The sequence below is a fragment of the Coturnix japonica genome, chromosome 3, assembly GCF_001577835.2.
Source record: "Coturnix japonica isolate 7356 chromosome 3, Coturnix japonica 2.1, whole genome shotgun sequence".
In the NCBI taxonomy this organism is placed as follows: Eukaryota; Metazoa; Chordata; class Aves; order Galliformes; family Phasianidae; genus Coturnix; species Coturnix japonica.
In genome coordinates, this window is record NC_029518.1 from 33,756,565 (window position 1) to 34,001,750 (window position 245,186).

General features: G+C 39.3%; 7 protein-coding genes across 17 annotated transcripts in view; 2 read left to right on the forward strand and 5 right to left on the reverse strand.

Moving 5' to 3' along the window:
* MTR (5-methyltetrahydrofolate-homocysteine methyltransferase) overlaps positions 1-47,780 on the reverse strand; it is a 48,456-nt gene extending 676 nt beyond the window's left edge. The window contains exons 1-33 of one of the 3 annotated variants that reach the window (XM_015857899.2): positions 45,996-47,780; positions 41,004-41,218; positions 39,174-39,263; positions 38,241-38,310; positions 37,053-37,145; positions 36,855-36,961; positions 35,519-35,578; positions 35,074-35,168; positions 30,676-30,776; positions 30,270-30,331; positions 29,368-29,435; positions 28,252-28,328; positions 26,816-26,928; positions 25,208-25,348; positions 24,542-24,727; positions 23,790-23,969; positions 22,934-23,050; positions 22,676-22,816; positions 19,922-20,011; positions 19,124-19,276; positions 18,459-18,566; positions 14,037-14,137; positions 12,573-12,640; positions 11,611-11,731; positions 10,097-10,178; positions 9,209-9,307; positions 8,187-8,262; positions 6,694-6,849; positions 5,757-5,953; positions 3,153-3,353; positions 1,690-1,882; positions 980-1,092; positions 1-846 (exon numbers count right to left, since the gene is read on the reverse strand). The exon at positions 1-846 is cut by the window's left edge and continues 676 nt beyond it. In XM_015857899.2, the coding sequence (XP_015713385.1) occupies positions 760-846; positions 980-1,092; positions 1,690-1,882; positions 3,153-3,353; positions 5,757-5,953; positions 6,694-6,849; positions 8,187-8,262; positions 9,209-9,307; positions 10,097-10,178; positions 11,611-11,731; positions 12,573-12,640; positions 14,037-14,137; positions 18,459-18,566; positions 19,124-19,276; positions 19,922-20,011; positions 22,676-22,816; positions 22,934-23,050; positions 23,790-23,969; positions 24,542-24,727; positions 25,208-25,348; positions 26,816-26,928; positions 28,252-28,328; positions 29,368-29,435; positions 30,270-30,331; positions 30,676-30,776; positions 35,074-35,168; positions 35,519-35,578; positions 36,855-36,961; positions 37,053-37,145; positions 38,241-38,310; positions 39,174-39,263; positions 41,004-41,218; positions 45,996-46,023 (3,789 nt within the window). In that variant the 5' untranslated portion in view covers positions 46,024-47,780 and the 3' untranslated portion in view covers positions 1-759. Of the gene's footprint in view, positions 847-979; positions 1,093-1,689; positions 1,883-3,152; positions 3,354-5,756; positions 5,954-6,693; positions 6,850-8,186; positions 8,263-9,208; positions 9,308-10,096; positions 10,179-11,610; positions 11,732-12,572; positions 12,641-14,036; positions 14,138-18,458; positions 18,567-19,123; positions 19,277-19,921; positions 20,012-22,675; positions 22,817-22,933; positions 23,051-23,789; positions 23,970-24,541; positions 24,728-25,207; positions 25,349-26,815; positions 26,929-28,251; positions 28,329-29,367; positions 29,436-30,269; positions 30,332-30,675; positions 30,777-35,073; positions 35,169-35,518; positions 35,579-36,854; positions 36,962-37,052; positions 37,146-38,240; positions 38,311-39,173; positions 39,264-41,003; positions 45,201-45,223; positions 45,863-45,995 lie in introns of those variants that run through there. The other 2 variants (XM_015857901.2, XM_015857898.2) reach the window with 2 other exon arrangements.
* Positions 47,781-54,217: 6,437 nt separating this feature from the next.
* Positions 54,218-113,097, reverse strand: ACTN2 (actinin alpha 2). Of its 2 annotated transcripts, XM_015857897.1 has the most exons (22): positions 112,688-113,097; positions 94,782-94,896; positions 94,053-94,172; positions 87,508-87,594; positions 86,438-86,525; positions 84,538-84,616; positions 81,194-81,275; positions 76,722-76,807; positions 75,213-75,305; positions 73,967-74,197; positions 72,743-72,890; positions 70,972-71,122; positions 66,102-66,210; positions 65,613-65,753; positions 65,036-65,218; positions 63,822-63,956; positions 63,192-63,371; positions 62,073-62,219; positions 59,111-59,188; positions 58,274-58,339; positions 57,177-57,335; positions 54,218-55,669 (listed from the first exon to the last, which is right to left on the reverse strand). In XM_015857897.1, the coding sequence occupies exons 1-22, from the start codon at positions 112,820-112,822 to the stop codon at positions 55,511-55,513; spliced, it is 2,772 nt and encodes a 923-aa protein (XP_015713383.1). In that variant the 5' UTR covers positions 112,823-113,097; the 3' UTR covers positions 54,218-55,510. The 2 variants fall into 2 exon arrangements, with proteins under 2 accessions (XP_015713383.1, XP_015713382.1); XM_015857896.2 differs by lacking the exon at positions 59,111-59,188 and having other exon boundaries at positions 112,688-113,096.
* Positions 113,098-122,059: 8,962 nt separating this feature from the next.
* HEATR1 (HEAT repeat containing 1) lies at positions 122,060-152,263 on the forward strand. Of its 2 annotated transcripts, none has more exons than XM_015857849.2 (45): positions 122,060-122,139; positions 122,624-122,803; positions 123,422-123,638; positions 124,220-124,361; positions 124,891-124,992; positions 125,502-125,642; positions 126,009-126,220; positions 126,781-126,914; positions 127,168-127,276; positions 127,643-127,753; positions 128,167-128,284; positions 129,375-129,482; positions 129,870-129,974; positions 131,026-131,114; positions 131,386-131,597; positions 131,868-131,989; positions 132,776-132,973; positions 133,617-133,800; positions 133,960-134,108; positions 134,978-135,170; positions 135,666-135,838; positions 136,330-136,497; positions 137,365-137,607; positions 138,346-138,477; positions 139,182-139,288; positions 140,055-140,198; positions 140,995-141,113; positions 141,396-141,517; positions 142,298-142,426; positions 142,561-142,791; positions 143,434-143,560; positions 144,319-144,485; positions 145,048-145,094; positions 145,886-146,009; positions 146,833-146,973; positions 147,101-147,390; positions 147,872-148,022; positions 148,319-148,477; positions 149,039-149,173; positions 149,369-149,473; positions 149,558-149,726; positions 150,122-150,276; positions 150,667-150,825; positions 151,490-151,598; positions 152,028-152,263. In XM_015857849.2, the coding sequence occupies exons 2-45, from the start codon at positions 122,662-122,664 to the stop codon at positions 152,114-152,116; spliced, it is 6,483 nt and encodes a 2,160-aa protein (XP_015713335.1). In that variant the 5' UTR covers positions 122,060-122,139; positions 122,624-122,661; the 3' UTR covers positions 152,117-152,263. The 2 variants fall into 2 exon arrangements, with proteins under 2 accessions (XP_015713335.1, XP_015713336.1); XM_015857850.2 differs by having other exon boundaries at positions 122,119-122,152.
* A 680-nt stretch (positions 152,264-152,943) lies between these two features.
* On the reverse strand, positions 152,944-167,230 carry LGALS8 (galectin 8). 5 transcript variants are annotated; one of them, XM_032443242.1, is made up of 10 exons: positions 167,144-167,230; positions 163,754-163,889; positions 161,156-161,244; positions 160,577-160,787; positions 159,845-159,961; positions 157,749-157,805; positions 157,642-157,668; positions 156,632-156,720; positions 154,603-154,768; positions 152,944-154,218 (listed from the first exon to the last, which is right to left on the reverse strand). In XM_032443242.1, exons 2-10 carry the CDS (start codon positions 163,793-163,795, stop codon positions 154,069-154,071), a joined length of 948 nt encoding a protein of 315 aa, XP_032299133.1. In that variant the 5' UTR covers positions 163,796-163,889; positions 167,144-167,230; the 3' UTR covers positions 152,944-154,068. The 5 variants fall into 5 exon arrangements, with proteins under 5 accessions (XP_032299133.1, XP_015713341.1, XP_015713342.1 ...); XM_015857855.2 differs by lacking the exon at positions 167,144-167,230 and adding an exon at positions 166,007-166,114; XM_015857856.2 differs by lacking the exons at positions 157,749-157,805; positions 167,144-167,230 and adding an exon at positions 166,007-166,114.
* A 2,154-nt stretch (positions 167,231-169,384) lies between these two features.
* EDARADD (EDAR associated death domain) lies at positions 169,385-188,207 on the reverse strand. 3 transcript variants are annotated; one of them, XM_015857859.2, is made up of 7 exons: positions 187,584-188,170; positions 185,518-185,585; positions 183,593-183,651; positions 180,606-180,645; positions 177,714-177,802; positions 174,667-174,712; positions 169,385-172,532 (listed from the first exon to the last, which is right to left on the reverse strand). In XM_015857859.2, exons 3-7 carry the CDS (start codon positions 183,593-183,595, stop codon positions 172,156-172,158), a joined length of 555 nt encoding a protein of 184 aa, XP_015713345.1. In that variant the 5' UTR covers positions 183,596-183,651; positions 185,518-185,585; positions 187,584-188,170; the 3' UTR covers positions 169,385-172,155. The 3 variants fall into 3 exon arrangements, with proteins under 3 accessions (XP_015713345.1, XP_015713343.1, XP_015713344.1); XM_015857857.2 differs by lacking the exon at positions 185,518-185,585 and having other exon boundaries at positions 183,593-183,654; positions 187,584-188,207; XM_015857858.2 differs by lacking the exon at positions 185,518-185,585 and having other exon boundaries at positions 187,584-188,203.
* Positions 188,208-192,136: 3,929 nt separating this feature from the next.
* On the forward strand, positions 192,137-218,497 carry ERO1B (endoplasmic reticulum oxidoreductase 1 beta). The gene is made up of 16 exons (XM_015857862.2): positions 192,137-192,450; positions 197,306-197,425; positions 199,644-199,727; positions 201,366-201,407; positions 204,163-204,245; positions 205,305-205,378; positions 206,856-206,976; positions 207,065-207,111; positions 208,159-208,170; positions 208,917-208,943; positions 210,377-210,469; positions 210,622-210,868; positions 211,662-211,731; positions 212,740-212,826; positions 214,071-214,204; positions 215,081-218,497. The coding sequence occupies exons 1-16, from the start codon at positions 192,352-192,354 to the stop codon at positions 215,139-215,141; spliced, it is 1,401 nt and encodes a 466-aa protein (XP_015713348.1). The 5' UTR covers positions 192,137-192,351; the 3' UTR covers positions 215,142-218,497.
* A 1,301-nt stretch (positions 218,498-219,798) lies between these two features.
* GPR137B (G protein-coupled receptor 137B) lies at positions 219,799-242,917 on the reverse strand. The gene is made up of 7 exons (XM_015857863.2): positions 242,340-242,917; positions 234,248-234,297; positions 229,584-229,806; positions 225,893-226,042; positions 224,511-224,639; positions 222,475-222,599; positions 219,799-221,145 (listed from the first exon to the last, which is right to left on the reverse strand). Exons 1-7 carry the CDS (start codon positions 242,706-242,708, stop codon positions 221,034-221,036), a joined length of 1,158 nt encoding a protein of 385 aa, XP_015713349.1. The 5' UTR covers positions 242,709-242,917; the 3' UTR covers positions 219,799-221,033.
* Positions 242,918-245,186: the final 2,269 nt, after the last annotated feature.

Consider the following 245,186-nt stretch of genomic DNA (forward strand, 5'->3'; position numbering starts at 1 on the left):
CTCATTTAGTGTTTTATCATAATGCAGCATCACATTACTGCAGCACATCATATTCTTTTGATAGTTTTAACTACCATTGTCATCACAAAGCATTTTTAAAACCTGAGTTGTTATTTAGACATAAAAACCAAACAACATTACACTCAAGACCTAATTTGGAGCAGACAGATTTGAGAAAAGGCGATCTGTTTGTACACCAGTTGTTCTTGGTAACTCAGTTTAAAACCTTTGCTGACTTCACAGGAAAAAAACAAAATCACATACTATTTCTGTATGACATTGAGTTGCCAATACACATTCAAATAACAAAAGTTCTGTTGAACATTGGTCCACAGTCAACGAGACATAATTGTGGCCCTCATTTCAAAGCCTTCCTAAGGATAAGAGGGCAGTGAAACTTCCACATCTCACCCTGCGTGTTGCTAGGACTAAGGTATGTAAGGCATTCATGGTCCCATATACCTGGTACATCTGAAATATAAGTTCCTTGATCAAAAATTAAGAACAATAAGACAAAATACTGAGCTGGATGGAAGGGAACTTCCCAATAGGAAGAATTTTCTTCTTGCATTTGAATTCATTTAGTTTGTTGGTGTAGTTGTGGTTCTGGGCTTTTTTTGGACCACACGAGTGACAAAAACAACAAAACACTTCCAAAGAACACTAAGGGCAGTGATGAAGGAAAATAGATGCCACTTCATTCTTCCTTCTGGCAAATGGACCATAAAAAGGAAATGCTTGCTCATGTATCTCTCACAGTTATTCAGCATCATATCCCAAAATGGGTCCCAGCCATTTCTCCACTTCTGCCACAGACAATTTTTTTCTTAGTGCATAATCTTCCACCTGCAAAGGGAACACAAAACACGATAAAATTTTGGGAACTCTGGCTTTTTGTGTTGACAAAAGCTTTTGAAGCAGCTGGATAAAAGCTGTTTTTGAATGCTGCAACACTACCTCAACAGACTGCGCAAGTTACCTGATCTTTACATATCTTGCCAACAGCAAAATATTTTGATTTGGGACTGGAAAAGTAGAGGCCAGAAACTGCAGAAGCAGGTGTCATTGCCAGTGATTCAGTTAAACCAATTCCTGAAAAAGAGAATGAAAACATACTTGGTCTCCAGATTGAAAATAAGCATAAGTTCAGAGTCTTTTTCTGTCAGACAGCTCCCAGCAAACTCACAATCAAGAAGCTTTCCAATGAGTTAAGAAGATAAAACTATTCTCTACTTATCCATTCCAAAGAAAGTATATAAAATTTAACATATATTGCAGACTTTCATTACTCTTCATTACAGGAAAACAGAGTTACCATCTCAAGGTAACTGTAGACCAGGAAACACATAGCAGAATTAACTTTTATTTTGTCTATATATGGAATGTTGTCTTGTAGCCGTAAGGAAGCTAGAATTTTTCTCTCTGCATAGCAAAACCCTGTTTGCATGCAATTTGCTAACTAAGGACAAAACTCCTTTAGCAAAACCACTGGAAGCATTTTGTATGTTTTTTCCTTGCATGAGGAAAAAATAAAAGCAACAATGGAAGAGGAAAAGCAGCAATTTCCAGAAACACGTCAGTTCCATTTTACCTGCAGTTCTGCACGCTCCCATTCTTTGTTTTGTTGGCATTTCATTCTCTCATTAAACAAAAACAATTGAAAAGTCTCAGTCATGTTGATGTAGTTACCTGTTGTTTCCTCAATGTTAGCGAGCTTCCACATGGTGAGTTTTTCTGTATGGTCAGGCTGGCTTGGATAACCAGGAGCAGGCCGAATTCCCTCGTATTTAATTTTGCGCAGGTCAGAAAGATCTAGCTGCTCATCACTACAGTAAGCCCAGAATTCCCTTCTAACTCTTTCATGGAGCTCCTCAGCAAATGCCTTGAAAGACATGGTAAATATATATACATATGTAGTTACCACAAAATAATATATATTTCTTTGTGGAAATAAATGCAATAGTTATTTTATGAAGATGTACAATGATAAAGACTTTCTCCTCATTTCCACTTTGGCTTTTTTAAGATCTTTTAAGATTTTAACATTTTTTAAATCTTACAATAGGTGAAAATTTTGATCACATTAAGATTTCCATACCATGCTTATTTTTCCAGTTCAGGTGCTTCAGTTTTTTCTCTTATTGGTAGATAATTTTTGTTATCCTGCTTTCAAATCCTGCAGTTAAATAAGTATTTAGAGCAGTAACTAAAGAAAATGAAGTTCAGTATGTAATGGTAGTATTACGTTATCAAAGCACTGAAGATAACAAGTCTATTCTGGATATCTCCTACAGATCTACCTATGGAATGACACATCATTCTGGCCATACTAGTATCAGATGTAAATACAGACTACTGCTCTTTTTCAGCACTGTATCTTTCCTCTGACTGAAAGTGAGTGGCAGTTGTTTTGCACCTGTTCTTATAGACTAACACTGCTCTGCCAGCAATGGCTGCATTCAGAAGAAATTTCCACTTGGGTAAACATCCTTCAATGGCATCAAAGAATTATTTCTAAAACTCTCTTACAGTTTAAAATACACAACTACAGTCAATTCTACTTGTACTTGTACTTTAGTTCCTATAAATTTTGCACTGATTACTTAGGTATAAGCATGGAGGCAAGCAGACAGAAGTAGAGTTGGAGAGAAGGGACAGAACTTTCTAAACCACTTCAGTTACAGTCTTAAGAGCATGCCTGTTTAAGTCTAAGGTACATTAAATCAAAAGACTTGTGACCTGGACACATCTCCATGGTTACCACTGAAGCTGAAAGCAGATCAGTGCAGTGTCAAGCAACTCAAGAATACTGGAGCGTTTAGTCTGGGTCTGAACACTCATTCTCTTGTACGTGAAACGATATTTAAAGACAGTTTTGTTTAAGATGCCTTGTTTAAAAACATACTAAATTCTACCAACTATCAAAACACCCATAAAGAACTTGGAGAAGTTTTTGCAGCTGGTAGGTACAGATAGCAGACTCCCTTCTGGCTCAGAAGATGACTCTCCTCTTAAGAGAAGCTCAGTAGAACCAGTTTTTACTTCCAGATTTAATACAGGGCATGCTATAACACAACACTCTAAGTCTATGCTAAAACTTGAAACAGCAGTTTGTCAAACCTAGAACAGAGAAACATGATAAAACTTCATACCTCAGCCAGTCGATCTCCAAGCGCCTTTACCATTATGATATTGTACTCATCATCCTGTCTCCTGAAGTCATTGCATAACTCATCTACACCAAAGCAGGCTACAGCAAAAAGGCCTAAGTAGTCACGAATGCCAGAATCCAGTGGTGCTATGAAGTCAGAGAGACAGTAATACGGATCTGTACAGGCAGAATCTTTTTCAGCCTAAAGTAAAATAAATAAATAAACAAATAAGCCAGAAGATTAAAAGAACATATTATTAGTGCATTATTGATCCAAGCACCAGTATTTTTAAGACTAAAGGGCTTGGGGCATTTCTGACAAATACCTAACTAAGTCTTTGAGCTACAACAGCTTTCCTCTCCTTAAATTAGATGAAAAGTACTTCTATTCTTCTGAGGGTGTTTAGATCACTAAAACAATATGTCAAAGGAGGGAGATGCTGTACTGAACAGACACAGAGAGATGTTCTGGTTCTATTTACAGCTGGTAAAATTTAACAGCTTATTCTGCAGACAAAGTATTACAAAATAGCAAACACTCTTGTGCCAACCACTGGGGACCAAGAAGAATTTTCCATCTGTATCACTCAGACTCCACATTTGTCAACAAAATGGATAGCTGATGGATGCACCTCAACTATGCAAACTGCAGAATTCTTCAGCAGCTCCCACTATGGAATGTCTGTGAGAGTCTATAAACACTCCTTGTTTCTTGTGCCACAAACCACACGCTCAGCAGGCACAGAAAAAACAACACTCTGGGAATTATGTTTGGACTGTTCGTGTACAAACTGAAAAAAAATGCGTTTATCACTACTGAAAAGTTGAACCCCAAACAAGGTCCAAAGAGGGTTTATGCAAAAAGGAAAGACCCCACTCACCGCACCCTTTCCCAAAATGGAAAAAAGGGAATAGAAAGAGGCGACTGAATGCTGGCAACACCACCAAACAAGAAGTTTTACATCTAACAAGGAGCTGAGGATGAAATCAGTATTTGTTGTAGGAACATAACTGCTGTTAAAAAAAAAAAATACATAAAAAATGTGGGACGCCTTACAAAGAAATAAAATTAGATCATAGCTATCACTTGACTGGAGAATCCTCTCCAAGTTTTCTTATTCCATGGTACTATTTCAGTGTTTAACAATGCTTTCAACCCAATCCCAAATATAGTTTAAAAAACAAAAACAAAACAACCGCCATCACCTCTCACAACCAAAGATAAATGGCCAGTAAATTCTGTATAATATGAGGTTTTAACAAGTACCACAAAAGAGAAGACATTTTGTTTTCCTTCATTTGATTCCTATTTAAATTTAAGGGTCTTTTCTATTGATCATAGTTACAAGACTAAAAATCTCTAGCTTGCAGATTCACATCTCATGCTTAATGATGGCATCATCATGGAGAGAACTCTGTGTACCAAGAGGAAGATTTTATATACAAAACACAAGACCATTATTCTTTTCTGTTCTTCTCTGGTGAAGCCTCTGCTGGATCACTACATACACTAGACTGAAATACATTCAGCTAAAATGGGTGAGAGTCCAGAGGGATGGTACCCACAATAATGTTGTTTCATGCTCCCACCTTCTCAGAAATCCTCAATAAATTGCAAATACATGAGATAAAAAGAACAGGAAAAGAAAATGTAGTAAACTTGATTTACGTGAGCTATCAAAATGTTTAACTAGGTAGTTAGGCCCTGGAACAGCCTCCCCTGAATGTTTCTGAGAACTGTTTATATAAACATCTGCCATGGACTTGAAAATACACTAAGATCAGTCTCCATGCAATGGATTACCTATTCCAGGGAGCTGGTAGCTAAACTTTAAGCTATTTACTTCTCGGGGCAATTTTGCAATGCTGGCACAAAGTAAGAATAATGTATTTCAAAAATTCAAGTTACTTGTTACATTTGTTCCTGCCATATTTGATGACTAAATATGTGAACTATCAAGAAGTCAAACTGAAATGCAGGGAAGAAAAAAGCAGAATATCTGGAAAATGTACAAGTTATAAAAAATAAAAACTAAAAAAAATGCAAATTCCAGTATGATTCATGCATAATTACTTAAAATAATGATTCTCACAACTGAAATTAGCACCAAAGCTGCCTCTTCATATGAAGATTTTTATATAAAAAAATTAAGATTATCAGAAACATTAATCTCCACTGAGCTTTATTTTCCAGGTATTATTTTTAATCTTTAACATACCCAAACAAAAGTTTAAGGTAGAAACCAGGGATATTATTAAGTTCTAACTTAGCATGTAGGACTAACATGATGAATATATACAGCTCAGTGCTTTAGAATGGTTTAAATAATAAAATGAAGAGAGAAAACTGAGACTTGAAGCTGCCAGGTCTATGAAGCATTCTGTACAACTATCACATTGCAGAATACTGCAAATACCAAAATAGAAATACTTGGGTCATTACTTGCAAGATCTTGTTGTTACTGAGAGAAATGGCAAGACAAGTGCAGACAGATAATGGCAATTATTTACTGCACAGATTTTATTACAACATTTCTGTTCCATTCCTGCAATTCAGAAAAAAAAAAAAAGATCACTGTATTTAATAAATGTTCTCTCACTTTACCTGTTGCCTCAGGCCACAGAATTTTGCTATTGGTTCTGAAGATCCCACTGCCTCTTCAGCAGCATACAAATAGATATCATCTTGAACACTTCGAGCTGGCCAGAACCCAAGCACACCCCTGGCTTGTAATTTCTTTTGATTAATCAATATTTTCAGAAGATTTTGAGCATCATTATAAACTTTCTGTGCTTCTGCACCTATTTTAAAAAAAAAGGAGATCCCTTAGAAAAGGCAATCATTCCTGACCACGTGAACAAGACTAAGAATTGCTTAAGATGGGTTCATTTTCCACAAAATTCTCTACTGCAACAATCTGTCAGCTACAGCAAACAGTGAGCATAGCAGTGTGACAATGTCTGTACAGCTGTAACAAGATGTATGTCATAACAATATGCACCTCAAAAGAAACGTTACAGTCATCACCATCCTAGTTGGGGCAGAGGATTCAGAATGAAATGAGCAATAGGGTGTGCATGCACCTATATTACCACAATGCAGTAAATCCAAAATATTTGCTTCAGTTTCATCATGTATTCCAAAGCCTACTGAGTATTATTAGAAAGAGAAAGAGCCCTCTTGATATCTCCATCCTTAACAGGGATATGTGCTAATTGCTCTGTTGCCATTTCCTGTCATTAAAATAGCAACCCATGTTTTAGCAGTGAATTCTAAATATGACTAAGCACCTTCTTACCTCACATGACAACACCAGTAAATGTTGTTTAAAACACAAATTACTTCAGTAACATTTAAGTGCCAACGAATCATAGAATGGCTTGGATTGGAAAGGGACCACAAGGATCATCAAGCTCCAGTCCCCCTGCCATTGGCAGGGCCACCAACCTCCGTAATGCAGTTTCATCATTTCTGTCTATTTAAAAACATTCACAATCTGAATGCTGCACATGCACAAAGTAAATGCAATTTCCTTACTTACCTACTGTTTTATCATTAAAGACTTTAGGAAAACCCCGGTTGGGATATTTTCCTCTAAGTTGCCAAACATCAAAGAAAGGCTTCCAGTCGATGTATTCTACCAGCCTCTTCAGATCATAATCTTCAAAGACTTTTGTACCAATGAATTTTGGTTTCACTGTAGGAATCAGAAGTACAATCTGATATGAAGACAATTATTTAATATTGCTCTTATAGTTGCTGCTTCCCAGACTCCACCACTGCAAATGAACTCTTCTAAAGTTATTTCAAATTCTCACTGTCACATCCTTCACAAGTCAGTCCATACTCTGGGTTTAAAAAAAAAATAATCATAGAAAGTCAAAAGAGAAATGTAAGGTCTTTTGTACTTTCCTGTAAATCAACTCTTACTTAATGTTGGAATCTCTACTTATTTAATGGGACAAAATATTCAATGTAAGACCAAAAATCAACCTATCCATACCCAAAAGATTCCATAGGCCTGTGTCATACACAATTACGAATACCACTTTCTATTTACAGACATAATGCACTATAATACTGTAAAATAGCTCTGACAATTAATACGGAATTTGTAAGAGCTTCTGCTACCATCACACACTGTTGTGTGTATGCATCAGAACTGAAAGAGAGATATGGATCTACAATATGATACATCTACAAGCTCTGTACTCGTTTTATCTCTGCTGCTCACTACTTTGTAACACAACTTTTATTAATATGAACTACTGAAATTTCCTTGAGAATCTGTGCTGGTTTTCACTAGAATAGATATAACTCTCTTTGAAGCAGCACATGTGATACTATGTTCAAATTTCCTCTGTCTTATCCTTCAAATTCTCTTCCCCATTCCACTGGGGTGGGAGTGAGTGAGCAGCGGTGTGCAGCTTAGCTGCCTAAGAGGGGTCAATCTGCAATAGTCTTGTAAATGAAGTGACAAAGCAGTCACCTGTTAATGCCACTGCAGTAGGCACCTTCTTGTGGAAGGCTGTTTATAATCTGGTGTTTACTATTAAAACAAAGAGACAGGTAGAAAACATGTCTACCTCTTTCTCCATTAAATTTTAATCAGGAATTTGATAAAGTGGTCTGTCACAACTTGTGTTGCTTGAAAGCAGTATGTGCCAGTTCAATATTATTTTGGAAAGGGTGCATTACTCTTATTTTTGATTATGTGGGGTTACAGGTGATTCTGTTTTAGACATTTTTTCCCATTTTCTTATTAATTTCTGTTTTGAAATGCTTTGTTGTTGTTTAATTGCTGTGAAAAAATATAAAGTTGAAACAGATCAGCAAGACAGAACATAAACAATGGAAAAAAGTCTGCTCATGTTACAGACATGAGTTTATTCAAGTTGTTACCCTATTTCTAACACAGTGCTACAATGTCTTGAAGTTTAACAAAGTAACATCCAATTATCTAAATAAGCAGACAAAATGAAACAAAAACACAACAAAATCAACACCTCTACCACCAACAATATATAGACTGACCGGGTTTGTGGTCTGACAACCAGTCATTATGGAAACCTTTTCTTCTAGCTTGCTGAAGAGACAAGTATCTTCTTTCCTGTATGGACATAAAGGTTATTCTTATAAAAACACCCATCTTTCTAACAAACTCTAACCATGGCAGTGGACATACAGTTCTAGTAAAAACCTTCTAAAGGACACTGATGAAAAAAAAACCATTTTCAATTGCAAAAAATTCAAACTGAATTCACTACAAAATTATCTTTAAATGAGAGTCTTGCACTTGGTGATCTCAGCCTATGGACTGAATCTTTAAAAAGGACAGTCTTTAAACTTGGCTGAACTCACTCTTCTGAGTAGGAGGCCTCAGCCTTTATCTCTGTTCTATCAAGAGACCTTTTAAGAATCTTGTCACTTGCAGTTTGCTTCTGCGTTTCCCTACAAAAATGACAGAAAAGTCAAACAAACAAACAAAGTCTATATGTGCACTGCCACTCTCACCTTCCATTTCTTCCTGCTTTCCCTTTGCTCTTTCAAATTGCAGTCCAAGTTCTCTACTTTGAAACTGCTCAGATCCATATCCAAAAACAACACAAACACAAAGAGAAAACCATGGTAGTTGTGAGTGAAACACTCAATAGAACACAGTACAGGATCAGCAAAAGCAATTGGTGTCATTTTAGTCACCTCAGTGTATTTCCCTGTTTTCAGCTACTGCCATAGGAGAGCACTGGTCTCCTGAAGACTGGTTAAGCTGACACAACTGCCAGCCCCACAGAGATATCCCAGATTTCAGCGAGTTTTCATTTCAGACCATCAAGAATTTGCCGGCAGTATGTTAGACTCATGCAGAATTATAGGCTAAATGTAACTATATATGTGTGTGTGTGTGTATGTATACACAACACACACACATATATTTGTATTTTTTCAAAATCAGCACAAGTGTACATCAAGGTCTTCATAAAGAGCTGAAACTCAGTAATTATATAAGCACCTACCACTTCAAACAAGAAAAAAAAAAAGATTAATTACATTTGTACCTTGAGAGACTCATAGTGCTCTTGCCTAATTTCTTCATATTCCTCTAATATTTCTTCAAAGAAATCATCCTTTACACTTTCATCTAAGAGCTGGGAGCACTGCAGAAAGGAAAGAGAACAAAGTACATACTATGAGTACACAGTATGAATTTCTGACTAAGCTATCTTTCAGAGACTAGTTTCAGTGAACTTTAGGCAATTACACCTGACAATACTAACTTAAGCCTTACCACTAAATGGCAAACTACATTCAAAACATATTTAAACATCAGATTATGAGTGAGAATACTGCTCCTCTACACAGGCAATATTAGCAGAGTCCCATCTGCTTCTTAAAAGACCCAGAGGAGGGATACTCTATGACTCTGGAGGCTGAATAGTCAAAGAAACAACAGGCAGCTACTTCTTTTCATCATTTATTTTTTTGCTAATACTGCCTATTTGTCTAACAGAGAGAGCTCCTATTCAGTCAGTCACTTCATAGTACTACTTTCCTGATGCCGTATCTCTAATCACACAAATACACTCAAAACAGGGAGAACAGTAGATCACATATAATCACATCTCTTCTTGTTTTTAAACATCTCAGAACTATAGTCAAGGATTCAGAGTGAATCACATCTGCACCACTAGATAAACCAACACATAAACAGAGGTATCCAATGACAGTAAGTCAAATCAGCTTGATGAGATAACTAAGTGGCTATAAAAAATATTGCTGACTAGTTTAGGAACACTGAACACTAGTTTAGGAAGTGATCTTTGTAACATCCCTTCCATTTTTTGCCATAATGTTAAACCTTAGACAAAAAAAAAACTAGAGGCATAAGAAAGAAAAGCAGGGCACACATATTTGCATAAATGAGAAAATTATAAATTAGAACTTACAACCACAACACTCTTGGATGCATCCAGGACATGAATTACAGGTGCGCTATAGCGGGGGGCAATTTTAACAGCTGTGTGTGTTCTGAAAAAAATGAAAAAGAAAAAGAGTGAGTGTTTCATAGCTGAAACAAACAAAAGCAGGAAAACAAACAATAGCTGCTGCAAAATATGAAATACATCCTGACAATTCACAGACCAGAATATCAAAACAAGAAACATCAATGAGTAGCAGATTTTTAATACTAGCTACATAAAAACTTTACTTCAAGGAGTACCAGAATGCTTCATAAGTAATGGGGCAGCTTATATTCCCTCAGTGTCTTATAGCTTATATTCCCTCTGAGCTGTCACCTACTCAAGGATGGTGTATATAAACCACTTAGCAAAGTATGGCAAGGCACAAACACATTACACAATGCCCAAAACACCTCTATGATGCTCATACTAGATATCAGCAAGCTGTTAACATTGTTCTTCAGGACATCACAGAAGCTGTATTATTTCATTTGAATGGATCAAATAGAACAAGGTATCAACAAAAACGAGTTCAGACCATGGAATGCAAAATGGTAACTACTTAAAGGCAAACTGCTAGAATGTATCCTCCATCACACTGCTTGAACAGGATTGGAGATTCATTTCAACCAGCGCAGGAAAATATCACTGCAGGAAAATATCACTGCCGAAAGATAACAGCTCCCTGATGTCTATATGACCACATCTAGCGTCAGAATCATACACACTGGGGAATCATTCTGGGGAATCAACTTTTTACAAGGGTAGACAGTAAGAGGATGAGGGGGAATGGTTTTAAGCTCAAGGAGGGGAAGTTTAGATTGAATGTCATGGAGAAGTTCCTCACAGAGAGTGGTGAGGTGCTGGAACAGGCTGCCCAGAGAGGTTGTGGACGCCCCATTCCTGTAAGTATAGGTAAATCTAAGTAACCCGTGACAAAGTGTTCAAGATCAGGCTGGATGGGGCCATGGGCAGCCTGGTCTTATACCAGATCTGGAGGTTGATAACCCTGCCTGTTCCAGGAGGGTTGGAACTTGATTATCCTGGGGATCCCTTCCAACTCAAGCCATGCTATCATTCTATGCTGGAATAAACATACCTGCTTTATAACCCATCTTTGCATTATAGAGTTTGATTCCGCAAGTCACTATGATATTCAGAATGCTACCTATTTTATCCTTTAGAATAACAGAACCGTATTAATATGAATATGCATGTTAATTTTTACAAGTTACCATAATAGTATTTCGAAATACAAAATACATTGACAAAAACAAAAAGTTAGGTGTGTCTGCTATTTGTTCTGTTCCAACTACATCATAGTACTGAATTTCAGCACTTGACAAAAGAAATAATATTCAGTGTTAAGCAAATACATACCAAGCATGTGCATCTGAGGAAAATGAGGAAAAGGGGAGAGAGAAATGGCTACAGAAATTTTCCCCTGGTTTACACTATTATCACACACATTCCCAACCTCCCCAATGGAGATATCTTACTTAGAAGTAGTTGCTCCTCCAATCAGCAAAGGAATTTTTATTGCCAGTCTCTCCATTTCCTTGGCGACAAAAATCATTTCATCCAAAGATGGGGTGATGAGACCAGACAGACCAATTATATCTATTTAAAATTTACAAACACATACATACAAAAGGTTTGTAAAAATGTATGCATCATTTTAGAGTGGAAGTCTTTAATTTCTAGTTTCGTGCATCAGACAGATAACACTGAGATAGAAAGCATGGTAATGTCTTCTAGATTAGACAGGTTTACCTAAATTAGAAAGCTTTCCAAGAATGAAAGTGATTCTGAATCCTCAGTGTAAGAGATTTCTCAGTCTTCACAGCTGCTGTACAACTATTGCTCTAGTTTCACAATAAACATACTCTAGAGTATGAGAGAATACTTCTGATTAGCAAACTTCAAACCTCAGAGCCTGAGAACTCTACTCTTAGAAACAGCAAATGAATTTCACCACCTGTGTTCCACACAAATAATCTTTTCCAAGACTGTATCACAACAACTGTAATTCAGTTCGGAAAGTTCAGGTTTTTTACTAGAATAATTCATTCTGCTTCCCTTGCTTTGGTAAGGCCAAATTCTTATACTGATTTAAAAACCAAAATAAAGTTAGTCAACCTTTCTAAATTTCCATTTATCCATGTGCTAAACAAATACTAAAACATCTCTACAAGAAGAGTTGTCCTTTTAATGCATGTTTTCAGTTCCTCAGGCTAAGTTTCATGGAAGAGCCAAATACTAAATAGGTATTACTGTCAATGGAAAAGTTTTGATTTATCTGAAGGTAGTCTGGCAAAATAAAAGGCAGCACAGAAATGCAATGAGTAGCCAATAAAAATAAAAAAAAAAAACCACTAAAAAAAACCTTTAAAAAAAAACAAAACAGAGAGCAAGGTTTGAAATTAAATAATTCAGGAGTACTAATGAAATCTCTCTATACCTGCTTTGTTCTCAACAGCAGCTTTCAATATCTTATCACATGGAGTCATGACTCCTAAATCAATAACTCTGTGAAAAGAAGTGAGATGACAAGATTCTTTTAAAGAGTAGTCAGATGGTTTTGTTACAGGGCAACACATTGCTCTTACTGTGAACAGCTTATTGGAGTTAAAATGAAGATTAATTTTTGTTTGTTTCTTTCCACACAACTGTTAGGAGTTCTAATATAGAAAGAACTATAAATCTGAAAAAAAAATCAGTAAATTAAGGTTACTAATGACATGGTAGATAAGAAAATTAGGTTTTTTTGGTGATTATTTTTTTTATTTGAGGTCACTCAGGCAATACTAAACATTTTTGTAGATATCATACCTTATGCCAAGAATATAAACTGACTGACTTTGTTCTTTCTTTTTGTCATGTATTTTATGAAATGAGACACTACTATTTCCTTGCTAACGCTCTATTCCTATTAGCCCAAGCCACTGTCAAAGTTTCCACCTATTTTTCCCACTCCCCTGCTTCAAGTGAGTCACGCAAGCCTGCTGGCTTCATTCAGTCTCACTTGTATTCATGGTGACAGAAAACACCACTTCTCTAAGTTTAAAAAAATAAATAAATTAAAAAAAATCAAGAAAGTTGGAAAAAAAAAAACAACAGAATTTCAAGAAGTACTAAAACAGGGTATGCTGCATATACACAACGTTGTTACTGCCTTCAGTGTTTTGTGTTTTAAAATGATGAAATTCTCTTGGCTCTTTTTTGAAGAACAAGCCAAAATCAACGCAAAATGAAGGAATGACAAGACAGAGTTTCAGAGCGTTCAGGTCCGCACAACAAAGGGCTCTGACAAAAACACGACCATTCGTTCCAACGCCGTTGTCAACCCTGCTGTATGCACACAGGCCTTGAAAGTACTGACTTTTCTTGAAGTTCCACTTTTTGAAGCTCAGAATTAAAACCTCATCTCTTATTTAACAAGATACACCACAGTGTGTTTTAAAAACCTTGTAGTTGACAAACAGCTTGAAAAACATACCAAGATTTCCTTTTTTCTCAGTGCACCACAAAACACACAAGCAGTCTTGCCTACTGGAATTGTTCTGTCTGGTTTTTTAAATATTATATTTCTATGCTTAAGGCTTTATACATAAGTTCAAACAATATTACATGCAAAACTTGGTTCTCTCACTTATTTTTCAGTTTAATATTAAACTGTATTCATCTCAGATGGCAGTTTCTTAAGGAAAAGGTATTACAGAAAGATGTTCAAATCCCTCTTGCCTCCAAATTTGTAATAACTGGTATGATCTATGTTCCCTGTCACAGCTGGGGAAGGGAGAACAGTTGCTACTATATGTCCATCTCTAACTATTATCTCCACAGCTTCAGTAGGCCGACTTATACAAATTACCCAGCTTTTTTTTCAGTTATGCTCCTAGCTACCCAGTTTTAGTCTCTTTACCTGAAGTTGTTGCATCCCAGAACGACTCCCACAATGTTCTTGCCAATATCATGTACATCACCTTTCACGGTTGCTAGTACTATTGTACCATTATAAGGATCCTGAAAGTTGAACAAACAGCACAAGAATTCTATTACTCATAAGCTTCAGTATTCTCATCATCAGTAGAAGTGATACAATCAATATTAACAACTACTTCATAGGATGCAGGTAATAAAAACTTGCACAAGACACGTTCATGCAAATTGACTGCATGTTTTTCAAAACTGCTAAGAAAAATAACACAATGCCACACACACAAACAAATCAGATTTGGATGGCATTCTGTGTAGTGCAATAACTGAAATCCCAAAGTAAGTCTGTTTCAAGTGCAGAACTCACCAATAAACATTCTAAGTGTTTCAAACAATAGGGTATGAAGATTCACAATTCTACATCTGGTCATGCAGCAAGGGCAATCTTTCTCCAACTCAATGGTGAGCAGAATGAGAGGAATCAGGGAAAGCAGAAAAGACTAACCACGCAAAACAAACAGCAAGAGACATTTCAGTTTAGTGATCAGGCTACTTCAGACTGCCCAGTTTGAACCAACGCTTTGATAAAAGAAGCTCCTTGAAGAAGGGTGCGTGTACTGTCAGACTGAACCTGTTAGGTGACTCTCAGCCTGACAAAGGGTCCTGCCAGCAGTGTAGTAGTGGAACTCCTCTACAGTCCTCCAGTCTTTGTGACATGAGTCTTTGTGATACATTTTTAGTGGCCTCATTCATAGTCTTTTGGAGCAGCGCCAGACATGTTTGAATTGATGCAGGATGAAATGCCTGACTACCTGAATTGCACAGAAATTTAAATCAAGTGGAAACCTGAGTATGTTGAATTTGGAAATACCTACCAGCCCAGACAGTCTGTCACCTCCTTTGCAAAGGAACAAAGCATACTGAATTCCTTGGTGCTATAAATTAGCTTCATGTTGCATCAACCTACACTGCCCTCTGTAATGCAATTGTCTGTTTGTTGGGTGGTCTTATATAGAGTGATAATAGCATTTCCCATGGTCCCAACATAACTATTTACAACACTGAGAAACTTCAACAATGCTGCTGCTTACTAAAAATCGACTATCTCCCCAGTGCTCCCATTCTGCAGAAGACCACAGAACTACAAATACAAAATGAAGGAATGTCAGCCATCTACACATCAACACAGATTTTGCAGTTGAGAATAAGTTGCTGGAATATAAGAGAAAGGTTGGGAAAGAAATTAATCCAACACTGGAAGATCAAAAAATGATGCTCCCAATAACTGCTCAAGATTTAACTCCTGATTGATATGCAAGTCAAAACATTGCCTATGAGAAGAATGCATATGCGAGCTGAGCAATGAACAATATGAGCCAGAGTACACAGTATTTCAGCACTTTGAATAAACCATACTTAGGATACACTGTGGTTTCAACTGTCTCAAGCAAGGAGGTCCTCAAGTTCTGGGCACGTATCCAAATGCTTCTTTTTAAAAATCTTGATAGAGATCCACAGCCACAGCTATTTATCCTCAAATGTAGCTATCAACACAACGCATTTCCTGGCTGTGAGACTAAAACCACCCCCGAGGTTACAGTAGCCTGGGTAACATTAGACTGATCAGCTACCAGATTCTGCAAGTCATTTTCCTCCAAGTCCAAATCTAAATCTGGGGATAAATGCAGCTGTTTTTTCTTTCCGCAATGACAAAAATACTCACAATGAAAGACTAAACCTTTGCCCAGTAGAATGTGGAAGAAGCAAAATGACAGGGGCTCCACTTTTTCCTCTCCTGTCCCCCTCAGAGGCACACTGTGCCTCACAATCTCTTGCAGTATTTTCAAAGGACCTCCTAGATTCCACTTTTCACATTTTACCCAGAGAATTAAGCGCCAGAAGGTCCCAGATCAGTGCCCATGGAGGCAATACGGTAACAAATTTCACTGATTTCAAATAGCACCACTACAATCCAAAAGGTGCCAAATACCAACATTTATCTGCATTAAATTAAGGAACAGCACAAACAGGAGAAAGATGACACACAGCAAGGTGACTCATGACAAAAGAACAGATCTCCTTGAGACATTAGAGAGAAGACACTGTCTTTACATGCAGAAAAGACTGTGCTTCCATTGAGATTAGTGGGGTTTCATTATCAGGTTGTTTTTCTTTCTAAAATATTAGTTGTACTCTTTATGTTTATGTTGAATTATCACTCAACAGATTCACAGCAAACGGAAAGATATACAGTAAGAACATTTGAAGGGAGGAATTAGAAACCACTCAAAAATCCAGAGATGAAAAGCCAAAGAAAACACACAAGTATCACCTTTTCTCTAGACTCAGCCATTCTTCTTATTTGTGTTAAACAGCAGATTATGATAAAAGCTATTGCCTCTGAGAACTCATGAAGACAATGTAATGTTCCACAGGACTAAAGAAAAGTTGCTGCACAACATAAATTTGACAGTCAGACAAAGGAAAGAGTAGAAGAAAAATATTTAATCAACAAAACTGCACCTACAATTGCATTCTAGCAGACATGAGTATTTTAAGATCTTGTCTGTTTCTTCTGAACTTTTCTACTGCAGAGAACCTTGCTAGTACCGAGAAAGAATAGATGTCCTACATCTTCATTTTCTAATTCTCCCATCACACATACCATTAATCAAATTTGGAAGAAGATACTCGTAGCATATGCTCAGATAGATAATAAAACTTTTCTCAGAGAGTAATCATCAGCTTTTGCCTGTCAAAGAGGACATGCTATAAAGGAAAGGCCTACAAGAATCAGAAAATATTTGGTAACCTACGTCACCAAGTTACCAAAGTAAACTAAGATGATCTACAAAACATAAGAATAACACCAGGAGAGGGAGAGAGGATGTAAAAAATAGGATTCAAGATCAACTTGATACACTGAAAAAGCACACTAAAATAATTAAGATAAAATTCAGCAATAGTACTAAAAATATAACATGTAGGGTTAAAATAAGAAAGAATAGAAAGAAAATCTAAAACAGGCAATAGCTTACAAAAAAATGTTAACGCAATACATATTACAGGGCAAAATTAAAATTCAAAGTCAATACAAGACTACAAAGCCCATTTGCCAGATATTTTGTTTGGCACTGGCAAAGCCTCAGGTAAACACAGAGCTGGTTTGGTGTCCTATTAAAGCTTCTTTACATCGTAAGTCAGTGAATAAAAGCTCTTAATTTCCATAAGCAATAGATTGTTATGCTTTAGTACCATTAATGCATTTCATTCCCTCCACATTCTAACTTATGTATCTTTCTACTGAAATTTAAGATCCATTTACTCCTGATAGGATGCAGAAACTTTATTTCCTTAGTCTCTACAGATATGTCTAACACATTAAGACTGCACAGTATTTTGTGGTCTTCAGACTTCATATACAAGTCAGTGCCTCCCAAACTTTCACTGAAGAAAGTGCATTGTCTGCACTTCTGGACCTCTTCTCTTTGGTCTCTTTTGAGAGGCTTTTACTGGTCAACATATTTTCCTTGAGTACCACCTTGAAAACTTGGTGCTGTCCTCCTTGTCCTATCAGTGGGCTGAGTAGAGCAGAAAATTCTGTACATTCTACTCTTTGTTTGTTTGGTTTGTTTTGTTTCCCGGTCATACGACACTGTTGACTTACCTGCTATTTGTAATAACCACAATCCTTTCTATGGGAACTTACTACCTAACTCAGTTATTACCTATCATATACTTGTGTCATTTGAGTATTTCTGCTTCCATATTATTACTTTGTATATTCACTACGTTATACTACAAGTAGCCTTCAGAAGGTGGGAGCAACGATCACGTGAAAAGACAACTAACATAAAGAACTTGTCACCTACAGCCTGGTCATAGCTACACGTACAACAAGCATACTGTTCTATCATAACAAAAGGTCTTATGCTGTATCTTAAAAAAAAAAAAATAGAAAAAGCAGGGGGAAGAGTATGCAATTTGGTCAGTTTATCTGAGATAATGGTCAGAGGGAAGTTCTGAGTAAAGGGAAACATGAGCATGAGCAGTAGAAGCCATTGGAAAAATCTGCCACCATCAATGCTAAAAATAGAAGATATAAATAACACTAGAATTAAGTGTCTACAAAATACAAAAAGTAACAACAGAATTAAAGGCCTATAAAAACTTGTGGCATCCTCCAGTACACCCTCACAACAGGTTAGGCATGTACCGAGTAGAACTTCAGAAAACCTGCACTTCATGCACTTCAGACCAACTTCAAATTCAGCCAAGATTGTCAGTTTCTATATGGTTGGATCAGCTCTTCAGCATAAAAACTGAGTAAATGTCGTTAAATAAAATATTTTCAGTTTTTAACATGGCATACTATGAAAGAGTTACTGAACAAAGGACTGCGCCTTGCCTCTTCCTCTGAGGTGCCTTGTTTGGCTCTCCTTTCTTCTCTTTCTTTTTCCATAAAAGGAATAAGGTGGCCAACTGCTTTCTTCATAACTCGAGCAGACTTTATCACCTGCATAAATAAATGGAAGGAAAAAAAAAAAGAAAAGAGGGGAGAAAAAATAATAATGAAGATAAAAATACGGGAATGCCCAAAAATTCATTTGGACAACAAAACTTTTTTCCAAACCAAGATTCTACCTTGGCAGAGCATTGTTTGGTAATAGGCTGTTGGCTGTGTAATTGTTTTGATCACTTGCAACAGAATGAGAAGCTACAAACAGGCCCAGATTTAGGTACTAAGTGTGGCAGCCTGCTTGTAATCAAATGATTTTTTGACTTGGATCTTTTTTACCCTTTAGCTCTTTATCATGGGCCAGATTTAAGACTACATTCTAAATAAAGCAAAAAGCCTCAGGAGAGAAAGGGAAGAACTACACAAAACTATTAAAAAAAAAAAATAAATCAAGTTTCAAAGTACAAAAGAAACAGGGCCACTTCCTGGCAGTATCTGTATTTTTCACAATTCTAACCCTATGTCTGAAAAAAGAAACAGCATAGCATGTTTTGGCTACAATTTACATCAGTTATTGCCAAATTTGAAAACACATTAAATAACATTTTATTTACCTGAGGCAGAAACATCTTCCCAGCACCAAAAAGATCACCAACAATTTTCATGCCATTCATCAAAGGGCCTTCAATTATATTTAGAGGTCTAGGATATTTTTCCTGATTTAATCTTGCTTCTTCTGTATCTGCAGTGACATACTTCTCTATGCCCTGAGTAAGAAAACGAAAAGCTTTTATCTTTCTAAAAAAAAACCAACTTATATTTAGCTGCCTTCTCGCAAAATAAATAAATAAATAAATGAAAAACATACATACAAAAGATAACCTTAGGTATTTCTAGACTTTAAGAATAACTCAAATGTGTAACTACAATACGATTTCTCATTAAGCAAAACACTACAGTTCTGAGGAACAAAGTTATTCCAAGTAATTGTGTCCAGTATTAGTGCGCTTGTTTTATTTAACCATATCATAACAGAACCACACATTTACATGAAAAGCTTACTCAGCACAAGTGCCATTCAGTGCAGTTTTGTTAAAGCACACACAGAAAAGCTCTACCAGAAACAACCAACCAAAAAAAACAACCTCAAACCACCCAAAACATATTCTAGCACCAGCAGAGCAAGAATTTGAAGGTCACAGACTTCAAGTTGTTAAGTTTAAAAAAAGTCACACTAATTCTTTGTTAATTACTTTATTTAATTGGTATTTATTCTTAACGATTTTTAAAGCAACAGCAGCTGAGGAATTTTTAAGACAAGAGTGGTCCTTATAGATCAGGAACTAAAATTACAGAACTCTAAAAGCCATGGACCATTTGCGTGGGTAGGACAACCTTCTGCACATATTCACCTTTACAAGCGCATATTCCAGTCTTTCCTCCACAGTGCTGTTTCGCCATTCATCAGTCTGCGTCACTTTTTTTCCTCCTTGAGCATGATTCTGAAGAGAAAAAGACTTCCACAGGAGCTTATCAGCACAAAAACTACAACTACGGATTTCACTTTTAAAGAAATGGAGATAACTAAGTACTGACCCACAAAATAATTTCAGGTTATTCTTAAGTGTTTCTTGTTCATATATACGTGCAAATCACACTGCAAACACATTTGATGTATTGTAAACACAAAATACATTTATATCCCAGAGAGTACAGACCTCAGTGAAGATGTAAACAGGTGGAGATGAAGGAGTGGAAAGGGAAGAGTTCTAATAACTTCCACCTTTCTGAAAATGATGAAATTATTAATCCTGAGGGTTTTAATTCAGGGAATATCATTTAAATTGATTTCTGGCCCACACATGATACTTCATTTTAAAATACTAATAAGTTTGGCACAATTCAGTTCCTACTGTTATAGTTTATATTATTGTTATTATTATAATATTTATTATTATTAGTTTTATTAATATTTTATTAATATTTATTTTTATTAATATTATTATTATATGTTCACCTGTGAGGTGGTAGAGTACACAACTGTAGATATTTAGGTATATTAAACATCCAAATAGACACATCACTGACCAATCTGCTCTTGCTGACTCCACTCTGAGCAGGGGCATTGAACTGGATGACCTCCAGAGGCTCCTTTCCACTCCTGCCCTTCTGTTATTCTATGAAAGTGTACAATCCACTCCTGAACCTCAAGACAGGCATTTCAGCAAGGGAACCATTTCAACTTAAACAAAACCCTCAGAAATGTAGTGTGGGCATGCACAGACTAGACTACAGTGGCCAAAAATACATGCAGATCATTAAAAACATGATTACACTGCATGGCAAACATTTAATAAANTGCACATATATGGGTGGGCTCCAAACCTCATGTACTTGCTTTGCCCCACATTCCCCATCTCCCTTCCTCTTTACTATGAATGCAAAGGAAAGGCCAAAACGCAAAGAAGCTCACAAGTACCCATCTGAAGTCTTATGGTCCCAATTAACTCCTATACCTTTGAGCGCTCATTAGCAACTTTTTAAAGATAAACCCATTAGGAAAAAAATGGAAATAAGATCTCATTCCTAAAAACAGAAATCAGAATATCAGATCATAGAATTACTCAGGTTGGAAAAGACCTCAAAGATCATCAAGTCCAACCACCGCCTAACTATAGTACCCTAACTCTAACAACCCTCTGCTAAATCATATCCCTGAGCACCACATCCAAACGGCTCTTAAACACATACAGGGACAGTGACTCAACCACCTCTCTAAGCAGCCTATTCCAGCGTTTAACCACCCTTTCTGTAAAGAAGTGTTTCCTAATGAAAGAAGGAACATGTTCACCTGTGAGGTGGTAGAGTACACAACCGTAGATATTTAGATATATTAAACATCCAGCTAGACACAACACTGACCAATCTGCTCTTGCTGACTCCGCTCAGAGCAGAGGCATTGAACTGGATGACCTCCAGAGGCTCCTTTCCACTCCTGCCTTTCTGTTATTCTATGAAAGTGTACAAACCACTCCTGAACCTCAAGACAGGCATTTCAGCAAGGGAACCATTTCAACTTAAACAAAACCCTCAGAAATGTAGTGTGGGCATGCACAGACTAGACTACAGTGGCCGAAAATACATGCAGATCATTAAAAACATGATTACACTGCATGGCAAACATTTAATAAAATAAAATAAAAAAGTTTGGCAGCATAACTGCTGTAATAGCCACAAATGAGACATTTCTGTTTGAAAACGCTTACAGCTACACACTTTATGGAAAAAAAATTCATCTCAAACTTCAGATGAAAACTGATAACCTAAATTTGCAAGGATTAAGTTCCTCATTCTCCCTGAAGGCCTAGCATTCAAGAAGCTGATTAGGTACATTACTGTTACCCAAAGGAACGGAGAAAACTTCACTGGCGCTCTATTAGAGGTATGATACTTGAAATAGAACTGCATATTCTACGTTCTTTATGCAGAATAAACTACAGTAATTGGAAATAAAAATAATATCAGCACTTTCTGACTAGTAAATACTATTTTGTGTCAAATGAAGCCATGCACAGAAGTGATACTACCAGGAAATGAAGCAGACACTTGCGCACTTAAGAGCCAACTAACTCAGAGAGATTTTTGCTGTAGGTTCTATTCAGAGCAGGATTTCAGCAGTTATCCTATGGCCCATAAACTGGAAATCTTCAAGTGATTAATTTGTGTCTTTTACTAACACTACCATGACAGGATCACAAAAACACCTAACAGCTGATCCTCACTGACATGAGTTACTTGAACAGGAAGCCAGAACCTTCACCTTTTATATATACTCTGAGCATACTAGAGAGTTAGTCTCTGCCTCTCACACCATGCTTTCCATTTATGCTCCAGCTCCACAATTTGATTTGGCTGGGGGTTGGCCATTCCCAGTTTTATTTTCTTGGATCTTTTAAGGCAACTGTGAAACTGGATGGGCTCAATCTGTTACAGAGTTCACATTTTATTCTATACTAACAACTCAACTGCTTGTAGCATCATCAAGAACTTCTAATACTCACCTTTAGATTGACAGACATGCATTTCAGAGGCTCACCTACCTATCACCAGCATTAAAGCCCAGGTGTTAAGCTAACAACTATCCTAAATTTCAAATTTGAAGTTACCTGAGCATAACGTAGAAGCTTCTCTGTCGCATCAGGATCTTTGTTCCAGATTAGATTCTCACATAGCTGTAGCAGTTCCTTGTGGATGTCATCATACACTGGCAGACTCCCAGCATTCACAATCCCCATATCCATGCCATACTAAAAAAACAAAACAAACAAAAAACCCACTACCATACAGGAATTCCCCCAAACAGAGCTGTCAGATACAGCATTGCATTTGCCAAACACAAACATATAGAAAACAACGCATCATACCCGAATTGCATGGTATAGGAACACCCCATGCATCGCTTCTCGAATGGCATCCATTCCTCGAAAGGAGAAAGACAGATTGGAAAGACCCCCACTTATTCTGACACCTGGTAGTGTTTCCTGTGGGAAATGCATACAGCTTTTTAGAAAAAAGTATTCCAAGAAGGAAGCATTCAGTCCATAAAAAAGCTGGGCACTTCAGTGACAGTGCACTGGCTGTGCACCCTCTTCCCTGTCCGTCTAGTTATTCAAAGTCATGAAAAGCAGTTAACATATTTGTAGGAAAGCTACAAACAAAAAAGAAAGATCAACTCCAGCTACGTGTAAATAACTACCATCATTCTCATTGGTACTATTCTAAATACACAGGCTGTCCCTCAGCAGCATTCCAGATGTCCCCCTTGCAGAACTACTCCCATTAACCTGACAGGCCTCTCCTCTTGAAACAGGGGGGTGATAAAATATCCTGTGGAGGTGTTCAAACCCTAGACTGCTACTGACAAAGCATCTCCAGACTCATCCAGTTGGCTTCATAGCTGTATTCAGGCAATATTCTTCATTGCTGTTTTTTCTTAGACAAATTTTAGTTAAGTAAAAGGTCAGATAATGGCACAAACTCATACACAGTAACTGAAATTATGTTAAAAGGACAACTTTTGCAAACCTCCAAAGAAATCCTTTTGGCTAGAACACTGAATGTCATTATTACTTCTGCTCCGCTCCAGGGGAACAGTCTCCTTGGAAATTTAAAATGGCTGTTATTCACAGTGATGATTTGTTGGTGGTGGTAGTCTTTGTTTGTTTTCTTTTTAAATAACCCCAATAAAATACTTCGAGTTAAAATAAACTTAAAACTCACTTTTATGGTTTTAGTAGCATTGATAAAATTAATGGCATACAGGTTATGTTCTTCCATTCCGGTCCCTATGGTCAAAATATTAGGGTCAAATATTATATCATTTGGATTGAAGTGTACTTTTTCCACAAGAAGGTGGTATGCTCTGGAGCAGATTGCAATCTTGGTTTCTGTTTCTGTTGCCTAGTGAAGAAAAAGAATTCTGATGTGAAAATGACACACAGCACAAAATATAAAGCCTGCCAGGAATCATTTATAACTAAACTGGCTCAATAATATGTAATCCCAATCTCAACTTCCTAAACATTAGGAAACAAATACACAAAAGTATATTTACTTATTTATTACTAAAAACACCACTAACAGCTCGTCTTCATTTAGAGTTTTGATTCAATTCACTAAAAATAATTTTTCTCCCATTTCACCATCAGATGTGAAATTTAATACGCGTTTTTTGAAATAACTAAATGAATCCAGAGATTCTATTCAGATTCAAAACTCAGTTTTTGTACTAAAAGAAATATTATCTGAAAGGAAGCATGATGGAATAGCAAGAGACAAATCTATCTGTGCTAGCAGAACTACCTTTGAAGCAGAACTTGAAATTCCTCAAACATGCAACCAGTAAAAGAAACACTTGCTAAGACTACATACAAACATCTTCATATCATGTGTGCAATGAAACAAAACGACCTTGTCTTGCAAAGGAGTAAGGAAAACATGCACAGAAAAAAATGCCTTCCTGTAACACTCACCTGACCCACTTCATCAAAAGCCATGACAACCACAGCTGCTCCATACAATTTAATTTTCCTTGCTTTCTCCAGAAAGTCTGCTTCACCTTCCTTCAGACTGATGCTGTTCACAATGCATTTTCCTTGGCAGCATTTCAAGCCTGCTTCAATCACTGAAAAGTTTGAGGAATCAATGCATAGTGGCACCTGTAAAGAACACAAAGCTGAACAATGGGATACATACAAGTTAAGAGTTACGTGTTTCATAAGTTGACTGCTTTATGTGGACATAAAAATGCATGCACATATGCCAGCATTTATGAATAACAAATTTGCAGATGGTGTTTGTAGATACTCTTTGTTTTAAACACAAAACCCAGAGCAAGTTTAACTCAAGAATTTCTATGACAATTCCCTTATATTCATAACTGCTTCAAGAGCAACCTACGCTAAGTTTCTCTAACCAGTTAAAAAAAATGGCATATACTTAGCTGAAGTCAGATACAGACTGTTAAAATCTATATTCCCTTCAGATGCCTTCCCACCATAATGCTTTTCTGTCTTCAGGTAACATCTACATCTTCTTGTTAAGCATCTAAATTGGTCAATAAATCAAAATTTTCTGAAAGGCAATTTCCCGATCAATAAAACGATCTCTACTGTGCTTTGGAGCGACTCCATTACAACCTTTGCAATATCAGGTTCTGAAGAAATCAAGTTACAAAATCTAGTCATTGCAGAAGGTCCATCCAGCATCCCATCATCCATATTGATGTCAAGAATCTGGGCTCCCATCTCAACTTGGGATTTGGCTACAGTCAAGGCTTCCTAAGGAAAAGATTCAAAACCAAAAAACAGTCAGCAAAATACAACCTGCTCATTCTCACCATCACATTTCACTTCTCCAAAACAAATGCATAGATCTACAAATTATCAAAATTTATATATACACACACACACACATATATAGGATATATATAGGATATATAGGATATATAGGATATATATAGGATATATATATATATATATATATAGGAGTTTATAGTACAGTCCAAAAAATAATAAGTAGTTTATTACCTACAGCAACGTAACAAAAGTTGCTAGCATGGCACAACTGATACCTACTTTGTTCACAAAAACATGACAACATAAATTTAATGTGACATTGATTTTGGACAGCTGGTCATACACGTAATTAAAAGAGCTAAGATTTGCATGGTAACAAGGACTTCTGATTGCACATGATTACAGGAAAACAGTCTCTGTGATGGTATCAAATAAGGGTCTGGCATCACAAGCTACACTCTTTTATAACACAGAGTAGTTTATTTTTGGAGGTTATTTGGCACTTTTTCCATCTGCAGAATAATCACCAAGTATTAAGAAACTAAAGCTTTCCCTTCAGACCAGCTATCCAGGACCTGTCTGCTCGCCTCTTCTCTTTTTTTGTCACTCTGTAACAGGCAAGAAAAATAAATAAATAAAGAAAGAAAGAAAGAAGAAAAAAAACCCAAAAAAACAGTTTTACAGCTGTTCACGGACCCTAAGAACCTGTGTTTGAAGCTTTCTGTATTAAATAGGTCAAACCTGCCTCATGACTTGTAAGAGCTTAAGAGTCAGACGTTCTAATGAGCAAACTAAGGCTTTAGTTTTGACTGCACAAATAGCAGAGCATACTTCAGGGCAGAATCTCAGCTTCCAAGAAATATGACTCTACTGCTTGTTTGAATGTTACAGTAACAACTGACACACTTAAGAATAAGCCCTCCAGTCTTTTACATTCCTGCCCTTATGCTGTTTCAAGTTACCAATCACTGTCTAAACACCTTTTTTCTGTAACAACTCTAATTTAGCATGCTGGAGCAAGCAATCAGAGTATATACAGATCAGTTGCAGACAAAATGCAGACCAAGTCCAGAGATGAGATGGAAATAAACATGGCTGCACAGTACTACAAATTATCCCAAATCAGACATGCTGCACAGGTTGGAAGAAAGAGGCATTACAACCACAGCCCACTGTGTAATTTAATTCCAAATGTAAAGTCATGTTTTCTGTAACACTTGTCAAAACAAACAAAAAGCTTGTAAGATTGTTCTTGCACAATTAATTAAGAGCCAGGAAGCACAGAAACAAAGGATAGTAAGGAAATATATCCTCCTTGTTTTCTTACTTTTGTAGAACGGCATTTTTTGCCAGCAAAACAAACTACTAATAACACAATACAATGGAACAATGAAGAAAGATAAATAAATTGATAACATCATCTATTAAAATTATTGTTAAAATTTATACTTCATAGTTGCCTGCCATGATGAGTTTAGCAAACTTCCGTGATCCCGCAACATTGCAGCGTTCACCAATATTAACAAAGTTGGTGTATGGCCCAATCCTGAATGGCTCCAAACCTTGAAAAGATTTTTTGAACATATTTGTAGAAATATAAAAGAAAACACTTCAAGAAAAACAGTAATTTTTTTTATGCTGCAAATCAGAAGCTTTTATTACTATTTCTACTACTATTAAAGTAACAGTGATTTTTCAGCACACCAGGGCATGCACAGGTCTACTAAGCAACTGACAATGTGATACAACAAAGTAACTTCCAGCAAACACTGAATGTTTCTGTTCTTCCTCAATGATTCATCCAATCAACAAAACATAGAAGGACAAGGGAAAATGGTTTCAAACCAGAACAGGGGAGATTTGGATTGGATGTAAGGAAGACGTTTAATACAATAAGAGTGGTGAGGCACTGGAACCAGTTGCCCAGAAACGCAGTGGATGCCCTGTCCCTAGAGACATCCAAAATCAGGCTGGACGGGGCTCTGAGTGCCATGATCTAGCTGTAGGTGTTCTTGTTTGTAGCAGGAGTTGGGCTAGCTCGTCTTTAAAGGTCCCTTCCAACTCACAATTCTATGATTATAATCTGCCCAATACAAACAACACAAAGCAATGATTCTCTGGGCTTCTGTGCACATGCAGATTCACACATATTTTGTCTAAATTTCTAACTACATTATCTCATGACTAACATGACCAGAGAAAGAGCCCACTGAACTGCCAGAGAAATAAGGACATCTCTTATCCAGAATCCTAAGTTCAGATAAATCGGCCAATGAGGAACTTTGGGTAGCAGGTAACTCAGAGACAAGCAAGCTTTATGGCAGAACAGCGTAGGTTACTGGATGAAATCATGAGCCACTAATCATGATTTAATTTATGCCAAAGTGATTTACCTACATGGAGGGAACTGTTTAAACGGAAGACTTTAAAGGAAGTCCTAGCCTATTAATATATTTACTCAGATTTAGCTAAAACAGAAGATGTTCCAGATCTGAGTTACTGCAACACTATCCCAGTACAAGTGCATTCATACCTGAGGCAACAAAGGGCAGCTGCCTCACAGTAGGTGAAAAAGGATATCTTCCCAATTCCGCCACCAACCGCAGTCAGACTACCTGATTTCTCTCAGCTTACCTTTAGCTTGCAGTGAAGGAGAGTTAAAGATACTCACCACTACAATATATTTGAGATTTTCTAAGCAAAATATGTTGGTTTGATTATATTATACTAAACACAATAAGTAAGATTTAGATAGACTTGTATATTATAAGCTTGCTGGATTTGGGTAGAAACAGAACCTCATGGTACCATTCTGATCAGCAGAAAACAATGAATAAGTAAGGCTGCATGAGCTATAAAGCTCAAACTGCTACACTGTGTTTTACCTGACAGCAGCATATATCCTTGACAGAGAGAAGGTGGAACACGAGGCTTACATAATTTCACAGCTTCAGCAATTTTCCTGTGTTAAAGAAAGAGGAAAGTAAAGTTATGATTAAAACTGAACACTGACCAATACTCAAACATAATATACTAAACATATATTAGCCTTGTTGCAGATAAGACTAGTTAGCACACTTCATTTTGGGCAGTCAAAGTCAAAAACATACTACTACAAGATCCTATTACCTCATTTGTGTAGGTTCCCTGCAAATAGAAGATCCATCAAATACAAAATGCAAGATATAATTCCAATGGGAAAGTTTATGGTATTAGCCCCAGCCCTCACTTCAATCACACTAACTTACTGTACTCCTGATTTACCAATCCACACAATTGCTGAGGAAAACAAAACAAAACAAACAACAAAAAAGTGATAAACATTGTTCTTAGCTGAGATTATTTTTTTCCTTGGTTGATAGAATGACTCATGATGATCATGAGTTATCATCTTTCCTTTTGCTCCAGGAAGAAGTGACACACGCTGTCCTCTACACGCCTCTCAGTTTGTTATCGGAGTAAAAATAAGCCATAAGAGCCCCCTCTCTTTTAAGCCTAGGTGAAAAAGAAATTTTTCCACTGACCTACTTGTAGTAGGGAAGATGAGAAACACTCTTTCTGAAGGGCCAGGACAATCAACAGGGCTGTTATTCAACATTCATATTACAAATTCCAAGTTCATAAAAACTTTCTGCTTTCTGAACAATTTCCCAACAGAAAACTAACAATGTAGGAGTGCAGATGATTAACATACACAGACAAAAAACATTCCCAGATCTCTTGTTCATACGTTCCCCCAGCACATTTCAACCACCAAAGGAAACCTTAAGTTTTATTACGAGTAAGAGTGCCAGAAAGAGGAAGAACACACAGAGTAATGAAGAAAACATAGGAAGTCTATTCATTCAAATGGTAAACAAGAAAGAATAATTACAGAACAAGAATTTTAGACAACAAAACAGCACAGATACAATCCTTGTTTGAACCATGTCTCTACTTATTCTTCAAGAGACACATTACTGTGAAAGCCAGTGTACCTTAAGTGATAGCTCATTAGATACCTGATATGTGCTGGTGTAGTACCACAGCAACCTCCGACTATGTTGACCAAACCATCCAATGCAAAATTCTGCAAAAGGGAGGGAAACAGAGAAATTAGTTTTAAGTTAATACAGGCATCTTATAAGAATACATACTTATATATATATATTTATACATATATGCACACACAAACATAAACAGATACATACTTTTTTTCTCCCCCTCAAATGTTAAGCAATTCTGGGGATCACAAGAAAAAAAAAAAAAAAACATAGTTGAAGAAACAAACACTATTTCTGCTCTTCAGTATTTATTCTGAAATGTGGACAACCATGGCTAGCCAGAAATTCCAACACTTAATTTTCAGAAACTAAATCTGAAATTGGTTTATTTCATACTGAAGCCCCAGATAAAAACTTATATGAATATCAAAGGCCACACATAATATAGCATAAAAGGGAATTAACATGCAGTAGATACTGTGTTTTTTGCATCACCAGCCACACAGTTCTGTCTTGCAGTTAGCAAGTAGCACTTGAAAAGACACCTTGCACTGGAACACCTCCAGCATCAGATGTTCTACCCAAGCAAATGTAAAAGTTCACCAAATTCATAAGAACTGCTCGGCTTTTTGAATGAATCCAAAACAGGAAAGTAACTATGTAGACACACAAATGAGTAGCACCCACAGATAAAGCTCCAAGAAGGTTACTCAAGTAGCCTTAGTTCTTAAGTAATTTGTCCTAACCAGGTATCTCAAATGCACTATCATTCGGTTGACTGTCTATAAATAATCAAAATGACATATAGGACCAAATGAGGAAAAGAAACAGTACTGTAACAAATATGCTTCCAATATAGGCAAATAACTGTTGTCTACAAGTACATCAATTATGACCCTTTCATAACAAATGCTGTATACCTTTATGTGCTTTGCAGTCACTTCTGGAGTTTCATCATAACCACCAAAAGTATTGGGAAGACCTTGAAAAATAATTTTCTTTGCATTACAACTCGTTAAAACCCACAAGAACACAATTACATTCCATTAAAGACACACTTAAAGAAGCTACACTTACATGAAGACTACAATTCCTCATTAGACTTGGAGTCATTACTCTGATTACACAAGAGAGCATTCTAGATTCTGTCACACACAGTCACAAAACTCACAATAGCTATTTAACAATTCTATAAACTGCTTAAAACTCTTCTTAATGGCAGGAACAGTAATCTTTTCAAGGTAGTTCAACTCTTATATCTAATGAGATGCAATTGTTATGTTTCTTCCCCCTGTAAGTATAGCAGCATGTACCCCCACAACAAACCTGCATTGGGGTAACAGATGACGTAGGCTGTTGTGCATTTCCCAATTGTTTCAATGAATGGTCTCATTTCAACTGCTCCTAAAGCACAATTTAAGCCAATGCTGAAAGACAGAATTTAATATATATATTTTTTTTCAGATTAAAACATCACATAAAATTACACACAAGATAAACAAGTGTTAGTAGTGGAACAACTAACTCGCACAGTCATCTTCAAGAAAACCAGTCTGATCTCCCCTTTCTCTAACCACCATCTACAAAACAAACCTGTGCAAAAGTAGAACCATCATATAGAAGAAAAGGGCAAAGGGGAAGGAGACAAGTCTGAATTGAACTGGGAACAGTAAAACAAAATTTTGTTTCACAATCAAGGAGTAAAGAGACAACATCCTGAAAGCAACTGCATAGGATGATAGAAGGCTTGGGATGGAAGGGACTTCAAGGATTGAGTTCCAACTGCTAGATCAAATACTATATCAGATTGCCCAGGGCCCATCCAACCTGGCCTTAAACATGTTTCTCCAGGCACTACGCATCCACAACCTTTCTGAGTAACCTGCTCCATCACCTCACCACTCTCTCAGTAATAAACTTCCCCCAACTTCTAATCTAAAGCTCCCCTCTTTTAGTTTAAAACCATTCTGCCTTGTCCTGTCAGTATCTACCTGTGTAAAAAGTTGTTTTCTGTCATGTGTATAAACTCCCTTTAAATACTGGAAGGCCATGATGAGGTCTCCCTTCAGCTTTCTCTTTTCCAGGCTGAACAAGTCCAGTTCTTTCAGACTGTCTTCAGAAGAGAGGCAATTCACCCCTGTCTTTGCTACCCTCCTCTGAACCCTCTTCAAAAGCTTTTGTGTGGACTTTTTCTGTGTCAGGGGCCACAGACTTAGATGCAATACTTCAGCTGAGGCCTCACAAGGGCAGAGTAGAGAGAGACTATCAACTCCTCTACTGATGGAATTCAGTGTACCAGTGGCCTCCTGGGCTGCAAGTGCATGCTGCTGGCTTATGTCTAATTTTTCACATACCAGGACCCCTAAGTTCTATTCAGCAGGGCTACTCTCAAGGAGTTCTTCTCCCAGCCTGTATACATATCTGGGACTACCTTGACCCAGGTGCAAAACCTTGCACTTTGCTTTGTTGAACCTCATTATGTTCACAAGAGCCCAGCTTTTGAGTTTATCGACATCCCTCTCGATGTCATCTCTTCCTTCTACTTTATCAACTGCACTGTTCAGCTTGGTGTTATCATCAAACTTGCTGAGAGCACGCTCAATCCCACCATCTATGTCATTGATAAAGATGTTAAAGAGTACTGGTCCCAAGACAGACCCGTGGGGGACACTGCTCATTACAGGCCTCCACCTAGATGCAGAGCCACTGACCACAGCCCCCTGACTGAAACTTTTCAATCCATTCCTTTTCCATCAAATAACACACCCTTCAAATTCTACAATTTAGAGGTAAGGATGTGGTGGGGGACCATGTTAAAGGCTTTGTAGAAGTCCAGGTAGATGACCTGAGTTGTCTTCCATTTGTCCACCAGTGCTATCACTCCACCATAGAAGGCCACCAGATTGGCCAGGCATGACCCAGCGAAGCCATGCTGGCTGTCTTGGATCACCTGCTTGCTTCTCATGTCTTAACATGTTTTCCAGGAGGGTCTGTTCCAGGACCTCCCTAGGCACAGAGGTGAGGCTCACCAGCTTGTAGTTCCCCAGGTCCTCCTTCCTCCCCTTCCAGTAAATGGGAGTGATGTTTCCCTTTTTTCAGTCTCCTGGGACTTTTCAAACATGATGGAGAGCAGCCTGGCAACCACATCAGCCAGCTCCCTTAGGACCCTGAGATGCATATCATCCAGCCCAATGGAATTGCACAAATCCAGTCTCATGAGTTGGTCACCAGCCTTACAGTGGAGAGGCGTTTGCTCCCATACTTCCCACCAAGAAGTTCAGGAATGTGAGATTCCTGGCTGCCAGTGAAGATTGAGGTAAATAACTCATTGAGTGCCTCAGCCTTCTCCATATCTGTTACAGTCAGCTCTCCTTTCTCATTTAGCAGAGGAGGTATGCTCTCTTTGGCCTGTCTCTTCTGACCTATGTACCTGTAGAATCCCTTCTTGTTTTTAAAATCCCTTAACAAGTTCAGTTCAAATTGCAGCAACATAAGAACTATTTTCTAGATGCAGAAGAGAACATGTGTAATGAGAATGACAGACTGAAAAAGAGCCTTGTACTAAGAAATAAATAAAAAAATAGTTGAAAGAGCAAGAACTGCTTCAAGTCACTAACTCAATAATTCTGTTTAGAAATTATACTTAAATTATGCCAACTTCAGAAGACACTGAGTGCATCCACCAAGACACCCCAGAGCAGCACTAAGTTTAGGCAACTGAATCTGCTCAGTACATTATCCTACATCTTAGTGATGCAGACAGTACTACAGCTTCTGCTGCGGTCTTTTTGCATGACTAAAGCTCTCACAATTCTACCAACATATGAGGTACAAACAAGTGTTCCTTCATTCAGGACCAATACAAAAATGCAGTTCTTACTCAAAATGTCTATATTGATATTAAAAATGATATTTCAGAAAGTACATAAGAGTGTACATAAGAGATCTTTCTCACTGTGATCCTGGTATCTAGAAACCATCCTACAAGCACTGCAAAACTTGAAAGATGTTTACAGTGCTGCTGAAAGATGTAATAACCACCACAACCTCATCCTGAACCATTGCTCATTTATTCACGTAAGAGATACATCAGATGCTGTGAAAGCTAAGACTGCAGAGTGCTCCTGGGACCAGAACAAGCACCACATGAGAGCCCTGCAGTCAGGATATAACTTAACAGTAACACAGTAGAAACAACACTAAGGAAACTCATTCCACACCCGAGTTTCCTTTGCAGCAAGCATCTGGCAAGACATACTTCAGCACTTATAACAATAGTTCATGCATTTCTCAGCTGCTATCTTATCAACTAAACACAGAGGACACATGTTTTAGGTGGACCCCAAACCAAAGTGATTGAACAAATCTCTCTGAGCAGGAAATACAAAACTAAAATAGAAATACATGTACAGGTCCCTCAAACATGAACATGATCCCTAGGATACTACGCCCGATCAGGTTTTTCCTTGACCCTGAAGACACGCTATATCAATCTGGCAAAGTGAACTGTTCAATGCAATCTGCTCCCACAACTATAAGTCTTCTGCCATGGTGCTGTATAGCAGCCTTTGCACAAATGAGAAACAGGCCCTGAGCATTCAGACATATAAGATAGCTCTTATAAAATAGTTTAACAAATCCTTAATTTCTGCTCCAGTGCCCTTCTCTGTCCTTCAGAGAGAAGACAGTTATGAGCAATCTTATCTGAGATAGACTTTTGCCAAATACATATCACTAAGCTGTGATGCTGAGTAAAAAGAGTCAACTACCACTCTGTTCCAAGAGGCTCCATATGTTACTTCTGGAGCACCGTCTGGTCTGGGAAAGTGAAGCCTCAAGGGCAGTCAGTAAAGCTGCGAATGCGGTCTTCTGCTGTTGTATCACTGAGATGACAGATTGCACATTTTCACTGGAATTTTGTTGTAAAAACAAACAATGGCTCATCACAATGTGCACAGCATGCATTGCTAACACTGAATTACATATTCTAAGTTAAAATAACTTAGGAAAAATACATTTATTTCCCTTGTAAATTTGTGTGAGAAGAACCAACCTGAAAGAAAAAAATATGATAAAGAGGCAAGTGGAAGCAAGGAAAAAGTAGAAAAGGGCACAGAAACACAGAATAAGGAAATAGGGAATAGTATTCAAATTAAAAGTACAATGACCAAAATCTGCTACAGTATCTATCTTCACAAATCTTAATCCCATACTTGCTTTTTTCCTTTTGGCCTCAATAGATAAGAACAGGAGTTAAGAGGTAAAGTCAGGAGCGCTCAAAAGAAAAACACTTCACGGGTATATTTGTGAAAATTCAGTAAAAAGAACACTGGAATGAAAGCTCAGTATTTTGTCTTTCAATCCATCCTGAAACATTTTGAGCTAACGCTGCTTCCATCTAAGGAGATGTATGCCCTGCCCACCAGGGATTTGCTCCTTGCACAATCTGAGATAGTAAGAGATGCCAGAACAATTATTTTTAAATGCTTTGACCTACTTCTGATTTCCAGTTTGTTGCAAACACAAAACACCAATTTACAGCAATGTTTTAAAAGAGTTCAGTTTTCTTTTGGAAACATAATTTCTGCTGAGGGATCCATAGCAGAACACAACAGCAATACGTGTGATAAAAACTGATAACACTTAGTGTAACTCCCATTTTACTATGAACAAGGGGTTAAAACAAGGAAGAATCACATTCTAAGCAAAAATACATTTCCTTACCAAAGAGGCTTACTATGTGAAATGCTAATGACGAATGCCTCTCCTGTCTGGCCCGAGAGGGTACGTCCACTCTTATCTACAATGGTTCCAGAAACCTAATTATCAAACGAACAGAGAGAAGAATTAAATCAATAAGAACAAGAATTTAAAAGGAAGAAATGCTGAACATCAAAACAGATGGACCTATAGTCCACTCAAAGTGATGAGACAACCAAAGCAGGTTTAGACTTATTTTAATTAGTTGAACATGGCTAAGGCTGATTTGATAGAGCTCTGCACATTGAAGTTTCTCCATTCACAATCACAAAAATATATGTTTCCAAGACACTGACTGCCTTCTTTCCAAGATGGATTTCAGAAGGGTTTACTGAACTACCATCTCCATCTAGTTCACAAATCTAGCCTACATGTATGTAAAATATTAAATACTATACAAATTACTTACAAATATGGGTCGAGGAGCATATTCTTCCTCAAACAACTTGTGGAGTGCAAAAAGAGCTGCCTACAGAAGAGTAAGTTGCAAAAATATTAACAGTTGTTTGGGGGGAGGGAGGGAGGTTCAGTTTGTTGGGATTTTTTGTTTATATGGGTTAGCTTTTATTTTCATTAATTTTTTTAGTTACTTTCTATAGCTGTTTATACAAGTTGCAACCCCAGTATTGCCTGTAATCTCACCACATTCATGAGGTTTTCTCCTTACTTCTGACATCTTCTAGATTTTCACACACACTTAGCTAACAAGTAGAAAACAAGGACTATGGGATAACCAGGATGAGACCAGGATGTTTCTGAACTCCAAATCACATCAGCACAAATTTCTCCCTCCCATCTGCAGCACAACCCTTGCCCCAAACACAGCTGTATGTACTACTCTTCATACACATTCACTGCCATTGATTCTATCTAGACATACACTTTGCAAAGAATTTTGACCCTCACAAATCATAACAGTAAAGACTTGACATGACCCCTCGAAGATACTGAAAATTGCTCGCCTACGTAGGCTAAGAATGTTGCACGTGAATATGAACGTCCTTCAGCACAGTGTTAAGACTATGCTGTCCTAGCCAAAACTCCATGATGACTGAACAAATCCACAAAGGATGAGTCATAACACTGCACGTTAATCAGCCTATGGCAAAAGCCTGAAGAAATGTTACGTGCTTATATAGTCTGACTTTTCTATGTAGAATTGCAAGTTTTAAGCCCCATAGCAAGTCTATTATTGCACTGAATAATTTTAAGAAATATTTTATCCCTCCTATTTTATCCTTCTAATCCTCTACACGCAATTTTTCTTTTTTAAATTTGAAGGCAGCGTCAGAGTCCCCTTAAAAAAAAAAAAACAAACGCCAAACATATTTTTACAAGACTGCCTTGAAAGCTTCTCCACTCCCACAGTCAGATACACTGGACATTCCCACTCTAGAGTACATCACAAGTATCCTTGGAGCAGATATGCTTACACTGAAAAATAAAAATATCAAATGCATTCCAATATGTTTTGCAATAGCGCACACCTTTTGGGAATAAGAAAACAGCTGGCACAAACCGCTAGAAAGACATGAGCAGTACATACTGAAAGAAAAATTCTGGAAAAGGCTAATTTATCATTAAAAATATTTCCTTCATTTCTACACATTAGCTAACAATTGAAGTCGTCACAGTTTTAATAAGCAGTCACTGATAGCTCTTTCAAGTACCGTACTGAATTTCCTTAGGTAGTACACTAAACATTTGTATAACCAATTAATCTTTTTTTCCCCCACAAGCCTCACCTTGGCATTGGCTGTATCAAATATGGTTTCTACTAACATGACATCTACTCCTCCATCCAAAAGTCCTTTGGCTTGTTCTGTATAGGCTTCAACCAGTTCATCAAAAGCTATAAAACAGAAATTATGTTTACTTCACCTGAAGGTACCTGTTTCAATCTATCACCTAAATTAAATAACTTAATGGTTATAAATACTTACTTATATTCCTGTAATCTGGTCTCTCCACAGATGGTGACACAGAAAGTGTCCTGTTTGTTGGACCCATTGATCCAGCAACATACCTCTTAATTCCTAAACCAACATGCAGAAGAAGAAAAATAAAGTACAGAACCTCTAGTTCTACAATGATAGCCTTCTCAAAGCAAAATAAATGAATAAATAAATAAATAAAAATCAAAGGATCAAGGATCAAAAGCTATCAAACTGTTCTTAAACCAGGTCTTTGGTTAGCACACAATTAAATTAAAACAGAAAAAATTAAAACAGAAAAAGTTGTTTATCCAAGATGTTCAATCCATATATACAAGACTTGTATACAAGATACTTACAAGAAGTCTATGCAAAAGACAATCAGAATTTATTGGCTCTATTTTTTTTCCTTGTAAGTATCATTTGTCTCTGACATATGAGGCCTCACTCAACTACCCTAGATGCACAACATAGAACTGCCATTTTTTATTAGATAACATGATCTGAATGTTCTGGCATGTGTTCATACAATTTAAAAAGTGCTGGGTTTCCTTTATTTTTTTTTAAAAGCATATTTCAAATCTTACATTTTTACAGCATATGATGAGTTATATCAGTAAGATTTTCACCTGCAACAGCACATTAGTTTGAAATACAATTTGATGCCAGAATACAAGACAAAATTCCTTATCCTTGAAACACAGCAGTAGAAAATAATCATAATATTCTCACATGAAGCCCTGAAAATAGAGGACTGCACTTTTACAGGTGATGGTCAGATATTAAGCAGATTCCAGTATCTGCTGGGTAGAGTCAAACCAGGAGTTTTACACCAGAAGTAGTCCACATTCACATATAATCAGCTATCCTAATCCTGTAAGAATTGAGCCTTTCAAACTCACATAGCTTATAGACTGCTGAATCTGTCTTCCTTAAAGCAGATCTAGCATATTTGTGCTGCCTGCAGTCTAAAACAGCCAGGCTCAAGATAGCCTTAATGCAGATCACATTAAGTATCAGATCCTGCAAACATACTGAAATCACTGTGGGATGAATTATGATGTAAAACAGCTGTTATCACTAAATGAATAGTTCCCATGTCTGCAGACTATGTTCCTCCTCTGGCTAGTAACATTTCAGAGACTGTAGTAAGGTAGGTCAAAACCACAGACAAATAAGAACTGATGTACTGTTTACCTGTCTGAGCAGCTACATCATCTGCTGCTTTTCTGGCCACTTGTGCAGAGACTTTGTTTAATCTATATGCCTAGAACAATAACAAACAATTACGAACAAACCCTGAGTTCAATAGAGCATAATACACCCTGAAAGAAATACAACATTTCCATTCTGAAGCTTGCAATACACTCTGAAGACTGCTTATAACACATTAAACAAACAAGTTCTATTACAAAGCCTCAAAAGGAACAGCTTTATACATCTCAGCAAGAGAGATACATGGCTGATCTCATCCCACATGTGTCAGCCTACAGCTGCTAATCAGAACATTTGATTTTGTAAGGCAATAATTAAATCCTACTGAGCCAACAAAAGCTAAAGAACAGAACTTTGAGGATAAAATTAACCTACTTTTAAACTCACTTTTTATTCAAGTAGCATACTTCCAACTATTTTCCTTTGCAAATCCCTTTGATTTTCAGAACATATAACACAGAATAGGTATGATATATGCAAGCTTGGAAGCAATTCCACATTAACACCAACACAATCCTACCCTATCTGGGTCAGACCTCCAGGTCAGAGAGTCAACTATACAAACAACATCCAAAAAACACATTTCTACCATAGCACTTGGTACTTCAAAAGCACAGAAGCGAAACAATCATATTCATAAACTGAGAGCTACTGCAAACAAAATCTAGGACAGACGGTTATTGCCTGTGCTACCATTAGCAAGAGGCACACCACAACTGTCACACATAGAGAGTATAATTGTCTTCCTTCTATTGTACACAGCAGCAGAAATGAGCTGCAGCCCTACCACCTGGCTCAAGAGACAGCATGCAGTCAATAAGCAGCCTTGACAGACCCTGGAAATAAGTTAATTCTGGCTGCTAAAACCAAAATATGAAAAACCATTTGAATGTTTAAGTAATTTAGAGTTCTTACCAAATGCTCAAGGCCATAGTCAGCTTGTGCAACTCGAGTGCTACTGAAAGTGTTAGTTTCAATGATATCAGCACCTGCCAGCAGGTATTCCTGAAAAACATGAGAGAGTAAAGAAATCTCAAAAATCTTCAGAACAAAGAGCTGGAATGAAGGCAACCTAACTATTTTGTCTCAAGCTGTTGAAAGAACAAAGTCACAAATCACCTCCCAGATCAAAGGAGATCAAGTTCTTGGGACAGTTACTCAGTTGAAGGCACAGGGCCAAAGTAACATAAGTGCTCCATATAATCATCTTCCAGAGTTTAGAGTCAATCACACATCCTATTGACATTTGTAAGTCACACCAGCCATTAATTTCAGGACCTGAAGAACACTTTGAATTTTCACACAGGGACACAGCAGGGAGTTATCCAGTCACCATCAGCAACCAACGGCTGCTGTAAGCAGACGTGGGAAAGGCAGCAGTTAAACAACAGTAGAGGATTAGAAAATTCATACATTATGAAGGAAACTTTATAGCACATGAGAACATAAGCTTAGGAGAACTATGTTTTGTGCAGATCACATTTAATGTTTAACTAATGACCCATATTCATGAAATGATTAAGTGTTCTGCTGCTGTTTGGCTGACTTATTACAAATGAAGTAAACTGAAATCAATGCAAACTGAAATACCTTTTCATATTCTACCCTTCATTTTTATAACCTCTCTCAATTGCTTTCCTCTTTTCCTTTTTTATCAGGTTAACTCTTAAGTAACACGAACATTATCCAACTAGACATTTGGTTTGACCTAATACAATCTCAAGCTACATCACTAACACTCTAATAGCTCTGTGGAATTCTACTGTTAAACCAGCTTTCCTGATTAACCTGTACGGCCTACAGAAATTCCAAAGTTCACAATTACAGCTCAGTCAACAGTCTCGAGACTGAATTCAATCTACAAACATTTACTCCTAAATTTTTTATAGGTCAAAGATTCTTTTCAACTCATCTTTCTTAAAATTCAAAGACTGACGGGATGTAAACACAAACATATAGAAAAAATAATAAGTTTTGCAAACATATACCAATTATAATTCTAAACAACAACATACAAATCTTTATAATAAATGCCTGGAAAAAAAAAAAGAAAAGAAAAAAGGCTTCAACTGAATCTCAACTAGTTGCAATGGTTTTCAAATGTTCAAATTATTGCAGAAGGACCTCGGAATATCTGCAACTAGAGAAATACAAGATTTAAGAAGAGTTTGGTGTTGTTGATTTTTAAGTTTAACTGAAGATATAGAAATAATAAAATCTGTTTGCAAATTCCTAATGATCACATGTAAACTGTTAAGTCCTCTGGGCCACACAATGTTTTAGGAAAAAAAAAAACAAAACATGGAAGCATACATGCTCATTAGAAAGCCATTCATTCCCTATGGAGAGGTCTGCTTCAGGCTGCCACATTTAACAGCCCTTTAATATGCAATTATAGAAACACGCACGTAGAATTCAGATTTGTCCTACTTAGATGCATTTTCACTACCGTCTGAGGAGGAGAAAAGGAAAAAAATAGTGAAATAAGTTTATCTACAATTAACAAAAATGCAGCAGCAACTTAAGTCAAAAAGGAATTTTAAAACAACACTAAGTAACATTAGAAACAAAGACACAAATGCTGTGGTCATGTAGCCAGAACAGTCAAATCTGTTCATTCTTTTTCACTTGGCAACCTAGCACTCACTTCCCTAATCCCTAGAGAGACAGGGAAGCCAGAAGCTTGTGGAGAGCACAGAGACCAAATTCTGCTTCCTTCTCCAGTCGAGAGACAGAACTACCTACCTTATGTATGTCACAGATGATATCAGGCTGAGTTATGCTCAGAAGGTCATTATTGCCTTTCAAAGATTTGGAATGGTCTTTAAATTCACGCCCTCGGAAATCTTCTTCTGAAAAAGCATGCTGCTGGATCATGGTACCCATGCCTCCATCCAAAATCATTATGCGATCCCGTAGAATTGATTCAATTTCATCTTCCATGCTTTCCTGGGTACCTGCTGCAAGAAAAGAAATCCAGTATTTAAGCAACTTTGAAATTCCTAATCTATACACTTGAGTTACCTGAGTTCTTCCCATTTAAGAATAAAATAACCAACCCTATACAGAAATCAAACACTATTTGGTCTACTCCACCCAGAGCTCCATTCACATCATCAGCTGCATCTATCTAAATAGAATTAGACTCAATGAGTCTTTCACTTCAGTACAGTCACTTGCATAGAGTTCGCTGCAGAAATATGAGCATGAAAAGTTCACAAAGGCATACATTAAACTCTTATATAAACTAGTTTTCAACACTGAGAAGTGTGATAACTTCCACCAGAGTGACATCTGAACAACAGTGCAGAAGCAGAACAGCTTCTTGGTACAAAACACTGTACTGTAAGTAATACACAAGTGCTAAACAGAAAGTAGGAGCAAGCAAAGCAATTCTTCAACTGAGTCCCAAATTCACAAACAGCTACAGGACTTCCTTCTTGCATTAGAATAGTAAATAATGACTCTGCACATGTGTTAGTGAACAGATGCTACAATAAACCAACAGATAAGAGCCAGACTTATGCACAACCACAAGGCCTTCTATGCAGCAATGACAGAATAAAACCAGTCTGGCTAATCACATGCTGATTATAAGATGCTGGATGGGAAACTTTTTGTCCAATGTTTTCTCATTGTTATGACTGAAGTCGAAAACAACTGAAGTTTCAGAACAGTTATTACAGATGAAGATACATGTTTTACAGTCTAACTGATTTGACTCTTCCCTTCTGAATTCTTGCAGTGCAACCTCTGTTTTAACCCCAGTATTACTCAAAATAAACAATGCTGAAGATGAGGCCCAGGATCAATTATTACAAAGTTATATTTATACAGAAACCAAGGAAAAACTGCTCAAAATCAGCTCTCCCAAAAAGAGAAGCCAAATAAAGTTTCCAAATAAACTTGTTGTATAACAAGTATGAAGCAACTGAAGGGTAGATTAAAATACCAGAAGGAAAAAACACCTCATCCTCAAGCTGAAAATCTGAACACCAAACAAACAGGCAGGCTTAGCAGTTTCCTGTGCAAAAGCTTAAACCTATTCATATTAAACCATCAAATTATTCATGAAAATAAGATCAATCCTTGATCTAAAGGCTTTCAAAAGCAAGACCCAAATACTGCATATCAGAAAGCATCCCTGCACTGCAGATTCGTGTGGAGTGTAACTCTCGTGCACTAAGAGAGCCGTGACCCAATGAGATAAATGTGGGCACTCGCTTTAGCTTAAAATGGTCCCAAGGTCAAAGAAACAACACAGAGACCACTGCAGCCTCACCAGCTGTGCCATGCCATTGCAGCCTCCCCTCCCTCCATGCCATAAGCCTGTGCCCTCATATCCTGCACCTCATGCAGCCTGCTTTGCTTTCTCTACAGCTTTCTTGGCTGAAGAGACACCACTTTAGTGTCCTGTTTTCTACCCACAGCAGCACAGATTTCTGCTTAATCTCTGCTCCCAGGGCTGAGGAAAGTTTGTGCTGAAGAAGCTTGTGAAACCTGTGCCTCTTCAGGAGTATCTTAAAGAGGCTGAAGGAAATAGAGTGGGAAGCATGATGGTGGCTGCCAGCGCCAGACAGGCTTCATGTTACAAATGCATAGCACAACTTCAAGTTCATTAAAATCCATTTCACCTGTCTTTGCTAAGGGTTACACTAGACTCCTCATCCATTAGAAAACCCACACTGCTTTGAGACATGCCCTGGCAAACAGACAATGCAATTTTCAAGTCAGAAATAAAGTCTACTGACAAATCCAAAGAGAATAAGGAAATCAGGCAGGATCAATTCATAATGTCATGCTAGAAAGTACTGAACTCTACCCCTGGGTGAAAAACAAGGCTGGCAGTCAGCTCCGCTAAACAGAGAACCATCCTCCCCATTCAACTCTAATAATTCTCCTCTCAAGAAGAGGCAGGATGCAAATGCTGGCTACAGAATAAATGAAAAAGAATAAACACTTTGAGATTTTCCTAAGCAAAGGAAATCAAGCTGTTGTTGTTTTCTTTTTATTATTATTTTTATTTACAAGCCCTATTCCTACCTCAAATTGCTCTGGGGAAATAAAAAACCAAAACATTTAATGAAGATCACTGGCAAGCCTTGGAAATTTGGTTCCCTCTTTATTCAGATGTGTCATTTGAAAAAATCACTAGTCTGGAAAGAAAATGAAATCAACTAAAACAGCTTTTACCACTTCTAGATGTTACCAACTAATTTTGCCCAACACATGAGATGTCCGCCCAGTACAGCTGTCCACTTTTACACTCACTCTGTGACTAAAAGATATAAGCTTTATCCATTTGTAACCTAACATTTCCAAAGGCAGCAGTTCAACAGCTCAGGTGATGAAACAAGATGTTCCTTCAATTTGCCTAAAAACATTTTTTTTTCTTCTAATGCTTGCTATGATTCTCAAAAGGTACTTTTTATTATTTATGCACTTGTGTTATAAGTCTGTTAGCATAAAATCATCTGGCAGTAAGTCCCTGGGAAGAAACAAAATATTACAATTTGCTTCCAAGCTTTTAAATAACCAACCAAGTTGTGAAAGTAGAAGTTTCAACACTTGATTGTTAAGTAACGTGAATTAAGGAAAAACAAGGAGATTCAGACACTTAAAACACCATTCACTAGATTGACCAGGTCCTGCCCTAATCAGTAGAGTAGCTGCATGTTTAATTCAACAAACCAACACTGATTCACAAAAGACTCATCAGACTTCTTCCACCATTCAGAATATGTATGTATCTAATAGCACGCAGAAAAACACCATAGAGAGCAGAAGCTAGAATGAATGTTCCTGCTATTAGTCTGCCAAAAACAGCTGATGACAACTTTGTAATTACTTGCTGTTTGATTAATTAAATCTTCCTCAGCTGTATGCCCTTTGGCAGCACTGAGTTTCAACCACAGCAAGAGTCAGCAAGGTTCTCAGCAGTAACCTACTGCTAACCTATTTGTTACCCCTCCTACCCAAGCACGGTCTCACTGAGCGGCATGCCCTGCTGCTGAAGAGCCAGGGAGAACATGTGTCCTTTGCTGCACTGCCAAATGTACTCATCATCAACTACTGCCTGATGACCGTGCAGTGAGGATCCACAAACATTCCCACAGGCAGCTTTTGTTTCCATCTGTCCAACAGGACTTTCCTCCAGCAGCCACTGTTCTTAAGCATTAGAAACCAAAAAACTGTAGAATCCTTAATGTTGGAAAAGATCACTGAGACCACCTAGTATGACTGTGAGCTCACTCTCACCATACCTACAAACCATGTCGCTCAGTGCCATATCTCCATGTTTCTCAAACACCTCCAGGGACTCGACCACTTCCCTGGGCAGCCCATTGCACTTTTCTCACCAGTCTTTCTAAGAAGAAACATTTCCTAATATCCAACCTGAACTCCCCTTGGCACAACTTGAGACCATTACCTCTTGTTCTGTCACTGTTACCTGGGAGCAAAGCCACAGCCTCCTTTTGTGTAGTTGTAAGGAGCAATCAGGTCTCCCCTGAGCCTCCTGTTCTCCACATTAAACAATCCCAGTTCCCTCAGCAGCTCCTCATAACATTTGTGCTCCAGACCCTACACCAGTTCTAATGCCCTTCTCTGGATACACTCCAGGGCCTCAATGTCTTTCTTGTAGCAAGAAGCCCAAAACTGAATACAGTGTCCAAGGTGCAGGTGTCCCAGAGATGAACACAGCCAGATGAACATTCCCCTGCTGGCTGCACTATTTCTGATACAAGCCAGGATGCCACGGGCCTTCTTGGCCACCTGGGGAACATTACTGTCTCACATTCAGCTGGGTGTAAACCAAAACCTTCAGATCCTTTTCCTCCATGCAGCTTTCCAGCCACTCTGCCCCAAGCCTGCAGCATTGCCTGGGGCTGTTGTGACCAAAGCACAGGACCCGGCATTTAGTCTATGGATATACAATTAGTCTCAGCCTACGGCTGCTTAAATACCTTTCCCATTTCCCGTTTTAGCCACGTGTAGGTTCTGCAGCAGCAGGACAGCGACGCTCTGAGCACACAGCACGTGGCAAAGGGGTAAAGGCAGCCAGAGGAATCCGGACAGCCGGCGAGCCGAAGGCTGCAGGCCTGCTCAGAGAGCACCACCCAGAGCACTGCGGGGGCTGCACAGCGCATTCCTTCAGAGGGATTAAGAAAGGAGAGCACCAGGCATCCCTGCACAGAGCAGAAAGCGGTCGCAGGCAGAACTATTCGTTTAGAAATACTCCAACGCCAAAAGGGGATGATTTTACTTCCCCTCCGCTTCTAACATCTTCTTTAACCCGGGAAATGCGACTTGTGGCTTAGAACCAAGAACAGCTGCCAGCACGCCCAGGCGCTGCTACAAAACAGCAGCCTCAGAAGGCGGGCTCTGTTTTCCATCATTTTTATTACGTTCCCGACCGAACTCTATCCGGCAGCACGGGACGGGTCCTGGTGCAGCCCCTCCGAGGCACCGGCAAGCACGGAAGCGGCCGGTGGCTTCCGGAACGAGCCCCTCAGCAGCTCCATCCCCGCTCCGCTCGCGGCCGGGCTGAGCGCTCACAACACCCGCACGCACCCGGCCCCATCGGGCATGGCCGCCGAGCGCTCGGAGCGGCACACGCACGCCAACAGCGGCCCCCTGCCGGGCGAAGCTCCTCCCCGCCGCCACAGCAGCGGCACGTGCCCGGCCCCGCACCCCGGCCCCCCGCTCCCCGTCCCGCACGGCGCAAGCGCCCGTTACCCGGCGGGTCCGCGCCTACGCGCGCCATGCTGCCGGCACCACGCAGCCCCGGCGGCACAGCACGAGCCGGGGGCTGCCCCGACACCCCCTGACGCTGAGCCCCGCCCCGAGCGGGGCGGCCGCTGCGACCGTTAGTGCGGCCGTTAGTCCCTTCAGGCCGCCGTTAGCTCCTTCACGAGCCCGCAGCCCCTCGCTTTTCGGGGGTCAGGCAGAGGTCTGTCTCGGGAGTTAGGCAACAGCCGCTGCTATTGCAGCAGACGGGCTATAAGCCAGGCTTGAAATGGGCTTGTTTCACTCCGCGGCTCTGCTCGGGGCTGGATGAGGAAAACGTTTCTCCTCCTCCCATCCGGCTGTCCTCACAGCGCTGCGCGCCGACAATCTGGGCTGAACAGCCGGCCTGCCCCCTTCTGGCAGCTTCAGTCTGTGTCAGCCTTTCAGCTTGGTATCTGAGGACTCGCATTGTGAAGGAAAGAAGCTGATCTGTTCCTGCTGCAGATCAGCCTCTCAAAAGTCACACTGAGGAGAAGTACTGCTCGAGTTTGTCAAGAGCTGCCATCCTATCATGGCATCTCTGCATGGCAGTGCAGTCCCCTGATGTGTCAGCCACTCCACCCAATTTGGTATCATCAGCAAACTTGCTGAGAGTGCACTCTGTGCCTTCACTCAAGTCACTGATGAATAAGTCAAACAAGACTGGACCCAGTACAGAGCAATGAGGGACACCAAAAGCTGCCAGCCTCCAACCAGACTTGGTGCCAATGATGACAACAGTGATGATGAGGCCTGCCGTCCACTTCATTGTCCATTCATCTAACCCACATTTCTGAGGATATGAGGATGTTATGGGAGACAGTGTCAAAAGCTTTCCTGAATTCCAGGTAGACAGTTGCTTTCCCAACTGCTACCTAGCCAGTTATTCTGTCGAAGAAGGCTGTCAGAATGGCTAAGCATGATTACCCCTTGGTGAAGTCATGATGGCTGCCCCGATAACCTTCTTGTCTTCCACATACTTTAAGATGCCCCCAGGATGAGCTATTCTATCCCCTTTCCTTGAATAGAAGTGAGGCTGACAAGTACATATAGTTTCCTGGTTTTCTCTTTTTCCTTTTTGAAAATTGGAGTGATGTTGGACTTCTTCCACTCCTTAGACACCCCTCCCATTTTCCATGAACTCCCAAAGGGGATGGAGAGTGCCCTAGCAATAACATCTGCTGGTTCCCTCGGCACTCTTAGGTTCAGTCCATCAGGGCCCATGGACTTGTGAGAGTTAAGTTTGCCCAAATCATTTCTAACCCAAGCCTCCTCCATCAAGGAAAAGTCTTCCTTTTTCTGGATTACCTCCCTGTTCTCCAGAGTCTGGGGTTCCAGAGGGCCGGTCTCAGAAGCGAAGACTGAAGCAAGGAGAGTGTGTTGCTGCATGTGCCATACTTACAACAGGCCCTTCACTTTCACATTTCATTTCTACAATTGCCAGCCTTTTTGTCACGCTGTACAATACTATGGGATTTTTCTCTGACAGCAATTCAGGCTATAAAGCTCAGTCTCCACAGTTGCTTTGCAGTGACAGATCTTTGCACCACAGATCAGCGCGTCCGTGCGTGCGCTGATGCAGTTGTTTGTGTAACTGCTGCAAAGTAGGTCAGTGGGGAAAAAAAAAAAAAAAAGAAAGCTGAAAGTTTGAAGGTGTTCCCAAAAAAGATAATTTCACATCATCCCGGTTACTCTGCAGTCTCACAACCAGTTCAAGCCAGTCTGACAGTGCGCTGCTGCAAAAACACAGTCCTCAATTCTACCCTGCTCCATCCTCGTGGCCCCATGTGTGTCCCCGTGCAGGTTCCAGCCTTCACAGGGCACTTCCTTAAACGTCAGCTTTCAGTGAGAACAGTTCTCCAGTCCAGTTCGTCTGCAGCTGTACAGTCTCCAGAGCTAATGAAGGGCAATAGCAGGAAGAGGCAGCAGTGCCTCACTCTCAGATTCTGCTTAATCTGTGTGTTTTATGGACAGCTGAGTGCAACCAAGGCAAGATGCTCTCTAGAGGCTCAGGGGAAGAGCACTGAGTGGCTGAGGGCAGTGATTAACAAACCAGATCATCCAACAAGGGAGCAGTTAGAAAGAACATCACCTTTAATATGATTTGTGGTGCTTGTTGGAAGATTTTAAGTCCTTTATCTTGACTTTTCAGTGATTACTATACTCAGCAGTGCTGAGAGTCATGTGTGTGCTGCTGTCCTTATGTTGCTGCGACTCTGAAAACACATAACATATTAAAGCGAACTGAATATAAGTTTTTACAATTATTTACAGAATCCAAGTTGATCAAAAAGTGTATAAGTGCCTAAAATTGCTGAATTGCAAGCACAAAGAGGAGTGGGAATTTAAAAGAGGGTGTAGTTTTACAGCCCATCTACAGTGCTGCTTTCAGTTTGTTACAAGTTTCATATAAAATTTTGTAGCAGTCTTTAGGCAACCACATCAAATAAATAGAAGAGGAAGAAGCTGGCTTGCCAGCTACCCCAAAACAGCATGGAAAAAGAGAAATAGGGCCAGTGTGTACTTCAGGTTACATGCAGCTGGATGTGTGCCCCAAGGAAAACCTGGTGAACACTGAGCTCAGAGGCATTTTGCTGTGGAGCAGGAGGCAAGCAGGAGCAGTAACCTCACTGGCAAGGACACAGTTCTGCAGTAGCCAAACAAAAATAGCAGGTACAATGATCCTAAGAGGTTCAGCCAATGGTCCAGTGCACACTCAGCTGACAGTCCAGTCATGAGATGGGGCCAAGGTCAAGATAGAAAGTCTCACAGACCGCACAGTATAGCATATGCACAAGCAAGGAGTAAGAATTCTAAGAACATTTGGAGACCACTGGTGTATTTAGAGCCTTAATCATAAGCAGACTCTCTCAGAAGTATAAACACAAGCAGTTGAGGGCCTAGGCATGCTCCTGCTGCCTAGAAATGGCACTGCACTCAGCCTGCCAAGTACTTCAGTTTGTGTTCAACACAGCTTGAGATCCATGAAAACTTACAGAGGAGGACTGTAGGAAGGTCTGGCTACACAGTAAATACAGAAAACATGAGAAGTGTAGGCAAGGGTACGTCCTGTAACTGTTTGTATTCTGCACTGGTAGGGAAGACAATGCGTAACAGAAAAGAAAAAATGGACACCTGCAGGTTGTACAATGTGATTGGCTTTAGGGAGCTTCAAGAACTACTCCCAGCTCTCAGCCAAGGCTCCATTCCAGTGGGAGCACAACCTCTATTAATGTAGTTTTCTCTCATTGAACATCAAACCTTTACAGAGTTTGTGAAAGGGCACAGGGAGTTCTTGTGTGTAAAACACCTTGAAAGACCAATGTCCTACTTAGCTTTCACTGACTTACACAGACAAACAATCCTGCCTGTTATCAACTGTTAGAAAAGTGTGTTTATAGACAATCCTCTTTCCTTTAAAGGACTTTGAAACTGCACAATTTGTCAGTTTGGTTTAAAGTCTAACTTGCTAGATTTAATCATTTTATCCCTTTGTCAAAACTGCTTATGATCACAGTCATAGCCGTGACATTTGCTTTACCCTTTTTTACAGGCAGCCACAATATCCTCTTTCTTTGAAGTGGTTTGAGGCATCGCTATCCCTTCTCATCTCATGTGTTCAGTTCATTCCAGGTAGGAGAATAGAGAGGAGAGCAGAATGCTGAAAATCTTACAGATCTTGAGGTATGAAGAAATACTCACTGGTGGTGTTGATTCAAAGTCTCACCCAGCAGCCTCTTGCATCTGCTGGCAGTAACCACAGTATGAGCAAGAGACACTGACAGGGACTTTTGCTCTAGGGCAAGTTTTTCTTTTATTTGATCGATAATATGAATTCACATGTATGTTAAAACAGGTGTCAGGGAATGGCTAAGCGAGTGTACTTTGTCACTCTAATGGCTTAATATTTACACCCTAAGGTTACTTACAACAGTCAGGTCTTATTCTCTGCTTAGTTTTCAATGTGGATGTGAATAGCTTCTTCTGTAGCCTGTGATCCACAATAATTCCCTTTGACTTGTACTGTGGTGGGTTGCGGTTTTTTGTGGTTTTTTGTTTGTTTGTTTGTTGTTTTGTGTTTTTTTATTGGCACTTACACTTGTACAGCCTGCAACATATTAAGCAGTCTAAGATCTCCTAACAAGTTCTCAGAAATCTCAGCTAGAATTGCTGTATCCCCCATCTGTTCTTTAGACTGGGAGCAGTCTTAGCACACTGTACAACACCACACATATTAAGAGTCTTTACTGATGATTTGAGCCCCTAGGTGCCTTCAGAGGACTACAAGAGAAAGCAGATCTGAGACTGCCCACAGTCAATCTGAGTTTTATAGCACATAAAAATATCCTGCATTTCCCTCCTCTTCTTGTCTCTTCTATTTGTACTTCTACATGCATGCAAGCAAATAGATCAGGGTAAAGCCCTCTGGAGGGTATGACGAGGGGAAGAACTGGCAGATAGTGTTAATCAGGCTCCATTCTCCTCTCCCCTCTTTGCTGCAAAGAGCTAAACTACCCACAAGCACTGGATTTTAGTGCCAGGAAGTGCTGGTAGTCTCTGGTTATAACTTCATTTTGCACATGGTGCACTAATGCCTTTCCATGTACAGCTGGTACAGAGCCATACTATCAGTTCTGTCCATCAAGGGTTCTAATTTAAAGAGTGCTCCAAGCACAGCAGGTAAATCTAAGAACACTATGTGAAACCAAAGGGTACAATACTTCATTTATTGCCTCTGTATAAAACAAGAATAACTGTTTTCTGATCAAGTAGAAATAAAGTGTCCCCTGTCAAAATCAGATTCAAGGGAACCTTGAGATCACTAAACTAGCTTTAGGTTAGCATCCTCAGTCAGGAACATGTAAGCTCTAAAGAACAGCTGTTAGAAGTGGGAAAAGGCTGTCTTAGAAAGGGGCTGGTGCCCGAGAAAGAAAGGAGTAATCTGTGAAGAGACAGTAAAGCTGCATGAAGAGCTATGCCTCTTCAGAAAAGGAAAATGACTGGCCTCTGCCAAGGAAAACTCTGCCTGTGGACTAATGCTGAAGTTAAATGCCACCATTATCAAAAGGGATAACTACTGTCAGCTAGGCGTTCAGATTAGGAGGCATTTCAAAAGGACTTTGACAGAATATCTTTTCCACTATAGCTGTTCCTATCATCAACTGTTCTGTGCAAATAAGGACGACTGGGCAACTTGTGTCCTTGGCCCGGCTTGAAGAAGCAACATCTTAATGAAAAATCAGGCCAAGTTCCCAGAAAAGAGGGAACTGAAGGGTAGTCAAATGGGGTCAGTCAGAAATGAATCCTTTTAGGTTTTTGGTTTGTTTGGTTTTTTCCTGAAAAATATTTACTCCAATTATTTACTCAGAATTATTTGTACTCCAAATATTGAATTAGGAGAGTTCACAGTCTTCTTAAGGCTGAGTTGGTCACAGAAATGTAGGTAGGTAATATCTCAGCAATTTAATGTCTCATAGCATTGTGTCTGCCATACCTATTCATCTCGTTCACTCAGGCATCCACCAAACACTGGGTTTCAGCTAAATTGTCAAGATCACTGAAGAGTTTATTAAAACTTTGACTCTGCTGAGTTCTGCTGCAATTTTTTTTTTTTATCTCCCAGGAGGTAGGATCTCCTCTGTCTTGGATTGCCTGAGGAAAATGAAATTAGAAATTCTGGCAGGTTAAACATAATAATTGAAAACAAAAGCCTTTAGGATCCGTTTGCAAAAGATGAAAGAAAAAACAGAAAACTTTTTTTTCTTTTCTTTTCTTTTTTTTTTTTTTTACACATAACCAATAGCATGAAGGAGAATTTATGGGAACAGTAGGTCATAGTGAGAGAAAATAAAGAGCTCTCACAGATACCGCAGCAGCAGAAAGAGAGAATAAATCTTTGCCATGAGCATGCACTGTCCCACAGGTTCCTGATGCACAGATTACTGGTGTATGAAATACTGTCCTGGGCACACATGGCTGCCCAGCTTTTACACTTCTCCACTGTGCCTGCTCTCAACAGCAGTTGGAGCCAGGACATGAACTTGCCAGTTAATGTAGATCTCTTACACTGTTTCATTATTTGCTAAATATTTGTTATAATTTGTTATATTTAGATATACATATTTGTTTGTTGGACTAAGAAATGCCTTCTAGCAAAAGCATATGGCTCAGTATCACAATCACTTTAAGATAATACAAACGCAGGCTGCTGTTGGAAGGGATAATCTGATCTTCTTAGTACACTAGATATATATTCCCATCCAGTATGGGAACCAGAACAGAACTGTTCTATTTATAAACAAAAAGGACTGTGGAAGAAGTGGAGACTGGCTTGTCCTTTGTGGTGGCAGCCCACACCTTGGCTTAAAATCAGAAAGGAATCAAACACTTAAAAAAAGAAACTGCAAAATAAAGCAAAATAAAATCCAGCTGAGAACAAATCAGTGCCCCTATGTTAAAGTAATTGGTCTGAAACAATATCAGATAAATTGCCCTCAGAAGCAGAAGGTAGATTCACAAGAAAATGTGCGCACAAACTGTTAAGACTTGGGGAAGTATCACCTCTTATCTAATTAATATTCTCTTATCTAAATATTACTGAAGCTGTTTTTAAAGCCTCACACATCAAAAATACTGATGCTATTATCAAAGTTGGAGGCACATGCCTAAAACTGTTCTCATATATTAGCAACCATCAAACAGTTACTTCCTTACAGAAGTGCTCTGAACCAAAAGCCATTTAACTTAAAAAAGAAAGTTGTGCTTACCTTCCAAAACAGGCTGTTAACATGAATTATTTTCCTTCTTCATTGAGACAACCTGTGTGCAGGATAAAAGCGCATTGCCTCTTCCAAGAAACAGAGAATGTGTTTCTAATGTAAACACAGGCCACTAGGAGTGGCTCTGATCCAAGTCTTTTGTGGCCAGTATGTAAGAAACAAAATTCAGGAAACTATATTAGAAGGATATAAATGTGGAATGACATTTTAGACAAGTATGGATGGGTAATTAATCCCTTCAGCTGTCTGCCTCAGTTTAGTTTGCTCTACTTTAGCAACTAGAAATCCGATTTGCAAATGGAAAATGTACTTTACAGAAGCCTATTTCTCAAGGTCCCGAGAACATTTCTCATCTGCTTTGATCAATAGAATATTTAGTTAAAAGACAAGTGTGGAAGTGTCTTTCATACGGTCAAAAGTAGGGAGGTTATCACAATTAGACTACCGCCAGGAATAAATAGCAGACAGAGAGCACAAATGGCTCCCAGTGGGAGTGTCGGATGTAAAAAGCTATTGTGCCAATTTTTAACATTTTCTTGCCTGTAGAAATGAGATTTTGCTTTTATACCGCGTTTGGAAGTTCAACATTTTATTCTTCTAGTTGCGTTAAACTGTGACAATTAGGGATAAATTTATTTCTTAATAGGACTTGGCCTACCCAAAAGTCATTTGGCTGGAAATGTCATTGCCCTAACATGGAGCTCTCCAAACTTTTCTTATACAGGCACTGCCATCACAAGAAGAGAACAATGCTGCAGCATTTCAGTAGCAGCTTCTGGCAGCATGCAAAGCTGCACTTGCATTGGTGGAGATACGATTCTAGCCTTGACTTTCCCTCTGAAGCCCACTGCTGGTCTCTGCACACAAGGTCGTAAAGGAAGAGTGACTTGGTTGTTGTCTTCCTCTGGCATTAGTTTGAAATTGCTGACACCACAGGAACCTTACCTGCAGGATGCTTATTTTAGGAGTGAAATCATACACAGAGTGATTATTTTTAATGCTTCCCACTTAAAGATACCAAAACAAAGCCCAATGAAAGCATTGTTGTGTACTTACCATTGCTTTTTTGTGCATGAGGAAAAAGAGATACAGAAATGTTAATGCCAGAACCTTCAAAACTATTAGTGCCTAAGTGTCACTGAATCCATCTAAGCTAGGAGTCTAATAAGCTACTGACATGCGTGCTCTGGTGATTTGAGTGGTAACACTGCCCCATTCATTCTTAGATCCATGTCACCTCATGAGACCTTAAGTGTATCTCCAGTACATAGCACTTGTTCGTGTAAATGCAGTGTATAAAAATGCATGACATTTTTTTGAACTCTTACTTTCAACACACAAACTTATAATTTTCAGAGGTAACATCAAGTCCTCAGGGGGAAATACTGGATGATTCAAATGACAGAAGTCTCATAAGGTTTTGAAAAGCAGACTTTATTTAATAGGCACATCATTGCTTTAATAACACTGGGCTGCACAGCTCATTTCACCATTTGTAAATGGTTTTGTTGGTTACATTGCATTTCCTCAGTGACAGTAGGATTCAAGTAAAAAAGTTACTGCTTTTATTTTTAATCATTTCTCAAGATGGAAAAAAACAGTAGAACTACTAGTGCACGGGAGCGTAATACAGACTGAACTGCCTGCAAACCAGCAGAAGTCAAGACAATAATACAGACTGAACTGCCTGTGAACCAGTAGAAATCGAGACAAACTGTAAGTTGAGCACTGAACAGTTAAAGCTGTAAGACAACCACAGTACGTTTGCTAAGATGGGATTTTGCATTATGCAGAATGGAGATGAATGTTGCCCACTAATGCAACAAGGGACTGGCTTTCTTATACCAAGAAACAAAGACTGCCCGACACAGACAAGAACGAGGGTTTCAAAACAAATCAATTCACATAAAATTAGGTTCCCTATTATTTCTGATTATAAAAGTTGTATTCTCTCAGCTGTAAAAGTCAAAGGCTTTAAAGAAAAGCACTGCTTACATAACTCTAAACCTGCAATTTTAATCAGCTTTTCCAGCCTTTTTCACCTATATTACAATTCTTTGTGAGAACATAAAACCATCTTTAAGAGACAAAAACATAGTATTGCATTCTTAATTGTTTCAGTAATTAAGCAGTTTACCTGTTTGATGTATTTCTTCCCTGAAAAACTTCATTTTATCATTATACTAAATTTCACCAGTAGAAGCATGTAAAATCAGAAAAAGTTTGAGGAAAACAACATTGCTCCATGGAAGTAAAATGTGTGATTTTAACAGCTTTATGAACGTTGTGAAAGAAGCATATGTGGCATTGAAACATTCTGAAAAATGGATAAATACTTTGTGATTCTTAACAATCAACAGTTTCAATGTTCTTAGGTCTTGTATTTTATTTTCATAATTAATATTTCCAAAGTTAATATCTTGCATCTTTTTTTTCTTTTTTTTTTTTTTTTTNTTTTTTTTTTTTAAATACACTTTCTGGCATTGTATAGGACAGACAACCTATAAACAACTATGCAGAAATGTAGCGTGCTGCACACATTAACATACACTAGCTACTTTAGTAATAGAACTTTACAATGAAGGTTACCTACTGCATTTGTAAAACTTCTTTTTTTAATCAGCTTGTCAAACTTTTTGAGAAGCAATCTGGGCGATCAGGTGTGGTATTTTGTTGTGTCTGCTGTGAATACAGCCAATTATAGAATTAGAGATCGCTCTCTCCATACAGTGCTGATGAAAAAGAGGTGTAATCCAGAGCTCCAGGAACAGAACCTGGGCCCGTGTATTGTGGCATTCTCTTGATGCAGTACTGAGCCTGCTCAGGAGGCAGCTCTCGACGTAATTCATCTGCCAGGATATAAGGCTGTGAGGGGGGAAAACGATGGACAAATTCAGTATGTATTCTTCAAAGACATTGAATATATTCATCGTGTGACTAATAAGCTCAGATGTTCTGCCTGCTTTCCTCAAACAAAATGTTTTCCTTGATCAATTCTAACATTAACAATGAATCGAAGGAGACAATCCTACCAACAAACTGATTAGGTCAAAATCTAGTCTTGGTAAATCCAAGATAGGTAACTGTGTGTATTAGCCAGTGAGTACTATGCAGCCATGGACAGCCTGCTACTAATACAGGAGCTCAGCCCTAGAGTGCCTCATTGGTGCTTCTGAGTTGATAGGATCGACACTGTTAGTTTCAACAGCCTAATGTGTTTATTATGAAAGATGCACTATTACTCTTAATGCTTTGCATTTATGATAGGAAGGATACGCTCATATCAACTGTTAGCAGAATCAGCATTGTTTAAAATAACAACATAATGAAAACTGTATTTTCCTGAGACATTGGTATTCAACTTCCATATGAATTCTTACTGAGAACGCATCTGGAATTCAAAATGTGTTCCACAGTAACCATGCTGAGAACACACTGTGAATTTAGAATGTGGTCCCTAATAACTGAGATCACAAAATCAATAGAAACAGCCAGAATGAGAAAATCAATAGAATGAGCCCAGGCAGATAGATGTGTACTGCTGTGATGTCTCATTTCTCAATAGCACAGGATGGGTTCTCTAGCAGCAGGAGCCTGCTCTCCTCCAGAGGCTACTGTTTTGCCACTCAGCAGCAGGTCTAGCTGTCCTGAGGATGGCACGCTATATTCAGGATCTTCTTCCATGTACCCTGTAACTAGAGGAAGCCTTCTCCTCTTCCCAGGATGGGACAGTACCACATTGCATCACCCTGCTGAATGAGCTGTCAGGTCACAACAACCTGGCTCACAATTATGTGAAATCTTGTGAAACTGACTTAGGCTATCTTCCAGGGACAAATTCTGCACTGAAACATTCAGACAACATCATGTAATGCAGAATGAGTTTCCTTTTAATGAAGGCGGCTGTATGAAAATGTGGTTAAAGACGCCGCCTTGCAACACTGGGGCCCGGAGTTCGAATCCCCCTTGTGGCGCAAGTGGTAGAAGTGCCGCTCTGCTACACAGAGGCTCGAATCCCGGGAGCTGGACTCGATGATCTGTAAGGTCCCTTCCAACCAGCACGAAACTATGAAACTATGAAAATAGACTTGTTGTGTAATATATCAATTACACAGAAACTGTTGTCTAGGAAATCTGACTGTCAGCTCTTTGTGACACAAAGGGATACAGACCAATCCTTGAATTCTGTGCGTATTTCATCTAAGAGAGTTGGTTCCAAACAAGAAGAAAGGTAGGTGCTTTCTCTGAACCCTTGGAAGTTGAAAACAAAGCTCTGCTATTACTAGTCTTGTACCTTGTACAAGACTTCCCACAAGTAAAGGCTGAAAGGGAGAGCTATTGAGTCCTTACAGCCAGTAGCTAAATGACTGACCTTATCTGAAGCCAGGATCTTGAAAGAGGCCATAACCTGGTCAGCAGTATCTGTATCTGCTGTTTCCCGGGACATGAAGTCGATGAAGGACTGGAAAGTGACCGTTCCTTGTCCATTGGGGTCAACCAGAGACATGATTCTAGCAAATTCAGCTTCACCCTTTCAGAAAATCCAAAACAAGCAAAAAAAAAAAAAAAAAAGAAAAAGAAAAAAAAAGGTCACCGTAATATCAATCTCTGACAGCCCATACCTCTCATGAACCAATATGGAGCAGTGGCTACAAAGTCTCTAAAGCATTTTACTGATTTAGGAAAATAAACAGTCAGTCAGTCAGTGAAATCTAGGATCTTAAGTGACTACTCCTCTTTTGTAAAATGGCCTTTGGTGCTTTTGAACCCAAATATATATAATTTACCTTCAATTAACTTTCTTCAACTTCTCCTCTTTCCCATTCTAATATTTGTTAAACTTGTTTTAGCACTTTAGTTTCCCCCCTCCACCCCCCCTCCTAAAATTAGTAATGTTCCCACTGTAATTAAGGTACTGCACAGGGAGGTGGAAAAATATCCCAGAAAGGCACATGCAGACTCATTGAACTGAGAACTAAAAGAAACAGTTCTGAAAATTTGGTGCCAAATACCAGACAGTTCAACTTATGCAGATCTCTCCACTACAAAGAACAAACTGGTATGGGTGGGGGAAATCAGAGAAATAAATAAATGAAGGAATCAAATGCAATGCCCAAAGGTAGTTTGTGAGAATGAAAAGAATTAGAAAGCATCGAACTTATCCTTCTTCATGCAGACAAAAATTTAAATTTTATAGAAAAGGAATAATAAAATATATTCATTTAGTAACTGTTAATTTCAACTTTGAAAGCTTCCTTCAAAGAGCAATGCAGCAGTCTAGTATTTCGTACTGTCTAGTATTATATTTAACTTTAAATCATTTGAAGGTGGAGGGAAAAACAAACAAGGCACTAGTATCTCTAGTGTAAATTGTATTATTAGTATTCCATCAACCTAAATAAGCTTTAGTGTTGCTGTGGTTAATTTTACAAACTGTAAGCAATTGCCATTGTTTCTTAAAATTCATACCAAATCATAACCCATTGAAATCAAGCAAGCTCTGAAATCATCATGGTCCATCAGTCCATTCTTCCTCTATTGACCAAAATAACATAAGGAATATGGATGGGAAGGTTGGAAGCATCCACGGTCATTTTCAGAGATGATGAGTTTAGACCATTGGGAAATTGGATCCAGTGTATAAACAGTATTCATTGACATTGCCAAGCAGGTCACCAGAATTATCATCAGTTTTAGGGAAGGAAGAAGTAACTAACATATCACACACAGGAAACAGACATTTTCAAGACAAGAAGTCACATTAAGAAAAGTCAGGGGAGAGATAAGGGAGAACATAGGAACACGCAGAGCACAACCAGAGAAGACAAAGAGAAAGGAAAGGAGAAAAATCTGTTACTAAACTAGTCAAAATCAGGAGATGCACATAAACTGCCTCCCTGATATGCAATGTCTTTTGAAGGTTCTGCAAGGGATAGTGTAGTGAATATAAGTGTAGTTAAAAACAGTCTATTACTGTATTATTGACTAAAACACTCCACTCCAAGGCTAGGAAAGGTACATGATAAAAGCTGTCTGATGATTTATGAGAAATAAATACAGAGATTTTCCTTCTTCTGACTACAGGCTATCAAGACCTGGACTCAAGTAAAAGCAGCAGCCTGGAAAATGTTTGAAATGCATGATCAGAGAAATGTGGTTCCAAGGTACAATGAGAAAGGGTTCATCTAACTCAGTTGCCTTCCCAGGCAGGAATCTTTTCAAAGCATTGTACTGTATACATTGGTATTTAAGTTCATAATTGAAAATTATTCTAGCTGAAAACAGAATAACATCAGTTTTTTCTACCTGCAGGTCATTTCCAACCTGTCCTAGACTGATGAGGCAGGCTTTAAATTCATCAGAATGTAGATTGTCAGATTCATCCTAGCATCCCATAACAGGTCATGCATTTGGGAGGTAAAAGAAAAGAAGGGGAAAAAAAAATCACAGACCAGGTTAGTTGGTTAGTAAAGAACATTCTACACTTATATTAATAGTCATATGCTTATAGAACTTAATGGAAATGTAATGTTAACTTACTGCAATTAATTTCCTAAAATGTGTAAAACTTTTCTAGTTTTGTGCTTTACTTTTTTCCTTAGTGGAAGAGGAGCTTGCGCTTCCTCTACAGGTACTTTTCTTAGCATTTTTGTTTATAAGGCAGTTTTTATTCTGCCGAACTACCATTTGCTGCTTCCATTTCCTATTGCCATACAGTGTATCTGAGATGCAGTAAACAGATCACTGAATCTCCACAAAACTTTTTTCCATGCTCAGCCACCATTACTTCTCTCTTAATCTGATGTTACTTAGAAACTCAATATACATATGTCAAATGAAAGAACAACTGAGTTATTGCCTAGATTCAAAAGAAATTTATGCCTGACAACTTATTTTCAGTTCATTAATGATCTATAAAGTTTTGCTTTGAAAATTGATTTTGAAGAGTCCCCTTTAAATTCTAGGTTAAGTGCTAGTGTCTCCTTATAGCCTGTGCAGATCATGTCACATCTGCCCTTTAAATTACAGTGCAATTTAATCAGTGTAAGATGCTCTTTTTTTAGTGTTTCTGTTGTTTCTCCTTTACAGAAAGCCTGGCTTGAAGGCTGAGTGGTTTTATTTTTCTCCTTTCCTAAGCTTACATTATGCCTCTAAGAATGTAGTTGCTTTACTATGATGGCACAGAAGTCCTCCTGGACTAATTTCCAATCACCGTAGGGAGGAGCATACAAAAGGGAACATATGCAAAGTCATCCTTCTCTCAGTGGGAACCTTCCGGGCCTATTTTTAAGGCCTTTGGATTATGCCTGACATGAGGGCAGTTAAGGTTTGCAGCTGAACTTGCAGTTCAGGCTGAGGTTGCTGAGGTCATAGAATATACAGGATAATCTGTCTCCTTGCATTTCTGACTCATCTGTTCAGGCTTCTTGTAACAGAAGAAAGAGCAGAGGGCACATGCATGAAGCTATGTCTCTGCTTAAAAGAGGACAAGAACACAGATGTGGGTAGGCAGGAATCTAGGAGCTGAGAAGTACTTCTGCATTGTACATTATTGACATGGTCCATCTCCAGCCTGACTCACTATGTGACATAAGCACCTTCTCTGAGGCAATACAGCCCTTCCTAAGACTTTGCTCTATTGAACACTTTGGTATCTCAAATCCATTCCTATATTTCTGCAAAGTGTTAAGATGCCTAATAGGGCTGGTTGCTGTAGGAGTTATCATCTTCCTTCAGGACCTTCTGAGGTACCAAGGGATGCCAACAGTAACTCCTCAGTGACTGAACTAAACTTGCTGCCAGCATGGCAGAGAGTGTATCTATGAACTCCAGAGATAAAGGGATGCTAAAAATGGCTATCTAGTAAAACATATTTTAGGGCTTAGTCACCTTGCCTCCTTATCTTTAGGAAGCTGTCAAATCTTCATGCAAAGTTTCCTTTAATAGAGTATCTTAAATACTAATGTGTAATTTACCCAGACCTGGTACTCTGCTTTTAATAGCTCCAATTTCTCAGTCATCTGCTCCAGTGCACTGGGGAAATCATTTAACATACTACTTCTTTCTACCCAAGAAAGCTACTTCTGCTTCTGTAATGGTATCTTCAGTTTGCTAAGCTAATACAAAAAAGAATAATGCTGCACTAGAATCACATTAAGGTTTTCCATTAAATCTGTCCCTGATTCCCATGTGGCTTACCTTTTCTATACTTGTGTGTTTCAAAGAGCAGAGTTTCGAGAATTCTGCTTTTCCTCCTAAACAGTTAAGAATATTCTAAAAAATACTTAGCAAAAGATGACTGTCAGTGTCCAACACACATCAAGTCCAGGTATGCGTAACCATTTTTGATTGAGCTGGACAAACAAGATATTAGTGAAAAGAAACCGGCATTTTCTACACCCTGAAGTAATTCGAAGGAACTGACTTATGATAACAACGCAAGTTAGTGGTTAAGCAGAGTCTGATAACTACAGAAACCTAAAATGAAATAAAGAGAGCAGCCTAGTGCTAGATTATGGTAATTTTTTTTTCAGCATCTGAAATTTGAACTCAGTTTTGAAGGTGGTGTTCCTGTGAGTGCAGAGCTAGTAGATCTAACTCATGTAAAGATGGTTCTCCAGCTGGGAATATTACATCCATTATTTTGCTACTGATTGCATAAATCTCTTTTTAACACTCTATACATGAGTACTGTACAAATCACAGAAGGAGTGAGTTTCTTCATAAAAGTGTTTTGATTCCTACTTTTTTACTTATTACTTAATAAATAAATGAAACACACAGACTCTTATTTCCCACTGACAGGAAAATAAAGGATTTTCCTAGGCAGCAATCAGTGCCCTAGTTCTATTCACCACAAATCTACTTCTAGAGCAACAACTTGTGATTCAAAGAAGTAAACAAAAATATTGTAATCAAGATTACTGCTATGTTTAATGAAGTGGAAGCCATGCTGCACTGCCTTAACATAAAGGGACACATTATTTTCCAAAACACAGAGTATCCACCCTGTTTGTTATTTGAACAAGTACTTGACAATACTAGCAGAAATGAAATTTGCATTACATTTAGAGAGAGTAAGGTATACATATAACGATAAGATTTCAAAAGGTTGTAAATACTTTGTTAATTGATCTTTATAACCATTTTCAAAATAGCCTATTGTTACTGCATTAGCAGATTTTTAAGATTCTATATGGAATGGAAGGTAAACTTGCTTTTGGGAACAATGAATATTGCTAGATGAGAAAAGGCAGGAGTACTGTACCCTGTCAAAATGATTGAATGATGCTCTGAAGTCATTCATTTGCTCTTGGGTGATACCCTTGGCATCTCTTGTGAGGATCTGAGTCTCAACCTCATTGATAGTTCGAGCAATGGTAGTAAGTAGGAGCTCCCATCCAACACGGATATGCTATGAGAGAGAAAATACTGATTCATTAAAGAGTCAAATATATTTTTTTAAAACTATGAGAAGCACAGTTAGCAAAAACCAGCTCTAAATACTTATGTGATGCCTTATCCATACCACTAACTATACACTATAACTGAGGGTCATTAAAAATAAAAATAGTCTTCAGGAAAATATGGAACTGGTTTCTAAATGGTACTTTTTTTTTCTTTTTTTTTTTTTTAACCTAAGTGATCCCTGAGTTTATTCTGAATGACAAGACTCAGACTCGTGTACTGTTATTTTCAATCATCTCTGTTTGGTTAGAGGCTGTATTCAAACAACACTGTTTTATGCATTACCAATTTCAGCCATTTTTCAACATTCTGTAAATAATTAATCTCACAAGTCACTTTACAAATATGGAAAATGTTCCTTAAAACTGAGAAGGCGTCTCCCATGAGTGTGTAAAACAACTGTCCTCCTACACATCAGCAGCACTGGGACCTTCACTGGTAATCTATAAATTCTCACAGCAAATTAGTAAAGATGAAACATTGCTCTGTCACAGAAAAAAACACTCAAAAAAATAAGCAAAAAAAAATATTAAAAAATCCACTGCTGTACTACTGTCTATCTGAAGGAAAACAGGTCAAGTCATGATGAGCTGTATTTTCATTTGAACAACTTCTTTGCAGCAAACCAGAGAAGAAATTGAGTCAATTACATTCCACTAACAAGCACTTAATTTCTGTTCCACCTTTACCAGACCCAGGAAGGGCTCTTCAAAATATCTTGTGTCTCAGTCTTGCACTAGGCCATCCTCATCAGCATGCGTAACAAAAAAAAGTACGTGACAGAAAAAATGTTTTACAATATTATCAGAAAGTCTGCCAAATCTCATCCTTTATAGTAGTGTCTTCAGATCAGGGAAGGCAGTTACAGGGAAGAAGATGGCAAAATGAGCTAACAGTACGAAATGGAGTAAATGCTTACCTCCATAGTATAGTTGGTGTGTTTGTTGTCAAACACCAAAGCTTCTTGTATAAGCTGATGATCTCCTTCCAGTTTATCAATGTTGTGTTTATAGTTAATGATATTTTGCTCATATTGCTTCAGCTGATTCATCTGGTCCTCCAAAGGCCCTGTCATTTCAATAGAGCTGCGGGCAATTTCCTGCAAAAAGACACCCACCACCATGCAAAATTTAAGCTTCAGATTTTCTATCTGACTTGCATTCACAAAAATATTAAATATTTTCAGACTAAGAAGCAAAAGTAATAAAATCTTCAAACAGAGATGATTACAGTAAAAAATTCATTTAAAAAAAAAAAAAGTGACTCATTTAGTTCTGGAATCAATTTTGAGTTGCTGCTGATCCCAATATTTTTCTGTAAAGAGCAGAAGTAAAATAGCTGTTTAGTCATACTTTTTTCAAAGCTACATGTCCTACCAACTATCACTTATACCATCTTACAGTTCTAAGAATCAACAGGTACTAAATTCTTCATGATGAAACAGCTGGCAAACTATCATGGAGATTGTTGACGTCCTGTACAGACAACAGAGATAACAAATGATAAAACACTTTATTCATCAGCTTCTGCATGAGTGTCTGATACTCACTTCCATCTTGGTCTGGATCCATGGCCCAATGACATTGGCCTGAGCAGCAAACTGGCGACGCAGGCGTTCATTGGCATGCTGGCGGGCTAGTTCTTCCTGCAAGGATTGATCCCTCTGAGGTACCAGCTGCTTCACCTGTTACAATGAGAAAGCATTAACTGTGAGAGTTTATGACTGAATACTTCTAAAATAAGTAGAACAAATAAGGCTACAGTTATTAATTTTTCTTATTGGCCTGAAGATTAATAATTAAGATAGGATAATGAGACACCGTGTACCCTTCATGGATACCTGAAGGTATCTCACATGCTACAAATGCTTTTTTAGCTTATTCTTCTGGGCTTCCCTGGGACATACTGAATTTAGTCCTTATTGCTTGGTATTTATAACCCACAAAGTTCATGTCTTTGACCACATAAGTTTAGGTATTTGGTAAATTCATATATTCTACAAAATCATTCACCTCTAACAAATGAGTTCCTAAGGAAATAGTTTCTCTTTATACTTTATAATCCCTCTCCAGTAATTTTTTAAGGTAATAGCCAATTTCAGTCTTAATGGTCCCAAAGTTCCTAGATTTTTTACAGTTTTTCTGAAAAGCAGAAACAGAATAGAAAGGACACATGAACTACTGCTTATACTGAGAAAAAGAATTCAGCCATTTTCTGTTCTTCTGACAGGCACCCACTGGCCTATCCACTGGCCAGATACCATCTCTGTACTAGCACCAACTGGGTTCTTGTTCTCAGTGTAACTACACATACGATTGAAGAAAACAGTAATCTACAAAACCAGAAATCTTTGTTATAATGTGAAATTACTGAAATACTTCATAATATTTTATATTATGAAAGCTAACTTTCTTTCTGCTACTTCTTTCATCTCAACATCAGCTTCTCATTCAATCTATTCATTTTACTGTACTTTGTGGATGTAAAATGTGTTCAATTGCATTTAATATGCTCCTGGTGTAATAAGTGATAACTTAATTTTATGCTGCAACCTCTTTCTGCTGTCCACGTTAGTAAATGTATTTAAGGAGAAATATTTAACTTGTGCTGGTTCCATGAGTTTTAAAACAAGAGATTGGTTCATTTTGGATTCTAACGATGTAGAAAAATTGATAGGTTTATTGTTAAGTTCTCTGAATAGTCTCAGTATTCCTAAACCAAAAAACAGTTACAATATTCTTCTATGCATTAAGCATACATTACCTTTTCCCACTTAGAACGAATCTCTTCCACAGTAACAGTGCTGTAAGGATTGCTTGCACTTATTCTCATGCTGTAACTCTGAATAACTTTTTCAACTTCATTCTGGATTGACAGTATGGCCTGTCTTTCACCATCTGCCTCTGGCAAAGTAGCTTTAAATTGATCATGTGCAGAGATTAAACTCTAAAATCAGAAACAGAGAGGGAGAGCATGAAAACTGCCATTTTCCTTCCAACATCTGGATCTGCTGTAAAAATAAGCACAGTTCCTTCTCTCAGATTCCCAGATACCCTGTCTACATGTACCTGCATGCTCAGGAACTAATACATGTAGATATATTCACGAAAAACCTGTCATCAGTTTTATCAAGACTATTGGTTCTTCTACGATTGTGGAATATTTCATGCCCATCAAAAAATAACTTTATTATAAACATCACCTATCACAATGTAAATGTCCAGATGGAATATCTTACCTATGTTGTACTCTCCAAGAAAGAAAAGGTTTCTTTTCTTGTCTTTCTCATGACTGTAAGCCATTAAAAAAAAAAAAAAAAAAAAAAAGGACAACTATTCACCTGAATTTCCTCTATGCTATGAACAATAAACATGTCCTGTAGGTCTTCCATAGCACCTTCCATCCAGTTGTTGAAAGGAGCAGCTCTTTTGGCAAATTCCAGGTGAAGCTGATCAATCGTTTCAAGCAATTTCTCCGTCCTCTGTATAGTTTGGAAAAGGTAAATTCCCTTTTATTAGGGTCAAGACCTAATTCTACACACATTCCTATGAACAAATTAATGCTTCATCTTTTCAAAAGCAAATGATTATATAATTGGGTGATTTCACCACTCGCTTTATGGCAATAGTACTGTCATGGTTTCATACTGATACTTTCATATCAGGCATTAAAAGGGATGTAACACCTTTCAAGGGTAACAGATGAAGTGACTTGTTTTTGATTGTAATCTATCTGTAAATCCATTCAAATCTGCTCATCTTGCTTTAGCCATTTCTTTCAAGTATAAATTCATCCTCTCAACTGAGCTGATCATTGTTATATAGTTTACCTCCAGTGCCTCTCTTCTTTTCTGAGTAAGTGTTCCCAAGCTGTCCCATTGGTCACATATCTTTTGGCATCGATCATTGACACTTGCAGCATCATGATAATCCAGCTCACTAGAAAAAGTGAAGACAAAAGTCTGAGCAGCTTTCTGAGAGGCAGGAATGGTTGCATTGTGCATGCTATTCCACTGACCTTCAGCAAAGGGGCTGTCTGACATGGAAGTGGGTATTAAGCACAGGTGTGGAACTGAATTCCTCCATGTGGAAAAAAGCCTATGTATTTAACTGAGAAACAGATCTCAGCTTGTGTTCAAGACATAATCCACCTCTAACAGGGGCTGCCCGGATCTGGGACACAGGGAACAATTTTCAGCGTTCTCTCCAGGAACTCCTCACACACTAGAGCTGGTTAGGTACAGGAATCTGAAGAATCAGATTTGCTGCCAGTACAAATTAGTCCACCCAGAAGGAATGTAGCAGTTAGCACTGCCTTTTCAACTACTTAATATGCTTTTATTATCCTGACAGAAAACAACTTACTACGCTGCCTGGACTAACCTTTTAAGCCCTGTCCTGAGATTCCACAATTTCAGACTGAATTTTGGATCTCAGTGACAGATAATCCCCATGGTTCTGCTGCAGCCATCATGACTATAGTAAAATATGTGTAAGGCTCTTCAGAAGCTCATTTTTACCAGTGTATCATCATACGCTGAATTTAGCTCTTGGCTGCTCCTTGAGGACATTTTGCACAGTACTAAGCATTGCAGAGATTGTGATTATGTGACAATATGGCAATACGAAGCTAAGATTTACTCTAAGGCTTGAACAAGATGTTAAATGCAGATATAATTTGTTCTATCCTTTTCAACATCCTTCTCTAGGCAAGTGGCAAGAGGAATGTACAGATCACTTCCTCCAGTAACTTAGAGAATCAAAGAGGACCAAATGGGAGCAAAGACAGTTTTCCTCTGTGAAGGTACACTGTAGGCTGGGGCAGCACTTATCCTTTTTCCTCTAATTTCAGTAAGAACAATATGGTTAGGGATAAAGCTAAGAAATATCTGGGTCATTCTGTTTCTTCAGATGTGCTGAAATCAATTGATCTTTAAAAGCAAAAAATGATAAAACAAGTGAAAACAGAATACCACAACAATTAAACTACTCAGAATTGTACAAAATCTCATTATGTTTAAGGAGAGAGCTGCCCACACACTACACAAGGACTCCTTAACTTAAAAATCTGCTTCCTCCTGTGGAGCAAGCCCTTCTGTTAACCTTTCAGGAATGTAATAAAAATCAGGTACTTGTTAAGAAACTGTAAAGCAGCAGCTTATATACAACAGGCTATGACATAATTCATTGCTGGAATGTTTCAGATGGAAGTTATTTTTCACATTTTAGCACACTGTGGCTATTAGGTGATGATCCTGTGTGAGCTGTGAGCTCACTAAGTGGATGGAACATGGAAATTTGTGCACTGAAGATGTGAAGACACTGGATTTCTTATTTTTTACCATTTTTTTTTCTTATCAAGAATAAATGAAGCACCCCTGCACATGTGTTACAGAACATCAAAGAGAACAGCCTGTTTAGTCATTTGAAATCTACAGCCTTTGGAATTTATATACAAAAATAGCATTAAGATTTTTCTGACCTGCAATTGTCTTACTTTTAAAGAATTAAAAATTTAGTCAGGTTTCGTCCGGATCCAGAGAAGCGTTTAAGTATGAGCTCACTTTATGAATCATGATAGTGTCACAAAAATAACCTGCTGAGCACCATGCTTTAGCACTGCTTCACAACCGGGCTCATATTATAATATGTGCGTAAGCACAATTTGAGCCCAGGTTTCCAGAAGCAAAAGGACTCTTCAAAACAACTACAGATAGTTGTCTTCTTGGCTGAAAATAAGTTGCTATACTAGAAGTTATGGATATTATAAAAATTATCTTGATTATTGAAAACATTGAAATGGGCACACAAGACCATACGTGATTTCATATTATGACTCTCTCTAGTTCTGTTTAACATTTGCAGTGTCACAAATGGCAAGTCCCATTCTTAAAATCCCATTTTTTCCAGCCTTGTATACAGCGCCAGCCAAGGCTTTCCATACTTCACTGGCAAGGATTTCCAATTCCATACAGACTAGGACACATAATAGTTCTATAGCAACATCCTGGCTGGAATCACCCGCTTCACATGCACACACCAACCAACAAACTTTTAGCAACTTTATCTCACGGTTGACTTAACTGCTGCAGCAAAAAATTCCAAAGCAGATAAGAAAACGCTATAACTGCTGTGGTTCAAGGTCACATAGCAATTGTTTGGTTTCAAATGGTAACATTAGGCAGACAAGAGATGACTAAAGAGAAACGCAGAGGTGTACTGACTTGTAATTTAGACTTGGATGATGATTCCTATAAGGGTCTGATCCAATGACCAAAAACAAACCAACAATAAGTTACCTTCATTAACCCTTGGATAAGACACCAATGCACATTCCTTAACATTCAATTATTGCCCAACATTTCAATGAAAAAATATGACAGGAAAAAGAAAATAGTTTTCCTCCATAATTTCAATAGCTTTCTGAAGAACTTTGCTGTGGATAAATAATTAAAATCAACATTTCAACAGAAGTTGCCCCTTTGCTTGCAGCCAGTAATAAAACTTGATGTTTATAACCTTTCATTCAGTACTCTCCATAGGCAATAAGTTTTACTGAGCTACAAAGTCTCAGGGTGAAACCAGCACTGAATATTGAAAATAGTGGACTGATAGCTGTGTGCATGGATTAGGGAAGACGTCAAAGTAAAGTATCTTAAAAGCAGTAGATTTTCAGCACCTTTGGTGCCAAGGCCACAGATATCTTGTTTAACTTCATGCAGCAAATTACTGAAACAACTGAGAAGAGACAACCCTAAAATAGACAGGATACAGTGTTCACTGGCCTCAGCAAAGGTAAAGGACACAGGGTTCAAAATACTGGTAAGCAGATGCTGTGCTACGTATACTACATTGCAAAACTAATGCTTAAATAACAATGTAGGTGTTTCAGAAACATTCTGTAGCATAAAAGGAACAGATAACTTTACAGCAAAGATCGGGATATGTCAGAAGGTATTTCGTAAGCTGACATAACCAGTGAAATCTGCATCTGTATTTTTTGAGCTTTCTTTCATACTAGCTACTCTTTTGTACTAACTACATAGAGCATAGGAAGTTCCACACGAATGTGCACAAGAACTTCTTTACGGTGAAGGTGACGGAGCACTGGAACAGGCTGCCCAGGGGGGTTGTGGAGTCTCCTTCTAGGGAGATATTCAAGACCTGCCTGGATGCCTACCTGTGTGACCTGGTGTAGGGAGCCTGCTTTGGCAAGGGGGTTGGACTTGATCTCTGGAGGTCCCTTCCAATCCCTACAATTCTGTGGTACATACTAACAGTATTTACTCTGCCCACCAAACTTTTCTTTTCCTCATATAACCAATTCTTAAAAATAGCATTTTTCCTCTAAATTCATTTTAATTATACAGTTACTGTAAGCACTGCTGCTACCAGGTATGAACAGCATTTTCAGATAGCTTGGTTTTCTAATGGTTAATGAATGTGGGAGTGTTTTATAATTTATAGTTTATAATTTAAGGACCATTACAAAGTAAAAATGATTTTATTTATTTATTTATTTATTTCTGAGTACTGTTTTGTCTGTTCAAGGAGTCAAGAAACTGAAACTTGGAGGCTTGAAGCCACAAGGAGGAGTCTGGGAATTTGATGCTGGCTCCTCTTTCAACCACTAACACACATTTGTTCCTGTTGGCTTTACAGATTTGTGCTGTGGGTGAGCAATGAATTTAATTATGTGCCAGATGTTAAGATCGGGAGTAGTGCTACTGATTTACAGTACAAGACCACTGCAATTAACTTCATAAAATTATAAAGTCAAATGTCCTCAGCTCGGTGCACATATGACTTCACCAGAATGGAGACATCATTATGTAACACTACAGTCCTGACAGTGTGGGCAGAGCTTAGAAGACAAAACTATGCTTCGCCCATGTGAATTAATGGCTTTCCCACAAACAAAAGCTGACTTACCCATAAAGACAGAGCCTAGCCACAGTAACTGCACAAACACTCAGGGCTTCTGTTACCACAGAAGTGTCTTTCAGGCACAGGCCTTGGCTTTTCACACCTCTGAACTTCCTAGCTGATGTCAGTATAGCTAAATAAGTTGAAGTCTTGTTCTCCCAGCTTAGTACTCTGGGCATAGTATGCTGAGTGAGAAGGAGAGGTTGTGTGTTTGCTTGCCTTGGAGTACACTAGAGATGATTAAATCTTCAGAGATGTCATTGGATGATCCAATACCGATATAGAAAGGATAATTTAAGGATATTAGGTCTTTTTAAAGGACCGATATATTGTGGGAAAATATAATAGATTTTAAATTGAAGATGTTTGATCTGCAATTTGTCTAACTGCTATTTTTTTATAGGTTAACTGCTATATTATTTTATAAGTTAACAATTTATAACCAGTACCTCTCGGCAGACCATATGAACTAAGAAACAGATACCTCCAGCATTCCCATGAACACACAATGGACTCATTAGTAGAAGAAAAGATTATTTTCAAATTGAATTTGAAAATGCTTGTTTTCAAATATTTTTGGTCAGTTGAATGTCTATATTTGGTTGGGAGTAGAGGGGAGATGAGGGAAAGGTCTCAGTGACCAGCTCAGATAATATACTTATGAAGCTATCTCTGGAATTCTTACGTTGGTACCTATGACACTATCAAATTCATTGGAAAGAGTTTATCGCAAAGTTAAATGTCAGCAGCTGCAAGCCTTTAAATGGAACATACTTCAGCTCCTGGGCAATGGCAGCGATCTGTTCCACCCTGTCCTGGTGAGCAGCCAAATCGCTCTCAAAAGCCTCATGTTTCCTCAACATGGCACGGACTTCTGTCAGAGTCGCAGATTCATAATCCTTCTGAAGTAAGATCTGCTCTTTGCCTGAAAGAGGAAATTACATTATTAGTCTATTTTTACTAATTTATGAGTTAGAACAGTGGTAAATTCAGTCCACTTTTCTTAGCCGAGGCATGGTCAAAAGCACATGTATGAGATGAAGTCCCTGCCCCACTGAAATGAGTGGCAATTTGTCATCATAATAGCGTTAATAAGAAGAGTAAAATATCTTTTAAGGTCTCTCAGTAATCTCTTGATTCTTGCACAGGATGATTATTTGTGTCTACAATAGCTAGTATTGCATTACTTAAGAAACTGGCATAAAGTGGTATATTAGCAAACTATATAAATAGCTGGACTATCTGACAAATCTTTCAGAGTGTATTACTGATTTACCATACCAGAAATCACACTACTAGGCTCAGCTTCACTCCTGCTAAGGAACTGTTACTCTTTTTCATGTTCTGCTTTCAATTCATTATTAATTTCAGCACTTTCCTGCCAGAATTAGAGATACACAGCTGCATTTTGTATCAATTACTGAATTTTAAGTGGAAAATGCCAACATAGCTGCAAGAGAAGCAAAAATGAAATCAGAAACTGAAATATTACTTCTCAGTAACTCCTGTGCTGTAGAAAAACCTAAACAGACAGCCTGTGAAACTGCAGCTTGCCATATGACATTACATAGCTCTGCAGATTCTAGAGCCAGAAGGGACTATTGTTTCACTTGCTATGTACAAGCCTGTGTGAATTTTTCCCTGTATAATAGCCATACCACGTCACCATGAGTAGAATATCCTCAGAAAATAGGCTCTCAGGGATGATAAATGCTGCAGTTTCTTTTCTAGTGTATGTTTGGTAACTTTCTACTGCTATGCATGCTTCTAGCAGCCATGTTATTGGATAGTCTCAGTTTAACTTTCACAGTGTGAAAAGACTATAGCTGGAAGAAGCCAAAAGTGTGGCAGAAACAAGAAAGTGGTTCTTAGGGCCAAAAACAAACAAACAACCAAACAAAACAAGGATGATATAGGGTTGCTATGCTTAATGGCATCAACAAAACTTTATGTTGGTGTTGTAAAATAGATGGTCCTGTACCCATTACAACTACACCTAAAGTTAGGCCATCTTCAAAAAACAGAGCCACACATGGGTTATAATCCAGGGTATGGAGCAAAGCAAAACTGAGTCCATCATCATGCAGTTTACATGAACTACTAAAAATCAAGATGGCCAAATGATTAGTAACCAGAAGAGCTCTGTTAATAATTCCACATTCAACCAGCCATAGATCCCAGTTTATTTTTGAGTTTCAAATGGAGAACTGAATCTCTGTACTCACTGCACTCCTGGCTGGATCACAGGTGTACAAACGCATAGGAATGCATTACAAGTAAAAGCCTTTATTCCTTTATTGGTTAGTCTTAATAGCTTTGATTCACTCCCTTATTAGAAAAGAGTATGATTTTCACAGTTATATTTCATTAGCAACATGCCTATGACTGTAGGCAACAGAACCTCCAATTTTATCTGTAAGCATTTTACTTTTCTAAAGCTGCCCAAGCTAATTTCTAGAGTGCTCCTGGTTGGCAAACATCCATCATTGGCAGTTCAACCTTGAAGGTTAAAATGTGAAAAATGTTAGAAGCCATCTCTGCTTACCATATGCCCACTGCTCATGAGTGGAAGCCTTCTGTCTAAATTTCTCAGCCAAGTGTTCAAGTCTTTCCAGTCTTCGTATTTCATTCAGCAGCCACTCTTCATAGCCTTTCTCAGCTTGTTCAAGTCTCTGCCAAGCGCCAGCAATATCCTTTTAAGAGAATACATGAGAAAGAGTGAATGAAACTATAATCTTTTTTTATCCAAATTGGCAGATTTCTGACTCGCTCACAGTTTTTCTTCCAAAAACAAGTCAGGATGTCCAGATTTTGCCAAACACCAGAATCATAGAAAATGTCAGTTGTCAGGCAGCTCCGGAAATCAGATAGTCCAAACAACTACACCTGACAAAGCATCCCGAGCAAGGGAGTTCAGGATCATGAAAGAATCCTCTACACAAATGGTTTTCAAGCAAAACTGTTTGTTCAGTGTCCTCATGACACATTAGTTTTACCTCTCATGTTCCAAGTACATGTTTCTTTTGCGATGTAGTTGTCCATTATCAGAATTAATGTGCTGTGCTCTCAGAAACTGACAATAACAAAACAATTAGTATTAAGAAGACTTGATCCTTATTTTATCTGGAATACCAATTCTTTCCATTTCTGTAGTGTACAGAGTTCTGTGACTTTCCTTAGAAGCTCAAAGGCATGAGAAGGAAACTGACATGAGAGACCCCTTATTTTCTGAGTGGCATGGCAGCCACCCTTTGCAAGTAATGCAACCATCTGTTTGTAAACTCTAAGCAACAAAAGTACAGTGCAAAAACAGAGTATAGATACAGGTCTGCTGCATTCCCCAATAATGTTCTGACCCACAGTTATTATCTTCAGAAAAAATAGAAGCATTTTTTGAGCCACAGTTGTTTCTCTGTGTCTGCAGAGTAAAATGTCAGTGAAACCAGCAAGTTTTGCTTAGGGAAAAAAAAAAAAAAAGGAAAAAAAAGGAAAAAAAAAGTAGTTAAGTAAACCAACAGGCTCAAAGAAAGCTCTGTCTCAAGAGAGTTTGCTACTGAGGAAAGTTTTCAAAGAGCAAGGAGCATATATAAGGGAATGAAAGATTTTAGAACGAAAGGGAATGTTTAAGAGAGTGGTTTGATATTGACAAAGTGCAGCGAACCAAAGTTTCTGAGCATGGCTCAGAATGGTAATTCAGTCCTTCATATTGAAATTTTTGTGAGAAGATTGGTAGAAAGGAGAATGGAATATCAATGCCTCCTTTACTTACTGAAACCATTTTTCCCTCTGATGGCATGAAAGCTGGTCGATTGCTGATTCTCAGTTTTGTCTGCAGGGTGTTGAAATTGATCTCCAGCTGACATTTCTCTTGAACTTTGGGGGGTTTGTGCAGGCGGCGGTAGTCCCGGAAATCCTCCAGTTTCTGCTGCATGGCCTGCATTGTCTTTTCCGGGGTCCTGTTTTCCAGCCAAGGAATTGTCCTGCGAATCCATTCTAAAAGCTTTCAAATCAACACAAACAATTGAAATTAAGGCAATGGAAGAGCAACCAAAAAGAAGATAATACTGAAGGCATAAATTTCAATCATGTTTGCTCCATCTTACTGTTGTTAACTTCAGTTGGAGTCAGTGCCCTAATGCTAAGTAAGAACAACATTTTCTCAACAGAAAGATAACCTTAATGTACTCAGATATTCTCAATACCTCTGGAAATATCTTGACTTTCAGGATATGAACATGGACATGCATGTAAGGTGACTCCAGGTAATTAAAACACAAGGTTACCCAGCATCACTGACCACTTTCAAAAGTATTGGTATTGATGTCTCAAAGTCATAGTTCATAAATCAGAATGAACATCAGTCAAGTAACTCAAGATATGCATATATTTTTATGCAGGATTAGTATCAATCCTGCACTACTCTTTGCATCTATGTTTGTGTGTATGTTTTTGGAGGTTGTGCATTATAAACACAAAGGAGCTCTCACTTGTGTATTATATATCTGCAGTCCTGACACAGTAAATTTTCCAAATACCATGAAAAGATGAGAAGCTGACTCAAAGTCTGCAGTACATACTTTGTGAAGAAAAATTACATTACCTATGTTTTGGGGGAAAAAAAGCAGTCTTCTGGTTATAATCAAAAACAACACAAGCAGCGTTCATCATTCACTGGCTGCCTGTGTTCACAGGTGTTCTATGAACACCCTGAGACTCTGCTCAGGTGCAGCTTGCAGTGCATAAAGACAATGGGCTTGCTAAGAGTAAAAGAATCCTGTATGTTCCACGCGTGGTGATGGAAAAGCTATCATTGGAGGCCACAGAGACAGCAAGCTCCGTGGCAAAGGACTGACCTGATATTTGACATTTTTGGGATACTGAACTTTGTACCCTACAACTGATATTTACCTTTGTGATATTTTCACTTTCTGTCTTGCACACAGTGTGTGAATCTTTCAGCTTTCAGTATTTCATGAACACAATTATCACCATGTTACAGGAAAGGCTGTCTTTACCTCACTTGCCAGTCTCTCATACTCTTCCATCAACCTCTCATTTTCTTGATTCACAGCAAGCACCTTACAGATCCTGTTTGCTGCAGTCTCAGCCTATAAAACATAGCAAAAAAACAGGACATACTTGTAAACATTCTGAGAAACGTACAGGCTTGGAGAAAAAAAGAACACGGCAGCTGCAAATAAAATCACATTGGTTTATAATTGTTGATTTATGCTTCTAGGTTATCCTCATGTACTTACAGACCCTGGTGGTCTTAAATGAGGCATAGATTGGCACAGAAGTCTTTGAGTTGTACAAGGAAGCCTTATTATACAAGGGGGAATTTCCCACTGTCATTATAGTTGTTTAATAAATACTGCACTTTCAAAAGCAACTTAAGCCATTCTTGAAGTTATCTAATTAGGTTAATTTTTTAAAGCATGCTAAAAAGGCATTAGGTTTGTTAGCTACACAGGAAACACTGGATGCAATTCAGGGGACCCACATGCACATACACCCTTGAAAATCAATACAGCTTAACTACTGACAGCAAATCTTTTCTAGACTCCGGCCAAATTTAATTCTGAAAGCACTGTAGCTCTGCTGTATTTAAAACTGACATTAATAGTTCCACATCACAAATTTATACTTACATACAAATGTGAATCTAAAGTATATCCAGTCAACTAAAAATAGTATTTAGAATCTTTCTTTTCTATTAATAGCAAAACCTGCACACCCAGATAGAAGAGTGCACAACAGCATAGCTGTGCTACAATATGGCATAGAAGGCCTACCAGATAGGAGGGGAAATTCAGCTCAGAGGAAGAAGGAAAAATATCAACTACTTTAAAGTATTTTTTAAGGTTTTTGGTGTTTTTTTTTTTTTCTCCACATATGTTGGATTGTGTTCATTTGTAGACTAGAAATGTAAGAAATACAGCAATCAGAAATGCAACATTTGTTATAATACTATCCCACATAATAAATCTTGTGCTGATGCTCTTGCTTTTGATACCAACACTTTGGTCTAGAAATAACTCCACTGGCTTCAGTAGGAGCACAGGGAAACTTCTGTGCCTCTCCATATCTCAAGGCAGCCCTAAATTACTACTCAGCATGAGTAAGTTCAGAATATTCTCAGTCTTCAAAAGTCAAACATGCTTTTATGCAGCAAAAGCATAAGATGTTGATGGAGTGACAAACAACCCTATTTCACAGTATCCTCAAATAGATTTTCTGAAATGGTCTTTACAATCACCAAACAAAGACACTCAAAATCACAAATATCTACTAGAAAACTTGGTACACAACATTTAATTAGAACAGGCTCAGTGTTGGTTAAGAACAAGTATTAGTACAAGTATATAATACTTGCAATTGTTAATTAAAACAGCAAGTACAAAAGTAGTGAGTTTGAAGTTTTTCAGGGGGGGTTGTTTTTTTGTTTTGTTATAAATATAAACCAGTGTGGAAAAGTGAAACCATCAAAAACACAGCAACCTGAAGGGACAATCGATTAATACCTGCTCTGCTCCAGCAAAAGCATGGTAGAAGCAGGACACATATGTCATGATAGCTCTCTCATCGGGTTTGGGAGTGTTCACAATATCTATAACGTAGGGGAGAAATGAAAACAAAAACCAAAAAGAAAGTAGAAGGAATAGAAGACAGGGTGAATAAATAAAAGCACAAGATAGTTGTCACTGCAAATGTTTTCCTGTACATAGATAGCTCTGTACTCTGGAACATATACAAAGCTGAAATAAATGCAGTTTTAGTTTGATGGGCGTTGATAGAAAAACAAATCCATGCTCTAGAAATTCAATACAAACTCTTACAAAAAATGTGGAATTTTTGATCTTGCAGTACTGTCACAGAAGAAATTACCTTCATTTTAAAAAGGACTATGTGCGTAATAATTGGCATGAACACCGCACTGACTAACACAGAGAAAAGACAAGCTAGATTTTGGCCTCGGGAGATCTCCTCTGGAAGCTACATATGGATCAGTTTCAACTCTAACATTATATATCAGTACTCCCTGCATTACTGATACCTAAAATACATCCAACTCTCTGATTTGCCTTGCCTCTTCTACTTCCACTTTTTCTTATCAGAACATGATTCCAGGGCTGTTCTGAGATGTCTGTGTGTTTTCCTATCTGTTTTGTATAGCAGTGATGTTTTATGTTGCTGATTGTACTTACCATTGAGTACTTAATATTTTAAAAAACAATCCTGAAAGCATAAGAAAAGGATTCATTTTCTGAGCATCTGTTATGAAGATTTTGACATAAGCAACAAGAATAATATCCAGCAGGCAAAAAAGATGAAATTCTGCTATTGGAATAGCTTTATCACCATAAGCTTATTTTCTTCTAACATTTTAAAGTGCTTCTAATCAAAGCACAAAAAATTCAATCAAAGGATATTAAATAATGTCCTACCAAGTCTGGTGATCAGATGCCAAAAACCTACTGGATATTATCAGTAAATATACAGGAAGATGAGAGAGGAAAGTTTGTATCTACAGAACAAATGGATAGACTACTACTGGCTCTACAGAGACCATCTCACAGAGAAAAGCAGGCAACAGGAAATGAGCTCAGCTCTAAGATACTGTCCTAAGAACTACTGAGGGAAAGATCAAAAGAGGGGGGAAAAATTGCTGAAAGAAACAACAAAGAAGGTGGAGGGTGAGATCTGATCTATCTACAACCTCACCTTCTGAGCACCAGCAAATGCATGATAGTAACAGGAAACATAAGTCATAATAGTTCTTTCATCAGGTCTGGCAGTGTTTACTATATCTGTGTAGAGAGAAAAGGGTTTACTGCTCAGAATTATTTGAAGTACTTCCATTAGATTATGCTGATGATGCCAGTGCTACATGGGTTAAAAATAAGTATATCATCCTTCATCCTGACTCAATTTACTGATTTCACTGTGAAGATCTCTAAGTTTTAGGAACTAAAAATGGAAAATACTTTAGGCACACTGAAATGGTATAGCATCTGAAGATGGAGACTATTCAGAAAGTATTGCCAATTTCTGTTCTGGGGAAACTTCTAGAGCAGATGGTGTGGCTCATAAATCTACCAGATTCACTTTCATTGCCACTCCAGAGCAACTTCATCTAAATTAATACTACAAGAAATGCAGCCATCAACAGTCACAAAATAAGAGCATATATTAGCAAAGGATCCTTGTGAATGACAAAGTACTGATGTATACTGGAAACTTGCAGAAATCCTGCAGTTCAGAAATACATTTTGTGCTAAGAAAAGCTTGGATATTTTTCTTTTGCTATTCCTGAGCCAGTCTGTCTCTTTAGTGACTGGTATAAATCACATAAGAGTTTGGCTTAGTTGGCTGACAGCTTTATCCCTATTAGAACAGGGAAGATTAAAAGCCTAGAGAGGGTGTGACTGAGGTATGAATGCATGAGTAAAAGTTGATATTTTTGATTACTTGACAGACAATGGCAGAAAAAGGTGGTTTTACACCAATTACGCTTGAATGATGCTTATGCAAACTGCAGATTTTTGCCACTGTAGAAGTGAGAAGATAATAGTGTGAAGATCCATAAATGAGATGACAATTTTAACAATAACAGAGAGATTTTCTAACTTCAGGACCAATGTATTTACTGGTTTGAAGCACTGTCACATGTTCAGAAGAAAACACATTTCCACTGAAAATACAAGGGCAAAAATTCATGACGCGTACTCAAGAGTGTGCTAGAAGCAGCATGATTTCACTCCCCCCACATAACTGTCAAGAATATTACAAAGAGCTAGAGAATATTGGAAATCTGATGGGGGTGAGGGTGGGGAGAAGAGGGGCAGAAATTTTCCATGCATTTAATGTCAAGAGAAAATGAGTGAAAGGAGAACAATAGTACAAGTTCAATAGTAAGGAGGTATCATGTCCGTATATTCTTTGCACCACGTACCAGAGTAAAATAATCAAGTGGAGCTCAAAAGGAGAATTGCAGTTCAAATAATCAAAACCAAGCGCAGGTGAAACCAAGAAAAATATTCAGTTGGGATATTACAAACTGGGTTTTCAGTCTCATCCTGTATTGCCCTAACTTTCCTGCCTGCCAAAGACTTTAAGGGAAGTGGACAAGATGAGTCTGTGTGTTTTGCATAATTGCCATGTTATCACAACTCTACTGTAAAGTCACCAGAAGCACTCTCTTGGAGAAGAATACTTTGAACTAGTGTAAGCAAATTCCAGTATTGTTGCACTATTTTTTGCTTGAATACAAAAAGGCTGGTTATCTTGAAGAAATTCAGGAAATGTTATGTATCTCCTTGTTATCTGTAGACAGATTGAAAGATTATTGGAGAAAACAAATAATGAAGCTATTCGTTCAAATTGATTCCTGCAAAAAGTGTATATAAAAAGTGTAAATAAATGTCCAAATGTCAAGTCCAAAAATGGACTTGATGGATGGACCACTCACTGGGTAAGGAATTAGCTGGATGGTTGCTCTAAGAGAGCTGTGGTCAATGGCACAATGTCCAAGTTGGAGATCAGTGATGACGCATTCCTCAGGGATCGGTGCTGGCACCGGTGATATTTAACATCTTTGTAGGCAACATGGGCAGCGGGGTTGAGTGCACCCTCAGTGAGTTTGCAGATGACTCCAAGCTGAGTGGTGCAGTTGACACACTAAAGGGAAGGGATGCTATCCTGAGGGACCTGGACAGGCATAAGAGGTGGGCCCGTGCCAGCCTCATGAAGTTAACAAAGCCAAGTGCGAAGTCCTGCATCTGGGTTGGGGCAATCCCAAGCACAGATACAGGTTGGGTAAAGAATGGCTTGAAAGCAGCCCTGAGAAGAAGGATTTGGGGGTGAGAGTTGATGAAAGACACAACAAGAGCTGTGAGTGTGGCACTTGCAGCCCAGAAGGCCAACTGTATCCTGCATTGCATCAAGACAAGAATGACCAGCAGGTCAAGGGAGGTGATTCTGCCCCTCCACTTTGCTTTCGTGAGCCACCACTTGGAGTACAGCATCCAGTTCTGGGGTCCCCAACACAAGAAGGACACAGAACTGTTGGAGCAGGTCCAGAGGAGGGCCACAAAAATGATGGCTGGAGCATCATCCTACAAGGACAGGCTAAGTGAGCAGGGGCTTTCCAGCCTGGATAAGAGAAGGCTCTGAAGAGACTATATAGCAGCCTTCTGGTACCTACAGGAAAGCTGGAGAGTGACTTTTCATAAGGCAGGAAACAACAGGATAAGGGGAAGTGGTTTTTAACTGGAAGAGGGTAGGTTTAGTCTAGATATTAGGAAGAAATTCTTTACTGTGAGGGTGGTGAGACACTGGAACAGGTTGCCCACAGAGGTTCATGGATGCTCCCTTCCTGGAAGCATTCAAAGCCAGGCTGGATGGGGTTTTTATCAACTTGGTCTAGAGAAAAGTGTCTGCCTACAGTAGGGGGTTGAGAACTGGATGATCTTGAAGGTCCCTTCCAACCCAAACAGTTTTATGATTCTAAATGGGAAGAAAACAAGCTTGCCTGAACCAAGTTCTTTCACCGAAGTCATGTTATCAGTAGTATATTTTTAAAGTTACTTCTATTCCTTCCTGGTCTTCTCATTTAGAAATATAAATATGCTTTAAGATGTTAACAGTTGTATTCGCTTTTTTAATCATAGATTATACTTTCTTATAGGCAAGGATTATCTTTTCATTCTATATTTGAACCTCGTTTCTCAGTGGGGTCACATGCTGATCTTGGGGTCCAAAGTGCTATAGTAAGTACAAACAACAGCAAAAGAATAAAGCATGATGAAAAAGTGAGTGGAACTATCCAATATATGTAGAACAAGAAGGAAAAGACTGTTTGAAAACAAAGCAGAAAGGAAAAGTTTCTCCATGACCATTCAATTGGAAAGAACAATGAAAATTTGCTAGATACAAAACAGAAGTTTTATAATCTCTTGCTTATGAGTAATGCAAACTTCACAATAGCTCTCACCTTCTGCATCCAACATCTTAGGGATATCCAGATGTTTTTCAGCAATTTCCATGGCAAGGTTGATATTTCCTATGGGGTCATCCTGCATGAACAAAGAAAACACAAGTCAAAAATACAGTTTTTTCTTTGAAGCAAGACTACTGCAGTAGGTGCACAAAAACTTACTCTGCTTTTCTCAATTGTAAATTAGAATCACAGCTACTGTTCTACAAAAAGCAGAGTAGGGGTATATGGCCCTTTGATCTATCTACTACTGTTCTTTCAAAGGTAAACATTAGTAAAGACACTAGAACCCTGTAATTCTATATACGCTCCAATACATTCGGAAGGGAAATGTAGATAACATATGCAACATATACTCATAAAGAGCTAATTCTGAATGAAGCATTGCAGTAAAACAGACAGTCAAGGTCTCTGGTCCAGTAGGGTATACTAGACTGTTCATCACAGAATTAGTTCATCACACTTTGACACCTAGTAAACATTGTATTACAGTGATAAAAATTCTATTGTGATAACAGTTCCTCTGTTGGTCCAGTGTATGCATGGAAAAAAGGAACCACAAACAGAACAGCTACCCAGAAGGAGCAAAATCTCCTAGTTTTGACTTGGAGAGACAAATTTGAAACTAACGTGTAAGCTGAATTTTAGAGCTGTTGATGATGATGAGTTTTCTCTTGTTTAGAGAGTTTGATTTTGTTTTTTGAAGGAAAAAAAAAAAGGAAGCAGTGAAAAAAATTCAGTCGAAAAGCACACATTTTGTTTCTAACACTACCAACAACTGCTCACAAGAGAAGACCACGTCAGATGAGAGATGCCCTGAAGTCAGGCTTCTAATATCAGCTTGGAGCAAAAATATCTTACGTGAAGCGGCAGTTCATGATATTAATGTTATTATTTTCAAGTATTCAGAAACTGCTAAATGATCACAGCTACTATGGACACTGTCAACATCTACACAGATAGTTTAGAAGGACAGGGCAGAGAAACAAAAATGGAGAAGCTGGAGGGGAGTGGAAAAAATTAACATGTTTGCTGCAGTGAACTTACAGGGCTTCTGTTGGATTACAAACACTCCCTGTAAAAGGATCTAGACACAAGCATGCTTCTTTTATCACTTTGAAATGGACCTATTAGGATTAGTTATAATGAAATGGGAGTAATTACTTAGATCTCATGCATATATGCCAGGTATCATAATAAGTAATAATGCCTTAACAATTTGGTTATAGTAGAACACAAAGTCTCTCACCAAAAGTTCTCACTTCATCATTTAGCAGTTTTGAGCATCACTGACATAAGAAGAAATCTGGACAATATTTAAAACCCATCAACTTACTTCTGCTGTTACATGACACACTACATGTAATACAACATTTACTAAATGTGTATGCTAAAACTCTTGCTGAAATTAAATGGAAAGGAATAAACTAAATTTGAGACCTACTGACTTGATTAAGACACTTTGCTTATGGATGAGTGATGGGCACCTCCTGTTTGTGTGCCTGGTACTGCATCCATGAGTAAATGCTGCTCCATAGAGAAATAACTTTATTTAAAATCAGCGCATTCTGGAGATCCCAATCACCCATACTTTTAAACAAAACTATAAGCCACAGTAACTAAAAGTCTCTGCTACAACTAGAGAAATACCTTATCTAACTTGTCATAGTCAAGAAGATCGGGCCTGTGTCTATGAATAAGGGCGTTGAAAGCAAGGCCATCTTTCCAGCTACAAATTCACACAAAGCACATTGGTGAGAAAAATAAAAGACAGCATGCAAGAGATAAGAAACCAAGAAACAGGACACCAAGACAGCTGTTAATGTAACCAAAATGAGTAGTCAGTCAAATGCAGACAGGACAGAAAAGCAAGATCTATTTTAGGGTTTTTCTGCATGTGCTTTACGTGCCACAGCTCAGCCTCAGTTTGAAACCTGACCTGTTCTTATTTTGGAAACCTCTAAAAGGGAAATAGTAATGCTGAAGCAGATCTGCTTATGTGCTATTCCCTTTTCTTAGCATTCATATGTAGACTGGTTTTACCAAGAAGTTTTCTGTACCACGTTCCACTTTTCTAAGTGCAAACTCAGTCAGACTAACTTCTCTGTGCCAAGCTTGGGTGCATGTATGCAGAGACAGGTAGTTTAGCTATTCCATCCACCTGTCCATCCATATGAAAGGAAGTATATAGAATTAAAGAATCCAGTACTGACAGTTTATTGTTTGTCCTTTTGTTCAGGTCTGCAGTTGTCTTAACAACTGCCTAAATTAAACAGTGTGTGTTTAAGTTCATTTAATTTTCACTAAAATTTGAGGGTTCCAGCACAAATTTAACATATTATAAAGCAGGCAAAGTTTTCAAATTTTCTTCTGTCATCTTTTCCACCACAAAAGGGTTTCTCATAAGAGCTGATTCCACAAGTAAAATGAATTTATCATAAAGGGGAATGGAATGAGAAGTATTATCTAAGATTTACCAATTTCTCTCACCAATTAGAAGTGGCACTCAACAAATTAAATCCATGATTAAGGTTTCTGTTTCATTGTTATTCACAAAAGAATCCAAAATATGTTCACTTTGGAGGAAGAAAAACATATGAATTTATTGAGATCTTGCACGAAATGCCAACATGCCATTGTCTTTTCAGTTTTAATTCTTCAGTAATACGACTCAGAAATTCCAAGATTATAACTTGATTTTCATTACTCACTCTCAAACCAAAGTAGCTTGCATCTTTTAGAACAAATTCATTTTTCCACGTAACAAATTGGGCCTGTAACCCCCATGCGATGCTACCTAAATAAGTTACGGTAGCTATCTCATCTGCACTTTCTGGAAGGATAGTTAGAAGTATAATGAAATATTAAGTAAGAACCGGTGGATATTCTCTATGTAATCCTAACAACTGCTTATTCCTAGGGCAGAGTTTGTTCTAATCAATCTTACAATTAATTATCTTGTCCTTGTTTACAGCTCTGCAATCTACAGTTATTTACAGCGGACACATAGCAGAATGGTCTGTACCACATATCAGTTGTGAATTGAGAATTTCAGTGTATTTGATTTAACATCCTTACGGCACGTCATAAAAGACAAACTGCCTGGCTGCTGAGAAATGGATTTTCTGCAATTAATACTGAAGTCGCTGTAGTGGATATGAAAGAACAACAAGGGACTGTCACGGCCTCCTTTCCTCTAAACAATATTCTTCGGAGTGAGCATAAAAATTAGTTAGAATTAGTATGCGCTCCTAAGCTCGTCATTTAGGAAACACAGTAAGCAAACCAGAAGTGAACCAAATCACTGCAGGACAACATGCTCTACCGTCCAGACTGTTGACCTTATTTAGCTTGGAGTAGTCAATAAGATCAGGTCGGTGTCTGTGGATAAGTGCACATAATCCAAGGCCATCTTTCCAGCTTTAAAACAGAGGAATAAAAAAAAATGAAAGGAATGGAATAAAGTAATGAATAAAGTCACAGCATTTTACAGTTTGATCCTCGCTCAAGGCTTAAAATGAAGCAGGAACCCCCACCTCCAGCCCCTGTTAAATCCTGACAATTATGTTCTGTCAACTCTCATTCCTCTGAGCTTTTTATTTCAGATAATTTCAATGACACAACTATGTCATGCTCCTAAAAGTATGAAGTAAAGAAATATCTTAGTTCATTTAAAACATTCCACAGACATGACAAGTCAGGCCTGAAGTCTGACACTTAACTGTGACTTCATGTCCACTACCTTTCGAGGCAAGAATAGGAAAGGAATAGAGCTGTGAATAACTTCTATTTGGAACAATTATGAGAAGCTCCTTTCAGCTAGAAGCAATCACTCTGGAAGATACTTTATGACAACAGATTACTAGGACTGTGGGCTTGAGTTTTTTATGCTGTGCAGTACCTGTGTGGTACTAAAGGTAGACATAAGGTAAAAGCTGTTGGAATACCTGTCATTGAGAAGTCTAGATAAATCATTTAAATAATATAACCACACTGAATAAAAGCATAATATATCTAAGCAGAAACTACGTGCACTGTAAAACATAAAATCATTCAGAAGCTAGAACTAAATCAAAAGGAGCACCAAAGTAACCAAAATTTTCCAAAAGACATAGACTAAAATGGTCTGGACAGCAAAAAAACTCCACTGCTATAAAGCAGTTGTATAAGAGAAAAAAAAAAACCTACACAAATATCAAATCAAGGTACTTCTGTTCGACATGTTTTCCCCACGCCGTGTATCAGAGCCAGCATATGTACACATAAACACTAAGATTCTGGTACCATAATTAATACTACTCCCTGCATCCATATAAAGCTTTACTAAAATACACTGCTATACTTTCAAGGCAAATAAAACATTACAAATTTGAGATTTCTCAAGGCTGTAGGGACTGTACATCAAATTCTTCCATCTGTGGATGCACACATGAACTGTATCTTCTCTATCACTATTACATGTGCTCTTAGAGCTTCACAAGATAAATGAACTCTACAAACCCAAAACATTGTGATACAGAGCCCTGGTAAGTTCTCCAGAGGTTTCAAGGAAGGTAAAATCCCATGGTTACACAGCACAAATGGCAGATCCACATCACAGATCCACATCAGGTGGATCACCAGCACAGCTACAGGAACCAGCTGAGTGAAGTCCCAAAAGCAAGTAGCCTATGTATGGTCTGGAGGTCCCTTTACAGGCCTTACTAGATGTGCAGAACCACAAGACAGAGCTTCACTAAATTTTGCAGCTTAGGTAATGATCCTGATAATGAAAGTGAGCGTATTTTAAATGCTACTGCTGGGTAATGACTCACTTTTTTGGTTCCTTATTTATTATTATTTTACAAAATAATGAAGATTGATTCATCAAAATGAAACATCTGTGCTGAACACGTTGGTGTTTTTGCCAAGACCATCCTATACCTACCAGTGGCTCTCATTTAAAAGTAGTCATTTGTTACATCATTATGCATTTAGATATTGCCATATACAAGGGACATCTAAGAGTATCATATGTTTGTTCTGTGTGGAGTAGGGACTTTTTGTTTCTTAAATAGTAACTCCATAAACAGGATAAATAGCACAGAAGGCTAACCAAGGTAAGACTGAACACACACTGTAAGAATTTGAAGAAAAGCCCACGTTAACAGTGAAGAGTGAAATTCACTTATGCAATTATGGGGGGAAAAACCTGACCTAGCATAAGACTGCTTCTAAGCTCTTGAAATAATGAAAGTTTACCTAAGATGGAAGTTCTGAATGTTGACATTTCTGTAAGGAGCAGTTTTTCTTTGACACCACAGCAGCAGCCCTTCTTTGGCAGAGGTCTCTGTAACAGACACCAGAGCGTAAGAAGATGTAAAAAGAGTTCAAGTAATTCTTATCTTCTCATCTTAAAGGTGGGCATTCACCAAAAACTGGTTAGCATAAACTAACATTTAATCCTAAGAGACAGTCATGCAAATGGACTAGAGAGGCTCCATTATGACAGAGACATCAGTTCAACTGGAACAACTCAGAGTCCTAGCCCACATAATATTTCCAGAATATTAGCAGTTTAAGAAATTACATTAATCGGGCAGCAGAACATACACTTGGAGAAAAATGCTGAATACAAATGTAATAATTGAAGTAAGCACAACAGATTCAGTTGGTGCCTACATGAAACGTGCTTGTGCACTTCTGCTTATGCAGAAGAATAAATACAGGATAAATCATTATTTGTATGCTGTGTGCATCCAAGTCAATGAGACTTCTAGGTTTACAGTTAACATCTGACAATGATAGGCAGGACAGCATGCTAACCTTGAATTGGCACTAGTTCTGTTGAAAACTGAGATTAGTTCCTAGCAACCCAGACTTTTCAGGGGATTTTAAAGAATGCTTTAAAAACAACACATTCTTTGGAGACAGTTACCAACTGAATGTTAAGAAAAAAATCCTGAAGCAGAGGAAAAAAAACATGACATAAAGATATAACAGTCAGATATATTTGCAAGAAAGGATGGAAATGCACAGGTCTAGAAAAGCATTTTGGAAATAGGACCACCACACAGAGTACAGCATAGATTCAGGCCACTGAAACTCATGTAAACTTGTTTCTATCTATCTTATAACCAAGGGACATGACCAGAACTTCTCCATTTTAGTAATTACTTCTTCACTCCAGAAACGTATTTTGTCACAAAGCAGAGATATCATTTTCTGTGAAAAAGTAATTCATTCTTAAAATACTCATCGCACTCGTGTACAATCTATTTAATAACACTGTAGAACAAATCTCCTGTTTAACATGGAAGCGTTACACTTACCTTCCACTGAAATATCCTGAATAGCAAAGCGGAGGATGATGGTCCAGATCATACCCAGAGTCATTTTCACATTGCCGTCAACAATTTCTAAGGTGGAAAAAGATAAAATTGTATATTTTAAATGCATTTTTCTTTTCTCCTAAACATATGTATCTAGTTAATATGTTACATTTCTACCATAATTTATTGTCTACAGAGTTCATCTGGGCTCATTTTTCAACAGACTCACGTTTCTGCTACCCTGACAGTCAGACAGAAGATTACTGAGGTTACAGTCCCTTTATCTCTTCTCTGCTATAAGCCTGTTTCCAGCTATTTGCAGCCATCTCACAAAGTTACCTTTCAGATTGACTTCTATAGATACTGCCCAAGGGGAAACATATATTTAAAGCTAAATACTATCTTTGGTACCAGCACAGGCTAGATACGAAGAACAGCTCAGAGGACATGGCACCTCTGGAGACTAAGATACACAGCTTCCTGCCAAGCAGTTTAGAAACATGACCATGAGACTATAGATGTCTTACGATACTGATATTTATACATGTCTATGTATCTTTTAATACAAAGTGAGATTTTTAACCTTTCATTTTGTTTTTTCCCCACAACAGCAGGATTGAGTGCACCCTCAGTGAGTTTGCACCAAACTAGAGAGAAGGGATGCTATCCAAAGGGATCTGGACAGGCTTGAGTGGTGGGCCCATGCCAACCTCATGAAGTTCAACAAGGCCAAGTGCAAGGTCCTGCATCTGGGTCAGGGCAATCGAAACAAACACAGGCTGGACAGAGAACAGCTTGAGTGAAGCCCTGAGAATGATTTGGGAGTGTTGGTTGATGAAAGACTCAATACAAGCTGGCAACGTGTACTTGCAGCCCAGAAGGCCAATTGTATCCTGGGCTGCATCAAGAGAAGTATGACCAGGAGGCTGATGGAGGTATCTCTGCCTATAGCAGGGGGGTTGGAACTAGATGATCTTAAAGGCCCTATCCAACGCAAACCATTCTATGACTTCTGGATTTTCAATTTGTTTCAAGACTGCTAGAGTCCATGGGGTGTTAGCAATATGCTTTTTCCAAGCCTTCTACAGATACAGGGGCATTCCTTCAGCCAATTAAAATCCAGTGCTCCTACACTGTCTGTAATGCTTATAACAAAACCACTTCACTTTTTCAACTACAAAAAAATATACCACCGAAACATGTGTTATCATTGTGTGATGATAACACAAAATCAGCCTGCAAAGAATGATGAGATACTTAAAGGACCACAGTGAGACTATAAGGAGAGTCCAGCACTGGAAAGTGAAGGAGGTGGGAGGATGATAGAAGGGAGCTGCAGGCTCTTTCCAGCCACCTCACACCAAATGAGCAGTGAGGCATGGAAGGCACCAGCTGCTCCCTTGCCTGAAAGCCACCTCCAGCCCTGCACAAGAAGCAGAGCAGCTGTGGCTGCCTGTGGGCCCACTGTTCTTCTTCCGGGGAGGGAATAGAAAGAATTTCCTCAGTCTAACATGGAATGCTGAAAGAGGTGCCAGAAGGAACCGAACTCACTTTGTACTTTAAGGTTGCCTGAATCCAGGGACAACTTCCACAGAACAAAACAGCTGCTGGCCACAGGACTTGAGATACACGCTAATTTGCACTAGTATGCAACAGAAGCTATCATTTGAACCTTTGGAATTAACAAATGTGATAGGAGGCATCTTACCTATGACTTGTTTATGCTTTCTTATTGTGATAACTTTATAAATGAATGGCTAGTTTTCTGCTTTCCTCCTTGCATTTTACATTCATTTTCCAGAATTCTAACCTAACTTTGCACCATTACTACCTTATTTGCCTTGAAAGACCTCAAGTGTCTCCAAATCTCTAAACTTCATTAGGGCTCATAGCTACTCCTTTCCCCTCTCAGGTCATGTATTTCACTGCATTTTGATCAGTCCAAAAAAACATCCATCCCAAAACAACACATACAAAAGACATAAAAAATACCTAAACAGAGAAGAACAGAATCACTGCATGTTGAAAGGTATCAGTGTCAAAAAATATTAATGCCTATAATTTTCCTGCATGGGTTAGTAGAAGACTTACTGACATTTTCTTCATGGTGTGTGTTTGCTCTGACAGGAACACAATTCCTGCACTTCACATATGCAAAGTTACAGCCATATGGGGAAAAAGCATTGTTGAACTATTAGAAGAGATGGGAAGTGCAAGAGGGGATAATAAAAACTACCAAGGTAAAAAGATAGGCAAAGCAATGTGGCAAGGTCTTATATTTTAAAATTCTGCCTTGATATTTGGATCTGATATTATTCATTTTTTAATCTAACCCTTTTTTATCAGACACACATCATTTGGTATTCTGTATTTTTCCCTCCTCCTGCCAAGAAAAAGCAATGCAGTATGGCTTCCCTTTGAAAGGATACTTATCTTTTATAGTTATAGATCTTTGTTCTTCCCTTTGTTCTTCAGGATGCAATTACTTTGCAAATCGAGTCCTCACACACTTGTAGTTTTTTGTTTGTTCATTAGCTTAAGGGAAAACATCTTTCTGGAGTACTAGTGGCTCTTGAGGATTATTTGCACATCTTTAGCTTTAGCTTTCTGATGAGCTTTTAGCTCATCATTATGATCAAGGGCGAGAAATGTTCTTCCACAGTGCAGATCAGAGAAGATGAACTGGACTTTTGCTCAGCACCACAGTTAAAGGTGATCACCTCTCCCTGTTCATTCCTCCAATAGCCCAATGAAGCCAGTCTTCAGAGCACTAACAATGGCTATAAGGAATATTCTTGGTCCCTCAGAAAATATTAAATTGAACTGATATCTCACAGGAATTAAAGTTTAATCTTTGTTTGGGGGCTCCATTTTAAAGGCCATTTGGCCCTCTTCAGTCTATGTGCTCTCCACTCAGTATTTCACGTAATAAAACTTGATCTTCAACAGGTTTAGATACAAAACCTTCATGCTCTGGAAATTAAGTATTCCAGATATCCATGTAACTCAGAGAATGCCAAAACTGATGGGTGTAGACAAGCCCACATGGCTCATGCCATATGGGTGGGCAGTAAGTTAAGAGGTTGAAAATGTTCATAACGATACATGCTGCTCAAAAAGCCTGCATTCTGCCTCCTTGCTGGCATTACTTTCTACCCTCCTACTATAAGGAGTGTCCAGCCAATAATGCTGAAAAAAGCAACAAAATAAAAAAGAAGTGGAATGCGTTTTAAATCCAGATCAGGTTACTGATCCAATCACCAGGACGGTTACAAAAACAGTTGTCAACCCAAGTGCGAGGGTAGGGCAGAGAAGTGTGGGAGCAAGAATGCGGGACAAAGGGGAGTAGGGACTGTTCAAACAGGTACTGGTGCCAGAGGTCCTACACCATGAAACTATATCCAGTCAGATACAAGACTACATTGCTGCATCAGCACAGCACTGTGCTTTAGAGAACTTAAGCAGAGAGGATGTGATAAACTTAATAGGGCACTAAGTGTGTCTCCACCAAAGCTTTGTGTTCAGCCTGTTTAGAGTAGGAGGGGAAGGCACACGAATCTATCTGCCCCTGCCCACACAGATGTAATCTAATGTGCATTAGTAGCCATACTTGAGATAGCACAATGTCTTACAATGACAGGTTTCTCTTTACTTGTAAGCTATAATAGTAACACTGTATTTTTCTCCTCTGCTTCCATGCAAGAATTTAAAATAGTTTTAAAATACCAATGAATGAAGCTTTACTTCTAATCTTCTCTTCTTACAGATTGAGAATTCCAGAAACAAGCAATAAGAGCCTGCAGCACAGCCAAGAACATCCCCTTCATCTCCTCCCTTATTATAGCCTGTTGTTACACACAGCAAGAAATATAAAGGAAAGGATGGACATCACTTTACAGAGTATCTGTAATGGGTAACTGCTCCTTGTCATTCCTCCCTTCCAGAGGGAATTACCTGTTTTGATGGTCTAAACTCACACCAGATGCTTTCAAGGGGAGCAGCAGGTTTAGCTTAAACTTTTTTAATGTCTGACCGGAGATATCACAGGTGCTTTGCTTTCAGATGAGAGTCCCAGCGTGACAGGACACAAACTACCATTCTTTTGCTCTATACTCTGTGTTCTCAGTATTTCCACACCAACTATCAGACAAGCTCCCGTATGCTTGATTTTCATTTCTATACATAAACTATCTCTTCAGTACCCTCTACTGTCTGCTCAATGCCATGTCATTCTTAAAACACCCATAACTGCAGAGAATTAAGGTAGAAGCAAATTTTTCCATTCCACTTCATTTAACTGAGCTACACCTGCTGCTTGTACAATTGATGGAGGGGAACAAGGACTTCTGAAATTCGTTAGAGCTCTTCTGAGATCTGAAGTGAGTTTGGGAATTGCCTTTCTTTTCCCACAGTACTAGTTACAGGGATAGAGTTAATTTTCTTTATAGTATCTCAAATGGTACTTTTTTGTTTTCAATTTGTTATGAAAATTGTATTGATAACACAAACCATAGAATGGTTTGGGTTGGAAGGGACCTTAAAGATTCCCACAGAGTCAAGGTCTTTTCTGTTTCTCACACTCTGCCAGCAAGGCCAGAGGTGCATAAAAAGTTGGCCGAGAACACAAGGGACACAGCCAGGACAGCTGATCCCAGCATGTCATATGGTGGCATATTCAACAATAAAAGTTGCAGCGAAAGGAGGAGTAAGCAGGGACATTCAGAGTTACGGCATTTGCCTTCCCAAGTATCTACTATGCTCTGCTTTCCTGGGAATAGCTAAACATTTGCCTACCAATTGAAAGTAGTGAATGAATTCCTTATTTTGCTTTGCTTGCATGTGCAGCTTTTACTTTACCTGTTAAACAGTCGCCATCACAACCAACTGAGTTTTCTTACATTTGTCTTTTTGATTCTCTTCCCCTTCCCATTGGTTAGAGCAAGAGAGAGGGTGCGCGGAGCTTGGCTGGCCACTATGAATTTAAACTACAACACCCACTGATGATATAGTCCCATAAATGTTCCTGTTATGCATCTAAAAATAGATGGCATGGTTTTGGACTCAGATGGCCCACACACTTCAGACACCAATGAATTAAGGGTGAGTCCAGACAGTCCAAATGCTCTGCCCTGAGGAACTCATTTCTTTTGGAGTTTGGAGCACTGGCAAAGCCATAACATATTTAATGAAGGGTGGGTAAACCTGTTGTAGAATCATCAAATGCTAGTAGATTCTTCCATTGCTTCTATAGATACATGGACCAGATAATTCTACAGAGTCATAAAGAGAATGGCCAGCAAGTTGACATAGGTGATCTTCCCTGTCTACCCTGATCTTCCCTGGTGAGGCCACATTTAGACTACTGTGTCCAATTCTGGGTTCACCAGTTCAAAAAAGACAGTGAACTCCTAAGAAACAATCATCTTTCTGGCCCTCTGGTCTGGAGCACCTCGCACATGAGGAAAGGCTGAGTTCAGCCTCAGGGAAAAAAAAAGAGAATGAGAGGGAACCTGATTAATGTTTATAAACATCTAAAGGAAGGTGGGAGACAAACGGATGAGGCCAGACTCTTCTTGGTGGTGCACAGTGATAGAACAAGGAGTAATAGCTTAGAACTTGAATATGAGAAGTTCCGTACTAACATGCAAAAAAACTTCCTTAAGGTAAGGGTGACGGAGCACTGGCACAGGTTGCCTAGAGAGGTGGTGGGTTCTCCCATGGAGACTCTGAAAACCCACCTGGATGCCCATCTGTGTGACCTACTGTAGAGCACCTGCTTTGGCAGGGGGGTTGGACTCAATCTCTTGAGGTCCCTTCCAACACCTGCAATTCTGTGCTTCTGTAACCTTAGTCTTTGTTATAACATCATTTGAATCTCACAGAAGGCCTAGGTTCACTTCCAGTCAGAGCCTGTCTTACTTTGCTCAGTTTACGTTCATCATTATGTAGCTAGCTACATGGTTTTATTTTAATATTCATTGATGTTCTGCTGTGCAAATATGATGAATGAACTTCAATAAATAAATTCCACCTCACTTTCTTCATATGTTTAGCCCTCCCCAGCTGCTAGAATTTCTTTTGATCACTCTCTTAACTTTACCCCTGAATTTTAGAAGCACACCTGCCATGCACATAATAAAATGGAAGTAAGTCCCAGTTCCTAATGGTAAAAAAAGATCTGATTCAATAAAGCATACCCTAGAATCCAACCTGATTTCTAACAGTTATTTTTAATAACATACAGGAAAAAAATTAAGCTCAAAATGAGCAAATCACCATTTGAACACCCACTGAAACAGCTACAGACAAGTCAATTTAACCTCAAAGAAAAACAAATATTAGAGCACAGTCATGCCCCTATCCCTCCTCAGGTGTCCACACATTTCCACCTCTTTCTCTTTCAGAGCTATAAGCGAGCCATCAGTATTAAGGGCTTTTTGAGTTACCCATAGATAGCACAATTTGTACCAGCGTCTCTATCTATACTTCTGCAATGTGACTGCTTAGAACCTAAGTTAGGTCCACTGTCAAGATCTATTACATACCTTCTGCACCAATGGACACAAGTTTCACTCCTTTGCTGGCGATATAATCCAGAGCTTTGTTGACATTAGCAATTTTATGGAAGCGCATTTTCCCTCTGTCTGGTTTCGGTAGTCTTTCCCCTACAGGATAACAAAATGAACGTGTTCACTGTTATATACACATGGCTACAACACTCAAGTGAGTAGAAGAATGAGCATGCTCTGAACACTAAAAACATCTGAAGTAATGCAAGTAATTCCTGAGTCTAGACCTCTGTTTCACTGTTACCGTCTACTTTAGAGTACTTGATTAGTCAAAGAGAAGGATATTCTCATCACCGCTACCTGCCTGTAAAGAAAACCTGGACCTGGACTCTGGACTCTCTAGCATCCTCTCAAACGTGACCAAGATCGATAGCTTTTAACAGCCTTATTCAGGGCAGTAGATCAACCAATTTTAGAAAATAAATTGACATGTTTGGTTGAATTTACATTCTTAGATGATCATGAAAAACAATTATTTTAGAAAATATGACTCTATTTCACAAAGAATGATCGTTTAAAAACCTCCACTGTAACCTCCTTTAAAAATGTAAACTGCTCTTCATGAAAAGTCCTTTTTCCCTTTTTCATCCTCACTGCGTGTCTACAATATGAGCTATTCCTTTCCCACTCGCGGGCATTTTGAGTGTGCCTTGGTGACTGCATCTCTGAACAGTGGAGAAGAAAAAATAGCAAACTTTAACCAACCTGAAATAACTTCCAAGAGCAGCATCAGTTTGAGACCATTTCTGAAATCTTCCTCTATGTTCTCAATCTGTGTCCCAGCCTTGCGGAGGTGAGAATTACACCATGCTGTAAATGTCTGTAATAGTAAATAAAAATAAATGAACGAAACTATCAACATAACATTTTCCAAAGCAATTGCTAAGCCATTTGAGTAAACACTGCAACAGAGACATCCATAGCTGTCTAGGAAATTTGGAACAACAGTTCAAAATTCTTATCCCAGATTATCACAGAATCACCAAGGTTGGTAAAGACCTCCATGATCATCTAGTTCAACCATCCACCTACCACCAATACCTCCCCACTAAATCATATTCCTTAGTGCAACACCTCCAGTGACTCAACCATCTCCCTGGGCAGCCCATTCCAGCACCTGACCATTCTCTCAGAGAATTTTTCCTAACATGCAATCTGAATTTTCCCTGGCACAACTTGAAGCCATTCCCCCTAGACCTACTGCTTACCTACATGGGAAAAGAGAACAGTTCCCATCTCATTACAACCTCCATTTTCAGGGAGTTGTAGAGAATAATAAAGTTCTTTCCTAATCCTTCTCCATACCAAACAACCCCAGTTCCCTCAGCCACACTTGATAAGACTTGTACTCCAGCTCCTACATCAGCTTTCTTGCCCTTCTCTGGACACACTCCAGGGCCTCAATGTCTTTCTTATAGTGAGGTGTCCCAAACTGAATACAGTATTTGAGTTACAGCATCACCAGAGCTACAGGGGGATGATCACTTCCCTGCTCTTGCTGGCTGCACTGTTCCTGACACAAGCCAGGATGCTGTTTGATCTCTCTCAAGATGATCTGTTCTATAACCTTCCTTGGCACCTACAGGCTTACAGACCTGTACTTTCCTGGATCCTCCTTATGATTCTTGTTGTAGATTTTCATGAAGATGCAAATGATTGCTCAGTTAGAAGCAATACTGTACTGCATTCTGTTTGCAAACGCTTCTATAGAAGATCTACACATGAAGGCAAATTTGTTTAATAGTCATTACTATGCTTACATACTGTGATTTAGTGTAATTACTTTAAAAATTAAAATATATCCTAAATCTCAATTTTCATTGCCTCCTTTCTTCTCACCTGCTCATCAGACTACTTAATTTTTGATCCCAGTAACAGAATAGGAAAGAGTAGAACATTACAGCAGACTCTTTCGCATATGGCTTCACAGCCTGGTGCCTTCCAAGTTGGCTTACTTTCTTTACTTAAAGATAGCAATAGGAATATTACTTAAGGGATCATTTACCATTTGTTTCAGTGACGCAACCAGTTGACTTAATAATTAAATCTACCTCGAAATTTCACTTGCAAATTTTAATACTTTCCATAATTCACATTTCATTGAACACCTCACCCTTCCCTTCTCATCACGATACCACTTGTTCCAAACCTGAATTCTCACCACTTTGATTTTAACAGTTCTATTAATAGTTATTAAGGAGCAATTCAAGGCACGTTTAAGTTCTGAAGATCAAGATACAGCCAGCATACAGTATCCTGCAACTCTGTAATCCATTGGGATTTAAAAGCTATTAAATGACTTACACAAAGCAAATTCCTTTTTCTGCTGGACGCATCTCAGAGTATCAGATTGCTCAGAGAAGTAAGGCAGGACTGAAGGCACCAAGTTGAATACCAGAAGCCATGAGGACTTAGAAAGCTAGATATTTCTCTTTAGAATTTATTTACCAGTTTACCATGGATCACTCTACAAAAGACAAACAAACAAACCCCTCCTTTCTAAATCTATTACTACCAGAGAAATTTAGGTGACGTTATTGGATAAGAGACTACATAGGAGACGATGTAAGGTAGAAAGCCAAGAAATTTGCAGAGCCTCAAACTTTCTCTTCATGCACTATAACTCCATTGCTGTCACAAGAACGTTTTGGAAAAGCTAACTAGAAAAAGGAGCACAGTTTTTGTTCCATGCCTCCCATATCCTCACTGTGAAGACTGGCAATATTTGGACCTGTGACTGCAAAGAAAGTACCAGAGCAAAATAAACATATCTGTCAATTTACTCGGGCCACTTTACTTTACAAGCACTTTACAAGTAGAATTGCAATCAAAAGACAGAACAAGAAGATAATCCCAATTAACTATCAATCAATTGCAGCTAATACCAAGAAATAACAGGGTACACCTGCTCCATAGTACAAACACTGCTGTGCAGGCACAAGGAAGGCTGTGCTTTAGCAGAAAAAGTGGTACCTCTGACAGCTCAACTGTCATACACTCCTGAGAAAGTCCACACGTGCATTTCCATGTGGGTGTAATGATAACTTACTTTTGATAATGTTTCAAAGCCTGAATAGTAGAAAGATACTATAGTAAGAAGCTTCATATGTCCCTGTGATAGTAGGCACATATCTCTAATTTACAGCTCATTACAAAGGTTAACACGACTTTTCACTCTTTCCAACACAAATGACTTTGTCTGCTATAATAAGTTTGAAAAATCACACTGACTTAAAAATGCATGTTCCTGCTCATCTGCCCCTCTACCAGAAGGAAAGCTGGTCTCAGTAAGATATTTGGGTTTTGTGTGTCTAGTCTTTCTGCAGTGTTCCCATAGAAAATATTAAATATATATATATCCAGTTTTAATGTAGGGAATTTAAGGAAAACATTGTGTTAATAGGAAGTTCAATAATTCCTCTATCTATTAAGAAAAGAAGAGTATAACTCACTTTAAGCAGGTCTTAAATTTTAATATGCAGAGCAGGAAACCACACATGTAGACAATTTGTTTCAATTACAACCATTCAAACGTAATTGTGTGCATGTATAAATATACATATATATATATATACATATATATATGTGTGTGTGTGTGTGTGTGTGTGTGTGTGTGTGTATATACATGCTGTCCCCAATTATCTCAGTCTAATAGAGTTGTTTCTTAAGACGCTGTTTTACAGCCCTTCTCCTAAAGTAATTTTCCCCTCTGCTTGTGCTGGCTGGGGGGTTTCATTACTTCCAGCCTAAGTGGGATGCAGTGATTCACTCTGTAGTTATATGGAACATTACTGTGTTCAAAGCACACAGCAAGAGTGCTACGGAGAGCTCTGCCAGAACATTCCCACAGGCAAGACTGAGGTTTCCCCCTTGAAGAGCTGCCCATCTGTCTGTTATGCATGTTTTAAAATCTAAGTCATGATCCTGCAACATGACCTCCTACCTCCTGTGTCTACACAGCATTCAAATGACTTCAGGATGAGGGATTCTTCTTGGGCTTGAGACACTGTGTTAGCCCTCATTCTCTTAAATATTTAATTCTGCCCACCTCCACCTCCCCCTCAAAAAAAGAGCATGAAGGTGAAAAACAGTAGAAAATTGCTGATAGACCAGTTTGATGTAGACCAATGATCACACATGGCATCATTAGGTTTTCTGCAGTTCCACCTTTTGCTCATTTAGTGCAGAACTATATTTCCCTGAATTGAAAACAACTAAAATGTTACATCTTACTGCTTGGAACCATTAACCATCCCCTTATTTCCCACTGCAATAGGTGGTACATGTTTGAAATATGTTACATGTTACTAACGTGGGACATCTCAATAAGACAACTAGAGTAACTGCAACAGGAGAGGCAGTTCACCATGTACAACTCAATTGTACCAAAACAAGCACAGTAACAACTCAAATGAAGCACAGTGAAAGTATGGTGAAGAATGCCATGAAGTCTAAGGTGAAGGAAATGTTTAGCATGTTCCCAAAAGCCATCAAAAAGAAACCCTCAAACCACAGGCAGTACCTCAAAGCCAGATTTCTAGGAACAACGGAAAGTGTATCATGAAACCATCTCACAAGAAAAGTTAGTAGAAGTTTTACCACAAGATCCCCAAATCAAGTTGAGTAAAGCCTTCCCTGCTTCAGCACATCCCTCTATATAGTTGAACAAATGGTGCCAGAGATGGTATGTTGATGTACTTTTCCACTACAGCAGATCAGCTGTAGTGTGGGATATCATCCCAGTTCCTTAGTTTTATTTTTCACTGGCGACATCACCCAAGGGAAGCATTCATCACACAGAGTACAGTACAAGTCATGCTAGCATTCTTCTGTGTTCTGTATGCAGGGAGCAGCCCAGGGAAACCTCAATCCTTAAAAAGCAGGTGGTCTAATCCCCTGTAAGTCTAGGGTTTCCTGTAAAATATGTGGCCCTCTGAATGATTGCATGTCTGTTTTACAGTGCTCACAATTAAAAAAAAACAAACAAGCAAAACCAAACAGAGCGTGTAAATATTTCTTCAAGAATAATCTGGCAAGCCTGAACCCTGAGAAATGTTAAGATTATGGAGCCATTCATTACAGAGTGATGATAGACCTTCCTTTCAGAGGAGACAACGGAGAAAAGTTACATCATCCTGTTGGCATAAAACAGAAGAAAACTCACGAGATAGGAAGATGTAAGGGAAACTCAGTGTATGTTTCTACATGCACTGTCCTCAAGAAGGATGAAAGGAATGAAGATGAGGTTTCATAAGCCCTTAAAAGGGGGGTAAAATAGTTACAATATTGTTTTACTAGGAACAGGCAGACAATACCTTTATTAGATCACCTGAGATGTCCGGAAAAGACAGAGAGGTGCTAAGGCATGAAAGCCTTAATGTGTGAAACCAGTCCTGAGCATGAAAATTGAAAAAAAGGAAGTGGAAAGGTGAAGATAGAATAATAGAGAAACAAAGCTGAAGAAATGCAACAGAATAAAGAAGATTCAGTCAATAGACAGGAGAGCGGTCACAGAAAGTTAAACACAAAGCAAATTAAAATGAAAGCAGATGTAATGACATATTCTTTGTGTACACACAGTGCCCAAAGTCTGTATTATGGTCCTGGAGAAGAAACTGTGATGCCTATGTCTCCTTCCTAACTCTGTGACACCATATATCAATTAACATATATATACACACATATATGCATAAAAGCTGAGCATTTTACGATCCATGATTTCTAATATGGGACCACAAACCACTTAACAACAATAGGAGCAGATGTTAGACATAGTTGAGTACTTTTAAGTGTCAGTGTCTGTATCCAAAGATAATGAGAACCATAAATTCTTCATATCCCACAACATTATTGCAGTGAAAATACACCATGGCTTTTAAGGTGCTCAAATGCCATCCTGAAAAAAAATACCCAATAAAGAAAAGTAGTAAGAGAGTGTAAAAAAAATTGATAGAACTATGTCATGTAAACAAAACACTCCAAGTTAAGAGAACTGACTGTGAGCACAAGAAAAATGGCATGTAGTCATTGCCAATATCTTCAGTATCTATTCTCAATCATCCGCAGTTAATTTTACATTTAAAAAAATGGAAGTCAGATGTTTAGCACAAACCAGTTACCTACTACTGCAAATCTAGTTGCCTGCCAGTTATCTTCCCTTCCTTAAACAGTTCCTGAATTATAAATGTGCCAGTCATTTGGGTATGGAGAAAAAAAATCACTCAGGGAACTGTTAAGAATAGCAATGACTGTGAATAACCCCACAGATGCAATTTGAGAGCACATTTTTACAAATAGAAATTGCTTTAGCTTTCACCTCCAGAATGAAAAGTCACTGCCCCAACCTCTCACTAATAAGACCAGTTTTGGGCATCTCCAATGAAGCTGCCATTTCTGGTCATTTAAATGATGGGGACACCTGTCCCCTCAAGTGCTAAACTGGGACTACAACTCATCTCGTAGACACTATGCATGTGTTATCAACCTTGTCAGTTATTCACCTGGCCTGGTTTCAAAAGAGTGACCTAAAAGTGAAAGGTTCCTCCCAGCCATACAAACTAACCCTATAAATTATAGGTCCAACTTCAGTACAAAGCTATTTTCTAACATGAGTTGGGGTACAGGAGCTACAAGAATATTGTAACTAGACAAGTTTGCAACACTGGAAGACTTTAATTAAATGTTTTCACCACCTTCCTAAGTAGTGCCAAGGGGCAGAGTTTTGCAAGGCAAACTTTTCTTGGAGATGGACAACTATTTTTGCAGTTTACTTTCTTTAATCAAATATAAACAAATTATTGAAAAAAGCTGGTCACGAGCAGCATCCAAGTAACACCCTCTTTGTTAAGCTTTCATCCAAGGCCACAAGTTGCTGACCTGCAGCCCCTATGGATAATTTATTCTAGCTAGAATGAGTAACAAGGAAAAAATCCCTTGCTGTTTGCAATGATCTTACCCCTCCACCTTCCCTCCTACTTCAGTAAAAATATGCATCACATAATTTACAGTTATACATTAATTTTCTGATGACTATTTTCTGTGCCTTCTATGTGAAGAAAGAGCATATTCACATATATTCGTATCTCCTGGTGACCCTTGTTAGAACAGAATTTATATCTCAGATTTTTAAAAATTATCTACCATAATTCAATGCATTAAAATGCTCAAGGTACAAGATCAGCACTACAGAATGATAAATAAATGGCATCCTCTGTGAAGTTCTGAAATTACTATCAGATTTCTGAGTTACACTGCCTTCATATTAAATTGTTTTCTATAATGTGTGTAAGATGGAACAGTACAAATTGAAAGTTTTAAACCTCTGCTTTTTGTCAATGGCTTCTATTTTCAGATGTTGATATTGTATTTACAGCACAAAAAGTTGAATGCAGCAATTGAAATGTTATACTATATTTTATAAAAGCTGTAGTGGACTCTCTTATCATCCATGCAATAAAGACTGCAACTTTGAACCAACACATGCCCGAAAAGCATCATTCTTTCATGCACTCACTCTCTTTTTCTCTCCAAGTTTTTATATACAGACCTCAGATGAACGAAAAAATCAAGATAACTCTGATACTCCTGAAAACATTCGCAATTAACGGTATAGTGACCTAATCGCATTCTGGTGCTTTCTGGATCACTTTTGGACAAAGTAATATTTGAGAGGCCTCGATATAAATACTAGTTAGCAACAACAGCTACAGTTAGTGAAGACCTTTGGATCCAACCATTTAGAAGTTCAAAAGCACAAGGAAAGAAAAATGTATTTATCACATCAAAGGATCAAAGTAAAAGCTGAATGATTTACAGAGTCAAAAGTGATTCACTCATTTCTATACGGTTCAGAAATAGTTAATTCTGTGGCACCGTGTGCCATGCTCTGCATTACAAGAATATCAACAGTGAGCAAAGGAACTCAGTAGAAATGGCAATAGATCTGAAAGGAACTTTTTCAGCAATATAAAAACTTCTAAGAGCCAATTTTCACATTGCTTGGTTTTTTTTTTGGTTTTTTTTTTTTTCCCTCTCCCTCTATTCTCTCTTTCCAACTTTACGAACGGTCAATTCTTTGCTAATTAGGAAACAAAAGTATAATTTCTTATTATTGCCTCTCCCTGGTGAGATGTAAGAATGGAACATAGGTAATCCAAAAAATATCACAACTACTGTGGCAGATCTGCAAGTGACAAATCTGCAGGTGTGCCTTCAAGGTCCTTTATCTTGCTTGAGGCTTTCTCTTAAGCATGTTAAGCAATGAACATGCATTACCACTGCAATATCGGAGCCAAATTAGCCTTCTTACGTGACTGTACTTCCCATTCTCCATTCAAGACTCCATTCCTTCTCCCATCAACTGTGTCCCAGAGTCCTCATCCTGGTTTCCTAAGAGTTCCTGAACTATCACATGTAGCGATGGTTAACATTTTTGTTTTAGCAAATACATATTTAAATGACTAAATCGATTTAGGATGAGATGAAAGAAACATTCACACATCCATGTAGTGAGGAAGGAACTAAAGTCATGCCCTCTGGAAATAGAAGGATTAATTAAAGTAGGCTAATCCAGGATTTAGTTGGCTGGATTTTCAAATGTCTTTCCCTTGCTTTCTCTGTTGATTTACTTCACCATGCTATCTTTACCCACTAATTACATACCACATTGCCAGGTAAGTAAATCCATTATAAATTGGCCAATATCACCAACCCAAGTGGGATATAAGTAAGTTCATATTTAAAGCACTTTCATAAGTATAGAAATGCATCTTCCTTTTTTATATATATATATATATATATATAATTAAAAGGTTTTAAAACTTTTGAATTGCACATACACCAGTACATGCATCTTTGTATTTCTCTGACATCAACAAATGATGAGGAAAAGAAGTCACAGTCAGAACCTGAGATGTTTACGCAGTAAATAATGTCTTTGCATTGTTATGTAGCAGATTTGAATACCAACAAAACTAGTTTCACATTAATTTGCATATTAATTCTCAACCATAAAAGCATCTCTCTAACGCATATGCCAAACATTCCCCAAAACATTCAAAATATCCTGTACCTCAGAAGACTTCCTGAAAAATTTCAGAGTTCCTAAATTCTTTTTACTGATATTCTCATAAAAGCAGATTAAAAATACTAAGACATTACTCAGGTTCTTTGGATAGCTTGATTCTAAATGGATACAGAATTTAACTAACTAACATGTTTTCAATGGCTTAGCTAAGACAGGTAAATAACAAACAAATGAGGTTGTAAATTGCTGAAAGCATAAACTGGTTTAGACACTACAATTCTGTGATAAGCAAGATGTTCTGTCAATTAAGCACACAGCTTTTTGTTTACAGCATGTCTGTCCTTTGCAGGAATCATGTTCATACCTGTGCTCAGGTATGGAATTGAAGGCTGTAGGCAAAAGAAAAGCAAGCAACCTTCAGCCACTTGTATGGTGTTTTAGTTGCCTTCCAATATTAATGCCAAATGGATGATATGCGCATTGTACGTAACATATACATCGCAAGTAATTCTAGCTGTACACATTGCACTACAAACTGTAACTGATTTAGCATTAAAAAGTGGTAACTAGGTGAATGGGATTACTGCTTTTTTTTTTTTTTTTTTTAATTATCTCAACATCAGCCTCCACAAGATTGGAATTAAATAATCTTTAAGTCTCTTCCAATCCGAATTATTCTATGATTCAATATGGTCTGCAGCCAAAGATCGCTGAACCAGAAAACAAGAGGGATCATAAGTCTACAAAAGAGTAGAGTCAAGGGTGGACAGCTGCTCCCTCAATGAAAACATGTGGTAGAACCACACCCTGAAATACAGTTGGAAATCAATTTTGATTACAGATATTTTCTGTAGGCTAAAGAAACCCATCCAGGTAAAATAATCCCAGAACTCCACAACTATTTCTTTAATTTTTATTTGCACTTAATGCAGCTGGTACCCATTTTCTTCTAGCCTCATACACCAGAATGTGATATCTTAAGTCTCACAGCAGTGAAAAGTGACACCGCTGTCAAGATTAAACATAAAACTGAGTTTAAAAAAAGAAATCACTTAATGCTAGACGGTTAGGCCTTTCTGTGAGTACCAAAATAGCAGACTGATTTTCAGAGGTTCCTCTTGATGTCATTGGAAATGCCTGGGTGTTCAACACCTATAAAAATACGAGTGTTTCCTTAGACACTTAAGGAATAAGCACAGAAGCTAATTTTAGTTTAGGGTAGCCACTTCCCACAGGCTCCTGCTATGGTAGCAGAAAGGAACAAGCTTTTATAGGAGGCAGCTCAGAGCAGAATCCATGTACTCTGCATTAGGTTCAGTTAGTTGTTATCAAAGCAAGGGGTGGCCAGACTGATTTGGCATCGAATTGCAAATTGAAGGGATTCTGTCAGTTAAGAGCAGTTGGGGAGAAAGCTTTTGACATGAACAGAACATCTCATTCACATCAAGTAAAAGAAACACTCAGCACTTTTCAACTGTAAAACCAACACACAGATAATGCAACCACTATTTTGGAGCATGAATGGACATTTAAGGTCCAAATATAAAAACAAACACTATTAGCCACTTAACGAGTAGTTCCTCTGAACCTGTCCTCTGAAGAATAGAACATGTTTCTACAAGATACTACCTCAAGTAAGTGCTTTCAGTGAAATAGAACACTATTTCAAATTCTTCTGCCTTTATCTCTGCTGATGCTCTGTTTCAGTATTTACAATAATGAGGAAAACCATTACTGCATTAACACCTATCCTGTAACCCTCACACATCATTAGTTTGAGGATTACTGGCACCATGTTATCACAATTTGCTTTAAAGAGGTACTTGTACAACCAGGGCAAAGAGCTACAGCAGAATATGTACAGAAACAGTAACAGAGAGTGGTCATTACATTGTATTTGCTGGTTAAATGATGCGGAAAGAGGCAACTTCTACCTTTAAATAGATGTCTCATTTTATTAGGTGGAATAAAGAGCACTGTGTAGCACCTGTATAGATTTACAATCGGCTTTATGCTTCAGCCTTTCAACACAGGGCACACCCAGCAAATCCAGCAGCATTACAAGAACAAAGGTTAAATTTTTTAACAAAGCTTTTCAATGAAATCAAGTTTATCAAACACTTGAAGATTTGGAAATCACCCTGAACTACTAAGAGTGAAATTTCATCTAGGAGGAAATGAAGTACTAGACGTGAATACATTTTCCTTCTGGTATTAGCTGAGATAAGCAGTGCATAGCCATAAAATATTTCTAAAGCACTACCTATGTAAAAGATAGTACTTACATACTACTTAATGAAAAGTAAATACTACCTATATAGAATTTACTTGTATAGTATTTACTATCTATATAGTAGTCACTTTTCATAACTAAAGAAAATCCAGTTGCTATACCTCATTTAAATTAAACATCATTTAATGTGTCTGAATTTGTGCAATCGTGACTAAATTTATTTTAGGCATTTAGTATCTGATTTTTTCCATTGTAGTGATGAATCCCTTTTGTCTTATTTGTAGGAGGATGAACACACTGGAGTAAGATGTTGAATTGTGTTGTCTCACCAGCAAAAGAAGTCAATATTCAGCCCGCAGAACTATGTTAGTTTGATTTAGAAACTGGTGATGTAATCAGGATATTTTCTTATTGGGATCCACTAATTTACAGAACACATCCGAGCCCCATTTTGCTTAAACAGGGCTAAAAATTTTACTAGTCTGGACTCATTTAATGCAGTCTCAGCTTCCAAACAAACCTCCCATACCTATCCACTCAGCTCTTAGCTCTTCAATAACCCAAACACAGACCCAGAGCAAAAGACACAGACCTTCTCTCAAGAGATTATAGCAAAGTCCACTGCTTAAAACACAGCTTTTCTCTAGCTCTTAAGCACCTTCACTGCAGCTTATGGAAACCCACTTAGATCCATACTTTCTTCCAATCCTTATTGTCTTACTAATTGGATAGGTCTATCTGCGAACATTTTGCTATGTGAGTTTCAGAGAAAGCTGTACAGCCTATCTGTGAGCACAGGTAGGAAGGCAGTGGCCCTTTCTTCTGGGTTCAAAATGGTTCTTGAGAGAGTTGAGGTTGTTCAGCATATCGAAGGCTCTAGAGAGAACTTAATAGAGGCCTTCAAGTATTTAAAAGGAGCCTATAAAAAAGATAGAGAGACATTCTTAATCAGTGTGTAACAATATGACAAGCAGTAGTGAAGGTGGCAGATTTAGATTACACGTTATGAAGAAATTCTTTACACTGAGGTTGGTAAGGCTTACAGTTTTGTTACAGGCAGATCGTTGGGAGCTGGTAGAAATTAACAGCTGGACTGGAACTGTAGGAATTACCCATTTGACAGCACTACCAAAAGCATATAGAGCTTACATTGCAGAATGTAACATGGACAGGAAAAAGAAAAAAAAAATAAAAATATGTCAGTTTGTCACTGATAAAGAAAAACTTCATTCAACCTCCATAATTATTTCTCATTAAGTGAATTTCATAATAGCTTTGTTTGAATTTTCCTTCATATACAAACACCACAGTATTCAGAGTTCTCTCAGTTGAACACCTCATTGATAGCTTCCAAGACTGGATATGAGGCACACTGACAGAATATCATCATTCTACTATCCTTTCAGCATGTTCTTCCCAAACACCATTCCTGGTAAATAACATCAGCAAGAGGAACTTAACATGTTACTATTTCAATGAGTGCTAATCTCTAGGAGACCGATCATACAGAGTAAGCCTTAAACACATCCCATATTTCTCTAGAGTTCAGCTACCAACATGGAACCAGCTCTCCATGGAATCAGAGACACTGCAACTACACGTTCTTCTGTTTCATCAGCATCTAATATAATCACAGTATATGCTGAAAAAATGAGACAAACCAGTAGCAAAATGGAATCTGTCCATTGACTACCAAGTTCTATGGCCTCCTACATGGGGTCATCTACCACCAAGAAGGTCACTTAAAGAGCACCCAGGGCTTAAAAGGAAACAACACATGCTTTACGTGTGTATGTTCTTAACATTACAGCTTTTGGCATTTGCTTTTTTAAAAACAAATTATTTATGAACCCGGAGAACCATTTGGCTTTGGAATGCTAAAAACGTAATGTTACCAAAAGGCACAATCTCTGCATCTACAATGTCATATAACATTTGGAATCACATTGCGCTTCTATGGAATGCAGGTACAATGCTGAATGGTTATTAAGAAAAAATAAAATAAGTTTAAAAAGGTGAAATGATTTGCTTTTCTAACCTCTATTAGCTATACAAAACCTTGCACTTAACCCACAGAAATTCCAAGACACTTGCATCAAACTAATCTCCATACAATATCATTCTGCCTTCAACACTGGTACATGGTAGGCTTGCTTCCTTACTAATGAAATCTCTTTCTGAAATTAGTTCTGGAGCTACACATAGAACACCAATCTTCCTAAGAAATACCCAATAATAGAAAGCAGTAGGAATAAGTAACGAGAGGCTGGTACTTTGATAGAAAGGAGTGCACCATTTCCCTCCCTCGCAATCCTACATTCACTTCTGGTTATAGATCCCTGTGCATAAGAAGTGTCACTTCACTGAAAAACCTCAAGAGATGAGAACAGCTGGACTGTTTGCGTGCTGTGAGATCTTAACTCCAAGGCTCCTAATTCAAGAAAGTAATTTTCCAGTCTGAGAAAAGCAATCGGAACACTTAACAACTGACTAATTCCATAGAACATCACAAAGAGAGCAGGATCCTGGCCGGAATGCGCTGTACACATTGTAGATATAGCCATATTCTCCATAACGATTATTTCAGTCCAGAGCCTATAAATCCACAGATTCTACAGCACTGAATCTTCCTGGTGGCATCCAGCCTCTCCTGCCAATGCTTTTCTGCCTTACACTTCTTTTTCATTCATTCAAGTGTGGCCATTTCTCTCCTGTTCCTGGTTTGAGGAATGTAGCTGTTCACTTCTACAAGCTTATCTGTCTTCTCATTCACGAGTAGACTTTTTCCAAGAAAAGGTTTCTGATAAGAAACTGATTTAGATTCCATTCACAGAAGACCACACAGAGTTCAGAGTGAATCCAGGATGCTGACTGTAACTCTATTTATAGACACTGAAGTCAGACTGAACACAAGGTCAATCTCTCTTTCAGGCTGCAATCAACCTCTTTAATCTGCTCAACATTATTAAGTTCCACCAACACATGGAAAAGGAGCATTTCGTCCATAATACACAGTTCTGGTAGCATCTTCCAAAGAATTTGCCAAAGTTGTTGCTTTATTTATTCATTTGACGTGCAAGGACAACAGGAGTTGTATTAGCAATGAAACAAGGTAATGCAGGTAAGTCCTTATAGGTCACCCTAAAAATGTAATCTTACAGGAAAGACAACATTTACCATAGTGAAGCTTTCCTGAAGTCAGTCGTCACTCATGCACAGCATTCAGTGCCACTAAGATTTGTATCCACAGAGTGCAAAGTTAAGCTAAATAAATACAAGTCATTGTCTTGTTTATTCTAAGACCATTAAAACAGTCAGAAATTGCATTTACATACACTCACAGAATGGTGGAGGTCGGAAGTCACCCAGTCCAACCCCCCATCCTCAGTCAGGGTCATCTTTTAGCACATAGCACAGGATCATACCCAGATGGCTTTAGAATATCTCCAGAGAAGGAAACTCTACAACCTCGCTATCACTCTCATCATATTCAGGTGGAACTTCCTGTGTTTTAGTTTGTGCCTGATGCCTCTTATCTTGTTGCTGGGCCCCACTGAAGAGTCTGGCCCCATATTCTTGACACTTAAGATATTTGAATACATTGGTAAGATCCTCTCTCAGTCTTTCTGTCTCCAGCTTTCTCAGCCTTTCCTCTTAAGACAGATGCTCCAGTCCCCTAATCATCTTCATAGCCCTCCACTGGAATCTCTTCTGTACTGTGGAGCCCAAAACTGGACACAGCACTGCAGATGTGGCCTCAACAGTGCTGAGAAGAGAGGGAGAATCACCTCCCTCAGCCTGCTGGCAACACTTTCCCTCCTGCACTCCACAGTACCACTTGCCTTCTTGGTGCCAACACCTACATTAAAACTCTTCTGCATCAACAAAGTGCTGGTATTAGGACCATAACGCAAACTGGAATATGAACATTCCTCTATATTAATATCAGTAAGGCCAGGAACATTTTTCCAGTTCTTTCTTTACATACATTAGTGCATTAGTGCAACAGTGTCAGAAAGATGCATTAACATCTGGAAGAAACATGTATGAAATGTGAATGTGGAGCCAACTAAGTCCTTTACAATACAACTGTCCTGAAGAAGGAATCACACCTGTTTCATGATCTTCAGATCTTTTCTCTGCCCTGAAGGTTTAACGCTTCTTTAAAAAACAAATAAAAAGTATTTTATGTCAAAGCTTAAAAAAGTACACTCCTATAATAAATTATTTATAACAACAGTTATCTAAAAAATAAAATGTATGCAGTAGACCATTTTTATTGCCTGTTACTTAGGGCACGGTGATGTTTCCATTTAGTAGGAGTATAAGCTTCATTGCAGGTGTCTGCATGGAAGCTCCTAAGTCAGGAAGGCTTTTTCTATATGAGTTTACAGTAGATGACCTTCAAGAACACCCCTTCACCTTCTTAGACTTGTCAAGTATTCTTTTAAGGTCAACACTGTCAGAACAGCAACTGGGAGTTCAAACATGCTTTTTTTGTCCTGTTTTTAGCCAGCAGAAAAACTGAAGTCTAAGGAGGTTAAGGAGTCAAGAAGAATATCCCAGCTCTTCTGGCCAGTTGGACTCTGCTTCCTGATTTCTATGTAGCACTGAAGAAACAAATGGCCACTGTCACAGACCTTTCAACTGTTGTTTAAGCACACATGGACAATCAAACTCTATTGGGTCAAGCAGCAAAATTCTGAAGTTTCCAATCTAATCATTTCCGTCTGCACATTTAAAAGACACCAAGGTTGTAGTTCTCTAATACCTACTGAATACAGCGTATCTGTCCCGAATACAATGTAGACAAACCAACAGCAAAGACAAAACTGTCTGTTTAAAGTTGCTGTTTGAAGTTTCCAACCATATGATCCTGTTTAAGTTCCTACCAGTAGCAGCTAATACAACCAACAGTCAAATTGCTGTTGTTTCTTGATTTGACACAAGCTAAATATTACCCTAACCGAAACACATAAATTGGTGTTCATATTCAGAGAGTCACAGCTAAGCTACTACTGAGACTCCCTTCGTATAACATTATATTTATTCCAACACCTGCAGCCACCAAGGAGACTGGATAACAGCAGACCATAATACTCTATGAACTATGGTTATAATTAGGCGTCACAGCCATTGTAATCCTATGGACGTCATCATGTGTTACCAGCATCTGTTGACAGATCTCATACCAGGCATATCACTCAAATGGCAAGTCTGGAGAGGGCAGCCCACAATAGAAACAATGGTATTTATTTCTGGTTTGTTCCAAGACTGTCTAATAGAAAATATATGCCGCCAACTGCCAGGGCTTCACTGAGATCATTTTTCTATATTATATTACCAGTTTGAACAAAGATTTGTGCCCATGTATCTGCAGTCTTCAAAAAATTCAGACTCCTTTCCGAGACAAGGAATGAGGACCACCCTCTTAAATTTTATTTTAATGTGATATTATTTAAATATTAAAAACAAGTACTGGGAATATACAACTCAAAGTAGCCAAGGTACTGCCTCTCTACCCTATGGCAGTAAGCTTTCATTTGTGAATATAGAAACCAGACTTTCTGCTGAAGCATTATTAGTTTGGAGGAATGGAAACAAACTTGCTATGGTGCCTCACATCAACTACTCTCTGTTCTTCTATAACAGCCAAGAGATTTACTGCAAACATAAGAAAGCCTACAGAACCCGAATCCTCTTTATTACTTATCTGCATTCTAGGAAAATTATGTTAGAGTTATGATTACCTACTAACCAGTCCATTATTTCTTCATTTTGAAAACAAGGTGTTCTTTGAAATGTTGGGCAATTTAATCTTCATCAGATGTAACCACAGCCTGTTACAGCTGAGCAGTTTCTAATCATTAACACCTAAATCCCTGACATTCTCATTGCAGAACATGAAAGGATACTTCACCATATACAAAGCAAGAAACCAAAATGAGTGTCAGCATTACCACTGGTATATAATAACTGGTTAGGAGTTGCAGCTGCTGAATTTCACACACTATAGTTGTACAACAGGATCTGAACAGATATCAGAGTAGGAAAATGAACAAAATAATGTAAAACTCACAGTGAGCAGAAATGTACAAGTGAAAACGAGGTGAAAATATCAGCTCTATTAATTACCATGGAAAAGCAAACACGTAAGCCCTTAGAGTTCTAACAGCCCATACTTTGACAGTCACATAGAAGCCGTGTCTATAACAGTGGGTCAGACTCTGCCTTCAGATACAATATTTGCAACTCTTTTTTCTTAATTTGATACAGCCCAAAAATTAACCTAATCAAAGTCCACATAACTTCTTGTAGTTGCTCACCTATAGCAAACAGTATATACAGCCCTATAGTTTAACGCTCCATTTCTCTCCCTTTTTCTCCTTCCAGTAACCAGTAGATAACCTTGTAATCCTAGAACTGCCAGCTGCAATTTCAACATCACTTTCAACACTAGGAAGCAACAAACTCTTTACAGTATCTCTCATCCCTCTCTTCCACATGCAGCTTAATACCCAGTGTTCTGAAATTAGATATTTCTTCTCTCATATTTTAAAGGCATCGCAGGGGCAGCATTTACTAAAGCACTGAACTGCTAGCAAGACTGTTGGTAGGGTTACAATAACTCAGAAGTCACAGAATCATTAAAGTTGGAAAAGACCACAAGAATCATCCAGCCCAGCCACCAACCTTCCCCTACCATGCCCACTGACCTTCCTACAGCGGGCATTCCTGTCCTTCACAGTCACATTCACACGGCTCCTGAACAGATGAGAACATACAACCTGTGTCTATGCTCAGAAATGGAGTATAAGTAGTATTTGGTGACACAATTGCTTTCCTAAACCTGAAAGCTGAGAAGTGTTTCCTCTACAATAACATATTTCAAGGAGCTTACAGACTTGTTTTTTCAGCCAGACACAGAATGGCACGTGGGAACGTAACTCATTCAATAATTTTCCAAACCTACTCTAAATATATATCAAGGCAACATCTCTTCTTTCTAAAACCTATGAAGTGAAGTTAAAAAAAAAAATAATAATAACTGAATCACTATTAGCAACACACAAATGTAGAGGTACTGACAGAACATTCCTGGTAAAATACAAAAACACACACCTGACTCTCATTAATTACTATTGTCTTACACAGACCTCACTTAAGAATACAAAAAGTGAGTGCTTTTCCCTCAAAATATGACATGATATGTACCTTATATGTACCTCCCCTTCTAAAATAAGAAGCCCTTTCTGCATGGCCCCAGCAATTCCAGGTGCAGCAGGGCTACGAGTGAGGCCAGAATTCCACAAAGAAGCACATATACAGACACACATTACTTTATTTCCAGACCTTCCTTTGCTGTTTCTCCCATGCTGGGTCCAGAAGCAGGTCCCTGTCCCATTCTTCCTCTTGGGTCATGTACTCATCTTCTTCATAGTTGTAGGTGTACTGCATGTTTGTTTCTATCTGGTTCATGCTGTTCATCCTACCCAGGGATCAGCTTCAACTGCTTTGCCTTCTAACAGTTAAATATGTATATATGTTTAAGCTTAGTATGGTTGCTGATGGGTAGAAGGCAGCAGTGCGTGTATCTCTTTTTCCTTCCCCAAGGAGACAGGATGTTAGTATTGACGAGAGCAGAGGCTTTAACTGTCAGGTAGTCGCTGATCGCTGGTGATCCCCCTTCCCTCTCTCCCTCTCTCGCTCTCTCTGCTGCTGCTGCAGGTCCTTGCGGCCGACCCTCCGAAGAAGCCCAGCGCTGCTCATTGCGGCCGCTTATTATCCCCACCGGGCTGTCACGTGGCTGCCGGTGTCTGCCCAGCTCCGCTCCGAGTGGCGGCCCCGGTACCCCGTGCTTGCACCTCCGCCACCGCCCCTTTCCTCCCCCCCAGCCCGGGGCAGACGCCGAGAGGCGCCCAGCAGCGCCGCTGGTCCACGCTGTGGCCGCCGCACCCACCGCTGTGCTGCTGCTGTGCGGAGCTCAGACTGTCACAGCAAGAGGGGGAGGCTGACCGGGAGATACACCTCCCCGCCTGCACTCTGACAATAACATACTGCCCTATCACCTGCCTTTCTAATTAGGTTTTCTTCTTAAATCTACTTTCATGTACTGTTTCTCAAGACCCATGTATGACTTGCTGATGCTATACATTATTTACATCAATCTAAAGTCTGTGGTCAGCCGGCTTTTCAGATTACAGCTCGCTAGAACCAGTGCAGAAAAGGACACCCAGGAGATAAAACACAACAGAGATTGGGTTTGGAGTTAGAGCAGAAGTATGCAAGCACAACTTAAGAAGAACAATGCACATCTTTTCATCTAGGAAAGATGTTCGTTGCATTCCAAAAAGCAGACACCAGAAAGAGCACAAAAACATCTGTGGAACCGTGAACTTTACAAATCTGTGACAGCAACCATTGACAGGTTGCAAATCTGAGTTCAAAAGACTGCAACACGACTGTTTTATGCAATCAACTCAAGCTTAACTTCCTAAGTTTGTTGAACTTACCATGCAATGAACAGATTAAAAACAATATTCAAGGTCAGAAACACGTGCTTTTCACCTGCTCAATACAAACATTCTCAGAGTTGCTATAGTATTTCCCTCTAAAATGAAGCAAGTGTTGACGAACGCTGCACACAGGCGTTTGTTTACATGCAGATGATTGATCTCTTAGAAAACTCTCAGCCCATGTTTAATAGTTGGAAGTTGTGCTTGCACACTTCTGCTCTAACTCCAAACCCAATCTCTGCTGTGTTTTATCTCCTGGGCATCTCCTTTTCTGCTCTGGCTCTGATGAGCTGTAATCTGAAAAGTGGCTGACCACAGAATTATATTGATGACAATAGTAATGTACGACATCAGCAAGTCATACATGGGTCTTGTTCACATACATAGACATTCTGCCTACGCTGATGTAATTTGTGCAGTTTATCATAGAATTACTCAGGTTGGAAAAGACCTTGAAGATCATCAAGTCCAACCGCAGCCAAACCAGTACCCTAACTCTAACAACCCTACACTAAACCATATCCCTGAGTACCACATCCAAACAGCTCTTAAACACAACCAGGGATGGCGATTCAACCACCTCCCTGGGCAGCCTATTCCAGTACCTAACTACCCTTTCTGTGAAGTTCTTCCTAATATCCAACCTAATATCCAACCTTTATGGATGGGCAGTTATCTGTGTTTTGAGAGGCATTCTCAACTCCTGTTGCCTAAAGGACTGTTAAAGCCTCTGAAGTCAGCAAAACCATTCCTTCTTATTCACTGTGCACAGCACAGAAGAAACTTCTGGAGGAAAAGTTAAGAATTAAAAAGAAAGCCATGGAAGAATACGCACAAAGCTATAATGATCCAAACCAGAGCTGTCTCCTGCGCTGACAAGACCTCTGACCTTTTAATGCATTCCTGCATTAGAGGTGAGCCTTTCCTTGGCACTCTTTTGCCTGAGGACCAAAGTAGCTGGTATCAAATGGTACCACACCACGCTCCCTGTGCTATACAGGTGAGCTGCATGGGCACTGATGGCTTCATACATAGAGGAGCCACGCTTCATCTTCCAGCTCTCATCACAAACATGGGCCAGAGTGCCTGCGTCATGAAATACAAATGGAGACGATATGATGACAGTGAGTATCCCATCATACTGTGTAGACTTCTGGATACGAAAGGGAAATCTACCCTTAATTCCTAGAATTCTGAAAGAGGGATATATGTACATTAATAACTGAGTTTTTCTCAGAATACTGCTAGCCACTGCTGCAAAGGTACCTCCTTTCTTTTCCATGTTTACTCATTACTTTGGTAAATGCATCACTTTAATAACAAAGCCAACAAAAAATCATCACTGTTCAAAGCAATTGACACCTTGAACCACAGAACCTCTCACATAATCTGAGAGAACCAAAAGTTCAAGACCATACATTTCATGTTAAGGGGGAAACACTTCAAAATCCACATTAGGTAGGTTATGTTATTATGTTCTGGATGAAAAAAATACTTCAGAATTTTTATTGCAGAAAACCACTGAACTATAGAATGGCTCAGGTCGGAAAGGACTTCAAAGATCATCCAGCTCCAAGCCCTTGCTATGGACAGGGTTGCATGATTACTTTTTTTCCTTTCTGAAAAGGTCAAAAGAGGGAGCTTCAGCTTTAACGACACATTTTTTGATAGAGGAGCTTGAAGCAGGCAGCGAACTGCAATATTCTGATCTCAAAAGAACAGCCTACTTTGATGGAATCTGACTTGTTTTAGGTTCTGTGAATAACTACTTACTACCCTTTAATCAGACAACACGAGTAGGCAGAGAAGATATTTATAGATGGAGCACTAGGACGTGTATCTGGTATTTTGTTTACTACTTTAATTTAATTTTATGGATGAACTGTACAGAAGGTAATGAGAAGCATATGAATGAAGGTCCACACCAAAATGGAATTGTGAGGCCAAATTCAAAGTGGAAAGGGAATTGTCTGTTCCAGATAACCAAAAGGAAAGCTGAGCCCAGCAGAATAGTATGAACTAAACAGCCATGGACAGGCAGTTATGCTCTCAGTCAGCTCATGCCTACATCAGGGGTAGGTTAAGACTATCTCCACTAAAGCTGCCAGAGTTGCACAGCTAGAAACTACATGTCTCCATGGAAAAAGAAAACAAATAAGCAAACTGAGCAGAAAAGGAAGAACAAACGTCCAAAGTAGAGAAAACGGATCATGGTGGCCAACATAGAGCATTTTAAGCTGCCATGGCAGATCATTTGAGATCCAGATAGTTTTGAGGTACAAAAAACATAGACTGCTTATTACATGGTAAGGTAAAAGGAATATTCATGTTTTTCAAACGGATTAAAATAAGACGGCTGTAGGTGATCAGCAATGGAGACTGTCAACTGTTTATGTATTATTTCAGAAGAGGCAGACAGATGCAGTTCACGTCAACAGAAATTTTCATAAGGGCTTACCCCAGAGAACACCACGGCCATAAGACATGATTTGTGCTTTCCATGTATGAGGAGCACAAAGCCAGAGCTTTCCAAACAGCACAACAAGTCTGTGGGAACTCAGTATTTCTTATCACAGCTCCAACTTAGGAAGGCAGGACTTCGTGGCACAAGTTGCATTAAGTTTCTCGAGAATCCAAATTTCAACAATGTTCACCCTCATAATTCTTTTATTTGAATCGAGTAAGCTTTAGAAATCTTAAATGGACTGTAAAGTGCTGTTGTTTTCAAAGGACGTCATAACTGCTTTTTAAGATGTCCTTTGGCATGTAGAAAGTGAAACGAGCACATGCAGAAAGAGAGCAAAGAGACGCACACACATGGGAACCAAACTTTTGACTCTGCCTGAGCTCAGTGAGAGCAGCACTGTGGACACATAGTGTAGCCCTGCCACATGTAGCACCAAGAGAGACAGTCTTTCCCTCCGAAAAATCCTTACTACCCTACTCACGCATGGTAATATTAATTATATAGAAGCTAAGCGTGCTGTATATATTTCTTCTTTAAGTATTGGAAATGCAAATGGAGAAAGAACTGAAAAAAATGCTTTGCTGACTTCAAAAGATCTCAAAGTACTTCACCATCTATATATAGAGACAACTTACTCTACCCCTGAAACGCAGCCATGGATGAAGTGTAGCAAGAAACATTTATAGGAGGGACAGATACTACTAAAGCACAGCTTTAGGATTATGGAGAAAATGCTGACTGTACTGGGACCACTGACTGCTGCCAGCTCTTTGTGCAGAAGGAAAGTCATGAGGCTGACAAGCTGTGTGATCTACCCCAGTTTAAAACGCTCTACACAATGTTGAGCAAATTGCTTCAAGTCATTTTTTCCCCCAAAAGCTAAGACTTGGTCTGTTCAACTGATCCCACCGATGGAATGGGAAACAAGCTTGTTGTGCTGCACTCTCCCATCTCTAAAACAGCTAATGATGCTTGCTCTGGTTCTTCATGTCTACCTAAATCACATATTCTTAGGAGCAGAGGCTTTCTATCTCAAAAAGCCCTGATGAGCCTACAGAGCAAGTCTAATTGCTGCGTGCTTCACCTACCTCATCTCCATCTTTGTTTCAGAAGTCTGTGTTTAGTCTGCACCCAAATATGCCTAAGGGTAAGTTAGCATGTCAGGTTTGATCAGGCATTCAGGGTCCCTTACACGCTGGAGGGGTGTCCCTACAATTCCTAGAGTCACATTAGCAGCCTTGTAGTCGGTGCAGCAGATAGTCCTGGCTCTCAGAAAGGCTTCAAGACAAATATGAGTAGGAACATTCAAAATCTGGCCTCTGTCAGTAATATGTGAGACATAATAACCACAAACTCCAAAGCAAGCGTTGAAAGATAAGGCACAGCAGAGGACAAACCCTCCAGTGATGGCTACTGTCAAGGAGCACTACATAAAATCATACCTTTCAGGGATGAGGAGAGCCCTCATTAAGCACTAGCCCTCATCCTCTCTATTAAATATTTCACACACAAACCCACGACACCTGAACTCCCTTATCTTTTAAGCCTCTGTTTAACGCATCTTGTACAGATAGGTGCGTCTCAGAAAAGCAGAAGAGACGATGAGGAAGATAAAATCAGAAGCATTGATAGATATTTTGCATAGATTAAAGATGTAACATCAAACAAAAAACTGGGAAATGCAGATGGTAATTTATTTGCTGTGCTGCAAGCCAGTCTGTTAGCAAATGGAATTTGTAGAGCAATACGCAGACAGTCACCACGTAATACTCAGGGTAACAGGTGGGGAAACTACAAATAGTGCTGGCATAGGATTGGAAAAAATGGTGAGGCAGAGCCAGGATTTTAAAAATGGCTCAGTGATGAGAGTGTAAGAGCAGGACTAGGAGCATAGCACGGCCTATTACAAACCTCCTGAAAAACCAGCGTGTTCCTGTCTGCCTTCCTGTTTCACATTGGCTTCAGAACACAAAGATACTGAGGAAGGAAGAAACTAGGGGACTCAGACTATGCAACTGATAGCACAGTTTGTACTTCCTTAATATTACCAGCATAAAAGATCCCTCATTGAGCCAGCCTGTGACCCATAACTGATTTAAAAATTATGTTTTTTAAAGCATGACATTATTCAGCATTAGTTTTAGTCACACTGAGGAAAAAAAGAACTCAGATGTGTATGTGAGATAAGGAATAGATACACAATGTGCCTTTATTTTTTGAGAAAGGCTGTCAACTAAGTCAGAGTTTCCAGATAATAATTACCACGGGGGCACAGAGGAGACCTGGCAGGTTTTAAATCGCTGAGGTATGAGGTAGAGATTATGGTCACAGGATACGGGCACTCAGTATCAGACACTGCTGTGCTCTGATGTCAGCATTGGGACAGATTCACCGAATGACCTTAGAAAGTTGCAGTAACTGTGCGCTCATTTCTCCTTCCAGATACACCAATGTAATTTCACTAACATCGGTGAAATCACACACTGAAGGCAACAACCTGTTTGAATGAATTGCTAGTTGATAAAAATGAATACTAACTCCTTACTGTACAAAGATGGGGCAAATGCAGTCCTGTATAAGGCAGCATTGAGTCCAACATGAATTACAAACACGGATAACGTGTTCTTTCTGTAACACTTAAAGAGTTTTCCAGAACACTGTCTTAACATTCAGGCCAACAGAGCTTTACTGACACTTAGCACTCAGAAGAAAGCTTGTTCTGCAGTTCAAATGGACACATTCAAACATACCTCGGACTTCTCTAGGGGAAACCACTGAGTTACAAATGAGCTTCTAGAACACCAGGGCACTTTTTCATTCATTCCCCATGGCTCAACACTCTCCATTACAGGGTTCAAAATATAAGTGCTGCAGCTTCTACTCGAGAAGCTCCATTAGTTTCTCTGCAGAGAACTCTCTTCAAGCTGTGGCACACACAAAACACACAGAATGCCAGAGAGTAAGAAATGCATTGGAGAAAATACTGAGCAATACTTTTGTAAGTAAATGATTAGCTGTTAGCAAGTATAGCTCCATTTCTCATGCCACAAAAGGCAGCACTGAGTCTTTACATCAACTCAGGACAAAAGGGTCACTATGTAAACCCTAAAAACATGGTACCTCTAGCAATTCAACAGATTGAGACATCTGGGCTTATCCATAACACTCAGTTGCATGTCCTTGATACCTAAGTCAAACACGCTATTTCTTTTAATAACACTTTGTTTTCCCCTGCCAGGAATCTCCAAAGTACATCAACAATTCCCAAGGCACAAAGAACGCAAATACAAAACCCAAACGTTTTGTAAAACTATACTGAAACACAAAGAAGGTTTGGGGGCATTTTTGTAATTGCAAATACTTATATATTTTTTTCCCAATAATTTCTAGCTATTCTAGTATTAATCTCTCTCATATATATGTAAATATATATATTTTTTAAATATATTAAATATATTTTTTAAAAAAAGAAAGTTGTTCCATTGTTGCCAGTGTTCACAGTGGCACTGGGTTAGGCATGCAATTCATTCCTACACAAAGATCTATAAAATAAACAAAGTTTACAAAGTGGATCACTAAATATATATATAAAGGAAGGGATGTCATCCAGAGGGACCTGGACAGACTTGAAATGCAGATGCACATGAATCTAACAAGGTTCAGCAAGGCCAACTTGGTTTGGGGGTAATCCCAAACATGTGTACAGACTGGGAGAAGAACTTGGGGAACCCAGTGGGCAAAAAGCCCTGCCCACGACAGAGGTGTTGGAACTAGATGTTCTTTAAGGTCCCTTTAAAACTAAGCCATTCTGATTCTGTGGCAATGGCTTCAACAGCTGGCCTGGGGAAAGGCTGAAATTTCTATTTAATGCATCTGGGTAGTAATTAAACTGTTTCTTCTTCAGGGAAAAAGAGGTGATTTATCTCAGCTTATAACAAAATCAAAAATTAAATCACACAACCAAAAAAACAGCAACTGGCTGGGCTGGCAAGTAAACAGAGATCTGAACAGCTGCAAGTCAGGAATGGGTTGTTGCACCATACAAGGTTGCTGTTATTCCAGCACTTGCCACTTGCTTAAATAACAGTGGCAATTGAGAGTGGTAATAGCAAGACACTATACTGCAGTAAGAAGAGCATGCTGCATTAAGAAGCAGGTTTCTCAATGACCACATTTACCTTCTCCCAACCTTCCATTTCTTTTCTTTTTTCTAATTTATAGCCCTGCTGCATGTCTGGTACACAACAGTCTCCATGTTGCTTACTACATCCAAGACCCAAATGGCCACACCACCATACTCTGATTACCAAGTTCTCCAAGTGCACTAAACAACAGAATTCAGAACTACCACATTGCAGATATACAACGTCTTCTCCCTCAGTAGTACCCAGCACATTTTTCTTTGCAGCAGTAAGTAGCTCAAATATAAAGAACTTAAAATCCTGACAAAGAACTATCATAATCACAGAAATCACAAGATATTTTCCTGTCCCATCTGACAATTGTGCAGCCATGAAAGTCCAACTTCCCAGCTGATTTTTACAATACACATCACAAATACCACAATTTCTCAGCAGTTCAGCAATGAAATAAGTGCTTTTTTCCCTTCAATATTTAAATACTTTACTCTCCTTGATGATTTTGAGGCAGGGTAGACCTATCTTTGGTAAATAAATTTGGAGACACAGAGGTAGCCCCTGCCTATGGCTTTCAAACCTTCTTTAAGTGTGCCTAGGTGAAGCACTTCTAGAGCAAATATGCAAAAGCTTCCTCTACAACAATTTTGATTAGAAGCCCTTAGTTGGTAGTACCATATCATAAAGCCTTTAACATAGTAAAACCCCCAGAATAGCTTCTCTCTGCTCATCCAGAGGGTTTCTATTTATTTTTAGATCTGGAATGCAGCTACACATGAGGATTTATGGCCGGGGGAAGCTGCAGCACATTTTCCAAGAAAAGACAAGGAAACGTGATACTGCCTGCCACAGTACTCAGTAAGTCGATGATACGCCTGATATCATGCCTAGCAAGCAAGTTCTTCCCAGCCATTCCAGTCCAACCAAGACATTATTTTCGCTTCAATCCTGTTCCAGCAACAAGAACTGCATCTTCCTGTAACCTCAACCAAAACTGAATTGCACATGATTGTTTTTGCCTCCATAAGCTGTAACAACACACTACTGTTGTTCTCACTGTGGTTTTCACTTCAAGGTGCAAACACTGCAGCCCTGAAAGCAAACTAGAGGGGGACAATATGTTTTTATATATTAGGAGCATGTTTTTAACCTGAGGATAACCAAACCTTGGATGAGAGGCTGAAGGAAGCTCTGCAATTTCCATCCTCAAAGATGCTCCAAATGCAAACAGTTGCCTTTGAGCACTCTTGCCTTGGGGATAATCAGATTGACTCCTCCAGCACTCTTCCAACCCACGTTACTTTGTGGTTCTGTAGCTGGAATCTCACCCACTACAGGAGCTTTTAAAGTCTTCTTCTCAGGATTCCTGCGTTTTCCCACCGCACACTCAGCCTGCACATCCCCTCTCACGGCCTGGACCAGCCATGTCCCCAACCCCACCCACACCCTCACACACACACACAGCCGCCCAACGCTCCTCACAGCAACAAATGGCGGCCATTACCACGCGCCCACAATGAGGCAGCTGTGCCCGCGCATGCTCTGTGCAGCCCACGCTCCGGGAAGGGGCGGTGAAGGGGCTGTGGCCACGCCCCGGGGGGCGGAGCTTCCTGTGCCGCCGCAGCCGCTGTTTCCGGGTCAGCGGCGCACGCAGCGCACGTGGGGGTCGGCGTGGAGCGGGGCCAGGTGGGTGATGGAGGTCGGTGTGTGTGCGGGGATCGGGTTGTGTCACCTCCTGCCGCTGCCCCTCGCGTGCTACTCCTGGGCTGGATTCTGCTTGTCCCCTTAGATCATAGTATCATAGTCTCACAGTCTGGTGCGGGTTGGAAGGGATCTTAGAGATCATCGAGTCCAACCCCCGTGATTCGAGCCTCTGTGTAGCAGAGCGGCACTTGTACCACTCGCGCCACAGGGGGGATTCGAACCCAGGGCCCTCCGGTGTTGCAATGCGGCATTGCTACCACTGCGCCACCGGGGCACACAATGGTGGCTGGCGGTGAGGCCACGGTCTGGGCCGTGGTGGAGGGGGCGGCTGGAAGGGGGAGGGTGCGTGTCCCCATGGCCGCCGCAGTCACAAGGTGGGCGGTGGGGCTCGGGTCAGGGTGGGCTTCAGGAGCTTCTTCATGGGATGCCGGCTGTGTCTGAGGGATGCTCTGGTTTCTTTGTGCAGGGTTTCCTTTGAGGTGTGTATCCTCGCAAGGTGAAGCGATGACGTCCCTCGCGGAGCAGCTGAAGCGGCTCGCCCTTCCCCAGACCGACCCCAGCCTCCTGAACCGCTCTGAGGCAGCATCGCTGCTGTTCGACTGCAAGGAAGCTGCTGCTATTGACAGGGACACGTTCTTTGCCATTGGTAAGTGTCTGTGCCCATCTGTGTTTTTAAGGTGTTTGGGTAATGTTCTAAATGGTGTTTTACCTTTGAATTAGCACCAGAGTAGTCAGACAGTTGGACTTGATGACCTTTGTACACCCCTTCCAACTGAAATTCTTCTATCTTTTCATTATACATCTCTGTGAAGAGTCTGGCACCATCTTCTTGTTAGCCTATACTACTCCGTTAAGGAATTGCAGACAATAGTAAGGTTTCCTTTTGGTGGTCTCCTCACAAGGCTGAGCAAACACAGTTCTTGTCATTTGCTTCTCATCGTGTGTCATTTCTCAGACTCAGACATAGTGGTGGTCCTTTGCTGGGCTTGTATCTGAATGTCAGCGTTTTGCTCATTTGCTCAACACTGTACCTACTACTCCAGATGCTGCATCACAGAAGTGAAATGGAAGGGGAAGTTCAGCTCCCATAGCACACTGGCTATGCTCTTGCACACACAACTCAGGATGCTGTGGGCCTTCATTGGTTATTTGATTTCCCTTGTTATGTATACACCAGCATAGTAATGAGGTTGGATATGATAGTGTGATGATGAACTGTGGTTACAGATTTTGTATTTAAATCATTCCATTTTTTTTTCCTCAGGATGCACTGGCTTAGAGGAGTTGATGGGGATCGATCCTTCCTTTGAAGTGTTCCAGTCCAGCTTGTTTAGTTCCATGTCCAAAGGCTTGGAACGCAGTGTTCAGACTAAAGCAGTAAATCAGCAGCTCAATCAGAATATTTCATTGTTCCTGATTCACCTGTCCCCTTACTTTATGCTAAAGCCTGCGCAGAAGTGCCTCGAATGGCTCATTCACAGGTAATCCAGTGAAAACCCCACATGTCAGTCAATTGGATTTTCAGAAATGCAGGTTTAAATTGTGAACTATGAATGATATTACATGTACTGTATTATAACAAGAACTAAGTCATCTTATTTCAAGGTTATTTAAGAAGGTGTGAAGAACAAATGAGCCAATTACTTTTATGAGGTGTCGTCCTTATTTGTATAAATTGACCTATCAAGTTGCGAAGCGTAATGTTTCAGATCATGAAGGAGTGGGTGGGTTACTGTTGGTATAAGATTGAATCACAATTAAATATACATACATATGTAATGCTGTAATCTGTGCCTACCTTATTGTAACTTGATTTAATACTCTTTAATACAGAAGAAATCTAGGGACTTAAAATCATCATATCGAGTACTTTCCTTTATGTCTTCCTACGTGTATGGACTGTGTGTCTTTTGGGTTCTTGACAGCAGGCAGATCGGATGCCTGAGTCAGTGTGACAGTCTCCTCTGGTTTTGCATAAAAGCAAATAATCAGATGTTCTAAGAAGTACATGGCCGAGACTTTGTTTTTTAACTGTTTATTTATGTGTTTGTTTCTTTCTCAGATTTCATATCCACCTCTACAATCAAGATAGTTTGATTGGTTGTGTTCTGCCGTATCATGAGACTAAACTATTTGTGAGGGTTATTCAGCTTTTAAATATAAAAAGCCCAACTCATAAATGGCACTGGCTGGATCCAATAAGGGTAAAGTATTTAACAGCTGCATGCTGGTAGAAATGTGAAGAACTTAATTAATAATAATATCCCGACTTCTTTCTAGATTTAACAATGTGGTCCACCTGATCATATGGTTAGTTGTAAGATTGTACCAGAAGATTTAATTGCAGGAATGGAGCCTGAATGCCCACTTGTTTGTTATTTTTCACTAAGTACAGTTATAAAATGCTTCGATCATAATTACTCTTTCTTTTGACAAAGTTTAAGTATGCTTTTAAGGTGTATTTGCAACTGCTAGGCAGGTATGTAATTACTGAAATATGTATTTATTTGAATATATGCTATACATAATGGTGAATTTGTAATGATGATATACATGCAGTGTGCATATAATTCATCATCTCAATGTAGATACAAAAAAAATGCTAGAGAGGTGCAATTTAAGTGGTGTTAACTGATCAGTAGAATTCACTTAATGGGGTTATATTAACTCTTTATTTTGGGCTTCTCTCTGTACCTTGGTGTGTTCTAACTTCATGTTTTTCACCCTGGAAAGAAACCAGGCGTCCCCCTGGCAAGAGGTACTCTCATTACACACTGCTACAAAGACCTGGATTTCATGGATTTCATCTGCAGACTGGTGGCAAAATCTGTGAAGGTTGTTACTTTATTCTAGAACAATGTTTGTGTGTTGTCGCTTGATCTTTTTCCATCTTTATGTTAGCATTATGATGTTTATTAATACTTAGAATTGTGTAATGAATAGTAAAAAACACCTCCATTTTCAAGGAGCAGTATGAAAAATTCTCATTGTCTATATAGATTACACTTTGTAGAAATTCTTATGAGGAAGTGGCTGAGAACCAATGATTCATGGCAGCCACTTGGCTGTCCAGTTCACAGTCATGAGTATTACACAAAGTAAATGGTCTAGATTACCATTTTATGATAACATATAATAGCTGAAAAAAAGCTTTCATATCTTTCTACCTTCTCTGCAACCTCTGGCTTAGTTTACTGCCAGGGAGAGGTGATGCCTTCAGTTGTTGCAGCAGAAGCTGGTAGAATTTATGTGCTGAAGTTCTGAGATCTTGGTGATTTGGGGGGAGCTGTATGTGTCTTCCCACTTCTCTTGACGTCTCAACAACTAATTCTTCTATGGTCCAGGTCTTTTCAGAATGCACTAGCAACTCTGCTCAACTGAGAGTTCTTCTTGCATTTTATGCCTCCACCATTGTATCAGCTCTTGGAGCTGCAGAGAAGATAACAGACAGTATAGTCTCCATGCTGCTCCCCTACATCCAAAAGGTACCCGAAGTTTTGTTTTCCTTCCTGTGTGATGAAGTATACTGTGTTATGCTAATGTATTTTCTGCTGCTAACGTTCAGGATGGCTTGAAACATTGGGTAGATGAAGTTCCTTGTCTAATCATGCCTTCTCACAGACCAGATAAGCACTTCTTAGAACTCTTATGTCTCTCTCTTCCTTTATGTGTAGATCCTGCATGACAGCTCTTTTGTCTTGAAAGTTAAGCTGATAGTTAAAACACATGGAGAAAAAGGTAGTGTAGTTCCATGGATGTAAGGATGAAAAGGAATCGTATGTTAACATTCTTTTAAAAAAAAAAAAAGTATATGTCAGACATAGTACATCTTTGTTTTTCTGTTTTTCAAGGGCTTGAAGTCTTCTGTACAGGACTATAGAGCTGCAACATATATGATAATATGCCAGATGACAGTAAAAGTGACTGTGGATTCCTCCTTGGTGCATTCCTTGATGTTACAGATAAGCAAGACATTACCTAAAGTGCCCTCATTAGCCAGGGAAGGGGTTGCTTGCCTGAACCTACTTCTGCAAACTCAGAAAGGAGATAATCTTGGGAAAAAGTAAGTCTACATCAATTGAATTTCCACATTTAAGAGCTGAAGTTGCACTTCAGTAATTTGACTGTTTACATCCTACTCATGAAAGGGAAACTTCTGTGTCAGAAATGTTAGTAGTTGATGTGTCCAGGGGTTTGGAGGTGTATTTGGCTCTTCAAAAATGTCTATGGTCACTACAGCTAAAGAATCTTAGTGGTCCAAGTCTGTCATTGTTTGATCTCTCTCTTGCCACTTCCAGGATTGCTGTCAGTGTGCAAAATTTAAGCCTGTCAGTGAGGTTTCCGTGGAGGTGGGGATCATAGAAGTGATGCTAGCATAATAACGTTAGCACAGATTTGGGGTTATTTAAATATCTTGGGGAAAAAAAGCAATTCTGTCCCTTCAGTGGAATGGTATTTGCTTCATATGCAAGGGCTGCTCTGAAAGTGAAACCCTTACAGTCTTTTCAGCACTTATTTACAGTGATGCTGTTACTTGATTCTAAGAACTGAATGGTTTGAAGGTGCTGGTAAGCCAGATAACCATGTGTTTTTTTCCCTCCCACCTACCATTCTATTGTGCAGGCCATTTAATTATCTGTGCAGGAGCCCAGAACTGGTGACACTTTTGCAGAGCCTTTCAGAAAGCTACGATATCTCTCCTCTTCTGCGTTACCTGTTGCCTCATCTTATCTGCAGCATCGTGAAATGTGATGCAGGTAAGTTAGTATGTGTATTTACAATTCCTCTGAGTCATACAAACGGATAAATAGCAGTTCTAAATGTTGTAGCTATATCATTTTTCCTTTGTTTAACTCAGAGTTAGTGCGAGTACTCAGTGGACGTTGTGGTTTTAAATTGTGTGCTTGGTTAACCAGGTGATACTGCCTATACAAGCTGTTTGTTTTAATCGATATGAGAAGGTTATGTTCAAAATGTTATTCACTTTCTGTGATTACTCATTGTTCTTAGAGGAACAGGAAGATTCTGAGGAGAGAGAGGATCATATTTATATCAAACTTCTTGAAGGTATTCTTCAGAGTATACCGCTGGAAAAGGATTTAGATCACCTTTTGGCTTCGTGAGTTAACTTAGATTTATCTATCTATTTATTTGCTTGTTTTCCTTCAGTACAACAGTCATTTCTGGTTTAATAACAACTCTGTTTTAGAGTCATGTTTTTCTACTTACACGTTTAACTCCAAGATTAGATTTTGAAACTGATAATCTGGATGATAACAGGGTAATAGTAATCCAAATAATCCATGTTTTTAGCACGCTTTTAGCACTTGGGGGAATACAGAACAGAGTGAAACTTTAGGACATGAGCAAATCTGTTCTTGCAATAAGTAATGCCTATTGTTACCTGTTTAACACTGTGTTTTATGATATTAGTGAAAACTGCTGTGTCTTAAAAATAATGACTCTCTTTTATTTGTTATTTTAGCAAGTTTCTTGAAGAGTTAATCTCCTATGGTACAGAGATTGAATCTGATCCCACCAAAATGGCTGCAGTCAGTCAAAAGCTGCTTCCTCTTATCAGACTTCTTGAGAGAAAGTAAGCTCAGTTTTTTTTATGACTGGTGACTGGTAGACTGGTGATGTCAAGTACAACCTTAACTTATTGGGTGTTATAAACTCTATATTCTTGCCTAAAAAAATATGGTGAAAACAACCAACTCTTGACCGTTGTCTAAATTTTATTTTACTGATCTGTCCTTACGTGTTTTGTCATCAGGGTCATACCTACTGGCTCACTGTTTTTATTTCTGGTCATTATTTATCCTAAGTTGGCTGCGTATCATCTATTTAAGTTAAAACATAATGGTTGATTGCCTTTGCAAAGTTTCTTCAGTGGTTCGGAGAAGTGCATATGCATTCATTTTCTTTGTATTTCCACGTATTTCTATAGAAAATGCATGGTCTTCTGCAATGCCCCGTTAGAAACATTTGGGATTTTGTCTTTGTCAGGTATCCCAAAGCCTTAGACTCTGTGTTGGAGGAGCATCTGAAAAGTGCTATGAATCAGACCAACCAAAATATTTTTCACCAGTTTATTTCTCTTTCATTAAGCTGTGGCAAATACAAGGTAGGTGGAAGCTTAATTCCTCATCCTACCACTTACTTGGTTCTACTGTCAGAACAGTGATTTAGTGGCAAAGTTCTAATGTCTCTTCCTCTTTTTAAACTCCCAACTCTGCCATTCCCACAAAAGCCCACGACCTTACTTAAATGGGGGAAGGTGGTTGATTAAAAATGTATTGGCATTTTTCATGGTTAAAATTTATATATTTCCACCTGCCTATTATAATTAACTTTTTTTCCTTGTGAACACTGCATGTAGTGTATTGGCTGATATTGATAACATGGTGGTGCCCAGGAATGTCTCATCATACTTAAAGATTCTGTCAATGTCACCCATGTCTGCCTGAGGGAGGGTGACAACTTTAACGCATGTGAGAGAAATATGGCTGGACCAATTTGTTGCATTGATTTTATGAATGCTTACATTCAGTAACAAGAAGGAATAAAGTATCTGCAGAATGATTCCTGTGCCATTTCTGACTCAGACTAACAGAGAGTAACTGTGATTGCAACAGGTTTGTTTAAGAAATTTGAGTTATTTTGTATCATGAGGAGATGGTTAGTATTGTTACAAGTGATTGAAAGAGTAAAGTCACTTTGGAAAAGAAGTGCTTAGTGTATTTTTTGTGCTGATTTTCTGAACTCACTGTTTATGTCACAGAGTAACACTTGGATTAAGAGAAAAGCCTGGCACACAGTGTGAAGGCATGTGACTCTCTTCAGGCCTTTAAGGTTTGTGAGATAAGGGCAGGCAATTATACTGGCAGGAATGCCTTTTTTAATGGTTTCTATCTGTGGTCTGTAGCACTGACATTGTCATTGGAGCTTTCTCAGAATCCTTAGATAAGAGTAATGTTTTTCTAGGACAGAAAGGTATCTGTGGTTTTACTGTACTCTTCAGGTTGCATTCCAAAAACAGTCTTTCAAGTGAGGAAGACCAAATTTGAAGCAGTTACATGACGTCATTGTTCTGCAGTTTTTTGGTCAGGTTCCCTTCTTTTCCAAATAAACTGCAGAAAGAATCTCCTCCATTATCCTGACATATGCTGTAAGTGTTTTTAAAATCTAATGTGTGACTGAAATCTGTGTTTCAGATTCTGGAAGACTCTGATACTTCACTCCTGCTTAGTTTGAATCATCCTCAGCCAGCTGTGCGAGTCCTGGCTCTTCAGCATTTAAAAGATGTTATTGAAACATCAAAGGTTTGTTCCGATTCTCTCACTTGGAGAACTTACTTAACATATAAAATAGAACACCTAGAAGCTGTTTGTCAGAAGCACTGGCTAAAGACAATTGATACATTAGGCTATTCAGAGGTGTTATCCTGTGATATTTTCAGAAGGCTTCTGGCAGTAGTTTACCTTGTTCTGGAGTCTGTATGTAGTTCTCATTCATTAAGATGCTTGTAGACTAAGATAAAATCTAAGTCAATGGTTACTTTTATTTTTCTTCTCTTTGTTAAAATTTAGTCTCTCAGTTATTTGTGATTTAATGTAGATGTTACCACTTCTCTTGTTATACAATTCCAGTACTTCATTAAAAGCCTGTAAATTGTGCTAACGTGTTTTTTTTTCTTGGCTCTTCTTTAGTTTCTTGAGGAAGGCTTTGATCAGTCATTCATAGAAGAAGCAATTTTGGGGCGCCTCAAGGATGACAACAGAGACGTTGTCATGTCTGCTTTCAGTGCTTTGGAGGTGCGTCTATTTCTTCTGATAAGTTAGGTGATATTATAGCAGCTTCCAAATGTGTGTCTGGAATGTATGCTTTATAACTGTCATTCTCCTTACCTTTTTGGTGTATGGCTTTTGTCCTTTATTGCTCTTTTTGTACTCCTGTCTTTGGTGTATGGATTTTTAACAAGATGAAGCAGCACAGACTAGGGAGGCTATTGTTTACTTTGTCATACATTCTCATACATACTCCTCTCCTGCAATTTTCTCCCTTCACATCTTCCTTGAAGTTTGTAGTTAACCTGGATTTATGTGTTTCCTTACATAGCTATTAGAGCATATTTGAGTCTTTAATTATGAAGTGTGCCTCCTGCTTATCCTGTCTGTATCTCTATAAAAATGCGAGCCATGTCAAATGACTTTTGTATGGAAAATGATGCAATGACAAGTCATTACTCTAGTGAGAAATATTCAGCTGAGTTTTTCCATGTGGGAGTCATTTGGTCAGTTGATACTAGCTAAGAACTGAGCGCCAGCTCAGGTTCACAGGATAGCACTCTGCTATGCATTGTAGTGATTGTTTCCAACAAGGGTAACGAGTCTGTCTTTATTGCTAATACTAGAAATAGTAGGACATGTTATTATTAGCAGTAGTATATTCGCCCTTTTACGTTCATTCATCCTCTCTAAAATATAGGAATAGAAGTGAGTGATTACATGTAAAATCGAGTATCTTTTATTAATGCATCCTATGTTTTTGTCCAAAAGATAAGATGTAAAGTAAAAGCAGTGCTTAGAGTGCCTTGCTTGTTCTTTGTTTGATCAGATTTTACCTAACATTTCTGCGTTTAATAAATTCTCCATACTTTATGATATCAAGAGGCCATACTGGGCAGCCTTACAACATTAGTTTACCCTGATTATATTTTTATTACATGATCATCAATAGGAGTTTCATTAGTGATCTTTGCTCTGTGTTTCTACTGGATATAGCAGATACATTGTCCACTGTGAACAGTAAACTATTCTGTGTTTTATTTTATACTTACATTTCTTTTTCTTGATTACTTTCCAGATTTTCAGGAAACATATAAATCCAGAAGTAGTGGTTTCAAGCCTTCTTAGCATTTTCCAGCGAGCTGATCTTTCAAAGGATGGAAAGTGGTATGTTTGTGTCTTTTCGCGTGCTATTTTCTGTATATATTAAAGAAAAAATATATAAATATATAGTTCTGTGCTGAACTATAAGAGGATTTTTCAGCTGTTTGTACACTGTTTTCAGTGAGTTCCTTGTTTGTTCTCACTGCTAATCGGATTCTGAAAAAAAAACCACAAAATCCAGCATGAGAAACATCATGGAAAATGGTGAATAAAACAAAGAAGTGTAGCAGGCATGCTAGAAAAATGGCTTATCGACATAACTTTTTTCTCTTAGGTATACAGTTCTGGAGCGAGCAATACAAATTTTAGTCAAAGAGGAGATTTTAAAAGAGAAGAAAGAACTACTGGATGAGGCAGTAATGCAGTTGTTACCCTTTATGGTGATCACTAATGCAAATTCAAAATCTTCAGAATGGAAAATGGCCATTTGTCTATCAGAATCTGACCTCTGCTCCTTACATCCTTTGCTGAAAGACTGGCCAGAAGGTAATGTGTTCAATATAACTGATGTGATGAAAAAAGAGTTGTGACAATTTAGGACTCGGTATTTACTGAACCTGAGTGCTTATTGAAGCAGATTATCTGTTGTTAATAGGCTGTCATTCAAGGAGTGTGATTAGAGTTCATTAATGCTCATTTAAAAAATGCAGTTGTATAGTATTTTTCTGACTAATTCTTATTGCTGAGCTGTCAGTATTTTACTATGTGATTTGTATACCTGTGTTCTCTGATTTATTTGTTTTTCTTATGGAGTAGTTCTTCAGGAAGCAATTAAATCGAGCAAGTCTGCAGAACTGGCTGGAGTGGTCAACAAGAAGATGATTCTGCTGTTTTCTAAAAACATGACTTCAGGGGACTCTTCCTTACTGTTGCAAATGGTATGTGTACCATGTTCTTCTCACCTGAATTTCTAGGTGGTCACTATAGTAGAACAGATGTGGTATAGAAGAATTTTGTTTTGTTCACAACATTCACCACGTTATCAAGATTCTAGGAAGTTAACATTAAAGCGGACAATAATTTGTTACCAGTGATAGAAGGTAATGGTGATCTATTTAGGCTTGCAAATGAAACATGCCATAATGTTACTGCAGCCCTGCAACCCTTCACCTCAGGAAAGCCAACTTTGACCTCTTCAAGGACCTACTTGCAGAGTATTGGAAGGTAAGGAGGCCCGAGAAAGTTGGTTGAGGTTCAAGCATTCCTACCAAGCTCAAGACTGTTGCATCCTGAAGAGTAAGAAATCAGGCAAAGGTGGAGACTCGCATGGATGAGCAAGGAGCTCATGGAAAAACTCAAATGGAAGAAGCAAGTCTGTGGAATGTGGGTCTGGCCACTTGGGAAGAGTATAGGAACATTGTCAGAGCACAAAGGGATGTGAAGTGGAAGACTAAGGTCCACTTGAAATTAAATCTGACAAGGGAGGTCAGTGACAAGAAAGGCTTCTTTAAGGCTTCAGTAGTAGAAGGAAGGCTAAGGAAAGTGTGGGTGCGCTGCTGAATGAGGTGGGTACCTCGGTAATGGAGGGCACTCAAGGGAACCTCCTTTAGCAGGACTAGATGACCTCTAAAGGTCCTTTCCAACGCCTGTGATTCTGTGAAAATCATAGTGAAGTCACACTGTCTTACAGACTCATTGTTCTTTCCTCCCCTTCCATTTCCAAGGTTGATGATCTGATACTTGTTGCTGAAATGGAATCTGAGAGTGTAAGACAGAAAGTAACTGCACATGTAATTGGTTCCATGCTTGTCCAATGCTGCTGCAATTTACAGATGAAGGAAAAATATTTTTCAGTGGCTCTCAGAGTCTTTCATTTCTTGGATGAAAAAATACAAAATCTCAGAGCTTGTCATCCTGAAGAGGTAAGACATAAACAGTTAGGAGAAACAGTTTTAGTAGTAGAGGAAATGTATAAGACTGTAAGAGCATAAAATTCAGAAACCTTGAGGAAGACTGAAAGTTTTGCCTTCGTTTATTTTCAAAGCAAGTCTTGCACTTGGCAGCAGTAATTGAAGCTGCCATTAAGAGTTGCCATTATGTTTTACCACTCCAGTGAGTCCTGGTTTAAAACGAAATATATACAAAGAGCTTTTGCCTTATGCCCCACCAAGTGGTTCAGTGCATTAGTGCTGTGTGCTATTTTACCAGCTACCTTGTGGCATTGTGTGGTGTCATTATTGAGCTTAGGAATGCAAGGTTTTTTTAGTTGTTGAGTGAAGGTTTTGGTGTCTTGTTTATTATGGGAAGGAAGGAAATACAATAGAGTATGAAAAAGAGCTTATATTATTTACAGCTTCATGCAAATCCTTGCATGAAGAAACAGTATTTCTGTATTTTTTGTATTTTATTTGTTTTTATTAGTATTTCCCAGCAGGTGTAATTCACTTCTTAAGAATATCCATTTTGAAGTTAGAAGTAAAATATTGCTGGACATCAGTGCTAAGTTCTGTTTTCTGTTGGATGAGATTGTGACAGTGTCCATTTAAATCAACTTTTCATTCACAGGAAACTCCCTCAAATTGGTCTTTTGAAATGATAAAGGAAAGTTTGGTGCCAGTGGGCTTATTAACTACATACATAGAAAAGCTCAATAGTGACCGAAGTGTTGATGCAGAGGAGGCAGCTATATTTGTGTTTTTACTGAGAAGCTTCATTAATGAACTAAAACCTCCTCCATCCTTTCCAAAAGGTAGGCATTAAGGTTTTGACTGCCATCTTTTATACTCCAATTTGAAGTATGTCTCTGTTGATGTATCATCATATTTTAACTAAATGTTTATTTCCTCTTTGTTCCTGAAGTTGTTAAATACATCCATTCTAACAGATTTATAACCTGTGGTTTTTTTAGAAGAAACTTGGTGGAATCCTGAATCTCTAAATCAAGATTGCAAGGACTACCTGCACCTCCTTTTGGGGCTATTTGACCTACTTGTTTGCGGTGCTAGTGAGGGGAGCAATGCTGTTCAGTACCGAGCATTGATGAATCTCTTGTTCAAGGTATTGCTTTTAGATTTATTTTCTTAGTTGTTGTTCTGAGTTATCATCCAAAGTATTAAGCAAATATTACGCAGAAACATGTAATTTTAAAGAAAAGTGAGAAAATTGAGGATTGATCATGCAGTGCTGCTTGTGGTATGCTAGTGCTGTGAGCAAATTAGAGTCCTAAGCTTCAGCTGGTTATTTATCATTAATTGAATGAACTGAAAAAGCAGGACAAGAAAATTATTTTTGCTTGCTCCATAGTAGTTGCTATAAGTAGAAGTTGGATTTTGATGGAATCCTGGGAAAGACAATAGCAAAGAGTATGTCAAAAGCTTTATCACTTTGTTCTAGCAATCTCTGTTTAGTCTGCTGGATGCTGAGTGGGCACTCCTGTCTGATGAATGGAGACCTCTGAGGAGGGGGAAGTCTTCAGACAGGAAGAGTATTAGCCATTGTCAGACCACTTAGTAAATGAGAGTTGCAAATTCAATTTGGGAGACTGCTTCAAAATCAGAAGTTATCCTCATTTATATGACAGGTGAAAAAGCCAGGAGCTACTTCCTTAGAGCACTTGCAATAGAAATGTTTCTGCTGTTTGAAAGAGGAGATTGGAAGTTATTAATTTTCATTTTTCACACAAAAATATTCTTGCTTAATTAACACATTATAGAAATATTCTTATGGATGTGGTTTTAGTCTGCAGTGAGAAGGAAAATTATACTATATAAACTATATTTACATACCTGACTCTTTATTTCTTTGTTTTTTTTTGATATGGCTGGTTTACTGGATGTTATGAATAATGTTTGGCCAAATAAATTAAAACTTTTGAACAAATGCTCTTCTTTTTTTTCTCTCTTTTTTTCCCTCCCATTACATTTAAGGTGCACCTGAAAGATACAGAGGTTCTCTTCAAATTCCTTTCAGTTCTATGGACTTATAGCTTTAGCCTTTCAAATCATCTGAATTATGAAGTCAGTGCAATGCTACAGACTCGAGCTCTGTATATTGGCTACGCAGTGCTCGTATCTCAGACTAACCAAAAGAAGAAACTGCTGTTATCACCATCATCTCCAGGTAACTAAAACAGTATATCTCTGTATTTTATACCACGTAGGGTATCACTCATGTACAGGAGCACAAGGCTGAGGTAGCTCTTTCTTGTTGATTCCTTGCTGCAGTAGGTAACCTAATCTTGAAAGCAGCTGAAACGGCTTTATTTTTTTTTTTCCCTTTTTTTCTTTTTTTGATCATTACAGTGTTAAAGAAACAAGCTTATATGCTGAAGAAGTCAGTTACAGCACCTTGCTTTCTGTTTAGCAAAAAGATGGTGGCAGTCAGTAGCAATATATGAATTCTGTGAGCTTAAACGTGAATATACAAGGTGTGGTGAAGGAGTCCAGAGCTATGCTTGTAGTATGCTTGTAGTCTTCTTGTAGTCTTGAGGTTTATAGTGAAAAGACAATTCTTTTAATTCCAAAGTAGTATCAGTGCTTCTTCAGAGACAGTTACAATAGAATTCTAGTCATGCAATTCTCTTATATTTTCTTCCTTCTTTCTTTCTTTTTGCAGTGGTGATATCTCTGCTAATTAATTTGGGTAGTCCTGTGAGTGAAGTTCGAAGGGCTGCTCTCAATTGCTTCCATTCCTTGAGCAGTATGAAAGAGTCTCTATTTCATCCTGTTCTTCAGCATGTGGGGCAAAAAACAGAGGAGATCATATCTGACCCTACATACATAACACAGGTATTTTTGCTAATAAGGTGTGCATTGGTACAAGTTTTGTCTGTTGCTTTGAGCTTCTGTTTTTTCCAGAGGAAATCAAGTTCACTGGAAAAGTTCATTTTTTTCTGTCAAATTGCCAGCTTTGAAAGAATATGATTCTTATAGGTGGTTTAGATGGTGGGCTACCAAGAGAAATGGAAAAAGACTCGGTTTGTCAGCCAGATTTTCTTATGAAGGAGAAATAAAAAGCAGTGGATTTCACTTGAATACCTGATGGGAGCTGATATGGCCATTAGCGTTGCAAAAAAGGAGCTTTAACATGCTTCTTATTTATCTTAAAGGACTATAAAAATATTCAAATAATGTGTCACATGCAGAAAATCAGTCAAGAGATGATAGCCTGTGTTTTATTTGCAGATGAATAATTCGGTTTATTACAAAAGCATTGAATAAATGTTGTTTTAGGGCATTTTTATGGCAGGGGGGTAATTTTCACTTTGTTACTGAACTAGATTATGGCAATCCTATTTGAAGAACTTCAGACTCAAGCAAAGCAGAAATCCCAGAAGAAGAAGCTGACAGAAGCCTTGGAAAGCGTAGTCGATTGTGTACAAAGCCCTATTTGCCCATCGTATGTTGCAAGAAACTTAATGAAAATTCTTCATGAAGTTCATGGTGAGGTGAGTGCAGCCTTGATAATTTCACACTTCTTTTGTCATTGTTGTATCCAATTGAAACGCAGAAGAATCATTTAATTAAATTTCATTTAATAGTAATGCTGTTAAATAACTTTGTAATATATAGATTATTATGCATTAATTTGACACTGATAATAGGCAGTAGTGCTGCCAAGTATGATTTAATGAAGCACAAAATATTCTCATGCTCTATTTAGAAATGCATGGGATGTAGTATTTTGTGTTGGAGTTGTTAAGGGAACTCCTTTGAAGGTACTGAAAACAGCTGTTTGAGAAGAAGGCTGTTCCAGAAGGAACTGATGATCTTGGTTAGGTATCAGTGAATGAAGAGTTCTCTGTACAGAAATTTAACATAATAGGAAGTACTATTCATTTAATTTTATTTGTACTCGTTAATATAATTATATCCAGTATACTCAGGATTCCTCTTCTCTAAGTGCTGGAAAATATATTGTTCAAAAAAATGAATTAAATTACAAATTTTTATATTTGATTCAATTGACTGTTTCTTGAAGGGACTGTGCACTGCACGGAGATGAGTATTCCTCTCCCAATTCTTAGTTTATAGGAGACGCTGCTTTAAAAAATGCCCTCTGTTCTTCAAAGGCATGAAATATTATACTGCAAAGGTGTAACAGCAAAGGAGCTATTGAGGAAGTATTCCTGGTAACATGACTAAAAGACATGTATTTTTTTCCTCTTTAATAGCTGTTGAATAAAATAGAATATATGATGTAATACCAGATAGGGAACAGATGTTGCAGTAAAATGAAGCTGTGCTATTAGAAGATTGTTAAAAGAAGACTGGATAAAAACCAAACTATTCTTACAAATTTCCTTTGTTTGCAGATGATTCTTACTCACCTTCTGCCTGCACTGGACCGGTTGCTTGAGAAGGTCATGAAAGAACCTGAGACAATGTTGAAAGATGAAGTTGTTCTCCTGCACTTCATACTTGGGAAGTTCAGTGAACACTCAGCAGCCCTCTTGTGCAAGAATCAGCAGAGTCTGGATTTATTCATCAAAAGTCTACATGCTGCCACAAAAATCTATGAAGAAGTTCCACCTTTCCAGATCACAGCACTTGGACGGGTCTGGTTTTATGAAAGATTTTTAATCTGTTTTTGTACTTAAAAAATGTAGTAGTGTTTAGAATTGGATTTACAAGAACACTGTGTTATGGAGTCCATAGCTTTTGACCTGTCTTTGTTTCATTATAAGTTGATGAAGTGTTTGTCGTGTCTTTGAAACAGCTAAACAGGCTGCAAAGCTCTTAAATTTACTGGAAGGAGATGTTGCTTGCTTCATTTGTGTACTTGGACGAGTACAGAGCAGAAGTATTGTTGTATTTGCATGCACGTGAATGCCTGTATGACTGCCTGCAGATGCAGATGTTCATGTTTCTTAGGCTACTTCTTGTCAGTGGTATAGGAACTTCCTGCATTTTTTCTGATTAAAAAAATTGTCAAGAAAATGTATTAGTTAAGAAAGTCTTATTTGAGGGACATATACAGGTTTAAGAAATAAATGCCAGGCAGCAGCAGGTTTACTCCCTCCATCAGGCAAAGCACTTAAGAAAACGTTAAGGACCAATATATTCTGATATTTTAGAAATATGTTTTAATTTAAGGATTTTTTAATGTATACAAATACCTAGCTTATAAGTAGATTTTCACTATATATATATATATATATATATATATATGTACACATGTTTATGTGTGATAGGGTGCATCATACATAATCTAGCACGCTCAAGTTTTATTGCTTATTATTTTGTTGCCTTCTTACAGTAAACCTCTCTCTGTCTTTTCACTTTTTCTTTTATAGATTACTAAACCGTTCTTTGCAGCTTTGTCAGATGGGAGGGTGCAACAGAAGCTACTGAAAGTATTGTTTGACTTACTGTTAAACTGTAAGAACCCACTTTGTGCCCAGACAATTAGCAGTGTGTTTAAAGGGGTAAGTGGTAAATTCCAGTACACAGAATTTTGTTCAGACATATTACAGTGGTTCCTTGTTGCACCATGTAATGCCCATTGTCCGTTTCATTTATAGCACTAAGGGAATCAGAACTGCTTGTTACGTAATTGTTTCAGTGGCATGAGAAGTTAAATAGTTGCTTTTAGAAGGTATTTTTGTGGAAGCAATGCATCATTCATACATTACACTATAGTAATGAATTCAGTAGAAGTCACTTCTTTCTACTGCACTGATTATCATTTTCTGGGTAAAAACTTTTTTTTATGGTTACTAGAAGACCTTTCCCAAAATGGGAATGGATGTGTTTAAAAACCGTTTGGATTTGGTGTTCAGGGACATGATTTAGCAGAGAGTTGTTAGTTATGGTAGTATGGTTAGGTTGTGGTTGGACTCAATGATCTTAAGGTCTTTTCCAACCTTACTGATTCTGTGATTCTATGAAGATATATTAATTGTAGCTTTCACATAGCAGTTTATTGTATTACTTGGTATTACAAGAACTAAAAGTAGGAAAGACATTCAGATATTATGGTGATACAACTTAATTATATACCCACATATGCATTATATACCCATGTATGCATGAAAAGGACGCATTTAAAAAGAGAAGGGAGGGGCCCATAGATGCATGGTGTGGTATGACACATTGCTCGTGTGTAATTACATTATTGTTTTTGTTTCAGATTTCTGTGTGTGCTGAGCAGATCGTTACAGAAATTGAGCCTCCTGAGAAAACCAAAAGTCTGGCCACTGTTCAGCAAACCAGAAGGCAGAAAATGCAGCAACAGAAGTAAAATAACTAGAAATATAAATAGGTTTTGAAAAACTTTGAAAATACCTCTTATTAGATTTCACAGCTTGTATTGAAAGCATGAATATCTTTTCTTTCATTTCCCCTGTTGAGTAAAATAACTGAGCTACTTTCAGCAGCAGAAAACCAACCAATGTTGCTGTTTTAAAACAGATGAAACTGTAGTTCTAATTTAATTATTAAAAACAAAAAACCTCTTAGAGAAGTCTTAATGTTGCCATTTGCTCTTGGTTTTGTTGGTATTAAAACTCCTTAGTAATGAAGGTGTATGGACAGAATCACGTGCACATGGCTGGAGCTTAACAATGTTCTTCAAAATGTTTGTTAATGAACTGAAAAACAGCATCTTCTTTTAGTGAAAATGGATAGAGTCATTAACTTTTAGACGTCTTCAACTTGTTTCTTCTCTCCACTCATACAGAAGCAGCTCTTTTGAACACTGTGCTTTAAGCATTGGCTGTTGGCTGCTGTTGGAACAAGATGTTGTGTTGGTTTTCTTGGTTTGGCAGGAATAGCTGTTCTTACCTTTTTTTATTTCAGTTGGCTTTTTTTAACAATAGAATGATCCACATCAGAGTTTTAGTACAAATATCGTCACCTCTCCAAGGAGAAGCAGTAAAGGATATTACTAACTCTTTGAAAGAGAATGTGTATACATATATATTTTTTATCTTATGTCTCTATTTTCTGAAGCATTGTATTATCTTCTTTGGAATTGTTTATCTTGATTGTCTTATCTTTTTAGAAAGCCTCCAGATGCAGAATTGGCACCAGAAACAAGCAACTTCAGCTGGCAGAGGGTTATGCTTGTTCTGGAATTACTACAGCACAAGAAAAAGCTTAAACGTCCACAGGCACTGGTACCTGTGCTCTTTAACCTGCTGAGCCGGTAATTTTGTCTCTATAAAGCATTCTCTTCTGCAGAAGACTTTGTAAAGCATTAAAATATGAGGCACTTTTCTCTAGCATGTTGCCAGGTTCTTTAGCTTGCCTTTTTTACATAAAATTCCTTATAGGTACATCAGATAGGTAAATCCCTCCTGCTGTAAGTGAAGGTCAGGTTTGAACATCCATATGTCTGAGTCCCTATGAGATGCATACCAGAGCCTTGAGGAAGCTGGCTGACATAGTTGCCAAGCCACTGCTGTTATTTGAAAAGTCTTGGCTTTCAGGTGAATTCCCTGGGAGAAAGGCAACATCACATGCATTTTTAAGAGGGGTTGAGAGGATGACCCAGGATGACTACCTGTCAGCCTCACCCCTGTGTAAGGGATGCTGGAACAGATCCTCCTAAGGCACGTGGAAGAGAGGGTGTTGATATGAGACAAGCAGCAGGGCTTCACCAAGGGTAGGTCCTACCTAGTGGCCTTCTGTATGGCATAACTGGGTCAGTGGATGAGGGAAGAGCTGCTGATGTCATCTATCTGGACATTGTTAAGGACTTGCGCATGGTCCCCCATTACATCTTTCTCTCCAAACTGGAAATATGGATTTGATAGGTGGACTGTTTGATGAACAAGGAACTGGTTGCAATAGTATGCCCAGTGGCCACTATCTAGAAGTCTCGGTTTAAAACTTCAGTATAATAAAGATCACATTTTCTCATTTGCATTTAAACATGTTGTTTGATCACTTATTTTCCTATTTCCTTTTTTCAATCCATGAATTTGTTCTTGAATGCATAGGTGTCTGGAACCTCTGGCATCAGAAGAAGAAAATATGGAATATACAAAACAGTTGATCCTCAGCTGCTTGTTAAACATCTGTCAGAAACTGTCACCAGATGGCAGCAAGATCCCAGCAGGTAAAAATTGCCAAATATATTTCTTGGTACTATCAGCAGTACAGCTTTTAAATAATGGTGTCTACAGTTTTTCTCCTTGGAGTCTACATTGTGTTGTCAAGGGATCTTCATTGCTTTTTGGTGTTTTTCTTTTCTTTTTGTTTGGTTGTTTGGGTTTTGTTTGGGTTGTTTGTCTTGTAGATTCTGTATGATCTGCAGATTGAAACCATTGCTTGTACTCATGTTCATTCTAGCATGGTTGAACATTAGGGCTTACATTAATGGATTATTCATTGCTAACAGATGTCCTTGACAAAGAAAAATTCAACGTGGAACTGATAGTTCAGTGCATCAGGATATCTAAAATGCCCCAGACACACCACCATGCACTGCTTCTCCTTGGTGCTGTTGCTGGCATGTTTCCTGTAAGTAGTACCTGAAGATATAAAGCTTTTTTACTGGGAGAATGTTGGGTTTCACTTTGAGCTTTCCTTTTTTATTTTTGAAGTTACTTTTCTTTGTCACCATCTTACTACTATTACCTGCTATAGAGCTAAGCTTGTATTATGCATTAACATTGACTCTGATAGGATTTCCAAGTTCAGAATAAAAACAAATATTTTGCATCAATCTTTCCTTTTAAATCTAAAACACTTTCAGCTCACTAAACCCAAAAGAGAAATGTTCTAAACCTTCTTGCTCTAGGTTGAAACAAGATGTAGTAATCTAATTCTTGAGTTAGGTGACACCACCACTACTACAGCTCTCTTACTGAAGTAATACTGTGATTACAATCTAGCTAAAAAGAGCCAACATTTAAATTGAGCTTTCTGTTGTGTCCTTATAGATGTGTCAGGGCAGAGAGGAGTTGCAGGCCTCCTCATAGCAGATTTTGCTTGTCATACTATCATAACGCTGAGTTTGATAGTGCAGATCGTTTTATGAAACTAAACTCAATTTCTACTCTTAAATGATATGCTTGGAGGTGTGTCTTGGTCTCTAAATAGTATTTAGAACTGAGTTGTCTTATACTATTCATTAAAAATTAGTTAATTGCCAATTTTGGGAAGATAACAATGATTCTTATTTTATTTTATAGAAATCAAGTGACATCTTTAGGAGTAAGAGTTACCTTAAGGTATAGCATACAGAGCAGCACTTCAAGGAAACAAATCTCATCTTTTTGTTGTTTTTTTTCTTCCCAGGATAAAGTTCTCCATAACATCATGCCCATTTTTACATTCATGGGAGCGAATGTATTGCGTCTGGATGACACTTACACGTTCCAAGTAATAAATAAGACAGTGCAGATGGTTATTCCTGCTCTTATACAGGTAAATTTGTCTGCAAATAATGGAAAGGACTTGGAAAAAGTGAAACCTATGTCCTTTCTCTCATCTGCTGAATTTACAAGAGAGAACTTGTGTTTGGTAATATGCTTTAACTGAACCTACCTGTTTGTCATTAGGCTGAAGACAGTGATTTGTCAGAGTCCTCAAGGGGTGTGGAAGAGGTAGTAATAAAAATCATCCGTGTGTTTGTGGATGCCCTGCCCCATGTGCCAGAGCACCGGCGCCTGCCCATCCTGGCCCAGCTGATCACTACAGTGGGAGGAGACAGATTCCTCTGGGTTCTCCTGGTGCTGCTGTTTGAGCAGTATGTGACCAAAACTGTGACTGTGACAGCAAGCACAGACAAGGTTAGAAGACCACTGAGGTCAACTTCCTCCTCAAAGACAGATCTCTTCCTTCCAGTTTTGCAAGATAAGACCCTAGTTTTTGCTAAAATAATTAGTGAGCTCTGAGCTTGTGCTTTAGCAGAAATTGATGGTGAAACACCCTATAACTATCATCTTATTTGTTCAACTTCGGTTGTGACACTGCTGAGTCCTGGCCATCATGTAGGATATCTTGAGTTATTCATTGAAAACTGTCTAGAGAAGATTAAGCTTGATTAAAATACTGAGGAAATATAACTCTTTTCTTTAAGCAGTTATTCAGCCAGCGTAGTAAGTGGCTGGAGACATCCTTAATAAAATATGTACTATTTCAACATTAGTCACCAGCTGGGGTTTAGGACAAGGAACTTATGCCAGCAGATGAGGTGTTATCCTCTATGGCCATACTGATACTGCCATGCAGATGGAGTGAGCTGATGCTTTCTTCCTGCCCTCTGGAGCTAGGTTCTCTCCAGCAACTTCCTGCTAATATCCCTTGTGCCAGCCCTCACAATATGTAGCTTATCATGGCATGTTCGCAAACAGGCTGAAGAGTGTGGGGTCTTTTTATCTTTTATAAATTATTGAAATAATCACTTATCTCTTTTTTTAAACTATAAACAGGATGCTGTGCTGGAAGCAGACACTGAATTTTGGATTTCCATCTGTTGTGAATTCAGCGTACATTGTCAGTTCCAAAGCATGATGAAAATAATCCAGTACTTGACAGAGCTACCAGAGAATAAAGAAGGTAACCACAGAACAGCCAGCAGATGCATGTGAACTTCCTTTTACTCTTCTAGATAGAAAACTGAGCAAAACAGAATTGCTCTGATGACTTCTTGCTTTTTTTTGTTTATTGGTTATGATATGGGTTATTTAATGTCTTTTTTTGTATTTGTTTGGGTTTTTTTTAAGCATACGTTTAATTATAGATTCATTTGGGCACTTAAAATCAAATGGTACTCAGAAGGCAGAGGAAATCATTTAGCTGAAATAAGCTGCTGTTCATAGCAAACATGATTATGGGCCCTATTGTTCTTCTGTAGTTTGGTTTTTATTTTGCTTAAGCATGAAGGAGATAAAGGTTGGTTGCTTCTTTTTAAGGAAGGTCTTGGTATTTTCATTGCTTGAGTATGTTTTCTTAGCCAGGAAGGATCCAATAATAACAGTGAAAGCAGTTTTTACAGATATGTTACATAGTGCATTTGTTTTCCTTCCTCAGAAGCTTCTCTTGTTTGTAGTCAGTGTGCTGTAGCTTTAGCACCATGAAGAAGGATTGTTCATGTAAAATGATCAGATGGCACTGCTGCTCTTGCATCTGTTGAAACAAAAAATTTATCTTTTGTGGTATTTCAGACATCATTTTTGGAACTTTACCATGATTGTAGATGCTGCAGAATAACTGTCCTTGATTGCCACTTGGCTGTTACTTTCCTTTGTTTCTGTAATCAGAAATCAAATGTTCTTTTTCATGTCTGTGATTTGTTTTGCGACTGTTTTCAACAGATGATCCTGGGCCAAAAAAGTCAAGAACGTGCAAGACAAAGTTAAAAAACCAGGATGGGCAGCTTTTTAATGTAGAGGCTCACTCGGACAAACAGTTTCGACATTTCAAATACTTGTCAGTCTCCTTCATGTCGCAGCTTCTGTCTTCTCAGAGTTTGGTGGAAAAGGTAATAATGGCAGACTGCGTTTAAACTGACCATGTTAACTAACTGTGCTATGCTGTAATTGATGAGATTTAATTTTCTTTTTAGTATGATTTTGAATTCAAAGAGGTAAAAAGAATATACTGTTCAGTGTATGTTGCTGACACCTTAATTTTCACAGCTCTGAAACATCTCAGTGATTTTCAGTATTTTTAGTTGGGCCTTTGCAGATAGACTCAGTTTGTGCAAGTGATGTGTGGGTAAAAAAGAAGGGACCCAGTGAATTCTCACTGGCTTTATGGAGTCTGAAGTTGCACTTACAGTCTGTGTAATTCCAGGTTTAGTCTGGGACTCACACTATGAACTCCAAAAAGATAAAAGTTAATGTTAAAAATTAGTCTGTGGATTGAGGTAGAAGTGGTTCCCAGTATTTCAGCTGAGGGTAAGTCACCAACATGAAGCGTAGATTTACTTCTATGGCTAAATTGCCTGCAGTTCTCTGATTTTCTTCTAGAACAGTCTATACTGCAAATGCGGAGAACCCATTTTTCACAGTTAACGTTTTCATTCTTCCTTCTTAAACAAGGTAGTTGAATGTGAAGAAACAGAAGAGCTACAGAAGTTGGAACAGAGGTATGCTTTACATCTGCTCCACTCCTACTATTCTCCTGCTGTCCTTTACTGCAATATTTTTTAAGTGTAGTCCCATTAGAATGTTCTTTCTGAGGGTACTTTTAATATTGCTCTCAGCAAGAAGCAGTATTTATTACATTAAGGTTACATGTGTAATTTTTTTTATATGGAGTATTTTCTTCTTAAAAGATATTATTTCTATATTTCTATATATTATTTCTATATTGTGCTTATTTACATACTGGGCCATAATTGTTTTGTTGTTGATGATGAACAATTTGAGGTTTTCAGAATAATGTATTGCTTCAGTTCTTAAAAATAAATAATAAATAATTTGATATCCCTTATTCGAGTAAAAATAATTTTAAAAAAAATTACTAGTAAATGTGGATTAGAATTACGGTCATTGGGTTACAACAGCCATTGATACAAAACTGAGGGTTTCTTTTCAGGAGGCTGACGTTTTATGTTTATTCTAAGTGAAAAGGGATGTAGAATGCATTTGAAATGCTTCTTTTTAAATGTGATATATTCCCTGGTTAATTTTGTTTTCACATTCTTAAATAGAACTACTGTTCTAGATGCTAATTTGGTAGATTTCTTTAATGTGCATGTGTAATTTTCCTTGCTGCCATAGTTTTTTTGTCTATGTGTGTGCCAGTCTTTCCAGTGGGTATTTCATTTTCCTTTATTTTTGCTGTTTTGTTTGTGAAATGTCATGCTTTCCAGGAACGTGGTTGATTCCCCAATTGTCCTTGTTGTTTACTGAAAGATTGTTCCTTTCTGTCTAGGCTGTTAGAAGATGTCCTTCACTACATAAACACAGTGGCATCCTCGGTGGAAGGAAACGCAGACAAACCAACAGCTAAATTTTGGAGGGTTCTGCTTAACAAGTCCTATGATATGCTGGATAAAGTATGTCTTGTTGGCCCTTGTTAGCAGCTTTTTATTTATTAATACAGTTATAACTATCATAGGAATACTTTTGCATGATTAGTAACGATCTTCATTGCATGGTGCATTGTTGTTTGAATTCATCTAAAAGCTTTAACAGCTTCCTATGACGGCTTAGACAGAACAAGTAGAAAATGAAATCAGAAATGCCTATTTCATCTAGTTTGTATTCTGCTCTCTGGAAGCAGTCATTTTAGTGCCTGTTGTCTGCTGGAGTACAGTGTCTTTCCAGCAGTACTTCTCACTGTTAACTCATAAACTGATTTTAACTAATGCTTAAAGAATTGTTGTACATTTCTACATTGAATTTAAATGGAAAAATGCTCAGTATGCTTTTCTTTTTCATCTTTTTCTGATCAGAAGTGTAGTTGTAGTATTGGACTGACTGTCCAGTAGCATTAACAGTCCAATGAAGGAATTTTTCAGTCTTCTTATTAACAGATTGGATTATTTAGCCTGCCTGTTAAATATGTTAGAGTTTTCATGAGATATATTCACAGAGCATCACTGAAAATATTTTAAGGGAAGGAAGGATAAATGACCAGGATAGATATAAGAACAAGGAGATTTCTGAGAAAATGTTGAAGCTCTTGGGTATTGACTAGTTAGCAACCAGTAAGAATATATAAAGGGCTGTAACTGGAACCTTCTTTGTTTTTTTGCTTGTCTTAGATACAGCATTGCTGGCCTATCTTCTTCTTTCATTCTGAAACCCATGTTGAAAGTTGAGTTTGCCTGCCTTACTTGAAGGCATTCATAACATTGTTCTGTTTGTGTTCTACAGGTCAATGCTTTATTGCCAACAGAAACCTTCATCCCTGTAATTAGGGGACTCATGACAAATCAGCTCCCATCCGTGAGACGTAAGGCAATGGACCTTTTGAATAATAAGGTTCAGCAGCGCACAAAGTGGCAGAAGAGCCAGGTGAGATGAAGTGGTTAAATCAGTTACTTTTGCAGAAAAAAAGAGAGATTTTTTTTGCAGAAAAAAAAGACTTAGGGGTCTGAGTTCTACCTGCATGTTTGAAGTGTGTGTTCTCTTGTGCTCTCAGGTCCGGCAGCTTTTGGAATTAGTTCCTGAGCTCATAGCTATTGTGCAGTGCAAAAGAAAGGATGAGGAGGAGGAGCAAGTCATCAACAGGCAGACTGCTCTGTTCAGCCTCAAGCTGCTCTGCAAAGGTTTTGGCACAGAAAATCCACTGCCATTTGTACGTGTTCTGAAAACTGCCATTGATCTGGTATCTTCAGAGAAGGAGGAAAAGAACGTGATGGGAAGTGCTTTGCTCTGTATAGCTGAGGTCACCTGTACACTGAAGGCACAAGCAATCCCTCAGCTTCCAAGGTATTGTTGGGTTCTTTTGAACAGGGACATTCTGTCTGTGCGTGTTTTGTGCAGATAAAAGCAAAGGCATTTGTAGTGCTTGAAGCGTGTCCTACCCGTGGCAAATTGTAGAAGACTTTTATAATAGCTGTTAGGGATTCTGCTGCCCTACTGGAATTGACTATATTTAAAAATATAAGAACCAGTACCATTGAAAACCTGGCATGTTATTATTTTGTTCTGCCTGCTTGAGGAATTCAAGCATCTAACCTGTTGTTCTTGAGATGTATTTCTAATTTCTTCAATGTCATTAAATCTTTCAAGTAAATCTTCACTATCTTTGGAACAGAACAGTGCAGAATTTTGTTTTTTCCCAATTGCACATGTAAAAAGGATGTGAAAGTTGCCCCCAGTGGCTTAACAGTTGTATTTTGATATATTAAATGTACCTCCAAATGGTCAGTGGTTTCACTGTTCTGTATTTGTGCTTGGCTATTCACAGGCTCATGCCAGCATTACTGAAGACTTTACAAAATAAGAAGGAGCTGATCTCCAATGAGATTTACTTGCTGAGTGCCGTGACTGCTCTGCTGAAGGTTGCAGAAACATTACCACACTTCCTCAGTCCTTACCTTACAGATTGTTTGCTGCAGGTGAGTGATTGGACTCATGCAGAGATGTAGGGCTCCTACAGAATTGTTCCAGTTCCTGGAAGCTGATTTCTTTTCTCCCTTTGGAACTGCAGTAGGACTCCGTGCCATCTGTTTAAGTGGAATTTCATTACCTGTTACTTTTCTACTCATATTGACACACAGATATTCCACTGTAATGTGCTCTGGGTGGTACAGGCAGCCAAAATTTACTGCTCCTTACGCTTGTAAAAATACGTTGTTATATAATTTTTTTAAAGTTGTTTAAGTTGCCTGACTTCTGATGGATTTCCTGACAGGTTGTCCGATTGGAAAAGATGATGGTTGAATTTGGTCCTTCTTCCCAGATAAGCTTACGTGTAACATCATTGAAAACTATCCTAGCTACAAAGCTTGCTCCCAGAATACTCCTGCCTGCAGTTACTAAGTGCTACAGTGAAGTGGTGAATACCAGGAAGGTGAGAATTTTTTCCTTCTTTTGCATTGTAATTAAGTTGCTTGCTCACCTTTGCCTGTGGTGGGGACAGGGAAGAGAACTGGCAGGGCAAAAAGAGTGGGGAAAAAAATGGGTTGATTTAAAGACAGTTCAACTAGTGTAAAAGAAACAAGAAGTACAAAAGCAGTCATTTGCCACAGGCAGACAGATGTCCAGCCAGTCTCAAGAAATGGCTTCCTTAGAGAAACTGTCTTGTTAAATGACTGATTCTTCAGAGATAATCCCATTTGCAAATGCCTTGAATGTAAGTTAGGAGTAGCTTTCGTTTGAGCTTTGCTCTTGTCTCTGTAGGTGCAACCCATTCAGACTCGACTAGTGTATCTCCAGGGAGGGAGTGGGGAAAGCAGATTCTCTTCAGAATTACTGCTAACTTAACTGCTCCCCCAAAAAGTACAGTAAAAATGATTTGTTAGTATTCTCATGAGTAAACAAGCAGTGCGAAATCAGATTGCATTATTTTGTTTCTTGGCATCTGTCAGTGTGACGTTTGTCATTGCTTTGCTTTGCTTTTGTTTCAAACCAGAACTGCGTGGGTCCCCTTATGAATGTTCTGAAGGAGCACATCACTGTGATGGAGAAGGACAACCTAATATCCCATCAGGTGGAGCTGACAGCATTTTTCGTGAAAGCCCTGGATTACCGAACAGAGCATGCCCAGGTAACTTGGGGAGGGGAATGAACAGAGACAGCTCAGTCTGTAGGTGCCAATCCTGTTGGTTGTTTTTTGAGTTGTAAGTATTCTGTTCTGAATTTGTTCGTAAGGGTAGAGAATGTGTTTAGGTATTTTACCTGAGTTTTGGAAGCTCTCATTCCTACATTTCAGACTTGGAATTGTGCTTTCTAATTTTCCTAGGATGACTTGGACAAAGTTGGTAGAACAGAAACTTACATTATTGATTGTCTAATAAGTATGGTTATGAAACTTTCTGAGACATCTTTCAGACCCCTCTTCTTCAAGGTAAGTAGTTTTAATATGATCAGCATTTTTTGTATTCTCCAGCACACGGATACAGGAACAAGCTAACCTGCCTTTCACTTTCAGCTTTTTGACTGGTCCAAAACTGAGAGTGCCCTAAAGGACAGACTGCTGACATTCCACCGGTTGGCAGACTGCATTGCAGACAAGCTCAAGGGTCTCTTTACCCTGTTTGCTGGTCACTTAGTGAAGCCATTTGCTGAGACGCTGAACCAGCTCAATGTTTCTAAAACTGGTAAGTTTTCAGTTACTTACTATAGAGAAGCGCTGGCAGACAACTGTTGAACATTTGACCTTACAGAAACTAACTTACTTATAGATACTATACTTTTTTTGGTATGGGGAACTATTTCCCTATCCTGTTTGTAGTAACCTACATAAATTCTCCATAGCTACAGGTACAGCCATGAACTTTTCCTGTAGTCTGCGGGCATTTCCTTTTATCAACCAGCTGGTTGTGCATTGCAGAACAGACCTACTATATACTGCATCCACTTTTATTACTCCAAGCGGTGACTACATAATTGCTATACTGTACAACATTTAGCTATGTATACAAATAATAATATTTCTAGCTTAGGTATTTTTCATTTTTGTGATTTTTCTTTCTCTGCTCCTGTTGATACACAGATGAAGCTTTCTTTGACTCTGAGAACAGCACTGAAAAGAGCTGTTTACTGCTGCAGTTCACCGTGGACTGTCTGCATAAGCTCTTCCTGTTTGATACCCAGAAGTTCCTGAGTAAGGAAAGAGCAGAAACCCTGATGACGCCTCTAGTTGATCAGGTATTTACAAACTCAGAAAAGCAAATGGTGTCAGCTATTTTCTCTTTCTTAAGGATTTTTTAAAAAAAAAAAAAAGAAAAAAGAAAAAAAAAACACCACAAACCAGCAGCCACTTCTCAGGCCTCAATCCACTCCCTTCACACAAAAGGAGGAATTAATTCCCTTTCAGCTACTGATGATATTGTTTCACTTAAAAGCTTTGGATTACCAATTCCTCTTTATAAGAAAGCTCTTCAGTCCACAAAGTTAATGCGTGTTGTTCAGCGTGTTCCTACTGATGGATGCTCTTTGACTCATCTCTTCAGTACTTTAAAGCCTATGCTAGAAGCAGCACTTTGAGCTAGGTTTATCTGAGTCTGGATCTCTGTAACAGTCGTCTTACTTCCACAGCTGGAGAACATGCTTGGAGGAGATGAGAAGTTCCAAGAAAGAGTGACAGCACACCTGGTACCCTGCATAGCTCAGTTCTCGGTGGCAATGGCAGATGATTCTCTTTGGAAACCACTTAATTACCACATCCTGCTGAAAATGAGGCACACTTCTTCTAAGGTTGGGAGCTATCAGAATGTTTTTCTCTGTTGCATTAGAAAACGTTAAGCGCCCCCCAGAAAAGAAGTGGGTTAGCCAAATCAGTGCTAAAATACTGATACTGTACTATGCTATCATCGAGTTCCAGAGATGTATGCAACACATGCATACTTAATCCTACTGAGTATCTTCAGTATGGTTGGCTTGTGTTGATAGGAGTTTGGTTGATGTTTGTTTTACTTGGTAGCTGTTTGAATAAAAACTAACCAGTTTATTTATAAGGAAAAAGGTACTATAGAGGGGAAACTGTAAGATAGTTATTTATGAAATGTCAGAGCTGTTTGTTTTATTAATGCTTGTCATGATCTGCATATTTGACTGGTTATACCATGGAGGGAGTACTTGTTTTTAGTTTGTACTAAGTTAAGACATTGTGAAACAGTAGAACAACATGGCATTGTAAAGGGAAACTGAAGACTTTTGTCAGCTAATTTGAAGAAACGTAGCTGCCTCTTGCAACTTTTTCCTTGTACGATACCTTAATCCAGATGTTGAGACTTAAGTTAGCTTAAAAAAGTTTCCTTCTGTTGGGGAAAAGCTTGTTTAAAAGCTAGGTGTGTTTTCAGGAGATGGAAAGAAATTGGAGATGTTTGTTTGTTTCCTCATACAGATTATTTTGTTTTAGGTCCGATTTGCTGCCCTGCTTGCTTTGCTCGAAGTTGCAGAAAAACTGAAGGAGAACTACCTGGTCCTGCTACCAGAATCAATTCCATTTTTAGCTGAGCTTATGGAAGGTAATAATTTAGAATGACCTTAGTGAAGGCAGGAAACTGGCCAAAATGAACACAGTTCATATAATTCAAAGATTCAGACAAGATAATTGCTGTAGTTGCTACAAGTTACATGCATTAGGATACTGTAACTTAAACTGTGTAGGATGCAAACTGGAATGGGTCATATTCACCCCACCCCACGCCCCCATTCCTGAAGTTCAGTTAGCTAAATTACTGTCACTTCCTCAGTATTAGCCTCCCAAGTTGCATAGTTTAGATCAGCGTTACAGTACAAATAATTGCCTACCTCCTGAGGTGATGACAGAATACTTTTGAACAGTTTCAGACCTGATGTTTGAAGAAAGTTCCAAACCTTGAGGGAATGAGGTCTTCCTAGGGTAGCTTTGTAATCAGTCCTCTACTTACTTCCTGCCTTCTTTCTTTTTCTAGATGAATGTGAAGAAGTTGAACAGCAGTGTCAGAAAACCATTCAGCAATTGGAAGTCATTTTGGGAGAACCACTCCAAAGCTACTTCTAAAGTTTATCCCCTTTGTTTTTATACATTGTCTGAATTGTGTTAACTTCACGTGTGCCATGTGTTACTGGCAAATTGTCATACTGATTTTTATCCCATCTAAGATCTTAACTTTTTTAATAAAGCCATGTTTTTACAGTAGTTCTATCATTTCTGGATGGTCTAGGGTTCACTTCATTGTCATCAGATGATGTCCCTTCACTTGTTCTTCCCTTAATGTTAGGAAGCCAAAGCAAGCTATAAACAGATCCTGTTCACTGACAGACAGTATGAGAGACTGTCCATGAATGTCCTGCGGCTGGGATCTGTGCTTGCTGGAAGTGTGGGAACAGTCCTGTGACAACATAAGCACAGTACTCACCCAACCCACACCCTTCCCTGCAATTCTGAGAAAGTAAAAATAACAGAAACGTACAAAGTAAAAAATGAACCCACTGAAGATTCTGAACAGGAAGCTGCAAGAAAGTCCTGAAGGACAGCAATTCTATTCACGCTGATGTTCACATGAGAACATCTTTGTGAACTTCTAGAAAGTTAAAGGCAAGGATGCACAGGTGGCAAAACAGCCCTTACCAAGTGGGAGCTGCCTACAGGCTCCTCTGTTCCAATCAGCCAGCTCAGTTTATCCTTAGAGGACAGCACATGAAGGTCAGGCCATGTGTGTGTCACAGCCAAGGTGCAGGCCTACTCACAGTGACTGCTCTACAGCTCTGTAACTCAGAGTGGAAATGGGCCTCGAGTCAGGGAGAAATGGATAAGATAGTAAGCAAAATGACACAAAACAGGTGAAACAGGGATCATAACTATTTAACTACATTTGGAGAAAAGCATAGTTCATAAATATTATTTTTATTTATGCTTTTTTTTTATGCTTAACCTGGTAGTTTATCTTAAACAGCTTTTCAGGTACATTTTATTCTCAAAACTTTCACTCCTTCAGTAGCTGTTAAAATAAATAGCAACAACCCTCAGGCAAGCACTGACAGCCAGCAGCAACTTACTTATTTTTTTAAAAATAAGCATATAATAAAAATTAAGACTGACAGTTGTAAGGAAAACTGATTGAGTAGGAACAGCTTTTTTTAACTAGCATTTTAATACAAGATTGCAAAAGGATTTGTTCTCTGTTCTACTGATGAGAATCTCTGAGTCTCAACTCAGGGTATCTAGGTTCATACATTTTTAAATGAAAATCAGACACATCTACTTTTGTCCCTGAGCAATCTCAGCACAGCTGGGAGACATTTCTGATCAAATAAACACTCCGAAGTCCATGCATTAGAACCAGCTAAATTATTTTCATTTGTTTCACACTGGAAAACTAAAAGCTGGAAATGCTGCTCTATGTTTGATTTCAGTCTCTTACTTACTCACAAGCAGGAGATGACATACCTAGAAGAGTCAGAGAAGGTACTATTGCAGCATCAGGCTAGGAAGTTGATTATTCTTCCTTACCTTCCACGAGAACTGATGAGTCAGCTTTTTGTTTAAACCGGTCATGGCAAAAAAGGTTATAATCGCTAATATAAATGAAGCAGAATATATTTCATAGTTACTTTATGACTGGTCCATCACCCTTTCAGGACAGACATATCTGCATATTCTATTTCAGTCTAATTTCTACTTCACTTTTTGAACATACACTGTTAAAAGGAATGACTAGTAGTAGTTAATCATACTGAGCACAATTGTTAAGACACAGTACGATGCACCATTTCCATATTGCTAGGTTCAGTAATGCAGGTGATTTATCTGAGCAGACATTTAGCTTGCCAGGATACTGGAAACTAGTGGAGGATTTAATCTCACAACAGTTCTGGTACACGCTTAACTCAGACTGACACAGAAGCCTGGATAGATATAGGCAGGCTCAGCATGAGTTGTTACCAGTTTGTACTTGACAGAAGAACTGTCATAAGAATAGGTTTAATTCATTTAGTACTGGCTGAAAAGAACTACCAGCTCCTCACATCTAATAATTGAACATCTCCTGTGACTTCCAGTATGTTGATCTTTTCAAGTTGTTTAAAACGATGTTTGTACTCCAGGGTGTGAACACCATTAACAGCAACTTTGAACTGGTGGGCATCACAGAAAATGATGAGCTGAAAAAAAAAGAACAGTTAAGACATGAAAAACAACTTGACAGTCTACCATGAACTTAGGCAAGCCCTGCTTCTGATACTAATTCTGATACATTACTTTCATGCAAAAGAGACATTTTAAAAAAAAGTGAAACGTCAATACCATTCAATTAAAACTTTGTCCTGAGCACGCACTAAATTCTTGCAATCACATAGAACAGGAGAAGATGGCTGTCATTAGAACAAACTCAAATCCTAGCTTCTCACAACCCTATTAAATCCTAACGTTCTTGAAATGCAAGAATAGCAGTTTTATTCCAATCTGTATTAGCATGGCATTTATACCAATGCTGCTGTTCTTTTGGCAGAACTACAACTCTGACTCTGCATTTCAGTTAACCTTACCTCAAAGTACATCCCTGGACTGAAAGGGAAATTAGTGACTTCCTTTTCTTCTTCTCCCCAGCTGTCATGAAGGTAAGAATTTCTTACAAAGACTTTATTCTTCAGTCGGGGATTCAGATGTAATGCAATGTCTTTTGAGTCACTTGATTTCAGGTTTATTGTAAAGCTGGAAGATATTTTTAAAAATGAGCTTATTAGACCAGCAGTTAATAAACATGAAGCACTGTTTACCAAGCCCTTAGTCAATACTCAGGCCTGCTCTGGAGCCGGGGCTGTGATCCCTCTGAAGAACCAACCAAGCAAGTAACATGCAATTGTCTTTGGCACAACTTTTGCTGGAGAAGCAAATGTAACCATAACTCTGCTATGTCTGCTTCACTGCTCACTGCTTTCTGCTTATCTCTCAGCAAGGAGGTTCTGAGCCAAGTGCTGTCCCTACAGCACTAGGCAGAAACATACTGTGCTACTTGCTCCACCTTCTCTTTTCCTTATACTTGTACAACGGAGAGTAGGAAGCCTTCTTTCACCTAAAGGCATTCTATTTGCACTTCCAACAAACTGGTTAGACTAAGAAGATGTTTGAGGACTCTCTGCATGTGCAACATCAGTGGGAAAGTGCACATACAAAGCATAACTGTAGGACAGAGTAGCTCTGCCCAGGCTGACCAAACTTCCTGCAACCTGACATCATCTCCATGGCATAGGACTCCGGTAAGGACTGCTCAGGAGAAGAAAGGATAGAGGGAAAAAACAGCTAATGTCATAGGAATGCTTCAACCTGCCACAACGACCTCAACTACATCTGAAGAATATTCCTCTCACCAAATTAACTCCAGCAGTCAGGTCATTTTCCTCCTTTAGGAAAGCTTTGAGCCACTTAGTATAGATATGAAATGTAGCAACTGCCACTTTGGAGCTATGAAGTCCACTCATTCATGGAGAACATGGAACACCCATGGTTGTGTGACTTCAGTGAAAGGCATTAAATAACCCAAAAATTCTATAAAAATCTACACGTTTAAAGCACAAATGCAAAGAACAGACAACCCAACAACACTTTAACACCCAATAGCCTCTTTACACATATAAAACAGCATTTTAAATGTGCTAATAAGCTTTTCAAGCCAAAAGAGGAACAAATGCTGCTATGTCAGTATCCATCCTCCCGTCCAATTCCAAGTCCATTCACACTTCATAGACAAAATCTCTAGATCACGCATCCCAGTAATAAGTTGAATTCTTAGGGCCATACAACTGCAGGGAAGGTGACAGGTGTTCTGAGGAAGCAGAAGTGGGATGCATACACATAAAACAAAAAAGCATGTTTGTCATTTGCACCAAACGCTTCATTTTTACGCATGTTTCTACAGAGCCCAAACCACCCTTAAAGTGAAGGGCATGCTGAAGCATGGGCATTGCCTCAAATTCGTTTTGAGCACTTTGTGCTCCCTTTTCTTTCTTTAAATTACATTGGGAAAAAAACACATTTGCAATCTGTTGTTTCTGATTTGCTATCAAAATGATAGCTCATACTTCCCTATCAGCTTTTATAATCAACTGTTGTCAGCTAGGCACCTTCCATCTGTCATCCCCGAGGTCAACAGGTGTTTCAGAGAAATCTTGTAATGTGCAGCATTTAAGCACGTTAGCAACTCATCTCATTTTTCCATCCAATTTTGCCACTTTCCTCACTCTCAGATCTCTTAAGAATAAAAGCCAGACAGCTTTTGTACTGCATGTGTGCTCGCATGCCTTGTACAACGGAAATCCAGAACACACACAAAACCTCACAAATGATGCAGGTTTAGCAGGTAAGACAATCAGATTTTACCTTCACTTTTCTCAATGGAGCTGTTCTTTAAGTCTTTTCTAAAGCAGCATCCTGCAGGTTCCTGAGAAAACTGCATTGTAGTTTCAAATGATTCCAGATGCAAAATCGCAAGTCAGTAAGGATAAACCAAGGCAATAGAAAAGCTTATTCCTTCTCGAGAGCAGGTCAGTTAACAGCAGAAAAATCACTAAGATTTACCTCTTTGGGTTTTTATTCACTTCTCCTTTAATGGCAACTGTGCATCCTGGATGAAGCGCAGAAACAAGTTTCCCAACATAAGGAACTCCCTAGAAGTACAGCACCAGTGAAAAATGTGACTGTGACTTACATTTTTTCAACAAACAAGCTGTGCTTTACTATAGTTGGAAAAAGTCTGGCCTACAATTTCACAACTGTACTCACAGCTGAAGTTATTCCCATTGAGTCATTCCAGGAAATTAACACTATAGTGACAAAGTTACACAAAGGCAAACAAAGCAATGCTTACTTTCATTTCCCCGTTAACTGGCAAAGGAACTAAAGCGCTCCTTGCAAGTCCACTTTCTCCATAGTTCTAGTTGTATCTATTGCTGGCCTCCAATCCCTTTTCAATTTGAGCATGGTATTTACTCCAGCTTGGATGCTGTTGTTCTGTACAGTATTTTTGCAAAAAGATGAGCACTCACTCCACCCCTGCTCCTTGCCAGCTGGGTGCTAGTTAGAACCAACCCTAAGCTGCAATGTTTGCATCCAGGCACCCTAGGTATATCCAAGCACAGATCAGTCACTAGAAGGGATATGTAGCCAGAGAAGTCCTGATATACACATATTAACATAAGTTCATCTGGCTTAATAGGACTTCAGAATGTTTTTAAGCACAAGTTTGTCCTGCAAATAATCCCTAATGTGAAGAAAACTGAGCATGCTCATTTGAACAAAGGTTTTGATATGACCTGGTCCTTCCTTTTAAGGCACTCTACTGTTTATTCCTCTCTTTAGGGCTATGAATACCATGTTCACCCTTTGGGCTTTCTGTGTGATTTACCAAATAGATTCACATTTACCAGTACCAACAAAGTAGATTGCTCTCTCTAAAATCACACCAATGATCATTTCCCTGTTGATTCTTAGTTCCCATGTTCTGTGCTTGTGTTTTTATTTTCTTGAACAATTAAGGGTTTTGTTCATTTTTTACTTTTCACAAGCCTAAATATAAATGAGATACTTACAAATTGCAAACCATCTGGAATTTCCCCCTACAAAAGGAAAAAAAACAACATTAAGAAGCTTATCAGACAATAGGGAGACTCATTCAGTCTTTTAACAACATACGTACATTTTCTGTGTTTATCTTTGTTACTCCTACAGATGATGGCTGAGCGCCTTGTACAGACTGCAGAAAAAGAGATATTTACAGATCATTGCTAACACCATAGAACATAAAGGTGTTTTAGAAACATAATGGCTCTGTGATGCTTTGAAGGTTGAATTGTTAATGTAGCATTAGAGGTTATGGAACAGAAAAATACTGCCAAACCCCACTAAAAACCCCTATGAAAAGGAAAAGTCTTGAAAATCAATTGCTGAAGCCAAATCAAGATTTTCAAACATATCCTGGCTCCAGCTGGGCAGAGCTGATTTTTCTTTCATAGCATGATGCTACAATTTGGCTTTAGGAGAAAAACAATGCTGATAACACACTAATGTTTCTTTCTCCAATAGAGCAGAGCTGCACAGAGCCAAGGATGTTTCTGTTCCTCAGCTTCTCCTACTGTCCTGCCAGCGAGGGGGCTGGGAGGGGACAAGGAGTTGAGAGGTGACAGAACCAAGACAGCTGACCTAAACTGGCCAAAGAGATGACCCATATCATACGATATCACGGAAAAAAAAAAAAAAAAAAAAAATAGCAAAACAAAAAAAGCACTACCAGGTATATTTCCTAGTCTTTCCTAATAATAAAAAAAAAAAAAAAAAGCAAAACCAACCAACCAAAAAACTTACAAAATGAACGAGGAGTTGACTGGGCTGGCAACAGCTGATTAGGGTGTGGCTGGAGGCATTGGTGGTGAGCAATTGCTTCTGCATCTTGTTTTGTATAAAATATACATTATATTTTATATTTTTTATATAATATATATAAAAAATATAATTACCATTATATTTTTTCCTCTTCCTGTTCTTAGTAAACAGGCTTTATCTCAACCAGAGTTCTACTTAATTTTTTTGTTCGGTTGTTTTTGTTTTTTCAATTCTCTCTCCCACCCCAATGAGAGACAAAGGGGCAAGCAAACCACTGTATGGTGTTTAGCTGCTTGCTGGGTTAAACCACAACAAAGGACTACCTCTTTACAGTCTGAATTCTTATTTAACAGTCAGAGTACTCCTAATCCATTAGCATCTGAGGATACATACTCAGCTCTCCAGGCTGGTGTAGGAGTATCAGTAGGGCAGATACACAGACAGATGGCATGGGGAGTGGAGGGGTGGGAGTGTGCTCGGGATTCCCATCAGCTTTACACAACCCTGTCCCTTCCCACTGTGTATCATATAAACAACATAGGCATGCACAGATAAAATTCCAGCCTATTCATAGCATATTGTATCCAGTTTATTTCAGGATAAGTACTCACAATTCTGCCTCAGAAAAGCACGCACTAGAAGCAAACAGAGAGGAAACAATCATCCTTTCCCCCCTCCTTCCCCCCCCCTTCCTCAAAGGATACGGAATCAGTATCCCCAGACTAAAGCAACTCTCTTGCTTTGTGCTTAGGACAGAAACCAACATACTGCACCTGCTTGTCCCCAGCCTCTTCTTAGAACTGGCCCTTCAAGACTGGGATTCAGACAGCTTTGATGCATCATTTACCCAGTAACATACCCAAGGCCAAGTGGCAGGGCTCATAAAAAAAAGTCTGTTCATACACCTTACAAATGATCAGTGAGCAGACTTATCTTTAAAGCACAGGCTTTGTTTTGGCCAGGCCCAAATCTTCTCTTTCCTTTAGAGAAGGTTATTAGTCTGATGACCTGAAATAGACCTGGTGCTTGGGAGCTGGAGACCTAAGCTTCGCCCACAATGCAGTGAGGGCAGGGCAGAACAGACCAAGCATACTGCAGCAAAATACAGGCTGCCTCAATGGGCAGCAAGAATGAAGGAGGAAGGGACAAGGCATTTGTCTTCTTTACCTCTCTGGTATTTACAACCTCCCCTTTCTGCTCTCTCAAAGGATCACACTTTCTATACATCCTCTCTGTTCATTTTCTTTTTCCAATAGAGCTAGCAGTTGAGAGGAAGGAGCAGGTGGAACATCCTTATTACTGAAGATAGATTAAGTAGCTGCTTTTTTATTACCTCTTCACCATAAACCCTACTCCAAAGTTTAGCAAGACGGAGAAAAGGAAACTTAAGAGTAAGCTGTCTATAAAACTTACGTTAGAAACAAATTCTATACTTTTGATCTGCACTTTGCCATATATTCCAAGAGTATCTATCCTTTCAAGGCTAATTCTGTGATTGTAGAGCAGCAAGTGCTTCTTGTTTACAGACACCTAAAGAGATGGGGAAAAAATAGGAAAAATCATGTTAAACAGTCTGTGAATCAAATTATATGTGTGTATCTGTTTCCAGTGCTTTGGTACAGAAGCAGAAAGTGTCCTGGAAACTTCAAAGCAACTAAGTTCAGCTCATCCACAATTCAGTCTCTCTTTCCATTACTGTGAGGGATATTTTATTTATTTCTATTTCACACCTTTAGTTTTTATCCCTTCATCACTTATGACTGTGGTTTCACCAACCTAATTGCTCTGCTAGCAGTCTAACAGAGCAAGAAAATGCACTACACATTTCCACCACGAGGACTGTCCTATGCTACTCACAAAATAGGTTGATAGTATGGTTTGTCCTTTGCAGATGAAAACAAAAGAGTGGAAAAATCATTAGTTGTGGCAGAAAGTTACTTGCCTACTCATGCAATCTTGAAGGGAATCAGGCAAAATGAGAGGTGTGATTTACTTAGCATCTCTTTAAAAAAACTCCTAAACTTTTCTATAATTAAACCATGCCTAGTTAACAAAGAAACCAAGGCTTCTGATTATATTGTGCGTATGCTAAATCCCTCTCTTTTATTGGCCTAACAAATGGACCAAGAATTAACCCAAACTCACCTGGAATTTATCCTTTAAAATCATGATGACAATCTCAAATGGCTTTCCTTTTTCAAAAGGCATATCATAAGTGATTTCTTCCCAGCCCCATTTTTCCCTCTCCAGGGTGTTGCAAACAATGCAGCCAGACCATTTGAAGCGAGGGTTAAAATGAAAGGCCACATCAGCTCGAGGCTTTATGCTGCTGCCACACTGTAAATCCACCTGGAACCTAAACATAAAAATAAAACAAATCGCATTTAGTTCATTCTGTCAAGAAATCATATACAAGTTCAACTGATAACCTCTTCAGATAAATATGCATGTGCCATGTGGAATGACATGACAGAAAAATAATGCCAAAGCAGACAAAGCAAAACCATGGAAGAAGATCAATGGAAAGCAAAAAACCAGTTTATCCTCCAGTTTTCATCACAAAACTTTCATAAACCACTTAAGGTTGTATCCTCTGTGACACTATTGCTTCATCTAAAAATGAAGTCTTTGTCTGCCATCCATCACAGGACACGTGGAAACATTTTCTTAATTACAGGCTTGTTCACCTTATGTTAATTCACAAAGTGATACTGTAGTTACTACCTGTCTGCATCATCAGGAACATTCCCATGTATCACAATCAGCTCTCCAGGAACAATGCCACCAAGAATCGTCCCGACATAGGGAATGACCTAGAAGAAGGAGGGAAAAAAGACAGAAATAACCATTTGTGACAGAGGCAAAATAAATATATAGTTTTTTAAACAATATTTTTGATAATTAAGTGATGCTCTAGCACATTAAAAGAAAGACAACTAGTATTCCATTTAAATGAAACACTAGTAAAGCATTAAATATCTGCCACGAAGAGAAGGAAAAACCAAGATTTTCATCACTGAAGATCAGCCTTCTCAGATAAGATTAAAGCTAAACATTTACAGTCTTCATGCCTAGCTCTCTAAAGAATAATGGCAATATTTTACTGCTCCACTTTTAATATAGAATTCCCCTTCAAATTAGGTCATTGTCAAGGACTAACTACTGCTGGTTGCAGGAGGCATCTTGCACCAGTTTTTTAACACTAGACTACAGCTGCTGTCTCTTTGCTTGCTCTTTTTTGAAAAACTGTGATTGGAAAAGCAGCAACTCTGGTGGAGAGTATCACAGAATCACAGAATTATCAGGGTTGGAAAAGACCTAGAAGATCATCCAGTCCAGCCATTACCAATACTTCCTGGCTAAATCATATCCCTCAACACAACATCCAAACGTTTCTTGAATACTCCCATGGTTGGTGACTCCACCACCTCCCTGGGCAGTGCATTCCAATGCCTGACTACCCTTTCCGAGAAGTAATACTTCCTAATGTCCAGCCTGAATCTCCCCTGGCGCAGCTTAAAACCATTCCCTCTAGTTCTATCACTGATTACACAGAATGGGAATGACAAAAAAAAAATCTCCTAAATCCAGAGCGTTGTTCATTTCCATCTTCTCCCTTTCCTTCCCTTCTCAGCTACCCACATATTGCACCTTTCTTTGCAGTCACCTTTTACATTAGAGATAATACAGACCTACTTCACAAGTATAAGCTTGAAACTGACCAAACTGTTTAAAGACTTGTGGATTTTACTGGCTTAGCCAACTGCAGTAGAGGAGGATGAGAACATAAAATTAGGCAGTATAAGTGAAATAACAAATAAACTGATTGAATCAATTTACTTACTAGCAGTAGTGTAGGAGCTTAGTTCCATAGTCTACAAGCTGTACAAAAGACACTCAATTTCATCCAAATAATAATACGTAAGAAAGAATACATTCTGCATATTTTCTGCACATCATGCAGTTTAAACACACTGCTTGCTCCTGAGGGGCAGTAGCTTTGAGAATCACAGCAGGGTATAAGTTACTGGTTCGGTCTCCAGAGATGAACCAATAAGAAACACACAGACACAGCCCAGGAACACTGGGATTTGAATACTCCAGTGGGTCAAAGTTATTTATACACTGTATACACTGTTATACACTGTATACTGTGTACACTGTTATACACTGTATACACTGTTATTTAACACTGTAGCAAGGATACATTTAATAGAGAAAAAAGTCAGCCATCTCTTGTCCAGAAGCTCAGTCATGGAATCTGCATGGCCATAATAGAGCATTTCCTGGGCGTAATACTACAGACCTAATGACCATCATTACAGAATGTGCTTGTCATTTCTTCACGTCTCAAGAGCTGTGCTAATTTTAACTCATCTATTAAGAATAATGCTTGTGCCACTACTTGATTCCATCCCAACTCTCTCACAAACCTCCAGAAGTTCCCCATGAAGCCAACTAGCCAACACTAACTCAGTTTGAAAGGCCTCAAAGACCAATTTGCAGACTTTGTCTGGAGCCTGGAACAACTTTTCACACCTCTGTCTCCAAATAATTGCTCTTATTCTCCCCCAGGCTCTTGATGCCTAAGCCCCAATAATACTCCTTTATGTTCTCCAGCTTGGTTTTGTCACCCACCATATTCACCAGACCACTTACAGTCAACCAGTTTTGCTGAACTCCTCCTCTTCTCCTTACACAGACAATGTCACCTGTACATTTACTGATCCTCTTCACATCTCCCTTTTGCAATTCAGTCCTTACAGCTCTATTTCCATCTCCACACATCCTTCCTTCTTCCCCCAGATGGATTCTTGTGAAGAAACCTAAAGCCATTTCCCCATCATCTATTAGTCTATCCATTTCACAAGCAACAAACAAGCAGTGGAACTGAACAGTCAGATGCACTTGAGGGCACTGGACTGTATCAGTGCAGAACTACAAGAGAAAAGGAAGTCCTGTACAGTTACGTAGCACTGTTTATTCCACAGAGATTCTATACAGACCTAGTGGTGTTGCTTTTTTTTTAATATTCTGTGCTAGAAGTATGACAAATAACCATCTCCTGAAGGCTCAAAAGAACTGTTTTTAAAGAACAATGAGAAGTAGAGCTCCAGCCCATTTCTCATGCCAGTGCAAGGCCACTGCTGCAGAGTACAAGTAGAGAAATACTACAGCCACCTATGAGGATTTTCCTCACACACCCAAGCAACATCAAGAGCTCTCAGTAACACTCTGAGCCATAGGAATGCCCTGCTAATTTCTGACATTAAAGAGCAAAGTTCCATTTCCTGGGGGAGGAGTTGTTGACATAAGAGTTACCGGGTTACTGATATTCTTCTGCAGTCCATCCAAGGACATCATCTTCCCTCCTCCAGTTCAAGTCAGCCAGTCCTGTGTGACAACTCTTAGAGCGTATTCAGATGTTCACTGATCTGGCTGCTCCAAAGCGTGGACCCTTTGAAAAGCCAAAAGTTTTAATCAGAAAAACAAAAGTAGAACTACATGAAGTTAAACTCTTCAAAGTATAACTTTAAATATATTTCCAAGAAATTTGATCATGTTTTGAAACATCAAAGCTAAATGCTTGGTTTAAGCATCACTGAATCACAAGGTTGGAAAGGACCTGCAAGATCACCTAGTCCAACTATCCTCCCATCACCATTGCTACAACAAGCTACTAAACCATATCTTGTAGCTCCTCATCCAGATGCCTCTTGAACACTGCCAGGGACAGCAACTCCACCACCTCCCTGGGCAGCCATTCCAGTGCCTGACCACTCTTTGAGAGAAAAAGTTTTTCCTTATGTTTAATCTAAACCTCTTCTAGCACAACTTGTGGCCATTTTCTCAGGTCCTGTTTATTGCCTGGGAGAAGAAGCCAAAACCCACTGAAGAAGTATCGTGCTATTCTAGCAAGCGATACTGCACACAAGGTACACAGCTTTTTACCAGCTGCTTCCTGACATTGTGTATACTGAAACAGAACCCTGTATAAAAATCACTACTGCATGGGGCAACACAAATAACCCTCATCTGGGCCTTAATTACTCTCCATTTGCAGCTGACCCCTACCTGCAGCCCATGAAAAGAGATATGGTACAGAAATGTTTTTCCAAAATAAATAGCCATTTTCATTTCCAGAGCTGTGTAACCTGGCAGTAAGTGCTAGGGGCTGAACTACTTTTCTTCAGCTTTATCCCACATGAAGCTAAGGGATACTGGCCAAAGACACAGTAGGAAGCAAAGGGCTTTTCTTCCCCCAACACACGCAATTCCTGAAATCCACAAATAACTACAGAACTCTGCAAAACTTGCATTAAATACAAAGAACTAGTAAAAAAAGAAAAAATAGCTTGTGAGAATATCCAGCTATACTGTCATTCCTTTAGCACACCTTCTAAGAAAGCCACCAAAGCTCACAAGCCAACCTCAAAACTGCTGGGTTGTTCTTTCATGCTCATTCTGGAGAAGCACCTTAAGATAACAAGTGAACTCTGTGGTGAGCACAGGCAGAGAAAAAGACAAAGGAATAAGTTTTACTGTGTGAAACTGCTAAGCACTAAATAAAGAAATAGCCCGTGACCCTCTGCAATGACTCATCAGTGGTGTGACCCATTGCAACATCTGGTTTATCTTTGGGGAGATTTGGGCCAGAAGGGCATTAACTCTCCTGCTCAGGACCAGTGTCTAGAACACATGTTAGGGAACATAGTTGTCGTACACTGTTCACCTGTTTTGCACCTTTCATCTTCTCAGAGGATATTACTACGAATTCACAGCAGGAATGTGATAAAACAGGAAAATCCCATTACTTTCAGTTTTAAAATAAGGATCTCAAGGCAAAACAAGAAGTAATTCTGTGTATAACTGGCAAGCCCAAAAGCAAACCAAAGAAACAACTCCCAGATCTAAAATCTGGTGCACAACAGCCTGCTCACTGTGCTTTCCTTGGCATAGATCTTCCAGAACGAGAGCAAAGAACTGAACCACAGCCACAATTTAGTGCCATGCAGCTGAACTCTTAAAGATGTCAATGCTGGCACACTAGGCGGCAATACAGCAAAGTGACTTGCTTGGCTGTTTTATGGGAAAGGTGACAGCAAGGAGGAGAAGCTGCAAGTCAGGCTCCATTTAGCCAAACAGGCAATGGGCACAGAACTGCCAGGCCCTGTGTAATCTTCCATCACAGAACTGCTGCTTGGAAATGCAATGGTAAATTCTAAGCCTGCAACACTAAGACAAGTTTACCTGCCTATATGTCTAGCATTGATGTAGATATATATGTACACTTGGCCGTTATCTCACAGACTGCAAAGCAGTTAAAGCCTGTTCAGTGAGGAACAAGGAGACAGAAAGGCCAATGGCACCGGCACTTTATGGCACACGGAAAACGTCTTTCAGGAGGACAAGCACAAGCACAACAACACGCCATCGACACCAGAGCCATGGAGCAACCGGGACCGGATTAGTCGCTAGTAAAAGCCTTAAACCCCAGCCGCTCTCCCCACTGCCCCCCTCACGGACAGACGCTTTATCGCTACTTTCACTCCCCCCGGGCCGCCCGACACTCACCTCAGCACCCGGCCGCCTCCCGACACCGCGGGGCCCGGCCCGCCCCGCGCACACATCGCCCCGCCCAGCACGTCACCGTCCTACGGCCGCCCCTGACGTCAGGGCGCCGCTGTGTCCCACAGGGACGCTGGGGTGTGTGCGGTGTGGTGGAGGAGCCGGCTGCAATATTCCCACTTGGAGGGACTCAAAGGGATCGTGGAGGGCAAATCCCGGCACTGCACAGTACCAAAATCCTGTGTCTGAGAGCGCTCAACTCCGTGGCCCACTGCCCTGTCATTACAGGCTAGTTTGATTAACGTGCTGATCATTTCTTTGAATGCTGAGTCATAGGCAGCTCGTGGAATTCGCAGAATAAATCCTTTTTCAGCTCCCGAAGCTAATGTGCCCTTGGCAGTGAGTTATTTGGGCTTCAGCTGGAGCTGCCTTGCACTGCAGTACAGCTGTCTAGTTCACAGACTGCCACCTCCATGCTGATTCCTTCTGATTGCTGCTTTCATCACCACTTACTGCTGGCAGTTGTGCTAAAAAAAATCATACAGTCTTCCCTTATATGCACAGCTGGAGTCCTAAATCAAACATTTGCCTTCAAAACTATAATTCCTCTGAATTTCCAAGCACACCACCATTGCTGGGACTGCGTGTTACTAGCACACAGCTAGCACAGTTTGTCTTCACAGAATCACAGAATTGTAGGGGTTGGAAGGGACCTCTAGAGATCATCGAGTCCAACCCCCCTGCCAAAGCAGGCTCCCTACACCATGTCACACAGGTCGGCGTCCAGGTGGGTCTTGAATATCTCCAGAGAAGGAGACTCCACCACCTCCCTGGGCAGCCTGTTCCAGTGCTCCGTCACCCTCACTGTAAGGAAGTTTCGTGCGGAACTTCCTATGCTGTAGTTTCATCCCATTACCCCTAGTCCTGTCCCTACGCACTACTGAAAAGAGACCAGCCTCACCACTATGACCCCTACACCTCAGGTATTTATAAACCTGGATCAAATCCCCTCTCAGCCTTCTTTTCTCAAGGCTTCCCATATTCCAGCAGGTTTTTGCTTGCTGGAGAAACAAAGCTACTTTCTCGAGACTATTTCAGCTACACCTTCACATTTAGCTACACCATCATGCTCACTGCAGTTACCTTTGGATCTCCCCGTTGGGTCTCAGCAGCTGCAGATGTGCTCATTCCCACCGTGTTGCTCCATTTCCAAGAGAAACGAGGGGTCTGCAGTACCACCTCTGACCGCGAGATGGCAGGTACTTTCTAACCATTAGAGAAGCAATTACACATGCAGTTATGAGCAGATGGATTCCCCAGCTTCAGAGAATCTGGGTCAAAACCAATATCTAATAAATATTCACAGAAACAGGAATGATCTGAATTTTGAGTGGCGAGGGGGGATACTCAAATATATTGGGCATGAAACATGAAAGAAAAAAACCTCACAGATACTGTAAGGATTCAGATGCCCATTTCTCCTTCTTAACCCCGCTCTTCCTGTTAAGAATCTTATAGTGGCGTAGATGCGTCTATGCCATCAAAAACACGATCCTTTGGTTATGTGCAGAGGACAAAAAGCATTCTCAAACTGAGTATTGCATAATTTTGAAACAAACTCTTAAAAAAAAAAAAAAGCAGCACCTTTATGTAGAGGCATAAAGTTGCATACCTATCTCATGCAGTACTGCATTCTTCTCAAGAAGTTGAAAGATACACCTGAAAGGACTTAAATTTTTTACCCCAATTATCTGTCTTTGAAATCAGGAATCATCATTTTACAAAGGTAAAATTCAGAGACCCAAGAAACTAGCAAGTCTGCCTGGCTCTTTGATTTCCTTCCTACCACTAACAGATGACACAGGGGAGCTTTTTTCATGTCTATCAGCCTCTCCTTACATCAGTTCTTTCTAAGATGGACTCAGTCCCACACCACTGGCCAAGACACACGCTTATGAAGTGGAGTCCACCTCACCAAATAAATTATTCCTGTTGCTCACTATATTCGGCCTACCTGCCCAGTAGATCCATACTCTCCCCACCCAGCTAAGGCTGTGACTGACTGTAGCCAGGCAAACAAGACTACCTGAGCCGAGGGGCCAGGAAATGCACTTCTGTCACAAGAAGCAACAAGCCCAAGTCCTCATTTCATACGCCCAATACTGACCCAAAATTTAAGACTTAAGAGATGCATTAAAATTAGTTATGAATAACAAATCATTTTTCCTTCATGGATGGGAGAACATAATATGCTGCAAAACCTACCGAAGCATACAGATCTTTAAATTACAATAAATGTCATGCACTTTCTCTGACCTTGCTTAAACAATTCTGCTGTGCCTGATAATTATCGGCTATGTGTGGCCACATGTCAACAGTGTTACCACAATTTACACTACCTAAGGCAGAATTTACTTTTTTTCTCACTAGCTCACATCTTGACTTGGAACTGCGGGAGGCAGTCAGTCTGAGACTGAAAAATATAAGGCCCCTTGTACCAGGAGCTGCATAGACTTAAGTTGTAGCTCTGTAGTATACCACAGTGCTTCAGAAAGAAGAGAATATGAGGATCTCTGTACAACTGCTTCCTTCCAAGCAAGCACCTGGGGCCATGCTGACTACCCTGTTCTTTACGGCAGGCTTCCAAATCTCCGCTCAAAGCCTCATTTCACACTCTTCTCCAGAGATCACAGGGAAGTGCATGTAGGGAATAAGGCAACTGGATTCTATCATTCTCATTTTTGGTGATGTCCCACAGCTGGCCTTACAGGAAAACTAAAGGTTCCTGGAGCACTGTACCTTTGCTGTTGAAGAACAGTGTGCACACTGTCAGTTAATGCTGTAAGAATGAAAAGAATACAGAAGTCTGGACATCTTCCTTAACCTAAAGTGGGAAGAAAGGGCCATATACATACACCATACATCCAGCAGCCAAATAAAACTAAACAACAACAAAACAGGATATGAAGGGAGAGTGGATCTAGTGGGGGAATAAGAGAAAGATATAATGGAATAAAATTAAAAGTCTTTACGGTGTGCGTGTAATTCTCTAGCTTTTGTCATCAGTTTAATTATTAACTCAGGAAGAGTTCACCCAGCATAGGCTTCATACCTCTCTTTAGTTAGTAACCACTGCAGGTTTTCTAGATGAGCAGCCTTACTCATCACGTTATCACAATATACCTTTTCCTTTATGAAAAGTCTATCTTCCTTTCTTCAATGGCAGTATCTGTTGCAAACATAAGTGCTCTAAAAAGCTATGGATTTTGCATACACGATGCTTTTACTTAGCACTACTAATTGACAGTTCAGTAGTTCCAAGGTGACTGATGAGAAGGAAAACAGCTGTTTTCCTAGCTGTAAGAAATAAAAACAAACACAAAATTAAACACTGATAAACTATAATTTTTCTAAATATAGTACACATTATGACAGAGGATATAAAAATGCTTAAAGTGAACACTCAGACCCAGTATCTTGTAAATAGATACAAAACTAGAAAAACTGCATACACCTAAATTCATGCCATACAAAGATGAAAAATACTTCAAGTATACAAATGAGTTATCCAGTGTGTGATAAAGTTTAAGGCTAACATTTTCAGCCTTCAGTGCGGAACTCACACAGAACCCACATATAAACTCTCAAAAGCGGCTTTATTTTCCAGTATGAACCTTTGCAGCTGACACTGATTTTTCAAGAGTTTCAGGGGATCAGAACTAGCTTCCACTAGACAACAGCGTTTGTTCAAAAGCTTACAAATTATAGCCACAAAATAGGAAAAGGATAAGGTTTCAATTGGACTTCCTGATTCAGAAATGACACTGCATCAATGTGCGTTCCCATTTGTGAGCCATCACACAAGGGCTCCAGCTAGATTCCTTAACAGACTTCCCCCGCAACAAAGCTTACTGCACTACCACATGCATATAACTCTACTAGGTTACAGGAGAGAAAAGCTGTCGGTAGACATGCCAGCCCTCATTGCTCATAAGAACAACTTAAGACACAGACACATGATCACAAATCATGCATGTGGTGAGCCTGAGGTACAGGGATTACGTCGGACAAGCTGCATATGGGCTGTTTGCATGCACACAGTGGATGCTCCTGTATGAACTGAAACTAGCAGACAGCCTAGACACAGCAGCAATCCTCAAAGCTGATTCCAGAACCCCTAACTAAAGACAGAAGATGAGCTGCAAGAGTTCACACATCTATCAAAAGACTCCATCTGAAGACAACAAAAGTGAGGCATTTCAACTGCAGCCCCTGCAAGATAGAGCAAGATTTACTGCTTTACATATTTTAAAGATCCACTTTAAAATATGGCTGAAAAACATACTGTTCTGAAAAATAGCAGCTTTTCTGAGGGAACGATTAAAAACTACATATAAACAGTTGTCAAAATTCCAGTCTTCCACAAGCTTTAAAAAAAATAAAAATTCAAATATCAACTGTAGGTCACTCTTTTTACCTCAAAACTAGATCTTCAGTTTCTTGAGGACACTGCAGTAAAACTAATTTAGAACATCCCCAGAATGAGTGCTTGAATTCAAAAGTTTTAACTTTACAATTAATTCCTCAGTAACCATTTGTGCCAGTACCTATATTATTACTAGATGTCCCTTTTCATTCTCTTACATTAAGAAACTCAGAATGCAACGTGACAGACTTCCCTCAGCTGTGCCATTAATTAGTCATTCCTACTTGAGCGAAGTGAACAATACATTAGTCTGCACCCCACTCTAGTTTTGCCCAGCATCTTGACATACTGTTCACCACTGCTACATTATATACATATATGTACATATTAGTATCAACTGAGATGTTTTAGTAAGGGTGACAACTAGAAATATTTTTAAGTCACAACACTGATGCATGTATGTGGCATTAGAGCAACAAATACTATCAAATATATCAGCCTATCAAACAAATGATTTTCCAGTTTTCAGGTTTGTTTTTAAACCATTACAATACCAAAGAATGATAAAAAAAAAATATCTAGAAATATCTTCAGTGTAAACAGTGTAATTCAGTATATCAACAGTCTTTGATATGTATCAGCCTAAGCCAGCAGAAGTGCTTTCATGACCATCCACTCAGACCTGTAGGCGAATCCACCTGTGGACTTCCCATTAGAGCGTCTTTAATCAATACATAAAGTTGTGCTACTTTCATACAAGTGTAAAACCACTTTGGAATAGGACAGGAAGCAGGTCAGACAACGGGAAGGCTGAGAAGAAAACCACAGCTTATGAACAAGGAAGTTATGCTTGATACTAAGGATACACTGCGGTTAAGATGTTCACTGTCACCTCACACTGTAAAATGAGAGGCATTCGAGCAAACTACCAAAGAACACTGTTCAGAGCGAACAGCTTATTCAAAACTATGGAAACTAATTTTAACTGTAAAGCGCTTTGATAGTAGTGGGGTTTTCTGCATTAGTTTGAGGGAAGGGGATTCATGGGCTGGAAAGTATCACTGAATTGGATGGTTTCTGCATAGGAAAAATATGCCCTATGACGTAGAAACATGCAATTATTTTAACATCTAGTTCTGTTTGCAGAAAGAGGCTCAGAACTTAATTTTGCCTGAATGTGATGTTCAAAGATTCAACTAATTCAAACATGCAAATCCAAGCTGCTTCTTGGACAATCAAGTTGCATCTGCTCCAAATCCAGTGTCATAAAGCTTAAAAATAAGAAAGAAAAAAATATTTTTATCCTCTTGTCTTCTAGCAGGCAGAACATAAAAACTGTGGAAAGGCTGTCAGAAAAGCTACAAGACTTGCCTTCTAACTGCAGCTTTCCCAGCAGCAACAACACACAATTGACTGACATGGCTCATAACTGTTGCAATTACACCACTGGTCTGGCTTTTTCATTCTTCTTCTGCTTAGGAAGCCTACAAACAGCAGCAAAGAAAATAACAGTGTCTGTAGACTCAAAAACACAACCTGCATTATTCTATCCACTTTTGAAAGGTTATCTTTACAACCCTGAGGGCACAGACCATATATATGTGTGTACAGTACAAAAGCTTACACAGTATACAGACTGCCAGTACTCTCTGTCACAAGAGAAACTTCTCACCTACTATTGCAGCTAGTCCCAACATTTAACAGGTCGGAACTAACCACTTTCTTTGACCTACAAATCATTCTGGTAACTTCTGTTTCCTCTCTTGGGCCATTCCTCCTCCACCCACTTCAGTAGCACTTTCACAACATCAATTCTCTTATAAAATTTACAGAGCTCAATCAGCTGCTCCACAGTCCTGTCACTATTTCGTAGCAAAAATTCCAAGGTGGGACTCTGGGGCTTCTGTTCGAGGAAACACAATTCATCGTAAGTCATCCCCCACTTGCTTGCTAAATTTCTCCAGTTTTTCACTGTTGGGTGGCAGGGATCCAGCTTTAGCCTCACTGTGTACAACAAGTCCTCGTCATTGAGCATGTCACTGATGGTCGGTGCACGGAATAAGCACAAGGAGCAGGTGCTGTTTTCTTTGCAGGTTTTCTTGAGATCTGTTAAAACCATTATATGGAGAGAAGTTAGGTTCTACTGCTGTGGTTTTATTTGGAACAAATTTAAAAGCACGAAAGTTTTAAGAGAATTATGTTCCCTTGAATCATTTCTGAAGAAGTCAGAATACCAGCAAGCAGCTGCCTTTCCTCATGAAGTACTCTTAAAATGAACTTCTAACACATTTTTTGGCTATCATGGCTAATAATCAAAAGGACAATACTTCTGAAAGTGTCATATTTCAGCCTTTTCTACAAACACTGGGCAATGTGGATATCCCCCCCCCCCCTTTTTTTTTTGCTAGCTCCTTCAGTCTGCCATGAGCCCAAATATGTCACTAATAGGAAGATGTGCACATCATGTACATCTTGTACAGATATGTTGCAGGATGAAGGAAAAAGGTTTTATACGTCTGAGCTGCTGCTTTCTTAACACCATTAAATACCAGGACAATCTTAATACAGTGATAAGACAGAAATACATTCCTTTGTTTGGTAAGAGCTCTTACAATAAAGTCGTCTCTGTTCCATTAAGCAAGCCTATTCTAAATGTACATTACAGAAAGAAAGAGAGTGAGTACTCCTCCTGTGGGAAAAATAAGAATACCAAGATGCTGGAAGTAGGTGGTGCATCCTAGAAGTACTTGCTAAAAGTTCTGGCCTCCATCATTGTGCAGCCTGAAATGGCAAAGTAACTAGCCCTACTCGGGATGAAACCCTTTGAAAAACGAATGCTACAAGAGAACCAATATAAATAAAAGGACTGATTAAAAACAACAACAGTGTTTCAGTGCCAAATGATAATGAAAACAGCAACACTGATCTGTAAGTGCTGGATTAGTGTTGGTTTGAGACACCTCAATACAATTTCCCAGATTCTTGGGAAAGGGCAAACCTGGCAGTCAGTGCCACCTAATCTTACAGGTAACAGCATTAGTTAATCTTTTCCCCCTATTTAGGTTAATTGTCAAACTGTGTAAAAACTTCAGAAAGACCTTCAAAAGGGCACTTTTTATGCTGAATATTAGTGCTGATGAAAGCAACTAAGCTGAATGTAGCTTCTGCAAAGTGTTTCTTTCATTTGTGTTTTTTTTGTTGTTGTTGTTTTTTGTTTTTTAAGAGAAGAACTGGCTATTGTTATTTTTGTAACACTGCTCATAAGCCTTCTTTTTTAAGCAGGCCAAAGACGGCTTCTGATGTTTTCAACAAGTTAGGACGTGCAGCGACAACACTGCTGGAGACAAATAACTTCATACAAATACCCAGATTCCCTTTTAAAGGGAAAAATGTTCTGGCAACATCTTTGCTCCCAGGTTTTCCACAGCCCTCACAGCCGTCTGCTAAGAATTTTCTATATCAGGAATTCTGCTCTTGTTCACCTGAAGCTCTCACTGAAGTGAGACAAAATTTACCAGACTCAATCATACCAGGATTTACTAATACAAGCAAGGCAAAATGAACATAACTCAATAAAAGTTCTGGCTGGGCTTAAACAGCAGGAGAGCACCCTATCTGAATTTCATCTTACTTTGCTTTGCAAGGATGCCAGAGGATGTTTTATCCTCCCACAAAAGTAGGGAAGAAGGGGTAAAGAAAGCAAAGGGCACAATTACACGTAAACAAAACTAATCCGACCTGCTTCTTGTGCTGTACCAGATTATCAGAAGTGTTACAAAGAATCCTGCTGTCCAAGGATGCCTTGTATGACCCACCTACCAGCACAATCCTAACATTACATTGTATGACAAGCTTTTTTAGTTAATTTTCAGTTGTTCACTTTTACACCAACAGGGCTGTGTATCAGCCACCAATCCCCAGACAAGTTGAAAACACTGTGTGATAAACACCCACAGCCCGCCTCTGCTCTTTCAATGGCTGTTTACAGATTTCTTTTTAAGGCAGCTGCACTAAGTGCATTTGGTCAGAGTAACTTACTCATTTTGTATGGTCTGTGTAATTGATTGCCACCCCTTCAAGAACAAAGAAGTAGCTATAAAAGGCAGTAGTAATGAAATGAGTGCCACAAGCATTGATTACGCAGGCACTTTTAGGTTATGACACATAGCAGTTTTTTATACAGTCCTTTTGAAGAAAATGTAGGAATAAAATATGTAGAACAGTAAAGCTGACATGTTACCTGAAAGCGATTTGTCAGTATGGTTTTCAGTGTCTTTGTCTTCTGGCTACAAAGCAAAGAACAAACATAAATCAAAACACTGCATTTGAACACCAGAATTACTATTTGGGCTATTTTTAACTGTCAGGAGATTACATAGAAGAATCCCCAAGCTACCTGATGAAGTCAGATAGGGTACTTACCTAGTATGAGAAGTTACTAACAATTTGTAGCCATTTTAGGTAGCGTTTCTTATGTTTTTACCTCACAAAGCAACACTCACATTTTTATCTATTGAACAATGTCATCCTTATTGATCACATGCTGTGGAGTTACATCTTTTGAATAATTTGCTCTTACTTCCTCTTTCATCCTGTCCACATTTCTCATTCTTGTATAGTTTCCTACAGTCGACTGATGATTAACTCAATACCAATTACAGCCCTCACCATTTGAAAAATGACAGTCTGGACATTTACCATCAATTATAAATTGACCTCACAGTCATGGAAAGTTGCTAATAATGTACACAAAAAGTAACTTTTATCAGTAATATGTACAAAGCTGTCCAACAATCCACACAGTTTGATTCAGATTTAAATGCTTTGTAATGAAAAATCTGAGATTATTGCCTGTAACACACAACAGGAAAGGAACATTCCACTGCTCCAATAAAACTGGAGGAGATTTTTATAAAATTACTGACATTCATAGGAAACTTTCCTACTTTTCTAGACAGCAGGTGGGCTTGAAGATTTCTGCTGGCTCACATCTAACTGCCATCCTGTTTGAAGCAAACACTACTCAAACACAATGAAAATACTTAGTGGCTTGAGACTAGCACAGGTAACAACACTTCAGTTCTACAACTTACAAAGCAACATATAAAAACTGAAAGGACAGCAGCTTGATCCTAGGACTGTAGGAAACTGCAGCTGCTCTTACTTTAACTATGCGGGTGTGGAACCAGATGAAATTGCTTTCTTCTACTGACAATTTAAAGATGAAAGCAGGAGGGGATTTTCCCCTTAGATAACTGCAATAAAGCAATGCTGATTTTCATATTGCATCATTCTTCCTAACTATCACAGCAAGCTTCTTAGCATTTTGCAGGCATGCATGCAAACACAAGTCAACTGTGTAACAATAAAGGGTAATAAATACTCTATATTCCTACCTAATAAACCTTCAGTACTAAGAAATTCCCTAAAAATAGAACACAGGAAGCTTCAGTTTACCTGGTGAACATACATGCACGCAAAGTCTAATTACAAGAAAGTAAACTATCTCCAAATTATTTGAAGACTCGGTTAGGAAGGGACAGAAATAGATCTGTTTTAAGCAATTCTCTCCTCCTGAAAACTGCAAGAACATGTGCACAACATCAAATCAGTTCACAGCTGGCCTATGCTCATGAGATTTGAGACTGCGCATGCCACCTGCAACGGAACAAGTCTTGCCAGTCTTCCAAGTTTGCTCTCCCACTGACATCACATAAGATTTCTGCAGAAAGAAGCTTTTAAATTTATGAATTTGTCCATTTTGCCAACTGAACACCTGAAGTTCAAGAAAATTTGGATCTGAAAATCATTATTATAATCACTGTCTCAATTTCCACAAATTCCTCTATAAGCAGAAAAGAATTGAGTCATGAGGAACAAATCCCCAAAGGGTAATTTATTTGGAGAACTAAGAGTTGCCCATCACTGATCAGCCTCTGTCTGAAGAATAAAGAAACAAATAAAAACAAAGGGAGGAGGTGGATAGGGGAAACAAAATAAAAAGGAACAGTGGGTATTTTTCACTTCATTTGCAATAGCTAAATTACTATTCTGAACACCAATAAAGATTTCTAGATGTTGTGAATTCATGAACATTCAAACCATATGGTGAAAGCTTATATCTAAAGATCTAAGAGCCTTCAAGAGATATCACTATATTCACATCCTACAAAAAATAAATAAATAAACGGGAGTGGCTAGTACTGCAAGAAGTACAAAAATATACACGATATTTACTTGTGTCATTCATTCATTTCCCAAATAGGTATTTTTACTGATCAGTTATCACACATTCTTGTCAAATTGTATGACCTCAGGATTATTCAAGATTGTATTCTTGCAACGTAATTGAAACAAGACAATGTATTGTCACTGCTCATAAAATTAGGTATACTAGGCATATTTTTTTGCCTACAATCAAAATCCAATCAACTTCTACACATTTAATCAAAGCTATAAACCTATGCACAGTCTGAAAATAAGCAGAAATTTTTTCCAGCCTAGTAGAACTAGTAAGAGCCTAGTATGATGAAATATATTTACAGTCACATACATACAGTGTATGTGGGCAATAAATGTTCACTTCTTGATGATGGGAATGAGATAGTTATCTCCATCATCTGTGAAACACATACCAAACCCATGTTTCTTTGATGAAAGTCAGCTGGGACTCCGGCATAAGGAACTCCTTTTAGCTCTTCATTTCACTGGACAATGCTCATTCATTTATCTTCTCAACCCAAAGAGAATCAATTTGAAATTCAGCAAATAGCAGTCATCTGAAAGATGCTGACCACAGAGCATCACTCAGCATTGCCCACTCTATGGCAGTGTAAGACTTTACAATCAGTGGAGAGTATTTCCAGTACGGATCAATCAAAATCCCAAAGTCAAAGCAGAACAAGCCTCCCTAGGGTAAAACTCAAGACACCAGAACCCAGGATTCCCCTCCTTATCCTCTGTCCTCACTCTGTTTTCATCAGGGAAGAGGGAGAACATGCATGAAAAAGCCTTAACTCTGTGTTGGCTCTCCTTCAGAGCATCTACACACTAATCAAAACCTTGTTACAGAACAAAGTAAATGTTAATGATTATATATATCCTTTCTTCGCTTTTATCCACAGAAGCTCACTTCATTGAACTTTGGAAGAAAGAGCCTATTTCTGGTCTATTTTACTAAGGAATTCTGTCCTTCCCATATGCAGCCTGAAAATATATTTATTTGTTAGCATATGTATTTAATTAACAGCAATAACTTAATTCACATTCAGTACAATTTTTCCTTACCTGCTGGACTAGGCCAGAATCTGATGCAAGACTCCTGATGTTCACAGATGCAATTTCCAGCGTAACTTGATCTGTTCGGTATTCCTCATCTAAGACAAAAATTGTAATACACTGGTCTTCCACTCAAATACAGATATAAGTAGCAAGACTATCAATCAGACATTACAGATGGCTAGCATGCTAAATTTTACTCCACATTCTTCTCAGTCACTAGGAAAGGCAAGATTAAAAAGCCCCAAACAATAAATTGGCAGTAACTGCAACAGTCGTGCATACATGTATTAAGTAAAATAATCCCTGTGGAGATCAAATACTAATGTATCAGTGTTTTAAAAACAACCAGCACATTATTGCTGCGGCCAGAGTCATGCTCTTTCAGAAAGCTGAAAGCAGTACCAAGAGAATATTAACCAAGCCAATACATCTTGGCAGGCTAAAGAAGGCCATTACAAATCAACATAATCCTTTTTGTTTTGCTCTTCAGATCACACTTATAACTATCACTGTTGAAATATGTACTACACAAACGTTTACTTTCTGCTCCTTTGTGAATTAGGCTCATCCTATTTATCTCTGCTACACAGGAGTTTCCTGAAGCACTGAAATGTCTCAAAAACGTGTTTATCACTTGCCTTGGGAGTCCACTGAAAAGCACATCTGCCCCTATGACCCATATTCTGATCACTTTCAAGCTTCACTTCAGCCCTCAAAATGCAGCATAAGAGATGCAACAAGCCCTTTGTGAACCTCACATAAACAGACAAATATTCCTGTATGTTCTTATGGCTCTCATTAAGAAACCATTTGCACAAATCCCATAGGTGAGGTGCTCACTAACCATTAACAAGAGCTTATAAAAGGTTATATTCTAGGCCTGTTATAGACACCTGAAGACTCCACAGTTGAGACATTATTTTTAGCATTTTGCTGATCTCACAAAAAAAGAGTTATTATCTCTGTGAAGTGTCAGGTAACAAAAAGAAGATGTACTTCCTTATCTCGCTCAATAATATGATCTGAACCAAAGAATTCAACCATACACTTAAGGAGGGAAGAAAATGAAATCACGGTTTTCCTCTTTTTCATCTTCCATGTTGAAACTTAAAGCACATAACATTCCCCTGCCAGCTGGGTAAACATTTAATAAGGATCATCTTTTCTCTTTACAACTGTAGATCCAGAGATATAAAGAAATCCTCCAAAAAGGTGACTACAGGCAACAAAATCCAATTTATTTGTGTGAAAACATTATCTGTCAAATTTGCTCAACATCTGAGCAGAAGCAGAATTAATAGTCAAAGTATGACACAAACATTAAGCCTAATTTTCCAAGACAAAAAGCTGACACAACCCACCTTTAATTAATCATCAGTAGAGGGTGCTAAGACCTTTGATAAGTTAGATCTCAAAATAGTTTGCAAATTAACTGACCAAGAAAAGAACAAACTACTACTACCCCAGGCCAGTGAAGCATATATTCAAACATTAAATCTGAAGCAAACAATTGTCTGTGGCAGAATCAGGTGTGCACATCTGTGACACTTTTTAGTTCACAGACTCATATTTCTCAGCCTGTACTTTTAAAGAAATAGTTATGAAAATTCATTCTTATTGAGCAAACTGAAAAAACACCACCTACGGAGGCATCCGGTACTGAAAAACTTATTTTGAAAAATAAATTCAAGAAAAAGTAACCTGAAATTCCAGAAACAAACAGAATATTGAGATATTTTTATCACCTCCTACTCTAAGGAGGAAATGCTCAGCTGTATTGATACTTAGCTCTCTTTATGTTTGGCAAGAGGAAGCAGAATATAAAATTAAAGATACACCAAGCCTATTTCCTTTCTACAAAAAAGCACTGAAATTTCCACTTCCTTTCACAGCTTTCATTTTTAAATTAAATGTATTTGAAACATACATGTTCTGGATTTCAAACGAATTTGACAATAGATAAATTCCTGCAATTCAAATGTTTAATTCTGAGGGAGACTAAATGTCATGGGTGGAATTAAAAAGTGGACACAGAAAACAACATTACAGAGAAATCTGCTAGTAAACAGCTTTGAAGGAACAAACCACTTTGACTGCAAATAAACAGGAAGCAGTTTATGATTTCAAATTAGCCTTCACATTCTACTTCTCCACTGAACACTTCTGACAAGATACTCATTTTCTCTGGCTGGCTGATTTAAGTTGCCAGCATAACACACTAATCTTTCTTTAACCCTAGTAGTGTACGGCCTGTACTCCTCAGCAAGTGTCACTAGAGTGCTCGTTCACTGAGACCCTGACAGCGTAATACCTGGAGAAAAGCCAATGGTAAAAACTGGGATGACAAAAACAAAACTAACAAGCAAATACCCATATGTAAAAGAAGTCATAAAGGAGATGATGACACTACCTAACCCAAGCAACTGAATACAGAACCTGCAAAGAAATGTGCTAGGTTTCTAAGCAGATCATATTAATACCTTCCCAAGGTAACAGACAGCATGAAGAGTTAACTAGTGATAGGGCTGGGAATGCCATCAGAGGCAGGAGAACTGGGACGTATTACCAAATTGCATTTCTGATAATCTGAAGGCAGCAGTAATCTCTTCAAAGCCACCTTTTAACATTAGTCTATCTCTATCCTCTGAACACTGTTCTGTTGACAGCACCATTGTATTCTTCCTTTGGGCTGAGAACCAATATCTTCTAAAGAGAGCTGTGACTAAACTTAGGCAGAGAAAAAGGAAATTTGTGAGTATATGTGTGTAAATATATGTATACATATGTTCAACTGACCTTAAAATACAAAAGGTGACACTACATTTAAAATATAAACACCAAAGAAAAAAAGATCTGCGACACATGACCTAAAAGACAGAATTCATAATGCTTACTTACCTTTAGGCACCCCTGTGTCTTGGACAGGATATTTTTCAGTCTGTCACAAAAAAGAAAAAGCAAGAGACACATCATTATCTTAAGTGTAATTCTGCTGGAGAAAGAGTGTGTAAGAACTGCATAATTACACTTAATCTCTAAAATTACTACTAGTTGATCTGCCTGCAGTCAGATACGGTAATGCCCCTTGTAGGCAGGAACACTACTGACTACACTGATCTTAGCACATGCTAAAGTAATAGGGGTTTCTAATTCAATACAGTTTTAATCAATACAGATATTACAGAGACAAGGAAATAAGTTTTCATTTAAGCGGAACGATACCAATACAGAAATCATAACACATCAGCATAGAATCACAGCATCACCAAGGTTGGAAAAGATCTACAAGATCATTCAGTCCAACCATCCACTTATCAGCAATAGTTCTCACTAAACCACAGAACACAACAGCCAAATGTTCCTTGAACACCTCCAGGGTCAGTGACTCCACCACCTCCCTGGGCAGCCCATTCCACTGCCTGACCGCTTTTTCAGATAAGTAGCATTTCCTAACATCCAGCCTGAATCTCCTCTGGTGCAGCTTGAAGCCATTCCATCTAGTCCTATCACCAGTTACATGAGAGGAGAAGCCAACCTCCAGCTCACTACAACCTTCCTTCAAGAAGTTATAGAGAACAATTAGGCCTCTCCTCCAGACTGAACAATCCCAGCTCCCTCGGCCACTTCTTATAAGGTCTGCACTCCAGATCTCTCACCAGTTTTCATTGCCCTTCTCTGGACATGTTCCAGGGCTTCAATGTCTTCCTCGCAGTGTGAGGCCCAAAACTGAACACAGTTCTCAAGGTGTAGCTCACCAGAGCTGAGTACAGAGGAACAATTATTTTCTAGCTCCTGCTAGTAGCGCTACTTCTGATACAAGCCAGGATGCCATTGGCCTTCTGGGTGACCTGGGCACACTGCTGGCTCATGTTCACATGAGCACTGACCAATACCCCGGGGTCTGTTTCCCCTACACAGTCTTCGAGCTACTCTGCCCCAAGCCTATAGCATTACCTGGGGTTGCTGAGGCCAAAGTGCAAGACTCAGCACTTGGTCTTGTTGAACCTCATCCCATCCAGAGATTTCAAAAGCTCTTTTAACAGACACCAACAGCAAACTATTATTACTGAGTTTAATGAGACAACTACTCATTTCCAGGCATCTGTTACAACCTGCTACTAGACCTGACATCCACCTACTTCACTATGACCCCTACCTTTATGTAATAGGGAACAAACTGCCTGTAGTAAAGCATCAAAATGAGAAGAAAACTCCAAGGAAAACTAATAGCCTGCTAAATCACTATACATAAAATAAAACAGAGCATTTAAATCTGTTTATATAGCTAGACTAGAAAAAGTGCTACACAGCACCACTATTTTCCCCCAGAGGAAGCAATCCATTGCAACATTAAAAAGAACTCTTACAAAAATGCACAGAGTTGCATATTCCTTTTATAGACAGTCCTCATCTCAGCATAATATTGGCACGCTTAATATATCAGAATTTTGTCATAAATTGTGTTACTCAGCAAGGATGCACCAGAGAGCACTTGTTAGGTCTCTCCTAGGTTTTACCATGTCTGATGCAAGGCACTGGTATCATCACTCATCAGACAAAATAGGTACAGGAAAGAGTAATAACTTAATACAATTTATATTATAAGCCTTAATTGGCTTTTCTTATCCTTTCAACCCATACAGACAGAAGAATGTCAGTAAAGGTCTGGTTACCGTCTCTATGACCATTCGCTAACTATTGGACTGCTCACCTGGTGCTGCCTAATTCAGCATAGAGTCACAGGATGGTTTGGATTTGAAGGGACCTTTAAGATCATCTAGTTCCAACCCCACTGTCACAGGCAGTGGACAGTGTGGACATCTCCCACAAGACCAGGCTGCTCAAAGTCCCAGCTTGGCCTTGAACGCCTCTGGGGCAGGAAGGGAAGCATTCACAGCCTGTCTGGTCAACCTGTTCCAGTGTCTCACCACCCTCACAGTAAAGAATTCCTTCCTAACATCTAGCCTAAACTCCAGTTTAAAGCCATTTCCCATCATCCTGTTGCTTCTTGTCCTTATAAAAAGCTCTTCTCCAGCTTTCCTTTAAGGCTCCCTTCAGTTACTGGAAGGCTGCTATAAGGTCTCCTTGGAGTCCTATCTTCTCCAGGCTGAAGAGCCCCAGCCCTCATAGGCCTGTCCTCATAGGGGAGGTGCTTCAGCCCCTGGATCATCTCCATGGCCTCCTCTGGACCTGCTCCAACAACTCCATATTCTTCTTGAGTTGGGGACCCCAGAACTGGATGCTGTACTCCAAGTGGTGGCTCAGGAAAGCAGAGTGGAGGGGCAGAATCACCTCCCTTGACCTGCTGGTCATGCTTGTCTTGATGCAGTGCAGGATACAGTTGGCCTTCTGGACTGCAAGTGCACACTTGCAGCTCATGTTGAGACTTTGATCAACTTATACCCCCAAATTCTTCTTCTCAGGGCTGCTCTCAAGTCATTCTCCACCCAACCTGTATCTGTGCTTGGGATTGCCCCAACCCAGACACAGGACTTTGCACCTGGCTTTGTTGAACTTCATGAGGTTGGCATGGGCCCACTTCTTACATCTGTCCAGGTCCCTCTGGATAGCATCCCTTCCCTCCAGCATGCCAACTGCACCACTCAGCTTGGTGTCAAACTCAGCAAACTCACTGAGGGTGCACTCAACCCTGGTGTTAAATAACACCAGTGCCAGCACCAATCCTTGACTTATAATAGCTTACGAATCTACTGCTAGTTTTATTTTAATTGCACAGGGTTAGTAAATTACCACAACCATACAAATAAGCAAACCCCTAAATATACACACGTGATTTGAGTTTCTTAAGTATTTTGCTCACACCTGCATAACGTAACTGTAGAGAGGTCTAATGATTTTAAATTCATTAGAACAGAAGTACATACCATTGTTAAGGAAAGGGTGCTGGGATCTGTATCCTCCACTGGCTCTTTTGTTGCATGATCTGCTGGAAATAAGTAGATTTTATCACTGCATAATCCTCAAAATTCTCCTGCCTGGAAGCTCGGGAACTGCTTATGTATCTGACCAAGGCAAAGCAGTTAGACAGCCATTATATGCACTGTGTCCAATTTAAATTACACAGTAACACATGACAAACCGGAAAATGTCAGAGACACTACTACATAAATGGGAAATTACACGAAACAGAAATTCAACTTGAAGCTAACAATGAAGAATATAACCCAGAAAATCTGCTACAAGGTAAATTCTGTTCTCCAAGTGGCAGTACTCAGTTGTTTCCCTTAAAGCCGAAACTCGAACAGTAAACAAACCTACTGCAACAAAATGTACTATAAGATACATAAAATATACATGGTAGATTATAGCACAAAACCTAGTGCAAAACATCTGAGGTAAACAATTATTTGTATACTACTGAATCATGAACTTGAATTATATTAATACCAGCAAGACACAAAAAGAAATCCTCAAAGCATTTGCAGGTGAATGACCCCTCTGCACCCATGGTGAAATCAACAAACAATTGCCAAGCACTGATCAAGAGCGCTCAAGCCAAGATTCACAATACCGTGCCTCCACTTTAACATCTTCATCACATCTCCTCACAGAAGAGCTCTCCAGCTGTTAAGCATAATGCTTTCAAAAATTATGAAAAGCATTTTGAATTGTCCAATAGAATCTTTATTCCTGTCACTCTCAACCTGAAAGTCTCTACACTCATTACAAGAGCACATCAGGAAGTTTTCAACCTCAGGCAGCTACAAGAACAACCTGAGACAAGAGAAGAGAGTACAGCGGAGAGGCCCAAAAATAAAAAGGTGGCAGTAGAGGGGCAGAAAAGGCACCAGGATAGAGTCATTCTCCCCTCAGCCTCTTGCACGCAACCCAATGAGCTGTGTTTCCAGCTGTGGGCCCAGCCCCTCTCTGGGCATTTCAGAGCCCTGCACTTGCAGGAAGGCCACATGTGCTCCCTGGGTGTGCAGCTCACAGCCACAGGGCTCAGCATACACAACGTGCTGAACATTTGTAAAGACCTTCCTCTGAGAGATGAAATCCCTGCTCCAGAACCATGGATCAGCAAATACTGTGACAAAGCTTTCCCAGACAGCATGGGGCAACACAAGCTGCCTAACTTGAATGCAGAAGGGGCACAAGTCACACTGGGACAGCAGAAATGACAGTAAGCTGGAACGAGGTGCTACAGGAGGGTAGGGCCCGAAACAGAGGAGTCAGGTGGGATCTGTGGTAGCTGGGAGCTGTGGAGGAAGCAGGAGTAAAGAGAGAAGATTGAGGAACCCAATCTGCAAAGGAAAGCTGACAAATGAGGAGGTGCAGGAGCCAAGGGGAAGCCAAGAACTTCCCTATTCTCACTGTTTCCTCTACTGCCAGCAAAGACTCCCCAGAAAGCAGTGGCAAAGCATGCTTGTTCTAATCAGTTTACTCTGGAGGCCTTACAGCTCCGCCTATGGATCTCTGGCTGCAATTAACAACAACAACAACAAAAAACACAACAAAACAAGAAAGCAACAGGTTTTCTTTCAGCCTTGTAATTTAAACGGATTCTCAAGGCAGATGGAAGTAATCCTTCCCCTCCCACAATAAGCTCTGTGCCCTGGTGAACCTTTGTAGCTCCTGAAGTTCCACAAGACCTTCCTCTCCTACCTGCCATTATACCTCTAAGATACAGCCAAAATACATTACAATTTCTTTCATTTCCACAATCCAGAGGAAAGCACTGAACAAATGGGAGCAGCTCTGAGAATATGGAGATTTGGAATGAAGGCTTGGCAGACTCCAGGGTTACCCTACAAAGGGCAACAGAATAGTACTCCTCTTTGACTCCTACCTTCTAGATCTCACAAACACAATAACTGCAAATCAGTGGTTTTGCAACCTTCTTGATTAATATACATCCTGGAAAGAAAAAAAAAAGTCCTTTATTACCCTTCTTTTTTAGGTTGCAGAGTACTACCAGGTTCCAAAATACTCTACAGGTGGCATGTACGCATGTGAATATTTGTATTTGAGAATAAATGCTCCATGTATTGCCTGCAGTGAATAACCATGGTCCTGTTAACCACTGATAACCATGAAATCATTTGAGTTGGAAGAGGTCATCTAGATCAGGAGAACCACGGACTTAATATTTGATTGTGAGTAAAGCAATTAAAATGCTACATCCCCCTCTCTCTTTCCCACTGTATTTCCCAGCAGGCTGCAGCTCAATTCACAGAGCTGGATACAGGTGTGTGAAACAGCAGGGAGAAAAGTTCTCTGTTTATCTCAAAGGTGAAACACCCACAGCTTTGCATGTTGAAAAGCTGACAAGGAAGTACATCTATCACCTGACTGACTACCCAAATGCAGACCGTGTGAATCCACTGACCTCAGCAGAGAGCTTGCTAACAACAGTTTTGGGATTTGTCACCAAATCACTATTACTGACAGCATTCAGCCACTGGCCCACATTTGCTTCCTCACCATTCTTACAAATTGCCCCAGGTGGCTATTCTGAAGGATCCTTTCTGCTCCCAGAACCTCCAGATCAGCTGCCGAGTACTCCTCACAGCTTCTCTGCCTGAGCCTGTCCGGCGTAAGCAGTTTCCAACAGCAGCAGCCAACTTATGCCCATCAGCACAGCTTCTCCCTACTCAATACTGCTGCTGACTAATAGGGATACAGCACAGGCATTTACCAGTGTTAACAGTTCCTCGGTTTACACAAACTTACATGCATGTGCATGGACAGACATTCCAATTTCCCAGCCTACACCTGTCCTTCATCCTTGCATGGCAAGGATGCCTGAAGGTGGATTTAGGAGGCCCCACAGTTTTGACCTTTCAGCAGGAGAAGGTTCACAAAGAATCACAGAATGACCCGGGTTAGAAGGGACCTCAAGGATCATGTAGTTCCAACCCCCTGCCTGGCAGGGCCACCAAACATACACATTTACTAGATCAGGTTGCCCAGGGCCCTGTCCAACCTGGTCTTGAACACCTCCAAGGACGGGGCATCCACAACCTCCCTGGGCAGCCTGTTCCAGGGCCTAACCACTCTCCTAGTGAAGAACTTCCCCCCTAAAGCACCATTTATGTCAGGCCTACCTTCTGCACGTCAGCCAGCCGCACACCTATACAGCTTCTCCCATGCCCACATAGCACACACATTAATAGTACAGCCCAATCAAAGCGATCCCCCTAACACCAGTGTTGACCAGAGAGACGAGCCCTTCAATTAAACAACACTTTTGACGTGAATTTCAGATGTGAATTGATGTTTTCAGATGTGAATTTCAGATTTGAACAAAAGAAGTACTGAAAATGATATTCGAATATCCAAATCTCTGAAAAACCTAACACTGGGTCAATCGGCCCTTGAACACAGCTGTTTACTGCAAATTGCTCAAAACTGATGCTGCACAAGCAGACAGGTAAGGAAGAGCAGTTCTGGCACACTTCAGAGACAGCATTCAGAAGTCGTACATGCCACAAGCAGGACAGGTTGAAAAGCACTGGCTTGAAGACCACCTGCAGCCTGGGATTAGTATTTTTGAAGTAGGAAAGGGAAAAGGACTAAAGTGCTAAGTAATACACTAAACACTGCAGTAGGCTTGACAAGACAAGTTGCTCTAAATCACATCAGCACAGCCATGAAAAATTATTACCAATTGTGCACCTATGTGTGTGTGGTGGGGGGAGGAGGGCTGGGAGAGGCAGTCATTAGCACCACTCTTCTAGAAAAACTAATAATGAAGCCGTGGTCGGTGCTGTGCTCCCCAGCCCGGCTCCCAAGATCCACGGCTCCCCCGGATCCGGCAGGGCCCCACGGCCCGTCCCCGAGCAGCGTCTGTCGCTCACCCATAGGGGCTGAGAGCCGCTTCCTCCCCTCCCGGCTCCCCGCGGCAGTACTTACCTGGGGGCAGCGGGCCCTGCGGAGCGGCCATCGGGTCGCAGCACGAGGAACGCGCGTCGACCGCAGACGTGCCCGGAACCGCCGCACTCCACCGCCCCGCCGCGCACCGCCCCCTTCCTGCCGCTGCCCCGCAGGTAGCGCCGGGCGGGGCTGGGCCTCACGGGGCGGAACGGCAGCGCTGCTGCGGGTGGAACGTGCTTCTCTGAGCGAAAACTCTCGTGTTTCCTTAACAAAACGAGAAAGATAAAGATGGAGCGTATTGTGACCAACTTGCGCCTCACCGACAGGAAATCGGTTGTTCCCTCCTGAACTCGCACTCACACATCCAGGTAACTACCTGCAGACAGATAAAGGTGGTTTCCATCAGGGTTTCACCTATGTCTGCACATGGCAAGAACAGAGTTTACAGATAGAAGTACTGCACAGTAACAGCCATACACTACGCTGTTTTTTGACAGATAAAGGAAGTTAATTCTCTTACACTACAGGCATTTCCAGCACAACAGAATCACAGAACATCCTGAGTTGGAAGACACCTGTAGGGATCATTGAGACCAACTCCGGGTTCCACACAGCACCACCCCAAATCCAAACCCTCTGTCTGAGAGCGATATCCAAACACTCCCTCAAATCCAGCACTCGGGGCTGTGCCCACCGCCCTGTGGTGCAGACCCTGTCCCCAGCCCCACTGCCCCTCCCCTGGCACAGCTCCATGCCGTTCCCTCGGTCCCTGTCACTGTCACACAGAGCGGAGCTCTGCGCTGTGCCTCTCCTCTCTCTGGGGCTGTGTCTCCCTTGGGGCTTCCCTTCGGCTCTTTTGTTTTGGGCTGAGCACACCCAGGGCCCTCAGCCACTATACGCAGGAGCGACCAGAAGAGGACTGGTCCATAAAGCATTAACAGCCAAGTGCTTTTGCATGGCTTATTTTCCATCTAATGCATTAGACAAATCTAAACAAAATTGTGGTAAGGATTAAGCTGCTCTTACATCCAGCATTTAGATTAAACACAACAGCTCATGCTGCTCTCTAATATCTAGAATTTTTCAATATCTAGAATTTCAGCAGTTTTCTATGATTACAGTAGTGAATTAATGAGTTCTCAGGACTGAGGAAGGCTTTACAAGGGTAGCTTTTACAGCGTTTTAATCATCCTACTAATGACAACGATAGCACAGCATTCAGAAGATTAAGAAGAATTGCCCTTGTTTCACCTAATACAAGCAGAGGCTTTGCCACTGAGCTTTACACACACTCACATCTTTATCTATAATATATATATATATATACACACACACTAATCTTCTAGGCAGAGCTAACAGATCACTAATATTTCTGCCATTCATGACAGGTAAAAACAACAGAGAAGCTAGTTGGTTTTTTTTGTTGGTAGTTTTGTTTTGGTATAGCATTTGAGTCCTGCTGTTCACTGTATGGGCTGATTGCTTCCATGTTAGTGTCAAATCTCATTTCCAAAGAAGAGAGGAATTTCTTCATTTGAAAGGGTGACCCTGAGCCCAATTAGAAACAAAACTGCTGATTCCATACGTTTCCCTCAAGGATTTCCTTGCAGAGGCAGTGGTTTTGGTAATAAATAATCAGGCTGAGACTTTGAGTGAACATCATTCAAAATATCTGAGGGAATTAATATTAGATAGGTGGCTGTAAACCACAAACAAGCATTAACAATCTTAGGGACTAAGCCACCACTGGCACAGCATTTACAAGCTGAAATCCTCCTATATTAATATTCAGAAATTATTTTAGTAAATAATAACATAATAATTTAGTATAACAACACTTGCGCCAACAGCCAAAACTAGTTAATGCTGTTAAAAATCATGCGTTCTTATTAAGTGCATCTGTAAACCATGTTAGCATTTCAATTTGAAACAATTTCTTTACTAACAAATTATTTGTAAAGCGCCCTTCAAAATAATGGGATCTTATAATAGAGGTCAATAGTCTAGACAACAGTACTGCATCAAAACTTGGGTAGTCAGCACCATTTAACTTCTTTTTTTTTCCCTAGTACTTAAGGAAGACTGTAATTACATGTAAATATCTCTAGTGCACTGTCAACAGTACAGATTCATTTGGTTGTTACATGCCTGTTCTTGCATCATACTTTAATGAGATACTGTTACTTAACTAAATGACCAGTCAAAAAAGACAGCGAGTATTTTGGTGAAACAAAATACAACCCTATCATAAAAATTAATGAACAGAATAACTTTAAGCCATGGTATTCCCTCCATCAGTGGATTAGCTCTCTAACCTAATTCCTGAATTTCAGTTCAGAAAGAGCCTCTAGTTCACCTTGCTCTGTAAACTGCTAATCTCAGTGTAGTAATAACAACGTAAGCAAGTTTTCTAAGTTTATACTCCAATAGAATGAATATTCTCAAACTGTGTTTTTACAAACCAAAGCTACATTTGCTTCTTCTCCATTCCTCAGTGCTATCAAATAAGTAAATAAACAAAACCAACCAACCAAAAAAACCTGAACAACAAAAATCCCACTCTTGATTAGACTTATCTCAAACACGTACTAATTGTCTGATAATACATAGCCAGTTAGTTTTGTGTTTGAAATAATAACCCACGGTCACAAAGGTGGGTTTTATTGTGTGTGTTTTCTGAGCATGAGGCTGCAGATGAAACCTTTCTCCAACCATGGAGAATATATTCCTGTCCAGTAAAGCATTACTAATAATGATGTTTGCTACAGACTAATCCGCAACATGTGGAAACTTTGTTCATCCTTCATTAGTTTCCTTTGCACATGCGAGGCATCTTTAAGTAAATTTTTATTCAACAGAATATTTCTGTTTCAACATAAACTCTTAATTTCCAGATTACTCCAGTAGTCAGGAAATATATCCTGGTGCTTTCTTTCCCAGGTATCCTTCCGTAGATTACAGCTGTCAGAAACTTCAACACGTTACTAGACCAGTTCCTCCCAACTCTGAGGTCGTTTAGGAGTAGGAATCATTAACCAGTAGCTAAAATGCTAAAATGTGTGACGTACAGATTCCTTGTTGACTCTGCTGCTTTTAGAAATCAGTCATTCAAGTGTTAATTTGGAAAAATAAATAAGGCAAAATTTCAAGGGCAAAAAATTTCCAGAAATCCACGTGTCAGGTTACTGAAAGCAGGCTCATGAACTTGGCAAAGCAGCTGTGATTTACGTTGCTTCTCATAACATGAAAGGTGAATCCACCCCATCTTGCCTGTTTACTCAATTCTATTGATTCTGTAATCATTTCTAAGACATATCTTTACATGAGAGATGACCACACATGAATCCTGTGTACAACCACAGTGCACAATCTCAGCTGAAACAAATAAGAGCTGATCAAAAGGCAACAACTGAACTAGCAGAAGAAAAGTGGCAGGACTTCATCAATTTCAGCTCCCTCTGTGACCTCCCTGTAAGCTATAAGCAAGTTTGGCCAGGGAGTCCACACAATTACACACCTGCTGTATCCACTTGTAGCAATTAGATCAATACAACGAGAAAGGTGTCACACAAAGAAGGTGTGATGACAAAAGGACTGGCACAACAGAAAGATGCTATAAAACAACAGAAGAATAATGTTCAACCATGTCAGAAGATTTCAGAGTCACAGCAGAAACCTTCACCAAGGAAGAATCTCCAGAAAAAGATCCTTCCCCAGAGGCAGTCAGCCCTTAAATGAGGTCTAAGAGAGGTGCAGCCAGGCTCCACCCCTTCTACTCTCACATCTGAATTGCCTTCACCTGTGCTCCCAGGGCTGACCAAGTCCTTTCCCCAGGTGCTCAATCAGTTGTTCAGGCTGTGACTCAACAGTTACCATCCACCGCTATAAGGCCAACTGCTGCTCCCTGTGCACCCACATCTTATACTGCTAATAAAAGAGTCAGAGCCAAACTGTTACTTCCGTTGGAAACAAGAGCAGACTGCTGGAGCTGAAGAAATAAGCACTTTGTGTAACTCATATAAATATTTTAAGTGACAACTGATTGAACACTATGAAAATATAGCTTACATCTAATCTGCATACTCCTATACAAAGTTATGCATGTCACAGCACTGACAATTGGTATTTCTAAGGTGTTTTGTTTGTTTTTAATTATTATTCAAGCGTGCTCCAAAATAAAGCCTATAAAATAAAAAAAACAAATACACCGGATTCACCTGGATTTACCAAACAGAAATAATGCCTTTGAGAGAAGTACTTTAACTACGCATTAGCAATAGTGTGAGCCAGCCACAGCAAGGTAAACATTACCATTAGCTCTTCTGCCATTTATTCTCAAATATATTCTCAAATATAGCAAATATACTGGTCCCGCCGGAGCCCGATGCCAGCTGCTAACGCCGCTCGCAGCACACACAGGCACCACAGCCCGCTCTCCCCCTCACACGCCCGGCTCTGACCGCATCCTCCCGCCCAACGCAAGCGCCCTGCAGCCCTTCGCTCCCCGCTTGTTTTGGAGGCCCGCGTGGTCCGTTCCCATTGGGCGTCGTCCCAAACCCTCCCCAGCCCGGCCGTAAGGGGCGGGATAGACTACAGCCCCCAGCGTGCCGCGCGGTGAGCTGCGGCTATCGCTGCGTGAGGGGAACTACGCGCACTGGCCGGGCTTGTGCTGGCGGCGGCGCCCCCGCCGGCCGCGCCGTGAGCAGTAGTTGGGGCCGGCTCTCGTTCCCCCGTCCGCTTCCTGTGGCAGAGGACAGCGGGGCCGCCCTCCCCCGTCAGCCGCGGCGGGCGGAGCGGCCGGAGCAGCATGAGCGGAGGCGGCGGAGGACGGAGCACAGCGGCGTGGGCACGGTGGGCGACGCGAGTGCTGGTGGCCCTGGGCTCCGTCCTGGCCCTGGAAGCCCAGGTGGGGAGACGTGGTGGCTGCTCGCGGCGGAACCGGGGCGGGCGTGCGGTGCCGGCTGAGGGCCGCCGGGCTGCCAGAGCCGGGCCTCGGCACGTAGTCTGCGTCCCCGTAGCCGGCGCCGTGCTGCAGCCCAGGCCCGGCGGCGGTCGCCCACATCAGGCAGTTGATGCGGGGCCCGACGGCAACACGCGTGTAACGGTCCGCCGGGTGCCGGGCTGGCTGTGGCCGTGGGCGGTGTGTACCGAGCCCGGAGCTCTGGGGCAGGAACGCGGGGGTGATGGTGAAGTCGGTGAGCGACCGTGTGTCGTGTCGGTGCCCGTGCTTGGTTTGTATTTGTGTCAGCACACACAAGGATGAGCGTCCCTTCTCTCTGTGAGCTGCGTGCGGAAAGGTCGGTGTCGGTGCGTGCAGTTTCGGTGTTCATCGCTGGTACGGCTGTGGCCGAGGAGCAGCTGGTGCCGAGTAGGGGAGCGCATCAGCTGGGCCAAACGCATTGCCCTGTGCTCGAATGGAACTACTGCGAGTAGTGAGCGTGTAGAGCAACGTGACTCCTGTGTCCTTGATTATTATTTTTATTATGTTCTAAATTTCTCTTTTGTGTAACGTGGCCACCCGAGGCAGCAACTTCTCTAGTGCAGGTAGCTTTGATTGCAGTTTTTCTGTGTGTAGGAATCACAGAATATCCTGAGTTGAAGGAGTCCTATAAGGTCGTCTAATCCAACTCCTGGCTTCTCAGGGCACCCAGAAAAACAGGCTATGTGTCAGAGCTCGGTGTTCAAACACTCCCTGAGCTCTGGCACTTGGAGCCGTGCCCACTGCCCTGGGCATTCTGTTCCATACCCACCGCCCTCAGGTGCAGAACTTGCCCCTAACCCCTGCTGCCCATCCTCTGTTATTCTCCTTGTTACACGTTGATGTTTTCTGAGGTTAAAACGAAGCCATTATTTAGCGCTTATCTTAGTGTAACTAGATACTAATGTAATTGTCATTCTTAACGAAGACATTAACAAACTGTCATGACTTTATCATACTTGGCTGAGAGGTTGGCTTTTGTTATTTCACAGAACTGTTAGTTTATTGTACTCAGAGTTTAAACAGCAGGAGTTTGACTTGAGCTGAGGAAAGATAAGCTACCATTAGCTCTTGGAGTCATGTTACCCACAGCCTTTCTTTTCCTCTGCAGCTATGGCAAATAAAACATTAAGAAAACAGAGCGTCCCAAGTGGGCTTCTGTTTGTCGAAGCAATTAAAGTACAGCAACCTGATAACACTAATAAGGTTGTTTGTAGAAATATGCTGCTTGTTAGTATATGTGTTTGTTCATTTTTTCCATTGTGTTGGTGTGCCAAATACTTTTTGCTTTGCAGATTTCTTAAGGAGAAATTGATGCAGGTTGGACATTGACCTTTTCTTGTGAAAGGTTGTGATTTATCTTGAATAAACTTGACATCTCCAATACAGCTCTGATATCTCTCCTAGAACTAAAATAGCTTTAACAGTGCATGGAAATACTAATAATAAGAGCATTGGAAAGAAAGGAATAGAATCCAATCTATCTGACTTTTGTCATGTATTATGTTAAGCTAATGCTTCTAGAGTTTATTGTAGAGTTCAAAGTAATCAGCAGTTTAAACATAAGCTTGATGTTTGGCTGTTGTAATAAAAATGGTGGTAACCTAAAGGACAGTTTTCCTGTGTTTTTGTGGGGTGAGTTAACTGGTATAGCAGAGCTGGAAAAAGGCAAAGTGCCAGCTGTGTGAATAGAAGAGTAGGTTGTACCTTATATGGGTTTAACTATGTAATACGTTGCTCTCACTTCCATGTCTTCATTTTGCAAAAGAGCTCACAGGGAGGTACAGGTGCCAAGAGGAATGAAACCATTTTCTACATTCCCATAGTGTTCTGTTATCAAACAAGTGCATTTGTGCTAATAAAAAAGCCCTGACTGAGGCAATTGAAGTCTGTGTTGCCGCTGTGTTAGTGTGCCATGAACTGACTCCACTGATGTGTGGCATTGGCTTTGCATGTGTGTTGTCAAATGATTTTATAAATTCTGTTTTGATACAGGTGTAGCGTAGCTTAATTTTAGAGCACCCCTTCCAAGGAAACATTGATTCTCCTATTCTATGTATGCAGGAAGCCAACTGTTCCAGTTTAGAAAAAAATAAGGAAAAGTTATGAGAAGGAAACTGAGTGTTTTACTTGCTTGTTCTCAGTACCTCAAATTAATTTGTCTCTGAAAAAATTCTTGGAACCGTTCTAGTTTGAGGGACCTGATTCTTTGTGGCACTTCATAATCTTCTGAGTAAACTGTGCTGCCTTTTGCGAGGTGTTCTTAGGATCACAATGTTATCAGAGATATCTGGCAAAGGTGCAACCTCACTTAGATTGCCATCTTAGTTAAATAAACGACTGCAGGGTTGGTTTTTTTTTCCATGTGTACTTGACACTGTAAGTGCTGTGTGTTTATTTGGAACATTTGCACCTGCAAAAATACTTTGGGTTTTGCATAGTTGGTACAAATATTTTTGTAAGCAGTGAAGCGATGAGAGGCGGTCATCAAAATACTTTTACTCTCCATCTTTTGTGTCCAAAGAAAATTTTTCAGCTCATTCTCATTCTGCTTTCATCTGAATAAGTGATTGTCCTTCAAGTATCCTACTAGTATAGTTGTAGCATGTTTGAGTAACTTGTTCAGTTGTCTTTGGCTTTTCTTACTCTAGTAAAGTGTACTGCTGCTTGTTTTGTAGTAAGGATGTGTAATGTTGGCCTGTCTATTTTCTGCATGTGTGTGACCAATATGAAAATTGTATTTTTGCAATGCAATTGTGAATTAAAATAGATTTGGCTTCTATAATGATCAATAATAGCTTTTGTCTTCCTAGTCAGTAGTCATGTGGGCTGTGAGTTTTGTTTTTTTTTAAAATCATGTGGATGAATGTAATGTTTCCAATCTGTTTGTCCAGGCTTGAAATTCAATAATATTAAGGAAGGCCAGAATAAGATTTTGGGTAAAGTTGCTTCTCCTAAATGAGTGTTACTTTGTTACTGTAAGTGGTAGTGCTCCAGCCCTCTCGCCACTCCTTTGAAGACAGGCTGAGGAAGCTCTGTTGCTTCAGCATGGAGAAGATAAGGCTCTGGGGAGGTCTGGTACCTGAAGGGAGAACATAAACAGGAGAGGGACACTTTTTACATGGCCTGATAATAATAAGGCAAGGGGGAATTGCTTTAGACTGAAAGCAGGAAGGTCTAGATTAGACATTAGGAAGAAATCCTTTATTCAGGATGTGGTGAGGTCCTGGCACAGCTGCCTGGAGAAGCTGTGGGTGCCCCATCCCTGGAGGTGCCCAGGGCTGGGTGGCAGCCCTGCCCCTACGGCAGGGGGTTGGGTGGGCTTTAAGGGCCTCCCCAAGCCATTGTGTGATTCTATGAACTCTGCAGAACAGACTGATGGTCTGTTTAGTGTGTCAGGAAAAGTAAGAGCTGCAGAAGGTGAATGATCTGCTAAAATGCTTTATTGCATCACTTCAGTGTCTCTGAGTGGTGGGGAATCCACTTTCCAAGCCTTTATTATGCATCATAAGAGCAGAAGCATGCAATGAGGTTTCTAGTGACTTTTCTTATATCAAACTTGGTTATATAGCAGCATCTTTGTTGCACAGTAGTAGAATGATTTACCATGCGTAAAATAGATTATTTCATAACCTAGCTGTGAAATTTATGGAGAAAAAAAATTCTCCTTCTATACATATCCTTTTCTTAGTCATACATTCTAAACGCATGTAAAATGTGAAAATTGCAGGCTTTCCTGTTTTAGTCCCTTTCTAAGCTATCCTTTCTGTTGATGGCTTCCATGTATGGCTAAATAACAGTTAGCAGTGCTTGGTTCCATTTGTTTAGATACGAGCTGAAGCCTTCAAACATATGTTTAAAAGTATTTTCCAGAATGTTTATATTTGTTTAAGAAGCCATGCTTAGAGGTAGTTACTTCTGATGTAAGGAAGCTTATTTTACAAATATACATAGAATCACATTTTCACTTTTTGTGTCTTTTGGTTAAGATACTGTTGGTGTCTTAGGAAAATTGTTGCATTTGCTTAAAGTGAAGTAACTTTGTAGGTTATCTGCCCTGTTCTGGCAGTGGTGACTGTGCTGTGTGCAACTCTTACCACAAAAACAGTCTTAGGCTACTTCAGCACCTTCCTGTTTAGCACAAGAGTTGTGTGTCCTGGCAAGTTCAGATTTAATTTCACAGCAGGTTTACAGCTATACAGCGTAAGTGACTGTACCTGGTTTTCTTAATATTGGTACAGTTTAGTTGAGGTTACTAACTTCTTAGGCACAAAAGTACTTATTCCCTCTTTACCCATACTGTTAAAGACACAGAATTTATTTATTTATTTATTTATTTGTATGTAAAAGATAGTTATAAAGTTGTTGGTTTTTTTATTTTTTTTTTATTTTTATTTTATTTTATTTTTTTTTTTGAAATCCAATGAATAATTGTTGAAGAGAAACATATTTGGCATGCAGTTTTGATGCGCATGCATTCCTAATTTGCTTGTTACATAGAAGATTCTATGTGTGAAACTAAGAATGAGTTTCAGTTCTGAAAATGTTTGTCTGACTGACATTCTGTCAGTATTGCTTTTGAAAATGGGCTTAAGCTAAAAAAGTGGGTTTTTTTACTCAGAATTATGAAGTTTTATATAATGTTTTAATAATGAGAGAATATTTGCTGTGGAACTGCATTTCACTACTGTATTTTTTGACTGCTGTATTCTTAGGTTTTTTTTTTCTGTAGTTAACATTTCATTTCTTGATTAAAAATCAATCCAATGTGTTCTTTTAATAGCTCACAGGTGTCCTGGATGATTGCTTGTGTGACATAGAAAGCATTGATGACTTCAATACTTTCAAGATCTTCCCTAAAATACAGAAACTACAAGAACGTGATTACTTCAGATATTACAAGGTATGATTACAACAAGCTTTTTTCCTGAGTAATTTAAATAAAATCTATAGAATATAGGGAGGACTACAGATCCAGAGTAGCTGTATTGTGCTTTTAGAAGCCCACAAGTTTTTAATTGGGTTGTAGCAGGTTGTTAGTTATGCTTGTAAGAGGTTTTAAGTTTGCTGTGTTAATCCCGGAGTCGGTGACAGTAGATGTTGACTTCTTTCATTCAGCCAGTAAGTGGTACTTTTAAAGATATTATCTTTGTACTGCTGTGTGTGGAAGAGGTTTGTTTATTAGCAGCTTTCTGACATTGTACAGCACTTGTCTTTTAAGTAATGTGGATAATTTAAAATTGAAACATTCAACAATTTCCTTTTCTTATCAGCTTCCATCCTAGTTCTGAATTTAGTGTTTGCCAGTTAGGAAGACTTTATTTCTTTGAAAAACAACTACAAATATTCATTTTCAAGTAGAGAGGTAGCACTGTTTTATGTCTTTAAACGCTGTTTTTCTTTCACTCTTGGAATTGGATGAGCAGCATAAGATTTTGAAGACTGATATTCTTAGTTTCAGATTTGCTAAGCTTGGAAATGAAGTTCAGTTTTGACTGTGCTAATCACATGGTTACTAACCACTGGCAAAAGTAGGTTCCAGTTTTTTAGGCCATCCCTGCTTCTTCCTCGGCCTTGTCTTGCTGTGTGTTACATCTCTTTAACCTGGTAGATTCTTCAGAATTTTATTTTGTTCAATTGTTTTTCAGTATGTAGCAAGTTGTTGACTTAGAATCAGGCAGGAACTAATGTAAGATGATGTTAATGGGCATGAGGAAAGGAGAAGTTCTAGCATCTTCCCTTTGTAATCTGATGAAGCAATAAAGCATAGTTTCACCTCAGATTTCCTACTGCTACACGATACAGCTTCCAGGGGAAATAAGATATTTGTAACTTCTGTGAAAATAGCATCTCTTAGTGGAAGTGGTAATTAGGTTCTCTTGAGGCAAGAGGAAGATAAAAACCAAAATATTTGAAGATAAGCAGCAGTAGGTCTACAAGACGATATCAAACTCAGCAACAGTAATGTTATCTTGCTTTAATTTCAGCAGCACTTCTGCAGAACATACTTGTGTGTGTGTAATCCCACCCTATCTTTCACACAGTTTTGATATTGTAAGCAATACCACTTGTAAACTCAAGTGTACAGTTATTAATGCCTAAAATTTTCTGTGAAAGGAAAACTAAAATGTGGTGTTGTTTTTTTCACTTTGAAACTAGTATAGCTATTTTTTCTTCTTTTGCCCCAAAGATAGTGATAACTACTAGAGATGGATGCTTTTCATTTGGTTTGTAATTTTACTTTTCCAAGATGGAGTAGTTCAGCAATGTTTGTAGCTGATTGTGCATGAAATCTTGTAGTCTTTGGTGTGGGATTGGTGATGTTGAAGTGTTTCATCACTATGCTTACTGATATGGCTAAGGCTAATACAGAAGAATACTGATTTACTTGTTTTTTTTCTTTGTCTGACTTTCACACTGATGATCCAGTTGAAATGTAGTAGCAAGTGCTTGAACCTCTTGTGTAGCAGAGACTAATACTTGTGGTACTCTGACTTTATTGTGCCATTTGTTGAAAAATCAGAGCATTTATGAGAAAACATGACAAGCTTTGCTGGTAATGTTTCTGAAGCGGTTTCTCTTCATTAGTTACACTTAAACAACATCAGCTTTTTGGTTTGAGACAGTTAGTGTTTTGATATTCATTCTTCCTTGGCAATAATGAAGTGTGGTAATGAGTCTGTATTTACTGCTTCAATCATCCAGACACTTGGTTTGAACCAGTAAACTTTTTCACTAGTGTCTGTGTTCCATGAAATGTATTTCCTTGACCTGTTTAGTACTAGTACAACTGGTTAAGTATGACTATTTTATAGCTGTATTTCTCTGATTTCCCTTCCTTTTAGTCGTTATTTACTGTTCTGGTGTAATATTAATGGTGGAGATTTAATTGTGACCTTTTTATCCTGTGGAGACCATTACCATTAAAAACTCCAATGTGTAGTAAGCTTGAGCTTGTATACCCTTAGATCACTTAAATACATGTATGTGTAAATTTAACCCTTTTCCTTTAATTTGAAATTATTTCCTATTACTGGGAATTCTCTCTCTCTTTTTTTTTTTTTTTTTTTAAATTGCCTTATGTAAGTATTGATTTTAACTGCTTATTTTTGTATGTTTAGGTGAATCTAAAGAGACCGTGCCCCTTCTGGGCTGATGATGGCCATTGTTCTATCAAAGACTGTCATGTAGAGCCTTGTCCTGAGGTATGCATCAGATACTGTACAGTAGGGAAAGGTTGTTTGGCTGAACAGCTTGTTTAATTTCAGTGAGTAATTCTGTCTGTGGCACTTTTCTATTACAGTAAAATTGAAGTCTGTTGTAATACCACAGTTTGTAGCTTCAATAAGTTGAAATGACTTTTTTAAATCTCATTTCTAGTTATGCTATAGAATTCTCTAAAGTAAATGGTTATACTGTTAAGTCCAGTGCTGGGATAGTTGTTGGTACATCAGCAGTGTATAATTCTGTTCATGTACGTCTTGATTCAGCTCTCTGATTAAAACCAACACTTACACAAAATCTCTGCTACCAGTAGATGTATTCTTTCCTAATAAATGCAAGTGTAAAATGTAAACTTCCACTAATTTATTTCTCTGCATTTTATCCCTGTTATATTAAAGTTAAAACTACATTTTTGTATTGAAAAGCAGAAAAATAGGAAAACTTTAAAAAAATTATACGTTTAAAACTTTTTTACTTTTGATATTGGAAAGATATTCTGTACGCTGTCAGCCTAAGCAAGTATTAATCTAAGTCTGAAACCAAAGATTTCAGAAATAATTTTGTGAGTAAGTGTATGGGAATCACATGGGTAATCACAGCCTGAACCTCTGATTAATCAGCTGAGGCAAGTGTCAGGTCACCTGTGGGAGCACAGGTGAGAGTAATTTAGCTGTGCTTCCGGAAGGGGTGGAGCTTGACTCCACCTCCTCTAAGACCTCATTTAAGGGCTGACCACCACTAAGGCAGCATCTCTTGGAGATTGCTCCCTGGTGGAGATTGCCTCAGCATTTCCCAGTGAAGGCATCCATATTGGTGAGTTTTTCCTCATAAATAACCTTTTGAATATCTGTTACCATCTTTGTTTCATTCCACCTTACAGTAGGCAACTGGGAGAATGGGCACTTAGCTTCCCATTTGTAGAATTCTTTATATTAAGTATACAGTAAGTCCTTATAGCTTATTTATATAGGTCTCTTCCTTTACAGATGACAAAGCATTTTGCAAACATGGTATAACAAACCTTTATGGCTGAGACTAGAGTTTGCAGTGATTGACGCTTTGTTGTCATTTAAGTAACTGATCACGGCAGGTATTATAATGTGCAGCAGGGGTTTTCAGAAGGCATATGAAGCAGAAATTGATTCTTAGTTAGCCTGTTGGAATCCTGCATTTTCAGTTGAAAGGTGGTCTTCCCCTGACTTGTGGTAAAATATGGTGTTAAAAATTTTAAATTAAGGTATTATATGCATAACTTTCTGCAGGTTTCAATAACTATGCTGAAGTTCAGTTATAAGGCTAATCTTAACTTAAAATCAGTTATCAGCTAACGAAGTTAATTTTAGATTCTATTAATGGACTTATGTTTAAACAAAAAAGTGACAAAATATTTTGTTTCACAAGAAGAAATGTAATCAGTGGCTTAAGTTCTTAAAGTTATTTATATTATTGGTACAGATCATCAAGTCTAGGCTGTACTTCTGAATATAACATGTTGGGAAAGCAAATAAGCTTGCTTATCAGTCTCTGTAGAAATTATATTTAATTGCTAGATTTTAATTGAGCATGATAATGACTGTGAGCTGTGTAAAAGTTGTTTTCTTTTGTTTTTTGTTTTTTAGAGCAAAATACCTGTTGGAATTAAAGCTGGGAGCTCTAATAAAGTAAGTAGTCAGTTACTTTCTAAGCTTCTTCTGACTCGTAATCTTAATGTTGTAGTATACATGTGGCTTTTTCTTGCAGATCTTTAGTCTTAACAGTGATGCAGTTGTTAACATCAATTCCTATATGCTGCTTTGTATTTCTGTCAATTAGAGTGCTCCTGATGTGGCTGGTACCATTGCATCATTCTGAGACTTTAATAGCTTGAGAGTTGGTACAGGCTGAATCGATGAATGACCAGAGATGGTGGAACATGACCACGCAATGCCTGATGTAAAATTTTTTGTACCTTTCTGAGTACAGGTTGCCTTCTATAAAGCTGTAGGTTGAGATGAGTAGCGGTGCATATATAAACACAACCTGTAGTATTCCAAAAAAAGATGAATGATTGTGTGGTTTTGACATGTCTGATCTTGAGTAGGTCATTAGCCTAAAGATGATCCACTTAAGTGGTCAACTTGTGCTGCTGGCTTTTGCTTGCTTTTTTTCTAAGCCAACCTTATTTGATTACTAAGTGATTTTGGTAAAGCCAGGAAAGTAAGGTGTATGTACACCTAGAAAAAAGGTCAGAGCAGGGTGACAGATAACTCTTCTTCATGCCCAAATCCCTAACACAAGGCCCAAGAATAAGGGTTTTAGCAATGAACTGGATAAGAATATTTATAACTAGCTAAGTACCATGCTGCTGTTATGTTCTTCTTCTCATCAGGTCTGGAGGAGATAATATTAAGGGGAGGAAAAAATAAAAAATCTATGAGTTTAGACAAGGACAGGAAAAATCATTCACTGTCTGATTACCTTTTGGGGTGAAACTGTGCTTTGGGAAGTTTAGTTTATTAACAATGGTAACAGAGTCAAGCAGTGAAAACTAAATTCAAGTTTTCCTTCCATCCAACTTCTACTTCCTCCCCCTCAGGTGTTGCATGGGAAGGAGGAATGGTGCAGTTGGTTAATACACTGTCATTGCTACTCCTTCCTGCTCCTTTTCCCTGTTCCAGCATGAGATTCCTCCTATGGGATGCTGTCCTTCACAGAGAGATCCAACAGGGGCTTTCCGTGGGCTGCAGTTCTTCAAGAACTGCTCTAGCAGCAGTCTCATCCTGCAGTGTGCAGTCCTTTAGGAATGAGCTACTCTGCTTTGGGCTCTTTTCTGTGGGCTGCAGCTCCTGCAGGAGTTCTCTATGGGCTTACAGCTTCCTTCAGGCCACATCTGCCTGCTGCACTGTGGGCTACTCCACAGGCTGCCCTCAGAAGATCTGCTCCACATGATGCCCATGGGCTGCAGGGAGCAGCCTGCTCCGTTGTCAGCCTCTCCTGGGCTGCACTGAACTGCTCGGTGCCTGGAGCATTTCCTGCCTTCCTACGCTGACTTTGGTGACGGCAGGACTGCTACTCTTGCATTTTCCCAGTTTTCTCTTCTAGCTGCTGTTGTGCGGATCTTTTTCCCGTCTGCTTTCTATAATATGTTCTCCCTAGGGCATACTATACACACAGTGTCACTTGTGGCTCAGCTCTGGGAAGTGGCAGGTCCCTTGTGGAGCTGGCTCTGATCTGAATAGGGCAGCTGCTGCACTCTGCTTGTAGAGGGCACCCCTGCAGCCCTTCCACTACTTAAACCTCGTTATGTAAGCCCAATATGTAAACACTAAACTGCACACCTCTATTTCCTTTCAGAAACCTTTTTTTAAAACAGATCCTGCTTTGTCAAAAAGTATTTTGTATTTTGTCCAGATAAAGGTCAAATAAATGGTCTCGGATAGCTGTTGGTAAACACTTGAGATCAGCAAAGCCTGGAAGATTGGCTTGGACTTGAACATTTGTTCAGTTTGAGAACTTACATTTAGGGTGATCTTCTTGGCAGCAATATTTTTTTCTTCAGGGTAGGGATAGGTTTGCAACTCTAGACATGTAGAATGTTTACTTTAGCATCTCAGTATTTTATTTCATCAGCAGTATATGTTTAATTCTAGGTCAGATGCACTCCTTGTTTACATTTTTCCGTTAAACATATTTCTGTATGATGTAAAGAGAAGCCCCACACCTAGCAAATTCGAGAAAATTGAGCAAGAAGCTCTTTCTAGAGTAATGATTGGTTGTTTGGCAGTTTCTTCTAGTGAGCTCTAACTCACTTTTAAATCTCTTTCACTACTTTGAAGTTCAGTCGGTTTTGCTGCTACTAATTAATTTCATAGCAGTATATATGGTGCTGTATTTTGGATTGCTGACTCAAACTATGTTGATAACATACTAGTAGTATAGCTGTTGCTGAAAAGTGCTTGCAGGGCCTTGAGACCTCTGTTTCTTGTTCTGCACTCTTCCCTGTTTGAGCAGTGAGCAGGCTGGGTAGGGGTGGCCAAGAGGCTGAGTTGGCTGATCTGAACTAACCAGTGATACTTTGTGCAATATCACACTATGATCAGCATAAAATAGTAGGGGTAGACAGACTTTCCCAAGTACTTGCTTCTCAAAAAATACTGGATGTTGGACTGTATCTGAGGGGTGGTAAATGACTGCCTTTTGACATATTAATCTTCTGTGGCAGTTAAATGCACAAGGTAAAATGGGCCTGATAAAATTAAGTGGAGAAAATTAAAGTAAATGTTCCAAAAACTACTAACCATATCCAGAATTCAGCATTTTTACTTTTTTTTTTTTACTTGATACTAACTAATTTGATGCTGAAGTATGTTTCACATCACCTGTTTTCAGTGGGTTTTAGGTAACTTATTTGTATATTAAGTATGAGCTTTCTTACAGTATTCAAAAGCTGCAAATAATTCCAAGGAATTGGAAGATTGCGAGCAAGCTAACAAACTGGGAGCAGTCAACAGTACCTTAAGGTATGTTGAGTTTTATGGCAATTAAGAAATTGTGTATATATATATATGCAAAGTAGCAAGGGAGCAGCATTTCTTTTTGTCTGTCTTGGTTTTGCAATGCGCTGGTTTTTGTCCTTCATTCTTTCCATAGCCCATTAAAAAGCAAATATGAAATGATGCAAAAATACCTGAAGGTATTATGTGAGAAGTAGACACTTTCCTTGTCTTAAAAGTACTTCTAGTTTTGTTTTTAAGTATGCTTATTTGCTAAGCAGCCTTACAGCAGCAGGAGATAAAATTTGCAAACAGAAATGTTCTCTTCCAGTTTTTACCAGTATCAGCCTTCTTTTTCTTGATGTCTGTGGTGAGGTAAGGGGTTTCATCTGAGCCTCTCTGTTTCAATGGTGTGCCTGTTTGTGATCGCTCAGTGAATCAGGTCAGGGAGTTTGTGGATTATTTTTGTTGGTGGCAAAGTTACTCTTTGCTTGGATCAGTTCCCTGGTCTTGCCTACTGAATGGCGTAAACAAGGTTGGGTGGTACAAATTCTGCAGGATGGTGTTGGACAGCGCACCTTTGAAATTGATGGAGTGAGTGGAGTTAACGTTATTATTTAAAAGACTCAAGTCATATTCGTAGAGTAATTTAGCTTGGAACAGACTTTTAGAGACCCAGCCTTCCATGCGAAAGCAAGGCTAAGTATTGTAGACTTCCTTGGAAGCATAGGTCAAGGAATATAGGGACTTTTTCCCCTGTAGTAACAGCTGGCGAAGTACTTCTGAAAGTGCTAAAAATGTGTGCTATGAAATTATTTTACTGAAGGAAGAAAAGTCACTACTGATGCAGTAGTAATGATGTAAATAATGATGGTGAAATCGCTATCTGACACAGAACTGACTTCAGGAAGTACCACAGTGCTTGCTTGTATATCTGCCCCAACTCCATATATTTTAATGTGCTAGATACAATAGTTCAGAATTAAGTTCTAAGGTAATCACTTTATGTGGGCTGTGTTGTTGAGCAACTCTTACTGATATTGTTTATTTAGAAGTTTAAAATCAGATGTATTTTCTTCCCCTCAGTAACCAAAGTAAGGAGGCTTTCATTGACTGGGCAAGATACGATGATTCACAGGATCATTTTTGTGAACTTGACGGTAAAAATATTTAAGCTCTTTAGTGTTTTTTTATTTACTGTCTTAAGAACAAGATTATAGCTTCTCTGCAAATACCTGTTCTAATTTTGTACTGTGTCGATATGTGACAGTTCATATTAGCTTGCATGCAAAGAAAGCCATTTAGGCAACTGAATGCTCCTTGTAGAAAAGCAAAAACAAAAAACAAAAGAACCATGTTATATATTCACTGTTACCAGCTGTTGATGTAGTGGACAGGAGACTTTTACAGAAACGAAGAGAAAGCAAACGGGGGAGTTTTAGCATTTTTTTCTTTAAAAAGCTGTTTTTCTCAAAAGACTTGCATCCAGTACAAATTATTTACACCAAATTTTTTCTTAGTACCATGTTATTTTTACTTCTATTCTGTTCTCAATGCTTGGGCTCATTACGTTCTTCTAGCCTTGGTATGTTTCAGACAATCTCTGTATTATTCACTCTTATTTGTAAAGACTTCTGCTCCACTATTAGGCTGCTAGTTTGTCTTTCCTCTGCTCTGTGCATACACTTTATACCTGCTTTCTACTAGTTGTAATGTAAAACTTCTTGTTCGTACAGAGTTTTCAGGCAGTGATTTAATGTGGATGTTTTGCATGAATTTGAAGTCAGCTTTAGAGATGAGGATGTAACTTGTTGAAATGTTGCTTCAGTACTGTTTTGTTCCATAACCAACAGCATGTCCTGGAATATAGAATCATAGAATTACTCGGGTTGGAAAAGACCTTAGAGTTCATCAAGTCCAGCAACAAACCAATGCACTGTAAACTGCAATCTAGAAAATTTATAGTTCGCTGTTCCAACAGAAGCACTGGAATTAGTATCCAATTGTATCCTAATAGCTTAAATAGTACATCCCAGCAGTTCATCAATATAGCAGGGCTGCAGCAGTCTGTTTCTGCTATGCAGAAAGCTCATTCAGTTAAGCAATAGGTTCCATGCTTTATGCAACTGTACAAGGTTATCTTGGAAATAAAAGTGATTCAGTTAATAAAGACTATGTTCTGCCACCAAGATGTACTTCTTTATGTTTACAACAAGCTATATTTGTATTGTACCTAGTTCTAAAAAAGCAATTCCCTTCCCCTTTTCCTTTCTTCACACCGAACACTGTGGTCAACTAAGCTCTGGCTTTGAGGCCCATTTACGATAAAACAATATTCATATCTTTGTGTAAGGTATAAAAGTATGTGGCATGTAGTGTTTGCAGTGAAGCTGAAGAAGGCACATAGAAAATGCTAAGAAATCATGGAAGTTTTGACAGTGTAAGAGACTGAAAGAGACTATATTCTCTAGTTTTCTGCTTAGAGTGTATATTGCTTTATTTCTGTGTACAAGGTAGTTGTAGCACAACTGGAGAAATGAGTATTATACAAGACTTTTATTTGTATTTAACTGTGTGACTTTAAAAGTCTTTTTTAAATGATCAGTTAGAATACATAACAAAACATTTCTTATTTAGATGAGAGATCTCCAGATGCGCAGTATGTGGATTTACTGCTGAATCCAGAGCGCTACACAGGATACAAAGGGCCCTCTGCTTGGAGAGTGTGGAACAGCATCTATGAAGAAAACTGTTTCAAGTAATTGGGTGGGAGTGGAAGGCAACTTTTATACTTGCACTTCAATTTAGCTTAGAACTGATTTTGCATTTTCTAACTTATTTTCTAGGCCTCGATCTGTCTATCGTCCTTTAAATCCACTGGCACCTAGTAGGGGTGGGTCTTGTCTATTTTATTTTTTAATTGCAATTCTTTTAACATAGTGACTTTTCAGTACAAATGATACAAATAATATTCTTTAATCTCTTAGTTTGCTCTCTGCTTTTTAAATTTCCTGTGTTGAAGCAACCATCCATTGTCAATATTTACATTGTTTGTGATGCTGGATTACAAACATGCTTGATTTTATGCACATGAGTAGGCTTAGTAATGTGAGGGAGCCACCTGAAAATTAAAGGCTATCTAAAACTATTTGATGGGGAAGTGCACGGTAGTTTTATATTGCAACTGGGAAGGAGTTAAAATTCAATGAATCCAGCAGTTGTTTTCTTCCCTTGTCTTCTTTTTCCTTTACAGCATTTAATTTAATCCTTTTAACACATAGTCATCCTACTAATAATATAGCTGTATACTTTCTGTAAACAATGGTTAGTTCATTGAAAGTGTACAAATAACATTATTTTTAGAAAAAATGAATGCTTAAGGAGGTTTGGTTATTCATTTAAAACAAAAAGCATAATGACTTGAGCTTTAGGTTTTCAATTGAAAACTCAGAACTGTGTGTTACTATGCCAGCATCTCTCTCTTGTGAAATGATGTTTTCTAACTACCTGTTGGTTAAACTACATCAGATATTAGAAATTCAGTATAGCTTTTGCTCATGTTAACTACTGCTGGCAGATACAATAAAAATAATGGCATGAGTAGCTTATCTCAGATTGGAATTTCAGAAAGGAGTCAGATCGTTGAATAATGTGACCTGAAGTTCATGTCTTTCTGAAGCTAATACATGGCTTTCAAGAAGCTGTACTAGCATTTTAAATTCTTAGTGACTTTCATTATAATAATGTGTTTAGTCTCAGGCCATTTTGAGTAAAATGAGTAGGATGGAAAGTAGACTGTATTTTCTGGTAATGTAAATAGGGTTTCTTGTACTTCTTCAATTTTTATAGTAAAGTTTGTATTTCATTACTGTTTTGCTGTGAAAGTAATTATTTTAATGGTGATGGATTTTTATTCTCTTCTTTTCCCGCAACTTCCTAGGAGGAGATGATGGTAAGTCATTTTATTCTGCTTTTCTTTGTGTGTTTTATGCCTGGATTACCAGTGATCACCTGTGGCTTCCTGAGCTGAAGCAGCTCTTCTAGATCCAAATACATAACACTTACATAAAACACACTGTACTGGTTAGGATTAAAAGAAGCAGGCAGGATTTCTTCTCCTCCCAGGTCCATTTCCTCTACGTAGTCTTCCAGCCACAGTTTGTGAGTTTAGAATCTAAGAAAACATCCAGTCAAGAACTGGTGTATCCGTAAGTTGAGTAGGGCAATGTTTAATTTAGAATCTTGGGTCATTCTTCAAACCTGCAGTTTGTTGTAGATATTAGAATCCAGGATGCAGTAGTTTCTTTGCTTCTGGAAACAGTTTCAATGTAAGTGACTGCTATGAAATGTAACAGTGATGGTTACTGGAAACGTACTTTAGATGTCTTTTCACAGATATTCCTATTTTCTCAGTTATACTTTCCTGTCATGTTTTTAATGCATTTAGTCAAATGTGTTCATAAACTTCACTAGTAGCTTAGCCATGTTTATTCTTGTATTTCTTTTGTTCTGACCCCAGCAGATTTTAACTGTTCTCAAATTTCAGCCATGTCAGTGCTTATTCTCACTTCAGTAGCAAAGTTGTTTAGTTGCTTTATGTCCCAATGGCAGCTAATGTTAGCACTTGCAGTAATATCAATGAAGTACCTTTATGATAATGAATGCTCTTTATTTTAACACTGTTTTCTAATATTACAGGAGAATCTTTCTACACGTGGCTAGAAGGTAAATCCTTTCAGGTGGATTAATATAATCAAAATTCACTAGGAAGAACACAGTACTTTTTCTTCTCTCCAAATGTTTTTCATAGCGTAATCTAATTAATAAATTGTACAGAACTTGACTATCATTCAAATAACATTTTTTCTTTCTTAAGTGTATTTGAAAAGTTTTTTTCATTTATATGATGAATTCTTTAAGCTCTATAATGTTTCATCTTCTGTAAAGTGGAAGTTCACTTCAATACTAGTTACTGAGTTTTCAGCACTTTTAAACATAAATGCATCTTTGCTATGCTAGTGATGTTATCAGTTGTGTTTTAAAAACTACGTTTGAAAGCATTAAGGCTTTTAATGGTTCTGTGGCTAATACATATGCATAAGAGATCTTTTCAGAAGGTATAACAATTTGTTTATATTTAAATTATTACAGGGGTAGAAATCAAAATCCTGTTTTGTAGGCTGTGGGTAAAAAAGTAAATGAATTAAATATAATTAATTTGCAAATTAGTTCACTATGCCTTTCAGAAATCTTCTATTATTGGAAAGCTTTAATATTAAATATTGTGGAAAAGCACATTTTAACATATTTGTTAAAATATGCTGGTTGTAAATGAGGCTTGTATCTCAGTCTCACAGATAGGCTTTCCGCATCAGCTCTTCCTTCTTTTTGTAGAAATTGGAGTGACAGGGGAATCATCCAAACATATTTATGAAGGAAGCAAACCCCTAAATTCTGAATGTAGTCTCTGTCTCTTGGTGTAAGCTGTATTTCAAAGCAATTCCTGCATATAAATTATATTTTGGCCACCCGTTGCCACTACATTTCTTTTTATGCTGTGAAAGCCTTTATTCATCAAAGTCATGTTTGCAGGGCTTTGCTCATTGCATTTAAATCTTCAGTGGATTTACAGTACAGCTGGGAAGAAATATTTTGGCTGTTTTCCAGTGCCATAGGGCTTTCAGGATTTTTTATGTCTTTGTAAGAACACTACCCTAAAGCAATGGTAGCTTTAATTCTAACTAGGATAAGGTCACACTAGAGTTCTGATTTCCAGATAATCAGAATTCAAGACTATTTTAAGTCCATTGCGTAAACAATATAAGCATCTTAATTTCATATAGCACTTTGGATGCTTATTAGACTATATTTATTTAAACACTGAAAAAACAACTAAGAAATGTCAAACTTTATTCTTGGTGATACTTTCTGTATAAGAGTGAGGTATACTTTTTTTTTTTTTTCACTGAGAGTATGATAGTTTCCAGACCACACTGCTGAAATTAATGAGGCACTATAATTGTAATTCTTGACAGTTAAATCAGAATAAATGCAGACTTCTTCTATCAGTGAAATGTCAAGGTCTGTTAATTTTAATGCATTGTTTCAAGTACCTGGGCTGAGGTTTGCTTGTCTTTTTTTTTTTTCTTCCTCAACAGGTCTTTGCCTTGAGAAAAGAGTGTTTTATAAACTTATTTCTGGACTTCATGCTAGCATTAATTTACACCTGTGTGCCAATTATCTTCTTGAAGGTAATTTGAGTATAATTTGAATAATATCTGAAACATATTTGTTGTTTTTTTTCCTTAACTTTATGTAGACTTGGTTCTTATCTACTGTGCTGCATTTTCCAAATGGATGCTTTTAACCTCTTCCCCCCTACACTTTTTTATTTCCTGTGTAGAAACCTGGGGGAAACCTCGCTGGGGACCAAATATGAAAGAGTTCACTCGCCGTTTTGACCCCATCGAAACAAAGGGAGAAGGACCAAGAAGGCTGAAAAACTTGTATTTCCTGTATTTGATAGAGCTACGGGCTTTGTCAAAGGTTGCACCATACTTTGAGCGTTCTGTTGTTGACCTTTACACTGGAAATGGCCATGAGGATGCTGAATCTAAAGCTCTCTTACTAGAAATCTTCAGGGATACAAAGTAAGGCATGACGTTGTTTTGTTTTCTGTAGTTTTAAACTCTCAATTATATTTGCAAGTGTGAATGAGAGTAGATGCCTTACTGACAGAATAGGAGAAGGAATAGTATGAGGAAGTAAAATAATGAAAGAAAAAAAATATTTCCAAGACTTGAACGATTACATCTTTAATTAAAAACAAAAGAGGAGGAAATAAAAATACCACCCTAGGATTCTCCCTTTTTGTTTCTTTGGTTCGATTCTTCAGTGTAAAATATGTGATCTATTTTGAACAAGAAAATAGAACTTATATTCTTTTAATTAATGATCCAGCAAGTAACCCAGCTTTTATCGTAGGCTATCGTAGGAAAAGCGTTTACTTTGTGAGGTTCCTCAGTCCAGTTCCTTTGCTCATCTTCTTGGTAATTTTTGTGATCAGTTGCATGCTGTATGGCTTGTTGTTCGTAGTTGTAGGCATGTTAGGTGTTTAGGATGCGTTCAGATGACAAATACAAAGTTCAGACAACTGAAAGGCTAAATATTAAGACATTCCCTATGTGTATTTGTAAGTCTTGATCAATGAAAATGAAGAAAATTCTCAACAAACTGTAACAGATTTCAAGATACAATGGTTGAATAGTAAAATTGATGCTTTTGAAGAGCAGTGATATGAAACTTGAGGAAAATTTTTGATGTGAACCAATTAGAAACTCAGTATTTGCTCTAACAGCTGCCATGCAAGCTTGAGCTACACTGTAGTTCATGCCAGGTCTGTGTTTTTTGTTTTTTTTTTTTTTTTCATTTTGTCTTTCTTAGGTCCTTCCGTATGCACTTTGATGAAAAGTCCATGTTTGCTGGAGATAAAAAAGGAGCCAAGTCATTGAAGGTGAAGCTATTTTTCTGATTAACATCTAAAATATTGATTTCAGAAGTTATTTTAGGAAACTCCTAAGCAACGTGCTTCTGAGAGGTACCCTAGTAGAGACAGGGATGAAAACTTAAGGAGTTGTCTGAAACCTTGCAAAATTATTCACTGTAACTGAATGCAAGGAGTTATGACAAGCTGAGCCAACTAGAATCTGCTTTGGTGCCTTGCTTGCCATCAGGAGTGTGCTGATGCTTCTAAAAAAGCAGCGTTCTTGGACACAGGATCCTACTGTGAATGCTGGTACTATGTAGAAACTTCCATTGTTAGTGGACTGTTCAGATTGGTGTGTGGTTCGCTGCAGTAAATATCTGTTTGAATACTTACTAGTACCTACCACTATTGAAATTAGTATTATTATATGGAATTTAATTAACATTTAAAAAGAATACTATTCAAAAGGCGCCGGTAATTTATCAGCCCTTTATTTGAATGATCTGAATTAGTTAATGATTAGCTAATCATTCTTACAATTTTTAGTTAAAAATTACTTACAATTTTTAGTTAATTAATCATTACGTAATTCTGTATTGCGTTTGCTTCCGCTCTGAAACTGGTAAGCAGCTGTCTGCCTGTAGTTTTGGTTGGGAAATGTCTTGTGTGAATTGGCACCTGTTTGCTAGTTTTTTGGGTATGTAGGTTGGCTAAAAAGGATTTGAACATCTGAATTAAAATTGCATAGGGAAACAGGGAAGTAATTAAAACTTACAATTTTGAGCAATTTTCTGGAAACTGAGTGTATAGAACACAAGTCTTAACTTTGCATGTCCTATTTTTTCAAGTCATTGGGAATTAGCAATGGCTTGGAAACAAGATTCTGTGTTTATATGAATTCTTATTATAGTCTCACCCCAGATGGTAGTGGTTTGATTCAATTAGAGAAAAGTTAAATTCTAGTAATACTAAGTGAATTTCGGTAAAGCTAAGAGATTATTTAACCTAACTTTTTGTTTGTTTTCTGATTGCTAGGAAGAATTCAGATTGCATTTCAAAAACATATCCCGCATAATGGATTGCGTTGGATGTGATAAATGCAGGCTGTGGGGCAAACTGCAGGTATAGTTTTGGTCTTTGATATCCTTACCTGTGTATTAAAAACAGACATATGTTTAGTTTGCTTTTTAACAATTAAACTAATATGCTGTGTTTAATTTTGTTTACTCAGTGGTTCTTTTGAATGAAAAGCTTTTTTTAAAAAGTGTTTAGAGCAGGCAACCTCTAGGCATAAAGTCAGTACTTTGAGTATTCAGTGAACAGATGAGTCTTGTGGAGTCGGCAGTGGGAAGCCTTTCTGGGAATAGTGTGCTTTTGGTTCAGCTCCACAGATTGAAGTATAAAGGAAAAAAGTAATTCAGATTTTTCACGATTATAAAATGCTGCATGAAGTGCAGTAAAGCCAAGAGTTGAAAAGCAGTCTTGGTTTCTGAAGACTTTACTGAGAGCAAGATTTTAACCCTTAATGCTAACGTTAAGTCCAGACTGACAGCAACATTAAGTTTATCAGAGTTCAAGTTTCAAATAAATTCATAGCAGCAAAGCTATAATGGTTCCTGCTGAATTTATAGAGTTCTGCCTACCCTGTACTTATTCATACTTTTGATCTGTTACCACCTTTTCTTATGCTAAATGAACTAGGGCTGGATTTCCTGACCTATCAAATTCTCTTGTATCCTGCATCGACTACTATATCAAAATCCAGTGGTTGCTTCCCCAGCTTGATTAAAACTGGGAATAAGAATAGCTTTTTCTGTTCTATTTCTGTGTATAAAATAGGGGTTCAAACTGAAACTGCAGTGTCTTCCACTGGGATTGGAGATGGAGAAAGCAGAAGTGTTGTGACACCTCATAATAAAAACATAGTTTGACTTGCTAGGGGGAGGAGAGAAGGAAAGCGGAGATCTGATCCACAGCTCCTAAGGCATCTGTACTGTAGCAGGGAGGGAGCTGGAAGTGTTGTAACAGTCATGTTTTCATATGCATCTGGTCTGGCTGAGAAGAAAAGAGATGGGAAAGGAAGAGATTAAAAACATGAGGGTTTAGAGTAAATGTACCTGAGGAAACATATTCTTAAGTGAATGAACTTGGAGTACAGTTGATGGCATGCGCTTGCATTATTGTCTCGGTTTGTGCGCAGTTGTTCAGGTTGAAGGAGTATTGGTTTCTAAGAATCAGTACTACAGTTTGCATGGGTTACGGTTTTTGTGTTTATTTTGCTTAAAACATTTGTTTTCTGAGGGCTTGAAGAAGTGACCTTACCAATTGACCTTATTGACATTAAAATATTGATGTTTTTCTTGTAGACTCAAGGCTTAGGAACTGCTCTGAAGATTTTATTTTCTGAGAAAGAAATACAGAACCTTCCTGAGAATAGCCCATCAAAAGGTTTTCAACTAACGCGCCAAGAAATAGTTGCTCTTGTAAATGCCTTTGGAAGGTAAGATCCTGTAATTTGTAAAGTGCAAAAAAAAAAAAAAATACCAAAAAAAAAAAACCCAAACCAAAAATACACACTAGCAAAACTTCAGTGTCAGCACTTCAAGGTCTGTGGAAAAGACTTGTGCATGCAACTGTGACTTTCAAAGGCTGAACAATTATTAATGATAAACTCTGTGCTATCAAGTTGAATTTGTGAGGCACTGATTATTAGCCTTGGCCATCGTGTTATATATAATTTGTCTTTATCTCAAATCTCATTCATTCCCCATAAATCTTTTAAATGATTTTAAGCATTAAATTTTGGATACGTGTCCTGCTTCTTGTACTCCAGCTACAGAAGTACATTTTGTATTTCTCTTTTAAATGCATATATGTGAGGAAGAAAAATACCTGATTTTTTATTTATTTTTTTTTTTTTTCCAATGCTATCACTTAGCTCTTAGGCTTTTGGATTGGGAGTTTTCATGTAGATGTTTGTAATAAAACTCCTGTTCTGATTAATTCATGATACAGCAAAAATGTTGTTCCTACTGGCTTTAAAAGATAGTAAAGCTTGTGTCTTTCATCTTGCTGGTGCTTCTGATCTTGAATGTAATGATCAGTTCTTGTTTAAAATAGGATATTCATTATTACACGTGATTAGATATTTAAAATGTCTCACATGCAGACTTTAATCCCTGTAATATAAATGTGATGGAGAGCTGGGTAATAATCTTTTGTGGGAAAGTAGTAACGTAAGCATTAAACAACACAACTGTCTTCCACAGGTTGTTTTTACTAATTTAAAACAACAAAAATAAAGTCCCCATGAAAGGGACAGAAGTTTGCACTTTCACCACTTACTTTCTAATACTTTGGGGTTTTTGTTTTGCAGGCTTTCCACAAGTATAAAAGAGCTGCAGAATTTTAAAGTTTTACTACAGCAAACAAGGTAATGAAGGCCTTTGCACAACCTCTTAGTGAAGACAATTTACATGACTGCGTTGAGCAGAAGGAACTGATCCTTACAGGACTCCCATGAACTGATAAAAAGTAAAATCAAATACCAACTTGAATATTTATGTTTAAACTAGGAATGGTTATCAATTAGGAAAGATATTTATGAATGAAGTATATAGTTTTTAAATGTGTAAATTATGCTGATCTGTTTTATCTTTTAAGTTCTCTGCTCACAGTTCTATTGTATTGTGATACCATAAGTTTTCTTCATATTCTTGTCTTTCTGAGAAAGTTGTTTTATATGAAAACATATGTACCTCAGTCCTGACTTGGCTTGTCCTGCGAGAGCTGGTTCACCCCTCACCTCACCCAAGTGCTGAGAATCAGTATGTTCTGAGGACTGAGTATGCTGATTCTGGCTGTCTAGAAATAAACCAGAAAAGGAAATAAGGCTCTTGCTGAGTCCTTACTTCTTACTGTAATACAAAATTTAATTTTACCAAGCAGAAAACTTTACTTTGTACTTATCTTATTTACATCACGTTGCTATCAAAGTTGTTATTTTTTCCCTTACATGCTGCTTTTCAGAAGTTCTTACTTTCTTTAAAATAACTACCTTCTCTCTGACACAGTACGTTTGTGACTCTTCTGCAGCCCCTTGGCAGCCTTATTTGCTTCAGGGTTCAGGGCTAGGGAATGGGAAGAAGATGGTTAGTGGAGCATGGCTGGCTGGAAAGTTTTTCCATCAAATTTGCATCTAGTCCATTTCATTTTCTGGTTTGTAATCACAGGTTCCGTTTCCAGAAGTTGTCCTTTTAATGTCTGAGATACTGAAACAGCATATTTTGCTCTCTGAGCACTGAGAATAGGTTTGCTTGTAATGGGTTATATTTTAATGGTGTTAGAAGATCAGAAGGGAGGAACTTGTTTTTACAGCCGCTTTAAGAAAAAAAAATGCTTTTTGGAATTCATAATCACACTGACATTTAATACTGCATATTCTATCTATGCAATCCCTAACCGTACCTTCTTGAAAAGGATATTCAGCATAATAAAACGGGTATGTGAGTAATGTATGTTTCATAAATTAAGAAACTACTTATGTATCATTGTCCACAAATGTCAATGGCAATTTATCATTATCCAAAACAGAATTCAAAACAGCACTACTGACTATTAGCAAACAAATGTGGTTTAAATTTAAAATGATTTTTTTTTTTTTTTAAACCATTGTGTTACAGAGTGAAGTTAGGAGTTATGAGTGTGGAAAGTGCTGGTACAGTGTAGATAACATCTCTTCTGTTTTTAAAAAGAAGAAACAGAAATCTTGAAACAAAGTGCTCTTAAATATTTTTTACCCTACTGGATATTTAGTGACCTGTTGATGTAACTTATTTTACTGATAGTGGCTTCTGTAACATGATTCTTTACAGAGAAAATATTCCTGAAAGCTGGAATATGCTCTGTCCTTTGTTGCCAGATTAGACTCTAACTTGTATCATCTGGAAATAAGATGCTTCTGCTGACATTCCTTGTTTCTCAGGAAACAATACTTTCCTAACAAAACCCTCTCAAGTCAAACTGGGGTAAGCTAAGTGAAAGAATTTAAATAAATTGGTGATAGTTGCACAAACTGACAATTGCTTTCCCGTCCTTATTTCCTGTTTAAGCCAGTAAATAAATTAACGTGGTGTTAGAGAAAGCTAACGCTAACTCAGCAGCCTCTCTTCCTTGTGGGCACCTGTCTGAGCAAGTCACCATGGGCTCCCTTTCTAGTTAATGTAGAAGAGCAGCTGATGTCAAGTCGGACTCACCTGGCCTTTTCCAAGGTTGGTCTGACATACTCTAGGATTCAGTAACTTGTGCCCCAGAGTTTACTTTCTCCATTAACTTGAAAATTTAGATGACCAGCTCAAGTGTGTTTGATCAAATAAGTTATATGCTGAGTTTTGAAGTCTTCTGGGTTATTGTGTATATTTGTTTTTTTCAGTTGGTCATTAATTCCTCCCTTTTTGGATTGACCAGTAAGGGCTAGAAACCCACAGGCTCACTCAAGTGAAAAATCTTGTATAGCTAACATTAAGCTGCTGTTTTATATTACAATGCCTAAAGCTTTAGGCAGGATTTTCTGATGGAAAAACAAATTGTAGTCTGTATTGCTCCAAAACTGCTTCTTCCTTTTTTCCCCTACTTTGCTTTTTGGAGAAACTGAATTGCTTCCAACCTTCTAGGGATTTAACTTCTTGTTTTTGTTCTTCCACCTGTGCCTGGCCAAAATCTGTGGACGCTGAAGCAGCACCATAGTCTGGTGTCATGTATTTTCTTATAGGACAGGTGAGAGATTCAGATGTACAGATCTTGCATACCTGATCCTTAAAACCTTTGTTGGCGCAGTCCAGGCAGTGTCCTTAAGGTAAGGATATAGACATGTCTTTTTTTTTAATTTTGTATCATGAAAATATGAGTGCAGCTAAACAAGGTGATTCTATATATAGGGAGGTTCTGTTGCATTTGAAGGTATAATGCAGTTGAAACCATTTTTGTCATCTTTTTTTTTTTTTTCCTGTATTTGATGTCGAGTCCTTGACTGTGCTGCCTATGAAGTTTTGCTCTGTGAATTGGATGACAAAGTTCTTTATACATGAACTTAAATTTTAGAAATGTACAGATGTGTTTTTATACAAAGAAAATGGTTAGATACACTGTCCATGAGCTGTAAACTGTTTTAAATTCCAGCTCCTTATTGGAGATCAGCTTATCAATATTGTCTGCCATTCATTTCAGATTAAGATCTCATTTCCCTGTACAGATGACAGAATGATTGTACTCACATAGGTAGCAAGAAGACAAAGTCACGAAGACTTAAGCGAAATGTTCAAAGACTTGATGCAAGCAGCGTAGCTAAAATGTTTGTTGCTGAACAAATTTGCTCCGAAGTGCCAGAGGAAGAAGGTGAGAATACAGAGTTTAAAAAGTAACATATATGGACTTAAGCTGGGATAATGTGTGTTCTCTTACTTCAGCTGGTGATTTGTGTTATGTCATTGTATATGCATGAAATACACTGTGCCACACTTTGAGTTGTGTTTTGATGATTGGGTCTTTATCTGACCTTGCTTTGTGCTTTTCTGGGAAATTATTATTATGTATAATGTTGTAAATAATCTGGATGCTTATGTTTATAAACTAGTAATCAGCAACTCATCACTTTACAATCTCTTCATTTATCTAGTCTATTAAAATGTAATATTTATTGAAATCAATGTTAAAACTGCTTACTGAGATCTGAACACTTCTGAATCTTTGCTACGTTTGAATCTATGAGATACAAATTAAAGTATTTTCTGCTATACCCTCTTGTGAATCCATTTGGTTTATTTTCATGTAGGTTTCAACTATTCTTGAGAAATCATGCAGCTTAAGTTATTTTCATATCAGTCATTCTGTGATTTAAGCTTAAGATAACAGGCAAGATTTAATTTTCACTTTGTGTTCCAAAAATAAATGGCAGTTTTGGATTTTTCATAGACATGCTGCTGCATATCAGTTGCTATTTCCATATACCAGCACATCCATTGGGCTGTGTGGCATAATTAAAATGTTTTTGTACTAAGACAGACAAATACAGCCACTGGCTAGGTCCCATTGTGTGAGGGGAAGAGGCAAAAAGCTTATACTGATCTGTTCTGTCCCTTTCTCAGCATACCTTATTAAAACAATTTGGGAATTATTTTTCTTCTGGTTAGTGAAATTATTCCCTCTATGAGGCTTCCACATATTTTTTTTTTAAATTATTATTAAATTTGGCATTCCTCTTTAACATATCTCAATATATATTTGGTTACTGATGTGTATTTTTCACCCTCAGTTTACCTGCACTTGTTACAAAGATGATAACAATGTAATTTAAAGTTACTTTCTTCTAAAGAGGTCTTATAACTCTGCTGTATCCCAGAGTAATTTGTTACTGTGTCTATAGTCACTTATAATTCCACTTTCTGTGTATGTGTACATCAGTGTAAGGATTGAGCTTGTTTAAAGTGCTGAATTCTCCTAATTAAATTTTTGCTGTGCGGCTTTATCTACTGTGAAGAAAATATAAATCCTGCAGAGTTCACTAAGTTGTTTTGTTCAGGCATGGCAGAACTCCAGGGGGCTCCCTTTCCAACATGGAATAACATCGACCTTCAGGGAAATCCAGGTTTTTAATGCATCTTAAATATAACCAGGAGTGCTTCTGATTCACAGAGGAAGAGAGAACACCCTCACGCTAAATGGCAAGATGTTCTGCAGCAGGAAGCGGCACCTGCCTGTCCACCACTAAAACAATTGTCAGCTTCTCTCAGATGCCTGCCTTCTTGCTGCAGCAATAGCATCGTACCCTTAAAAGAACAGTTGTCCTTTAATATACTTTGTATTATTAGTTCATTGACAGTAGCGGTAGTTCAAAGGTGGTGGTTGTGTTACACACTTGAGACTTGACTTCTGGTGTCCACAAACACAGGGTATGGGGGCAGGTGTGGGAGAACACCCTTGCAGAAGTCTGGACTCCTTTCCCCGCACTGAATCAAGGAATCTTAATGTATCCATCCCTCTGGTCATTGACTTGCCACTTGAATTACTATTCTATAGGAAATACCTAGAAGTGCTTCACATAGTTATCATATAACTTTATTCTTTCAAGCTTACAGGTTTTGTAGATCAAACCAGAGCAAATGACCATCTCTTCTACTTTAAGACTGTCCCTACAGCTGCTGAGAAGGTAAAGCTTTCTTATTTTTAGGGGAATGCAGCGTGTTTTGAGATGGTAACTGGTGCGTAGTAGATGTGTTGTGCTCCAAGAATGTAGCAATAACTCGGAAAGACAATATTTAATGGTCTTGGCATTTTTTCCTTACAGGCTGCTACGTGCACTTAAGAATCTCTTACTGTCATGCGTTTGAGTAACATTGTCATGTATTTACAGTACACTCATTATAATCATATACTTCTAATACACAGTGTAAAAATAAAAATACTTAGAAAATAATTGCCATTTTACTTCACAGAATTTGCTCTTTTAAAATGAGCATAAAGTGATTAAATTATACCTTCTAAAAACACTGTTTAAAGCCAAAATGCCATGGCTTAAAACAAGGTGGTATGTGGGCTGCTCCAAAAGTAATGCCTCCTATTATTATCATCTTGGCCCACGAAGTCAGAGATGGATGGTGATGGTATGGCAGTAGAAGTTGAACTTTCCCAGCAATATTCTGTCACGTGTTGTTGTGGTGTGAGAAATGGCAGCAGAAGGGCAGTCTGACAAAATGGTGTCTGACTTAAAAGTGCATATGAAGCAAAGGGGTGTTAATGAATTCCTCCGTGTGGAAAAACTTGTATCCATTGACATTCACAGATGATTGCTGAATATTTCTGGAGACCAAACAGTGGGTGTGAGCACAGTGAGGTAGAGGGTGATGCATTATAGCAGAGGTGACAGCTGGTCACCTCTGCTCATGTAGATAAATGTATGGCATACAGGCTCTTGTTCATCACCAGTGAAAATGTGTAACTAATGTTGGTGACTGTGCTGAAAAATAGTGTTTTGTAGCTGTGAATTTGCTCTGTCAAATAGTGTTGCTATGTTCTGTATAAGTTGTAGTAGTTTCCACAGAAATAAAGAGGAGGCGTTGCTTTTGGAGCAACATATATAATTAGAACAGTCTTCAAAGTTTAAATCATTAGCTTATACTTAGGCTATGAAAAGCTTGTGGCAAAGACAAGTTCTTCATTTATCTGTGCATAGGAACACTTCTAAAAACCAAAAGGTGAATAAATTTGCTAAGCTTTGTTTTTCAGAACAATTGTTTTAATATTGGAATGTCCTAGAATGCAGTAGTTGATTGAAGTCATATAGGACTTGGCCTGTCTGTGTCCAGTGTTGGATCTTGCTGGAGGGATCCTATGTAAGCCATGAAGCTGTTGTTCTGATGGCCCCAGTCATAGTAATCTGGAGAGAAACTTAAGAAGAAAACAGAATTGGTGAATGGCAGGTTGGTTCTGTACGTAGCTGGTTAGTTACTGCAGGCAAAATGCAATTGCACAGTTGTGGTTCTCATACTGAGATGACTCATTACTTGTTTCCCTGTTCTTCTAGTTCACTGAAGACTTTTCCCTCTCTGCTTTGCTAATCCAGAAGGTGTTTGAACATCTGAGTGCTGGAGAGCTGGTGTTTCTAATCCATGCCTATCCTGTGACAGCAATGGACTGTCAGTGACAGACCTGAACCTTCCTGTGTCTGTATGCAAGGGACTGGATCTGGTGAACAGCTCTGGTATGCTGCCTGTACTCGTGAACAGTGGGTTTAGTTTCCCCTGGGAGCAGTGCTAATGTGGCTTGTTCCTTCACACCTTTGTAAGGCAGAGTAACTCTGGCTATAGGCTGGGTAGTGGCTGGAGTGCACCATCTGCAGCATCTTCAATGGGATAAGTTACTAAATAGTTATCATCCTGCTCCTGCATTAGATTTCTAAGTAGTGACTTTATAACTAGAGGAACTGTCTAGAGTGACTGTCTAACTAAAGGAACTAGATCTGCACATGTTAACTGCTGTTAGTGAGTCTTCTGATAATTTAAATGACCTAAAACCAGCATGTTGTAGATTCAAGAATAGAAGATAAGTAAAACACAGCAACTTCCTCTCAGAACTGGCCTTTCCTTCACTGAGTGAGGTGCTGTTGTGCTTCCTATGAACTCCACCTTCCTGAAGGATGAATTAATCCTTATAAACCTCATGGTTACGCAGTAGGAAATAAACACACATGCATACAAAAAGGCTTCTTATGGCAGTTTTGAGTCATGTGGCACCTCAAAGTTAATTAGAGTTGGGTCCACTTTGAGCAAACAGGAAAGCAAATAGCACTTTCACTTCAGGTGAGCCCTGGGATGTTCAACCACATTACAGGATGGGCTTGTCCCTGCCACCATGGCAAGCTGCCTGCCTGCAGTCTCAAGCTTTACCCTACTCTTCTCAAAGCTGGATGAGCAGCTACTTTTTAGGGTGCCTTGTTGACTAGTAAGTTACATGTCTTGGAAGAAGCAGAGGGTGAAAAGCAATCCAAAGATCTGACTTGACTTTTTCAAAGACAATTATTAAATGATATAACAGTTTTCATTCTTGTGTCCTTGTAGTCTCTATGAGGCCATTCAGTGTTGCCACACCAGCTTCCTCTCCGCCCTTTATTATTTAAGCAACAGTTGAATCTAAACAATTTTCATTAGTCTTATGCAGTGTGCAGCTTCCCTCTCTTCCAGCTGTTTCTGCTATGGGAAGTAAGCTCTTGAACCTTACCTGCCCTGTGTTCCTTGGGGTGCGATATTCCATGCCAGATCATCATCACTGTCATATCTGCGAGGGTTGTCAAAGAAATAAGATCTAGGATTGAAGCCATGGCTCGGGACCATTCCTGCATTGGCCTGAGGGAAGGTTAAACTTGAGTTAGTACTTGCAGCAGATAAATTGCTTAGTGCCTGACTTCCAAAAGAAGTCACTGCATACTTAGCTCCTGGCTTCCAAAACAAAATAGGCTATGTTACATATGCTGGCATAGAGGTGGTCTGTGTAGGTAACACCTTCATTTATGCAAAGCATTTTGCTTTCTTAGGAATGAAAATGAGAGTAGAAAAGATTCAGAATACCCATTTGAGTCTGGACACAGTGCTCAGAGACATCTGGGAACCAGCTGAGCTTCTTTGACTCATTCAGTACTTATGTCTAGGGAATGTGTTTCCCAGTACACATGGATAAGGCAGGATGACGTCTTCTCCTTGGCCTTAGGTAAAAGAGCACTTTAACCTCACGTTAACTTTTCAGATGTTAAATAATTTTAACTAAGATGAACTACAAATAGGCCCTTTTCTGTCCCCATTTCTAACATTTGTCTTGATGAAGCTATGACAAAGCAAAGGCCCAAGTGCTGCAGTTAAGATTTTATTTATTTAGTTACTTAGTTTTTAACTAAAGAAGGATTTGTTTTAATTCCAATCCCATGCTTTCTGGGTATTTTCTATGGGTAGACAATTTTCTACTCCTCAACTGTTTTAAGTCTAATGAATGTACTGTGTTCCTTAGTCTCCCTCTTGTGGCATATTTGCATAGAAGTTCAGTTTTGCCCTGCTACAGTTGTGTTTCTAACATTCTTGTTTCCAGTTTTTCCTATTACAGTGAGTGTTTGGTGTAAACATTTATTTAGTGTAGAAAAAATCATGTCTGATTGACAGATAATGTCTACCCTGAGAAAGTCCCACACAAGAGTACTGATAATGCTGATTGACTCCTAAACTGTTATCTTTCAGTTTGAGATTATAGGCTTTCTAAAAGCTTCAGTGCAAGACCATAATTTTGCATGTGTTAACATAGTGCTTTTTGACGTGCAAGAGAATGCTGCCCACCTGACCCTCATCCAAGTAAGACTCTAGGTCTTTATGTGCAGTTTTGTAAAGCAGAGGTTAGGTCACAACTCTTAATTCCATTTTCTGTGAATCTCTCTAACACCCCAAATTTAAGGCCATGTCTATCAGTACAAAAATCACCTCAAATAAAATGAGATCTTTCTGTAGCCACTTCTTTCTTAGAAAAGCAGCATCTCCAGACTGTGTTGTTTTTCTCCTCTTTACAGTTATCCTGGCTAACTTCTAAGCAGGAGTAGGGCTGAGATCTTGTTTTAATGTATTCATTATGGTGGTAGGTTTCCTAGTGTGATATCAGGAATCACAGGTGAACTGTAAGACAGACTTCATATTAATGGTGATTGTTACTTCCTTCCCAAGTTTGGCTTTCTCATTGCCTTTGGAAATGTGTGTATGAGAACAAAAATCACGGTCTTCTTTAGAAATGTATTCTATGAATTGCTTCTCTTGTGAATTTACCATTGGGGGAATATTAGCTTTGATTGGGTTTGACCCGCAGATTACCCACAGATGGATCCAAAGCTGGGAGAATTAAAGCTACTTCATATGTGTCATGGAAAAGTTAGTACACCACCATTTCACTGCTCTCTGTATTGTGAACAATACTGTGTTTGGTGAACAAACTGACTCCTTTTCCACGGACACAGTACAGTGCCACATTAACCCACAAGGAACATGTCCCTAAATTTAAGGTTATCGCTTCTTAAGGTAATTGCCCAAGAAACACATTGTCTTTCTTCTGGGTAAATATGAGTTTCTTTTATAAGCACTTAGCATAACAGAGTCATTGACTTGGGTTGCTTTTATTCTGTTGAGGACATATTTAAAAAGATAATATGTAAAGAACTAAAAGCTCCCCTGAATGCTGAGCCCTCCAGACCTGCCAGAACATCCCACTAAGCAGCAGATTTCACTCACTAGATCTTTGGTAGGATTTCGGACACGGAAGAAATACACGACCAAGGAAGTAGGCAAGAGCTCCCAGACGAAAAGGATCACTCCAAACACTATGTAACCTGCATCTCCCAGTTGGCATTTCAGATCTGCCTGTTGAAAAGTTGAAAAGAAAGATATTTACAAACAAAAATGGCATTTTCTTAGGAGGTGCAAGAACCAACCTGTCTTCTTACAAAACCCTATACTTAATTAGCTGAAACTTGACAACTTGGCCAGAAACTCTTTCCAGTAAAGCTGGATTAATCTGGCTAATGATTAAAGGCATACTTTAAAAAAATAAATAATCAATTTTCTATGTTGTTGAGTACCTGACTTCTCTTTCCTTTTACCCTCTTTCCTCTTCCTTTCTCATCCTCTGTCTTTCTTTCAGCAAAAATCAAAGTTCACTGGATGTTTGCCAGGCTCTTAGGATGGGAAGAATGTGATAAAATCTATTTACTGAGAAACTAACTTTCCGGTCCTTTTTTAGATGGGAATAATACATGAAAGAGTAGTTAATGCCCAGGTCTTCAACAGTGTTACTGGCAGTCTTTAGAAATTAAGGTTTGGAACTTTTCAAATTGGTACAGTTTATCTTGAATAACCACACTGTTACTCTAGCATTAGCTTTGATATTCTCTCTAGATTTCCCCTCAGCTTTTTGCCGTATCTGCAGAGGGCGGTCTTGTCTTTTTATGTGTTTTGTGTGGAATCAGAAAGGGAAATGTTTCTGAAGAGTGACCTGAGGCAGTAATGTGGCAGGTCCTAAAGCATTCCAGTCGGCTCCCTACAAGCAACCATGGGCCCTTCAGGTGGGAAACTGGACTAGATATTTTGGCCATGAATTGCTAGTATTTGCAAAGGACCATCAGCAGCCACCAATGCTCCAGGCTCCAACTGCAGGAGGGAAAACGTTGGATTCAGGAGATGAATCACAATGTACTGGTCTTTCATCTAAAATATGTGTCTTCTAATTGCACAAAGTGGTATTGCCTAGCTGCACTCTTTCCCACACCACAGCAGGTAAGACTAGAGGTCTTTAACATATTGTTCTCTAACAATTCTTAACAAGATCCTCTGGGTGGTCTTACCCTGCTGGATTACCTGCTTCTTATTTCTAGTTTTATTTGCTGCTCAACAGAAAATGGCTCCAGGTTTGCTTGGCCCACTTGGTGCTACAAGGCACTTGCCTGACTGCCTGGGATCTCTGTTTTTGCTCTGCAAGTGCTTGCTCAGTGGTGGGGAGACATTGTGTATCTGGGATTTTGATCCCTCAGAATAGGAAACTACTGGGACCTGTGACTTTCAAAGCAGAGAAAGGTTTCAAATGAGTTTTTCTCATTAGCAAATATTTTCATACTTGCCTGATCTGATACGTTGTACCAATCATAATCAAAAGAATTGACTTTCTTGGTTTGGGAAAATGATAAGATGAACAAGTTGTAACAGGCGCGTGAGGTATAAAGTAGTATAACAGTCACTCCTATGCTTGTCACCTGACACACAGATGAGCCCTGGAAAAGATTTGAACACAGGTCATTAGTCACATGGGAGGTTGACAAGGGTATTGTTTTGCATGGACTTTGGGGGTTGTTATGGTGCTTCACCTAATGTGACTGACTGATGTTTTCCTTCTTTGATCAGTATATCCTGCACTCTTTTTGTACTGCACAGTGGTTTCCAGGGAATAGCAGCGGTTCCAACCTGAACCAAGATGAGCTGTGGTTAACTCCTGTCACTGCTGCACAACTACCATTTTCACAGCAATGAAACCAGCTGCATAGAGCTAGAGAATTCAGCTGCATGCCAGCTACTGAGCATCCTATTTCAGACTCTTGCTACTAGCATGATGCAACCTTGCATCTTTTTATAACTGCTTGCTGTGCACCTATTTTCTAAGTACAGAGCAGATCACAACAGTCAGCAGTTAAACACAGTGTGGACAGGAACAGAACATCCTGCCTCACCTAAAAGTCAACATAGAGGAGACAAAGCAAAGGCACAGCCTATGGGTGAAGTGACCATGGCTAGGCAGTCTGCAAGTGGGACCTTCAGCAGCAGGGCAGGAATGAGACTGCAAAGTGTGAAGTCATGACTGTTCCTAGGCCCCAGAAAATGAAAGGGTCAGAGCAAGCGGAAGAACCTCAACCAGTGTGAGGAATAAGGGCAGCTCCAGACCACTGCTGGCTGGAATCAGGACTGAGGAATCAGCACAGAAGTTGTGGCAGCAGAGGAGTCCAGGAGACATAGCTGTGGGGGTTAAGTGAGTCTGATTGTGGCAACAGGCCTGCATACAAAATGAGGTTGGCTCTGAAGGAGGAAACTCAAATGCTGTGTAGTTAGCTCTGGAGTAGTGCTTATCATAGCCAAAGGGGGAATGCTCAGAGTAAATGTGCTTTAGGCTAGCACAGTACAGCCATTTGCTTCACTAGCCCTGCCTTCCCTTTCCTGGCAGAGACCTACATGATGCAGATGGGCTCTTTTCATCTAGCTCATACAGACAAGCCAAGAGTGAAGCCGTTCCCCCTCACTGGACCTTTTATACCTGGGCAGGTGTCAGCAAGGCATACACTCTTACCCCCACTCAGGTACTCAGGTTGGCAGCCCCAGGTACAGACAGGTAGAACACAGATAGAGATGGGTCAGGATGAGCTGCCAGGTCACCAAATCCTGAACCTCTGCCTAACCCTAGCCCTGAAGCCTTGGCTTCAGGAGCTTACCTGGCCCCTCTGTTTCATGCACGTGCTGGTGGCTGTTGTCCTGTGGCTTTACCAAACAAACACTTCACACCAGGTGTTCTGTGGCCAGAGGCAGTAAAGAGGGCCTTGTCAAAAAAGGCAGCAGGAAACTATAGCTTGCCTGCATTCCTACTAAAATAATATTGCTTCAGATAGCAGCCTGATTACTCAGAAGTGTTATGAAAACATCAGTCTCTGTCTGATGACCTGCTCACAGTGCTGCTGCAGACACCACTGCCAGACAGGCCCAAGCTGCAGCTGTGGCAGGAGAGAGCTGTAGGGTTGCCATGTGGGAACTGGAACAGACACCCAGCATAGAGCAGTGAGAGCAGCAAGCAGGAAGTGCCAAAAAGGGGAAATATCCACTCAACATTTCCCTGCTCTCCTTTTGTAGAAGCAGTGGGGTTGCCATGGAAACCCAAGGGAGTGAGCAGGGAGAAGCTGCTAATGGGCACACACCATGTCCCACTTCAGCAGCATTTAAAAACAGAAGCAAGGAGCAGCACAGGCTCATTGCTGCCCTGTGCCTGTTTCCCCATAAGGCTGTCATTTTTTAATAGTTAAACATGCTGCAGCTTTAGCAAACTCTAATGCCACCAAATACAACAAAAAAGGGGGGGGCTAAACTTGTCCTGTTTTCACTGCCAGTCAAACCTAGTCAGGTGACCTGGGGAAAGCAGAGTGCAGCTCAACAAGCTGGAAGGATCATCCCTTCTTCAGCCCCATGCCCATAGGAAAGAAGGAAGCCCTATGTAAGTAGCAGGACCAAGTGCATGACATTTCTGGCCCAGCATCAGCGGGTGGGCTCTGCACCTCCCTGGTGCTGCCTGGGACACAGCTTAGGACCAGGTTCAGCCCCACACCAAATCCTGCAGGTGATGCTGTGTCTCTGCTGGCACTTCCCCATGAGGTCACAGACTGTGCCGTGAGATGGGAGATGCAAAGAAAAGGCTGCCGGCCTGATCCCTATCTCCAAGCAACATGGAATGCACATTTCCTCCAATGCTGCTTCTATTGTATCACTGCAAAGACTGGACTTTAGCTCTTCAGGTCATTTTTTCAGCACAGCAGTGGCAGATTAAACCAGGATGTTATTTCACTGCTGGCCTTCTGTATCCCTAAGTATGTGCAGCCAAATCCTACTGGAAGTCCCCAGAGGGACTCCATTTCAGGTCAGCAGAACAGTGCTCTTAAATTCTCATTTCCACATTCAAACTTCCATTAGCTCCGTGTCCTGTCTTTTCTTCTCTGCAATAATGCTCAAGTTTCTTTGTTTTTCATGAAATAGCTTGAAGTAAAGAGGATCAAGTTTCCTGGAGAAGGAGGAAACAGAACAAAGTAATCTACCAAAGCCTCATGTAGGTTAACACTGCTTTGTTACAGAGATTTACACTTCTGTGATTTGCAGCAGTAGATAAACTTTTCTCAACAGTAAATCCATTGCCTGTGCCCTTTGGTCAGCAAATGACAGACTGGAAAGAAGCAAAACAAACTAAGCTGTGTTTTTAAATCTTCTGTTCAGCCGTGAACTTTTAGTTGTGCAGCATAGGCAGATTTGACTAAACAGGAAAAGTGTTCCTTTCATCTGATTAACCAAATGGAGGGAGCGATTTTCCTATAAGATTTTCAAAATGGAAGCTAAAACTTGGAATAATTGTTGTGGTAGCAGTAATATGCAATTGGCTGAACTAATAGTTTGCTTTAAGATGTAACCACATACTGTGAATACAAAGACCTCTGAAAGCCCTGTTTCATTTTGTATAGATACAAAACACCTTGACTGATTTTATGACAAACACTGCTAGCCTTTATGACACCTGTAGACCCAGCCCTTCCAGCAAAGCTGTGAAACTAACAGTTCTTGAAAGAATATTTTGTAGACTAATAAGGGAGACCTTTTCCCTCTTCCTCCTGCTTGGATGAATTTACAATACATTAAGTCTTTCAAAAAAAACATTCTTATTATTATATTATAATATTATAATTTGACAAACTGAAGGATCTCAAAGTAAAGACCACCTCTATGAAGGAATACTGAAACATAGTTGGGTGGCACACATCTTAAAAACAGCTCTGAGGAACTCTGTCCAGGAGTTCTGTAAGCTCTGTCCTAAATACGTACTTTGGGGTCTCTGGGGTTAGACAAACACCCTTCTATTCCTTAGTATTTATTTATTGAGCAGGATGGACAAGCAAGTGCAAGCTGTGAAGTCTAAGGCTTCTAGTTCTTGGAGGATCTGAAGAACAACGTGTCTCTGCCTTGCACTACCCATGTCTCTCAGAAGGTACTTTAAAAGGAACTGAAAATGTACCTTACCTTGGATTCCAAGTAAATGTTGGCTAAAGACATCTTGGAAATCTTATACAGGCAGATGGAGAGTGAAACAGCGCAGAGCACAAACAACGTGTCATTAATTGCCACCCGGACAGAGACAATGATTTTTCTCTCTGAATTCTGTGTCCTCACCAATACTGCACATGTTAAGTTCACCAAGAGGAAGAGGAGACTTATGAAAAGAGAAGCCAGGTAGAGGGGCAACCTGGGAGAGTGAGGAGAAAACAGTTTTAGCGACATTGTTCAGCAAGTGTCGGTCACAAGATGGAAGCTGCAACTCTGAGTAGTGGAAGCTGCACATGTTGGGCTGCCACAGCTGACCAGTGACCTACAGCCAAATCCAAACACTCTGGATTGCTGGAGAGATGAACAGAGCTCAGACCTCTTGCTACAGTCATAGGAAAAGCAGTAAGTAAATAAACTAATGTCAAGCAATAAAATTTGAAAGAGTGCATCAGAGATACAACAGCACAGTTCTTACAGATCATTTAAAATACACATGTACTTCCTTAAAATATGCACTTCATGCATGGGCACAAACCATCCAACTATTTACTGGCAAGATAAACCTTGCAAAAGGTTGAGTTGTTGATCCTGGTTTTACTGCCATGAAAAGAGACTGTCAGTGCTTGCAATCAGGTTTCATATTAAATTAGGGAAAGGCCTATGCACAGGAAAAGTCTGATTTACTGGCTCCCCAGCACTGTTCTCTGCCCCTTTTCTTAAACATTTCTGTCATGGGCAGCCTCTTGAAAAAAACATCAAGAAATACAAATATGCACATTGATTCTGGGTTGGCATTTTGCCATCTATGCCAGATAAAGGGTTTGTTTGCACAACCACAGGAGCAGAGTTGGAACAGAAATGTGACAGAAGCCCAGGAGCCGGACTGGTTTGTTTGCCACCCACTCAGAAGTGATACCTGCAAAATAAGCAAGCCATATACCCAAGGAAGGCTGCTTCTCTTTACTCCTACACACAGCTGCAGAGGTTTCCACAAACAAACAAACAAACAAATATAAAGAAACATATTTACATTTCAAGTGTTTGCTTATTTCATTATCTTTGTTGTCTGAGGCAATTTCTGATAGGATTTATAATCTACAGCCACAGAGCAAGTGGTTTTGGCCCTAGACCTTTATGCCTGATGTGAATTTTGAATTTGATTGTCTCTGGGGAATCAAATTGGGATTGTTTAAAAATACTTTTACCTCACAGTGATAAATGTCTTGCATGTGTTCACATCCTTTCGGGACATTATCAACCCAGCTACACAACAGAAGAGTAGTTGTCTTCTTTTCAGAGGGCAGGAAAGGAAGAGGTACACCTCTGAGAACATTCAGATGCATAATGAGAACTGAAAGCCTCAAAGTGCCCGACTGTGTCAAAAATCAGTGCCCTTCTTTCCAGCTATATCTGGCAGCAAACAAGACTGCTGTCTTTTCCTTGCTGGTCATGGAAATTCTCTCTCAAGGGGAAGATTGTGCTCATTCTTATTCTTCCAGGGCAGGGCTCTGTCCTTACAATGAGCGGCTAGAGGCAGCTCCTTTAAACCTCCCAACCTAATGCTAGAAGCACTGCAGTCCTGGAGCTCTTCTCTTTCACAGCTTACTGTGGGGGATGCAGTTCCACTTGTAGTGTGAATATTTTATTTATCTTTACAGTTTTGGGCCGAGGGAACGGCATGGAGCTGTGCCAGGGGAGGAGCAGTGGGGGTTGGGGCAGGGTCTGCACCACAGGGCGGTGGGCACAGCCCTGAGTGCTGGAGTTGAGGGAGTGTTTGAATATCACTCTCAGACAGAGGGTTTGGATTCAGGGTAGTGATGTGTGGACACAATGATGCCTGTGGATCCCTCCCAGCTGAGGACATGCTGAAGAAGTCTTTATGTGGTGGTCATTCATCTTCCTTTCCTTCCCCTCCCAAAGCCTATTTAACAGCCTCACAAGCATCTGCGTTGTTCACATGCACCCTCACTGTAGAATAAGTAAGTAAAATGCTGAGTATTTTACACAGTGTCTACTTGCAGGACAATAAGTATGCACTCTTTTTGCTCAGCTTAGTAAGAAGAAACTTCTGCTCCAGTGCAGCCTGCTTGCTGTTGATGCTGTCTCATGACCAGCCAGGCTCCTCCTTGACAGAGTTTAGCCAAAAAAATAAAAACAAAAAGCACTGTTGAGCTCTCCTGCCCACACACTCCTATACATGCCAGTGTGAGCTGAACAACTGATGGGCCATGACAGCTCTTCACATAACGAGCTTCCAACCCCCTTATTAACATGATGAGGCTGGGGAGATGGCTGCCTACTTTGACAAAAAAGCATTGTTGCTGGAGTCCTAAATAAGCACTGACAGGGATGTAGACTGTGTCACTCATGGCAGTTTTAGGGTCTCTGCAGTTGCAGTAAGCATTGCAGCCTCACTTAAAAGCAGAATGCATCCTTATGTCTCAGCTACAGGGTCACCTACACACCATGAATAAACATTTTTGTTTGTTTGTTTCAGAAACACAGTCCCATAGAAAGAGCTATGTGTAACCTGGTTTGGTAGAGAAGGCACATACCAGGGCTTTTCTTTTTTTCTGTCAGGCTTGGATGCATCCCTTTAGTTAGTTTTTCTTTGAGCTTAATACCGAACACAGTGAATTTTGCCCTCATTAATGAGAAAATGTGTGAAACTACAACACTTTGTGTGTGGTTCCTCAGAAAGCATACAACATCTGAGGCTTGTGTGCAACAAGGCATAAGCACAGTAAGCCTCAACTGAACCCAGTGACTGTAAGAAATCCCTAAGCCCAGGGAGATGTGTAGGAGGACTGTTATATATGAAGCTGGGCTGGTACAGACTTGGCCATGAGCTCTTTTTGCCACAATGACTAATATTGTAAAGGCTATGCTGAGAAAAGTTTTCTTAAGATTCTGGTCTTCTGATAGGACTTCTTCCTTATCTGAAATGACTCTGATTTATGAGACCTATGGAGTACACAGACCACAGTCCTACCTCTCTGCTGTTCTGTTTATGTTACCATGTTCCTGCCATGAAGCAGAAATGACACCAGGTAATACAGCCTCACACCTGCTTAAAAACAATAAGCAAACAAAAACAAGAAACAAAAATCCAAACCCTGAACATTTAGAAGAGTCAAATACTTTACGTGTAGGCCCCAACCCCTCTAGGAAGGCCCAAGTCATCCATTTTTCATTAGCCTCTTACAATTAATACATAGGACCACTGCTGTAGGTGTGCATATATTTACATCACTTGAACTGCCCTGAAATGAGGTCAGCTACATTTATTAGGCTCTTCCAATCAGGCTAACCACATTCACATTAATAGTTTCAGAAATTAAAACAAATCCCTTTACCAACAGAGCAGAATGTGAAAGATAAGGCTGGACGAGATCCAGCAGCGATCAGAGTTAGAAAAGCAGTAGGCAAGAGTCAAGATGGACATAGAACTGTCGAGGGCAGGGTACTATGTGCTCACTTAGCAGACATAAAATAAACATCACTAGCTCGTGAGCTCTCTTTGCTTGAAGAAAGAATGTTTCAAGCATTTTGAAGAATAAAACCTTGCCACAAACGCCAGTAGTGTACAAGGTTCAAAGCCTCACCTTTAAAGCCAGCCAGAAACATGTTCATGGACTTTCCCTACATCCTGACCTACCTGCAACTCAGGTGTTGCGCAAAGCTTTCCTCTTTGTTCCTCTTGGCTACGTGTACCATCAGGGGCAGGCACACTCTCACTTTCACTGAGGGCTGGCTGGGCACCTGGCGAGTGTGTGCAATATTTGTCTGCCAACCCATACTCCTGGATTTCCTTCCCACAGAAACCAGAGCCCAAAGGGGGATGAATGTATTTGTATGTCATAGTGTTCACCAGTGAGCATCTGGCTCTTGCCCTTTCTGGTTTGGGATGTGGCCAAAGTATGCACACAGACCAAGTAACTTGAAAGCATTCCTGGGGCCACCAAAACAGCCTCTCAGTTTAGGCACTGCCACAGTAAAGAATAACTTACTGATCTCTTTCTCAACTATCTGGACATTTAGGCCTTTTGAGGAATTTTCAAGTAGTTCCTGACAATCTCTCCTGCTCAAACAAGACTCTAAACAGATACTGCCACCTAAATGCAAAGCCTTCATAATCTCAGCTCTGTGGAATTGAAGTAAGCTCCCCAAAACATCATCGTTTTGATTCCATTCTTTCTAGCTCCTTCCCTTCAGAACTCTTTTCTCAGCTCCCCAAAACTTTTAAGCCTTTTATTACTGCTGACCTCACTTCTGGTTTAAGACATACCCTGTCCCACTTTTTCCTGTTGCTGTGAATATGTCACCCTGCTACCTTTACCAAAGCTCTGGGCCTGGATTCACCTGACATCCACAGTCTTTATGAACCTGTAGAAAAGTTGGCAGGGTCAGTACTTTCTGCTTGCATTTGAAATATTTCCCTTTGAAATACAGAAAATGGTGCTTGTACTGGGAACACGGACTTTGAAACATAATAGGAAGAAGCTGGCCTCAGAACCATTGTCATGAAACATTGGTATTTAAATATGAGTAGCAGAGAAATGAGCATCATGAACTATCAGCGTTCCTCAAAGTACATGGCAATATTTCTTCACCACAACAAAGTTTTCCACAGTTCTCACCTGTATTTCAGTAGTTCTGGGGAATATTTTGATTTAGCCTTAAATATCACCTGCAAAACAGAAAAATACTGCATCAGACATAGGCAATGTGAGTAAAGAAAAATGCTTTGCCCACAGCGATCCTGTCTCACATGTCACATGAAATGTAATGATAGATTCACCTGTATGTCTTGTCCATGGTAGGCAAGATATAAACGAAGTATTAAGACCACTCAGCAAGAGATGATCACATACTGCTATACAAATTGTCTGCACCGTTGTTTTCACTGATATCAGTATCACATACTGATATAAAGTTTTACATCAGTATTCACAAGACCTTGTGTAATCAAGAGGTAAATAATTATTAGGTTCTTACACATCTAATGAGTACATGCCTCTCATGCAGACCAGCTCATACTGGCAGGTTGGGTCTGGTGCTGTATGCACATGTAAAGCTTGCTGCAGCACCTTGGCCTGCAATTGGCAATGTCAGTTTGCATCCATGTTGCTTCCCAAAAGGATGCCAGTGAAATTGCTTTACTTTGAGGTTTATTTAGCTTCTACTGGCTGTATGTTCACAAACAGAACAATATACTTCTACAGAGACAGCACTCAGGCACAATAGCTACCTTGCTGAAAAGAAAAAATACTGGGGCATGTAATGTAAGCAGGTAGTACTGGTCACAAGTGTTTAACCACTGTCAGGAATTGTACAGAAATACATTAGCATATTTTGCATTTTGTTTATTGAAGATAATCCAGGGAAGTATCACTTCTTTTTCATCAGTTAGCATGGTTACTAAGCGCGCTCAGCTTATAAACCTTTCTAAATGCTTTTTTAACTCAGCAGTCACCGCTGAAACACACTGATTACTGGTATTACAAAATATCATGCTGCATGGCTGTTCCCTACGGTTGTTTCCCAATTGATTTCTTCTCAAGTCATCCCACCTTTATCCACTTCATTTAGTATCGCATGTCTTTTAGTGAAACTTCCCTAACAGCTACTATGATTATCATGCTCTGCCAAGGAAACAGGAATTAGGTGATCACTGTGTAGGTAATAGGCACACGTCTGCCTGTCAACATGTTTATCTATCCAAAGGTGAACAAAATGGCGGAGGCTCTGAAGGGCAAGATGTATGAGCAGCAGCTGAGGTCTCTTAGGTTGTTCAGACCAGACCCAAAACAGTCTGGTCACCAAAATACTCGGAGTCAGAGACATAATCCTTCTACCACCCTCCTGAAAATCAGTGACCCAACAGAAGTAAGGCATGCTTGAAATGCATCTGATACATGACAGAATCCTGCAGGATGACCCCACACATTATCTGATTTGAGAGAGACTGCCCAGCCAAGTACCATTAGAAATGACCCCATCATGGAAACAGCCTCAGACACAGCTCAAAGTCAAGCATGAGACACAGAACAGCAGAAAATCAGGCTTCATTTGTTCCAGCACTCCTGGAACAACGTGTCATTTAGCTGCTATTCACCAGAAGCAGCTGCCTTGACTTGAAAATTACTTTTATGACACATCGGTCTGCTTAGTACTAGCAGAACCAGCAGAGAGCACTGAGCCTCTCAGCAGCCCTTAGAAAAGTAACAGCTGAAAATAAAAGGGAAACATCGAGCAGGGAAAACTCTTAAAATATTCTGCAGCCACTGACATTATTTCCCAGTAGTTAACATCTCTGGCAATATCCCTTAGAGATGTTTCATGAACAAGACAGTCTGCAGTGAGCAGTGAGTTGTGTGGGGTCCACAAAGCCTGGGAAATTCACTTGTTCCTCAATGCCATCTCCTGTACTTCCCCTAAAAGTTTGCAACCACCCCCATAATGTCACAGAATGCTGCTTTCACATCAAACAGCCTGAGGCTGCCCCACTCAGCAGAATCCACACAGCTAACTTAGCAAGAACCACACAATGACGTTCCTGCTGCGTGTACAACGCAGGGCCACATCTCCCAGTGTGGGATTGCTGGATCAGATGTGTGTGTGGGGATGCTGGTTTTGGTGGAGCTACCCCAACAGACAAATGCTTCTGAATTCTGTCAGAGCAAAATGACCATTAAGAAAGTACTGCACAGAAAAAGGACACTACGTAGAGGGATGGTGCTTGTGTAAGTCATGGATACTCATGCAAATTGACTGCCAGACAGAGACACAGGCAGCTGCGTTCTGCTGCCTTTGCTTATACCAGGGATGCCTTATTTCATGAGTAACCTCATTGGAAGCAATGTGATTAGCAAGGAATAAAGGGCCATTCAGTGGGGTTACTCTGAAGTAGTCTGAAGCTGAGCTCAATATACCTCAGATGCGTGGGTGCAGACCTTTAACTCCAAAGAGCCGTGGAAGAAAAGGTTGCTCAATGGCCCCTCCCTGCAAGAGTGTTGAGAAAGCTTCCAGTCAGTATCTGAGTCATCTGAGCCAGGCTTCCAGCAAACTAGAGCAAAGAAGCTATTCCTAAGAATAGACCAAACAGCACGCAGAAGGCAGACCTCTTAAAAGAGACCTTTCAGAGAAACAGCAACCAGGAAAGTTCTGCAAAATGTCTCGCTGTTTTTCTAATGGCAAAGGGTAACTTTTCCTCCTTATTTCTTCCCCATTTCACTTTTTTTTTTCTTTTCTTTTTTTTTTCTTTTTCTGAAGGAGAACTATCCTGTTTTTGACTTTCTCTTTGCTGAAGGACTGAAAACCTCAAATGAGATTCTCACACTCCCTCCTCTACTCCCCTGAGGTATACGTCTGGCACATAAAAGGGCAGCAGTACAAAAGCACTCCAAAAAAGACCTAGATACAGCCAGGGAAAATTCCTGTGTTTCAGGAACTGATGTAAACAGCTGACCTCAAAGGCATTTCACCAGCCCCATCAGAAGGGAGGTGGGGATGGAGGGGGGTGCCTCAGCAGAGAGCAGGGCAGGCAGACAGGGACTGGCTGCCATGACTTATGGGGGTTACAGCTGTGGTTATCAAAGTTACATCAGGAGCCACCCTGTCCATGACCAATGAAACAGGTGTCAGAGCCAGGTCATGCACTCCTAGAGAAAAAAAAAAAGTAATCTCACTGGAGCAGCTTTCAGACTTTGCTCTGATTTAGCTGTACTGATGTGCATCCAGGCACAAACCACCAGGATACCTCTGTGTCGGGCAGCTCAACTCACTTTTACTGGCTGCTCAGCTCACCAAAAGCCTCAGGTATGTGTTAAGTGCTCTCATACCTGTCCAGCCAGCCCTCTGCAGTGGAATGAGGTTCAGCTTTATTTAATAGTCCTCATTTCAAAGAGCTGTATGTGGAACACAGAGTGTACTTTTCCTTCCCAGTCCTTCTCAATATTGTCCCTCTCTTCCGCTATCACATTCCATGCAAACTAGTCCTTGTGTTCTAAAAACACAACCCAGCCTCATGCAGGCCCAAGGCCTCTCACCATCACCTTTCTTTTCCTGTGTATTTTCCAGTCCCAGGCCAACTTTCTTTCCTTCATCAATGTTTGTTCTTTCCTGTTAAATGTTCCCTCATTCCTGGATCAGATTCTGCCAAGTACACCAACTTATTCCTCTACTCCCTGAACTCTGTGTGTGTTGCAAAGCCTACTGATGTGGGCTATGACCACCTGCCATGCTCAGCCTTGTGCAGCTTGGCAAAAAAAAAGGGCTGGGGCTATTGCAGGCCCAACAGCCATGCTAAGTTTGCGTGCTTAGCCTTCCTGTTAAATTATTTTCCAGAGCAAATGAGGTCATTTCTCATGTCAGATGCTGACAGACAGCCAGTCTGCCATTTCAGTTTGTCTCCTACAGATCTAAAACAGAGGGCAATGTTCAAAGTCAAATATATATGCTGATGCTTTACCATCTGTAGTTGGACTCGATTGTAGTTCTATGTACGTCTGAAGCACTCTGTAAACAAACCCTCTCTATTCTTTCACCAGTAGTATTACTGTTAAAATTCTGCCCAGACTAACTGGAGGATAAGAATCTCTCAATTTCCTTCACAGATAACATGTAACCTGGCTCCATGGAGATAAATGCAGCCTCCCTGAAAGCCTGGTGCTGGTTTCTCCCCACCCTGCCAGGCACTTCCAGCATGGCCAGCTCCTCTCTGACTGCCTTACTCTGCACAATTTCTCCTCATTTGAAAGTCCCTGATTTTATCAGCCCTGCCTGGGAGGCAGGGTAAGTCTGGGTGCCAGAGAAAAAAAAAGGGAATATGGTTAGGGAGGAAAAAAGAGAGGTTAATCTGCCCAGAAGCCTTTCTCCACCTATACAGCCTCACAGTTCTCCAACTCAGCACCACCTTCCTCAGATCCTGGAGGAGTTCCCAAACCAATGGTTAAACCCACAGCTCAACAAGAGGCTCGCCATGCCTGCCTGCAGTGGAGGACTGGGATTTCCAGCATCCCCAGTGGCTCATGTTCTTTGGCCTCGACCTTGTTGAGCCGGTAGCTGTACATCCTAGCCTGCCTCTTTATTCCCTTGCATCCTGATCCCCAGGGAAATATAAAGCCTGGAACAGAACAAAATGAAGCAAGACCTTCTCTGCCCACCTCCACACCAAAAAGGGCAACGTTTTATTTTGTTTCCCAAAGCCTCCTTAAACTTATGCCCACAGTACTGACCATAAAGCCCAAAGCCCCCCTCTGGGGCTGGGAAGAGTGGAAGATTTGGGAAAGACATAAATAACAGACCATTTGACTCCTGGGGTCCTCGTTGCCTGCATTCAGCTAAAGCAGAAAACGTTTTTTTTCTGGTATATGGTGTTTGCTTTGTTGAGCAACCAAAATAAACCCATGAGAGATGCAGATGTATCTATGAGATTTTTGGTTTTAGTAGGTGGAAATGCACACTGCAGCTCTCTGTTGCATGGACCTGGGAGCTGCCCTGGCCTGGCACAATGTAGGCATTTGCAGATTTTAGGCTGCCATATTGTAAAAGTGTTGGTTCCTCTCATCTTCCTTTGAGGCTTATCTTAATAATTTTTAAGAAGACAGAAAGTTAACCTGAGAGGGAAGTTACCATTCATGTTCTCCGTTAGAAGGCAGGATACTGAATTCGGTGTTTGATTTCTGAGAGAAGGTAACATTTCACAAGCCCTACCTATAGCACCCTTTTTATTCTGCCATCAAGACCACAGCAAAGGACCCTGGCCATACCTCCCCACCAAAAGAACAGTTCTCAGGAGTGGTTCTGACTCAGAACTATTTTGATTGTAGCTTTACTTTTGTCCACAGGTCCTCTGGTCTAGCCGTACATCCCAGTGCATTAGAGCTTCCGCTGTATCTGATGATGGCAGTGCTCAAGGCTGAGAATAACCCCTGCTGGGCTGACGCCATCGTGGCTTATTTGCCTTGCTACACATAAGAGAGAGTCCAAATTTATGTCCTCATTGCTTTGGGATAACAATTAAAAACAGAATAATTGTGTCCAACTTTCTGTCAAGTTCAAAGGTGCTTATTATTCTGAAAAATGACCTCAGGCACTTGCCAAATGAATTTCTTCTGTTGGGCCAGGAAGATCTGCAGTACTTTTGGAATCACTTTTTTTTTCTCACCTCTATGTCTGAAAGTTTTCTTAGCAGTATCGCTTCTAGAAGTGCTGAGTGCCGGACAGCAGGTGAACACCTGCAAATTCCATGAGGTCTTCTCACCCTCTGTTCCCATACTTTGCACTGATCACTCATTTCCCTGCAGCTAAGTTAAACAGCATGGTTTTCATGCAGTGAGACACAGCTGCAGATCCTTCTTTCTTTTCTTCTAGAGAACGAAGTATAAATGTTGCTTCTGAACAGGTCTGTGAAGTTATAAGCCATTACTGAAAACAAAATTTTCTCTCCCCACCCCTTTCACACTAGTCCTTGCTTGCCTGCTGTGGAAAGCTAGATGCATTAAAAATACAGTCTTAAGAAGATGCTGAATTTCAAGCCAAACCACCTTTTAATGGCTAGAAGTAAATAACAGTGAATTAAAAATACATGCACCTATTCTGTGTCTTTACATTGCATTCCTACAATGGCTGTGCTTGTATTTCTTAAGACTTTGTTATGGTTAGGGAGATGTTTGAGATGAGATTTCACTGAGAGCAACCAGCTCTAAGGCAAACAGCACTACTAATAATATGCCTGTCTACAGCGGCTCACAATCTTTAGAGATTATGACACACATCAGAAGCTCTGAAAGCCCTGTGTAAATGTTTCAAAATCCTCACAGCGGCTCTTTGAGACAGGTAACCATGCTGCTCTTTTGAAGAGAGGCTCAGGGGAAGATCAGGAGGACTCATGGTGACAAAGCAGAAATCGTGTCAAAGACAGAAGCCAATAGCCTTGCAAGTTTTGTGTTTCCAGCCAATGTCTTGTACTTCCTTAGTTATATCAGACAGCAATGCCAAAAATAAGTTAAAAGGACAGATGTGCGCATTCTGTATGCTCTCTTTTTACACCTCCCTTAAGCAAGAGGAATCAGTTCCTGATGGCACAGCCTCTGAGCACTGGCACAGATGCTGCAGAGCACAGCTCAACATGCGTGCTCTGAGCTCACTTCAGCCCTGACTTCTCCTGGATAAAAGCCAGGACACTGCACTCTCCAGACTTCCATGGCAGCCCTGCTGTGTGTCTGAGGGAAGAATCTCACCTAGGGCTATGGTTTTTTCCCAGCTGCTGTGATGGCGATGGACTATGTGATGATGGACATTGGCCCCAGGAGAACTGCATCATTATCAAAAGTCATGGGATCAAGCATAGGTGATTAAATGCCTGAGCTGGATTTGAGTAGCGTGTAGATGAAAGGTTCCTGTAATCTCATAATATGTTTCAAGTCCTGAGGAGTGGAGTGAGCTGCAGACATTTAAGGCACTGAATCCAGGGAAGTAAATCAAAGAGCAAAACTACGTACATGGTTCTAAGTAATACCCTCTGCAACTCAAATGATCCTCTTAGGGCTTTCATGCTTATGTGCTCTGCTTTTTCAGCTCTGGAATGGAGGCTTTTACAAGCAGCCTGACCTCTCCAGCCTGGCTGTTCTGATTTCACAGCCTTGCATCACTACAGAGCACTGTAAGCATTGCAGGCACTATAGAAGCACCCAAAGTGAGGCACTGAGATGGTCTCAGGCTACACATAGAGCATCCTGAGCACTGCCCAGGGTTCCCCTTCCCAACTGTCCCCTGCACTGGAAAAGCTACCTTTGGCAAGAGTCATCTGAAGGCTGGGTGTCCTCTTGCATGCACTGTACTGGAAATGAAGAGACAGAGAATTTATTCCCTGCTCTCCTGCAAGCTTCCTTGCAAGTCTAGCAGCCTTTCTGTGCCTCAGCATGCTGACATCTCACCCTGCAACCTGGTGCCAATATACCCGAGATTACCAGAAATTCTTTTGAGCAAGTCTAGCTGCAGCAACACAGAGCTCTGTGCAGCTTGATGCATCCATCTTCCTAGCTGTCCGCAGCACAGATATGTTCTCAAGGTGTCTTTCAGACACCTGCTTCCTTCATAATACACCTGATTTACCTTTACATCACAGAGACCTTGAAACAGAGAGTGCACCTCTGTACAGCACCTAGCCCTTACTGGGGCCCACACTCACTGCTGTGTGTAACACAGACCATTATGGGAACTCGGGTCTACAGTAGGACTCAATCTGCATTTTGGTTGTTGATACGCAGAATAGAAATCTCCCCACTGAGAACTATCTCAGCTGACTTATGAAAAATCAGAGCAGGGAGATGCCTGCAAAATCACTGAGATTGAGGTCTGTTAAGCCAGGAGGTGTACGATGCCTAAGCTAAGCAGTAAGAACAACAGTAAAGAAAAATAACAGTACAGTATTTCGGACATAGAGCCTTTAATCCCTCCTGTATATTTTTTTTTCCCTCCCTTTAAATTAAATGACACCCATTTCACAGACAATAGACACTATTTGCCATTCCTGAAATGATCACTGAAGCCTCCACTTTCTCTGTAACTCCGATTGCTTGCACACAGATCAATCATTACAGTTCCAAACTAAACTATCTGCTTTTTGCTTTGCCAAAGTTCATTAGGAAATTACATCCTTCTCACAAATCTTACAAAACAATAATTTATCCTTCCGTCAGACTTAATCAAATATCTGTTGCTTACCTGTGTGAAGTAAAGATTCATCAGGGTCAGGGTGAAAAACTGGAGGCAGACGGGGAAGCAATAGAGGAGCCAGAAGATGAAGGGGCTGAGAGAATTTGCTGTGACAAAGTCTTTGAAGTAAAATGAAAAGAGCACAGTCCTAAGAGAGGCCCAAAACAAGCACAGAAATAGAAAGACAGTTTGGTAACTGAACCTCTTGTGCCTGTAGTGAAGGACCAGCCAGAGCTGGACGTAGATGAACACAAAAAGCAGTGAATAAAAAACGGTATATACAATGGTCAGGCCCAGCTTCACGTACGGAGGGACAGCTGGCGTCAGGGTCGGTGGAAGGGTGTCATTTTTCAGTGGGTCCCACTCAGGGGCCTCCATTTGATATCAGGAATCGTCAGAATTATTTATTAAGTTTGGCTGCCGCTGCTGCCTCCTCCTCCTTCTCCTTTCATCTTCCTACAGCACAGGAATCAAGAAAATGAAAGAAAACAAGCTGCACTTCCTCTTTGGCAGCTCGCTGTGGGCTGGTAGCACATGATCACAATTCAGAATGATTCATTAGGACTGCCTTTGTCAGCAATTGGCAGGGAACAGCTCCGAACGCTGCCCTTCGCTGATGTTTGTGCACTGATCCCCACCATCCTTAAGAAACAAAGAAATGCAGCAGCCCTGAAATGGCTTAAGGCTGCCTGTTTTCCCCCTGGAAAACATTCTGGGTTTTAAATTATTTAATCCATGTTGTATTTTCTGTAAGAAGCAGGTTCTGAACGTTTCCCCAGTGGCAGCCACGTTGGATCTCTGTATGATTTTTTTGTCCTGTTCCACATTTAATGAGTACTTTATTTAGCTGTGCTTTGGCAGGAACAATTTTAAGCACCTTCACCTACTCACAAAATGCAAACCACTGTAATAAGCATTTCAGCTCTGCATTGCAGATACCTTTGCTTTTCTAGCAAAATTTTGCACAACAAACCTAACACATTTACTGTCTTTCTTTTTTCCCCTCTCACACAAGACCTGTCACTAGAATGGAAGAAATGGCACATCAAAGCTTCCAGATACACTGAGTGCAGGAAGAAATAAAATCCCCCTAAGCATCCAAATTCAGCAAAAATCCAAATTCATCCAAATTCATCCAAAGCACACATGCAGCTACAGGTTCTCTTCTTGGTTGCTGCTTGTGTGTGCTATCACTGTGGCAACAAGCTGACCAGGCACTCCTCCTTGCAAGTGTGCAGACGTGCCCCTGGGATTAAATCTATACATGAATAGGTGCTATGGCAGCCTGCTGGCTTTGACTCATGGGGGTGAGAAGCGAGAACTGAAACTTGGTGGTTTAGATATCTGCAGCATGATGGCAATGCTTAATGTATCTCTAGGTCAAATATATCACTGAATAACAAGGTTTTTTTTTTTGTTTTTTTTTTGTTTTTTTAGAGATGTTAGCTGTATGGTTGGAGCACTGCCGTGTTCTGTTCCACCACTTACAGCAGGCTGCTTATGAGAACTGTTTGTTACCTAGAACAGTCTCTTGGGTGGACCTGGCCTTTCTAGTGAGCAGTGAGAATAGATTCCTTTAGCAAGGAGGTACAATGTTCGACACAAAGCACAGAGATGTTGATACTGGCAAAGGGCAATAACTATGATAATTACACAAATTATTAATGCCTCACCATAAGAGGAGTTCAATGCTACTATTTTTGCTGAAAAAGACAATTATTATAACTGTGCTTATGAATATAAACACAGTGCATATAAGTGTGGATAATGCCTTAAAAAGATCTTCCAATGAAGCTCACCTCCCCTAAAAATATCCACACTGAGCACTTAAGACTACATCTCAAAATCCATACTTATGCACTGAAATATGAGTGGCTCGATTTTAAAGGTGCAAAGCAAAGTCAGCTCCCATTGACAGGAAGGAGACCCGTGGGTTCTCACTCTCTCTGTCAATCAGGTCACTTCTACAAAGGTGCCTAGGTAAGATTTGAAGAGCCTTACCAGGAGGAGTCAGCTCTGGGAATCCTGGATGAGCAGCCCCTGGAAGCAGTGGGACAAACAGCACCAGGTGGCTGTGTAGGCTGGACAAAGTACAGGAACACAGAGCACACAGTGAGTGATGGGAAAGAGGAGTGAGGATAAGAAATGTCAAAACACTGAGAATCACATACATACACAGATACGTTACAGCTTGCACAGAAAGAGAATTTTACAACTTCAACATAAATAAACTTGGGATTTGTTTTAAATTAGCACCTGCTTCTGGATCCTGTGTATTTCTCAGATTATAAAAAGGGAAACTGATTTAGTATCAGTCTAGATCACAGGAAACAAAGCAGTTACTGAAGCAAAGCTTGTTAGCAAAGCTGTCTGTACTCATTAGGCAAAGATGGGAAAAATAAAGAGCCAGGACAGGAGTTTAGACAACAGGTACAACAGACAGAATAAGTATCAAAAAAAAAGTTACTTAGATACACACTGGAAAGGTTCTGTCCCCCAGACCAGAAAAAACATCTCCCCTAAATTGATACATACTTCCTTCCAGAAAAAAAAAGGGAAAGCTTCTTCCTAGCCTTTCCCAGTTCCGCTGATAGGCCTGCCATAAGCATCCCTCCATCTCTACAACCCCAGCACACTTACACTCTATCTGGGGCCAGAGTGTGGTGACAATGAATTCAACAGGTTACACACCAGCCCTCTGCTCCCAGCACAAACATGCTGACTATACTTGTGGCTAACATTACCATGGCAGTGATCAACCCTCTACAGCTTTTTTTCAGTGACTTATAACAACAGCTTGTGCCATAAGACTCTAATTTGCTAAATGAAAATAGAGGCTTCCATAACACACCATCA

Coding starts and splice junctions, on each gene's coding strand:
- ACTN2 (XM_015857897.1), bottom strand. CDS start 112,822: ATGAACAGCATGAACCAGATAGAAACAAACATGCAGTACACCTACAAC. Junction 87,595..94,052: donor TGTGTCCATTGGTGCAGAAG/GTATGTAATAGA, acceptor TTTCCACCTTAG/AAATTGTTGACGGCAATGTG. Junction 72,891..73,966: donor CAGAGGGAAAAATGGTTTCA/GTAAGTAAAGGA, acceptor TTCTCTTAAAAG/GATATTGCTGGCGCTTGGCA.
- HEATR1 (XM_015857849.2), top strand. CDS start 122,662: ATGACGTCCCTCGCGGAGCAGCTGAAGCGGCTCGCCCTTCCCCAGACC. Junction 131,990..132,775: donor CTTCCTTACTGTTGCAAATG/GTATGTGTACCA, acceptor TCCATTTCCAAG/GTTGATGATCTGATACTTGT. Junction 149,474..149,557: donor TCAGACCCCTCTTCTTCAAG/GTAAGTAGTTTT, acceptor TTTCACTTTCAG/CTTTTTGACTGGTCCAAAAC.
- LGALS8 (XM_032443240.1), bottom strand. CDS start 163,294: ATGGATAGACTAATAGATGATGGGGAAATGGCTTTAGGTTTCTTCACA. Junction 161,245..163,090: donor TTCAGCAAAACTGGTTGACT/GTAAGTGGTCTG, acceptor TCCTTCTTCTAG/GTCATTCCCTATGTCGGGAC. Junction 160,788..161,155: donor GTTCCTGATGATGCAGACAG/GTAGTAACTACA, acceptor TTTTATGTTTAG/GTTCCAGGTGGATTTACAGT.
- EDARADD (XM_015857857.2), bottom strand. CDS start 187,614: ATGGCCGCTCCGCAGGGCCCGCTGCCCCCAG. Junction 174,713..177,713: donor ATTCTGGCCTAGTCCAGCAG/GTAAGGAAAAAT, acceptor TTTGCTTTGTAG/CCAGAAGACAAAGACACTGA. Junction 172,533..174,666: donor TACTGACAAATCGCTTTCAG/GTAACATGTCAG, acceptor TGGTTTTAACAG/ATCTCAAGAAAACCTGCAAA.
- ERO1B (XM_015857862.2), top strand. CDS start 192,352: ATGAGCGGAGGCGGCGGAGGACGGAGCACAGCGGCGTGGGCACGGTGG. Junction 205,379..206,855: donor TCATTTTTGTGAACTTGACG/GTAAAAATATTT, acceptor TTTCTTATTTAG/ATGAGAGATCTCCAGATGCG. Junction 210,869..211,661: donor GAAATCTTCAGGGATACAAA/GTAAGGCATGAC, acceptor TGTCTTTCTTAG/GTCCTTCCGTATGCACTTTG.
- GPR137B (XM_015857863.2), bottom strand. CDS start 242,708: ATGGAGGCCCCTGAGTGGGACCCACTGAAAAATGACACCCTTCCACCG. Junction 226,043..229,583: donor ACATTTACTTGGAATCCAAG/GTAAGGTACATT, acceptor AATCTTTTCCAG/GGCTCATCTGTGTGTCAGGT. Junction 224,640..225,892: donor GGTACAACGTATCAGATCAG/GCAAGTATGAAA, acceptor ACTTTTCAACAG/GCAGATCTGAAATGCCAACT.